The following is a 228,002-nucleotide window of genomic DNA, read 5'->3' as shown; positions in this document are numbered from 1 at the left end:
ACACATCTATCTGCATGGTATTTTTGCTTATGATTCAGAGTATTTTAAACCTGTGAACCGCTAACCCAGATACTGTTGTTTTCGGATATGACGACGATTGAGTCTGCGTTACAGCGCAGCATGCAGGAGTCGCTGGCGCTAAGCTCAGTACGAGTTCCTGAACATTGCCGCGTGTCAGCCGCCATTTCCCTTAATCTCTTCAGGTACCCGTTTTACAAAGCAGAGGAGGCCATATGGATGTGCTGTCCTTGAAAAGAGAATTGCAATTAATATAGTAACTCAGCTTGATGAGCCTCGCAGTGTGTACTGCAGTAGGGTCTAGAAATCAGTTATCAGTGAAAGTTCGGGCATTTATGTAGGAATATGTCATCTCTGCAGGTTGATGTAAGAATTTCATCATAAAAATGGGAATTTTGGGGAAAAAACCTTGGAGTATAATTTCCTAATTGTCAGATTAGGTCACTTAAGAGAACAGTTAGACCAAATACTTGCACAAATACAAATGTGATGGGCGTTAATTTCCATCCTTAAAGGTAATCACACAGCCTGATGTTGATTAAAAAAAAGGTTCCAATTCTCACATGGAATAATAGTAAATAACTCTTTATTTATAATATTAGGGATATACAGTACTGTGCAAAAGTCTTAGGCACCTGTTAAAAATGCTGTACAGCTAAGATGCTTTCAAAAATAATGAAATGAAAGGTTATAAATATATAAAGAGCAGTACATAGTTAAAAACTAAATTAAATCAATGTTTGGTGTGACCACCCTTCGCCTTTAAAACTACATCAATTCTCTTAGGTACACTGTCCTGCAGTTTTATAAGAAAATCGGCTGGTAGGTTGTTCCAAGCATTTTGGAGAACTTGCTACTGTTCTTCTGCAGATTTTGGCTGTTTCGCTTGCTTCTGGCTCTCCAGGTAATCCCAGAGACCTTTGATCAAGTTTTTATCTGAAAGTAGTCTATTACTTAAAATATTACTTTATTTAACAAAATACAAAAATGTATCTGTAAAATTTCATTTTTTGGAAAATTCATGTTTGGAAATCTCAAATTTGCTCTTTTCTACTGACACACTAATGCAGAAAACAAAAAATAAACATCTAAGACCAAATATATACTATATATTGTATTTAAAAATCTAGGGTGCCCAAGACTTTTGCACAGTACTGTACATTATATATTATTAGCATATATATTTGACAATTAAATATATCAAAGCAAAATTTGTCATGAGGGGCCTCCTAGTTCTCTAAAGCTTGAATGATGAATTCCCATAGTGCATATTTTTGTTTTTAATACTGAACAAATATATGTACCTATTTCAAAGGGCATTTCATAATGTCAGTTATCAATGGCATAATTGCAGAGGTGTACTGTGCAGCATGAAATGTGCAGTTAGAAGCAAATACCAGTGTGGTGCAGTGTCATAATGACAACCACCAAACACTTATCTATGGGAAATGAAAACTGAAGTTGAGCTTGCTTGAGTAAAACCATGCAGCCATAGAAACGTAAATAATTGGATGAAGACAGTTTTGAAGAAAAACAGAAAACATGGGGAGGTCCTGAGAAGGCCCAGTCTAAGCACTGGCCTTGGTTTCCTATCAGGTAGTTTGCAGATAATTCTTTACCCATCTGTCAGCTAGCATTCTCCTGGAAGGAAGAGGCCTTTTGGGGTTGGCATGTGTGCTCCATGTGCAGCAGTGATGTAAAGTACAGTGACGAGAAGAAGGAAAACAAACAACCAAACAGATGCTATAGTAGCTTTTTAATAACCAACTTTATAAGAGGCACTTGTGGTACACTCATACCTTACACAAGGTATTGCAAGTCCCTTTCCTTTTTGCTCTTTATATTGCATATTTTAAAATAAAACTTTGCACATTATGCATTGCACTGGAAGTCAACTACCTACAATATCATACAATATAAGATACAAATGAACAAGATAATAGAGCACCATTTTTATCTATAAAATATTAATATTTAAACAGCTGAGGGACTGAAACAGAGTATTTAGGTATGTTTTCTTTGTGGTTATATCAGTGCATGGAAGGAGCTCCATTTCAGTAACTTGAATTGTCCTTGTTAGCACCTGAGTTTGAATACTAAAGGTTTTTCTAATGTTTCTTCAACAAATGAACACCTCACTATAAAAGCATATCCACACTTTCTGTTTCTTTCCATACTCCACTGAAGTAACAGAGTATCAGTGACAACATATGATGAATGGGACTGCTGCAGGTTAAAGGGGTCCTTAGGTTTAGGGGCATCTGTATTCACATTACAATAAAAATACAAACATAGCACCAGGAATTGTTTATACAGAAGATACTGTGATTTCACTTTGATACAGTAAAATAAGAGATATGTGACAAAAAGCTATCTGGAGCATACTGAAAAGATGCATGGCCCAGATGTGTATTTGGATACCTTTTCATCTTGTAGTAAAAACAAAGTCTTAAAAATACCTTACATGAACCGTTCATGAATGTGAAACTAACATGCACTATCTGAAAAATAAAAAAAACAGTTCATTTTCAAGTATTCCTTTTTTTATGTCCTTTTCTTGTCATGAAACTACAGTCATTGAGGCATTGTCATGGTTAACCTCGGAGTGTGGGACCCACAGTACTCCTCTGCGATTCCGTTTTTCTGTTAGCAACACTTGCGTCTTTGTTCTCAGCGCTCACATTTGCATGATAAAAGATTGATTTTGGAAAAAAAGATTACAAAACATAAAGTGACAAAGAAGCAAACAATAATAACTCAGAGACATCTGTGTTCCCTCACACACAAATGACTCTTTGGTCCAAGGCCTCAAGGTTCTCCTTAATAGTTTTTTCCTGTTTCACATCAACCACGTGTCTCAGTTCAGAGCTTCAGAAGTGTCTTTCCTTAAAGGAATCTTAAAGCTGGTGAGCTTTTGGCCAAACAGTTGGGTCAGGAGGTTATTCTGAGACTCTGCTGTCCGATATGAGTGGGATTCCACAGGTCTCCCTGACAAGGGTCTGTACTTGTTAAAGGAATTATTCACAATGGGAACAGATGTTTTTGAAACGGGAGGATGCAAGGGTCGCCCAGGAACTCCCTTTCTCCCTTTGTAAGCACCGATTGCATGACGTGTGGCCTCTACTTTCTTTGGTGGGTTGCTGTCAATGGAGTTTCTCTTTGGTTGGAGGTTCAACCCTCCTGCTTTGTGTTTTGAAAGAATTTTGTTGCTGGTCATGTCATCCCTCACAGAGGAGAGCACAGGGTAATCGTTGGCAGCGTCAGCTTTCCTGTAGCCTCCGGTCCAGATGCACTTGCTGGGACTCTGAACTCTAAGTCTCTTCCTGTTTCTTGCATCCACATCCTGGTTCTCTCTTGTTGCGGAAGACGAGACCTTGGAGCTCTGAGTCACCTTCATTTCTTTCCTTTTCTTCTGTTGTCTAACTAAATCCTTCTCCTCACTTCTGCCTGAGATTATGGCTGTGGGTTTGATACTGTTTTTTGCCGAAGGTGTCACTCCAAGCCCCCTAGCCACAGGTCTAGGGCTATCATCAGGGCCACAGTTGGTGTTGTCACTCAGTTTAGACACAACTTCTTCTTTACCCTGTCCATCTACGTGTTGTTCTGCATAGTTCATGACTTTTGGCTCTTTCTCTTCGGTTTCATTTCCTTGCACTTCTCCGGTATGCTCATCTCCACCTGTTAGTTCCACTGCATTTTCTGGTGATTTCCTCTGGGCGTCTTTGTAGTCACAAGCTCGACTGTCTTCTTCAAGCATATCTGAAGCATCTGAGATTTTCATCAAGTTTTCATTCTGATGAACATGTGATACTTCAATGGACAGAGCAGAATCAGACAGGTCCACCTCCTGCACTTTAGCCTTTACAGTATTAGGAAAGGCTATGTCTTCCGGTAGAGGGCTCAATGCTGTGACACTGCTGCCTGCCTCATCTTCAGTGTCCTGGCATTCTTTCAGAACTGAGGAAAGTACATTGCATGGCTTCTGACACAGATCTGAGTGTACATGGTTCTCTTCTTTAATGTCACAGATTTCTGATAAGGGTATTTCATCTCCCTCACAGGCCTTGCTTGTCTGCGCATCAGCAGTCGGCTCAGAAGTAGGACAGTGCTCGCCAAGACACAATGGTTCTGAAACCACCTGTAGCTGGGAATGTTCCAACTCTGACGGAATCTCAGAAACGTCCCCTGCGATGTCTTCAGTTTTGATTCCGGTGTCTTTTGAACCAGAGGAGGGGGTATTGGAAGTCTCTGTGAAGTCTGAAGTAGCGGCTGACATTGGTCTTGGGAGCAGCAGCTCAGAGCTCTGATCAAACTGTCCAGATGCCATGTTGGCAGTGCTGTTTTCTGAGCTGTTCCCCAGTAAGCTGTCACTCAGGAGCTTCCGTCGCTTGACAGGTGGCAGATCAAATTCTCCATCATTTGTGGAAGCAGAAGGCTTGGAAGGCCTCACAACCCCTCTGAACTTAAATATCTTATTCCCTCCCGACAGATGTTTTTCCATGTGTCGATCAAACTGTTCTTTCTTGGAGAAGGTATAGTTGCAGGTGCTACAGATGAACGACTTCTTGATAACATGCATGACATCAGCACAGAGCTCACAGGTGTACAGTGTAGTGTGCTTAGAGTCTGGCTCCTCAATTTCCTCATGCTCATTCTTCAGGTGGTCCTTCAGTTCCTTTGCATCCTGATAGGAGATGGGGCACTTGGAGCACAGGAAAATCTTTTGCAAGCTGTGTACCACCAAGTGTCTCTGAAGCTTAAAGGGCTTAGGGAACTGTTTGCCACAATGATGGCAGTCTCTAGAAGGATCTTTACAATTTGGGTGCATCTCCACATTTTTCTGGGGGGCATCTGCTTTGTGAGGAATATCTGATAATATGGGTGTACTCCGTTTCCCTCCCCCTCCAGAATGAACTTTGGTTTTGATTGCTGTAGTCTCTCCCCCCTCTGAAGTTTTTGAATCCTGCTCCATATTCTCTTTGGTTGTCTTTGCCCCCTCCTTGGATGACATTTTTCCTGACTCTCCTCTGCTGCCCTTGTTGGACTGGTGCTGCATGATGGAGGTGATGAAGTTCTTCACAGCAGTCTCCTGCATGAAGCAGCCTGGCAGGCCCAGGATGGAGCTCTGCGTCTGACCCTTTCGGGCAAACTGTGTGGCGTGCTCACGCAGGTGCTCATTATACATCCACACATCAGATATCTCCTTTAGGCACATGCCGCAGGTCCAGATTCCTGCTTTGTTCTTGGCATGCTTCTCTCTCAGGTGGTCCCGCAACTGCTCACGGGAACTGAACTTGCGCTGGACACACATGTAGCAAGTAGGTGGTGGGGAAGGGTTATGAGAGAGCTTGTGGAAGTTGAGCTCCCCCAATGTGAGGAACCAGGTGAAACACACTTTGCACTTGTACTGCTTGTCCTTTGGCTTTGAGCCTCTCTCAACTCGCCTCCTCCCCCTACGCTCTGCAGGCCTCTTGTTGGGTCTTGTACTCTGGCTGATTGTCATATCATCACTACCAATAGGCAGTATCACTGGAACCTCTTCACTGGCCTCCAAGAACTGAATTTCAGGCAGCTGGAATTTAGTATTTAAATTCTGGATGTCAATACCATGGAAATGAGAAGCATTTTCCTGGGCAGGAGACTCACTGGAATGAAGACTTGATGTGTTTGAAAGCAATGGAGGGCAGGACATGGTGGGCTCTTCAGTTTTGCACAATATTGGGGTCTCTGAGGACTGATCCTTCTCTGCAACACTGTCTGTCAAGTGTCTAGGGCTGCTCCACTCTGTTGCCGTCTTGCATATCGGATCTTCTGTCAGACACAGGAAGTGACCTGCACCAAGCTTCCCACTGTCCACATCATCTTCGTGCTGGTCTGGTGTGGGGCTAATTTTCTCACAGTCATTTTTTACAGTGCTTTTGTGACACATATCCAGCATTATAGCATCATCAATGGATATAGTCTCATACTCACAATGGTCCCTTATCTTGGTAATGGGAATTTCGTCATCATGGCTCTCAGCATGCTGCTCCTTCTTATCTGAGGATATGCTGTCAACAGGGCATGATTTCCCTAAAAGCAGATTGGAATCGGAATTCTGCTTTTTGTTCTTCTTGCCATAAACCTTTTTACATTTTTTCCTAACCATTTCCTCATCTCTTGGGAATAGCTGAGAAAATGTTCTTTCATCATCCAACAGGGCCTCCAGGTCTGGGTCTGGTCCTGGTGAGAATGCTGATGCAGCTTTAAAGCTACAGGGTTTGGGATCCACCCTATCTGTGATGCAGGTGGCCTTCTCACATTTGACCTCAAATGCTACTTCTGCCAGCGTTTCTCTGCAGATGCTGTCCTCAAAACAAATATCCTTTTGTTCACATGTTTCTTTCAGGTCATCACAATCCTCTCCAGACTCCTCAAACTTGCTGCAGATTGTATTTCCTGTTGTTCTATCACAGCCAAACATTTTGGGCTCGAGGCCTTTTCCCTCCTCCATCTCCGCTTCAACTGGGTCAACAGCTAGGCCTTGTTTGTGTGCATTATTTTGTTCTGTATGACCTGTGATTACATCTTTTTTGCCAGCACTGTCGATCAGTTTAAATGAGAAACTTTCAGGCACTCTCACTTCAAGGCATTCTGTGGTGTTAATTTTGTCTTGTTTTTCTGGCAAACAGCTGGGTTCATGTGGCGTGGCAGGAAAATCTGGGGTGATAGCCTGTAAAATGTCTGTTTTCAGTATGCTGAGTAGCTCGTCTGAAAAAGGCGATGACCTCCCCTTTTTAAATTCAAAACATCCATTTTGATCACCAGTATCTCTGCTTTTCTGTGCTTTGCAGCCTTTTTTAGTTTTTGTAACTGGTTGCAGAGTTCTTTTGTTTTCTTTTGCCCTTGGCACCATTGTTTTGGTTGTCTCACTTGCTCCAGTTCCTCCGAGGATTACATTTAATTCAGGTTCCTTCTGGTTCACCATGAATGATGGCACATTTGTCTCATAGGGTAGAGAGGTAGGGCAATCTGTATGTAAATAGACCTGTGGATCTAGGAGTGCAGTATCATCTTTAAAAATGCTGACACTCCCCTGAAGATTCTCTATTGCTGCGTTTCCATTTTTCTTCATAAAATGTTTCATGGCCTTGTGTCTTTTTAACCCTGGTACTGTACGGAAACATGCAAAACATATCTCGCACAGGATTTCTCCTTGCATGGTGTTCTTTTTTTGAACCATGCTCTTTTGTCTAGAGTCATTAAAGTTCCCCTTTGTGTCCGTTTTGTTTGATGCACACTGTCCCTCCTCTGCTTTCAAAGGCTCAGTTTGACATGAAGGAATTCCGGAAGCCTCTTCAGCACACCTCACAAGGGGATGGAGATTTTCTTGAGTACCAGATGCATCCTGCTGACAAGACGGGGCATTTTGCTCAGATGGGGATGACTGCAGGCCCAGTTTCTCTGCCTCTGCTTTTTTCAAGAGGTCAACGTGCAGATCCATGTAATCAATAGTTTCAAGAGGAGGATGACAAATATCCAAATTAGGCACATCTTGGGGTATTTTGTGATCTAAGCCAAAGATTGAAGGGACACTGCTGTCTTTATATTGAGAACATGCTACAACAGGACAAGATAACTTTGCACCGCTTTCACTTTGCGAAGAAGTATCATGTGAATAAAGGCACATAGCAGTTTCTGGACCTGATGACACCTCTAATGACGATCTATCCACTGAGCTGACTGCACTTATTGATGCCACGGATATGAGTTCACAGTGATCATGGTTGTCCTTGGGGCTTCTCTTGAATATTCCCTGTTCCTCCAAGTTCTTATTTAAAGTTTGGGTTATGTCACTGTACACAGGAGGAGAATGGGGAGAAGCTGAAATCTCAGTATAAATCAGAGGGTTTTGTTTCAATGCAGGCAAGGACTCTGATAATCCTTTTTCAATCATTTTTCGGCTTTTCAACAAGGAATTTGATGGTTCAAGTGTACTGATCAAAGGAGTATCAGAGATGATGCTGTCCGAATCAGGTCCACAGCTTTTGTTTTCATTTATGACTATGTCTATGTGTGGAAGAGCAGTCATTACATTTGGCATCTCAGACATGATGGATACAGGTGGGTCACATAGCTGCATTTCACTGGAGTTCTGCTCATCCCTCTTGGGAGACTGCCGATGGTGCATGGAATCTGGAGAGAGCTCATTAAATTTGACCCACATGGGTTCAGATTGGTCCTGCTCTACCTGGCTGTGGTCCTCAGAGTATGGCAGTGAAGAGCTTAGTGGAGACAGCCCAGATTGAGGAATAGCCCCGGTGATGTTCTCTTCAGCCCTCACTGCATTGTTCAGCCTCATAGCATGCAGCGGAAGCATTGTCAAAGCAGAGAGAACTTGTGTTGGTGTGGGTGTACATTTAGGCCCTGCTACTGTTTCCTCTTCAAGAGAAGTCAGCACTAGTGGCTCTTTTTCCAGGGTGCTGGCATGTTCTCCAAGCATCAGATCAGACTTTTCATTACTTTTGGCCTCTGCCTCTGTAGATAATAGGCTGCAGTGCACATCTGGGGTTCTTTCCTGGTCGACCTCATTGGTCTGGAGGATTGTATCCAATGTCCTCTCCTGGTTGTCCTTGCAGAGCATGCTTGTGGTGCCTTCATGGTTAATCTGGCTGACCACATCCATGGTCCTGTCCTGGTCGACTTGGCAGGGTATATTCGTGGTTCTTTCCTGATCAATCTGACAGGGCATATCTGTTTTTGTCTCCTGGTTGACCTGGCCAGGTATTTCTGTGGTCCTCTCCAGATTTACTTGATAGAGTGTCTCTGCAGTGCTCTCCTGGTCTACTATGTTTGATGAATTTATAGTCCTCTCATGGCTGACTTTGGCAACTGAATCAGAAGCTGCGTTATCAGGAGTGCTGCACTTGAAGAGAGTGGCTTGGTGTGCTTCCTCATTAATTGCTGTTGACTGGACTTCCTCAGTCTCACATGATTGCAGCAGATCCCAACATGCAGGGCTCTTCTTCTTTTTAAAATCCTCTGCTCTTCCTTTATTGGGCACTTCACAAACTGCAGACTTCTCAGACAAATCAGAGTTGCTTGGTTCTTTAAAATTCTCCTCTGCAGGGTGAAACTCTTCCAAACTGAGCAGGGGTGGGTCATCCTCCTTCGATTTGTCAGAAACAATTGAAGATTGATCAGCAGACAGGATTGTGGGATATGAAGCCATTACAAGCTCTTTATCATTTGACTGGACTGTGCTCGATAGAAAAAGTTCTGGTGGTTGTAAAGGATGTTCTTTGTCTCTTAGGACATCCCCATCCTCTTCTGTCATGTGACAGTTCTCAGTTGTCTCAGGCAAGAGACTTTCATCATTTTGTATTTTTTCTTCAATGATATGTGACTTATCAAGCAGTAAATCTTTGTCATTTTTGTTTAAGCTTTTGTTGACACCAATGACATTCTCATTGACTGGGACACACATTTTGCTCTCAGGTTCACATGTTGTTATTTTTGTTTCTGACTCACTGGTTTTGGGTGAAAGGTCACTTCTTGTCTTTGCTGAACACTCAGCATTCTCTCCTGGAAAAACCAGTGCGTTGTGCTCCTCAGGTTTCTGGCTCTCTTCATCTGCACTGGGACTCCCCTGATTTTTGCTTTGCTGCTTTCTGGCATCTGGACATTCTTTGCATGGCTGGTCTTGCTTTAGAAATTGGGAGGAGTTGGATGTCTGTATTTCAGCTGTCAAAGAGCCTTTGTTGAATATTGAATCTGAAATCACTTCCAGGCTTTTCATAAGGTTTTCTGTGTACATTTCGTTTTCTAATATTTCTTCAGACTTCAGACAGTCTGCTGCAAGGTTCTTTATTTCATCAGTGCCCTTCATTTCCTGTAGCTGCAGTTCTTTTGTTGCTTGTGATTCGGTTGGTATGGGGTCCTCCTTTGTGGAGGGATGTTCTAGAGAGCTATGATCATCATGGACTGGTGTATGAAGGTCCTGCTGTGCCTCCAGTAATCCCAAATGGGATGGACTTGACCATAAAGACAAATTTAGATCTTGTGTGGGGTTGGGAGCAGATAATCCCCTGGCCTCCTCATTATCACCCACATGCATATTGCTCTGTTCATTCCCCGTATTGTCTAGTGGCAAAGGAGAGAGGTTACTTTTGATCAGTTGTTTAGGATGATTGTTTGGAAGCAACAGAGGGCTGTTGAGCTTGGCTATCTGTAGCTGGGTTTCCAGTTCTGTCACGATCCTCTTGATCTCCAGCTCATCCTCAGAGAGTCCACTAATGAAGCTGCTGTTGTCCTCCATCATTTTGTCCGGCAAGGGCAAGTGAATGTGGTTTGAGTTAGGTTTTTTGGTCATTGCTTTTTCGGAGAGATCTTTGAAGTGAGAAATCTCCTCTGGTAGCATAGGAGGAACATCAGCTATGAGATCCCAGTCCTTTAAACCCAGATGAGGGGAGGATGACTCAAACAGCTCCCGTTTGTCATTTCTGGTAATGAAAGAGTTAAAACTATCTTTTGATACATCGGTGTACAGGCTGTTTTCAAACCCTCCTACAGTGAGGTCGCCAAACATTGATGATGTGTCAAATGAGAGGGGTGATTTAATTAGGCTCTGATCTGGTTCTATAGTGTATGAAACAAGATCTTCTTTGGCCTGTATTGCAGGGCGTTGCATGTCCAGTGGACAAAGACACGCCTCTTCAACATGGGCAGTGCATTGATGAGAAGAGTTAGGCAGTATATCACAGTCAATATGTATTTCTTCTTTGCTGGTGTAGACATTATCACCAATCGTCTCAAACGCAGGAATAGCTGGAATTTCTGAACTTTGCTGTAAAGCTACACTGTAATTTGATAGCTTGCCATGTTCATTTCTTTTATATACTGATTTGTCCTGTGTTGAGATGCCACATTTTTCATTTTTAATGCTGTTTTTAGAGTCTGGGCTCTTTACATCAGCCACCATGAATTTGCAATGACCTCCAGTTGTTTGGAAAGTAACTGGTGTTCCCGTGAAAGAGCTATTGCCCATTCTGTCACTTTTCTTGATAGGTGAAGGTTCTTCAGCCCTTTCTGTCATGCTTATTTCAGCACTATGCTCCTTCTCCCTTTCCTGCTCTGTGCTGTGGTCCTCTCCATGGCTTTGGAAACCACTGGTCTTTGAGAGCTCGGCTGTGTTTTCTGAACCTCTGTCTCTCAAACTTAGAATTCTGGATCTGGGTAAAGGACCCTTGTCATGGGAGAGGAGAAATTTAGCAGAGCCATATTTCTTGGTGTTCTTGGAGAATGGATGAGACGAAAGTGCAGTCGGGGTCGTAGGGGTGGGAGGTGTGGTAGGCTCTTTGGACGTATCATGCAGTGACTTTTTACAATTGTCTGGTTCAAAAGAATCAGAGAGTGGCATGTTATTGGAGCTCATTCTCCTCATTGCAAGTGCTCGCTCACTCTCTGAATCTGTGCGATCAGCGGTCTTGGGGCTGGTAATGCTCTCACTGGAGACACTGGCGGGTTCACTGAGCTCACTGCTGCTGGAGGACCTGCTGCTCCTCCTCCTCATCCTTTGGTTTGAGCTTTCTTTCGCTGGGGATGGAGAAATTTGCTCTGCCACCTTTTCCACACCACTGTCCTTTGATAGGTGCTTCCACAAGACAGATCCTCCTTTGTCAGTCCAGTCTCTCCCTTTCTCCTTTGAGTAAGTGTACTTCCCTTTGTACTCCTTTGAGTATGTATACTTGCATCGGCCAGCATGGCCCAGTCTCCCACGGCTAGCTAACCTCAGAGGCTCTGACTCCTCATCTGAATCAGACACATAGTCATATTCTCCAAACTTTGGGCTCTGTGCTGCAGGGGTAAGCCTCTCTGTCACCAGAGAAAACTGCAGGTTCTTGGTTCCCTTTACATTGAGCTTGTGAGGTTTATTCTTTTGCTGCACTATTTTGTGAATTAGTTCTTTGCTCCAGGTCCCCCCTCCAGCCTTCCTCCGCTTCCCCTCCTTCACCGTGGCTCTAGGTGCTGCCAAGCTCCAGTTAGCGGATGAGGAATGGGAAAGGGAAGGCATGATTAATGAGGAGCGCTCCTGGAAACTTTTGAGTTTGCACCTCTCTGAGAACTTTCTGGACAATAGAAACCTTGAATCTATTTTGTTTTTTTCTCCAGTCTTGTCTGTGGTCTTAATTCCTTCTTTTGTCCACTCTTTTTCTTCAGTGGATTTCTCAGATGAAACGCTTCTTGATTTTTTATGTGGGGTCACCTCTTTGGAGTTAACTTTATCCTCTTGTTTGAAGTCCTGATGAGTCTTTTCAGGGAAGTTTAGTGTGTGTTTAGTTTCAGCGCTCATGCTGTCCCTGTCTGAGTCAAACAGATTTTTCCCTTGTGTCTGAGATCTCTGATCAGTGGTGGTTTCATGCTTGCTTCTGCTATTAACCATCACATAGTCTTTAGTTTTCATATTTAGGCTAGTGGTGAGATCATCATCTACAAAAGCATCTATGAAACTGCTGTCAATTTCTGCATTATCTGACTGGTATCCTAATCCATTTAAGGCCTCTGTAATGAGGCTATCTAGTTTTGCATCATCCATATCCAATTCAGGAAGAGTAACAGGAAGAGTGTTAGTCCCACTAAAAAAGTTGAGCTTCAAAGGTTCATCCTTAATGTCTCCTTTAGTCTCAGAGTCAGGCATTAATTCTCCATTCTTACTCAACCCTAGCAGAGACAGGTGAGGATCAGATGGGCACCTGGATAGGGGAAAACCCATCCCAGATGAAGATGCCTTTGTGCAGTCTGTCTGGTACTTTCTGTGCTCCTCCATTTTTGGCACAATTTTAGACATATTGTTCTGATTTAACATGTGCTGTCCACAATACTGCTTGTGGTCCAGGAAAGAGACCAGGTTGTTGAAGTTCTGATCACATTGCTTGCATGTCAGAAGCACATCCAACTGGTCAAGGTTGGCAGCAGCTAATGAGGTGGCAAGCAGTTGATGTGCTGAGTATGGGGGAGGGGGATGTTCTACTTCATAGCTGTTCAGGTAACTCTTGCCACCATCCATGTTAGGATTTGAGCATTTGTTATTGTGCATGTAACTCAACATATCTTCCTTGGGTCTTTCGGGTGGGTTCGAGAATGTCCTCGAGAGATCAGTGTGGAAATGGTGAAGGTTAGAGTTGAGGTGATCTAAGGGCATCAGTGTCTTTTCTTGATTCTGGTGGTATAAGGGAGGGGGTGGCCCAGCCATAAGCACCTGGCTGTCTTCGGGGCTGATATCTACAGGGCTATGGGAGGCAGGGGAGACAGAGGAGCAGGGGCTGGTGGAGGCAGGATTCTGGAGAGGAGAAGGCAGTGGAGAATCATAAGAGGCTGTTGTCATCAAACCCACTGGTGGACCCTGTGATGGGCCATGGCTGTTTGTTTTCGAATATGGTAGTGACTGATTCACCCCAAAGTACACAGGCTTGTTCCTGGTGTCACACACTGTAGAACTGACAGAGTCCACTCTATGTTCAAAAGGAAAAGTGGAAATGGTGTTGTTGTGCTCCTTGATGCTCTCAGGTCTCCGACTGGTGAAAGCCTCATTGGGTATTTTGTTATGGAAGCTGTTTAGGGGTCTGTTTTTATGTGTTTTTTTACTCTCCTGCCAATCCATGGCCCCTATTGGGAAAGTGGGCTTCTGATTGCTCAGCTGTCTAGAAAGCTGAATTCTGTTCTGCTTAGGTATGGCTGAGGTCAGCTGTATCTGTTGCCATGCCATTCTGCTGTTGGATGAAGGCTGTCTTTGCTCACTTGTTGGCTGGCACTGAAACTGACACTTGTTATTTAGATTGGAGTAAAGTGCAGAGTTCTGGTCCATTGAAGAAAAGGTCTTATTGGCTCCATCCCAAGTCTCCAGTAGCCTGCTGTGAGTTTTACTGCTGCCTCCTGGGATACTTTCCTCCAAAGGCACTGATCCCACGTGCATGGTGTTGCCCGAAGAGCTGCTGTACGCTTTGCTTGGAGACAGTATTTGGGGGCTTTGGCCTTGTGCAATATTCCGTGCATGGTGAGGGTTTCCTTGGGTGAGTATCCTCTGACTGGCAGTGCTTTCAATACTAGGAGGACAGCTCTGTTTCTCCACGGAAATGGGGGTTGCACCTTCACCATCAACTTGGTTGAAAGAGCCTGGGTTTTCTGGCACAGTGTCCTTGCCCTGATCTATTTTGTGCAAGCCAGGGACAGAATTTTCACTGTTGGTGTGGTGCTTGCTCCTGCCTTTGTGGCAATGCAAGGAAGATTGTGTCTCGTGTTGAGACTGCAGGTACTGTGCATGCTGAGAAAGCTGGGCATAAGATGATCTCCCCTCAGGTTGCTTGTTACTGAACTGGCTGTCAGTTTGTGTGTCTTCCTGCCCTTCTCCTGAGGTGTGAAAGGTAAAGGAACTGTGAGTCACCTGGGCTGTTGCCAAGGCAATGTCTAAATAGTCCTGGGGACGGTTATTCTGGTCACAAGGGAAGGGGTCAACCTCAGCATCCTGCAGTGAAGGATACCCATACTGAAATTGCAAAGGCACAAGGGTAGCATTCACTTTATCTCCTTCTGAAAAAATTGGTAGCTTCTGTGAGGAAGCTCCGTAGTTAGCACCACTGAAGGATTTATCAGGAGACTGCCAAGACACAGCCCTGTTTACGGGGAACTCTGGGAAGAGCAGTTGGCTACCGGGCTGTGAGTTATTGTTGTCCCTCAGGCTGGGCTGCTGTTGTGGGGGGGGCGGGTGCTGGTGTGCTGGGGTGCCCCCTGCGCTGCTGTCTGCCTGTGAGGTATAGTTTGTGGAGGTAATGTTTGAAGACGCCTCCTGGAAACAACGGTTGTAGCTGAGCTCTTCCTGCTGTAGCTCTGCTTCACGCTCAGGAATGCTGGGCACGTGGAATCTGTAGCTGCCCGAGATGGGGCCACGGCCGGCCTCCAGCTTCTTGGGCGGCGTGAATTTCTGCTGCGGGTAAGCGATCCCGATGGTGGGGTTGGCCCGGGGGTTACTGATGCTCAGCCTGTATAGCTGCTGGGGGTTACCGCGCTCGGCCTTCCCGGACCTCTTGCTCTTGTCCCGGGTTCTGCTTTTCCCACTTGGGGACTGGGGGCTTCCCTTGCTACTGTGCCATGTCCTGTCGCTGGTGAACTTGGGCCTGTTCTGCAGGGACTTGAAGTCGATTTTGCCGGCCTGCTGGGGCCGTATCACGGCCTCGCGCTGCGTGCACTCCTTTGTTCTGCTGAGGGCCCGTGGCTCCGGACACCCAGTCTTGTACTGCCCGGCGGACTCCTGCTTTAGCTCCGCGCCGAACCGCTCTGGCAAGGCCCCCGCCTCCTGCTGCTTAGAAACATTGTCCGATTCTTTAACGGCGCGCGCATGCTGAGTCTCTCCCGTCATGGTGTGGGCGCGGCGGGCAGGCGTCTCCTTAGCAGTGCTGCCCATGTCCCTGGGGGGCCGCAGCGGCACCCAGAGGCATTGCCCTCGCGTCTCCCAATCAACAAGCTCCCGGCAGACTGCGCAGCATAGAAAGAGCCGATCTCTGTGCTGCCGTCGCTGCTCCACTCATCACTGCTCTGCGAGCTGCTCTTTAGCATGGGCCAGTCCTACAGCAGAGGAAGAAACAAGAGAATGCGGTCAACTACAGGCATTTAAAATACAAACAATTTGAAAATACACTGCAGTTTCAGTTAATTGTGTGTTATAAGTCATCTCACTTTGTTGCTCTTAGGACGAAATATGATATGGGACATACAAATCCAACTAAAGATTTGGCCCAAAAGCAGGGAAAACAAGCTGGCCAGCTATCTGCAAGAAAGATTAGGAGGCTGCTGCAGGGGATGATGGGAATCAAAACACACAATTCCTTTCATTTCCAGGAGGGGGCAGTGCTGCAGCATATATGGAGCACACATCTGGTTTTGAGGGGAAAATAACTCTGTGCCTGGAATTTGTCAGTTGTCTCACTTTTTCCAGGGTAGCATTAGTCCAAATCAATCAAAATACATTTCTGAATATGCATTTTAATATTATGAAGCACTTAAGTAACAGAAAATTGCACATTAAAACAGTATTATCTTATTGATTTAAAAGCTTGTTTAATCATATGTGGTGGTACAGGACAGTTGATGTAGGTATAAATCTGTGTTCAGGTCTGTTACATCCCTCTTCTACAGCTTCATCAGTTTTATTCATTAATAACTACATGAATGATGTTTTCATTCATTAATTAGAATATTAATTAACCCTAATTTTAAAAAAGGGCTATAAACTGAGGCTGCTGGATGGGTCATCCTGTTAAGGCACTGTTTGTGAATATGGATGGGTCCCACAGTCTGGTATGGAATCCAAACCATGCCAGTGCTTACTGTGGCTAGCAGCCCTGCAAGGAAGAAAGGATTTCACATGGCTGAGATGATCTCACACCAGAAAACCCTACTGGTTGATCCAGCACCTGCCAGACTTGCCTGCCTAGCTGGCTACGAAATGTCTTCCTCTGACGCATGTCTGTGTGAACCAGACCTGCGGTGGATAATAAACAGTGGATGGAAGTGCACGCTTGTCTGTGCTCCCCTGGATTGTCGATTGGGCATTCCAAAGTGGGGGCAAAATGCATGAAAACGTTATAAAATGACCACTACTCTTGTAGATATAAAGGCGCTGGACAGACAATTCTTTTTAAGGATTGTGCTTAAGTTAAACATAATGCAGAGAATGTTGTAGAATACTGAATTTACAAACCAATTTTGCACTCATGATACTGGTAACAAATGGGTAGAACAATGTACTGGTAAATGAATGCAATGCTGTTTATTCCCCTTTTTTTTACCAGATCCAAATGCACATAATATGGAGTAAAATATGAAACAAATGTCTGAAGATGCATTTAATTCCTCATAATCTAATGCTATCTCTTCTCTACTGGCTTATTTCAAAGTTGTGAGCCTTCAAGAAATCACTGAAGGCCCTGGAAGGGCGTTGAGATTGTCAAAAATATTGAGGTTTTAAGGTTTTTAACGAGTTGACATAAACACGGCACCTGCAGAATGGTTTAAAGGTGCGGGAGTTAAAGCACATGGTGTGGGCCAGCTTAACGATGGAGAGGTCATTACAGAAGCCCCGGGTGTGCACATTAACACTTGCACCTGGAAATTCACCCACTGCACCTTCCCACTGAAACCCAAGTTCTCTTCATTTACAGACAGACACGCACACACACACTCACTCACACACACACACAAATGTACAATTATTTTTGCACCTATAGTCAGTTTGATACGCAGTCTGACAGGAGCAAGTTCAGTTGCTCCTTCTCTAAAGTAAAAGCTCACAGTTAGGCTCCAACTGCACTTGATGACCCACCCAGGTCACATGGCATGGCCACACCCTGCCCCCCCTCAAAAGCTTCTCATCCAGTACATTTAAACTCTTCTATGCAAGGCTCTGATTAAAGTGGGCAGACAGAATGGGTGTGGCTCCGTTTGTCTCAGGTCTTGAAGCGAGCACCTTGATGGTGGCACTTATGCGACTATAAGTGTGCCCATCTCTAGATTTTAATGGCGTTTGATCATCATGTGAAATGTACAGTAGGATGCTTTGACTAAAGGCATCTGCCAAAGGACTAAACTGTAACTGTAAAATGTAACTGAGCAGGGAACTGGTATGGGTACACTCTCGTGGGCAGGACCAGAGGTTTCGCCCATTTAGCTAACGCACAACATAATGATTATATAAAAAGCCGGGAGTAAGGCAGCATTAAATTACTTTATATCCCTCTATAAAGGCTCAGGTTATCTGTCATTATCTTAGCCTATAATAGCTGTGGATTAAGGTTTGCAAATTTACATTCTTCCTTGATGTTTGCACAGGTACAGAGGAAGAAAACGAAGGATCTATGGCAGACAATGAATGAGACGCTCCAGTCAAACAGCTGCACAACTCAGCTCTCTGAGGGATGAGGGGTGGGTAGGGGGGTTGGGGGGTGCAATATGCACAGGCAAAGGCTGGGTCACTGTATCTCAGATCCAAATGCAGTTTGTTCAGGCATTATCAGAGACAACTATGACCTGGGTCAGTGACCTTAAGCTTGTTTAGGCATTGTCAGAGTCTCCTATGACTCAAGTCAAAGATGTAGCCTAAGTGATTCCAAATCAAGGGAGAATGGTGTCTCCAAGTTTTACCTAGAATGTATTCTGGGAACTTACTGGACATGCGTTGAGACCAAACAACCTTAGTGCGTGAATATTTAAATGAATACTCAACCTGCACTGTTTAGTAACACAGTCATCTTGAAAGCTAGTTGAAAATCTAGCTTTCTAGCCAGATAAATACCCAGTTTTTCATTAGTCATGTCTAAAATTATGACAGCATGAACAACTTTATTTGTGTCATTCACTCTGGTAAGTTAATTTCCGAAATAAATATTAATACTACTTCATAAATACACAAGGAAGCACCATGCAGTATGGTGCTAGTGTCATATAAAGTGATTATTCACAAAACTGACTTTTGTGATATTTGGATTTCCATCAGAATATTTACTTGACCACCTGGGCATTATAGATGAATTGAATTTTTTTATGACTTATTTAGTCTGAAAGCAAAATAGCTCACTTGTATCCAGTGTTGGAAAAAATGTCACTGATTCTCATTCAAAACAGAATCCAACTTCCTCTGGACAATTCTGTAGTTCTTATGGACAGAAACCCCACCTAGTTGGCACTCTCACCACCATCCTCTCTCTGCTTCATAAATCACTGATGCTTAGTCAGAGCCAACAAGAGACTTGGGTCCATCACTGAAGTGAAGTTTATTCAGGCATAACTAGTGCCCACTGTAACTTGGTGCCATTATTGAAGTTTGTTCAGGCAGTGCCAGAGACCACTATGACTAGAGTCAATTGGCAAAGTTTGTTCAGGCATAGTCAGAGTCCACCGTGACAAATTAAGTCCACACAGATGCTGCCTTTACTGTGACCAGGTGGGTGAGATTTGCCTGAGGATGTATTCTGTTGAAGTCCAACGGGTTCCTAAAGCTCTCTCTCTTTCAGTGACCGACAAGAGGAGTGAGAGAGGTGAAAATAAAAGAGCCTGAAATGTAACGCTTTTGCCATTTTAAAGAGAGAGCAGGACAAGGAAGGTCACTTAAGGCCCGCTTAACGTGGATGAACCTAAACTTCTACCCCCTAACCCTAACCCTCCGTTTCCCCGTCCGCAACCTCTCGGTGGTATTCGCCGGCCTCCGTCCCGACTTGTCCGTGGTATTTACGGAGCCCAGCTCCGGGCGGTTAGGGAAAGTGCGCCGGAGCCAGGTTTGGGGCTTTGCTGTGAAAATTCGCATCCCCTCACGAGCTCCAGAGCTCTCAAAGCCCGAGTGTCTCCGGCTTCCCGCGCGCAAGCGGCCCCCGTGGCGGGACGCGGCGCGGCCCCAGTCAGGGCCCGGCCAGCCGGGCGGACAGTCAACAGGCGAGGGCCATACATCATGTCCCTGTGTTTGCCGGGACGTCCCGCGGAGGGAGGACACCCCGCTCGCATCCCACAACAACAAAGAGCCCTGTGGAGGGATCGCAGGCCCCTCACAGAAGTCACACTGGAGTCCAACCTGTCAGCCCTTAAGGCCCAGTGAATCATTCATCCCTACGCTGTCGTCTGCCTGAACTTTGCCTCGCTGCTAAAGATGGCTTCCCCATCTTTCTCTTGGAGCACTTGCTTTGTTCATTTTTTTTTGTGTCTGATGGTGTTTTGGCTGAGCCGAGGTTGGGCGTGGCAAAGGCTTTCATTCTGTTAGTGTTAGACGTGTGCATGTGTGTGACCGGGTGGTTAACTCTGTTAGTGTTGGGAGCGGGGAAGGGTTTAATCCTCCGTTCGTGTCGGGTTTGGGGAAGGGTTTAACTCTGCATGAGGGGTGGGGGTTTGGGGTTCAACTTTCAGCGCAGAGGGATATTGAGGATTTTTTGCGGCTAAAAAACTGATGGCAACTGGAAAAGCTTAGACACCACAGCAGAATCTGAGCGTGTGATCTGGAAACAGAAAAACTTCGTAATTTCTATCTGCCAGCCGTTCGAAACTTGATGTGGGAGCAAGGAGAAAATTAAAGAAGGAAAAAATGTCTTGTTGAGAGTAAACACAACGTCCAATTGAGCATGTGAAGTCTTGGATCACATGTGACACGTTGGATTGCATGTGGAGTTTTGGATTACGTGACACGTTGGACTGCATGTGAAGTTTTGGATTACCTGAAGCGCTGGATTGCATGTGAAGATTTGGATTATGTGTGTAACTTTGTTTTACTGGAAATGATGTGATTACTGGACTTTATATCAAAAGCGTTCTATATAATTTAAGAAAAAAATCAACAAAAGTCTGTTTTGCAAGTCAGCTAAGTCAGGGCCAGTGGAAATACACCCCCCCACCTCCCAAACCAGTTCAGGATGTTCCTAGTTCTTATGCACATATTCTGCATGCACCAAAACCACAGACACCCCAGCAGGATCACCAGCTAATTCTCACCCCCTCCTCACACATCAATCCATCACTCCAAACTGGGTGGATGGAATGCTTCAGTGTGCAGCGATTATATACCCTCCAAGATTAATCACACGATGATGATCAAAGAAGGCTGCATAAAATAAACAATACACATTTATTTTTATCAAGATATTTTTTTTCCAAGAAGATGCCACACTTGCTCATAAACCTAATTTATTTAAATAAAATCCAACAAAAATGAATCTGCACTCATATTCTATTTTTAAGTTAAACTCAGTCTTAGGGAACTGTATTATGACATACCCTAGCTTCCTGTTTCACTGGGGTGTATAAATGAGGTAACACACAAGTAAACTCCATCACTGTGAAGAAAGGCAAAGAAGTCATAGAAAAAGTAGTCATGAGGGCTTTTTTTAAGGTCAATACAACCAAGAACTCCAGCAAGTATCAGAACAACAATCGCAAGATTACCTCAGAATCAACTAAGAAATCATTAAAAGACCACAAATGTCCTGTTTACATTTGCATAAACTGACTATTTCAGCTACCAGACTTGAACTTGATAAAAAAAGTTTGTGGTTTGAACTGAAGAGGTCAATCCACAGATGCAGCCTGGTTGACTGGAAGAACATTGGAAGATTCTGCATGGAATCGCCAAAGATCCACACATTATTTTAGCATGAAACATTACAGAAGATGACTTGGTCATTTTATCCATGCAAAGGGAGGGTTTACAAAGTAATGAAAACTGAATATTTATAGCACTTGTTTTTTTGGAAATGAATTTGTAATTTAGAAATTCCCCTGAATCATCATTCAAGTAGAATACTTTCCAAATATGACAATTAAAATAGGGCTCAGTTCTTTGTAAAATAATTCACTTTTATGTATAATGAAAATATGAATCATTTTGGAGAGTGCGAGCGGTTCGTATGTGTGTTTTGTGGGGGCAGGGTTGTGTGGATAAGAACTGAGAGCACTGTGGGATGGAGTATTTTTGCACTTCCACACAATGTCACTATGTGTTTAGAGTTATGCAGTCAAACTGTGCTTTCCACAATCAGCAGCTGTGGTATTTCAAACCATGGACTAGAATAAATTATCCCTCAGTACTTATGGTGAGAATGCACGTGCACATGCACGCACGCACACACACACACACACACATACATACACTTGCACTAAAGTAGGAGTACACAAGCACACAGATAACCACTAAAGTCAGCATACATGCAAGCATGCATGTATGTGTTTTTAGGAGGACGCGAGAAGAAACAGAAGTGTGGGAGAAATATAAACACTGTCTGATTGTTCCAAATCTCCTTCCAAACAAAAGTCAGTAAACAAATAAAAGATGAAAAGATTTGTTTCAAATAAACATTCACTTTAGAAAAGTGGCATCGTTTATGGATAAACAATACTTGACTTCATAAAGAGAAAGGGCCTCTTACTAAACCTCTTACATTTTGGAAGCCATCTACAAAAATCAGAAGTAGGCTTAGTTTGACCACGTTGGCCAGGAACCTGAAACCAGAAATGAATTTATTCATTGATTGAACTGGTTGAGCCTGGCAACAACTGTGTCGCCAAAAAGAAGCCATCTATGGAAATAATTTGATAAAAGAGCTGAAATGGTAAAATCCAAGATTTTCCTGCTAAAGTGGCATACCACAAAAACTCGAGCTTCGTGCGACACCCCCTGATCTCTTTTCTGAGGAGACACCACATGCGATGGAAACGTGCAAACAGACCGTGAAAGCTTGCAGAGGACGGAGGAAACGAAATGCCTATTGCTGCATTCACTAGCACACTCGCGCGGAGAAAACCGCTCAACTCATCCTCTGTAATGATTTCTGAGTACACACTGCCAATGGGATTTCCTGAAGGTGGAGGTTGTGATTTGTGAATGCCTCAAGTTTGAGTTGATTTTTTTTTGAGTGTACAGTGTTGGTTATGAGTTTGTTAAGAATCCAGAGATTTGTGTTTAGAGTTTATAGAGTGAGCAGTGTTTTGGGTCTATCGTTTTTAGGGAATGTGGAGTTAAGAGTTTACAGAGAGTATGGAGAGTTTTGGATTAGAGTTTGCAGAGTAAGCAGTTTTGGGTTCGGATTTGAGAGCATCAAAGGTTTGGGCTTAGAGTTTGCATATTGCCGAGAGCTTTTAGAGTACCAGAAATTAGAAGTTTGAGTTTAGACTTTTAAGGATATGGTTGCAGGATATTTCTCTGCAGGAATGTTCTCCCTCTCCTTGAGTAATAGATTTTTCTCTGAGTTTTAGTAGAAAATTTAGTTTTTGCAAAAATCATTGGTTTATCTTTTATTGTTGTATAAGGTATTTATTTAAAATGACGTGCTTGCTATACCCCCTTGCAGATTGGGCACCAGCTTGTGATTCTACTAGTAGATATCACTCCTTGTTGTTCAGTTTTGCTATTCACATTTTTGTTTAAAAGTAAGGATGAAAAGATTATTCATTTAAATGGCACCCAGTGATCCACTGTCATGCTTAAGTTAAAATGGCCAAACCTGACTATTTTTCATTTATCTTTGTCACTGTCATCATTGCTTTGCAAGTGTTCTTCCCATGAGAATGCAATAAGCATGTACTGCTAAGCAGTCAAGTCAATGAGATGAGTTTTCCACGTCTCATGCATGAAACCATTTTTTGCCCTTATTTTTCTGATTATTTTTATTTTGAAAGTCCATTCTTTTTCCTCCCAGGCATAGTTGAATCTTCATACTTTCCTTTGGTTTTTTTTGGAAGTAGTGGTTTTCCATTATGGCGAAAATTGCTTCCCTTGAAAGATTTCAGGTAACACATGCCTATATGATTGCACTTAAGGACGCAAACAAAACAGTCCCCTTCAATAAACGTCTGTGCAGAATGTGTGGGCCTTAACAGGAAGGGAGAGAGACTAACGCTTGGAAGCCCATTGCTCAAACATCTCTGCTGAATTCAGCAGCATATGAGAAAGCAATTAGGAGTGTGTACTCAGACACAAACTGGGCTCACATAATCCACCTCATAGATGTCATTATGGTTCTTCTGCCAAGGAGGACCGGAGTGGAGCGCTGAACCAAATACTTTGCGTTCCTTCATGTGATCAACAAAACAACCAACAAACCAATGAGCCTGAACTCCTTCCTCCAACCATCCTACCATACCTCAAAGCCTTGCCAGTAATATATTGCCAGGAGTTCATTACTTTATTTATTTTTTCAAAAGAGGGCAAATACTTCACCCCCTCCATATTGTTTGGCTTTATTCAGACAGGTAGAAAGCTGAGAGGGTAACAGATGGAGAAGGGATCATAGCTCTGAGGGTACCATGGCAGGGAACTCCTGTATGGCCTGAGTTGGCCTCTCTTCAGACGGCACCACACCGTCTCGCCTCCAAGTACATTATGAATTGGTCATACGATGTCTGTGGAATCCCTCAAATGTGTGCGTGTAGCAGTTTTCACAGTAGTACACTGATCTTCTCATTCTGTGTTTTTACTTTTCTGCTTTCTTTTCAGAAGGGTAAGAACTTTTGGAGTCTCTGTGAAGGTGCTAGCTTTCAAAGCTGTAATTTGCTGAAACACAGAGAGTGACTGTCTATGTGAACAGACTAAACAGGGGAAGGCGGGAGCGAGCCACTGGTTTTTCAGCTGGAGTCTACCTCAGCTCCCTGGACCGTGCGGAACGGGTGCGCTGAACCCCCCATATTAAGGAAGCCAGTCATTAAAGATTTAAACAATACTGCCGTTTCTCCTGGAGGGTGAGGGGAGGGGGAGGGGGGATCATCAGGCAAGATAAATATGTTCACACCTCCATTACTGTAAATGGGCCAGGAAAACTGGTTTTTCACAGCCAAAGGCACATTCAGTATTGTGTCAAGCTGGTCACACCCCGAGTTGGGGAAGGTCCCCCCACCCCGGACCCCGAATGGGTTCCTGTTGCCAGATTTGCATTCATAAATCAGAGTTAAGCAGGTGGTGAGGGAGGGAGAGCCCCGCCCCCGATCTCCCAGGATGCCCCTGCAGGGAAGAAGCCCTGCAGGCGCCGAGCTCTGCAGGGAGTAAATAAGGTCAAGGTTCTTATAGGTTCATTACTGTCACAACGGCCAATCCAGGTGCAGCGCTCCACAGTCACAGACACAACCTCGACCAGACTTGAGAAAAACACATTTCAAACCACACCTGAAATAGCTCACATCTCCCACCACACCTGACAAAGCAGAGCTTGACTGCAGAATAGTGCTAGTGCACAGTGAACACAGCACAACACAAACACTGTGAACCTCTCTGACACAGCGTAGCACAGCACTGCCCAGCTAAGACCCAGATAGGGAAAAGCATCAAATACTTAAACAATGAGCCTCCATTTCCAAAGGCCTCCATTGAAAGAGACCACACTGTGGACTACAGGGCAAGAGATAATGAAATACATTCAACCACATCAAAAAAGGACAAAAGAAATCCTAATGTACAAATTTAATTTTTGTTCTATGTTTTTCTTCTTTTTCTTTTTTTGTGGCTGCAGGTTGGAGTCTGGCCTCAGCCAATGTCAGTCTGTAGAGGCAAGGCAAAGTTGTGCTTGTCCAACCAGGTGCCTCCCCTCCAATAAACATTATCTCTCGCCCAGTGAGACATGGAGTGGGGAAAACAGCCACTGGCTATTGGTTTGAATTCAATTCATTTTATAAACTTCCAAGTAGTTTGCCAAAGCCTCTATCTTTTGAGTTGGCAAATTTAAAAAGCAAAGCAAAAAAAAGTTTAATACTTTTCATTTCCTCAATTCTTATTTAATTTCGTCAAATTTATGAGAGGTTGCAGGAGGGGGCTGGGCAGATGTCATATTTCAGGATGTCACTTAGGAGCTTGGCTGGGTGATCCAAATGCAGCACTTCGCAACATAGAAGGCTTGTTTTCCCTCTCCCGAAAAATGTGTGGTTAGCATGGCACAGTGGGGGAGGCAGGGGGAAGTGGGAGAATAAGCTAGGTGGGGGTGGGGGTATAGTGTGTAATTCCAGAAGCACCCCCACCCCCCCTCTCTCGCCCAAGTTGTTCTTATTTTTTTCTTCCAGACATGTTTTTTTTCCAACCATTGGAGTTGCGACTTCGCTTCCATATTGGTAACCACAACATTCCGCAACCATGATGGAATCTTAGTTTCCCGGTGTTTAAAAAGTGACTTTTTTCCTTTTTTAACCCAGTTTCTGGAACATTACTCATGTACAGGGGAGAGGGGTGCAGAGACCATGGAATATTAGGGGGATGACATTATGTGGAAGTCAGCGCTGGGGAAGCATTGTATGGGTCACAGTTCGCAATAAACAGCATTTCGTTCAATTACTGTTTTAAATGGAAACCTCAATTAAGCCCGGTTTCCTTGCTCAGAGGACCTCTCCTACACAGGAATGTTCATTCAGCTAGTGTTGGCATATCCGCGCTCGTGCACTGAGAGGCTGCACTGTTATGACGGAAGCCGTATGCAGCCCAGAACGTCTTCCCCAGAGCAGTGCAGGAGCCATCTGTGACAAAAATGTGATTTTTTTCAGACAGCCTTGAGTTTAAGAGACCACACAGAGTACTGAGTCCAAGAGGAGCTCCACATAGAGTCCTGAGTCTAAGAGGATCTCCACATAGAGTTTTGAGTCTAAGAGGATCTCCACATAGAGTCCTGAGTCTAAGAGGATCTCCACATAGAGTCCTGAGTCTAAGAGGATCTCCACATAGAGTCCTGAGTCTAAGAGGATCTCCACATAGAGTCCTGAGTCTAAGAGGATCTCCACATAGAGTCTTGAGTCTAAGAGGATCTCCACATAGAGTCCTGAGTCTAAGAGGATCTCCACATAGAGTCCTGAGTCTAAGAGGATCTCCACATAGAGTCCTGAGTCTAAGAGGATCTCCACATAGAGTCCTGAGTCTAAGAGAATCTCCACATAGAGTCTTGAGTCTAAGAGGATCTCCACATAGAGTCCTGAGTCTAAGAGGATCTCCACATAGAGTCCTGAGTCTAAGAGGATCTCCACATAGAGTCCTGAGTCTAAGAGGATCTCCACATAGAGTCCTGAGTCTAAGAGGATCTCCACATAGAGTCCTGAGTCTAAGAGGATCTCCACATAGAGTCCTGAGTCTAAGAGAATCTCCACATAGAGTCTTGAGTCTAAGAGGATCTCCACATAGAGTCCTGAGTCTAAGAGGATCTCCACATAGAGTCCTGAGTCTAAGAGGATCTCCACATAGAGTCCTGAGTCTAAGAGGATCTCCACATAGAGTCCTGAGTCTAAGAGGATCTCCACATAGAGTCCTGAGTCTAAGAGGAGCTACCTCTGAAGTCCTGAGTCTAAGAGGAGCTACCTCTAAAGTCCTGAGTCTAAGAGGAACTACCTCTAAAGTCCTGAGTCTAAGAGGAGCTACCTCTGAAGTCCTGAGTCTAAGAGGAGCTACCTCTGAAGTCCTGAGTCTAAGAGGAGCTACCTCTGAAGTCCTGAGTCTAAGAGGAGCTCTACACAGAGTCCTGGGAGTAGCCTAATACAGAGTATTGAGAGCTTCACATAGAGAGAAAGCACTACTGGGGCTGTATGGCCTGAGCTATTACAGCGCCCCCATAAGAATTTCCTGAAATGGCAGGAAAGTTTATTTAACAGCAAATTAATCAAGTCCACAGTCATGCCACTCAGAGATCAGAGGCTGCCACATTCTCCCCAGGGTAGTCTGAGAAGGGGACAAGCCTCAGAAACCAAAACATTCCTCTGAAGAGCAAAACAAAAGGCAGTACTGTTAGCCAGAAATTCGCTACTGTTCCAATGTATCCCATTTCGGAAAAGCATACTGCACGATACTGTCCACCTCCAGTCACGAACACACATGCACATACGAACCCCCACCTAAACTCAAGCACACACATGAACTAATGTACACACACCCACACGCACACACACACAGTGAAAACTGAATACCTGCTACACAACTGAATATGAACCTTTCATTGGTCTGTCAGAGTGGTAAATGGCAGGTTGATTCATGCACAATTGGATCTGGATAATTGCTAATTACAGGGCATAGTCTCAGCGAAGGGTTGTTTTACACAGTTAAAAAGAAATACATATTTTAGTCAGTAACATTTAGGATCCTCCAAGCTGAAGCAACAGATGGCCAGTATAAGAGCCCAGCATGGAGCTGCACAGCAGGGCCTGTTTCACTTGGTTTCTGATACCTGCAGTGGTAGATGAACACCAACACTGCACTCCACAGCTGGGTCTGTTTCTACTGGCTCTCTTTTACCAGTGGTGGTAAGTGAGCTCCGACAATGAGCTGCACAGCCAGGCCTGTTTCACTTGGTCTCTAATACTTGTTGTGGCGGATGAGCCCCAACATTGAGCTGCACAGCAGGGCCTGTTTCACTTGGACTCTAATACCTGCAGAGGTGGTAAGTGAGCCCCAACATTGAGCTGCACAGCAGTGCCTGTTTCACTTGCCCTCTGATATTTGTGGGGGTGGAGGAGCCCCAACATTGAGCTGCACAGCAGAGCCCGTTTCACTTGGTCTCTAATACCTGCAGAGGTGGTAAGTGAGCCCCAACATTGAGCTGCACAGCAGGGCCCGTTTCACTTGGTCTCTAATACCTGCAGAGGTGGTAAGTGAGCCCCAACATTGAGCTGCACAGCAGAGCCTGTTTCACTTGCTCTCTGATATTTGTGGGGGTGGAGGAGCCCCAACATTGAGCTGCACAGCAGGGCCCGTTTCACTTGGTCTCTAATACCTGCAGAGGTGGTAAGTGAGCCCCAACATTGAGCTGCACAGCAGGGCCCGTTTCACTTGGTCTCTAATACCTGCAGAGGTGGTAAGTGAGCCCCAGCACTGAGCTGCACAGCAGGGCTTGTTTCACTTGGTCTCTGATGCCTGCAGTGGTGGGTTATCAAACTACTAACAGCATTGCTGGGCGGTGCATCAACAGGCAGACATTAACCTTCTGTGTGTTTTCGTGTGCCTGCCAAGACCCCCACAGCCGGGGGGGCTCATCACCACTCTGCTCTGGACGGCTGGAAGCGCATAAGCGCCAAGTCTCCCAGTAGAAAACACAGCTATTTAGAAAACTACATCCTCCTTTCAGTTTGACAGATGCAAACCTATGGTGCTCGTGGAAATAAATGCTCTCGTTTCCATTGTGCAACGCAGTCAGAGAAAGCCAGGAGAGAGGGAGAAATAAAAGGAAAAGTCTTCCAGTTTTTCTCACTCCTTTCGTTTTATTTCCACTATAATCACCTTCACAGAGAGGGGTTAAAGACAGGCCATTGTGACTGAAGAATGAGTCTCCAAACAGCTGGAAAGTTCAGCCAAAGATCAAATTATGCTTGACGGAAACAAAACAAAACAAACAATAAAAAAAGAAACAACAACTACATGATACCTGATTATAGTTTAAGCGTACCGTTTACCTTTTTTGGACTTTGAACTCATTTCAGTTGTATGTTGCCAGCATTTTCTCTGACTAAAAAATAAGAAACTGATTACAGTTGTGAAGGATAAGAGTATACTGTCTTTTTTGCTATGCTCCGGGGTAATAGTTAAAAATCTTTGAGGAAGACTTGGGAGAGTATTCGTGAAAAGCCAGTGGCACACAGACTTCTTGGACTGGGGGAGGAATAGGAAAATACTTCAGAGACCCCTGTCCAGGGTTGACCTCTCGACCTCTGACCCCGTGAATTAACCTTTGCTTTGACAGGGTATGAAGTCAGGAGGCTTTCTATGCGAGTAGCAACACATCTGCTTTTTTGAAAGAAAGAAGACAGAGAAAGGATCCCTGGCTGGTAATTTTGAGTTCTAAAATAACGCAGCTGAAGGCCATGGGAGTGGCCTGCATACATAACCCCATCTGGACATGTGTATGTGGCGGGGTGGATGGGAGGGGGGGGGGGGTTACGATATATCTGCAAGCTTCCATACGGCGCGCACATTAGCCAACCCCCCAGGAAAGCGCCGCAATGACTGTGGAGGCGATGTGCACTGACCCCCCGGTCATGGCGTACGCTCGCGTGCGCGCGGTTCGTGAGCGGCGCTGACTGATGTTACCCCGACCCGCCTCTGGCGCTTCGGAGGCCGCGCGGCGGAGCGGGGTAAACACTCGCGTGTTTACAGGCGCCGGCGGAGTGACGTCCGAGGAGACGCGAGGGCAGATTGATGGGGAGGAAGTCGCACATTTCCTCAAAATGCTAGCAACGTCGGCCGTGATGAATACTGTAGGAAACGGCTTTAAGGAACCAATTCAGGGTCAGAGGCAGGTAGAGCGCAGAATAACAACTTACAGAACCAGAGAAACAGAGAGAGGGGGGTAATGGAGGGAAAGAGGGAGAGAACAGAGCCGTGCCATTGAAAAAAGGGGTGAAATGCATAATAAGGGCTGGCTGACCACACAGGACAGGCTAAGCCATTGCTGTAAAATAATAATTGACGCTGAGGAGGATTTCCTGTTATCCTGCTCTAAACATTGCCAGATAGGGGAAGCATAATTATTTCCCCAAACACTCAAGACAGGTGGTGCCATTTGCACTTATTGGCTAACTGTGAAAAACTGCAAGAGAAGGAGGCCCGAGATGGCAGATCTGCAGCACAATATATGACGGTCTGTCACAAAACGTTAGAGACCTCAAACTGTATTACTTCCTTACTCATTTGTATTGTTTATCTCTGTAGTCTGTTTTTCATTGCTAGTATTATTTGTGTGTGTGTATGTGTGTGAGAGGGAGAGAGAGAGTGACAGAGATGAGCAGAAAATTCTTTTGTTTGTGAGTAAGTGGGGAGAGTGAGAGTGCATATGTGTGAGAGTGAGAGGGCAAGAGAGAAAGAGTGTGTAGCAGAAATAAAGGCAGTATGTGTGTGAGAAAGTGGGACTGAGTCTGAGAGAGAAGGACGAGTGTGTCGGAGAAGGCAGCATCCTGTGGAATACAGCGATGCAGAACTGTGCCAATAACGCATATCCCAAATCGACAGGGAGAGGGAGAAACGCTTTGCCAATATTCCGTCTTTGTAATTTATGCCAGCAGATCACGTCGAATTGACTAGAATTGAAACGAGAGGGTTGACAGAGGATGACAGAGAGGCAAAGAGAGCGCTATGATGGAGTGGGTGGGAACGAGACAAACTTAGCTATGTCAAAATAAACATTCAGACAGTTCTAGCCACCACATTATGTAAAACAATCCTGACTGAAACTGATTTAGAAGTACCTGCCCCCCCCCCACCCCCCCTCCGCCCCCCCACCGTCAAACCCCCCTGTTGCTGCAGTGGGAGTCTACTTCAGGAAAAAACCAGTCTCCATGTGGTTTTTTCTTTCACGAATGAAAATGGAATATTTTGCTGCCGTTTTCTTCTCTCCGGGACCTTTTTTTTTTTTTTTTCGCCTCCTTTTGCAAAAATATTTTCTTTTCCTCAGCTTTTTCAGAAGCTTTCTGGTGCTATGGTGCTCCTCCTCTGATCTGGGGTTAATGAATGAGACAATGTGGGGGGTGTGGCCGCGTGCCCAGCTGCAGGTCAGTGGCATCAGGGCCTTCTCCGCCCAAACCAGCCTCCTAGGCTCTTTAAAAAAAAACACACACAGAGGCAAAAGCTTAATACTGGCCATTTATTTATTTTTTAAATTCCGTTTCACTTTCTGTTGCTTGCCAAAACCAGTAGCCTCCTGGCCAAATGTTAAACGGGAATTCCGGGCACTGTGAATGTATGAGTCACTTTGTACCAGACTTTTCCCAATGTGACCCTGCCTTTAAATAGCCCTAAAGGAAATATCCCAATGACCTAATTACAACTCTGCCCTTTCTAAGTATGTCGAGGCGGGCAGACGTTGTGGTATTTCAGAAGCTTGGCTGCACGTAAAATGTCATGCAAGAAATAAAAGTGATTGTTGTGCTCCCTCTCTTTATTGCAATTACGGTTTTGTTTTGTTGTGCTAGCCTCTAATTTTGGAAAAAAAAAATGCGAATGTGATTTTCTCTCGCTGCTGTGTCCCACATGCTATTCTTGGGGACTCTGAACTCAGTACCGGACGAAGCTCTCAGCCCCTGTGCTGAGACTGAGTGAGCCCTACGCACCCAGCGAACTCTGTGCAGGTACTAAATAAACTCCCTGCTCTGTGCTCTTCAAGTTGGGAGAAAGAGAGCTCTGTAATCTCTGCACAGGTACTAAGTAAACTCTGTGCTCTGTGTTCTGCTTGCTGGGAGAGAAAGAGAGCTCTGTAATCTCTGCACAGGTACTAAGTAAACTCTGTGCTCTGTGTTCTGTTTGCTGGGAGAGAAAGAGCTCTGTAATCTCTGTGCAGGTATTAAATGAACTCTGTGCTCTTTGTTCTTCATTCTAGGAGAGAGAGAGCGCTGTATTTTCTGCACAGGTACTAAGTAAACTATGTGCTCTGTGTTCTTCATGCTAAGGGAGAGATCACTGTGATCTCTGCATGGGTACTAAGTAAACTATGTGCTCTGTGTTCTTCATGCTAAGGGAGAGATCTCTGTGATCTCTGCATGGGTACTAAGTAAATTCTGCTCTGTGTTCTTTATGCTGGGAGAGAGAGCTCGGTATTCTCTGCACAGGTACTAAGTAAATTCTGCCCTGTGTTCTTCATGCTGGGAGAGAGAGCTCTGTGATCTCTGGTGCTGGTATTGAGTGACTCCAGCACACCGTTCTACCTGTGCTCGGACTGAAAGAGTTCTGTCCCCTGTGGTTTGCGTCTCTCAGAACCAGCATCGGCAGAACCTGGTGTCTGACTGACTGACACTCAGGAGCACCCCTTTTTGAAGTGAACGTCTGCCCATATTTGAGACGTTGCGTAGGAGGCTAACCTCACGCACCTCTCATAATGAAGATTTACATTAAGACATCGCACGGTTAATGAGCCGAATAATTAAAGGTAAATGAAGGGAAATGGATGGACTGTTTTGTAGTGTTTAACATTCCGCCCTGGTACTTACGCTAAGTGCCTAGCAGACGCCGCCTCGGTGAGAGCAGGGATTTTACTCAAAGCTGCGGAGCCTCACAGTAAAACGCAGTTGGGGGGGATAATGGCTTAGGGCTGTCTGCTACTTGGAAATAAAGTTAAAGAATGTTCAGTCGAGCACCGAGATAAATCACTACCCCCGAACTCCCGAGGACCTTAAGGGGAAGGAGAAGAGGAAAAACTACAACACTGGTGGCGGTGGGGAAAGACCCTGTCTATCTCTCTCTCTCTGGGGCTGCACTGAAGACCAAAAACCCAATGACAGCGAGTTGTCACACAGACAAGACAGACGGAAATGAAACCTCACCCACATCTCCTGAACATTAAACCTCGCCCATACAGACCTATTTACCCAGAATCCTCTCTCAATCTCTCTGCTGCGCAGCCAGATGAGTTCCTTACTCCTGCTCGCTCATATCTGGCCCCGCACGGCAGCAAAGGATTATTTGTAAATGAGGGCTGCGCAGCCCCAACGGGACACGCCTCTAAAAGCCTTAAAGGAACGATAAAGGCCCTTTAATTATCGCCGAAGCCACGACCGAAGTATTTAGATTTGTCAGCCGTAGCGTCTTCCGCGCGCCGGCGTCCTCCCCTGGTGAGCGCTGGCCCCGGGCCCCGGTGTTTACGCTAGCGTCGGCCGCGTGGCGAGTCGCAGCACGCGCCGGAGGAGCCGCGCTCAAAAGGCGCTCTGTGCTGCCGGCCGGATCGCCTTACTGGGGCCACTTCCTGATCATCGGGCTCGCACAGGCGGCCCTGTGTCCGCCGCCCAAAAAAGAGGAGGCGCAGGAGCTCGCCTCGGCCTGGAGCACAGGCCCCCATTCATATGCCCCATTCCTTTGAGGGGAGCTTCGTTTCGGCACGCAAATATTCACCTTTGCCATCCGCCGCGTTCCGCGTCGGGGTAAACATTCGCCTCGTAGCGCGGCTGCCATTGGAGCTCGGGCCGCTTCAGTTTCCTGGTCGCGATTGATGCTTTGCCTGCTCTGCACTGCGGTCGTGACTGCGCATGCCATGCTTCACCATCGCGATCCTACTGCATTGCTGGTGTTACAGCGCTACGGATGTATTAGGAAGTGTGGTTCATTTGTTGTATTTAGGGTGCAATATTTTATGATGGCTGTACCCTGTGGGGGGAGGGGTGAGGGCGTTTGTGTAGCGCACTTGCATGCCGGCGGTATTTCGGCTACAGTCTTTCAGCACGTTAGCAGCATTCGGGGGTGGAATATTTTAGAATGCCGTTCGCGGTTAAGGTTGCTGTGGTTATTACTGCGACTGCATTTTTAGCGATGCACGTGGGGGAGCGGTGCGGTCAGCGTGTGTGCTTCACCGGGACCAGGGTGCGTGGGCTAGCGTCTTAGAGCGCTATTCATAAAACGTCCATCCTCCGAGATCGGTGCCCCACCGCATCGGCTGAGGTGACAGTCCCAACAGTAAGCCCTCTTTCACTGGCCTATTTTCGTAGAGGCCCGGGTCTTCTGCTCCAGGGAGCGGGGTGGTTTGAGATTCTTGGGGAAATGGCAAACAGGACCGATACCTTTAATACAAACAAACCCCAGTTCGCCACGGGCCCGGGGCAGGAATAGATGTTTTCCTTCTCTCGCAGCTCATCTGAAGGACACGGGGCGGACGGGGGGCCGCGAACATTTTCCCAACGTTTTTTATTCCTGTCCTTGTCATTCCTTCAGTTACTTGAGACTGGGTTGTTTTTGTTCTTTAAACGCATTAAAACAGCACCCGATACAGCCAGGGGGAAAGAAACGGCCTACCTCTGGCTTTGACCTCTTGTGTTACTCACAAAGCAGCTACTGACCAGGGGCCCATTCACAGAGTAAATACTGACCTGGCCTTCCATCACAGAGCAATTACTGACCAGGGGATAATTCACAAAGTAAATACTGACCCAGCCTTACACAATGACTGACCAGAGGGTTATTCACAGAGTAAATACTGACCTAGCCTTCCATTGCAGAGCAATTACTGACCAGGGGATAATTCATAGAGTAAATACTGACCTGGCCTTCCATCACAGAGTAATTACTGACCAGGGGATAATTCACAGAATAAATACTGACCCAGCCCCCCTCAATTACTGACCAGGGGGTTATTCACAGAGTAAATACTGACCTAACCTTACCTCACAGAGCAATTACTGACCAGGGGCTCCTTAACAGAGGAAATACTGACCTATCCTTCCATCATAGAGTGATTACTGACCAGAGGTTCATTCACAAAGTAAATACTCACCCAGCCTTCTGCCATTACCAACCAGCGGCTCATTCACAAAGTAAATACAGACCTAGCCTTCCTTCACAAAGCCAGTACTGACAAAGTTGTCACTCAAAAATCAAGCACTGACCAAATGCCCACAGCCGGAACTGACCCAGGCCTCATTCGCAAAATAAATACTGAGCCAGCCAGTACTGACACATTCTCCAAGAACAGAGCCAGTAATAATCTATTTTTAACAACTTTTTATCCCCCCGTTTCCTTCTCTCCTAATGTGGAATACAAAAATCTTACTGCAGACTCGTCCCAATGCTACAGCATCCTCCATATTTTTGGGAGAGTGAATGCTAGCACACACAACAAACTGAGGACAGCAGCTGCAAAGATTGCAGCTAGCACAGGTGGGGTGTTCCCTGCTGAATTGAACCCTTCCTCCCTGGCCAGTGCTGACTATTATTGTTAGTGGGGGAGGGAGCTTTTCAGATTTTCTCTAAATGAGCACATGTTGATTTGTCCTTGCTTTTACTCAAGTACTTTTTTGGGGGGTGTCCATATTGCAGCAGCCGACTCACTTAAAGGCGTCACATAGCATTTTATCCAACTTTACTTTACACAAAAACAACCGGACAGTTCTGGCTTTTTTTGTCTGGGAGCATTTGTCCACCAAATCAGCATCTATGCATTGCTTTTACAGGAAATATATTAATTAACCATTTGAAAAACTCTCAAACATTGCATCCAACTGCTTTTAAATGTATACCCGTTACAGCATTCAATGCAAAACAGCATTTCATTTTAGGCCAAGAAAATAAAGAAAACCAACAGTAAATGACTGATTGTATGATTTATCTTTTTTTTGTTTGTTTTTTTGTTAGAGCAGTCATATTTAATGAAACTCCAGCATTAAGAAGAAAGAGCGTGCTGGTGAGCTCAGTAATTGCCTAGTAGGCCAAGGAATATCTCTAGAGTTGATGGCCAAGGCATTCTCACCATAATGAAGACATACTCTCAAAACCAGTCAGACAGATCAGTACAATTCTTCAGGAGGCAGGTGTCCATGAACAGAACCACAGAGGCTACACTGCAAGATGCAAACCACTAGTTAGCTGCAAAAAACAGGATGGCCAGGCTACAGTTTTCTAAGAAATACCCAAACGAGCAGACAGAGTTCTGGAAAAAGGTCTTGTGGACAAATGAGATGGTGATTTACTTGTATCAGATGGCAAGAGCAAAGTGTGGAGGCCAAAAGGAACTGCCCAAAATCCAAAGCACCCCTCCCCTTCATCTGTGAAACATATTGGTGGGGGTGTTATGGTTTAGGCATGTATGACCACCACAGGTACTGGCTCACATGTCATTGATGATGTAACTACTGATAGCAGCAGCAGAATGAAGTCTGAAGTGTACAGAAGCATCTTATCTGCTTAAGTTCAACCAACTGCCTCCAAACTCATTGAACGGAGCTTCATCCTACAGCAAGACAATGATTCCAAACACATTGCAAAAGCAACAAAGGAGTTTTTCAAAGCCAAAAACAGGAAAATTCTTGACGGGCCAAGTCATTCACCGGAACTGAATGTAATTAAACACATGTGTATTTTGCTGAAGAGAAAGCTTAAGGCAACCAGCCTCCAAAACAAGCTGGAGCTGAAGATGGCTACAGTACAGGCCTGGCAGAGTACCACCAGATAAGATACTCAGCACCTGGTAATGTCTACTGGTCACTGGTGAAGCAGTCATTGCATGCAGGTACTAAATAGGACTAATTTCATTTACATGACCTTAATATGGTGCCCTGAAATGGAAGGACTCTGTATAAAAAGTGCTCTGTATACACGCTGATGTGGATTTTAACCACAAGTGAATTGTTTGATTACAAATTTAAAATGGAGTACAGAGCCAAATCAAGAAAAAAAGTACTTCATTGTCCCAAATTTTATGGAGCTCACTGTATGCCCAAGAACCACAGAAGTGAAATTAACGTTCTTATGACATCAGATAATGAGATATTATGAAACAAAAGCTGAAAACAGTAACGTGCAAATGACTGACGGAACCGCTCGGAAGCTACTTATAGTAATCAAGCAAACCTGATAAACTATGAAAACACATTTCAATGACATTTAAGCCTGGTTATTAACATAACATTGAAATGTTTATTCGTGCTTGTGTAACATTTCTCAGCTTTTCCAATGAAATATCCTCCTAAGCGTTTAAGAATTTGCCAGGGAGTACTCCAACCCACAATTATTAGCTGTCCACACAGAAATTGCAAACTCATTCAGTACTGGCATGGTCAGGATTCAATTCCAGACATTGGGACAAACAACTTCTGACCGAGACTCCACTCAGAGTCCTAACCCAGCTCTCCCTCACAGAGATAGTAGGGAGCGACGCTTTTTTAAATGAGCCAATGCTGACCCAGTGTTTTCACTCACAGAGACAGCATTGACCCAGCCCTCACTCACAGAGACAGTATTAACCTAGCACTCACTCACAGAGACAGTATTAACCCAGCTTCCAATCACAGTGATAGCACTAACTCAACCCTCATTCACAGAAACAGCATTAACCCAGCCCTCACTTACAGAAATAGCATTACCCCAGCCTTCCCTTACAGAGACATCATTAACCCAACCCTCACTCACAGAGACAGTATTAACCTAGCACTCACTCACAGAGACAGTATTAACCCAGCTTCCAATCACAGTGATAGCACTAACTCGACCCTCATTCACAGAAACAGCATTAACCCAGCCCTCACTTACAGAAATAGCATTACCCCAGCCTTCCCTTAGAGACATCATTAACCCAGCCCTCACTCACAGAGACAGTATTAACCTAGCACTCACTCACAGAGACAGTATTAACCCAGCTTCCAATCACAGTGATAGCACTAACTCGACCCTCATTCACAGAAACAGCATTAACCCAGCCCTCACTTACAGAAATAGCATTACCCCAGCCTTCCCTTAGAGACATCATTAACCCAGCCCTCACTCACAGAGACAGTATTATTAAAGCTGTCACTCCCAGAGACAGTAGTAACCCAGCCTTCCCTTACAGAGCCATCATTAACCCAACCCTCACTCACAGAGACAGTATTATTAAAGCTGTCACTCACAGAGACAGTATTAACCCAGCCCTCACTTACAGAGACAGCATTAATCCAGCCTTCATTCACAGAGATGGCATTAACCCAGCCTTCACTCGCAGATAGCATTAACCCAACTATCTCTCACAGTGACAGTATTAACCCAGCCTTCACTAACAAAGACAGTAATGAACCAGTCTTTATTTACAGAACCGGTACTGACCCAGCGCTATCACTCACAGAAACAGCATTAATCCAACCCATTCACAATCTGACCCAGTCCTCACTCACAGATCCCACACTGACCCAGTTCTGCAGTGTTCCCAGCGAAAACAAAGGGAGGGCTAAAATCGTGACATATCTAAGCAGCAGATGCTCGTGGCTTCCTGATAAATATCGCTGAGGACTTTGCCTGCCTCCCTGGCTCCTTTCCACCCACGTTCCCGCTGTTTGTTTGGCATGAAAGAGCACCCCTTCAGCGCAGCGGTACGGCAGGTCAGGCCGATCTGAACCCCGTCTCAAAGAGGGGGACGACTTTTACAGAGGGACAGTATCTGGGCTTATCCCCCACGGAGGGCCAGGGCTGACGTCATGCTTCTCGCTCGCTGGGTGACCCTGTCCAGTGAGAGGCGGGAGGAGGCGGCGCACGACGGCGCACGGGAGTCTCTCCGTTCCCGGATAACGCGCCCTCAAACGCGCAGTTCATCTTAACGTGACAAAGAAAACCCAAATCGTAGCAATAAAGAGACAAGCTAAGGGATTCCCACAGGAAACGGTTTTAAACAGTGCAGTGTTTTTAATGAGGCTACACGCACCAATCCGCAGTGCGTTAAAAACTCTTTGTGCTTTTAGCTTTTTCCCATGACATCAGCACAGACGAGGCCGGGATCGTGCTGCAGATCGTTGTTATCTTAAAAGTAAACATCGAAGTTTTGAAAGGATGAGTTCTCCTTGGACACCAGCAGGCCAGCTTTGAGACAGCTCACCCCCCCCCCTTGCCTCCCCCACACTGGGTGCAGTAGTGACCCCCCTCGCCGACAGCTCACAGTCCCCTCTCCAGCACCAGCTCCCTGTAATCCCGTCCTCCTTCTCATGAGTCATAATTTCCCTGCATTTTCCTATTTTTACAGCTGGAGACAACCTGATCTATCTCTCTCTCTTTCTCTCTCTCTCTCTCTCTCTCTCTGCCTCACACACACACACACACACACACACACACGCACATACGCACACACACTTTGAGATTCAGTCACACTTCATCTGCATAAGCCCTTGAGCATGGCGAGACATTGAGCATCTTTAGGGAGGTTACGTGCAAGGGAACAATATGTGCACAAGGAAAAAAAAGCATTCCTCTCAGGACTCAAACTCGCAACCCTCTGGTCCGTTATTCTGATCACTACTCTTGGCTGCCCCTGAGTGTTTAAATCCAGAAAAAAATCATGATGAGCCTCGCTTGTATAAACTATACCTCATGCTCCTACCCATTACCCCTGCCTTTCCACACTTCCTGAATGGGAAAATGTGAGACAAAAATAGAACCTAATCTGCTATTATGGCATAACCAAAAACAAATGAGGAATGTTGTCAGTAATGTATGTGTCACTTCAGCTAAGGAAATCTGCTACTATGGCGCTGAGCTGCACTGATGAATAAACCTTTTGCTTGGCTACTGAAATCAGAAGCACGCAGAAAGGAAACAATCCAGGGGTCTGCATTTAAATCCGCTCTCAGCACCTCTTCACTAGACACTGTACCACACCTCAAGGCACTTAATGCTGAACATTAACACTTCACACTAATCCTTTCCACTGCACACAGCACACTGTGCAGCTCATAACTACATACTGAACCTTACCACTGTGCACTGCAAACTGAACCTCAACACTGTACGCTGGATACTGAAACTCAACACTGTACCATGGATACTGAACCTCAATACTGTGCGCTGCATACGGAACCTCAACACTGTGCACTGGATACTGAACCTCAACACTGTGCGCTGCATACTGAACCTCAATACCGTGCGCTGCAAACTGAACATCAACAATGTACGCTGGACACTGAACCTCAACACTACATGCTGACCATCAACACTGCATGCTGAACCTCAACACTGTATGCTGGATCCTGAAACTCAACACTGTGCACTACATACTGAACCTCAACACTGTACGCTGGATACCTCAACACTACATGCTGACCATCAACACTGTATGCTGAACCTCAAAACTGTGCATTATAAACGGAACATCACCAAACATAATTCATTCATCAAAGACGAAAAAGACAGGTGATTATTCAATCTATAGTAGTAATGAGCCACTGACTATACCTGAGACGTCTGGACAGTACTAGAGCTCAGCCAAGCAAAAAAGTCAGATGACAATGCACTACAAATCAATAGTGAATCCACTATTAAAGTGTATGCTTTCTCTGGGCAACAAAACTGGGCAGTCTTGCTTGTCTGTGAAGCAACAGCTTTTACACGCCTATATAGGAACAGTTTCATCTGTCTGTAGAAGAAAGGTTCTACCTGCAATAGGATCGTATATACAGCATAAGCCTTTAGCAGCTTAAGCATCTCCCAATGATAGTGGGGTATAGTTGGAAGGTAAAACACCCTTTAACTCAATTTTGACAAGTAGCTTTGACAACAGCTTTAAATGAGAAAAAATAAACATATAATGCAAGACCCCTTCTATATGGTGTGAGATGCCTCGCATGGAAATTCCATGCAAAATAAATAATGCATTCAACTGCAGGGGAAGGGAAACTTTGAATTTATGAACAAGTAATCCTTGAAATTGTTCCAGAAAAAAAAAAGAAAAACGTTTTCTTCCTCTCAACAATTTATCTTGGACTGGTATCTTTAGGAAATCTTACAGAATGAGTGTCACATTTTTCCAGTTTTCCTGCAGGTTCTGCAGTTTGAAAATGGGTGATAATTAACATGAAAAATAAGCTCATAAATTCATGACAGCCTTTGAACCACCTCTGAAGAAGAAAAAGTGACATCTCTCTCCTGGGTTTTTAAAGGTCAGTGAAATGCTACAGCAGAATGAAAAATGTGTTTGAGAGGACATTTTATCTTTAAAAATGCCTCCACAGTCAGGACAAAGCCATTTCATTCCGACTGGAAAAAGAAACCAAACAACCATTCCGCCAGTATGGTTGAGTCTACTTCCTCTGAGCCTTGTGAGTACTCTGCACTGTGAGGGAGAACACACTGTACTCTGTACTGTGAGGGAGAACACACTGTACTCTGTACTGTGAGTGAGAGAGCACACACTGCACTCTGTACTGTGAGTGAGAGAGAACACACTGCACTCTGTACTGTGAGTGAGAGAGAACACACTGTACTCTGTACTGTGAGTGAGAGAGCACACACTGCATTCTGTACTGTGAGTGAGAGAGCACACACTGCACTCTGTACTGTGAGGGAGAACACACTGTACTCTGTACTGTGAGGGACAGAGAACACACTGCACTCTGTACTGTGAGTGAGAGAGAACACACTGTACTCTGTACTGTGAGTGAGAGAGAACACACTGCACTCTGTACTGTGAAGGAGAACACACTGTACTCTGTACTGTGAGTGAGAACACACTGCACTCTGTACTGTGAAGGAGAACACACTGTACTCTGTACTGTGAAGGAGAGAGAACACACTGCACTCTGTACTGTAAGTGAGAGAGCACACACTGCACTCTGTACTGTGAGTGAGAGAGAACACACTGTACTCTGTACTGTGAGTGAGAAAGAACACACTGCACTCTGTACTGTGAAGGAGGACACACTGTACTCTGTACTGTGAAGGAGGACACACTGCACTCTGTACTGTGAGTGAGAGAGCACACACTGCACTCTGTACTGTGAGTGAGAGAGAACACACTGTACTCTGTACTGTGAGTGAGAGAGAACACACTGTACTCTATACTGTGAGTGAGGGAGCACACACTGTACTCTATTCTGTGCCTATTTTAAAGGTAAGACTGTGCTTGGTAAGTATCTGTCACTTTTCTTTGCCAGTGAAGATAATCCCTTTTATGGCCTGATAGCACTCCAATGTGTATTGAATTTTGTCTGTTATGCCCCAGAGTTCCAGATAGATATGACCTTTTTACGTTTTATTGTTTGATTTATTTACATACAGCCACATACATCTATTTTTTTACTGGTTTGGCTCTGTAGTCCACAATTTAGATGTGTAATCAAACAATTCACATGTGGTTAAAGTGCACTGTCCTCAGCTTTTATTTAAGGGTATTTTTATACATTTTGGTTTCACCAGGTAGAAATTACAGCACTTTTTAAAATAGTCCTCCCATTTCAGGGCATCATAATGTTTGAGACAAATGGCGTCAGGTGTTTCTGATTAGTCAGGTGTGTTCAACTGCTTCTTTACTGCAAGTATAAGAGAGCTTTCAGCATCTAGTCTTGATTGTAGCATTTGGATTGCCTTTGGAGTCAGTTATTGGCATTTGTTGACATGAAGACCAGAGTTGTGCCAATGAAAGTCAACAAAGCCATTATGAGGCAGAGAAATAAGAAGAAAAAAGTCAGAGACATAGGCCAAACCTTAGGCTAACCAAAATCAACTGTTTGGAACAATATTAAAAATAAAGAGAGCACTTGTGAGCTCAGAAATCACAAAGAGCCTGGTAAGCTAAGGTAGACTTCCATAGTTGATGACCGAAGAATTCCCACCATCATGAAGAAAAAACCCAAAACAGCTGTCAGATCAGAAACGCTCTTAAGGAGGCAGGTGTGGATCTATCAAGACTTCATTAACAGAAATAGAGAGACTACCCTGCAAGATACAAACAACTAGTTTTCCACAAAAACAGGATGGCCAGTTTGCTAAGAAGCACCTAAAAGAGCCTGCAAAGTTCTGGGAAAAGGTTCTGGTCTTGTAGACAAATGAGATGGAGATTTACTTGTATCAGAGTGATGACAAGAGCAAACTGCAGAGGCCAATAGGGACTGCCCAAGATCCTCATCTGTGAAACATGGTGGTGGGGGGTGTTATGGTTTGCGCATGTACGGCTGCCACAGATACTTTCTTACTTCATTGAAGATCTAACTACAGAAGGTATTCTGAAGTGTACCAAAGCATCTTATTTGCTAAAGTTCAACCAAATGCCTCCAAATTCATTGTACTCACCATAGAGGCCTTCCTTAGCTTACCTTGGAGTACAGAGCCAAATCAATAAAACATATATATTTGTCTCAGACATTATGGTGCTCACTGCACGTGATTGGTCAGCAGTGCTGGTCTGAAGCTGATGTATGCTACATTAGCTGTTTCAGGGTTGGTCTGAGACCCATATCACAAGGATTTGATTTATAATGATTTGATCTATAATGTTAGCACTCATTATGGACCTTTATTAACTATGGCAAGTTAATAAAGGTCCATGTATGTATTGGCTGGTTTATTTCTTTGTATATTTAAATACATCTCAAGTCATTTATTGAAGCAGGATTTTAATCTCTATCTAGTATAGCCTTGCTGACTGAGTGAACCCTATACTTCACCTTAAAATACTGCAATAGGCAGTTTGACACTGTCAAAGATTTCAGACAACATTTTAATTGATGTGTCTATTGTGCAGAATGTTCTTTTGATTACACAGAACATTTTTCATGCTGTTTCTTTTAATGTATTCACTTCTCAACCAAGGTTCCCTGAGGCACTGATTTTCAGTTCAAGGTAAATCATAATGTAACATGCGCTTTAAGATAAGAGGTTGCTGAAAGTCAGGGAGTGTCTGTTTTCTTGAGATTTGGACTTCATTTGGGAGATCGTAATTTTTAAATATTTTTTAGGATTAACTGCCAGGGCCGAGTTCTGACAGTATTGCTCTAGTAGATCCAGATGCTACTGAATCCCTTGTACCGGGGGTGACCGCAGCATCAGGTCATCTGCATAAAGTAGATTTAACTTCAGCATTGTTTATGGTGAGAGTGAACATCAAACAAAGTTGGACTCTTACTGCAACCCTGCCTCACCCACTCCACTTGAATAAAGTGTTGTTTATTCAAGTATACAGAATAAACTCAATTTCATCATCCACTACTTTGGAAAAGCTACACGACCATTTTGTATGTATAGGTTCTGGGTGTGCTTTGTGCTTAAAGTTTTCCATCTTGTAGAGTTTTGTTATTTTATCTTATTTTGCCTGCATACATTTAACATTTTTACATTATTGACGAAGGGGCCCACATCAGGCAAAGTCAAATACATGAGTCCCAAGCACTGAGCAGTGAGTAAACCAACTTAAAGAGACCCCTCCAACTACTCTTAACACTATCACTGAGCATGAGACAGAAACAGAGGCTCTAAATCTCCCTTTAACTACTGTCAGTGTTCTTTTTGCGGAGTGAGACAGGCGCAGTGCACACTATGCTGTGTGAGACAGGCACAGCACACACTATGCTGAGTGATACATGCATAGTGCACACTATACTGAGTGAGACATGCATAGTGCACACTATACTGAGTGAAACATGCATAGTGCACACTATACTGAGTGAAACATGCATAGTGCACACTATACTGAGTGAGACATGCATAATGCACACTATACTGAGTGAGACATGCATAGTGCACACTATACTGAGTGAGACATGCATAATGCACACTATACTGAGTGAGACATGCATAGTGCACACTATACTGAGTGAAACATGCATAGTGCACACTATACTGAGTGAAACATGCATAGTGCACACTATACTGAGTGAAACATGCATAGTGCACACTATGCTGTGTGAGACAGGCATAGTGCACACTGTGCTGTGTGAGACAGGCATAGTGCACACTATACTGAGTGAAACATGCATAGTGCACACTATACTGTGTGAGCCAGGCACAGCACACACTATACCGAGTGAGACATGCATAGTGCACACTATACTGAGTGAGACATGCATAGTGCACACTATACTGAGTGAGACATGCATAATGCACACTATACTGAGTGAAACATGCATAGTGCACACTATACTGTGTGAGACAGGCATAGTACACACTGTGCTGTGTGAGACAGGCATAGTGCACACTATACTGTGTGAGACAGGCATAGTACACACTATGCTGTGTGAGACAGGCATAGTGCACACTGTGCTGTGTGAGACAGGCATAGTGCACACTACGTTGTGAGTGAGGCAGAGAGAGGGAGAACAACTGCAGTCTATACGTTATGTGAGAGCTACCACTCACTTCATACAGACAGTGGTCATGCTGCGCAGAGACTGAACAGCAGACAGGGTCTGTGAAGCCAGTGAATTGTGCAGCTGGTGGTCCAGGCACAGAGACCTCCAGGCCATTTATCATCTTTGCTCCACAGTGGCTGTATCCTTGGTGAAAACTGAACTGATAAATCTGAGCACCACCTCTACAGCACCACAGCGAGCTCTAGTAAAAGAACACCTTTGCGCACACACTCACCCTCTCTGACACACACACACACAGATTAAATTCCCACTCACTCACAAACACAGACAAACCGATATACACTCGCTTCCACGCATAGAAACAGACACAGACACACTCAATCAGACACACATAAACATATCCAACACGTACACTCTCACGCACACACGTCACTCCCCCCTCTCTTTCGTGCGCCGTCAAACAGACACACTCCACCTACATTTTCCGCAACTAGGGATGCAATTTACAGAAGAGCGACCACAAAAAAGAGTCTGCTCTTAAATTATGTCTGAAATCCTTCGTCTGTCTACTGTAAAGCACAGCGTCTGCTAATGTGAGGTACAAGGCTGTCAAAATGGGGGCCTCCAGCTTGAGTAAACGTTACTGTACTATACTCCTGACCTAAATAAAAGCTACAATCCTCACAGGGGTTAAGGGCACTGCAATAAACTCCTCACCGGAGTAAAAGTCACTGTATACCGGAACAGAACTTGCCCTTTCAGTGACACTTTGGTATCAAACATTACTAGCATTCCTCAGCAAAGCACAGGAATACTGGCAGGAAACAAATACTTTGAATAGCAAAGCTACTGGGCCCAAATTTTAGAGAACGTTCAAGAAGCAGAGAAGCCCTCTCCAAGACTCTCGGAAGAGCTATAGCTGAAGAAACGGCAAAGCTTGTTATACGAATCTCAGAGGGACAGAAAAAATAATATTAGCACCGAAGAAAAACACTATTAAGTTTCTGAAACGCATTTTAATCAGTGATTTAGCACCTCTTTTAAAGCAGCACTATGAAGCAAGGCAGGAGCTGAGAAGGTATACCGCTCCATTCGACCGGTGCTCAGTCACTGTGACCTATTGCTCATCGTTAAACCAAAGGCTAAAGGCCCAATATTGTGGCGTGCTTATTTTAGCCGCTCAAAGCGCCTGGTGTTTTTCTAGCAGCAGTGAGTCCCCGTGCCCAGTAGGTGTGGAAAGATGACGTTCTCGCTGTCCTCGCTGAAAGGAGGTGCTGTTTTGAGAGCGGAACAAACTGACAGCCTCGGTCTTTGAGCTTAAAAGCAGACGGCACCACGGCTCCAGTTTATGTGCCTTTCTTTCTCTCTCTCTCTCTCTCTCTCTCGCTCTCCCTCTTCGGCTAACCGCCCGCCCAAGCGGGTGGCAGACAGATGAAGACTGTATTTCAGATTCCAGACAATTGAAAGCGGAAGTTATTTCTCCCGCCTCCCGAAAGCCTACCTCCCTCAGCAGAGCGGCAGAAAGAAAGATTTCTCATGACGCTTGGTATTTTCAGACAACCCCCTGCCTCCCCCCCCCCTAGTCCGCGCGCTCTCTCCCCGGGCCCCCCTTAGTGTCAGAGCCCCCGAGCCCGGCGTCGGGCCGCGTGCGCGCCCTGCGTCTGCCGACGCGGCGTGCGGCCCCCGCTCCGGTACATCAGGAGACAGGCCGCAGGAACGCGAGGCTAATTCATAATTACATCCCTGCCGCTTCCAGACATGACATTCTCGTCAGCGTAACTACCCACCGCGCTAACCCAAACAGGCCGCGTTGCACAAGCGTGTTAAAAAGGCAATAAATCATGCCGCCCCGCCGCGTGCGTAATGGTACAAACTGCTTGGCCGGGCCGCATGGGTGCGAGCCAGATCCTTACGGCTCAGCATCTTGGTAATCAAATCCCCCCCCGCCAATCCCCCTCGTCCTTTTTTACTATATGATTCCTCCTGGGAGCTCCTTTAACAATTTTGTACCGCTTATGCAACACAACTTCTGACTGGTGTCTAGCCATACCCCCCCCCCCCTCGCCCCCCGCCCTTTCCATGCCCACTGTAGAAAAGAAACAGACTCGCAGTGGTGTGGTTTTTACTGGGCTGAGCCTCGCTGACCCTTACATGTGTCTCAGATCTATGGGGTTTGTGATCACATGTGGCCACAGTCATTCAGTACAAACGGTACAAACACATTAATACACCCACAGCATAGCAGTACAGACACTTTCATTCACCACAACTTAACAGTACAGACACATTCATTCAGCCTCAACATAACAGTACAGACACGTTCATTCACCACAACTTAACAGTACAGACAGATTCATTCACCACAACTTAACAGTAGGGGTGCATTGATTAACCTAAGATACAATGCAACAGCAGAGTCACATTCATTCACCACAACATTACAGCACAGACACACTCATTCACCCACCATGTTACAGGGGCGGTACATTCATTCACTTATAACATTACAGCACGGACAGTCATTCAGCAGCAACTTTACAGCACACATTCATTCACAAAGAAAATGACAGCAAAGAACCCCATTCGTTCAGGCAACCATTTAGTGGAGTCACATTCGAGCATCCACAGCATTATGGTATAGGACATAGTCACCAGCAACATTACAGCAGGCAAACATGTAACCGCTACCTTACAGCGTACATGCATTCATTTCCAATATCACAGCAACAAAGGGATATTCCACACTAAGACCCTATTTCCATTCTGAATTAAACGCAGCTCCCTAGGCACAACCCAAACAGAGCTCTATCCTTCACAGGTCTAATTCCATGCTAAGAACATGCGAAGAACATATCCTTCAAATATGTTTCTCCGAGGCCAACCAGAGATGAACCATAGAGAGAAAGGAGAAAAAAGTGAAGGCACAGCTGGTGGAGAAGACTGCCTGCCAATACACATTACTAGGGACAGTAATATTTCCATGGAAACAATCCACATTAAAAGAATTTTTCACAATAAGTTAACTCCCCAAGCACAGAGAGGTCAGTGAGCGATACTATTCTAAAGAAGCATTAAAGCTCATATTTACCGAGAAAACTTCAGGACCTATTTATATAGCCTATTTATAACAAACATCTGCAATTGATTTTTATTGTCCATGCATTGTTATTTTATTTCACTTAGTTACAATTTTTCAACTATGGAATTTTTAAATGCTGTAACCTGGCGTATGACATGGAAAAAACATTAGACCCATCCGGTTCCCCAGCATTAACCTAGCACTACGCTTGTTTGTAGAGTTAAGCATCTTGCACAGTCTCCCAGTATTCCTGGAATGAGGAAACTGATTTTGAGGTCGCTGAAGAAGAAAAGACCAGGAGCTCAGGCACTCGGCTCACAACGAAGTGTGATTCCTTCACAAGCAAGATGTCCGCCGTGTCTGAGGGGTTTCAATATGTGAGATGTTTGAGACTATTGTTTAATGTATTGAGGTCATTATTGTTTTTTGTATATTATCCTTTTGACTTTAATTTACAGTGTGTGGCACGTTGTGGTCTCAGAGCTAGAGAACATAAAGGCCACTATGTCATGCTGTCTCTTAGTTCTCATTCAGGTGGAGCATGGACATTGGACGGCACCAATGGACACTTTATGTGAAACTAATTGGTTTATGAAATGGTGCCCCATTGTTGTTTTTTGTGTTAGCAGAAGCTAAAGTATTAACCCACAGAAAAATTTGAATTTCAAGGACTAAGTTTCCTGCATTCTGGTTATTTTTTAAAAGTATGAAAATAACAAAAATAATTATCACACTGCAACTGTATTTTTGTGGGAAACAGGCCTACATTTGAATTAAAAAAACAAGTTTCAACAAAAACACAATTTAAGAACGTCCATTCAAGTTTTACAATCCATCTTAATATGCTGTGGAAATATAGTGAAATAATCAGTGTTGGGGAAGCACCTTTAAAAATGTAGTTAACTAAGCTACCAATTACCCGACTCTGGAAGTAGTTAAACTGTAGCACAGCTACCAATAAGAGAAAAGTAGTTAACTACAGCTACTTTAAAAAATCTGTTACACTGAAGCAACTTCATGATAAAACAGAATTTAGGTAATCTAGGAGAAATGCCAGACATTGACTAATGCTACTGTTTTCATGCTCAGACCCTCTTTAAGTAACATAAAATGAATTCATAAGTAAACAATTCATTTAGCCACACGTTCTTTCAAGTTGATTTTACAGGAAAAATGTTCGGGGTGAGTTCTCATGAACTTAACATAGTTCAGTTTTAATAAGCAATGAGATAACCTTAACAAACCAGACACATTTCTGTCACTTCCTCGTCAGCAATTTGTCTGTCTCACTACTTCTGAGGAAAAAAGAATCACTCCCTGTATGCATTGATTCCACCGAACCTATCGGCAAGTAGCCAGACAGTGCTTCATATTATTTTAACTAAACTGGACTGATGGTGCAATGCATGCTTTTGCACCCTCGTAGAACCGACTATGCTATAAGGAAGTGCAAGAGGAGACTGCGACCACATGGTTTAATAATCAGGATGTGTGCTTATGTCTCTGGGGACTCACTCACTCACAGGGCTGCGAATATACAAATGTGTGCTTGGTCTCTGTGCCCATGGAAGTGGAGCATCTCCTTCGAGTTTCTCATATTATGGCAACTGGGAGAGCAGGAAGGAGGGAGTGAGAGAGACAAAGAAAAGAAGGGAATCAGACAGAAGGAGTGACAGAGGTGGGACCCAGTGTGATAACGCCAGAGAACTGGAAAGGTTCCAGGATTACCTAAAACAAAGTGCAGATGCTGTGTCAGCTGTGGCACATTAACTACTGTACACTTTCCTGTGGAATCTAGACACCCGCTCCACACCAATCCCCGAGGAATCTAAAGAACTGGACGTACTGATCTCTAAACATCCCGGAATCTAATATATGGTCCGCACCGATCCCAGAAGAGTCGGGACTCTAACATACTGTCCACGCCGATCCCAGAGCGATCGGAAATCTAAAACACCACATCCCGCTGACAGGCCACTGAGAGGCATCTGAGTTTAACACAATGAACTGAAGTGACTCTGTCATCACTCCCGAGGATAATGCACGTGCATCAGGAAGCCCGTGACCCAGAAAGAATTCTCAAATAAGGCAAAAAAAAAAAAAAAAAAAACAGTCTGACGAGTTCACTGGCAGAGTTAGCAGCTGTGCCTCAGCGGTATTAGCTACAAATGCCATCGTGCATGTTGTTTTGCTCCGAAGTGATGAAATAAACAAACGTCAGGCGAAGGCAGACTCCTCTGCGAGCCACGCATAGCCCCGCCACGCCTTTGGAGAAGCCGCCGGAAACGGGCTGCTCCACTGTTACACGCGAGACACCTGGCAAACCCCTGGAATAGCGAGCTGCTTTTCAATTTACTCCTACCCCTTATCCTCCGTCTAACGGCAGACCCCAGGCGGGGCGCAAAACACCGGCTGAACCCACCCCAGAACATCAGGAGCTGCAGATCAGAATTCCCCCCCCCCACCCCCCAGCCCTTCCCCTACTCCTCGGAGTGCTTCCTCCTGTATCCAGGTGTAATGGCCCCGGCAGCTCCGGCGCTAAACTCCAACAAAAAATTCTCCTAAGCCCTGAATGAAAAGGCCGTGTTCGGAGGGGCGTTTAAGGGCCGGGAGATGATCCGCTCGTCAGGCTCCCTTTGTCGGGTGAATGGCAGGCCGAAAGCCGCTGACACGGATGGCTTGGGTTTGTTTTTCCAAGGGTTTCATCAGGAAAATCCATCTTGCTCCAGGGCCCTGGATCTGCCCCCGCCCAACCCCCCCCCCCCCTTTTTTTTTGTCACACCTGCGGATCTGTTTCTCCGAGGACGGGCGCTTTATATTCAGGCTCACGTCCCAGCCGGAGATCGGCGGCCGACCTCCACTTTCCCGTAAATCCGCTAATTCTACCACGGCCCCACTTGCTTCCGCTATCAGGAGTCCATCTATGTTCCTCAAACACCCCTGGCTTATAGGCCCCTCAGCCCTGCTGTCTTAAGCCATTGGGTCTCATACTTCAGACTTCAAAATCAAGATCAAGATAAAGACAGAACATCCACTCCCAAAGCTATCTGAGCTGGAACGCATCTTCAACGGTCAATGTATGAAATCAAACCCGGTCGAAAGATGTTCAAATAAATTCTACCAGGCGGCAAACGACAACCAGGAAAATAAATTGATTGCAACCTAAAATCTAATGACATTCTCAGAGATGTGCGTTGCGGTTATGCAATGCACAAGGAATCAGGATTTGGAACAGTCTGGATCCCAGGGTTCCAGGATCAACAATCTTATGATAATGCTGCTGACAAGAGATGATTTAATACTGTGTTAACATGTAGCGGGACACCGTTCTCGGGGCTACAGAAACACTGCGCAACCTAAAACAACAGTCCAGGAAGGGACACCTGCGGAGTCCAGCATGGAGTATCTCTCCCCTTATCCTGTCAACAAGCTGCAGGACTCCCATTATCAGCAGTGGCCATGCGCTGCTACAGTCGCGGCCATATCTTCCCTACAGTTCATATATGCCTGCTATGCGCAGGACATTGAGACTACGGATACAGAGCGTGCTGAGAATAAAGAGATGCACCGAGACGCCTCGGCGTGTCTCTCTTTAGTCACAGTCTTTCCCTCTTTACTCTCAGTGTGACTAAAAAGAGACACACTGAGGCTAAGAGGCACACTGCAACTAAGGAGACTCAAATGGGATGAAACCTGAAGAGAGACACTGAGGCTAAAGCGAGACAGGCTAAAGCTGAACAATCGATGAAACTAGAGACAGACACGATGAAACTAGGGACGCTTAGGCTAAAGAAGGCGCACTAAGTCTAAATGGATAAACACGCTACTGCTAACAACTGACACTGAGACAGAAGTGAAACACGCCGAAGCTAAAGAGAGATCACACGAAGCTAAAGAGACACACCTACTTAAACAAAAGAAAGACAAACTAAGAACATGCTTAAACAATGTTATTTGCACCTATTTTCACTGGTGCTCTCAGCCATGAAAAAGCTCCAAATCCTGAGGAGAACAGGCCAGAGAGAGGCTGGTTGCGCAGCCCGCTAAGAACGATGTGTGCATAGCTTTCTGTAGCCCCTTGCGTGGGGGATTTCGCTCGCAAAAGCTGAATTCTGCTGGGGGGGCTCTGAACCAGCAGGCATTGTCAACCTCTCAGCAAACAGAAAACAGCCCCAGCAAACAGCATTGTTGGAACCCCCCACGGTCTGTCAATAATGCCACAGGAACAGCTGCTGCTGGTGATCACCTGAGCAGACCGGGGGGTTGAATGAGGTCACACCGGGACTGCCATCCTCCTGGAAAGCAGTGGCTTTTAATGAAAGCTTTGACTGTTTCCCCCAAACAGTCGCAACACATGGAATTCCTCTGGACGACAGCGCAAACGTGTAAATACTGTCCAATCGGCAGGGCTAGAATAGAACGGGGCACACGTTTAAACACACAGCAGCAGAGGGAAGGTACAACAAACTCTCCCGGTCTGTCCCAGTTTTTTCTCCTCCATTCTGTCTCCAATCTCTCAGTCTGCTCCAGTCTACTCAGTCTCTCGTTGTATTTTTTCTCCACCAGTCTACTCCATGGTCTGTACTCTCCCTGTCTCTCCCAGTCTCTACTGCCTCCCAGTCTGCCCCAGTCTAATCTCTCCCAGTCCCTCCCAGACTCATCCAGTCTCTCTCAGTCTCCTCTAGTCTCTCTCAATCTCTTACAGTCTCTCTAAGTCTTTACCAGTTTCCCAGTCTCTCTCAGTCTCTCTGTCTCCTCCAGTCTCTCTCAGTCTCTTCCAGTCTCTTCCAGTCTCTCTAAGTCTTGACCAGTTTCCCAGTCTCTAATCTCCCAACACTTTTTGTGATGACTCACAGGGGAAATTACACACAGACCCCCTGCTGCCTCTCTCTTCAAGAGGGAGATGGACAGGAGCTCCAAACCAAAACAGTCACCTGACACCCTAGCAGAGCTCCATACAGGATGCCACCAGTCACAGATAATCTGTCATTCTTCCCTCTGCCAGGCAGGCCATTATGAGTGCATCTATTGTATTCTGAATGTGCTGTGTCCTTTCTGCACGTGTTGTGTCCTTTGCATGTGTTCTGAGCTCGGCCTAACTTTTCTGAGCGCTACGCGTGCATATGTGTGTCTCAAACGCGTTCCCTGCGCATCCTGCGCTCGAATCGCAATCGGGTGTGGCGAGTGTGTCGTGGGTGCGTTCTCTTTCGACGAAAGGAGATTTAAAGAATTAAATGTGAGAGGTTCTTTTCCTGTGCATCATGTGTTTCACATTAACAGTGAGCCGAACCTGCTCTCTGTCAAGGGGAACCACAACCCCCAAATCCCATTTATTACACATCCACAAACCTTCTGAGAGCACCAGGAAATGCCCCCGTACTGTGCGCGTGTGTGTGTGTGTGTGTCTGTGTGTGCGTGCGCGTGCAGTGCACGATGCGCATAGCATTACGCAGCAGCACTTTGGAAATGAGCTGCAACCAGATGGTTGTAGGTTTGATTCCCACTGTGCTGCTGCTGTTTCCTCCAGTGAGGCATGTAAAATGAAATACCGTAAAACAATATCCAGCTTTATAAACACATATCAATAAACGTTTGACTTAAATGTTGCCCTGGATAAAGAAATCTGGAAATCAAATGAAAAGAGGTAACATGAGTCCATTGTGCATGTGTGTGCAACATGGGGTGCCGCCACAGAGTAGTCTTCAACAGGCCAGAAACTAAACACACTATAGTGTCTTCCACGCTTCACTAACATGGTCTCTGACACACTATAAAAACACTCTCTTTCTCTCTCCCCTCTCTTTCTCTCTCTCTCTCTCTCTATATATATATATATATATATACATTCTCTTTTTCTGTTTTGCTCCATTCAGTAAGCTCTGGTAAGTTCATTCCTGCAGAGCACAGAGAGGCTGCTCTTTGCCGCGGCAGTAAAGGTTTGTGTTTTTTGAATTAGGGCAGGCTACTGTACGCTATTCAGCAGAACGTTTGGGAAAGCATAATTCTCAGGGCTCGGCAGCGGCTAATGGAAAGTCACTTAGGGCCCCCGAAAAGCACATCTACGAATATTTCCAGGCAGGACTTCGGAAAAGGCCATTACGCAGAAGTCTGGCTGCCTGTTCGCATGGGTTAGAAGGAGACAGAAACGATGGATAGAACCAGAAATAAGAATCGCTATTGACCTCAGAGTAGTTCTAGGAAGTGTGAATCCGGCCTTTGAGCTGTAACACATGGGGGAAGTACTGTAGGAAGTAGACCGGCGCATGGTAACCGTTTCCATCGGACTCTCTATCGAAGTGGGTTGGTCCGCTGATTTTGGAGTTTTGACCCAAATACGTCAGGAAAAACTGTCATCAATGTCCCTGACCCCCAGTTCATATGTATAAAGGGCAGACCTGTCCTAAGTCAACATTTTAAAAAATTCAGCCCTGTCCAATTTCCATGCTTATTAAGGGCACCCTGTCCCATGTCCATGCTTCTGAAGGGAGGCCCTGTCCCATGTCCATGCTTACAGTTAGAAGCCCTGTCCCATGTCCATGTTTATAAAGGACAGCCCTGTCCTACATCCATTTTTATGAAGAGAAGCCTTGTCTTGTGTCCATGTTTAAAATGTGCAGCCCTGTCTCATGTCCATGTTTATAAAAGACAGCCCTGTCCTGCGTCCATGTTTAAAAAGTTCAGCCACGTGCCATGTCCATGTTTATAAAGAGAAGCCCAGTCCCATGTCCATGTTTAAAATGTGCAGCCTTGTCCCATATCCATAAAGGACAGGCCATTCTACAGTATATGCTTATAAAAAGCAGCCCTTTCCCAATCCAGACACTATTATCCCCATTCAGTAAGCCGCCACTGACCTGCCATTATGACCCCCTGGCACACACTCAGTCTCTTCCTCCCATAAGAAAAAGCATGAATGCAACATTTAAATATTCACAAGCAGCATCTGCAATAATTCCAGATTTGAAACAAAGTCCTCCTTCAAAAAATTGTACAAATACCTCTCAGTATAAAACCACATCACACAAGCATGCACACACACGCGTTCACACCCACACCCGCCCACACACACCCACAAACACACACACGCACACACACCCATCCCGAATTCTGAGAGGCTCAACTCCCAACAAACCCTTTTTCATACCTGCCCTTATTAACCCAGACATTTGGACAGCAGCTGTAATAAAAATGCCCAGCCTGTCATTTCTGTGAGTCACAATTAAAAGGCTGTCAGCATCTGTGGCTGTTACGCACAGGAATCAGAAAACAGAAAGCACATTCTGAGGTTGGGGGGGGGGGGGGGGGGGGGGGGGGGGGGGGGGGGGGGGTAGGGGGGGGCAGATTTGTGTCTGTGGGGGGATAGCAACAAGGGACAACAAACAAAGAAACAAGACAGCAAGCCAGGAGCAGAGCGGGTGAGATTGAGGAATCAGGCCTTACCTCAGGCGGAGCAGCTGACGGCCAGAGCAAGGGGAAAGCCTCATATCTGACTCTGTTTATCTGGGAGGAATGTGGCGTGGTGGAGAGCTCTGCAGCTGCAGCCGGGCCGTACGCTCAGCGTCTCTAAACTGGGGATGAAAAGAGAAGTCTTCATTACCAGCCCAGGACACGCCCCCTTCCACACACCCAGCCAGTAGCGCGCTCCCATTTAGATTGGCAGGCACAGACAGCCCCGGCCAAGGAGAAAGTGATTTATCTGCCAAAGAAAACCTCCACAGCCCTAACAGCGTGCCAACACCGTGCAACGTGGAGGAGGAAGCTGGAACTGAGGAGAGAGAGGGAGAGAGGGAGGGAGAGAGAGAGAGAGAGAGAGAGAGAGAGAGAGAGAGAGAGAGAGAGAGAGAGAGAGAGAGAGAGAGAGAGAGAGAGAGAGAGAGGGGGGGGGACCAAAAAGAGGAAGGAAGTGAAAGAGAAAAAGAGCGTGAGGAAAAGAGAAGGGGATGAAAGAGAGGAAAAGAAAGAGAGAAGGAGGAAGAGAGAAAGAGAAGGAAGAAGAGAGTGTGACAGGGAGGGAGAAAAGAGATAAATATAAAAGAGCGAGGTAGGAAGACGGGAGACGTAGGGAATGCAGACAGAATGAGCAGAGGGAGCTGGGAATTCTGGAGTGTTTGTGGAAACTGTTTACCTGCTGTCATTTCAATTGCACCACGGAGAGGGAGGGTTGGTTAGACAGAGAGAGGGAGCGACAGTGAGAGAGAGAGGGGGGGAGGGGGGGAAGGAAGAGGATGGAAGGGAACAGTTATTCTAATGAAGGGAAAAAACAGGATGGAGAAAAGGAGTAAAATAATTTAAATCAGGTTTTTGAGCCCACAGACAAAACAGACTGGAACAGAGAGCAGCAGTTGTGCCTTTTTTATACTCCTGCAGCCACTCATCATATTCTCCAATCCAGACCAGACCACACTGTGTCTGACTAAGCCTGTCCAGCACCCTGTCTGACTCCCTGCAGGCTGGGGGGGGGGGGGGGAGGGCGGGGGGTAGAAGGTGTACAGAACAGAGAGAGGGTATAGAACATGGGGAACGGGAGGGTAGAGAAGCGGGGGGGGGAGAAGAGGTAGAGAACTGGAGGGAGAGAGGGTATAGAATGAGGGGAGAATGGGTATAAACGGGGTATAGAACAGAGGGAGAGAGAGTATAGATCAGGGAGAGAAAAGGGGTATAGATCAGAGGGAGAGGAGGTATATAACAGAGAGAGTCAGTAAACCACAGTAAAGAGAGGGTATAGAACAGAAGGAGAGGGGCTATAGAACAGAGAAGGTACATGATCAGATACAGCATGTAGGGGGAGGGGTGCATTTCAAAGCCAAACCTTTCAAAGTTTTGAAGCTATACTGATGAGCATCTGCACAAAACAACTGACAGCAAAACAGAAACACAACAGCAATCTCTCAATCCGTGGAAGCGCTGCTGTAAAGGGCTCACAGAGCGGCATTCAAACTGTATCGCCCCGTGCCTCAGAACCAGCACAGCCGCACAGCTGTGTCTGGGGGAAATGAAACATAACACAACCAGCCTTTAGCGCTTAGAAATGCCTAACTTCACAACAACCCAGAACAAAAAAAATCCATAACCTAGAGCGCTTTCCCATTTAAATTCTAGCATGGAAACTAGGACTTTGATGTCTAAGTTGCTTCGGTAATGCATTATTATGTATAGCACATAAATCAAAATGATGGGAATTCAATTAATTCCGGAGCAGAACGTGAAAAACAATGCATGAATAACAACCAGCTGTCTCAACTGTTTCAGTCCGGCGTCCAACCGAGACAACAGGGACCGATGCTGCTGCAGTACTGCTCTCCACCACTGGGCGTCCTCAGCGCCAATGTGCAGGGCTTTATTCTTAAAACCAAGCCAGTGTCCTTCGCTTCAGCCTGCAACATGACTTTCCTCTTTATTCACTTTGAGAACTGGTCCCATCTGAAAAATGATGTGACCCCCAACTCTGATCTTGTTAAAGTCAGAAAAATTGTCTTGTCTGAAAACCTGGTGTCTAAAAAAGCTCTTTTTATAAACAAAAAATCTTGATTTTAGAGGGTGCTAGCAAGGCAATCTCATCAATTATCATACTAATGAGCAATGAGAATTGCATTAACCACTTGTCTTTGTGATGTGATGTCACCAGATGAAAGTAAATGGCTCAAATTATGTTCATAAAAAGAAGAAATATACTTGGTTGCATACCTTTTAAGTTGTTACTTCATTGATAAAGATGAAGGAAATCCCCACAGTGATAATTAAGTTTTCCACGAACAGGGGGGAAGTCATGGTACTTGTGTCAGGTCAACCGGGAAGGAGAAACAGTCTCACTGGAGAACTGACCTCACCCCCAAAACTACCCAACACATCCGAATGTACATATCTCCACATACCTGCATGCAGAATTACAAGCTTGCACACACACACACACACACACACACACACATGCATTGCTCAGTGGTGACAGTTAAGGATTGAGCCCACTGCCAGAGTGAGGAATTGGATAGTCCAGCTTACATCGTTTCTCACAGTCAGTAAACAGCAATATAAAGACTTTGTCCTCACTGCACAACAGTATAAATGGTCCCAGGTCACTGTGCAGCAGTTTACACAAGGTGTACAACATAAACGACTTCTTATCACTGTGCAGCAGCATAAAATGTCCCTCGTCACTGTGTAGCATCATCCATCACTGTGTGGCACTCTAAAGCTTCCTCTGTCACTGCGCAGCCAATAAAGCTTCCCCCATTACTTTTCAGTAATGTAAAGCTGGCACCCACATCAACCATAATGCTGTAAAACACACGTTGCCATGCTGATCAATACAGAAATAACCACCTGCAGGCTGGCTAAGAAAATCTACTCAGTCTGCCATAGCAGCTAGTCACGAACAGGCATAGATTGCAGCCATATGCCCAGTTCCTGCACGTAGAACCTCAGCTGGCTATTGGCAACCCGCGGTCAGCCACTGAGCCAATCAGAGAGTACGAGGGTGTGACTTGAGAACCATTAGAGCTTCCATGCAAAGTAAACACTGTAGGAAAAGGTACAGGCAGTGCTTTCAGTATTCACTGTCTAAGAATGAAGGAAAGCAAACTAAAGAATGGTAATTCCAGGTTTCACCAGCTCGGGTTAGTCTAGGGGCATCGGGTTAATGCCTAGAGGGCATATGCTGTCTCTCTTCCTCTCTTATATGCATACACTCACTCGCACAAACGCGCACACATGCACGCACACACACACACACGTGCGCACACATACACACACGTAGACATGCAAACACACACACACACGCGCTGTCACACCGCAGAGGAAAGAAAATGTTCTGCAGGTAGAGGAGTGACAGAGCTGCGCAGATGAGGGTACCAGAGCTACGCAGACGAGAATGACTGCAGCCTCTTCCTAGTCACAGAAATGGCATTATTTTACTCCGTAGTTATTTTACACAGCAGGTGCTCTTATCCAGAGTGTCTCACAATGCAGGAGATGCAGAAAGGGGGAGGGGACTCCCGTGGAATTTCACACTGACCCTGGCGCCCTGGCGGAGCACCGAGAGGGGCGTGACTTAGGGCCATCGCACCCTGGTGTGTCATGCCCCCCCACCTCCGCCTCCCCTGCACCCACAAACAGATGGTCTCACCAGTGCAAATTCAGGCCACCCCAGGGACTGTGGACTTAGCGGCCCGGCGATGTGTACTCGCCCCGCCGTGTGGACCCAGGAGTGTGGACGTTCCCAGGCCAGTGTGGGTCAGTCGGCCAGGGGCAGGAGAAACGGGTGACCTTGGTCACGGGGTCACGCAGGGCTAATGTCCTGCCTTCTCAAATGCTACCTGTAGCCAGGGTCAGTCCCCTTGCTAAGGTGAAGCTTTTTTTTTTTTTTACAAAAATGCTACCAGTAGCCAGGGTCAAACTTCTTTCTAAGGTAAAGCTAACCCTTTACAAAAACCCTACCTGTAGCAAGGGTCAAACCTCTTTCTAAGGTAAAGCTAACCCTTGACAAAAACCCTACCTGTAGCCAGCGTCAAACCTGTTTCTAAGGTAAAGCTAACCCTTTACAAAAACCCTACCTGTAGCCAGCGTCAAACCTGCTTCTAAGGTAAAGCTAACCCTTTACAAAAATCCTACATGTAGCCAGCGTCAAACCTGCTTCTAAGGTAAAGCTAACCCTTTACAAAAACCCTACCTGTAGCAAGGGTCAAACCTCTTTCTAAGGTAAAGCTAACCCTTTACAAAAACCCTACATGTTGCCATCGTCAAACCTGTTCCTAAGGTAAAGCTAACCCTTTACAAAAATCCTACCAGTAGCCAGGTGTTATCCACTTTCTAAGCTAAAGCTACCCATCATCAAAGTCTACCAGCAGTTAAATGTCACTCCTGTTCTATGGTAAAGCTATCAACTTTACCCAGCTCTACCTGTACCCAGGGCCAGTCCCTTTCTGAGGTAAAGCATTGCTTCTCAAAAGGTATTAACTTGAAGTCAATTAAAATTACAATGGTTTCTTGGCAGGACAATTGCAGCAGTATTGTGAAAACAAATGCAGAATATACTATATTGAACTAGAGTATTTGGACACCCCTTGGTCTGGGGCTGTTTTCCATGGTCTGGGCTACGCCCCTTAGTTCCAGTGAAGGCAATTAACTCTACAGCATGCAATCACATTCTAGACAATTCTGCGCTTCCCCAACAGTTTGGGGAAAGCCCTTTCCTGTTTCAACATGATAATGCCCCCAGGCACAAAGTGAGGTCCATATAAAGGTGGTTTTGTCAAGAATGTTGTGGCCCTGACCTTAACCCCATCCAACATGGGATCAATTGGAAAGGCAATTGCGAGCCAGGCCTTGTCACCCAATCAATGCCCATCCTCACTAATGCTCTTCAGGCTGAATGTAAGCAAATCCCTGCAGCAATGCTTCAACATCTAGTATAAAATCTTCCTAGAAGAGTGGATGTTGTTATAGCAGCAAAGGGTAGACCATTTCCATATTATGCCCATAATTTTGGATGAGATGTTGGATGTCAGGTGTCCACATACTTTTGGCCATGTAGTGCATATCAAATGGTATACAAAATAACTAACCACACTGTATTGTATAGCATACAAATGTTAATGTATAAACATTATAGTAATTATGATAATATTATCATTTAAAAAAATATTGTAATATCAGAATATTATAATACTGAAAATATTATCTTGCTCACAATCTGTCTCTCACACCAGGGGGATTCCTCAATAATAAATTGGAGGGGGGTGTGGTCAATCAATAAGACCCACCACTACCACATGAAACACAAACACACACACACACACACACACACACACGCACATACACGCACACACACACACACACAAACACACACACACACAAATACACGCGCAAGCACACACACTCCTCTCTATCTCTCTCAGACACACACTTAAAAAGACCCCAGCTGACTGTATGTTTATTTACTCTTGAAACCCCAGGCCTTTTCCCTTTACTGCTGCTATACAGGGTTCATTTGGAAAGTGTGAGCCTGTTCTGAATTAGCCAGGCTCAGGCTCACACACATTCCCCCACCGCAGTCTCTAATTACTGCCTGTGTGTCGTAAACCTATTATGACGTCCATTTGATTTATTGACTCTGTAGGGGGCCAAGACGGGTGCTCGTCTTGAGCTTGTATTCAAAGTACTGCGCTCACTTTCCCTTTAATTTCAGCAAACAGAGACACAGCTACAGGCCTGGACACACTACCAGCACTGCTGAGGATGTGCTGTCCTTGACAGACTACAGAAACTCGTGCTGGGTTGTCACATCCCACAAACTCCATGAGAAACACACTTTGAACAGGAAACACCCTCTGTCACACCTTCAACCCGAAATACCTTGTAAACAAGCCCCAGCAGGATAGACACTCTCACACACTGCTAAAAAGGAAATAATCTGTTAAAACCACCAGCAGGAAATACACTGCTATTTCATCAAAAGCCCCTTGTAAGGTGTGCTCTGCTTTCCTTTCTGAGCTTGTTCATCTAAATTAAATATAGAAAATAAAAGAATTCTTATCCCGCAACTTATACACAAGCTTGTTGATAACCACAATATATAATGAGAATGGAAATCATTTTTTATAATCTAATACTGTGGATATTGCCGGGACCTGACCACCCAAAGTGCACGATAATATCCTGGCAACAGCATCAAACAGCATCAATTTTTTTTTCAATTTGGCATCTCCAGTTCCACCCGAATTTGGAACGTTCAATTTGCAAACTATGTACAAGTGCGCTCATGCCAGCTAGTTGTCCAGGTTATGGTGACCTCCCATCTTGAATACTGTAACTCCCTCCTTGCAATCCTGCCAGCTTATGCCATACAGCGACTACAGATGATTCAGAATGCTGCTGCCTGAATTGTCTTCAACCTTCCTAAATTCTCTCACGTCACTCCCCTGCTGAGATCACTCCACTGGCTCCCGGTCGCTGCCAGGATCGGGTTCCAAGTCTTGACCCTCACCTACACTGCAGCCAACAAGACAGCCCCTGCCAACTTACAGAACCTGATTCAATCCTACATGCCAGCTCGACCACTCTGCTCTGCTGAAACAGGGCGACTTGTACCCCCTGCTATCCAGGGGCGATATAGCTCAGGAGGAAGAGCGGTTGTCTGGCAGTCGGAGGGTTGCCGGTTCAATCCCCCGCCCTGGGCGTGTCAAAGTGTCCCTGAGCAAGACACCTAACCCCTAACTGCTCCCAACAAGTTGATTGGTACCTTGCATGGCAGCCTTTCACCGGTGGTGTGTGAATGGGTGAATGAGAGACATCAATTGTAAAGCGCTTTGGATAAAAGCGCTATATAAATGCAGTCCATTTACCATTTACCCTGCTATCCAGGTGAATGGTTCTCGTTTGGTCTACTTTGTTCCTGTAGTACTTTCATGTTACACAAGCACTTCCTGTATGACTGTCATGTGACATGCACCTCCACCCAGCACTTATATTGCACTTGTATTGTTATCTTGATGTTGTAGCTTGCTGTCATCCCTCCTAGTTGGACTTAACATTACACTCTGACCTAGCCTATGCTAACTGTGTTCATGGCTATGAATAACTGTTACATAATGAGTATTGTACCTTATCGGACCTGTGTTTTGTAGTTGTTCCAATGACCTTTGGTGTGCGCATATTGTATGTCACTTTGGATATAAGCATCAGCCAAATAAATGTAATGTAACGTCATGCTGTCAATGGCTCCTGCTGCCAGCTCAGCAGAGGAAAGAACTCACGGTTCTCCTCCGAAACAACTGGTGTCAGCTAGCTGCTTCTTTCATAACGCAGTCACAAGCTGTACATGCTCAGAACAAAGCAGAGGAGACCCAATCAAACACATGTGCACAGAGAGCAAGCTACGGGCGCTCAGACAACCAACAGGGGCCGCTTGGAGCCAAGTGAGCTATCCAGCAGCTCCACAGTCCCCTCTTGTTTTGACTGAGTAAGACACATTCAGCTTTAACTCCACCAGTATTAACTACATGGATATGGTCATCATATGTGTAGCCTCAATGCAGTATTGGCAGAGAAGGTTGTCATAGTAGAAGACCACAAACAGAAGTGTTATGAAATGAGAGGCAGTGAAATGTTCATATGCACTCTCTTGGTTGCTTTAGATGCACATGTTGCTCAGTACACTCAGTACTTGGCTTGGTACAGCTTTTTAAAGATTTTAAAGAGACTTCAAAAAATAACTGATTAAAATTAAATTCTACAGTGCCACATCAGCAATCTATGCATATATCCAAAAGAACCCCTTGCCCCTAGTAATACACCCACTAAGTATGTGCTTGTGATTGGCATGTAAACAACAAACACAGGAAGCTACATTTTTGGTTCCACAGCGAATGACACTAACCCAAACTCAAAATCACTAGTTAAAGGTAAGTGGCAACTGCAATGCATGCAGGGCGTTAACAACGTCTGATTAAGGCAATCGGAAGTCCTTAAGTGCAACATTGTTTTTGCTTTGCTAGGCTGCCAAAAGATTGAGCCAGCCCATAATTTCCCCTGGCTCCACTCCAACATTCAAAGGCAACCAGACAACACACTCTTGTCCTTAAATCACTGACTGGTGTGCATCAAACCATGTGCGCTTCATGTAGAACTTGTATACATCTTTTGGGGGAAGTCAAGGTTATAGAAGAAAGGCTATAGAAGAGGGGTTCTCTGCTCCTATACAAACACGGGAGATATTGCTAAAATTTACAGCACTGGTTCTTCAGTTCTATGGTTCTACAGCTCTATGGGTCTACAGTTCAGTAGTTTCAAGCTTCTCAAATCCCAGGACTAGTTACCAAATTGAAAATCTGTCTGATGTCAATGGAAGCGCTATGCCAGGAATACTTAATACTGGCCGTCAAGGCCAGCAGTACTGCAAACCTTCTTTTCTACCCAGTAGTTAATTGTTCAATGAATGTCACTCATTGGCCATAGATTTAACTAACCTGGTGTCCCAGGTTTAAATCAGTCCTGATTGGAGGGGAAGAATAAAAATCAGCAGAAATACTGGGCCCAAGGGCCAGATTTCAGTATCATTGCTCAACGCACATGATGCATATTCGTTAATAACCTAAGTACATAGTCTAATTTGCATTAATACAAGTAATCAAAATCACAGAGTGAAATGCCTTGTGATAACTTACCAATTAAGATGCCTTCTTAATATTAGATAACTATCTTCTAATTCTAGTCTTGTAATTGAAGTTATCACAAACTAGAATGGAGCTTGAACTTATATGAAAAAATGGGCTAAGAGATGAGGGAAACATGTTACTGCCACTCCTAATCTGGAATCTATCAGCCAATAGCCCAGAAGATTTGATTTCTCCATCTGAGAAGTACTGTTTGCTCGAACTGTCGAAAAGTAGTTATCTGTCAGCCAACCATTGCCATTCTTGTTTGTAAATATTTGTCAACGGCCTGGTTTTGAATGGCCTCCAGATTCCTTACATAAGTTTGCTGAATTCTTTAATGCAGTAGTCACTGCAGACACGGTTTTTGACTAGACAGGACTACAGAATGTATACTGTACATTATTAGTGTGTGACCCTTGGGATTCATACCTATTTCTGACTCTGCTGGCACCTCTGAATATGTACATACCAGGTAAGTATCAGGTAAGTGTCTTTGGCAGGGGAAATAACAAACGGTTTTCATATTAGGCTCTATTTTGAAAATATTACTAGAGATAGATTAATCCTTTTTTAAAATACAAACAACCTACATCCCTTGGCTATGATTACACACCTCAATGAAATTTCTGGGACATACCACTAACTAGCAATTTGACCGAACATACCAAGAGTGAAATGTTACATTTAACTCTGAGGTTGGGGTAAAAACTAACAAGGCGCAGAGTACACATAACAACCATAACAATGTTTTTTGTGGCCTACCTATATCAGCGAAAATTTAACACAAGACTGTACATTATTCTCTGGTTCCCATCTAATGTCTGTTTGATCCAAACAGCTGTATCAGTCGATGTGACCACGTTGCCTAAAGTCAGAACTGAGTTAAATAAATGTACAAAGATCTAGTCGAGTTGAACAAATCCAATCAACTGGTTAATTAATAGTCTACTGACAACAGGCTAACAACTCCGTTCGGTTTAACCCCGCAGGTCAGGTGTCTGCATTTTTGCCTTGCTAGCAAGCACAGCAGGCTAATACGCTAAATATCAAAACTGTGCGATCTGTTAGTCAGTAAAAGACTGCTTACGATTACATACAATTGGAGTCCTTGACATACACACACAATACGTTAGCCGAAAAACACTTTCGGTAAAAACATTCACTTGCATATAGCCAAAACAGACTTTTGACAATATCTCCCAAAATATTTATTGAACTTTCCTGCTGTTCATCGGAGACAAAGACATGGTAATTCTGTGTTTAACCTGAAATATGTCGTTCAAGATCGATGCATCTACCTAAAAATACCTGTGTTACATTTCACCCTGCGTTTTTGTTCCACTCTCCCCTACTGATATAAAAGATTTGATCTGTCTATATAACCTTGTGTTACAGTATCTGATCAAGGCCATAAAACATTTGAAATTCAAATCACGCATTCCTCAAGCCAAAACCCTAAATATTTAGATTTAGTTGCTATTATATTTCCAAAGTTTTAAAGTCATCATATTTAGCGTTTGGATGTAAATCCTTTACAATTGATGACTGCTTGAGGTCTGCAACCCACAGACATCACCAGCCTCTACTGCAGCCATCTTCAGTTCCTGTTTGTTTTTGGAGCATTTTGCCTTCAGTCTTGTCTTCAGCAAGTGAAACACATGTTCATTTGGATTCAGGACGGGTGATTGACAAGGCCATTGCACCTTTCGGCCCTCAAAAACTCCTTGGTTGGTTTAGCAGTATGTTTGGGGTCACTGGCCTACTGCTAAGTGAAGCACTGTCCAATGAGTTTTAAGGTATTTGATTGAATCTGTGCAGATAAGATGTTTCTGGATTCTTCAAAAATTCATCCTGCTGCCGTCAGCAGTCACATTATCAATGAGGACAAGTGAACCAGTTCCAGTGACAGCCATACATGCCCAAGCCATAACACTGCCTCCACCTTGTTTCACAGATGAGGGGGGTGCTTTGGATCATGCGCAGTTCCTTTCTTTCTCCACACTTTCCTCTTCCCTTCACTTTGGTACAGGTCAACACTCATCTCATCTGTCCAAACTGTTTCTTTCTGTGCTTGAGGCTCTTCTCTTTCTGTTAGTCTTTGACATATCTATGCCTGTTTGACAGTTGGAAAGGGTTTTTCTTCACAACTGGAAGCATTCTATGCTGATTCACTACAGCGGTCTTCTGAAGTCTACCAGGTCGTGCTATTGCTGAGCTCACCAGTGCATTCTGGCTCTCTAACAATGCATCAAACAACTGAATTTGACACACCCAATGTTTTGGCTATGACTCTGACCTATTTTTTCTGATTTTTCAGCCTCATGATGGCGTGCTTTAATGGCATTGACACTTATTTGGTCCGCATGTTAAGAGACAACAACAACACAGATGCAAATTCCACAGCTCAAATCAACTTTTGCTAGCTCTCTTGTGCATTATCTAATGATGCAAGGACACACAGTGGCCAAGAAACAGCTGAGCAGCCAATTGTTCGTATACTTTCGCTCTCCTAACATGGGGGGACTATGTATAAAAATGGCTGTAATCCATGAATTACTCAATATGGATATAAATGCCATGAAACAAAAGCCGACAGTCTGTACTTTAACTTAATCTTCATTGTTTTATTTCAAACCTAATGTGTAGGAGTACAGAGCCAAAAAAAAAAAAAAAAAAATGAGTCTCTGTCCCAACACTTTTGCCTTTAATTATATAATTTATGAAAGAGGAATTTTTACCACTGGAGTGCAAAAAATAAAATTAAATAAATAAATACAAAAACCTCATCACACCATATTATATGCTATATTTTTTCAACGTATTGCATCATGCTTTCTATTCTGTTCCAGTTCTAAGAAGGAAAGAAGCTGGTAAGAAAAATTCTTCCACCAGAGTATACCGAGCTGAACCCTGCCATAAAATGGAAGACGAGCGACAATCAACTAAATTAGAGGTTTGGAAGGGCAGTCTTTAAGCTATAAACATGCCTTCTCATCTGCCCAATGGCCTTCGTTTTCTAATTTATTTGTTAATAGATGAAACTAACAGTAATTCTAAATTCCTTTTAAACACTATTGTACGCTAATAGTCACTCTGTACCTTAACTTTCCACAAGACTGCAGTGGAAGGAAAATCATTCATAAGAACAACAAACTGTAATAATGTCACTCTCATTCAACTCAGCAAAGTGGTGTCTATCCATTCAATATAGAGGCCAATTAGTTTGAAGAATTGACTACACCATTGACTACCATCCTATATACTTGATTCAACATCAACCAAGCTCATTAAAATGTTCCCATTCCCAACATAAATTTCACCAATAATTTATAAACGAGCTTGCCTAAAACGAGTTGTAATTAAGCCCTCCGATATCAAATCCCCCACTCTTATCTAAAACAATCCAGAAGAAATTGTTTCCAAACAGATTTTGTTTTTCCCATGTTTTAATTTTCAAGGTGTTTCAGTCAGTTGTTTTGGTCATAGCACTGATAAAAATTTGTGCTAAACCAAACTTTTTGGCGACTTCAAATCTCGAAGGTCATGTGCATTACAATTGATTAAGATACATTTTCTAACAGTTGTATAGCATGCAATTCCAGTAGTAAGCATCCATCTTGGAAGTGCTGCAAAGTTAGGAGATTTCTTTGTCTTTTAGATTAAAAAACGGTCCAGTCGTTTTGTTTTATACAAATTAGACCATCTAGAGCCCTGGGATTATAATAAAAACAAAACAAAAATGAATGATGCATCACATCACATTGATGCATAACAATTTGCATTCTGGCTACCACAGTAAATTGTCAGCCTAATTTTAGTTGTTGTTCTAACCTAAAGACATTAAAAAGGCTAACAGCAATTTATTTACAATATCTTATAATCCCATAAAACCTCCCTAGATGGCTTAATGGAAAAGAAGGCAGTCTAGTTGTTCTGTTTTTTTAAAACCAAGCCCCACTGCTATGGAGCAGCCTACTGAAACGTGTCCGTGGTTTGGATCTCAATTTTTCACGTGCAGATTAAGCGTATCCTAAAAAAATAAGAAAGTAGAAATATATCATAAATCCTTCATTAAGCCTGGCTAATGGGAATAAGAGCATGCTGTGGCCACTGAGATTTATCGTGGATGTATCCCCCTGTTTCAGTTGCGTCCGGTTCACAATAAGACTAGGTTAGTCTCAGCTATCCTACATGCCAACAATCCCCAGTTTTTGGCTTTGATGATCACTTCTCTAGTACTGTGTGTTCCCACAGAGGAATAGCCTCCCTGATTAGGCTATAAAGTGCTCTGCCATTACATACTGTGCCCAATCACTGTCCTTAGATTTTGACCGCTCGTCTTACTTTTCTCTCTCTCTCTCTCCTTCTCCCTCCTGCCCCTTCTTTTTTTACTTGTTTCTCCATCTATTTCTCTCCCTTTTCCTTCTATCCTTTTCACCCTTTACCGCTGTCAGACAGGACGATTCCAACACCTCTCCCAAATCCACTGGATAGAAAGTCCCATCCTTGCAACGGTGTCTCCTACGGGCAGCCAACCTTTTAGGCAGCTAATAGAATCTATGTAGCAAACCGGAGGATAAATTTGTTTACAAGTCTTCATTTTTTTCCATTCTGCAATGAGACCGCTTCCCCCCCCCCCCCCCCCATCATCATTTTCCAAGTGTCTCCCAACTTTTCTCTGTGGTCAGGACACAATTTTCCACCCTCTTCCCCAAGTGGGTTTTTCAAAAACATTTTTTGTGTTCTTTACGGGAAACCCTGCCCGCCGCCGCGGCGACGGGACCACGGAACAATGCCGACGCGATCGCGCTTCGATTGATTGACGAATCGGTTTGGGTTCGAAAGGCCTCGAATGGCGGGAAACTGCGTAATTGCGCGATCAAAGCCCCTCCGCTCGGCCCCCACCCGCCGACTCGCCCCCCCCCCCCCCCCCCCCCCCCCCCCACTGCGGATAATGAGCCGTGTGCTTTCTCTTCTCCAAACAGGGAGGCTTTCTGGTGGGAAACCCTGGGCTCAGGTGAGCAGACGGGGCCGAGCCCCGCAGATGATGACCATAAATCAATCCGCGTACGGCCAGCGAAGAGCAGCGAGCGCCGCGGCGGGAAGGGAGCCACACGTGCAAGGGCTCTCTTTCATGTGTGAAATACGTTCCACCTCATGACAACAACATGCATGTGCCAAGGCATGTGACCGGAGTCTGGTTGCATATGGGGCCTCTCACTCATCCTTTTCCTTTCTGACCCCTGCACCTCCCCTGAGGCAAAAATGAGGTGTAGGGGGGGAGCGGGGGGGGGGGGGGGGGGAGGACTCCATCAAAACTGTATAGCTTTGTATTACATAACTGTCACCACTAATTACTTTACAGTACATACGTACCGTGTGCGCCGCGTGTGTCAACAATGCGGGCAGTGTTCCAGATCTTCCCCGCGCCGAATTCGACCACATGAGCATGTGCAAGAAAGCAAACAGAGGATTGTTGAGAAATCTGACATTCCTTTGAGAGCTCATTGACAGACTTTGTTTCATTCTACCCCAAATCTTTGCTGCCCTTGTCAATGAATTCACAGTTACCTTGACTGCTTATATAAATCTGTGAGTTCAGCAACCCTGACTGCAAAAAATGAATCTGCCATTAAACTGTAAAGGTACAGTGAATTGGCAGTGACTCAGAATCCTAATATATATCTGTGCATTCACTATAAATCTGACCACTAACTAGACTAACATGTCTGTGTGATCACTGCGACTCTGCCAACTAATATAAATGCCTTATCGGAGCCCAGCACCCCCAACGCATAGCCCCTCTCCCTGCCAGACACAAGTGGAACCAGTATCCCATGAACACTGCAGTCTTTTGAAGCCCCCCCTCCCTCAGAACACTGCTCTCTCTCTCTCAAAACCTCGCAATCTCATCCCATTAACAGTATGCCCCCCCCCCACCATTCCCCCCCTCCCCACTCTAGTCAGTTCAACAGTGTGCTCTGTTGCATGCCCCCTGCCTTCCCCCTGCACACAGGTGAAAGGGAACCTCTGTGTCCCCCTTCCCCCATCTAAAAGAGGTACAGAGCATTTAAAGAGGCCAGTGTATTCTTAACAGGAATTGAAAGGCAGAGGGGGCTTCATTTACATTTTTCTTCCCAAAATAAGCTCTGCAGAGGAAGCCACGCTGCGCTTGTACGATAAAAGCGCTATTTCAGCTAATCCCACTGTAGTGTCTTTGTGCATCTGGGTCACAGAACTGCTAACATTCATTTTTCCTCGCTGATTATCGATGAAATACCTTCATTCTTGGCTGAAAGAAGAGCTACTATTCCCATTCCTGTTCCGTGATCGGTAATAAAAGCAAAGTCGATTCTTTAGATATCTCATAGGATGAGTGAATCCATCATTGTCTGCTTTTGCAGTGTTGGACATTAGGTGCTGGGTTGTGTCTGTATGTTAGATGTATCTGGCTCATGTGACAGTAACTGAGAAGGCATGTCTGTATGTGTGAGGTGGAATGACTGTGTTTGAGGACTGACTGTGCCTGTGAAGTGGAGCAACTGTGTGTGTGTGTGGTGGAGTGGCTGTGTGTGAGGACAAGTGAGTGTGTGTGTGAGGTGGAGTGACTGTGTGCGGGAGGTGAACTGACTGTGTGTGGATGGTGGAGTGACTGTGAGGTGGAGTGACTGTGTGTGTGAGGTAGGGTGGCTGTGTGTGTGTGAGGTAGAGTGACTGTGTGTGTGGTGGAGTGACTGTGTGTAGTAGAGTGACTATGTGTAGTAGAGTGACTATGTGTGAGGACCAGTGACTGTGTGTGTGTGTGTGTGGTAGAATGACCGTGTGTGAGGTAGAGTGACTGTGTGTGTGAGGTGGAGTGGCTGTGTGAGGTAGGGTGCCTGTGTGTGAGGTGGAGTGACTGTGTGTAGTAGATTGACTGTGTGTGAGGACCAGTGTGTGTGTGAGGTGGAGTGACTGTGTGTGTGTGTGGTAGAACGACCATGTGTGAGGTGGAGTGACTGTGAGTGTGAGGTGGAGTGACTGTGTGTGTGAGGTAGAGTGACTGTGTGTGTGTGTGAGGTAGGGTGCCTGTGTGTGAGGTAGAGTGACTGTGTGTGCGGTGGAGTGACTGTGTGTGTGAGGTGGAGTGGCTGTGTGAGGTAGGGTGCCTGTGTGTGAGGTGGAGTGACTGTGTGTAGTAGATTGACTGTGTGTGAGGACCAGTGTGTGTGTGAGGTGGAGTGACTGTGTGTGTGTGGTAGAATGACCGTGTGTGAGGTGGAGTGACTGTGAGTGTGAGGTGGAGTGACTGTGTGTGTGAGGTGGAGTGGCTGTGTGAGGTAGAGTGACTGTGTGTGTGTGTGTGAGGTAGGGTAGCCGTGTGTGCGGTGGAGTGACAGGGTGTATCAGAGTGATTGTGTGTGTGTGCGGTGGAGTGACAGGGTGTATCAGAGTGATTGTGTGTGTGTGCGGTGGAGTGACAGGGTGTATCAGAGTGATTGTGTGTGTGTGCGGTGGAGTGACCGTGTGCCTGGGAACGTGACTCTGAGTACCTGTGTATAAATAGGTCTTCTCAGAGAGCAGCAGTCAGGTCCAGGTGCAGAGGCTGAGGCGGGATGTGACTCCTCAGTGAAACACACCGGTCATTGAGTGTCGTCTGAAGAAACAGAGGACACTCACAACCTCCAGTTACACATCAAACAGTCCGGAGTAAATTTCTCTGGAGGCCCCTCAACACTGGCTTCAGACTGCTGTTCCTCTGTGAAGTTTAGGAACAGCCTTTCACCAGATCCGCTACATAAACATTTAATGTCGGAGCTTTAAAACGCGGCCAGCCGCCTAAGTCACAGCGCCCTGTAATTGACCTTAAAAATACTTTCTGGAGAGGTCGGGAGCGATGTCATTGGCTCTTGGCCCCAATGGCGGCCGCATGGCCCGACCCCAGAGGAGCCTGGGACGGCCACTGTATATTTACGCCTGCGCCGTGTCCTTTGACGGGGACAGGAGACGCAGATAATGCCTGCCTTTCGAAAAACCAGCCGCGCCAGGTCAGGATGCTTGTGTGGGCGTGTCAATCCCTCTCCCACGAGCGTCACAGAAGAGCCAGCAGGAAACTGCCATGTCTGAGATGGGAACGCAAGCTTCTCTTTCCTTAGTGCAATTCTCACTACCCAACCTTTTAAAATACAAAACTTTGGATTGCAGTCTATCCAACTCCAAGCCTAGTCAGACCCCTTTACTTGATTCTCACAAGGCTTGAATTTCTATTCACATCTCATGAATAGAAGGTGAAAGAAAATCAGGACAGCTCAAGGCAAAGAACTTATAGTGTTTAAGAAAAACAACAGCTACTTTCAGAACCCAGAGTTGAACCTGGTGGTCTGTCTCGTGTTGACCTTAGCTTTTGAAAGTTTATATGACTACTCAAAGCCATAACAGAGATAAGGTAAATCCAGGTTCTCTTGAAAACATCCTAACCACTTCCCACATCACTAGGGATCACTTCTAGAACACAGTATCTGCAAATGTTTCCATCAATTAAAATGGTTACTGTAAAGAAAAAGAAAAATAGCAATTTTAAAGGCATGTTATTGTGTTGGTGTTGCATTGTTTCACTACTTCTTCTTGAAATGTATTAAATCACACTCACTCTTCTTTAGCCCTGCACTGAAATGCCCAAGACTGCAAGTGAGGTCATAATTTCACCCTGCACTCTGATGGAAAATTGCCACTTCACAACAATGGCTGGATGTGATTGGCTGAATGTACGCCTAGCAGCACAGGCCTTGAATCTGACTGGTAGCCTATCTGCATTACATCAGCTATTTCTACTGGAATGACATGAAAAAACTAGGAGTGGGCTCACAGAAGCTCAAGAGTTCAAGCAGAACAAGAAAAGATGGCCAACCAAAGTTTTCAGAGCCAGAGTTCAGAGTTTTCTAGAATCTTCCACCAGTGTCATTTCCTTTCTCTGTGGCAGGATGGACAACTGTGCCCGAAGTCTTCTAAATAAACCTTTCTGTTGCTGTCAGGGAAGGTCTCCAGAGGCTGCCCCAGAGTTCCAGTTGACCTCCAGGGGTTACTGGGCTTGGTCCTGTCCTAGACGCCATGTTGACAGATCCATCAGGTCAGTGGCCTGATCTTGCCCATCTGGGCTGACAGTGGCTCTGTGCCCTGGCACGGAGACAGAGAGCTCAGGCCTCTAATTGAGTTCAGATGAGGTAAAGCAATATCTCCACATTAATGCAAGCCATATTCTCCAGGAACTTTCTCGGCTTTATTCTTCCCTCCATCCCTTTTTTCTTCTAAAGCATCCAAAAGGCTTCTTTTGGCTTAGGATGAAAGCGGAGGCGAGAATGAGATTTAGCATTAAATGACATGAAGTGTGCGCTTTCAAAAAAACAGTGATTTCTGTCCCTTCAGCTAAATGTTTATCTCTTTTTTTTCATTTATTCCTCTTTCTTTCTTCAGTTTCATCAAAACGAGATGGAGGTTAAGCCTAAAAAGGTTGTTTTAATCTGAAAGAAATTGCATGAAAATGAATCTTATTTTACACTATATTGAATAAAGTCTGGGAAAACATCCTCCAAGATGAAATCTGCGCCGTGTGACTTCATTCCTCATTAGGTTCGTTTGTCGCACACATTTTTCTTATTTCTGTGGCTGAGGGAATGGCCCAGTGATGAGGCACTGGGTCACTCTGATCAATCAAACCGTGTTAATTAAGAGTAAGTTAAGGGTGAAAACCAATCCACTGGCGAAGAGCCAAGGCTGGGAACACCCCCCAATTTCCTGCAGACCCCACATCTATTCCCCTCTTGATAGATTGCGCACATGTTTCTTTTGCATAAGCGAAACGTATCAAATTCATCACAGCTATTTGTAATAATGTCAATAAAATAATTTCCCTCAACATAACATATGCTACGTCCTACAGCCACTCTTGTACAGTATATGCATGAAATGCAGGAAATCGCTGTGTTTGAGGGACCAAGGACTTGACACGTCATAAATCATTGAACTGAGCTCATAATCTCCAGATGCAGTTCCATACAACAATAAAGGCGGAACTTCTCTGAATGTGCTCTCAACATTTGACACATTTATTCCTTTTCACCACCAGCTGTGATTTTTGCATGTTCTGGAACATTCTTCCTTATCCATCAACCGCATTGTAAGGACATGATGTCACCTTTGGGGTTCGCTATAGGCCATCAGAGTTTGGCCACAGCTTGCATATTGGCTGAATTTTACCATCAGGGAACAAAAAACATTAATCATACTATTCTAAATATAGGGAAACTTCAAATGTGTGGCAAAACATTTGTGATGACTGGATCATTGTTCAAATTTCTTTGTACAGTATAAATAATTGGATTCAATGCTAAATTCCACAACATTCTCAGAAAAAGCTAAAACCAATGGATGTGAATCAGAGTTTTGATTTCTACAGTAACCCCCCCCCCCCCCACCCCCCACCCCCCTTATTGCTAAAAACAAACAGGTTGGTGAAAGCCATACAATATGCTGGTAGATTTCAACAAAAAGTCTTGCAGATATTAACGCCTCCAAATGAAACAATTTACACGAGTAAAAATAAGTCAAACACGTGTCAAAACCAACATCAAACTCTGAGGCGAATGCTTCGGTTTATAGTAGCGGTAAGCGCTAGCGGCTGGGGCCGGGGAATGAGCGTTCTCCGTGAGCCGCGGTGCCCATGCGGAGGCCTGTGAAATGTCACTTTGTTAGCAGCTCTTTACGTGACCTTGAATAACACGCGAAGCCGTGTGCGATGGAGGCCCACGCAAGAACCTAAGGGCTCAGCGGGGACTTCACCCGACTCCGGACCTCACCTGAGTCCTTCCTCAGCGACCTTTGGTGGATGCCACATTACCATGGCAACGCAGTACCAGGCTGCGCCGGGCCGCGGCGGCTCTGACTGCCACAGGTGCCCCGAGGTGGCGACTCTACCCGGGGAATTCTGGGAGAGAAAGGCCTCCCGCACAGCACTTTCACACCATTGTGGGAGCAGGAAGAAAGCCACTCAAGGCAAGAGTAGTCTGACCCTTGCTGCAGGCAAAATCAGAGAATTCCAGGAAATAATTCCTCAGCATGGATACGACCCCCAGGAGACAGGAGAAAACACACACGTGTGCTCGCATACACACACACACACACACACACACACACACACCCACGATGCTCAAACAGACATACACAGGCAAGTCCACGAACAGACACACCCAAATACACAAACGTTAAAAAGCGAGCCTCAAACTCTCCTTGTCTAGCCTCAGCACCGTGGGCCATGTTGCTAAGTGACAGAGTGGGGTAGCAACACATCTCCAGATGGCACTGTTTCCCTCTGGAGAAGAAATGTGCACTATCCACACGGGGCTCCAGAGCAGAACAGTCCATAATGAAGAGCCTAATGCAGTAAGGCTGCCTGACAAAAGCTGTGAACCTCCAGAAATATGGTCTAAGCCGTCTGAGTGGCCACCATGTGTTCAGCAACACTGAGAGAGTGAGAGAGAGAGAGAGAGAGAGAGAGAGAGGCCAAGTCTGAGATGTATGGTGCACAAGGTCATATTTCTTAAAGAATTCCATTATTCCAGCACTATAAAAACAAACAGCTGTAAATGACTGACACAGAACATAAAGATCAAAGAGACTCCAAAGGATCTGAAACAGGCTATGCCATCATGTGCACATTAGCCTGACAGGTGCTGGGTCCTGTCACCGGGATTACGAATTCCAGCGATATGGCCCCTGTGCTGCGGCGTATCACTGGAATCTGCTACTGACCCCTGCTGGATGGAGGGGGTGGGGGGGGGGGTGGGGTGGGGGTGGAACTGTACATGATGTTCTTACTGCAGGGAATCTGAATTCTTACACTATCAAAAATCACAGGGGCTACTCTGTTGCTATGCATGCACCTGAAAATGCGTGCCCCTGAGTAGCTCAGTCAGTCAAGGCACTTCCCACAAGAGCAGGCTGAACCCTATAGCTTCACAAGAGTGAGGCAAGGCTATCAATTGACTGGCTATGATCGCGTTACAACTGACCTCTTTCCGGCTGGATTACGTCAGCCCGGATCACCCCGGTCAGCGCAGAATTAGCACCCCCTAGGTACTCACCAGGCATAATTTCAATGAAAGATGTGAGTCCCCTCTGACCTGAGCTAATTCTCTCGTAATAAATGGCGTGACTTATAGAGTAGAAAATGCTACTTCTTTTCTCAGTGACTCTATGCTGGACCAACGCACGCTCTCTGGTTGAGTGTGGGTGGCATAGCGGTGACGGGAAAGCGTAGCGCGACTGCCAATTCCAAATAGGAGAAATGGACGAAAATAAATGGCAAAAAAAAACGCATGTAATAAATCTGCAGCAAGCGTCATATCTGCTCTTTTATGTCTCACCCGTTACACACCATTTACTCTGAAGCTGCGCAACAGTTATCATTATGTACGGCGCACAAAAACAAAGGCAACAGACAGAAAGTTTGAAAGGGAGAGGACACATTTGGGCTGCGATTAACATGTCTAGAAGAACCTCAGTGATTACAAAACCCTTTGGGAATGGGGGGGTATATGCTTGTAACTTGGAAAGTAAAGTCAATACGCACTCATTCTATTCTATTTTAATTTTAATAACTTATTGGAACAACTAGCTTTAATCGTTTTAAAGATGCTCTTTGTAGCTATACAGATTTTAGTCGTTAAAAAACCAATCGTCAAACCAGCGCAAGGGGGATCTCATGAGGACATTCTTTGTTTTCTTTGTCGTTTTTAGATGTGACATAATCGGATGCTACATTATAATAACTGGTGTGTAGCTAACAACTGCTTAAAAAATGCTACCTGTCTTGCCTTTTCAAAAATGAAAACATATTGTACTCTCATAAAGAACATAGACTATGAGTGTCGATGGCAGGGGAACTGAAAGCTACCGATCGAGAAATGCTCTAGAAGAATGCACGGAGAAAGCTTCGAGTTCAAAACAAGTTATGGAAGGTGCTCACCACGTCAGACAAGGCACCGGCGAGGGAACACTGGAAGGGGAGCAGCGGTCTGCAGATCCACAGGCAGCTGCTCACTACTCAGCTCGACTTAAACGGCTTCTGGCTTCTGCACATGAATAAATACATCTGTCAACGTGTCGAGAAGCACATTAAAATGCGCACTTTATCGTACACAAGATCCCAGTGTTTTCCTTTCATTATGTCGCTCTGTTGGAAACTTGCTTCCAACTCAGGGATTTTAGACAGACACAGCAAGCAGTTAGAGGCGAGGTGTATTTCATATACACGCACGGGTGTATTTCCATTGTTCAAAGGGACGTGCGGCTCGTTTCTCTTTAGTGCTCACTCTTTTTTGCATTAGTGTTAACAAAGATCGTCTGGGCGTCTTATAATAAGGAGCATCTGCTACTTCCAGGTTCATCATAGTCAGCTGACTGGTCGGTCAGTTTGTAACTCTGAGGTCTGTATGTCTGAGGTGTCAGTGAAAGAGTGTCACTGAGCTCAGATTCTGCTTACAGGCCTGGCCTATCTTGCAAGCGTAAGGGGCAATGTGTAAGTGCACATGGCTCCTGTCTGTCTGTTTGTCCTTCTGTCTGATTCCTATTTGTTTAATATGAGTATGCATGTGTGCATGGGTGCACGCATGCATGCTTGCAAGCTTGTCTGCTTGATTCCTGCTTCCCCCAAGTCAGTCTTTGTCAGTCGGCCCATCTCCCTGCCCGTCTTTCTTTGAGGGCATTACGCAACTGTCCTCCATTCCACCTCATCTGTAACACACTGCACTGGAGAAGAAAACAATCCTCCTTTCATTTCCTGTATTTGATTTCTGTTTCCTGTAAACGGGGCGTCTGGAAAGACAGCCTTCCTGGTCACTGATCGCTCACCATGGCTGCCTCCCCGCCCCCCAACCCCCCCCCCCCCCCAACCCCCCTCCAACCTCCCCGCCACCTTCCGTAGCGAGGGCTGTTCTCTGAGGACCTGCCGTCCGTGAATAAAGCAGACCGAGACGGGGAATACCAACGGGGCATGGGAAAAACAGGGAGAGGCCTGCGTGCTGACATTCTCCAAAACAAAAAGTGACTCAGACCGCTATCCCCCGCGACCGTAGATCACACGCCACCCCGACGGCGTAGTCAGCCGCGCCGCGCCGCGCCGGGCCGTGGGACCTGTTGGCGGCGGTCGCGGCGAGCGAGGCTCGCCGTCCCAGGGGAACGAAGTTCACGTCGACAGACGCCCACCGCCGACGCACGCGAGTCGCCGTCCACCCACCCTCAAGGCCCACTGTAGCGACTCTGCCTCGTAAACGCCTACGCTGTCGGTGTTTACGAGGGCTTCGTTTCAAGTGACCGTGTCCCATTCCCTCGCCGTTCTGTCATCTCTTTCGACCGTCTTTCATTTTATCCCGATCCGTCTGTCGGTGTCTCTGCCCCGAGGAGAGAGAGAGAGAGAGAGAGAGAGAGAGGGAGAGACAGAGAGAGAGAGAGAAAGAGACAAATTTCTGCAGAGATGGCCAGGGTCGGTTTAGCCAGACGGAACGTGGCACTGAATCGCTGAATGTGTTTGTGATTTACACGGCTCCTTTAGGGTTGCATGTGGCAAACAGATGGCAGTCTGGCCCCCCCCCCCCCCCACCTCCACCCCCCCACCCCCACCCCCCACCCCATTCCAACCTCAAAGCTTCCTCTAATGGCGAGCTTCACCCTGTTTGTCAAGTCTACAAAGAGGCCAATGGCTACTAACCTGTTACCCCTCGCCATTTCCTCTTATCAGCGATCTCTCTTCTCCATCTCTCCACCCCTTCATAAAGCACCGGAGAGCTCTCGAGGCCCCGCGGTTACACGCGGAATGCCTTTTTTAATCGTAATTTACTGCCGCCCCGTCTCGGAGCGAAGCTCGGTGGGGCGGGTAACCCGCGCTCCGGCTCGCGCGCGCTAGCCCGCGAGCGAAGAGGCGCCGCCGTCGTGGGGGCAGGGAGGGGTCCCTCTCGCTCTCCCGTCCTCCCGGGAGCATTCCTCGCATGCCCCAGAGGCCCGGCTCTGTCCCAGCCTGTCTGCCGAGGTCACCCGAGTGCTCCCGCGCGGCTCGGAGCGACGCCTGACGATGCGACCCGACCGCCGAGAGGGTCCGGCCAATCGCACGCCCCCGAGCACAAACACGAGAGCACGCGAGAGACGACTGGGCCATTTACCTACAGTGCAAAGCAGCGAATGGACTCGTGGATGCATACTGCCATATGTACCGACAGGCCACATATACATTGTATCCAGTGAAGGGCCTCATATATGTTTAAACTCATATATACTGAATGGTCTCTTCCTCATACTGATGGAGTTTCATAGTTTCAGGCTACGAAAATAAAAAGCAGTGGAAGGGCTGCCTGAATTATGTAACGACTTAATTCATCACGTGCCAAAATCAGATATCCCCTTTAAAGTAACCATACAGATATAAAGCTCCGCTTTAGCCTTTCTTACATTCAAAAGCCTCTCCAACTGATAAGAGTGGCTGCATTGATCCACAGCTAGTGTCTATGTGTCTATGATAGTATGGACTGTCCCCCACAGGGCACCTTTGTGCAAGCTGAAATATGATCTCAGCAAAAACAGTTTCAATGTTAAAAAGTTACTCACACACAAAGCGCACACTAGCTAAATGAGCCAAACCCCAAAGCAGTGCTACCTACTGTATGTTTTATATTTATTCAAGTAACCTGGCTTGTTTCTTTTATTCTTCTGCATAAATAACAATAATAGGTAATAATAATAGCTTGAAAAAGTATAAAATGGTAATAGTATTTCTATTGGTTGAAATAGCACCATGTGTGAATATCCTTACATAAAAAATGGTTCACCTGTGTGAACAGACATTGTGATTGACTGAGAAAACATACGAGCACACAGACATTAACGAGGTATGTTAATACGCACACACACACACACACACACTCGCACACTCCCCTAAAAAACCCACAAGCAGGAATACGCAGTGGAATGTAATGTCCTCACCTTGAGGCCCTGTGCCAAATGACAGCAGATTTTCCTTTCACCATTACACACAATAAAACTCAGTGGCGTCATGAGAGCATTTGTGCCTTTTAGGGAGGTGTGTGGGATCGCGAATCACGTGACCTGATACCCACATCCCACTGCGCCCTCATAGACACGCTCACTTTAATGTCTTCTGATCTAAGCAGGAGCGCATCTGAGATCTGGCCTGCAGACTGACAGAGGCCTGTTATGATGTTCAGCATGCCTCCGGGTGGGGCTCGTATACTTTTTACTGCAGTAATACTGCAGTAAAGATGCAGTTAATTAAGCAGTGGGTTGAAGGCTTACATTAAAATGTAAGTATCTATAGAAATGGAACAAAATACCCTTCCTGCCCCTCCCCTCAGCCCTAGCAAAAAAACCTTCTTCTCTCTCATCACACCCTCCCCCCTCAAAAAAAAAACCCTGGTTAGACCGCTCCACTTCCTCCATTCTCCCCCCCCCCCCCCCCAGATGGGGGTGTGTTTGCCTATGTCAAAGGTCAACACGGGTGATTTACAAGATCCACCAGACTAGTGTGAAGGTGTCCCATGACAACTGTACTTTCACTACACAACACACAGCTCACACATGAGAATCTCAAGGGCAGCAGTCAATACAAGCCCTTAGGCCAGCAGTAGTTCCAGAAGTTAATGTACAACTCTATCCCTGATTGACAGAAATATGGGAATGGAAAGACTTCACTTAAACATGCTTGTGTTTATGGTGCATAACCTGGTCATACACCGCCTACCTACCACAGGCTAAGGCATGTCTACCGTGCTGGAACTTAACTTGACCTCACCAGCAGCAGCCACTGGCTGGGTTACGGGTGGGGTTCGTTTCCCCTTGTTTTCTTGCATAGTACTTCAGTCCTCCACCAGCTAGAGGTCACAATAGCCTCTCTGTCAAGCCCCCTCCCAGCAATTATTCCATTTGCACCTTCTCAATATTCAAAGTTGATAAACTAATTGACATTAATTAAGCACAGATGATGATTGACAGCGTTGCCTACAAGCGACAATCACACATTAAATTCAGTGGACATGTTGCAGTATTTTTTAATGTTGTACAGGGGTATGAATTTAATCAGAAGCAAAGGAAAATGCCCACAATAAAAATGAGAGCAGTTATATAAGATTTAACTTGCACAAAAAAAGTTAAATAAAAAATTAATTCATGATTCAACTAATTTAATAATCTTGGTCTTCAGTCAAGATTTTAAGTAGAATCAGGTGTCTTAGTGCTGGGCAAAAACCTGCAGCCACACCAGCCCCTTTCAGATAAGATTAGACACCTCTGCTTTATATGGATGCTTTTTTCTTAGTACTGCAGTGATACTCATTCCTGGTTCTGGAGAGCCACAGAGTCTGGTGTTTTGTTTTTTCCTTATGATCAGCGACTGATTCAGACCCAAGAAACCAGGTGACCAGAGTAAACTGTGAAATCGACTGCTTCGACTAATCAATTGCTGTGCCACTCAAGTGCAGAGTGACAACAAAAACAAACAGACCTGGCAGCTCTCCAAGAGCAAGAGTGAGGACCACTGGCTCAAAGACATGCTTTTCATAGCATTTAAACTTCCATCCCTGTTTACCTTCCTTCCTGACTCTCCCCGTATTAAATCAACTAATTGTTTATAAATGTCGCAACTGGAAACTCTATTGTATGAATGGTCGCTTAATTGCACAGTTGGAGTCAGGGAACCAGGATTTATCTCCTAGCCTGTGCTGCGGAAGTAATGACTTTTGGGCTTCTCAGCACAAATAATGACGCCATAAACCTGCAACCTTGAAGGACTGTGCTGTAAGGTTCATAGAAGAAGCTCATTAAAAATCCCAAAACTCCGATGAAGGTTTGCCGTAGGGAACGTGGGAAAATTTCACCCACACTACATATTATAGCGAGTTATTTTGAGAATGTGAGGAATCATTTCATACCTCAAAGTTTCTGCGTTCTAACCCCAATGCTGCAATCTAACTAATTCTACAGGGCAGCTACTGCAAGAAGTACGTGTTTTGTGTCCCAAACCAGAGACCTGGCACCTGCGAAATCTTGTGCATTCCCAGTATCCATTGCACGAGAGACAAATCAGGAAGTGATGCGATCGGCCACCAATCTCGCCCACTGAAAATAGCGGCGTCCTGTTGGCCATTTATACACTGTCACTCGTTGGAGTGCCTGTGGTGACCCCTTGAGGATACAAGTTTAAATTCTTGCAGGTCACATAGTGGAAACAGGTGGCCCTAGTTATAGTTATGGGACACTTTTGCCTTGTGCGTGGACTAAAAAAGACAGTGTGATCTTGTACACAGTCACACCGACAAACACATCTTAAATCACAATGCATACCAACAAAATCATCAAGACCACAGCACTCACATCAACAACAAAAACAGACCCATGCAGAAAAACACAACACTCGTACCAACACATGCACACACACACACACACACATATTAACGAGGTGCAAAAAAACACGCCAGCGGCACCACATGACTCACATTAACAGGTACATATAAAAACACAATACACACATTTAAACCGCAATACATTAGCAGACACGCGCGCACACATACACCCAGACACACGCACACGCCTACACACACACACACACACACAAACAAACACATATATGCACCAACAAACAAACCAACAGACCACACAAGCTAATCAATGCAGTCACAAACGCTCAATATGCACGACCACAGCCTACAATGACAGATAAATCTGGCAACCTCACTTCATCATTTACTTTCATGCAGATCTGACATCTTACTAATCACCAACACACCACAGCCCTCACTAACATGCAGCTCTGAAACCCCCCATTTCATTATTCACTGTCTGGCAACCATGCATCTGTACTCACTAGACAAGACATTCCCAGCATATAACTCTAACGCGGATCTGGCAAGCACACCTCAGCATTTTTCCCCTCGTCCCCACCCAGTCCTCTGGGGTTGTGTTGTTTTGTGTAGATGTGACAGATGAATGAACATTGTTAGAATGATTCTGCTTGTTGTTGGGTTGATGTGGTTTGGCTCTGGCCTAGCTGGAGACAGCAGAAACTAATAATTTCACCAGTAGAACAGCCCAGCTTTAGTGTTCACAACTCAGAATGATAAAGTGCATAAAGGGGCAGTAACCAAAAAACCTGTCCCAAAAACGGTCATTTCCCTCATGTTCCAATTTCCCAATGTCCTAGCTTCAGTTCAGGTTATTATTCTGTATCCACTAAATCTTCCAACTGACTTCATGCTGGAGTCCATATGTGGCCAGTAGGTGTGCACTTTTGGTTAAGAAGTGTATAAATGTGGCAGTAAAGCAGCCAGCATTGGGGTGCTGAGTTCTGAGCTTAAAAAATATTTTTTACAGACCAAATTGCAAACTGGGGTCCCTTAGTGACTAGCTGATATATGTGTTTTTGTATTTATGTGTGTGGGATAGAACTTTCCCAACACTAAACAGTAAATGTAATACTCTCTGCAGAGGTCTTCATGCTGGTTTGTACTCAGACAGTCTGATAGGTCGGCGTTGAGCTGTACTTTGATAGGTCAGTGCTGTGCAGTACTCTGACAGGTCAATACTGTGCTGCACTCTTGACAGTTCAGTGCTGTGCTGTACTCTGATAGGTCAGTGCTGTGCTCTGCTCTGACAGGTCAATACTGTGCTATATTCTGAAAGGTCAATACTGTGCTGCACTCAGAAAGGTCTGTACTGTTTCCTCATACAGTAACTATTGGAGAGAATGCTCAGGCTACACCTTGATCAGAGCTCACACTGGCAAATCTCAAGGAAAGAACTCCTTAGATAAGCAAATACCTGACACTGAATCTCACTGTCCCCACAGACTACCTTCCTGTTCTTACAAAATAGAACAAAAATAGAATATAATACAACACTTACTCAGGGGTGTTAAAATGCCCAGACTGACAATTAGATTTGGAAATCTGCCAGGGCACCAGGATGTAAGTACCACAGTACATGTGAGTCACAGCCTTCCTTTAATGTGTCATCTTATCTCCTACATGTAGGCATTGGAAGACTGCCCATTATTGGCTCACCAACCAAAATATTTGGGCGAATTACTCTCTTACCCATTTTCACTCTAAATATCATAGTCATATTTGACAGTTTATTATAAACACATGGGCAGTGCACATGACATATTAGGAATTCATAAGCCACAATAATTAGTATGCATGAATCAAATTCACAGTTCATTTTCCCTATTGTCTGTGTTTAAGGCCAAAATAGATCTATTAAAAATGCTAAATTACCAAATACTAAATCATACGCCTTCCATGAATGTAAATACCCAGTTTCTAAAATTAATGTTAATGGATCTATTATTGTGATTTATGGCCTATTCACATTTTAATTCACATTTTCACCTGAATATTTCAGAGTATTTCCCATAACAAATTTGTTGTGATGTGTTGCCATGTGCCTGAAAAGCTTCACACTGTAAAAACACAGCGCACGTCTGCAATTGTAATCACCATCAATCCAGCGAGGCTAATTCCTTTGCCTCTTTTCCACAGTGAGATAATTCTAACATTGGATGTAGCGCATGTTGCTTTTCTCAAATTGCTCTTTCACAGTAAAATATCGCCACGCATGATTTTTAAAAATGTATTTTTAGGCTAGCGTTTCATTTTTTCCTAGAGCATAACTTACTGAGGCTGACAACAACAAAAATACAAGCACCAACGGGACTTGCATTAGCCTGTGCAAATCCTTAAACCACATAAATGTCAGGAACATAACATGTAGCCTCAGTGTTGGAAATCCCAGCAGAATGCTCAACACAAACCCCAATAAGAATTCAGAATGCCCCTCTCTCATGCATGGACAGTGCCAGAACTGTGTTCCAGACTTGTACTCAAGATAAACTGAATGCTCAGGCATACAGTCCTGCTGAAAACTCCAGCGAAGACCAGCTGGGATTCTAAGCTGGTTTACGATGGTCTGAGGTGTGTTTTCGACACTTCTAGCCAGACTGTGGCTGGTCAAAGTTGGTCACTAGGTGGACAAAGCTGTTCAAAGCTGGTTGAACTGGGACAGTTAGCTGGTGGTCAAAATGATATACTAGCTGACAACGTAAGCTGGTTAGTTGGTGACCAACTGATTGACCGACTAAAAGCATAAAAAAACACAGCATAGATGGCGGGGGGTGGGGGGTGGGGGAGGCAGTGTGTGCAAGTCGGCATTATTGGGGTTGGAGGGCGCGGTGGGGGGTTGAGCTGATGAAGTAACTGGAGGCGTATCTGGTGGCATATTGACCGAATCTGGTGCTCCCCCTGGTCTGGACACAAATCCTGTCCATTGCAGTGGTGACTGCACGTGGAGGCCCCCCCGGGTCGGGCATGCAATAATTCGCCCCAGCATCATCCAGGGAGGGGGGATTTCAACAGGGAGGACATTCCCTGCCTCACTGAGAAACAGCGACCCCTTCTGGTCGACAGGAAGCAACAGCTATTCATTCCTCTGGCAAGTCTTCTAAAAGCCCTCCAGGGCGTTTGTGCCAACGCGTACCCTCACAAATTGATGAAGGATGTTTCAGCAGTGGGCAGCAATTACAGTGAGCATTCCAGTTTTGGCTGGCCAACGGTGAATGAAAGACAGCAAAAAAGAATAGCAGAAGACATGAATTCTGCAGAAGAATGAATGTGGTGTGGACAAGTGGGACGAGGGAGGGAGGGGTGGGGGCGTTTTTCCGTTTGAAGATGATGAACAGATGACTTAGGGATTTCCCCTCAACCTTAGAATTCTCTAGGGGGAAGTTTCTTTTCTCTCTCTCTCTCTCTCTCTCTCTCCATATGGGTCTGTCATCTGCTGGTTCAACACACGGCGCAGTGCGAGACATTACCTCCGTTCAGTCATGGGAAGTGCTTTACTCTCAACCTTAGCACAGCTGCTAAGTACCGCGATGCAGAGTATAGTTATTAAGCTCAACACTGTGATGGATATTGCATACAGCTGCAGATAGTGTACTTTGATATTGAGTGCAGTTATCTGAATAGAGTTGGTAATTATAACAGATAAAAAGTATAGCCACAGAGATGCTGTAGTATGACTGTATTGGTCACTATAGTTATATGTACAGTGATAGACATTGCTACAATGGTACAGTACATTGGCAGAGGTGGTTAATGTGCAGTACAGTCACAGAGAGGTTTTTTTTAGTGCTGGGTACAGTTCTTACAGGCCCTAGCTCGTCCATTCCACATGAAGCTTTTTATTGGGAAGTGCTCATCATGCATGACTGGCACAGTCATTCCAAGGTAGTAAAGAAGATGAATCTTTTCTTTGGAGGTATGGTACATATATTTCTTAAAATGAATCACAGACAGTCTGGCACCCCGTCCTCCAAAACATACCTCAGAAGGAAAAAGAACAAAATCTAAATGAAAGTATTGGGGCACAGGGAAAATGAAGGTGGGGGGTTGGGGGGGGGGTAAGTACCAGTCAACCAACTTCCCTATTATCAGTCCTCTCAAATTCAAATTCAAAATCAAGTGGAATGAAAGACATTTGCAGTTTACAAAGCATGAAACCATTCACATCAAGAACTCAATAACATATATTAAGAATATTAGCATTAGCAAACATGGTGATTATGATCCTGATAACAATAAAAATGCAAGTAACAATAATGCAATTGCAGAAAAAGTATCTTCATCAACATGATGCACACACCTCTGTCTTTCATGCACCCCCCCCCCCCCCCGCCACCCACACACGCAGCCGCACCACTACTGTAAAGCAATGCCACGAGAGCATGAGACTGCACCCCACACACCCCCACCCCTGACCCATGCCTTCCAACTCCAACAACCCCAACTTACACGCGCTGACCTGCCCCTCATGCCTTTAACTCATACACAGACACCCCCACCCCCATCCCGACCCTAAATCACAGAGTGACCCTCCCCACAAGTTTAACAGCAACCCCCCCATAGTCATTTAGCTACTTAAGAGCTGCCAAACTAAGACACATGAACATTCTGATTGTGACAACATGGCAAAACACACACACACACACACACTGACATGCAGACACACACGCACACCCTCACATGCAGACACGCACACACACACACACACACACACACACGCACACACTCACGTGCAGACACAAACATGCAGACAGACACAGACTTTCCAGCTGACAGTAAGAAAATGTGCACACGCAAGCACACTGATTTCTGCAGTGGGAGGAAGCAAACAGAGAGGTAACGTTCTCTCCTCTTACCTTGGAAGCTGTTCACTGTTTCCTGACTCCAAAGTGCCTCTCTCTCGCTCTCTCTCTCTGTCTCTCTCTCATCCTGTCCTTATGGTGCGGTTTGTCTTGTGCACAGCTCCAGAGAAGGGGGGATGAAGGAGGAGAGCAGTCCTCCACAGGCTCACAAAAACACCCCAAAGGAGAGGCAGGGCTGGAGCTTCTGACTTTCCTCACAGTCTCCCTCTGTCTCCTGCTTCCTTTCTTCCCCTCTCTCAATCCCTCTCTCCCTCCCTCTCAATCCGTACCTCCCCTATTCTCTTTCTCCCTCCTGCCCTCTCCTTTCTCGTCCTCCCATTCTCTCCCTCTCTTCTCCCTCTCCCTCCCCCTTTCTCTCTCTTGTCTTCCACCCCTCTCTCCCCTCTTTCCTTCTCTCTGCTCCTCTCCCTCTCCCTCTCTCTCACTCACTCTCTCTGTAGGGTAGAGTAAAGCTGAGTAGAGAGCACACCTGCCTGAATCTGATTAAGGTGGGACGATTCCTGGTCAAATGGAATTTCCCCCCCCCACCCCCCTTTCCTGATGTCATCATGCCATTAGCTTTCTCTTCCTCCTGGTTTAACCCTTCAGACAGACATGACTGTTTTTCCATCTGCATTCTGAAGGGCCTGTCTCTCCACTGTCACCACTGATTTCAGCCTTGAGCAGTCTGAGCACTGCTACCACACCGGCTGTCTTTATACGCTATCAAACTAGACTTTGAAAAAGCCTGAACACTCGCAGATATATGAATATTCGCAGAAGTGGATTACAAGCTGAATATGCAAAAAAGTGGATAATATTCAAATATTCTAAAGGAATGGGCAAATTTGTGTGAAGAAAATGTGTTCATAAATCTTTCTAATTTTTCAATAATGGAAATTTTTAGTACAAAAACAACAATATGATATATCATGGTGGCTAAACCCACCAATCCCAATTCATCAGCCACTCAACTGAGAGATACAAAGAATGAAAATTATGTTAATGTATTCTACAAGTCCTTCACATTTTTTTGTGTGAAAAACAGCCTTCAACTCAAATGAAGTTCCTATTTGCATGATTTTGCCCCCATTTTGAGAGTATAGACTGGATATGTTCCAATGCCTGTCCAATCGACCAATAAGGGTCATCCGTGAGTCGTGATGCCGTAATCCCGGCCGAATTAAAATCTCCTATCCCTTGGCAATGTTAGAACCAACTGTACGTTGGCCTGAGGGGCTGCCAGCCACGGTCAGCGCTGGTACGGATTTGAAACCAGACTGTCGGGCCCATCCATACACTTGAACAGTGCTTTAACATGATGAACCACCCAGCATCTAAAATTGCTAAAAGTTGCTAAAAGTTAAAACAGTAGTGCTCATATTTGAAGTGGCTATCCACTTGGATTTGGGGACATGTGTGGTACCTGGTGTTCACAAAAGCTTTCACACTCCAAATACCTGAGATCTATTCAAAAATCTATTACTGGGAGCACATCAAGTGTCCATTTTTCTGAGAATATAATCCAACAGTATCGTATTTTGGAGAAAGAAGACTGCCTAGAGACAACAAACAATGTTGTCTTACCCAGTAATATTGGGAAACATATCAAACCTAATTTCAAAGATGCTTTTTGGATTTTTGGTGCTTGCTTTCTTGAATCTGGCATGCAAGTTTCTGTGCGTGCGTCATCACATTTGAATACTTGGCGGAAGTGTCACACCCGACAATGCCAGTAGAAAATAGCATATATAGAGGAGCATTACAGAACACAAACACATTGAATCAATATTGCTGGGGAAAAAATTAAGGATAGACACTTCAATTAAAAAATTATGAATGAATGCAATAAAACTAAACTGTTCATACAGCATCTGGAAAAATAACATTACTGTATACAAGCTGCTTTGGAAGATAATTATGCACGCAAGGCGAATATGGAATATGTTTAGAAAACACACTTTGGACTCAACAGAACATGTTTAAGCAGGCACATAAGTCTGAATAGGGTTCTATAAGTATGTATCATAGTTTCACTGAACTCAAGAAAAAGAGAGGCAACAATGTTTGTGGATATGCCAACACTAATGGAGAACAGTGGCTGTAAGTTGTAGAAAGATTATAGTTCCTTGGAAGATTCATGTATACCTGTTCAAGCAATCTTAAGGTATGAATATTTATGTGACTATCCACACAGCAGGCAGGCATGAAGCAAAACAGAAATCTTGAGAGATAGCTCAAAAGCAAACAAACTAACTGTTTGCCTAATCCATCTATTTGATGTCAGAAAGTGTGGCATACTACTTCATAAGTATGCATGAGGTAACACCGTGTACAATGACACTACTGTAATACAAAATAATTTTCCTAAAGATTTACTCATTCAATAAACAGAAAAGTCCTTGTGACTTTGAAAACAGGCAGAAAAACATCCCACTGATTCCCATTAAAAACAAAATACTACTTTCTCTGCATAATTTTGCAGTTCTCACGGACAGAAAAACCAGCCAATTGGCAGTCTCAACTCCGCCTCTTCCAATATAGCACAAACTCGCTTTAAGAAGTCACAACCTAGATTTTCACAACATGCATTTTTTAGTATTTGTTAATAGCAACTTTGGGCATTGTAGCGATAATTATTTATAACATTTTTTTCCATTTCTTTTTCTGCCTCATTTTCAGTTCTCACAGTTTGGAACTCTCTCAGCAGTCTGCCTGGGGAACCATGCAGTCAGTGGGCTACTGGTTTAGTAGGCCCAAGCAGCATGGTCTACCAGAGGAGTACCCTGCCACAGTGCATTATGGGAAACCATGCGCCACTGTCATTGTTTACAGCTGGCAATCGCATGGTCATGATTTGACGCAAGACCATGAGGCACCTCTCCTTGCGTTCACTAGATGCATCGCCTGACACCACCACCACCCCCCCCCCCCCAAACCAAAAATAAAACAAATACATCGTTTAAAATCTTCAAAAGAATAAAACCTCGCCTCTGCCCTCTGAAGAACCATTGAGCCAGATCTCAATGTTACAATTACGGCGACCGACGCCTGGAGAAGGAATCGCGGAGTGTGGAAAGTGGGTATCAGAGCCGAGACCACGGGCTCTGACTCATGTGCCGCGGTCACCCCCTGCCGTAGATAACCTTTCAGATGAGTCACGCTCCCCGCGCCTGGGAAAGAGGGCTGCGGAGTGAGCAAGGGCCCGAGATGTTTGGGACGGGGGGGGGGCGGGGGGGGGGGGGGTGGGGGCGGGGGGAAGCCGACGAGCTTTCCTGTAAACAACCGCATGAGTTAAGGCTTGAATCAAGGGCGAAAAAAATCCTGTTTGCTTACGAAAGACGACCCGTGAGTCACGAGCGGGCCGCCCGTCTGAGGGTTTCTCATTTTCTCATCGATCAAGGCCCCTCCCTCGCGGACGGCCCAGAGGTCCGCAGAAATCCGCGGACCACACCGAGATCGGTTGACCTCGCTCGGTGCTGAAGGATGGCTAAGATGGAGAACAATGTTCAGAATCCAGCTCGTTTACGCTGTGACGCAACTACTAATGCATTTCCTTCTATTTCCTTTGTCTAAATTTTGTGTCCAGCTGCATTTTTACACTTGATCCATGAGAGAATGCAGATTAGTAACTATTTCACATGAGGCTTCGTGAGTTTTGATTCAGTGAACCGCTCTCGTGTGTATACGAACATATTTTCGCCATTTCTTCCCTGTTGTTTCTTAGTTTTTTTTTCATTTTATGTAATTCCCATTTACAGTTGTGGGGCCTGAAGTCCCCTGACAATTCAAGCAGAGCCTTCAGACGTATGTACCGCCCCTTGCCCCTCTGTTTCCCTCTGCAGTCCAGCATCCCCCATCAGATGAGCGACCGTCATGCGCAGCTGCTGCAGACAGACTGCAGACAGACTGCAGACAGGCCGAGGGCGCCCATCGACCGCGTGAGTCAGTCTTCTACAAAGGGGCGGGGGTCACCCTGCAGAACAAGAGCGTGGCTTTTGGTAATTAGGCCAGACTGTGCCATTGCTACATACCACAGTCAGTAACGGCACACTCTGGTTTCAATTCTGGACCAGGGGTAAGGACCACTGGACCAGCGTTTCAGCTGGACAGGCCACACGTGAGGCCACAGTCGCAGGCTCGGGTAAACCATCTCATGTAAACATCTGCTTTTGTTTGAAGTAGAGTTCCTTTTTCCTTTTTTAGATGCAGATCTTATGGTCCCATCTCATAAAGTGGATTAATTACCCTTAGCCAGCAAGTTCTCTACTCAAAACAGCTTGTAAGTCCGATCCTAAAAGCTGACTCATATTCATTCACCCAGAGACACACACACACACACATACAGACTGCACAGGATTAGCCGGCTAATTTAGCTTGTTAGCGCATATTAGCAATGATTTGTTCCTCCCTGAACAGCTATATTTCACAGTTACATTACACTTGAATGCCACCTCTTATGCAATATAATCCCTTCACAGCCTCTGTGATGCAGTCAGCCATGGTAAAGAGTCCAGCAGTCATATGAACATATTCATACAACTTTCTGGCACAGCATATTGGTGAAAGAAATATTTTATGTAAATCACCTTGTAGGAAACATGGTCTTCAGTGACCAAAACCAAATCTTCCAGCAGTGAGCACTACAAGAGCTCTTTCTTTCAGGATGGAAAAATGGAACAATATAGTATCATACAATGCTTAATACAAAATTTATTTTCTTTTCTTATTTAGAATGCAACCATTTTAAAAAATGTGATTTGGATTGCATAGCGTCTTCAACTTTTCATCATAAACCAATTACAATATCACTCAAATACGACGCGCAGGTTTTCACCTTTGGCATTATGGGAATGCATGCACTTTTCTGCGCAAAAATGTAGCTGGGAATCGACGAAGACTTGGCAAAGAGTCTCGCAATGAGACAGAGGAAAAAGTTCTCCCGCCAGTCACACCTGCTGCCGTCCTACATCTCCCCGGGCGACAGGGGGCGAGACGCGGCACGCCGGCTGAGAGTCGGTCCAGACCTGCACACATTCACAACAAACAGCGGCGCTGCACGTGCTCAAAACACAGGCAGGCGTTGCACAAGCCCATGAAGGCGCTGTGCTAATGCACATGATGCATGCAGTCACTGTGCGCTCTCATAAGCGCACTGCCACTGCGCGGGGTCATAATCCCATGCTGTCCCTGCACACGCTCATAAACATACGCTGTCACTGCACAGTCATTCTGTAAATACACAGTTTAACAACATGCCGTCGTACAGTAAACACACACAGAACCATTGTAAATGCTCATGAGGCCATCACTGCACGCAGCCCTTATAAGTGTACACAATGCAAACTGCACTGCACACAGTCACAATGCACAGAGCCATTTACTGTGCATAATGTAAACAGTGACTGCACACAGTCATAAACACAGAGCCATTATAAATGTACACAATGAAAAACTGCACTGGACACAGTCACAATGCCCAGAGCCATTTACTGTGTATAATGTAAACAGTCCCTGCACATAATCATAAACACACAGAGCCATTTACTGTGCATAATGTAAACAGTCACTGCACACAGTCACAATGCCCAGAGCCATTTAATGTGCATAATGTAAACAGTCACTGCACACAGTCATAAACACAGAGCCATTATAAATGTACACAATGAAAAACTGCACTGCACACAGTCACAATGCCCAGAGCCATTTACTGTGTATAATGTAAACAGTCCCTGCATATAATCATAAACACACAGAGCCATTTAATGTGCATAATGTAAACAGTCACTGCACACAGTCACAATGCCCAGAGCCATTTACTGTGCATAATGTAAACAGTCACTGCACACAGTCACAATGCCCAGAGCCATTTAATGTGCATAATGTAAACAGTCACTGCACACAGTCATAAACACAGAGCCATTATAAATGTACACAATGAAAAACTGCACTGCACACAGTCACAATGCCCAGAGCCATTTACTGTGTATAATGTAAACAGTCACTGCACATAATCATAAACACACAGAGCCATTTATTGTGCTTAATGTAAACAATCACTGCACACAGTCATAAACACAGAGCCATTATAAATGTACACAATGAAAACTGCACTGCACACAGTCATAATGCCCAGAGCCATTTACTGTGTATAATGTAAACAGTCACTGCACATAATCATAAACACACAGAGCCATTTACTGTGCATAATGTAAACAGTCACTGCACACAGTCATAAACACAGAGCCATTATAAATGTACACAATGAAAAACTGCACTGCACACAATCAAATTTCACAAAGACATTTAATGTGCACAATGTAAACAGTCATAAACACAGTCATAAACACGCAGAGCCATTATAAATGTACACAATGAAAAACTGCACTGCACACAATCAAAATTCACAGAGCCATTTAATGTGCACAATGTAAACAGTCATAAACACAGTCATAAACACGCAGAGCCATTATAAATGTACACAATGCAAACTGCACTGCACACAGTCACAATGCCCAGAGCCATTTACTGTGTATAATGTAAACAGTCATGCACAGTACATCTTGTCTGGGGTAAGTGGTCCTTGTTTGGGATGTGTTTCACTTTCTGTAACACACTCACGTCAAGTGGTTTACTCCTTAAAGGCACTCACCAGGATTAGCAAGTTCAAGTATCAGCTATGCAATTAGCCAGCAATGACTGGGAGTCTGCAGTGGTTGAACACAACTGGCTTTGGTCAACCCAGAGCTGGGTGTGACTAAGGGCTGAAGTCTGCTCCTTCCGCGTACCACAGATTAATTACTCCCAAAGGCACGCCGATCACCCACAGTCTAGCAGCGATCATCAGAGAAATTCCTCTCCTCGGATCAACTCGAACATTCCTTTAGGACTCTGGCTGGCTATTAATGGGTGTTAAAGTCACTGGAACGCACACACACACTAAAACTGTCGCTCGTGTGGCACGGGACACGAGCTTCACACGAACACGAACAGGCGCGACCGAGGAAAGGCGTAAATCTAAGCAAGACGTTTCTCCAACAGGTGGTCACGGCATCAGGAGCGCAGATGTGACATCGCCGATGACAGCTCGCCGAGACACGGGGTCAGGACAAAAAAGGGACCGCAGGAGGTCTGAGCTTTCGACCGCACCGCGCTGACGCTGGGGGGTGGGGGGGGGGGGGGGTGGGGGGGGGGGGGGGGTGGGGGGGGGGGGGGATGCTCTCCGGGACAGAAAAGCAAGAGCAGCACGAGGTGGGCGTGTGACGAGCGGGTGGGCAAGAGGCCCGGTCGTAAGGATCATATGGCATCCAGACGCGCGCATGACGGCTTTAAGTCTGAACCTCAAAGCGTCAGAGCGCCGCGGAGCACGAACAATAGATGAGAGGAAGTCAGATCTCTGTTTTGATTTAAAACCTTGCAGTGTTTTCAGCACTCGCACCAGAGTCCCATGTGACTGACCACGGTCTCCATTTTTTTTCACTGAAACATTAAACTGCCATCTTTTCCCGCTGTCACGTCAGCCATGTTAGTGGAAATGGATGAGAGAGGACAGACACACTGAGACACAGATGGGGCGGTCATGGTCAGAGAGAGCGCAGGTAAGAAATGAACCGCGCAGCTATATGGAAATCTGGAGTAAATCCAGCATAATTTCACAGAGTGTTGAAGTCTAGCGAGCTGAACTCGACACCTGCTTCGCTTCAGAAATGATTCTGTGATGAATGACTCATCTGTTAATATTTTAACAGATAATTACCACCATTTAGCGGGCTTATTTTTGATCCTTTCCGCAAATGCAAACACAGCTGAAATTATATCATTAAACAAATGAAAATGTAACAAAAATATCTACCGAATGATAAATCATACAACCAAGATGACTGTTAGGAACTTTGAGCACACTGAAAGCAGACACTGTTGAATGCATAAAGTCAAGCTCTGCTCGCCCAATGCCTCTTAACTGATGAGCGACTTATCATTTTTTACCTGAGCCTTTGCTCTTGTTGTTCTTGAAACATGCACTTCAATACATTCAGCGTTCCATAAATGACCACGTCATTCAAGTCTGCTAAGTAAATGAACTAATAATTAAAATACCGAAGTACAATTATGTAAAACTGAAATTTGAGTCAAAAGCAGGCCATACAGTCTATTGCTTCAACTGAAATATGCATTATGAAGTAATGCAGCCAAACCCATGCTTGAAATTGAAAAATATTGAAAATATATTTTAATATATTTATAACATGTGGTTCTTCCCAATATCCAGGGAAAAAAAAACAGAAAGAAAACACTGGCTCAACTTCAAAACTTAGTGAACGTCCGTAGTTATATAAAGCACAAAAAGACAGTTTATCTAACAATGCTACCATATGTGTTCAGACGGAGGACAGAAATCCTTTATTCAGAGTGACGTTCAGGTCCAGATCAGTTCAGTCTAAAATCCGTAGGTCAGAAAGGCCTGGTCTGGTACCAACGGGCTGAGCCAGAACTCTGGAAGGCTGACTCCAGAAAGGAGGCATACTGGAGAGGGACATGATTGGCTGGCAGGGACACTGGGCTAAATCTGGATCGTGGAGAAGGGGACCACAGACCACAGCACCATACAATTATCCCAAACAGGACCTGCAGGCCAACCTCTCCCCAATAAAGCACAGCCACACACAACAATACCCAGCGATACGCAACAACACGTGACCACATGGTGCACTAGAGCGCATAAATACACAGAAACACACACAATAGCAAAAAAAGGAGTCAGTGCTAACACAACCAAGCATAACAATACACAGCCACACAAAGCAACACACGACTAAAGATAGCATTGCAAAGCAAGACCTAACCGCTCAACGCTTTGACAAGCATGACAACGGCCAAAAACGCGCAAAAAAACGCAACAGCACTGAACCACACATGACACGTTAACGTGAGCCCTCTTGCTGTACTGGAGTCAAAGGAGATTTAAGAAAACTTAATCTGATCACTTCTCTCTCTGCTCTCCAACAATTCGTATAGCTATCGTCCTTCGTTGTGCAGAAAGATGTGGTTCATCGGAGCCAGAGGATCACAAAACCAGGCAAAGACAAATCACACAGCATCCCTATTATAAATGGTGTCCCAACTTTATCCATATAAGCATAAATCAAGCACATCACACTTTCTACACATAGAACACAGCTAGTGCATATTGCAGAACGCAACTTGTACATATTGCAGAACACAGCTTGCACATATTGCAGCACACAGCTAGCGCACATTGCAGAACACAGCTAGTGCACATTGCAGAACACAGCAAGTGCATATTGCAGGACACAGCTTGTGCACATTGCAGAACTCAGCTAGTGTATATTCCAGAACACAGCTTGTGCATATTGCAGAAACCAGCTTCTGCATATTGCAGACCACAGCTAGGTTATCGACTCCTCACATTTTACAGACAGCATCCAGAACACAGAATTCCTTGCTGCCTGTCAGAGAGGCAGGCAGATGAGCGATGAGTTGCAGGGCATGTGCATGAGCGTTGTTTGTGCCAAGCACTGCCATTCCCGACCTGACACAGAACACACCTGAGGCGAACTCATCTTTCAGAGTGCGAGGAAAATGTTTTATCTGCAAGACATACCATGCACATTGATCAATATGCTTCTATTCATCATGCTGGCAAAATCCCAAAAATAACTGTATTTTTGTGTCAACTGTATGAAGATCCACACATGACCTCCAGCAACTGTCCTCACTTCTTCTCGATTCCTCAAAACTCAAAGGATAAGAAAGACACATTTCTAGGGGGAATACAAGATCTTACATACCGAAAAAGTTACAGAGAACCCATATACTGTAAGGTATAAACCTAACCCTCTGCATTTGCTTAGGTATTCACGTTTACAAAAAGCATGTGGCAGTTTTTCCCCAAGCTACTGTGTATAATTTTGACCAGCATTTTACCCATTTATTGTGCTGGACATTTACAGCTGAACTGAACCTGAATTCTCTACGTTACAAGCTCAGTTTGCTTACCATTATACCACTACATGCCCAACTGCTCTTTTTTTGGAGGAAATCCTATATAGTGCTCCATGCAAAAACTACTTTCTATGTTACAAAACTCCTGTGTGGTTAAACAAATCTTGCCTGTGAATCATACTGTATATTTTCACTTGCAATCCAATGCTAAATCTGTGTTTGGGAACCTTTGTGTTCATACCCAATTTTTTTTAAAGAGACTTGAAATTGAAAGGTTTGTACAAGAGGAGGACACTTAGTGAGTGTTACGAGTTTGTCTGTCATCTCTAAAGAGAGGAGGGGGTGGAGAAGGGAGTCAATCCACCTCCCACTCATAAATCTCAATGGAATCTTGCAGTACACTACGACTATTTCCCAACTTAACCCCAATTTTCCAGCACAACCTGGCCTAAGTCCAGAATGAAAACCGAACCCCATTTCTACAACACCACTGGACTCCAATCCAATATGGAGTGCCAAATAAAGAACTAATCTGACATCAATTATACAAAATATTCCTTACTACACAACACAACCCAGTTTCCACGTAATGTGGCAACACTAATCATAATATTCAAATTGAACCCCCTAATATATAACACAGCATCCTTACTGCGGATGTGTCTACTTGGACATTAGTAATTCCTGTCTGGAATACCAAGCTGTGTTTTGAGAAAGATTAACATCCCAGCATCTTGACTCATTATCTCTACTATCCAAATGATGACTGACCACAAGGTATATCACCGCTCACTGACTTTTGGTAGATTGGTCACACTGCTCCATTCATCCCACCACCGCAGTGATAACCAGCCGCAGGACTTATTTCAGAATGGAACAGATCCATCATTTGAAACGTGCATTGAACACATGGATTTCCATTCCTAAACCAAACAATAGGCACATGTGTCTACAAGAGGTGACTGAAAAGCCAGCAATGGCTGGGTGTTTTAATGTTTGACCCCTTCATCAAAAAGAAAATAAAAACAAGTTGGAAAATAATGGCTAAAGCAGAATTAACAATTCATTAAAAACAGAGCTCAGGAAGAAAGCCCTGAGGTCCGTGACATGGCTTGCGTTATGGATGTCTTTGAACAGCCAAAGCAGTGCCAAAATAATATGGAAGCACACACGGCAAAGGATTGGATTGCTTGGCAAAGCAATTCTCCCAAACAAAATTGTGTGTTTCTGAACTTACATTAACGTGACTGTACTTTATAAAGCAGAAAGCTGTTTGAGCCCAGCTCAGGCCCCGGTTCGTTCATACGGTACCTTTGGAAACGCTCGGTACCGTTTCCTCCCGTTTCAGAACCCGTCTTAAAGACTGCGGCCCTCTTCCTCTCCCTTTCTTCTTCCCTCTCTAGCTTTCTTCCTTTCTTCCTCTCATTCTTCCACACAGTTTACCACTTCTGTGGATATCTTCAGATGACAGATGAGAAGAAGAGTAGTTCTGCCTAGTTCATGGTTGTGGAATGTCAGTTGTCTGTATAGCCGGAGCAGCATGTGATAACACATAGGGCACACAGCCAATGCGCTTTCTGACGTGACAGTGTCCATTAACTACTGTCGGTTGGATAGAGTGCACCTCCAGGTTATATATATATTAGTTCTTGGAATCTTCATCGTTCTTACATGGTTATTTCTGCAACTCCCGGCCTTGATTGTGAAACAGGCGCAATACAAAATGGATCTGTGAGAGCCATCCCGTTGAGTGAATGAGCAGCTAAAGATTCGGCTTGTCAACAGTGCTGGCCCATGCAAAATACCAAATGGACTAAAAAAACACTAACACACAGACCAAGTTTCATGTTTCTTGTACATGAGAAAAATTACTTTCTGGCAACAGAATCAAACTGAAGTGTCTCGGAAACTACCAACACCGGCGATGGCGAACGTGCCAATTAACTACCACTCACAGAGGTAAGGTGTTCATTTTCACTCTTTCAACGGTGACACACTTGCCTAACACAGCACTTAAGATTTAAAAAGAAGATGGAGCATCTGCACAGATAGGGTGTAGGACAAACACTGCTTGAATTCCAGCCCTGGGCATCTCCCACCTTCTGAAAGTGAAGCTGCAGTCTCTGGACGTTTCTGTGCTTTTCAAACAGGTGGGAAGATTCCCGCTGCCCCCAAAAGGCAGGGTCAGAGTCAGGGTTCAGGCAGCACAGTGGGTTAGTGTTGTTGGTGTTGAAGCCATCAAAAACCAAAGCTGGGGTGGTGACTCATGATGGGATGTTCCTCTGATGATCCATCAGATGTGTCAGTGTCCGTGTCTGTACTGAGAAACCGGAACGCACTGAAAGCAACTGCCAGACCCAGAGGCTGAATGCACTTTAAAATGTTCAAAATACAAGCAGCTGTTTTGATGATTAATTAGGATAATGCAATCTATGAAACCAATCATAACACTATGAGATGATTTTCATTATTGTCACCACACTGTATTTCATAAAATCCCAATAGCAGCTGCTGTTCATTAAAAGAGATTCACATGTTTTGCATTTTCATGAACCCAAATGAACTTGGATCTGCAGAATTTTTTTAAAAACAATAGCTAATAGCTTAATATGAACTCACCTGATGCAAGTGCGGAACAAAACTAAAAGCTGCCTTTCAGTTTGTCGAACGTCATCAGAAGTGAGAGAGTGAGAAAGGTGTGAGTAGAGAGTGAACAATGGCACAATGGCTTTTATTATTAAATGTCAGAGGTAATGTGCAAGAACCCGGTGAATACAAGATGGGGCCAGAGACTATGTAAATGCAGGTGTCTCCTAACGTCACTGACCTCGGTGTGCTCAGCTGAGACTGTCTCTGTGCAGAGAAGCATGGAGCCAGCTGTTTGGCTCCAGGTTTAACCAACTTTTCAGGACATGCACTTCCCCAGAAGGGCAGGGCTTCAGAAAGGTATACAACAAGCGCTGTTCATTAAACCCCAAAGGAAAGCAGTTCAGCTAGGGGTCCTTAATCACCAGTGCACTCCGCCCATTTGGGGCGGCACAGTGGTTCAGTGTGTAGCACAGCAAGAAGGTCCTTGGTTCGCATCCCGGTCGGTGTGGAGTTTGCATGTCATGCGTCAGCGTGGCTTTCCTCCCACAATCCAATGATATGCAAATTAGGTTAAGTGCAGAGTCTAGGTTGGCCCTAGGTATGAGTCTGTGAGTGAATGGTGTGTGTGCCCTGCGATGGACTGGCGACCTGTCCAGGGTGTACTCCTGCCTCTCGTCCAATGCAAGCTGGGATAGGCTCCAGCACCCCTCACGACCCTGACCAGGAATAAGCGGGTATAAAATGATGGGTGGGTGGAGGGACTCTGCCCAATTGATTTCCATAGCAATCCCAGTGTGAGCATGCAGTGTTAAAGGCAATTGGGCCCCCATAAGTGAATTCTAGTTGAAGGCTCACTTGTTCTGAGAAGATAAAGAGGTGAAGGCCACACTGTGTGTGCATGTGAGAGAGAGACACGAAGGCTCAACTCTGTAGGTGGGAGATGAGACAGAGGCAGGAGCATGAGCAAACAAGGGTGACAAGATTTTCCTTCATGGAAAACCTGAGCATTACCAGATTCAGCTCACTCTTTTTAAAAAACAGAAAAAATCCCACAAGCAGCATATGACGCAGCAAATGTTCCAACTTAGCATCACCTTATTTCAGAGTGAACAGGATACCTTAACGCAAGCACATTTTAATTGACTGGAATTCGAATGACTAAAATGTCCAGACAATGCGATTGGAAAGATTTGGTGAAATTTTTTACGAGAAAGCTGAGTCACCACGCACTGAATCACGGCCTGTACTCAGACCCAAGCGCTGTCAAAGCCACACAACTCCCCATGCATACAGTATCCAGCTGCTGCTCTCTAGTGCAAGAAACATTAGTACTCATAAGTTATACTGTCTATCACACAGACACATGCATGCACATGAACACGTACATTCAAGGTCATTCATGCACACCCTCACATGCAGACATACACACGGTCACACACATTCATGCGCAGACCTGCACAGCTTCACACACACATGCACACACAACCTCACATGCACGCACACGCTGTCAGACATGCATACACCCTCGCACACCTATATACATGCCTATATGTGCTCACATGCGTGCATTCAGATGCATGCGCAACATGTACACACTCTCTTTCTCTCACACACACACCCTGTGAATTCCTGTAGTATTGCTTCTCAGAGGCTGATCATACCAGATTTCAGCTGTGTTCAGTCTGAGCTTGCTTCTACCAGCTGTAGTGTGAAGAGAATACCAGAGAACGCTCTTAGAGGCTGTGGAAGCGGACACAGTGTTCTCCCAGAAGAATGAAGTGTGATAGCGCTCCTACATGCTAGTAGTGTGTGTCTCTGTTTGTGTGTGTGTGGGAGGGTGTTCCATGACCAATGTAAGAATTTCCTCGTATCATTAATCATGCCGAGAAACTTCAAGAGCAAACTGCAAAAATCGTTTTTGTGAGGGAAGTGCCATTTTAAAAATTCAGTGAGTTCCGAGCACGGTTAATAAAGCTGTCGATTTGAGTTAAATGGCTAAGTATAGGCACAAATGCCTACTCTCGCTACATATTAACACATTTCTTTGTTTTATCACTTATTTTTCATCCCCCCTCCCCCCTTGCTTCTGTGGGCCCCATTTTTGTAGAAGCCTCCGTGAATTTCTGAGAGCCCTGCAAAGCACATGCTGTTACCCACAGCTGCTTTTCGGCCTGCAGTCCACCAGCTGGTGCAGGCAGACCACAGGCAGACTGCAGGTACATAATCTACCACAGGTGCTGTTACTGTCCATTATTGTCCAAAAGCATTGTTCTAAAACGATATTTTTAAAAACTGTACCGGTGACTAAACGTGGACTGACACCTTCCACTGTAGAACAAACGGAACTGGTTGTGAATCAACCAACAATGTAATTTGCTTGTACCTGAAAATGCCATTCATGGCGAATGCAATGTTTTTCAAACGCGTCTCTTGACCTTCGGTGAGACGCACCGTGGAGTTTTGATTTTGCGTGTTTGACATTGTTTTGTATTACTGTAATTGTACTAGCATTGATGAAGTGATGAGGTAGCCATACGGCACAACGTTGCTCAATTACCTGAGGCTAGCCCTCGAGGCTGGGTAGCATAGGAGGGTGGAGACACAGCCTGGCCTCAGAGACGGGTATGTCGCTGCGTGACTTGCATCAGACCGTAGCTGACATACGGAAGACAGATGCCGAAGGAGATCATTTTAATGTCCGTGAAACTGCTGAAGAGGACCTTGTTTTCCACTCCTCAGTTCCCTATCTTAGTCTCTGCAATCTCAGTAGCGCGACTTGGCCCGTCTTATTCTTAGCATGTGAACCAGGAGTGCGATTACTGTAACAGGAAGGAACGTTGTACCCAGGTAGCAAATAGCAGACACTGATAAAGTTTGAGTGCCTGGTTTGGTGCAAAAGTGTGTAAGATATATATATATAAGGCCTTTCATCTCATGATCTCAAAGGACTTCGCATTACAGGCGGGAGGATGCCTATAATGTAAAGAAGATTTATTTGAGTCATCTGAGCTGCAAACTGTAGGTACAGCTAGAGCCAGAGAAAAAAATTGGGAAATAGCAAAGCATTTACCAGGTGTTTTTCAATCAATTGTGTAATTCAGATGAATCCATTCCAATGCAATCTTATTTCTCATAAATGGTACTCCCTCACAAGGCAGTGGACCAGCTCTGATAGAGTAGATGTACTAACCTAGCCTAACCTTCAAAGCAGGACCAAAAGCATTTCAAATAGACGTATCTACTAATGCCTGGCACTCATCAGCTTTATTATCCTGCATTTTATTTTACCCAGCATCTGTTTCCCTCACTGTTTGTTGTGTGGTAGATACACTGATAAGGGTTTGGTAATGAAATATTCTGGCACGGCAGGTACGTTACCTTCCAAGCTGTGGGTTGGCAGGGTATACTTCATACTTAAACAGTTCAGCCCTTTTTTGAGATTCCTACAGCAGTAACCCACGCACTTCAGCCCTTGAAAGCATTTTACATTTGCACAGTATCATTTACAGTCAGTTAAATGCACCCCCCCTCCAACTGTCCACCATCTGCCAGCTCTCTGACCTGATAAAATTCATACAAATGGAAGAAGAAAAAAAAATGACAACAAAGGAAAATGGTGACTTACAAATGCACACACCTGTTTCCAATTAAGGTTCCAATGCTGAACTTCGATTGGAACCGGGTGCTATGGTCAGAAGAGACCAAAACTGGCCAGGCATACCAGTGGCGGGTTTGGCATTAGAAGAAGGACATTTATGCTGAAAAGGACGTCATACCTATGTTAAAATATGGTGGTCGGTCTTTGATGTTATGGGTTTGTTTTGCATCTGTGGGTCCTGGGGCTTTTGCTAAGATCAATGGCATCATGAACCAAATCATTTTGACCAAAATGCCCTCCTCCATGAAACTCAAATGTGGCCTAAATAGGAGTTTTCACACAATAATGATCCCAAGCATACCTCAAATTCTACCAAGAAACAGTTAACTAACCACAACATTATTATTTCGCAATGGTCAGCACAGTCTCCAAACTTGAATCAATCCAAAAGTTTTGGTTTTAATTGAAGAGAGCAGAGCACAAAGGCAGACCAAAGAATCTGAAGGATCTAGAAAGATGTGTGTACAAATGATCAAAGAACCCACAATATGTTCACCAATTTCATAAAGAACTATAGAAGACAACTCAGTAGTTTCATACTTGTGAAGGCAAAGTGCACAAATCACTGAAAATAGGGGTGCCAATAATCTTTTGTGTTCGTAAATAAAATGATTGTATGTTAAAAAAAAGATTTTGAGAAGTTATATAACCATGAAATAAACAAATTTTCTCATTTTGAGCATGCATCTCATCACTTTTTTATTTTTACTTAACCAAAATGGATCATTAAATGATTTCACCATGATACACCAGATCCATTATCACGATGTCATCACAATGATGTCTTTTAAAACTGTGAAAGTGACCAGACTAGACCTCAATGCCGATGATGACATTAATACTGATCTCCCTCTTTCCTTTCTCACTTGCCCAGAAATCAATGGGAGCAGAAGCCTATGGTCCACCAGTCTGAGTGAATATTTGTCACAGTAGTAGAACAGTGTAAGATAGCAAATATGTGTGAGAGTAAACATGTATCTATGTGTGACCTCGGGATTCATTCATAAATAGGACAGAGTTTGCTACTCATTCATACTCAAGGATCCCAGACAGAATCACATGTCTGGTTCAGTAAGGAAACCCAGAAGTGGATTCACTGACCTGTGAAACTCCATAATATCTATGGGGAGAACAGACCGACAACCAGAAACATGCGCACAAGAATCCAATCACACCATAACTATAGGAAACAGAAGAAGAGTGAATGACAAGAGCTGACCACCATCATTTCTATGTTGATATTTTTGCCTACAGCCTAGCCTGTTTGTCTAGATTCCTACAGACACTTTCAGCCATCATGTGCCAATTTAATCATTCATTCATTCATTCATGTTTGGCATATTGAATAACAAAGACATAAAAGAAAGGTACAATATATGGAATAACAAAGCCATAAAACATACTGTAATAACATATGTGGAACAACAAAGACAAAGCATTTCTGCATATACAGTAACAATAACCAAAACAAGACACATTCTTCATGGATCACTGTGACTAATGTAAAAATATCATTCCCAGAGGCTAATAATTATTTTTATTACTGGTAGAAGAGGCAGGAGGAATCAGCTATTGATTAAAGGAGACTAAACGGATTAAAGATCTTTCAAATGATTTGGTGTCTATTTTAAGCGTTGTGGAGGACGGCTTTTCTAATGTGGTGGGTTCTGTTAGTAAGCCAGTGACTTGCGTTTTGAGTTTTGTTATACTTTTCCATTTCAGGAGAATGACCTTTTCATTCATGGTTAGGGATGATAATATGAATGGTTTAAGGTGTGTAGGAATCAGGGTGAAGAAGAGATCGCCCAGTAAAGATGAATGGTTTAAGGTGTGTAGGAATCAGGGTGAAGAAGAGATCGCCCAGTAAAGATGAATGGTTTAAGGTGTGTAGGAATCAGGATGAAGAAGAGGTTGCCTAGTAAAGAAATAGACTGACAGGGGGAATGCTGAGGCCGAGAATAGCGGACAGTTTGCTCGCAACCTCTGATCAGTATGGCTGAAAGTATGAGCAGAGCCAGAAGGCATGGGAATGGTCATCAGTTGAATTTGGACATCGAGAGCATTCATTATTATCAATGTATCCCATAAGGTAAAGTTTGTGAGTAGTAATATGTGTTCTGTTAAGAATTTAATATTGTATTAACTGTGTCTTGGAATTGCCTGAGTTGGAGAAAGTGTTGTTGCTTATGGTTCGCCAGTCTATGTTTGAGTGTTGTATCTGAAGCTCTGAGGTCCGTTTATCTAATTTTCATGTGAAAAAAGGATATGTTATATTTGAGATATCATTTTTGTTGGTTTTTCAAAGGATAAGTTTAAGATCATGAGCAAAGCGTCCATGTGTCCAGTTAGCGCAACATCCAATGAAGTTACTGTCCAGTAAACCCATTCACTGAAATTGAACTCACCTAGTAAAATTGTATGCTTGTATCAAAAAAAAAATGCAATTCCACTAAAATTGCCTCGTATCTTCTGCACTTAGAGTAAAGTACTCTGCAAATCTCATGTTCCAATCCATCAAATGTTCTAAAAAGGTTTTATTAACTGTTGACATCCTGTGAGGTAACACGGCAGTCACTGTCAGCAATAAGCAATCTAATGTGCTGATCTCAATCTAAAAACAAGGTTCCTGATGAACAATTGCAATGGCTCAGAATATTGGGAAGCCCAATGGATGATTATCAGCAAAACATGAAACTAACTTTTCATGCAATTATCTTTACTCAGGACCATACAGGAAGTTATAGTTAATTAAACAGAGCATACATTGCAATGTTAATGTGTTAATGGTGAAATTTAAGAAAATATTATCATTGGCATCAATGTAAGAGGGATCTTATCCTACTTATTCAAACAGAAAATTCACAGATCACACTCACAAGGTGTGGCTATAGCCAAAGTTACAGTAAAGTGACCGTTGAAAGAAAGAATAAATCTCTGTATTGTCAAGGGGATGGGCTTCAACCAAAGGGTGCCATATGTCAGCTGAAAACGAAAACAAGCCCAACATCAGACATTTTTCCCCTCATTCATCCTCATTATCTTCCTCATATCTGACATTCTCCTCTCAAAGTGACTGCATTCCTGCGTGAGGTACAACAAGAGGATACAGCTGAACAACCTGCAGATGCGTGTGTGTGCGTATGTGCGGGAGTGTGTCAATGTGTGTGTGTGTGTGTGTACGCGTGTGTGAGCATGTGGGTGTGTGAGCGTGCGTGTGTGTATGTGTGGGAGTGTGTGAATGTGTGTGTGTGTAAGCGTGTGTGTGCATGTAGGTGTGTGAGCGTGTGTATGTGTGGGAGTGTGTGAATGTGGGTGTGTGCATATGCGTATGTGTGCATGTGGGTCTATGAGCGTGTGTGTGTATGTGTGGGAGTGTGTGAATGGGTGTGAATGTGGGTGTGTGCATATGCGTGTGTGTGCATGTGGGTGTGAGAGCGCGTGTGTGTGTCTGAGTGCATGCGCATTAGTGTGTGCCAGTGTGTATGCGTGTGTGTCAGTGCATATGTATGTGCCAGTGTGTGCGAGGGCGTATGCATGTGTGTGTGTCAGCGTGTGTGGATGTGTGTGAAGGCAGCACTGTGATATGATCTCTATGTGAGGCACAGCTAAGGGGGGAGGGGGAGGGAGGGGGGCTAGGCAAAGTAGTGATCAATCACACAGAACTGGGTCAATTTCCAAGAATACCGACACACCCGAGCACCCCACCACAGCATCTTTGCTCAGCTGGACTTTCACTGTGGACTGCAGACTCTCAGTTCACAAACTGAGTTAATCAGACATGCATGCACAATGACTCAAGCTATTATGGCGAGATGCACTGAATAACTGCAAGAAGAGCATGAATCTTCACAGAGACCAGCTGGTAATTAAATAAATTAGCATCAAACTTGAAATAGCTATAATAGAAGAATACAGCAATAACTATACTAGCAGAACAGATATTAAAATTTATAATCTTATGGCCCCCCCAAAAATGGCCTCCAATTGGCTGAGGACCCCCAGTTTCATTAAACGGTCAACACCTTTGTCCAAAATCTACTTCAGGTCCACATTAGTGCTTGGAAGCATGCCTAAAATGGGATGTTACATATTTTACTACAAATCTCCATCAGACACACACGTTCAGTAAGGTATAAACATGTAATAAATTACTATTATACTGATATAACCAATAATGTGTAAATCAGACAAGGTTTCTTTGATCTGGATGTTAAAATATGCCCCTTATGAAATGTGGGAAAAGACACACATTTTTATAGGGAATATATATTTTGTCTGTTTTGCTTTGGACACGCAGGACTCCACAGATTCTCAGGGGTCCCCTGACCCCCAGTTTGGGAACCCCTGTTTAAGGCCATCTTGGAATGATGCATTATACGAGTGACAAGAAGCTGGAAGCAGTTTATAGCTGGAAGCAGTGATAACATGGATAACGCACAGCATTAAATATTTCAGCATGCACATAGCTCTTATCCTCGAGAGCAGCATATTTACATCATACTAGCATGCGCAGAGAGGCTAATGATGAGCAGGGTCAGCGTCGGTGTACATCATAACCGTACGCCTCAGACTACTTATAGCCGCGCCAGGGAAATCTGGCCGCCGTCTCCCCCCGTAGGATTCACGGCGGTATCTGCCGCTGACGTGCGTCGGAAAGTTAATATAGCAGCGGCGGAATTTATGTATCGCGTTCCTACTACATTTTGGTTGATGCCTCAACATCCATCAGCCCGACAATTAGCGCTTTCCTTGCGCACGCGCGCCTGTTACTGATTTGCGAACGCGGTCCTCGACAAGTTCATTTTGTCCTTAATGCCTGGTGCGATGATGCAGTCGCGCTCCGTGGTTCGCCCTGAACGGGGGCGCCTGCCAAATAAACAATAGCGTAATGTAAGAAACGCTTCTCCAGGTTTTTTTCTTTTTTTTTTTGTACGAAATCTTATTAGGCGACAGCAGTATTAGATAAAACAATGGAATGCGGTTTTCGCTTTGAATCGTGTAGCGCACAGCCAAAGGACAATAACTGTATTATGCGATAGGAGCCTGGCAAAAAAAAACCTTAACCAAAAAGCGATAGGGGGACGAGGAGAAGGGAGAAGCCCCGGGGGGGTGACAGATAGCGATCGCATAATTTAAGTTTCGCGGCGCGCTGGATGGCGAGCTTCACTGCCCTCCCTCAGGAGGTGGACTTGACGAGACTAATACACAAGCTATTTTATCAGAAAGGAATTCATCAGCGGGAGTGGACAGCGCTGACACACTGAGCTTTCGGAGAGGGCGCCCGGCGTGCGGGGAGCTGCCCGCCAGATTGATCGCTTGACGCGCGCGTCGCCCGCGGCGGGAGAAGCGGCCTCCCCGAACAGCTGCTCGGGACTCTGTGACGTTTCTCATCTCTCCGGGGCAGTTTATGTAAGAACGGATCCCGGCCCCGCCTAAATTTGTAAGCTCCCATTAAGCCTAAGTCCGACTTTCTTCCAACTTTCTTCCCCGAACCCGTCCTTCTTCCAGACCGTGTCTGAAATGCTCGTATCTGAAATCATAGCACGTTCGGCTAAGGAGAGCATGCAGCAGAAAGCACATGGCACACAGAGCTCGAGCCACAGTGCAGCGAGCGCGCGGATTATACAGCACAGTGCGCACAGCAGTAGAACACAGAACACAGAACACAACGCGGGAAATTCTACAGAAGAGTAAGAAGTGTGTGCGCGTGCATGTGTGTGTGTGTGTGTGCGTGTGCGCGTGTGTAGTGTACAGAGGTAAGGGTTTTTTACGTGATTGCAGGGTGCTGTAAGCTGATGCACTGCACACTAATATGATTTATCAGAGGAGGACTCTCAGCTCAGCTGGACTCCCAAAAACAGTTTATGGGCTCATCAAGAAGCTCTTCAAACAACACATTACATTGACACAAGAGTGAATCACACACACACACACACACACACATTTACACACACACACACACACACCCACACACACACACATACTGTCTGGCTTTCTCTCGTCCACAGACATTCACATACTGTACACACATACACACACAGGCACAGAGGGTGAAATGGGTTTGTTTTTCATGGGCTACAGATAGTTCACATCTGCAACACACATTGGAAGAGCTAATGCCACAAATTCCTCAGATGAATTATTACACTTTGAAGGGCAGAATTTTAAACAAAACTGTTGATTATGATTATATATGATTATATATACATGACACGTTTACTATTTAATGCATAAAGGTTAAAGCATTAGCACAAACAAGTGCATTCCTCTTGTAGAGGAGTTAGGGTTCAGTATAAATTCATTTAATTAATAAACACTGCCGAAAGCTCTGGAAACCACACCCCTTCAGTCCTGCTACTGAAAGACTGAATGGGCGTGGTTTTACCAGACACACACTCACACGCATGCAGACACACACACTTAAACAAGGACACACCTGCATACTCAACATCACACACCCACATATGTGCACATACATAAACACTCACACATCCACACACACGGAATCAAACACACACATGCACACACCCCACCCACACCCCCCACACAGACACACGTACACACACACACTCATCCTCCTCCTCCTCCTCCTCCTCACATTCACTAAATCACAACCACAGTAGATTATGGTAGCACTATATTTCACCCTATGAAGATGCTATAATCTAATATGCACATTATATCCTCTCTGATTGTTATAATGAGAGTGACCTGAGGAGATGGTAGAAGCGGCATAATCACACACTCCCATACTATATATATACACATATTCGCAATTTATACTCACTGCAGATAAAAGTATTCATTTACCATACTAAAGATATTGCAAGATATGTGAAAATATTGTCTGTTCATATGCTGTACTGTAGATATTCATTGCGTACATCCTGTGCTATAGATACACTGTTTATATTATGTGCTGGTTTGACCTGTGCCCTGTTTATATCCAGTGCTGTTGTATAACTGTTTATACTCTGGGCCAAAACCTTGCTCAAATACATATCTATAGCATGTCAGTTACTTTAAAATACAATTTATAAAAAATGAAATAATTTGGAGATACACACTGAATATTGAAATGTTTTTGGAAATACATTTGGAAAGTATTGGCAAGAATTTGCAACATTGTGTTATTTTTTCTTTATATATATCTTGTATATGCTCTCATATTCTCAATGGCTTGATTTGTAATGAGAACACTTTCTCTGCTCTAATATCACTTTTAATCATATTATGGAGCCCACACTTTTACTTATCACTGGAGGGGAAAAGCTGGCATTTTACACATGAATGACTTGTCAATGAGCAGCTATCTCACGTGAAAACATGTCCTGCATTGCTCCACACCTGCAGAGCATGCTGGGACACACAAGCACTCTGCTGAATTCCTTTCATGACTACCGAGGACCAGCAGGTGGTGGCTGATGTTGGGTGATGAGGTATTTGAGTTGCATCATGAGTTGAATTGGCCCATGAAACCAAACAGCACGTCCAATGGACCCTCCTCCGGTGAGGGCTCGCTAAGTGGAACATCCGCTAACGTGCAGGTGACCTCTACACAGTACGTGTAACCCTCTCAACGCCATTGCACCAAGTTGGTTTGAAGCTGTGGCTCAGGTGTTTCTCTGCTTCCTTTCCGCTTTGGACAAGCGTAACAATGTACATTGTACAGCAAAGACTGGGATAGTTGGAAAGTCCTCCAATGCTTGAGATGATGACACTGACTGCAAACCATGTTAGATCCTTGCAGACAATCTATGGCAGCTTTGGTGGAATTTAGGAGATCTACAACATCAGTGGATGGATACCTTGAAGGAAAGGCAGGCAGTATATCCAAGTTTGCTTGATCAGGACTGAGAACAGAGTGAATCCTTTTCAGTTGGGAGTCCCACCTTTTGACATTGGCAGGTTGCCAATTCTCCACATTAAACAGATCCTGTGTTAAGACTGTTATGTGATAGTGGGAGATAACGTTGGAGACTTTGGACATAGCTTTTTTGATGTGATCTGCAGAGTCACACACGACAGCTCTCATGGTGAGCAAACGACCTTTCATGCTGGGGAAAGTAAGAATTTGTATCAGTAGAATTTATAGGATCCAGACTTTCCTTCGACCTCTTCTCCTTCAAGAATGATGAATCATCTTCGGCAGCAACCATTTGACTGCTGGTGTCCGTCACCGGTGCTGACCTGGGTCTACAAGTCACTAAGTATAGTGGCTCTAGATTTCCTAATATGTACTTTTAATCTACACCCTGGTGTGGTGACATCTGAACCATTTTCATGTTTCTAACATGTAGATTCCAGTTCACGATGAATTCCCCCATCATTCCACTGGATTTCATGTGGCAACTAGACCAGAGATCAATAGCAACACTGATGAGGGCGATCAAGAATTTTACCAAACTTTGTCAGAACATTCCTGAGACACTTTCAATGCAATTTATTGGGAAAAAAAAGATAATACTGGGCAAATTTGGTGACAAAGTTGGGGAAAATTTCTTCACTCTAAGATGCATTCTCAAAACATTTTAGAAAAATACATAAACCTTCTTATCTTTAGCATATATATATATATATATATATATATATACATACATACATACACATCCTCTTCTAGTTGGCACCATGTCAAGTTATAATATAAATAGGTCAAGCTAAATGTCTAGTTTTGGCATCCTTATTTTACTGCAAAATATATTGTCTGCTGTTAAATACAAATAGGTATCAAGCTACAACACATATTAAAATGTCAAATTCGTCATAAAAAAATAAAGCCTGTGGTGCTTGGGGCCACAATCCCAAGCTAAAAGGAGAGTTAAAGCAAGTTACAAGAGTTAGCAGATTACATTACTTTGAAAGTAGTCTCCTTAGAGTTGATCTGTCCAAGGAACTTGCCAGTGCTGCCCCATATATACCCATTATATTTGGGTAATTAATGCCAAATTCAGCAGTTGGGGACATTAGCAAAAAAACAGAGCTCTGCCAAAGACTGAAATACATTGATGTGTTTTGTAAGGGATGATTACCAATGAACTGCGCGTTGTTCAGTTTGAATGGCTGATGCAGAGGTAGTAAATTCCCTTCCACGAAAGCTATTCAAACCGCATAATGCACAGCCCCCTAGGTCATTATCCTGTTTATACAACGGCTTACCAACAAAAAGCATAATTGTACTCAAAACATGCGTTTCAAAATATGTGAATCTACTCCAATCGAAATGTTACTTAAGTATTCCAGCAAATATCCCAAACCCGATAACACTAAGCAACGAATGCGTCTCTCTAGTCCCTCTCAGCCATGTTAGGTAGGTAGGAGCTAGCTTTATGCTAGGTTTGCCACCACTCACATTCCCCAGTATTAAAGTTCAATTGGGTTTTTCTTCAAAATGGTCTCACAGCGTGTTTGTTATCACAGATAGCTAGCTAACTAACTAGTGAATTACATTCAAAAGATCCTAAACTGAGAATGTAGTCATGGTACGTTTGCCAACATTCACACATGAAAATATTGAACACGAGATGAGCATTCTAAAAGATACAGAATATAACGTATCCCATAGGAGTTCAATACAGAACATGTTATTTACTTTACAATTATGGGGCGATTCTATGTTTTACAGGACAGTTGACAACCCTAATGCCAAGCTAAACTAGCTACTTTCTGAACATCAAGCTGACTATGCTTGAGTTGGCAGTGGCTGGATGCATGCCTTATGTAATTTGAAGATCATTAACACTGTTGCAAATATGGTATTGTAACAGTTGGATTGCTAGCTCTTACATATTTACACGGTTGCTGATGGAAACACCATTGATGCACATTAATTTAGAATGGTGATTAAACTTTTCATGGCACTACTTCATAGCTGGGGGTACATGGAAAAAGAATGCACACCTTGCAGCCAATCAGAATTAAGTATTCAACCAAGCCATTGTATACGCTTCAATAAACCATTTGGGACTGATGGGAGTTGGGGACGAAGACCATTTAAAAAATATTTTTGCATGTTCCATGGAATGTGCACCCTTGCAGACCTATAAATATTACTCATTGTTGATTCACATATACTTTGTTATTAATTTCAGGAACCCAGCTGACTCAACCAATCAACCAATTGTTGCCTTCAAGAAATACATAATTAGTTCAATCAGGTGTGTTAATGATTTTGGCAGGATCGAGCGCACTGGCTCTTTGCAGAGAAGACTGGATACTACTACTTTGCGCGAATACTAATGAATGAAAAATAGTGGTAAATTTATACAAAATAGTAAAATAAGTAACTTTTCCAGTTATATGACTTACCTTTTAATGTTGCATGCAGGTTGGGCTGAGGCTTCTTTGAATAGGGTATTTCCCGGTGCAGTATTTGCAAAGAGCTTTGACCTTTAAGTATCTTCTGATATGATGTAGTGATGTACAATCTTGGATTTCACATCTGCCATAACTGTCTTTTGCCATGGTCACAAGTTTGAGGCCAACATTTTACTAAAAGCTTTTAAGCAAGTACAAAAACAAATGAGGCCTCCTCTTTCTTAGCCAGCGGGAATTTAACAGGGGTCAGTAGCCAGAGGGGATTCTCAGACGAGCAAATGTCAAACCACACTGAAGTTCAGTACCCGGTATAAATTCTTTTCATAACAACTCTAAACACATCACACAAATTATATTTACATTTAGCCATTTAGCAGATTAAGCAAGTAGCTTATATGCTACATCAGTTGTCATCACCTCTACTAGAACGTGATTGATGTCACCACAAAAAAAGGAACTTTGTTAAGAAGCTTGCTGAATGAATCAGTCACTGAGTATTGCTGAGGTACATCTCATTAATCGACAGCATCTTCCTCTCTTTGTCTCCTTCCTGGTAACACTTTACTCTGATATGCTCTTATGCCTGTATGGCTCAGTTCAAAGCCAGTCTATTCAAAAATATCAGTTGATTAATCAGATCGATAACTCCACTTAAATGGCACAGCCCTAATTTTTACCAAATGTCTACCAAATGACTAATCAGGATAGGAAATAAGTAATCAAAGTTACCTTAAAGATTAGGTTAATCTATTCATAGAATTTATGCACATGCATTCAACCTTTATCCAACTTTTAGCACAAAGTGTTTCAATGTTTTTTTTAAATGTATTTAGAAAAAAAACATTTGAAAGTGGTTTGAAATAGTATTTTAGGAAATGATTTTAAATGACTTCAAATACAATCTGGCATTTTTTTTCCAGGTACAGTAGGCATTCAAATATACGAGTAGTTGTATCAGGGCACTGAACTAGAAAATTCACAGAAAATCTCATTTTAAAGTAGAAATGCTTAAATACTCACATATCTGACCTTGATCTGTGCTGTAGGTATTCACTGTTTATGCCCTGTGCTCTAGATATGCTGTTAAGATCATCTGTATCCAGGTCAGTCCATGGTGAATCACATCAGTTCACAGCTTTTGAAGGGGAAATAAAGGCTCCAACTCAAACTCACACAGTTCCAAGGATTCGGAAGGTTCCAGAAAAACAGATCTCTGTAGTCAAAGCCAAATAATTTCCAAGGGTAACAGTGTTGCGCATGCCATTGCACAAGATCACAGAGGACACAAATAACTTTGGAAAATGACTTGCACCTAAAACTGCACAGTTTTAATCTTTACTATTACATTATACTTTGGCATTTAGCAGACACTCCAGTCCAGAACAAATTAAACAGATTACATTTTTTTTTTGCATACAATGCATTTATACAGCTGGATATTTACTGAAGCAATTCAGGACAAGCACCCCGGCCCAAAGGCACGACTGTGGCCCAGCTGGGAATCATAACCCACAACCTTTGAGTTACATGCTCAGTTTTCACACCATTATATTGCACTGGCACCCCAGTTCTATAACTTTAAATTGATATTCAACGTCCCACGCCCAACTTGCTTTATTCTGAAGGAGATGACAATCTTATAGGCTATATGGAATCAATCAATTGAACAATGTGCTTTTTTCTCCATATCAACCCAGCCAATAATATGGTTCACATTTGGAGACCAGAGCAAGTCATTTGGTCAATTCGTTTTTAGTTAACTTCCTCAATAACAGTGTAAAAAGTCATTTGAATTGCTATGAATTAGCAATTTGTTTCCAAAATATCTCAAATGGTTTCATTTTTTGCACTGACTTCCCCCCCCCCAATACTCACACTTATATCCTAGAATATTGAATTTATACTCATCTTATGTTTTTGGCTATGGTATTGTACCCTCATCAAAACCAGCAGTGGCAGCTTATCCACTTTTCCTGATCATCCGTTGAAGATGGTGTTCAAAACTTTCTTCACTTGATAGCGCTGGTGCTCTTCAGTTAGATATGTTAGGTGCGCCGGCAAAATTTTAAGAAGCACCAACAATTAAAATGGATACAGACTTCACTGTTCGCATCATTTGATTGCTGGAGACACATACAGCAACTGTCCAAATGGTGATCTGCTTCACAGCCTTGGCACTTTTTACCCTCGGTAACAACAGGGACATTTGCTTTATCAATTCCCCGAAGACTCCAAATTGAGAACATTATACGAGATACAACGACAGCTCTTTGGTTTTAAAAAAAATGTAATTCTTTGGATGAATGATAATGTTTACTAACTTAAGTTAGTTAGCTATCTAGGTAATGTCAGTGTATACTAGCTGGCTAACGTTAAGTCACGTTACAGCTTGATTAACGTTCATTTTATTTAACAGAGCACTAATGTTTGCTCAGGTAATGTTTCAAAAAAAGTGACACTGCAAATTAACGTATGTGAAATAGCTACACTTCGTGTTTCTCTAATGATATACCGTACATCAGAGGACCTGACATGACTGCAGACGCCAAGAGCACATAAATGCTTTGCCGTCATTTCACAAATGGCAAAGACGAGGCAGAGCCAACATTGTTCAAATGGAACAAATGTGAAGTCCTCAGATACAGGTCATGAGTTTAGGACTCATTAAAAAGCACTGAGATGCCATATAAACTAATGGGACCCAGTGCTGCAAGCTAGTCCAAACAAAAGCTCACATAATTCAATAACATATTTTTAGATCGGTAAATTGCAATCTGTTAAATCCAATGGGTATGATTGTATACTGGCAGAGACGCTGCTTGAAATGATGCATGAACATGCAGCTGGCAGAAGGCGAGCCACAACTGTGTCTTTGTTTTATTGATGCAGTGACCCTTTATTGCCCACGTAAGAAATGGGTACGTCAGAGCCCCTGTTTATCACAAGAGCCTATCATTCAAAAACAGTATTTTTATACTCCTGTCAATCAAACAGATGCACCTCAACCAGCATGCAGGCGCATTAGCCCCCCCCCCCCCCCCCCCCCCATTCCCAGGCTCCCACTCAGAGTTTCCCGGATTCAATCGAAATCTGTCCTTAACTTTGACTTACAAAGAAACGACACCGTTCATTTTTTTTTTACAGTAGTTAGGCACTTTCGTTTTGCCAACCACTCAACTGACCGCACTGTGCTCGCAAAGAAAAATAAACGTGTAAGTCCAAATCAAGGACGAATGTTGATTGAATCCAGGCCACTGACCTCATCCTCGAATTTGTCTTTATTAAGATACCCTCAGTGTGCCACCTTTGACCCCACTTAGGGTACCTGTTAATGACATGTGGGATTTCAAGCTGTGGGGATCCAGCATTGACATTCATCTTAATCTGCCAGCTGATGGTTTGGATTGATATATGGAGTAACAGTGTGTGACTGTAGTCAAAGTAAGATCCACTATGTGCCGTAAAAGAAAAGGTCTTCACAAATTGGTGAATACAGGGAAAAGATTAATTTAATTGAAGCTAATACTGAATACTGTTTGCAATCATACAGTACAGAGCTCTGTAGATACCACCATTAAAAAGTCCATTTTATACCCATATACCCACAGCTCAGCCAAGCAAAGGTGTGTATGTTTCCATCACAGACGCTGGGATGAATGGTAATTATTCCCCCAGTTGTTTGCCCTCCCCCCACCCCACTTCCTCCCTTTCTCTCTATCCCTCATCTCGCTCACTCCCTTTCCTTTCTAACTCATCCATCCATTAACTCTCAATTTTCCAGTCACCCTCTCTTCCCCACTCTCTGGGCTTCCTAGTCGGTGCTGATTTACCGTTCCGCCGATAACGCCGCAGTCACCGTCGAGCCCGTCCCGCGTGGGAGGCCCTAGTGTGCGGGTCCGTGGGCCCTGACGGAGTGCGGTTCAGTCTGTGGAGCAGAGCGTTTCCCTCCTGATTCATCACGCGGAGCCCGGCGCTGCGCTAAACATCTGTTATCGCCACATCCGCCCCAGAGATCGCTCTCTGTTTTTTTTTTCTTTGGCAGGGGGATTACTTAGTCACGGCCCCAAAGGGCACCCAGCCCTGCGCTCTGCTGGGTCCGAACGGGTCAAGGGGATGACAAACAATAGCTGACCGAGCCCACTCTGTTCTGCTGGGTCCAATTGGGTCAACGGGACAAGACAGTCCCTAATTCAGCCCTGTGGTCTGTTACGCCAACAGGTCAAGGGAGCAAGAAAAATGCCGGTATTCAATCAACATTTGTCCTTAACGTTGACGTACAGGCAAATGTAAGCATTATGCTTTTTCATCACAGTTTGGCAAGTTGGCTTCAGTGTTTTAACATTAGTTGAAGCAAAGGTCAAATGTTGTCTGACACCATGCTTGAGCGACCGGTGTTCTTCCTCAGAAGAATATGAAATTGGGCCAGGGCTGGCAGAAAGTGATGCAGCAGACACAACGCAGAAGGGAAGACAGCAACACCACTTATAGGACCAGACGACCAGACTCTCAACTCAAACTGTGGCATGACTCAGAGCAGAATTCCCAGCACCCCCCACGCGCCCCCCCCGCTTCTGTTCCAACCTCCCCACACCTCCGCCAAATGTAGGCTAAATGAACATGGCCTTTGGGGTTTGGAACACATTGTGTTCTCATTAAATTTACGCTTTCAGCATTTCAAACAGTCGCACCACTTAAATTAGCTTTTATTTATGACAATTTGGAAATTGTTGACTCGCAACAGCATTGAAACAGTAAATAAGAGTTACAGCTGGATTTAATTTAAAAGGTCTGCACTTAAACTTAAACTTTGTGCTATTATTTAGCCTTGACAGGGCTGACAAACATCTAAATAATATTTTTATTCTCACTGGGAAAAAAAAAAACAACTCCAAAAGAGCTTTCCCAAAGCATCCAATTACACAGACACTTTATACTTAAATTGCAGTACTTGTGTCTGGAAGACTATTTATACCCGATATGAACATTTGATAGCTATCACTCAGCAATGATAGAAACTGATGAAACAGTGGGGAAAATATGCCTTCAGTGTGCTCCTATAAATGCTCACCTGTCAGGGAGGTACCTGGAGGTAGAAGGTGTTTTCAGTTCTCCAGCAGCCACATATTTGTGTTAATCCCACATTTGACTGCCGGTACAAGTACACGTACTGCAGATTTGAGACAGATAGTGAAGCTGGCAGAGCCTCCCAGGAAACCTAATCTGGATGCCTGTGTATACTGCAGGCCAGAAGTCAGTTATATTTGTCTGTGCTTTGTGTAGCAAAGCTCAGAGCTTAACGAAAATACATGCTTAAAAACTGAAAGTAACCCACCCAAGATTTCAGTCGCTCCCGATTTCAGTGACTCTGTGCACATATAGCTGTGGTTTCAGTGTCTCTACTCATATTTCCCTAATTTCAGTGTCTCCATAAAAGGGTCACCTGCCCACAGTGGGCCTCCTCAAGAGTGTCATTTATACCAGGAGTCGGGTGAGGCTGATTTAAATAATAACCGACGCGCGGCACCGGAGAAACGACGCCCTCCACAGTAGCACGCACACTAGCTCAGCACCCCGCCGTCTCCTGAAGTATGAAACTTTATGAGCCTATGGGAGAACAGCATCGCAGTGTATGACTTTTCGCTTCTTCGCCCGACGCCGCGGGATACGCTCTGACTTTTGTATTTAATAAGAGACCGGGTTCCAAGGGAAGGCGGCGGTGTTTGTGATTCCTGCTAATAAAAACTCCGCGAGGAGCTTTCCTGTTATGTCTTCGCAGCGGCGTGGACGGAGCCTCGCCACCAGCGGTAACTCAGGCCTTCTCCTGTCCCGTGTTTGCTTTACCCCGGCGATGAAGGAGCGACGTGGACCTTGGCGCGCGAGTGCGACTCGCAATTCACCCAGGACTAGAATCACGCCCTTCAAACACGGTGTGAAATACGAGCCTCAAGGCAGACCCCCAAGCGCCTGGCCTGGTTCTCGGGGCTGTTTATAGTACTACGATAGGGAAAGGTGACTGCGTACAGATAACATTTGGAGACTTTTTTTTTCTCAAAATACGCCGCGTTCTCCGGACCGTGACCGGCAGTGCCTCGGGCCCGAAGCGCCCGATTGGACGTCGGGTCGCTCGGGGTCAGAGGGCTCCGGTAGGAAGGATTTTCCCCGCTTCACAGATCAATACGGCAGCCGCTCCTTCGACCTGCCTGCTGCACTGAATGTGCGGTCCTCCATATTGTGTCAACACAACTCAGGTGGTGGATTGCAGAGTTAAAAGATAAACCAGGTGGATGCATTTCAGATGCATTTCAGAGGCTCCCGAACTGATGGAGGATGTCACAGAAACGGGACACGGTGTTCCAATGTGGTGGGAAAAAGAAACAACATGAACTAAAAACAGAAGCATAACAAAACATAAATTAAAAAGTTCACCATCCAGTCTCATGCTAACCAGTCATTTACACTCCATTCACACATTTGCCTCTGACTCACTCCCAGCCCATCAAGCCACAATTCACAGACTCATCATCATCCCAAACAATTTACACTCCGCTCAACTCTTGCACTCGGTCGCCAGCACACAATCACCAACCACTTGCGTATGACGCATACACACACCAAACCCTCATGCACAAATCACACAAAGCCCCACCCTACAGCAGTCTGCATATACTGTAGCAATTCACTCATTAAAACAGAATTTTATATTCACCACAGGCAGTCAGGGATGGGTGGTCAGTACAGAATTTTTTATTTTATTTTTATTTAACACAACACTCTCATCTTTATTTCACTTTTCATTCTCTAAGCACTGCTGAGTCCTTTCCCCCTATATGATTGACATCATATATTTATTTTGCTGCTATTCATTAGCCTATCCAATCAAAGCATGCATCTGAACTTTAAAGGCTCCATAACTACCACTGCAAAGGCTCTCAGTAACTCAATTCTGCACTGGAGCTGGACCTCAGGTCACTGAAGACTGAAATGCCCATAACATTTTTGAAACAGAAACCTGTTCTTTTTAAAAATCTTTAGTCTTGCCTTTTTGAAAAAGGGAACAATGGTATTATCCTCCTTATCACATGTTTTAGGTTTATAACAGTATGGTACTTTAAACCTGACCGTGCTGGCATATACATCTCCTTGGGGATGTCTTTGCAAATAAACCAAGGGTCAGCTAATTCTTCTGACAAATAATGATCTCATGCAAGAGGAGCCATTGACCTGTAACACAATGCTTGCTAAAATTCGCAAACGCCAATCAACTTCCAGGAAACCAATTTCACAAACTTCCCTTTTCAGACACGGGAGAAAGAGTGCCTGGGGTCCTGACTATCCTACTTATCCTGAACCCGCTGCATATGCTGTATTTTTGTTGCAGCTAATATTGATCAATTATGGTTGTTGAAACCATGTGTTTCCACCAAATTTATTTCCCTTAAACTTATTCTTACACAATGCATGTCTGGGTTGTTAGAGTAACCAAGTATAATGGCAAAAAGGTGCAAACTACTGTTCTTCAAAAGGATCTTTAAGTTTTCATATTATTAGAGGTTTATTCTTTACCTAACTCATCATACGGCTTTTAAGATAAATAAAGCAAAATTTTCCACTACATGCTTCCCTATCTCAATTACACTGCTTGTGTTACATTGTTTGCATCATATAATTAATCCTTTAATAACTATAAAGCTTTTACAATGCTTTCCATTTAGTTAACATTTGTGGAATTCCAAAGTGACAGTTATTGAAACTGAAAAGATTTACCATGATATAAGAAATTTTCTACTGCTCTAAGGCTAATTAATATTCGCTAGCTAGTTAGCTACCAAAAAATATCCCTCTGTCTATACTATAAATATAGCTGACCAACACCTTACATTCCAATAGTGTGCTAACTAAGGTACAACTAAAATAGCTGGTGGGTACATAACTGGGTGAAGACAATAACGCTATTATCACATTGTCCTGGAAGCAAGCTCCCAATATTTTACATGAAAATGTTATGGGAGTGTTAGCTAGTGGATGCATAGTTACCAGTTATAACTTGAGAGAGTTAGTTAGCTAACTACTGCAGCTACATGGAGTGTACAAGTTCAGTACAACTTATGATATGGTAGTGTGTAGGAAGAATATTGATGTGCAGCTGAGGCATAGATATACAGCAAAACTGTCATGTTATACTTTTCTTTTATCAAAAACGTTTTTGACTACTACTGGTACTACCACATTCAAGCTCTTATTGAAGTATTCACTGCATTCACTGGCAAATTCCAATTTTAAATACACAGCCGTCAGCAAGCAATTGAGTTTTTATTTATCTCTACATCTAGTTACCATTTGATGTGTGTCCACTCTTGATATAATAATGTAGTGTATATATCTCATTTCATGCTTTCGTTTACTGCTTTTTATGATTTAATACTTGCCACACACCAGTTACAGACTTGTTACAGACAGATTGGAGGTATTACGTTCTCTCATACGCTGATCATATCCTAGCAGTATACTCACCCTGCTCATGTTACCTACATCCAGTCAGGAATTCCCAGTCCTGCAGGCCTCATGTAACTATACTGTATACTGCAAGCCCACATTGCTAAGGAGTACCAAGGGGATTCTTATTATACTTAGAGAACTGTTATTGTTGGCATATAAGGCAATAAAAATAAACACAGGGAGAGTTCAGTCATGCTGTGCTGGCATTGGGCAGGATAAGGATGTCCTATCGCATACCTGTGCACACACCTTAGCCCCATCATTCAGTCACTGGCATCCCTGAGCCTTCTATGCCATGCCTGCGGTTGCAGATGGTGTTTACTCTCCGGCCCTACTTGCCAGATTACGGCTCGCTCCATCCTGCCACACAGCCTGCTCCACCGTACCACCCCACCCCCCCCCCCCCCCACCCCAGTCGCTAAGCTAGTGCCAAATCAAAGCCCCAGTTCAACGGGGTAGCATTCTGCCCTGACACGACATGCCTGGGCTGTTTCAGTGTCCTTGGAAACGTGAACCCAACAGCAGCGGCTCATTGTTGCACTGACGCTGGGCCTTGTGCCAGAGGAGCGCGGGGCAGCCTCCGGATGGTGGAGTCACAGCCGAGCGCTTCCCCGACACTGAGAACTCCCTGCCCTGTGGAGGGCCCAGGGAGCAGCCCAGGAGCGGAGGGATCCGGAGCAAGATACAGAGCGAAATGGGATAACGCGATACAATAGCCAGCTGCTATGGGATAACGGGGAATTAGTGAGTAGAGATGAGTGATAACAGCATGGGGGGGGGGGGGGGAGAGAGAGAGAGAGAGAGAGAGAGAGAGAGAGAGAGAGTGAGAGAGAGAGAGAGAGAGAGAGAGAGTGAGAGAGAGAGAGTGAGAGAGAGAGAAAGAGACAGAGAGAGAGAGAAAGAGAGAGAGAGAGAAATGTGCCATAGATAGCAGGACATTATCAAATTTTCTTTTACTTTAACCTTTATTTAACCAGGATCTGCTCATTCAGATTAAAAATATCTTCTTCAAGAGCAATCTGGCCAGGACAGGCAGCTGCAACTCAATTACACAAAGATACAGATGAAAAACTCATCAATACAGCAAAATCAGTTAAAATCAAGATCACAAATATGGTACATGGCACTAAATCCACCCAGAACATAAACATGGCAATGAGACCGCGTCTAGATCCTAATCATAGATTTGAAAACACCAAAAGAGACCAGATCAGCAAGTTTGATGTATTGAGTAACACAACCTCCACCCCACTTTTTAGGATGGGCTCTATAGCCAGGTTCCCCCAAAGTTTTTTCTCGCCACTGTTTGAGTGTTTTCTCCCCACTGGGAGTTTTTTTTCAATCTTATGTACTTGCTATTTGGGGGTTCAGGCCTGGTGTTTGCTTTGTTTGCTCTTTTTCTCTGTCTCTTCCCTTGCTACTCCATAAAGTATCTTTGTGACCATTCTCTGCAAAAAGAGCTATATAAATAAAAGTGAATTGAACATTCCAAGTAGAGGGAGCAGAATACATGAAAGCCCTTTTTCCCAACTCCGTATGGACGTTAGGGATAGACAACAGGAATAAATCCTGAGAATGAAGACAATGACCTCCAGCACATATCTGCAAGATATAGCTACATAAGTAAGATTGCAGTATACTGAGAATTGCGTTGTAAATAATTATGTACCAGTGATTTAGCCTGTGGGTGGCTAGTGCAGGCCAGCCAACCACACATACCGATTGCAATGGCGTGTGAGTGCCTTGCAGTTGGTTAGGAATCTTAAAGCTCCATGATGAAGAGTATCGATGGTCTGAAGACACTGGGCGGATGCTCATAAATATAGAACCTCACTGTAGTCAAGTACAGACATACGTTGCTGCAAAAAGTCTCTTTTTAGCTTTAAAAGTAATGGGAGCCTTGCTCCTAAAATAAAAACCCAGCTACGGCTTCAGTTTCCACCCAAGCTACTAAATATGTGGCTTAAAAGACAGTCATCAATTAAAATTCCAAGGTATCTGTGTGATGAGACAAATTCAACCTCATTGCCCAGAAGAGTAAAAATACCTTTAAGTTTTGTTGGCCTTGTTCTTGACTTAGAGTATACCATGAGTTTAGTTTTGCCAGCATTGAGGAAAGTTTCAATTGACACAAGGTACAGTACATTGCACATGTCAAACACAGTTTGCAGGTTCTAAAATGCTAAGGCTGCACAACAGTAAATAACAGGGTCATCAACACATAGCCATTTAACACACTATGACTAAGATTGCTTATATAAATTGTGAATAAAAGAGGATCAAGAATCAAACCCTGGGACCGATAGGAAGACAGGAAGCATATCTGAAGTGACAACATTACATTTGGTGCACTTTGAGATATACTTTACATTCAACAGCATGCTCTGAAAGCCCTATGTGCAGCAATCTCAGAATGCCATTGGTCAACCGTGTCAAATGCTTTGGAAAGTTCCATAAAGAGAGACACAATGTTGTTTATTATCAAGGGCTTTGGTAATATCATTAAGAACCTTCATCTCTGCTATAATTGTGCCATGCTTTTTTCTGAAGCCTGATTAGCATATAGACAAAATATCATTTGCATAGAAATACTTCTTCTGCTGCTCACAAACAAGACCTTCAAGTACTTTAGCTAGCGGAGAAAGAACTGAAATTGGTCTGTAATTATGTAGAGGAGTTGGATCTCTCCCATTTAGTAGTAAGAAAACACGTGCTGACTTCCATATTCGTGGAATTTCATCATATTCCAGGGTTAGATTAAAAAGATAAGACTATGGTTAAGCAATAATGCGGACTGCCAGTTTCCGAAAAATAGGGTCAGGATTATTCATATTTTCAGTGTTAACAGATTGATAAAATTCAAACATGGCCTTCTTAATGAGAGATGAACAATTGTTATGTAGTGGACAAAAATAGCCAGTCACCATCAGAAGCTGATTTCCTTGCCTTGGCCCAGGCTAAGTTAAGTTTATGAATAATACCTGAATAATACCCGTTCTGTTTCACAAAGCAGGAATACTGAGTTAGCTGGACAACTGCACAGAGTATAACCCAGTACCCTCCCAAATCTTGAATATGGACAGAAGTAAAACGAGCTGATCTGGATTTTACTCAGCGCGGTCATCCAGCAAACCCAGTAATGTTGCTTCGTTAAATACCCCCCAGGGGAGATCCAAGGGTTATCTTGCTCTTGCCTGCAGTAAAGGCTGTGTTTATTTATTGTTTCTAAGAAAACCATCGTAACAAAATTTACAGGCATATTCAACATCAGGGATGAGCCAAATCCTGCTCCAATCAAAATAAATCAAATCCAATGAAAAACCCTGAAATGCAAAGCGTTTTAGCTTCCTCTTGTGAATGAAGCTTGGCTTAGTCTTTGGGACCTTAGTATTTCTAACAGCAGAAAAAGCACAATGGCTACTTAGGTCATTACAGAAGACACCCAGTGCAGAGTATTTGTGAGGAACATTCGTCAAAATCACATCAATTTGAATTGATTTCTTAGGACATTTAAGATTCGGGCAGTTAGGCAAGTTAATCAACTTGGCAAGACTCACAGAATCACAGGAAGATTTAAACTCATCAGACGCCATCCTTAGCCGGTCCCCGTTAAAATCATGAGCCAGGACAATTTTCACTGCAGTGAAGTTTGTATGTGAGTGGCGTCAATGAGTAAAAAGCATCACAAGGAACAGATGGAGGCTTATAACTGCCAACCGCAGATACAGAGGGACCCGTAGAGACGTAATGATTCAATGCATGGAGTTCTGGTCAATGTAAAATCGTTCAAGACAGGACTACACTAATATGAAACGTATTCTTCACATAAATAGCCTCCCCACCACCTTTCCTTGGTCGATCAGTGCGGTACGCATTGTAACCATTTATACAAATATCACTATCAAGAACTGACTTACACAGCCAAGTTTCTGAAAACATCAGATTCTAATCATATCCATTTTTGACAGCAGGCTACATGCTGTACATTTAGATGCAGAATGCCAAGACCAGACCTGGTTTTAAAATCAGATGCTATTTGGAAACAGGGCATGTCAGATTTCAAGATTGAGACAACATATGCAGCAGGGCATTAGGGGCAGATTACGCAGCAAGAGAGATAACATAGATGTGAGGCCACTAAGACACAGACAGGTCATCACTTTTTTATCTGAAGCTGTTTTATCACCTGCATTTCAGCCGTCCCTCAGCATGAAGTCAGTAGAGCCTTTTTCATTACACAGATTGACAATTTTCAAAGTAAACCTCCTGAGTCATCCATGTTTGTAAAGTCAATTGCCACTTAACAATGATTGACAGCAATGTTCCCACCAGTGTTGGGGGGTAGTGAACTACATGTAATTAAACTAGTAGTTTAACTACATTTTGCAGTAGCTTGCTGGTAGTTCAACTACATTCATATTTGCATAGTGATTCAAGTAGTTAAATTACTTTTTTGCCATTTTTTGTGTAGTTAACTACTGAAACTACAAACAATTTTGGGCCATAAAAGGAAAGAAATGATTTTTTATTTTATTTTACCATTGCTTCTCTACTGCAATTGAACCCCCTTTGACCAGCCCAGCCCCCTTTTTCTTTCATCCTGACCGCTGTGAAGGCATGCCCAGGCAATGCAATCGTCAGGCAGCCACCACCACACTCTTGACTTCTGTGTAGTGCATGTGCAAAAGTGCGGGCGTTGCTCAGTGCTCACACACCAACAGCGTCATCATGGATAAACCTCCCAAATCTCAGCCTGAGGAAGAATCACCATGGCCATACTTAAGCAAATACATGACACTGACTAGCTCCACCGACAAAACCTACGTTTTTACTTGTGAGCTATGCAAGCCGAGAGTAAATACACTCTCTACTGCAAAGACGTCAAACACAAAACTAAGAGCACATATAAAGGTGAGTGTATTAACATTGACTTTGCTAGCCAATTTAGCAAAGTTTAGATAAGTTAGCCACATTGTAATGTTACATACAGGCAAGTGATTTAATTCAGTGAACATTAACGTTAGTCTAATTAAATAAAGTCTTTAGCATTACTTCGTCTGACAACAATTATGTTCTATCAAAAACGAACATGTCGCTAACCAGCTAATGTCAGGTTTGCTGACATAAAGCAAACATTAGCTAACGTTAGCTGACCTAGTCATACTATTCTCATAATGTGTTTTGCCGCCCATACAATATGGCGCAATGCATGGCACCAGTCTTTCATGATAATCACCTACTATTTGATTACAATCACCTGTGTTTGCTGACCAAGCTGTGTGCAATCAATCCAATACTATGAATAGCTTAGCCAGAATCATTCAAATGAAGGTCTGGCTAGGCTGAGGTTGGCTTGCTGTTCTTTTGCCACCTAAGGTTAATATTGTAACAGCATACAATTTTATTTAAAGTTGATCTAGTGATATAGAGGGTAATTCTATGAACCATTATAAATGTCATGCTATTAAGGGGCAACATAGCTCAGGCAGTAAGAGCGGTTGTCTGGCAGTCGGAGGGTTTCCGGTTCGATCCCCCGCCCTGGGTGTGTTGAAGTGTCCCTGAGCAAGACACCTAACCCCTAATTGCTCCCAACGAGCTGATTGGTACCTTGCATGGCAGCCTTTCACCGTTGGTGTGTGTGTGAGTGAGTGAGTGTGAATGGGTGAATGAGAGGCATCAATTGTAAAGCCCTTTGGATAAAAGCGCTATATAAATGCAGTCCATTTACCATTCTATATTAGAAGTTACCTGGCTTACTGAGTAATCCTGCTTGGTGCAATACCCCCACCTGGACTCTAGTTTCTGGAAGGCAGGTGTCTGACTGATGGACATTGTATACAAAACCAAAGCTTACATTCCTTGCACTTTCCCATGAATAGTGTGGTATTTAATTTTTTTGGTTTATGTATGACCTGTGAACAAGTGGGAACTTTTTGCAATAAACTCAATTGAGTGGCATTTTTTGCTGGCATGTGACTTTTTTGTATTATATTTTGTTATAATTTCGTATCACGTACATTGTCAATTTGACCTTTTTTTACGAAGTTTTTCTGAATAGCTTTAGTTAACCAAACTAGATTTCTCCCTAGGGTAGCTTTGCTGTAGTTCAACTTCTTCCAGAGTGAAGTAGTTGGTAGCTTGCAAAGCCATGCTTTAAAAGTAGCTTCCCCAACACTGGTTCCCACACTGTCACATGCAGTATTCAATGTGGTCCATAGAGCCACAGACAGCAGTAGCATATTTTTTTACAGTGTTGTGCTATATTGCTGTTTTTTAATCTGTGGAAAGAACAGCCAGCCAACAACTGCATAAAAAAGATAAATACCAACCTTAAAAATGAAATTAAATGAATATAAATATAAAGATTAAACTGACCAAATAGTATCATTACAGTCCATTTTAACTGTATTCTCTGTCATTGCTTGCTCATGCTTGGTGTAAACTTTCCATATGAAGACACACCTTTCCGTTTTAACAGAGTTTGTCTTATTTCAACAACTTTTGCCATGTTCCCTGATTAATGAGCTGTGCCCCTAACCCCTCGTCACACACCATCTGAGCAGCATTTGGTAAGATGTCCATCTCCAGGTCCACACATTTGAATACAAATGGAGGTACTAGGAATGGTCTGACACAACAGAATACCAACGGCCCTATCCCATTTTGCGTTGCACAGGTAGGCGTTTGATTGGTAGGTCTGAACCTTGGTCAGGTACTGAATTCCTCGGAAGGGCTGCGCAGCACAACTTTCTGGCTGGGCAGTGCTTAAAAAGATTCCTGAACTACTCTCACAAGGTTGTCAGCTCTGGGGAAATTCTTGGGCAAGTGCCACTCACCAATGCCACAATGCGGACACTGCAGGTTAAATGGACTGCGTTTGGCACCAAGCCTTTGAGGGTTTCCTGGTATGCTTCCAAAATGTAACTGGCCTTATTCAGGATGAATGCAGTCGCATTGTTGAAATCCACCTCAAATTCCGATGGGCATTCCTTGATGGTATCCGCAAGCGAACAGTAATTTACAGTAGCAAAGTACACCGTGTCAGCTAGTGCTACTTTCAAACAAGATGTCATTGATTTTCCTTGCTAGACAAAAAAGAAACATGCAAAACATAACTGTTTGTGCCATCTATTGATTCATCTGTGACCACAGACATGCTGTCAGCTGACTTGAGAAGTTGGCTTTATATTTTTTTCTGAGCGTCAGCAGGCCAATGCACGTAATTCTGCCTAAGTGGTTTTGCAGAGAAGATTTCCCTGCCATTGATTACATGCTCATTGAAAAATATATGTAATTTGGGGCTATAAAGTTTTTCTAGTGGAACGCTTGCCCTCAAAAATGCATCGGTCAAATTGTGGATGACAACTCCCCACTGCTCAACGCTCTTTTGTGCCCTGCAGACAGACGATTCCTCCCTGCTGTTGGTCACCGTACAACATGAGTTGTACTGTAGTTAATGATCTTTTATTGAAGATGTGGATCTCTGATTGTTTTGTGTGGATACATTTCAACTGTGCAGAATATACTCAATCCATCTGTGTGCAGTAGAGCAGCCAGGTGCTGGTGCATTCTGTCGCTCAAAATATTTTGGCTTGACATTTTGTCTGCGCTTGTTTCCCTTCCATGTATTAGAGAAAAAAAATCTGAAAATATTCACAGGAAAGATCTGCAACGCACAGACTTTGTCATTTAAATAATCCTAAAATGCACGTTTTGTTAACCTTTATTGCAGGCTGTGCAGAAAGATAACGCAGCAGTTAACAGGGTAGTATATCTTTTGTTTGTTTTGTGATTATAACTGATTTTTAAAAATGTAATTCATCATTAAATCTCCCTGACATAATGTGAAGAAAAAAGCTGTGTGTATGCCTATCAATTCATTATTCAAATCATTGGCACACTTGTTAATCAATAAAAAGGATTGAAAACAGCTAGAGATCAATAATCAGTTGAAGGGGTAGTGTTGGGCCTCCTCAATTCTCAGCTCAGTAGCTACCACTATATATCGTGAGCTCCAGAATGTATGGGACAAAGACATTTTTTATTGATCGGGATCTACACTCCACAATGTAATCGAACAATTAAATGTGGTCAAAGTGCATATTCTCAGCTTTTATTTAGGGGTATGTACGCATATTGGTTTCACCATGTGGATATTGCAGCAGGTTTTATACAAAGCCCCCCATTTTAGGGCACTATAAGGTTTTGGCCAAATGGCTTCACAGGTGTTTCTGATGAGTAAGCTGTACTTCCTTAGTGAAAGTATAAGCAAACTTTCAGTATCTAGTTGTGATTCAAGGCGTTTGATTGCCTTTGGAATCTGTTATTGGCATTTGTCAATATGAGAACAGTGATCCCAGTGTATTTAAAAAAAATGTCTATATGGTGTATAAAAATACCCTTAAATAAAATCTGGGAATTAACTATTGAAAATTTTAAATTGTGGACTACAGAGCCAAATTGAGAAAAAATCTTTTTCCCAAACATTATGGAATGGAGCTCATTATATATATATATATATATATATATATATAGAGAGAGAGAGAGAGAGAGAGAGAGAGAGAATGTTTATTTCTGTCAGTGGCAGAGTATAAATAAATAAAGAGACAGGTAAAATAGATCATGGTATTAAGGGGGCATTTCAGGAGAGAAAGAAAGCCAACAGAAATATCTGCACTCCTCCCCTCCCTTCCTACTGTACAAACAGCCCAGGTACCCACCCAGGGAAGCAGCTGGAAACCGGGATCCCAAAGCTCACAAGTTCTAACAAAACCCGCTGCTGTACTTACCCATGAGTCTAAAATTTGTCTCCACAGGTGAAAAGTAACAGGCAGGGGCCACGTTAGGTCTGAGAAAAGAAAGGGAGTGTTGGGAAGACCCAGGGTGGGCACAAAGTGGGCGCTAGTGGATGGTGCAGAGCGGGCTACGGGTGAAACCAGTTTACAGAGGTACGCTGCCTGGGCTCTACAGTGTTCCCATTTTAGAGGCATTTTTAGGAGCTGAGAATTGATGCGTGCTAACTGGAAGAAGTAATTTTAGAGCGCATATACTAATTGGGATGCATTAGCATGCTCCTAAATTTTCAAGTTAGCTTGGAAAAAATGTTAGCGTCGAGCCCTGACAGCATTATTGTGTGTGTGTGTTTGAGTGTGTGTGTGTAGGTGTGTGTGTGTGTGTGTGTAGGTGTGTGTGTGTGTGTGTGTATAGGTGTGTGTGTGTGTGCATGTACTTATGTGTGTGTGTGTGTGTGTGTATGTACGCGTGCTCGTCTATGCGTGTGCTTGTGTGTGCGTGTGTGTACTTGTGCACGTGTGCTCATGCACTGTTGGTGCAGACATGAAAGAAGAAAAATGGCAAAGCTTTGATAAATAGAATATATGCAGGTTTCCTGCAGCCGTGATCAAACGTCCCAAAAACCAAGAACCAGCCGTCACCTCGCCACCCCCCCCCCCCCACATACGCAGAAGTGAAAGTCATTTAAGCGGAAAAGCACAGAGAATCCAGCTTCTGCCTGGCAGTTGTAATTTTTCAGCGGAGTGCACGCAGCGCAGACTCCTGCGCTGGGGCCAAGCTCGCAGATAAATGCAAATGCAAACTGAGTGTGCGATGCAGCCGACTGCCATCGCAGCTGGCCGGTTCCGTCTCGTACACGCTTCGCGAATTTAGCCCCGTTCCTCCCGGGCAATCTTCTCTTCGTTTGCAATCGAGCGCCCAACGCGAGATCCTGCAACAGTGCATTATGGCAAGGATTATAGACATTTTTCATGTTTAGTAGACTGCTGCTGATGACTAAAATGAACACACTGTGACAGACCTCGTGGCCTGAGCAGATGTATATATGATGATTTTATGCTGTTTTTTTTGGAAAACAGTGTTGTGCAGTTGGCTATCGCTTTTTAACTGTAGAACTTAAAAACAGTAAAAAGTAATTATTTTTTAAATTCGTTTTTGCTAATTTCAGTTTAACTTGTGGGTTCCTTCGGTTTAATTTGGACAGGGCATGTTGTAAAGAACAATAAGGTAAAGTGTGAGTTTGGTCCACCAACACAGCACAGGGAATTTCCATAATTCAGTGAACGAACGGTACTGAGTGAAGATATAATGTGGACGGAGGAGTGGCACAGTGGGTAAGGAACTGCGCTTGTAACCGAAAGGTCGCAGGGTCGATTCCCGGGTAAGGACACTGCCGTTGTACCCTTGAGCAAGGTACTTAACCTGCATTGCTTCAGTATATATCCTGCTGTATAAATGGATACAATGTAAAATGCTATGTAAAAGTTGTGTAAGTCGCTCTGGATAAGAGCGTCTGCTAAATGCCTGTAATGTAATGTAATGTAATATAAACAGCAGTAGAGTTCACAGCTCCAGTCATTGATTGGCTGTTACAGCTCGTGACTGGGTCTTCGGTAGTTATTGACCTCATCTGCAGTCCTGGCCTTGTTTTTCTCAAGATGATTTTTCTATGTGAAGAAACCTAGTGTCAGCAAAAGGCTTCTACTGAACCCTAATTTCCTCCAAGTTCAAAGCATGAAACAGAGAACTGCCTTTTTTTCTCAGTATTGAGTGTGATGCTTGTGCATGAGACAATGGAAGGGCTGATTAAAGAAACATGCCTGATTAAAAATGAAAAAAAAAAAAAATTGTCTGGTTATGCAACATAAACTTCCATGATTAATATCAGCTGTTATCAGCTCACAGCATAGAAACGTGAAACAGGACAATTCACATCACAAAAAGATGATCTGTTAAATACATTTTATGCACTGCATTTAGTATAATTATGTGTGTCTGTTTCCTTCATACAAATGGAAAGCAGATATAAAAAAATAAGGCCTAAAATGAAATAAGCCTCCTTTGGTGCTGTACTGTGCTGTCTGTGCATGCTCCCAATATATATATATGTTAATTAATCCATTATAATTAGAGCCAAAATAATTTCAGTTACATTTCCCAGAAGGCCATATCTGTACATGGTATAAATTACACATCTGAACTATACTGAAAGGCCTTAAATACAGATATGAAATGAATGTATTGAACAGGAAAGCCTGAAATAGCTTGTTTTTTTATTCGTTTTTCCTTCTTTGTTGACCTCAAACATTGTAATTGCAGTGACCACACCCCACTCAGACACAATCCCCAGTAAACACAGCGAGTCCAAATGCGAATGCAGTCCTCCTACACCCCACAATGTGAATGACAATCTTTAACACTGCAAGCCAAAAACTGCTCCACCAGGAGCACTATCACTGATTGGTGGACCTCCCTCTGATGACAGCTGGTAAGCTTGGAAAACTGATGAACCCATATTCCTTCTGGCGCCCTAGTTGGCCAATGCCATTGCTCAGCCTCAGGCTAGTGATATTTTTACTACAGCAGGCAGCCTGTGCTCGAAGCGAATGCCTTTGACGTTGAAATGCCTTGGGAAAATATCAGAAAGCAGCAAATATTTAAACAATGACACAAGAGTTTCTTGTTAACTTGATGCTATTAGCAGACTGTCGCTGGTTCTGATATAATTGTTTGTCAGACAAGGTTTGATGACTTTTTCCACGAAACGGGACTGAGCCCTTTGGACGAGAGTTTTGATGGGCCTGCTGGAGGTCCACAGTGAAAACTCCCTCGCCCCTCAGAGCTCTGAGCCACGGTCCAACTGCAGTTCATTAAGCACTTTAATGGTTCCAAGTGGTACTGTTCAGCATTAAACTGATATGAAACCTTTAACTTATACAGTCTCTCCATCATTCTTACACACAGATTACAAACTGTGAGGCTGGAAAATGAGAAATGCTTTGCATTTTGGAGAGAGAGAAGGAAAGGGGGGGGCAGAAGGGGGGGGGGGCAGGGGGAGAGAGAGTGAGCATGTTGGTTTTCTCTGTCAGTGATGGAGTGGAGCCTCAATGTGCGCCTATATCTCTCACAGACAGAGTCCCCCTGCCCTTCAGTGCACCAGATACATGTCCACAGTTTGTTTATCTTGACAAGTAATATTTAAGTAAAGGAAAAGCCTTTAACAACCACCCACGCACATACGAATGCTCGTGTTTATTATATCAAAACTCAAACGGCAGGCTCTAAAGACACATACGTACAGTAATCAGCCAAATACTCGATAAAGCGCATACCTTTAAAAGGGAGACCGCCTACACAATTAAGTCCATACCTATAAATAGGATATGACCAGCTGTTTATTTATGTATATATTTTGTTTGACACAGATTTCTGCGAGCATTGCATAAACTGACCAATCACAATCTGAGCGGCAGAGAGAGATGAAGGGGGAGAGAGTGAACGAGGGAGTGGGGGAAACGGAGAGAGATGGACAGGGAGAGGGTGAATGAGGGAGAGGGAGAAAGGGAGAGGGAGATGGAGATGCTGGATGTTTCTTTCAGATGAGCGCTAGATTACTTCAAGATGTGTGAGTTTGGAGCTGACGCTCGTCGGCTGAGGGGAGCTGCTGCAGTCTCCTTATCACACCCATAATGAGACGTAATTGGGACAGAGATATCATCACACAGCTGTTAAATTAGACTTTCGCATTAACATTTCTATGGCCTTGAACCCACGCGATGGAAGATTCTGCACCTGAGGGACGGGAGGGAAATGATGAGGATTATGAATAATGGCTCCATTTATTTATTGCCCTGGCAATTATGGAGCTTATGCAATGCCCTGGTAATGACCCGTTTTTACTGAAGGGCTCTTAGCGCAACCAGCATTTAGCCTCCGTTTTACCTCCAGACCAGAACTGCCTCTGAACTGCAGCTATGCTACTATTTACCTGGAGAATTTCACACCCGTTGACAAGGAATAAAGCATTTGGAAATAGCACCCACCGAAAAGGCCGTGCTATTATTTACTCGGCATATTTGACACACGTTCGCTCTCACACACTCTCATTCATCACTCATATCTGCTCATGATGGGTATTCCGTCACAAGAGATTTTATCTAATGCTGTTAGAAGTGATAAACGGAAAGAGAAAAGCCGGTTCCTTGCAAACGTCTCAGACATTATGATGACAATCAGCGATTTTATCACACGTGATATTCATCAAAAAATATAACAGATGTTGACATTGCTGATTTCAGGATGGTTTTAATCATCCTGTCTTTGAATGTCTCATTAACAATAAAAGCTACTTTGGCTTCGGTGAGATCCCATGCAAAAAATTTATATAATTTTCCAAGTCTATTTTTTATTTATTATAAAACTAGTTTTGCCTGTCCTATTCTGCCTCTGAGGCCTTGTTCTCAAAAGTTTATTTTTTGACAGAATAAAGCTTTTGTGCATTTTTTCCATGACATTGTCACCCAGAGCCACAAGTTAATAGCTTCACGCAATCTGATCCCTAGTAAAACAATATGCTGAATGAAATACCCATTGGCAGTTTTTTGTGCACGTTACGTGGACCAATGAACAGCCTCTTGTGTGGAAATGAATAAGGTATCAGAAACATTTGAATTACATTGCCTGTATGTTGATTGGCAGCTAGCTAGCTTTTCACGTTTCTGCCACGAACACATTTTCTCTTCGTTACCCACAAGGCCGTGCTTTTATTTACTCCGAATAATTGCATCGCTAACACCAACCCAGTGCAGTGAGCAGTTATTTCTGGATATTCAGCCCTGACAATCCTCCAGTGGGCAATGAAACTGTAAACAGAACAAACACTCTCCGATGAAAGATTTTCAGTTAATGAATGCAATATTATTGGTGACCTTGACTGCTGTATTCTGGGGTAGTTGTGTTTCAGCCTGGCATATTTGTGGTGTTTGCTGGGCCAACAGAGGAACGCTGTAGTAATCAGAAGTCGTACTTAATTTCCTATTTCAGGAACAGAGAGGGGTTGTTTGCTGAGATTCAGGAAGAATACGGTTTAACGGGACCCGCTCCCTAACACTTCTGGTAACTGCAGAATAATACTGCCCTCGTCCAAACTCAACATCTGTGAGTCACCCACACAAACCTTCAGAAACACGCTCATGAATAGAAGGCATAAAAAGAACCGAAATATAAAGTAGAAAAATAAAAGTCTGGAGAGATCTGGATAATCTTTGCTAGCAAGTGTTTTTGTGGTTGTGTCATGGTCCAAGTATGAGCGATCCCGTAAACACTGGACACAAAGCACCCTGGGATGCTTGCCTGGGAAAAACGGAACTGAACTCATATTTGAATGTTTATCACAAGCGGTTCATAACCAAAGAGGTTGTGTCCTTAATGCAGCAAGGGAATTAAACACAAGGTTTTGATTTTTGAGTTCTGAGCGGTCCATAAGCAATTCCTAGCTTTTTTACTAACTACTAAATCCTTTCCTTTTAGGTTTACCATTTCATCACCTTTTTCAGTGTGGTAGGTGGGGAACTTTAACAATGTGGCCTGCAGCAAGTCAACATTCGTTCCTAACTTCAGCTCAAAATTAAATGCAAGTGTTGGTTATCCCTTTATTTACACTTTTTGGCAAAAAAGGCACCACAAAAATTAGCCTGCCAAACAAATGTTGAATGAATTCTGCCTTGAGGATTTTTTAAGAAGTGCTTTCTGGCTCAAAGATCATTTAAAATTCAAAGATGCTTGAGATGAGAGAACAGTACACGCTCAGTGGATCAAAGCAACGAAAAAGAAAAGTAACAAGGTGCTCTTGGAACCAGAGTAAAATCAATGAAAGCAAAATGAGGGGAGGGGGATCCAAAGCTCACTGCAAGAAGGCCTAATGAAGACTCATGGGGGCAGATTCGGTTGGCTGATCTTGTTTAGTGTTCTTTTAATATTTCTGTGCAATATGGTAATATAATAAAGGTTTTTGAAAGGCATTTCTTTCTTTTCTCCCTGTTTCATATAAGAGTGCATTGGAGTTGTGGGAGGTAAGTTTTGTCATTTATAATTTTCAATTTAATTTAAAGTTCTTACCAGCGAGTTTTGGATCACCCCTTTTTGCTGTAATGAAAGATCATGTAAGATATTACTGTGTGCATAGTTATTACTATTCTCCAAAGCAAAACATGGTCCTGCACTCCATTTCAAATGGAAAGAGTCAGTTAGAGTGGAAACAGGTAGTGGTTTAGGATTCCTACTCACAGATACTGTATTCTTCAGTCTTCAAAACAACAGAACTGGGGAATTCTTCAGGGGCTGCAAAAAAAAATTGACACAATTGACAAAAAACATTTTCTATTAAAAAACAGTAGAAACCATGCAATGCAATGACCATATTTAGGGCAATATCACACTATGTATTCAGTTTCACAAGTTCACTCTAACTTATTTGCATGCTGGTACAGTTTAAAGCATTTTAAAGGCAGTTCTATTTTTATTTAATTTCATTTAGGTTCCTTTTGTTTCCGACCAGGAAAATTTGATGAATTTTAAAATGATTTTTAAATGATCAGAAGCTTTAAAGAAGTCCAGTTCTGATCCACAAATATCCACTTTCTGATACCTGCAGATCAGAATCACTTTTTTCATTTACATTCTTCACTTGCTATTGGCCTGCAACATATTTCTGGAAAACACGACACAGAGAAAACTGACACTCTTGTACTGTAGTCTTGCTTCTCTCATTTGTCATTGGTGTTTTACCAATTAACCGCAGAAGAAACTGAAGAGGCAGAATGGATAATGCGTTGTGACTGGTGAAGTCTCTGGTGAAGATACTCTGCTTTTGGAAAAGAATTCCAAAATTTTGGAAGAGCAACATCTGGAGAGGAGGAGACACTTGAAGCGAAGACAAATATGTCACTCCGGGACACGTCACCCCTCACGGTTAGGCTTTCAAACAGCTCAGAGCAAACCAAACAGCGAGTTTCGTTTGGAAGTAATTCCAATTTATGAGTAGCGTGACAGCGCTAACATGCGAGCCGTCTAGGAAAACGTCGGAGTTGTCAACTGTGAACGCCTGTGCCTTGAAACCCGCAGCCCCGGCTGCTCCAGTCTGAAGCCATCTCACTTTCCTTCTCCGTTCCCGATAGACGAGGGAGGACAGGGCCGCCATCTAAGAAACAACAACGAGGACACCGCTTAACGATTCAAGCTCTCCGCCTGCCAGTCGGGTTGCCATTCGGGTGGAGTCAGACAGCGCAAAAACTCAGCGCTAGTACAGCCGTCTGGGAAAGCAGGCAGACGCCCGATACGGAGCGTACGCCGTAGCTTTTAGACTCGTCACAGTTTAGAATGCTGAGAAGCTTTACATCTGACACGTCGCGCAAATCATTTATACGGCTCGACTCTTGGGTGAAAGAGTCGCTCTCCTCCTCCTCCTCCTCCGAAACCTGTAAAGCGTGTATAAAATCCATAAAACCCAAAGACGGTCGTCCGAACAAGGGGAGCGCGGCACGGGCTCACGCGCGGGTTGTCCTGCCAAACGCGCGCTCTGGCGAGCGTAATTGGGACAGACGGAGAGGCACGGAGCGGAGCGAGGGCCGCACGGGGCGGGGCGGGGCGAAGGGGGGGGAGGGGGGTTGATCTGGGGACGGCAGCCCAGCTTTAATCACACTTTTATGGCTTCAGGACCATTACCTCACGCTTGGCAGATCTTACGCGTATGAAATTAAACATACATAAAATAAATAGACCTAGGTTTTCCAGAATGACTGCGAGAGAGACTGCTAGTGCACCTCCTCGTTGCCCGGACACATGGAAGTTATCTTCCCGAGAGAAGGACCGGGGGGCAAGTGAATGAGGGTTAAATTACAAAAAAGCTAATGTTAGCATCAGTTGGGTAATTCATCTCAACTTCTGAGTCAGAGCCTGAGCATTCTCTTCCAAAACATAAACAAACTGGTGTAAAATCTGAACTTTTTCTCAGACTCCCTGAAACCAGACTGCTGATTAAGACCCGGCTTAAAGACGAAAACACGACCTCGCTTAGCGCTGTAAAAATAAATAACTTAGCTCATGCTATTAAAAAAAATACATAATAAATAATGCCGATGAACACCCTCCCACCACCCCTGTAGCCCGCTAGAGATGAATGAGGCCTGGTGCATGAACCTCAGTGTGTTTGGAATTAGCCCAAGGGCCACATCAGCGGCTTCAATCAGCGCTGCCTACTGTTCCACGAACTACAGTCACGGCTAATTTACACACCCCCCGCTTCTCCACACAGACTCACAGTCGCTCCGCACTGTGAGCACACCATACATTTTTTTAGCTCGGAAGACACATTGCACCCAAAGTGTACCTTTAGCCTATGTACAGTACACCGACAAAAGCACTTTGGACTCAATTTTGTTTGTACAGTAAAGCTCCTTTTCGAACACGTGTGACCAAGGCCCGGTGAAAAAAGTACGACCACACGGTTAATGCAGCTAATTACAGCTACCAGTATTTTAAAAAATAAAATTCAAAAATATAAAAGAGGTGATAAATGAAGAATAAACAGAAGTAAATAAAAAGCTCATATTAAAACAGAAATTAAAAATGAGCTACTAGGTGGAGAACCCAGTTCACACCAATGGCCAGAATAGAACCAAATTCATACAAGTGTATACTGGCCATGGCATTGACCATGAAGGGGGATTCAGTCAGTAGAGACTGAAGTGTAGTGACTGCTGGTCCATCGGGTGACCACAGGCCACTTGTACAGCCCTGTAGCACTTTAGCTAAGCATCTCAGCTAGTGGAGTGCAGAATGGAATAGAAGTTGAAGGGGCACATGTTTTTATAATGATGCGTGCACCAGCACATTTTAATGCTATATTTGAACACGGTTGGACTACATTTTAATAAGGATTCCATCCCAGAAAATGTATTTTCTCATGAAGCAGCTCTTGGGCTTGAAAGGTTTCGGGGGCACTCTGGAAACACTGTAACATAGGAGAGACGCTCACAATCACCGCTTCAAGTGTTTGCACCTCGTTTTCTCATTTTGAACACAGCCACCAGCTACAAACTGTCCAACATCCCTCATCGAGTGCGAGTACACAGCACTGAGCAGCGCACGCACCCCCCTCTCGGTTGCAGCTGCGCAACCCACTCTAATTAAAACCCACACCATTCGAAGCTACATCCCTCCGGCCATAGGTGTGAGCGGAGGGGGCGCAGATCTCTTAAGATTTTAATCAGGATTTGACATCCCCGGCGAAAGTGCCTGAACTAGAATCAGCGCATCAGTTGAGGGGTGGAGCCCGCGTGGGTGCAAAGACGAGGTGGGGGGGGGGGAGCAAACACCTGAGCATTTACCTGAGGGATCACCTGAGGGGGGCCTGGCTCTCATACCTACCATTGACGCGCAGGAACGGCGCCGCCTTCAAGATGATGAACTCATTTTCCATCAGCGTTCGTTACCCCGAGGGGAACAAGCGTCAGGATGGTCAGGGCCGTCTGAGCAGCCCCGAGCGCCAGAGACGGCTCCTCATCCGCGAAGGAATGCGGAGGTTCGAGGGGACGCGCGCTCCGGAGAGCTGCTCCGCGGGGAGCCAGCCTTCCCCCTCGCGAGAAAAAAAGGGGGCTTTTCGTCTCCCCCGTCGCCCCCGCGGCACGGCTCAAAGCCGATGGTCTGCGGGGCTCCCCGTCCGTCGCTCCCCGGGTCCAGCTGGACTCGTGATCGGGGGGCCGACTTCGCGGACGGAGAGCCTCCTCAGCGGTTTGAGCGCAAACAACGGCTCAAAGACACCCACAGCTGCCGGCGGTCAGCAGTGCGCGTTTCATACTGTCCTGAGCTCCAAAAAAACCCCACAAAAAAACGCGCCCTAACGCTTCCTGAAAATACGAGCAATGCTTGGGAGGTGCTGTCTCCTCGTTTCAAAGGATTTAAGGCAAAGCAACCCACGCTCTAGGGGTGGTCAATTTTACGACAGACTGCAAAAACAAATTGAGCTTTCGCTGAGGTGCGGAGCCCAGGGGAAAAGCTAACGTCGGGATCAGAACACAACATACATCATTCCTGCAGCATTCTCAATGTGCAGGACAAGAAAATCCACGATCAGTGTACAGTACAGTGGTTCCTGGATCAGTAGGTAGATAGGATAATGGCACCTGGGCAGTGCCATAGCCATGTATGAGGATGCCAAGGTCCATACTTCGGTACGTTTTCCCTCACACTAACATAACATGTTTTTCGTACGTTTTTCTTTCATGTTAACACAACATGTTTTTCTGTCTTCAGCTGTACGCCCATTGCTCCCCTAGCCCCCCTGTGTTGTTGAAGCGCTCCTCTCTGGTCAAATTAGCTGTATGTACGCGTTCCCCATCGTGCGCCATTGTAGGCTACCACACTCGACTCGTTCTTTGCAGAAAAATAATTGGAAATGTAATACAATCCTTTTTCCAAGAAAGAAACCATCTGGTCTGCTTTTAAAATTATTATTTATTGCTGCATCTGCATGCAGCCATGCTTAATATGTTGCTTTGAACACAACTCCCCACTTGTAATTTTAAGATAATAATTGTGTGGAATTTAAGGCTATGCCATTTTTTTTATATAGTTCACATGGGTATAAAGCATGGAATTTTATTTAGAAAATGCAGGAAATTGGTTTTAAATAGCCAAAATTTCTGTGGGGGGGGGGGGGGGGGGGGGGGGGGCTGTTGAGGTGGAAGGGGACCCCAGACCTCCCACCAAAGATTTAGGGTACAGACCTCATCTAAAATGTTGGTCTGGCTACAGCCCTGTTCCTGGGGTGGTTCCTATGGTGTTCCGAGTGTAGAGTTTGCTATGTCAGTGTGTAGTTTCTCTGAGGGTTAACTTTGTTCATAATGTTTGCTCTTGCATAGATCAGTAATACTGTGTGAATTACCTGTTTCATACACTACACTGCAGTGGTCTGGTCAGGCCATTACCATACGAAGGCCTTTGAGTCATACTGAGTCTCATCCATTCGGTGTGTCTGTGTATGTGTGTGCATGCATCAGCATTTCTGAGTGCACATTAGAGTGTGTGTGTGTGTGTGTGTGTGAGTAAAAAGGAACAGAAGAACAGTTCTTTTTCACTTACATCCATTCTGACCACATGCTGCTGTGTCTGAATATGTACAAGGTGTGTCATTGATGAGACACACCCAAATTTGTCATGTGACTCACTTTTGTCTGCTTGCTCTCTCTGTACCATACCAGTGGAAGAAGGGGCATTAATGAGGAGGAAGAGGAGATGGATGGATCGATGCCAGCACACACTGACACACACACACTCACGCACACACACACGCACACAAACAAACCCAAACACACATGCACACACACGCACTCACACCCCCACACTCACACACACACATACACAGAATTACATACACGAACCCACACTTACGCACACACACACTCACGCACTCACACAGTAGCACACACACACATACCCACACACACACACACACAATAACATACACACACATACCCACACACACACACACCCAAACACACACACACACACACACACTCACGCACACACACAATAACATACATACACATACCCACGCACACACTCACACACACACACACACACACACACACACACACACACACACGTGTCCAACATGTGCACAGCCTCAGCGAGGCACTGAGAGTCATGCAGAGCGACACCGGGGCATGCGCCTCATGACTTCTAATCAGCAGCGAGAAATAAATGTCCTCATTTTCAGACGGGACTCCCTTGCAGACACGCCGTGACCTGAGTGGATTTCTCCCACCTCTCAGAGGGAGAACGGGGGCGAAAGTTCAGAATAACAACAGTGAGCATTCTGCGTTGAGACAGTGAGGACGTGGGAACAGCGGGACCTCGCTGGACTACTTCCACCGGGTAAAAAAGCTTTTGGAAATTCTCTCAGTTCTCTCTTTTAAAGTCACTTTTGTTAGGAACCCTGCTGAGCTTCCAACAAAAAAAAAAAGAAAAAAAAGAAGGAATTACTGAAACCTGAGAAACTGGAAGTCAAAGGAGATTTGAAGCCAAGGCCTTGATCATTATTATTTTTTCAGGGAGTAATATTCTCTGCGAGAGTCAAGATTAACGTACTTAAACAGCCTGTTTGCAATATGAACACAGAAATATGACTTGAACCAGAGCTAAATATGTCATTAGAAGAAGCAACACTGAGGTGGTTCTCCTTATTTCAAAAAAGCTTCTCATTCAGCACACTTGAGTGGCTCAGTCGGTTAAAGCACTCACCGCCAGAACAGTCTCAGCACTACACCTTAGAGAATAGTAGTGTAACTCGTAGTGTGTCGTAGATCGATTATGACAGAGTCCACCATTGCAGGACGCAACTGGCCTTGTCCTGCTGGGGTAGAGTGGTCATAGGCTGGCCAATGCGCTATGGACATCATTATCAGCGTCCCCTAGCAACTCACCAAACACCAGCAAATAGTGAAAGGGTGCTGAAGTACACTGTGTGGTTCGTAGTAGTGAAAACGGTTGGAGGATTGCTTTGGAAAAACTTCCTCCGTAAACTTCCTCCACAATGCTCCCGGCACGGGTGTGGCTGGAACAGCTGCGAAGCGAGAGCACTAGTAAAAGTGAAGACGATAGCGATTGGGAAAAGAAAAAAAAAGCTTCTTGCGGTAGTCGACCTGCCACAAATCTAGGAGGAACGTGTGCACATTGATGAAAAACCTTACTATGACTCTTCATCTTCCAAACTGGGGATTTTGAATTTGGCTCAGTTTGCATTTGTAAATATTTATATAGGCCTTGAAGCCCCATGCTTACTGGAATTTAAACAATATATCTCATCTTGCACTTGACTCAGATAAAGCCCTGGTTATTGGGACTTCCAATATTCATGTTGATACAGGAACTGACCTTCATAAAAATAATTTCCACTCCCTAGTTCATAAGCTGATATTTAACAGAGAACATGCACATCCACAGTCGAAAGGCCTATTTCCACCCCTTCACCCCCTTATAAACCAGCCGTCTCTCATCAATTTGATCTTCCGGTATCCAACCACACCAGGCTTGCCCCTGAGTGACGTCTTACATGAGCAAACTCTACAACTGCAACGCACTTCGTGAGAACCCTTGCAGGGTACAGCCAGATCCAAGACTGAGCAGACCATTACTCAGGAGATTTTATGCTGAATACATTGAATGTTATCCTCAAGAAGAAATAAACTACATTGAATGTTATCCTCAAGAAGAAAAAAACACCTCTTGAAATTGAACCAAAAACAGCATGCTCTTCAGTATAATGAGAAAACACAAACTGAAACAGGCATGCCGATGTCTCGGGTCCAGACAGGGAGTCACTAATTATAAAGCTTTTTTCCCCCTAGGTTTGTACAGCTTTGTAGAAGAACATAAAAACATGTCTTTCAATAGCAAGGTCAACCAACTTTTCTGGCTTCATTCCATTCCTAAGAACAATCCTAAACTGGGATTCAGTGTCCTTGTTTTTTCACACGGTTTTGCATGTTCAGTAATGACTAACACTAACTTGCCAAACTCAGTTTGTGAACAAAAAGTTTAAAACTTCAATTATTTTGTCAAAGTTAAGGTTAAATGTTGATTGGATGCAGGCCAAAGATTTTAAAGAGTAGTTGTGACCTAAACAGAACCTGAGTGAACTCCACAACATTTAGGATAGACATATTTTTATTGATTTGGCTCTGTATCCACAATCTTAGAATTGTAATAAAACAATTCAAATGTGGTTAAAGTGCAGATGCTCAGCTTTTATTAAAGGGTATTTAGATACATCGATGTTTCTCCATGTAGAAATGACAGCACTTGTTATATATAGCCCCCCTCCTTTTCAGGGTACCATAATGTTCAGGAGAAAATGGCTCCACGGGTGTTTCTGATTAGCCAGGTGTGTTCAATTGCTTCTTTGGTGCAAATGTTCAGTATCTAGTCATGATTCTAGGCTTTTGATTGCCTTTGGAGTCTGCTATTGGTGTTAGTCAGTTTAAGGGCCAGAGTTGTGCCAATGAAAGTCAAGCAAGCCATTATGAGGCTGAGAAATCTGAAAAAAGAAACAGTCAGGGAAATTGGCCAACCTTAGGCTTATCAAAATCAACTGTTTGGAACACCATAAAGAAGAAAAAGAGCACTAGTGAGCTCAGTAATTGTAAAGGGACTGGTAGGCCAAGGAAGACCTCTACAGTTGATGACCAAATAATTTTCATCATAATAAATATACGACCAGTCATGATTTGTTACCTGAAAGGAACTGGGACAATATAAATCTAGTAAGCAATCAACCAGCTATAATGGAAAATGTGACAACAAAAATTCCAAGGCCAAGATGTGCAGAATCATTCTCTTAAAATATCAACCAGGCTGAGTTGACAACACTTATGCATAATAGCATCTAAATCCTCTAAATACACACTGGATCCTGTTCAACCAAGCTTTTAAAGTTTCTTCCTGTTGAACCTTGAGTGTCACCAGTGATTCTCTTTGTGCTTGGATTTTTCAGCCTAGTCTTCATAAAGCCATTGCTTTACAAAATGCAAACTTCAAATATATTTAAAGCTACAGTGCAGAGACAGTTTTCAAGCTTGCCATCTGAGAATTTTCTAAAGCCTACAAAACTACTTTTGCTCAAATAACACCTATGGAAAATCTTTTTTAAGCAGGCCAACACAGCACATACATTCTCACAGAAGTCCTTAATGATACACGTCTCTCCTCTAATCAAAGGCACACTTACCTGCTTCTTGATCTTAGTGTAGCTATGACTGGCCTGTAATTCCTCCTACAGTAAATCACACTGTATTATAGCAAAACATTTTTTAATTATGTGAACCTATTTCAGGAAAGAATGTTTAATCATGTTGTGTTATGCTTGCACAACATTACATAATTATTTTGAATAATTATAATACAATATATAATAAAACTTAAGCCTTATTACTATATAGCAAAGTGATTACATTTACGTATATTTTCTGAACATATCCTGTATCTTGAAAAGGTCCCCATGCTTGAGTATTTTATTCATTTTATGTTTTATACATTTTATGTTCTCTAATTGGTTCTCTAAATGCAAGGTTTATGAACTTGCTCATGTATTTCTACTGTATGCTTTCTGTATATAAATTATGCTACAGTGTTTCATGCCTTTGGAATTCAAGAATCTGGATAATGGAAAACTTTTTAAATTAAACTCTGATAAAACTGAGATTGTGCTTCTTGGACCCGGACAGCTTTGTGATAATGTTACAGACTTTTGGGCTAAATATTTATGAACTCTTGTTACCCCAGATTACAAACCTGCAAAACTGACCCAGATTTGTCTCTTGAGTGCCATGTATAAAAGCATGTCAGGGCTAATTTCCTCCATCTCAGAAACATTTGCGTATTAATTATGTTCTCAACATTGCAAAGCTGAGGTGAACGTTATTAATGCTTTTGCCTCTTCAATTCTGGACTCCTGTCAGGCCGCCCGAGATATATTCTGGCACATCTTCAAATTATGTTTAAGTTAAATAAATGCTCTGCTAAGGCTTCAAAGATAAAATAAATGGACCAGACCATGCCTGTCTGTGTTTCGCATCATTCTCTATTAAATGTCTTTTTACTAACATGAGGAAAGCATGGAGTTGACTTAGACATAATATCCGAATTAACACGGTTTTTTCACATCAACGCAGCAGGTCACTATGACAACAGGATACCAACTACCTCGACACACAGCATTCAATGCTAAGTCCTACACCCCTCCCCCTTTAACCTGCCCGATCCCAGTCCAGCCAATCTACTCTCTTGATTGCTCAATCATATCGCTGTGTTATTCACCTGACTTTTAAGTCCTACCCCCCCGCCCTCTCCTTTTTTCCATTTACTCGTCACCCATCATTTACCTGACTGATCGGTTCTCCCCGTCCCTGCACCCCACCCCGAATGTTCGAGTAAGATTTCGCCCGAATACCGCGTCCAAAAAAGAAAGACCCTTCGCTTTAGGAAGCGAAGCTGCAGTCCCTGGGGGGAGGAGGGAGACGCATTCAGGTGAATGAGGAGCGGCTGACAAAGTCACTTGTTAATGGGGAGTGATCCTGCCAGCACCGGGCTGCTGTTCCTGCACGTTGAGCAGGTGTGCAGAGTGATTAACACTCACTCGAGAGAGCGCATTACCGCGTAGCGTGCTCTCAGTGCCCCTCAAGGTGCAGATTACCCTGCGCAGGTCAACAGGGCGACTCCTCTTTGAGATGGATGAGCTTACCCTCCCAAGGCATCGACACAAGAAGTCTGACTAGTACAACGTTCGTTTATGATCTCTGCTGCATGCTTCGGTGTCGTATTCCATTTTACATAAAATTTTACTGCTCATGGTGTGTGCTCGTCATCATGTCAGACTCTACTGTATTTTCCAAAACAGTGATGATTACCATATTGTTTTACAGTATAAATGCAATTCAGCGTTCTTTTTTTAGGTCAGTATAACTGTGTGTGTGTGTGCGCATGTGTGTGTGTGTGTGTGTGTGAGGTGGCACCAACCAGTAAACAATAAGTAACAATCACTGTCAGTCCACACTGCCACTGAAAAGATAGTGGCTAGTCTTTGCATAAATACAGAAGCACTTGCGAGCTGCAAGTCCATCCCCGTAATAATAGTTTACGAACTTTAGATTATCATAATGCATTGTGGGCATAGTTGTACCTCCCTCACAGTTACATTGGTGGAATAGTCTCCCACATATGTGGGGCAGCACTATAAACTCTGCAAAATATAATTTCACACAGACCCCCTTTTCTGACTAGCTTTTTTTTTTAAACAAATCACTCATAAATGCTGAGTCAGTTCCACCATGAAGTGACCGGACCTTGCTTTTGGCAATGAGGGAGTTCTCCTCCATCTTAGGGGCCCTGTGATTTAATGGCCGTGATTCGTTCCTGTTCAAGTGGAGGAGGCAGGATTCTGGAGGCTTTTGATGGAAGAGATGGTGAGAGTGATTTGGCTTGGCAGAGGAGTCTCTGTAGTTTGTTCAGGCGAATTGTGGTTATTGGCAAAGGCTGACCCAACTATTCAGAGCTTGGCAACAGGCTTAATGTCTGCAGCCCATCCTGGCTCTAGGTACAGAGTGCACAGAGAAGACGCAGCCCTATAAACCCCTCACATTATTCATGCTGAGCTGCCAGTCTGCTTATAGTAACCACCTGTTCGTGCTTGGCCAGTAATAGCATTTGCTGCTATTAAATGAAGCATGTTGCTGATTTTCCTTCTACAACTGATCCCAAATCAGTAATAGCAATCTGACTTGTGTCAGGGTGTTCAACCTCTTTAAACTCCTCACCCTCTCACTTATACAAAACCCATCACCCTCGCACTCATACAGAAGTCTACACCCACTCACTCATACAGAACTCCTCACCCGATCAGTCATACAGACCTCCTCACCCTCTCACTCTTACATAACTCCTCACCCTCTCACTCCTACAGAATTCCTCACCCTCTCACTTATACAGAACTCCTCACTTGCTCACTCATGCATAACTCCTCATTCTCTCAATCAGGCAGCCCTCCTCACCTTCTCATTCATACAGAATTCTTCACCCTCTCACTCACAGAATTCTTCACCCTCTCACTCATACAGAATTCTTCACCCTCTCACTCATACAGAATTCCTCACCCTATCACTCTTACATAATTCCTCACCCTCTCACTCATACAGAACCCCCTCGCCCTCTCACTCATACAGAACCCCTCATCCTCTCACTCATACAGAACTCCTCTCCCTCTCACTCATACAGAACTCCTCTCACTCATACAGAACCCCTCACCCTCTCACTCATACAGAACCCCTTATCTTCTCACTCATACAGAACTCCTCACCCTCTCACTCATACAGAACTCCTCACCCTCTCACTCATACAGAACCCCTCACCCTCTCACTCATACAGAACCCCTCACGCTCTCACTCATACATAACCCCTCATCCTCTCACTCATACAGAACTCCTCACCCTCTCACTCATACAGAACTCCTCGCCCTCTCACTCATACAGAACCCCTCATCCTCTCACTCATACAGAACCCCTCATCCTCTCACTCATACAGAACTCCTCACCCTCTCACTCATACAGAACTCCTCACCCTCTCACTCATACAGAACTCCTCTCCCTCTCACTCATACAGAACTCCTCACCCTCTCACTCATACAGAACTCAGTTTTCAGGTTGCCGTTGCCTTCCTCTCCCGCATCTTCAGGGCACAATTAGGTTCTGTATATAATCTGAACTATCAATCAGACAGATACACAGAATTTGGGATGGGGTCTTGGCAGCTTGCTATCCTCACATCACAGTGTTGATCTAATGCTTCAGCCACAGCAAATAAACATTTTCCAGTGTTTTTGTTACGATCAGGAACTGCAGCATTCATCAATGTTTAAGTTGCCACCAGGAAGTGCAGCATTTGCCAAAATGCAACGTGGAGCTCATCCATATGGCACTTCTGTCACACAGGCTGTATTTCCTCCATTAAGAAAAAGAAACAACATCAAGTGATCGAACGAAGTGCCAAAACGCAACACTGAGGCTGCCTGCCTGTACACTAATGCGCACTAGTACGCTCTTTCGTTTGGCCAAACCGATTTTTTTCAGTGCACTAAGCCACTGGGCCCTACTTTATTGTCCTGAGCAAAAACAGATGCTAAGCTAAAGAGGCAGTTCCACACTGCAAGAAGATCCAAACGTTTTAATGAGGCAGCATTCAGTCCCTATGGATATCAATCCTTCGGTACGGATATCAATCCTTCAGTAGGGATATCAACCTTTGCCTGCTTGTGGTACCTTGTTAGGTGGTTCCCATGTGAATCATAAAAGTAAAGATGGATTGGAAAAATGCACATAGAACGAGGGGGGGGGGAATAAATCTACCTTCAAAATTCTAACAATAGTATTTTAAATGTGAAAAAAAAATCATGGAAAAAGCTCACTAATTTCCACAAAGAAAATAAGCCCAGAGGGTGACAGCTTTTCGCGTGAAATTGTGCGCTAAAACCTCAGTAAGGGTAGCTGGCTTAGCATCAGCTGAAAACCAGCCACTGAGGGTTCTTATAACAGCACAAGAATGATATGAGACAAGTCTGGCAGGCGAAAGAGAGGGAGCTAAAAATATAGCGGGACAGGCAGAGAAAGAGAGAATGAAAACAACGGAGCGCATATCACTTTGTTCAAAATGGAAAAATATAAACGCTTCACGATGTCAAACGTACAAGTCTACACTGAACACACTGAAAAAAAAACAGTGGAGACACAGCACGTTAACCATCTGGAAGAGATACGGTATTTCTGCACATCTGCATTCCAGTGGAGCAGGTATCGGAGGTATTTCAGAAAGGTGAGGCCAGAGAAATTTAAAGCACGTGGCCTCGGCCCACATGATCGAGGCACTCGCATGCGTTTACCTCAGATCGTAAATGACATTTGAAAAAAATGTCAAAATGTAAAATTCGAGAGTACGCTTCACTGGTTTCTCCACGAAACTCGCTCAGCGGGCACGCTGATCGTTCGCGGTTTCGATAGCCGACCGAATTAAGCTGAACGGCAGAATCGTGTTCCTGCCGGTGAAAAAATTCAAGATAACGATCTCCCTGGGTCAGATCTCCCTCAGGTGGGGTACATATCAGCAAGTCAGTCATGCATCCAGCCATATTATATAAATCCAGTATTGTTGCTTCTGCGCTGGCCTCGTGGAAAGGTAAATATGCGAGCTTCCTTTGAGACATGTGCGATGTGGCACTGCATTAGTTTTATGTTCCATCCTCTAAATATTCCAAACACGTTAAGTTAACCCGGGGGGGGGGGGGGGGCTCTGACCAGCTGAAAGCCCTTTGAATGGGAAGCATTGTCACCGTGTCCTGTTTTGCCCCGGCTGATCCCGCCTGCTGCCGGGGCGTTGGGAAACTCGATCGCGAACGGTCCTCCAGGAACCGGTCGCGTCTGGCCCCTCGACCCTGAGACCGCGGGGCCGGGGCTCGCCAGGAGCCGCAGAGGAAAAGGGGGCCACGGCCTCCCGCAGCCTCCCACATCGCCAAAAACACCCTTCCGCTACTCTCACACACGGCCTCCCACAGCCTCCCACATCACCCAAAACACCCTTCCGTTACTCTCACACACGGCGTCCCACATCACCAAAAACACCCTTCCGCTACTCTCACACACAGCCTCCCACAGCCTCCCACATCACCCAAAACACCCTTCCGCTACTCTCACACACGGCGTCCCACGGCCTCCCACATCACCAAAAACACCCTTCCGCTACTCTCACACACGGCCTCCCACAGCCTCCCACATCACCCAAAACACCCTTCCGCTACTCTCACACACGGCGTCCCACGGCCTCCCACATCACCAAAAACACCCTTCTGCTACTCTCACACACGGCGTCCCACGGCCTCCCACATCACCAAAAACACCCTTCCGCTACTCTCACACACGGCGTCCCACATCACCAAAAACACCCCTCCGCTACTCTCACACACGGCCTCCCACATCACCAAAAACACCCTTCTGCTACTCTCACACACGGCCTCCCACATCACCAAAAACACCCTTCTGCTACTCTCACACACGGCGTCCCACATCACCAAAAACACCCTTTCGCTACTCTCACACACGGCGTCCCACATCACCAAAAACACCCCTCTGCTACTCTCACACACGGCGTCCCACATCACCAAAAACACCCTTTCGCTACTCTCACACACGGCGTCCCACATCACCAAAAACACCCCTCCGCTACTCTCACACACGGCCTCCCACATCACCAAAAACACCCCTCCGCTACTCTCACACACGGCGTCCCACGGCCTCCCACATCACCAAAAACACCCTTCTGCTACTCTCACACACGGCGTCCCACGGCCTCCCACATCACCAAAAACACCCTTCCGCTACTCTCACACACGGCCTCCCACATCACCAAAAACACCCTTCCGCTACTCTCACACACGGCGTCCCACATCACCAAAAACACCCCTCCGCTACTCTCACACACGGCCTCCCACATCACCAAAAACACCCCTCCGCTACTCTCACACACAGCCTCCCACATCACCAAAAACACCCTTCTGCTACTCTCACACACGGCGTCCCACATCACCAAAAACACCCCTCCGCTACTCTCACACACGGCCTCCCACATCACCAAAAACACCCCTCCGCTACTCTCACACACAGCCTCCCACATCACCAAAAACACCCTTCTGCTACTCTCACACACAGCCTCCCACATCACCAAAAACACCCTTCTGCTACTCTCACACACGGCGTCCCACATCACCAAAAACACCCTTTCGCTACTCTCACACACGGCGTCCCACATCACCAAAAACACCCCTCCGCTACTCTCACACACGGCGTCCCACATCACCAAAAACACCCTTCCGTTACTCTCACACACGGCTTCCCACATCGCCAAAAACACCCCTCCGCTACTCTCACACACGGCCTCCCACATCACCAAAAATACCCCTCCCCTACTCTCACACACGGCCTCCCACAGCCTCCCACATCGCCAAAAACACCCTTCTGCTACTCTCACACACGGCGTCCCACATCACCAAAAATACCCCTCCCCTACTCTCACACACGGCCTCCCACAGCCTCCCACATCGCCAAAAACACCCTTCTGCTACTCTCACACACGGCGTCCCACATCACCAAAAACACCCTTTCGCTACTCTCACACACGGCGTCCCACATCACCAAAAACACCCTTCCGCTACTCTCACACACGGCGTCCCACATCACCAAAAACACCCTTTCGCTACTCTCACACACGGCGTCCCACATCACCAAAAACACCCTTTTGCTACTCTCACACACGGCCTCCCACGGCCTCCCACATCCCCAAAAACACCCTTCCACTACTCTCACACACGGCGTCCCACATCACCAAAAACACCCTTCTGCTACTCTCACACACGGCGTCCCACATCACCAAAAACACCCTTTCGCTACTCTCACACACGGCGTCCCACATCACCAAAAACACCCCTCCGCTACTCTCACACACGGCCTCCCACATCACCAAAAACACCCCTCCGCTACTCTCACACACGGCGTCCCACGGCCTCCCACATCACCAAAAACACCCTTCTGCTACTCTCACACACGGCGTCCCACGGCCTCCCACATCACCAAAAACACCCTTCCGCTACTCTCACACACGGCCTCCCACATCACCAAAAACACCCCTCCGCTACTCTCACACACGGCCTCCCACATCACCAAAAACACCCTTCTGCTACTCTCACACACGGCGTCCCACATCACCAAAAACACCCCTCCGCTACTCTCACACACGGCCTCCCACATCACCAAAAACACCCCTCCGCTAGTCTCACACACAGCCTCCCACATCGCCAAAAACACCCTTTCGCTACTCTCACACACGGCCCCCCACATCACCAAAAACACCCTTCTGCTACTCTCACACACGGCGTCCCACATCACCAAAAACACCCCTCCGCTACTCTCACACACAGCCTCCCACATCACCAAAAACACCCTTCTGCTACTCTCACACACAGCCTCCCACATCACCAAAAACACCCTTCTGCTACTCTCACACACGGCGTCCCACATCACCAAAAACACCCTTTCGCTACTCTCACACACGGCGTCCCACATCACCAAAAACACCCCTCCGCTACTCTCACACACGGCCTCCCACATCACCAAAAATACCCCTCCCCTACTCTCACACACGGCCTCCCACAGCCTCCCACATCGCCAAAAACACCCTTCTGCTACTCTCACACACGGCGTCCCACATCACCAAAAATACCCCTCCCCTACTCTCACACACGGCCTCCCACAGCCTCCCACATCGCCAAAAACACCCTTCTGCTACTCTCACACACGGCGTCCCACATCACCAAAAACACCCTTTCGCTACTCTCACACACGGCGTCCCACATCACCAAAAACACCCTTCCGCTACTCTCACACACGGCGTCCCACATCACCAAAAACACCCTTTCGCTACTCTCACACACGGCGTCCCACATCACCAAAAACACCCTTTCGCTACTCTCACACACGGCCTCCCACGGCCTCCCACATCACCAAAAACACCCTTCCGCTACTCTCACACACGGCCTACCCACTCCATCGTGCCTATTCTGATTTAATGGTTAAAGTTATCCATCTTAACCCAGAATATATATATTTTTTTTTACTTCAGAGTTTAAACAAAAAATTGACTGCATAAGGCATATAAAAAGCAACGGTGTAGTAATCAACTAATAAAAAACCAAAATAAAAAAAAAATACAGCCTGTTTGTTATAATACATAAAAATGTAGATAAATAAAAACATTAAATATAGCAAAGAATGCTTTGAATGACGGTGACGCTATTGCCAGCCCAAAGTGAAAGCCGGTATATGCGTGGAAACAGAAGACCACTTGGGACCAACAGCATGTGGTGAGGGAACTCACACATAATCTGCCCTTCTCTGGAAGCAGCTGGCTAGCACAGTGAATGTCAAATCTTAATGAATGCTGTCAGGAAGCTAACATATAATCTCATGAGCATATAATTAAAGCTTGTAAGTAAATGTATAGCTGACCTTCTGTCATTTCTATCCAGATTTTCCCAGATCCCAGTGGAAATCTCCATTCCTGACTACTGCAGAGACCACTGCTGAGATTCACCCAAATATACCCGGATCCAGTGGTGTGCGCACGCGCGTGTGTGTCTGTGTGTGTGCATGTGTGACCGTGCATGCGTACATCAGGGTTGGGTGGGGCCAATTCCTTTTTCATTCAGTCGATTTCAGAAATGAGATTCCAGAGATTCAGCTAGTTATTGAAAATCCTCACAGAAAAAATAAAAGAATTTCAATCATAAATGAAGGACTGATTTCAATTCAGTTGATTTCAATTCATTTCCGCATTAACTTAGATGAATTTGACAGTAATTTCAACTCATGCTAAACCAGGCCTTTAAATAATCTGAGGATTACACAGAACAACAATGTGAAGCATAGAAAAGCTCCAGTAATCTCCACCATGAAATTTAAATAAATATCATTCCATGCAGGTCAATCATGTTGAAATATGCAGCATACTTGCGAAAATGATTTACATTTTAAATAGTTTAAGTGATCTAACTGCCAACAGTAGTCTTGGCAGCATGGAGCACTGCAGTGAAGAACGAAGAGGTGTTTCATGTTGAAATAATCAGTGATGCAGTTGCTGAAATAACTCTGGAGAAATTCCTGCTCAGACTGGTATAGAGACAAATAATATCCCGACATGCTTCTGGCCCTAGGGGAGAAGCTGAATCCCTATATCCCACATTCATATTTCTGGAATGGGGACATCACTTTAGGTGCGCAAATAACAGGTAAAAACAGAACTGATTAAATCTGATGAAACTGATTAAATTTCAAATATAAGTCAGTGACCTAATTTTTGGCATCAATAATTAAATGTTGAAAAACTGTTCTTCAGCAAGTGACTTTACTAGCTATGTTCAATATTTGTTTCTCTGCTCATCATAACACAGGATTACATTGAAAATGAAAGTATTTTATTGTAACATCTGCATATATTGTGAAAACTGTCGAAATACTGTCACTGTCGCCTCACAGCAAGAAGGCCCTGGGTGCGAATTCTGGCCTGTGACTTTCTGCGTGGGTTTCTTCCTGGTGCTCCTGTTTCCTCCCACAGTCCAAAGACATGCAGGTAGGAAAATTGGAAACTCTAAATTTCCCATATGTATGAGTGTGTGAGTGAATGGTGTGTGCACCCTGCAATAGATTGGCAGCCCTGCCCAGGATAAGTGGGATATAGATGATGGATGGATGGATGGATGGATGAAAATAAATCCATTTTGATTCAACCCTGTATCCCGGAATATTATAATTCCCATTTCCAATTAAGGTACAGCAGACTCATTTAGGTTATTCTGGGGTTACGCCATCTTAGCAATGAAATGCAGCAAATAGCATGCTTTGAAGAACTGTTTTATAGTCTTTAAATAAGCAATGCCACACTTGCCAAGAGCAATGTTTCCTATCTTCTAGTTTCAAGGAAACAAATGTCATATTATTAGGGTAAACAGGCTAGTCTATTAGCCTTGAAAAATATTTGTGGTGTGGAAGAAACATTGGTGTAATGAGAGGAAGCTGAAGGATTATACCACATCATCGATCTGCAGGCGATTTTCCAAACGTTCCTACTTTAGTTTGTGTAACTGGTGATTAAATATGCACTTAAAAAAAAAAAAAAGTTTACATTAAGTGTTATTATTGTTAACAGCCCGTCGTTAAGATGGCCCATAAGGATTAACCAGTAAACCATCCCTCCATCATGTCTGCTTCACAGCGGCAAAACTTACGTGTAATTATATTAATTTTGGCTGATGTGGGAAAGTGGCTCTCTTCTCCCTCTAAGCACCCCTGCTCTTAAACAGTGAAATATAGTCCTGTGATTCACAGCAGAGTTCTGAGACTGTTGGTGGTCTGGGGGAATCAAAACTGAGCCTTTATGTGCTTTTGCAAAGCGCTGCCAAAGACATTCTACATTCTAGCAAGATACACTCTGCCTGTCCTACATTTAAAATTCTGTTCCTTCAATTTTATCACCAAATGTTCCACCAATCGAAGTCTTTGACACTGGATGGAACTGGAATTTCAACTGGAACTGCCTATCCAGACCAGGAAGGAATGCAGAAAGCGCAATCTCCTCAGAGATCAAAAGTCTCCTATTCTGCAGTTCTACAGCTCAACAGAGACTCCTGCAGTGACATAATAAGTGCATGACAAAGGGGCTGTCCTCTGGGTAGCACCCCCCACCAATTAAATGCCCTCCTCGAAGGGTATAACTCTTATGCCACTCTTTCCACACAAATGCACATGCTGAAACTGCGTGAGCAACACACACACACACACACACATCTGTACACACAAACACACACACACTTGACCACAAGCAAATGCTGAAGCTTGACCACATGATGCAAGTGTACATGCATTTAAGTATGTGCATGCGCATACACAAATGCAGCTAACATTTTTTTAAAACCTCCAGAAAAACCAAGATGCCTTGATTTTTCTGCAAAACTCACTGCTTTTAACCGCAGCATGTTATCATAATTTTACCACACTGATGTCACCCCTTAATAACAAGCTTTAGTAGATTTGAGAACTTTTTTCCATTTTTAAGTCTAAAGCAAATTTAAAGCTATTTAAGTATATTTTTTTCAGCTCAGGACTGCTAGTTTTCCATTTCCACATGTAAAAGGCTCTCAAATATATAAACAGATAAACAGTCGCACAATATCCTGTAATTATTGTCCTATAATTACAATCCCATCATTGCTATCCCTTAACAACAAATTGCTCCAAACAAAGTCATTTCCCCATCAAAACTAAGGCAAGACCAGGGTCAAAATAAGCAGGACTAGCAAGCATATGGAAATGGCCACACATGCATATATATCCTATCACACCCCCTTCTCATTCACACGCACACACACGCACGCACACGCACACACACACGCACACACGTACGCACGTGCACACACACAGTAATAATGAGGACGCCGTGTGGTAGCACTTATGAGACCGCAGTACGATAAGAGTAATGACAGCTCTGTGTGGTAGCAGTAACGAGGGTACAGTGCATCAGCTAAGCTTTTCTGTCAAACAAATCCAAGGGGAGTGAGGCAAAGGTCATGCCAAGGTCATAACAATCCACTTGGACTGAAACCAGGAAGTGCCTCAATGTTAAAGCACTGAACCAGGTGGGAAGTGTGTGTGCGTGTTTGTGTGCATGCATGTGTGTGTGTGTGTGTGTGTGTGTGTGTATTTGCAGACATGTATGCATGAGAATTGCCTCCTGGTGCTGGTATCTGTAAGCAGGGAGAAGTGCAGGGATGGTATATAGCTGACCCTTCTCTGGGCCACATAATTTCACATTCTTTCAGAGACGAAGCAAACACACTAATCGCCATGGTAATTCGGCGACAGAGACACCGGAGCTAATATTTATCCACCTCGCATGAAAAAGAGCCCAGTGGAGATTTAAACGGCAGTGTCGCCGTGGATACCCCTGCGAGGCATCAAATCTGTCAGCAGCTGTGACCCCTCACAACACTCCTCTGTGCTGCCGGCGGAGACGCCTCCCTTCAGTGGAATCCCAGGCCCCCCGAGGGGGGGTGGGGGGGAAGGGGGTGGGGTGGTTGGGTTGGGAAGGTTGCGCCGAAACGCACGCGCTCCGCGAGGCCGGGCCGGCTGCATGATACGCACGGGGACGGGACAGTGGCATCATTATCTGGCTCGGCCGCGAACATAAAACCCACCTTCATCCTGCGTGCGAGAGGGAGCCAAATAGACCTGCTCTCTCAATGTGCCTCAGAGCAAGTTTCAGGGCAGGTACACAGGAAACCCACACAAATAAACAAACAAACACTGCTGTTATAGTTGGCCGGCTCGACGGGCTCGAGCGTACCTCCGTGTATTTGGGTTTCGCCGAGAAGCTCCCGAAAGCTAAAAGATACTTTTCACACCCCTGCAGATGTACGCTCCTTTCATAGAGAAACTGCAGTCTCACGCTGGGCAAGAAACGAACACGCTCTGATGTTCCGAAGGCAGTTAGAAGTGCCCGCACTGAGGGGCTAAATATTTCAATAGAACATACATTCATTTTGGATTATAGCATGCATTTCCCAGAATCCTTCAGGACCTTCCTATGATTTCAAGAAGGTGTACGTGCTAATCAGAAGGAGCGGTCAGAATACTGTATGAAGACTTTTTGTATTAATGTAAAAAAAAATGTAAAAGCTTAGATAATCCTTAACCATTCATTATAAATAGCCAACTCTGCTAAAAAAAATTGAACGGTATAAAATTAGTATTAAATTAAAAGGGTTTATTTATGTATAAACCCTAAGTATAATTCAACGGCCTCTTTCCTCTTCCCCATTCTGAAAGCTATGAAATTAATTTTTGTCATTTTTCATAAGTGGTTAGACTCACAGGGTCAGAAAGGAATTTTGGAAGTGTTTAACCATAAGTCCAAAAATGCAGTTGCAAGCCAATGTCGCAAATGTGAGCGATTGAAAATAGCTTTAGAATTGTTAGGAACAGCTGGTGGTAGCCTGTATTTCATTAACACATGTTAGCTAGCTAACAGGCATGGAGTCATACAGCTTATATTTTTGCCGGCGGAAGGTCAGAGCAAGGTCAATTCTGAATCACAACATCCTTAAACCGGACATATTCCACATTAGGCCATCCTCAGTGGGCCAGATATATGCCAAACGCACAGAAAATTAAGCACGACTGAACTGTAAAAAATGCTACATTACACAAATATCAATTTAATGTAGGGGAGCGACATATATTTTTACTAACACCAAGGTGGTCATCCATTGAGGAATGAAACTGTAAGAATGCCTAAAGGGTAGATGTTTGTTTCTATCTGATTGTCAATTCACAATGATAATAAAAAATAAAGCTGTAGTAATAGCTACCGTCATATCTGATGCTTCAAAGGATTCTGGGAACAGTTGAGACATCTGTAAGGTGTAACGCTTAATTAAAATCCAGAATTCACAAGTGGTCAAGCCAAGATGAAGACAGGTAAAATTCTAGTTGAGTCACAGAAATGAAGAGGCTTATCCTGCTTGGTGACCTTTGACACTGACATTTGACCTCGTGACCTGGAAGCGGACAGGAGAGTCTCTAGTGATTAGTGTGGGCCCGTGCCTTTCAGTCATTCTGCTACTAACTCTGCCACGCTTTCAGCTGCCTTACCATCTGAACACCCCAGCCTTCAGTCTTCTCCAAACTGTGCAGTCATGCGCTAACACTAAGCATACCATCGCTCAGAAAAACACACACCGCCTACTCTGAGTCTGCACAGCCTGTACGGTACAGCCTGTCCATGGTCTGTGCAGCCTCTTCTGAGGCCATAAGCCTGTATTGAGTTTGTATGGCTCGTTGCGTAGCCATTTCCCTGTTCAAAGGCTATGAGCCAGCTCTGAGACTACATGGCTTGTCCTGAGGCTTTGGGCCCGATCTGTGTCTGTTGGTCTTGCCTGGTGTAATTGAGCCTGCCAATATGACCAGAAGGCGGGGTTTGCGCTTTTTGAGAGTATTTCATTGGTTCCAATACACCAGACAAGATCAGTAAAGCGTAGAAAAGTATTGTGAACACAAAACAAATGTGTATTTGACCCAGGTCTGGTCTGAGGGCTGCTCAAACGAGTCTGAAGAAGCACTGCGTCAGTCCACCAGTGGCTTTCCCTTTTCCCTTGTCACATTTATGGAACTACATGAAAATCTGTGACTTGACCTTTGGCTCAGGACAGTTGTGAATCCAGGTGCAGCTCCTCTGTTTTCATGACTAACCAGCTTTGGAAACGCAACGTTTTCTCACTTTAATCCATTGTGAAAAGTGTGAGTTATTAGTCCCTGAAAATCTCAGCTGCATTGAAACACGTTTTGACACTCTGACAGGAGAGTAGCCAGTGGAAAAAGGAGCGACGGCGTGAAATAAATCTGCGCTTAAGACACTTCCCCTTCGGCGCACCTGGAGCGCTAACCTGCACGAATGAAACTCAGCGGACACGCGGGATCAAACGCATCAGAACTGGCAACCCGTCCAGGTGCCAAAGCAGGACAAGAACAATTTGCCCGGAGCGGCACAGCGCTGGAAAGCCGCCACGTCCCGCTCGTGCGCTTTTCACCGAAATCTCACCGTGGAGCTGAGCTAATGAGCCACCTGCCAAACTTCACAGACCGCCTGTCCATTAAACATCGCTAAAACAAACAAAAGGCGCAACCGCTAACCTTCCGCGACCGAATCATCCGTCGGCGACGCGCCAAGAATTAATCAATCAAACGTTATCAAAAAGTGATCTCATTCCCCCTATCTGCAACTCAATCAGCGGAACATCTCCAGAAGCGAATCAACTTCGCCAGCAGCTCCGCCAGAATGTGGGAAGTAACCCGCTGATAACATGCTGAAAAATGAACTAATCAAAAGCGTTCACTTCACTGTAATCCCTGGTGAAACTGAATCATCGTTGAATATTTTTCCTATGCAGGTGGGGCTGGAGACAGAGTATCCCGAATCCCAACGCCTAATGCCACTGGAACATAGATCAAAGATCTGCCCTGCGCATTTAATTTCCCTCTTGGCAGTGGTTTTTGAACGCTATGACATGATACTGCATGCGACTGTATTTGGTGTCCCAGCACATGCAACTCCAATCCAAGCAAATATGGGTCTAATACAGCAGGCTTTGAAAGGGCGAACCAGCACAATCAGGGAATTCAACCAATATAACTGCCCCCACCACACACATATGCACACCCACACACACACACACATGCATACACACACACATGCGCACACACACATGTATATGCTCACTCACACACATGCGCACACACACACAGAACAGTGCAGTTAACTGTTTTGTCAGCTGATACTGCTTTCGTCTTTTTCCTTTCGGTGGTGTTCAGGGAATGGCAATAATCTGCACCACATTTCCATTCACCAGCACCCCCCACTCCACACACACACACACACACAAACAAACAGGCCACTACCCTGCACACACACACACGTTTCCACTACCCGCCACAAACATATGCTTCGACCTCCTCCAAAAGTCACTTCCAGACCAGCCCACCGCTCCGGACTCTTCCTGGGCTTCCAGTGATAGATGCAGTGTGGGAGTGCTGGCATTGATAGACGCAGGACTTCCAGTGATAGGTGCAGTGTGGCAGTGCTGGCATTGACAGACACAGAGCTTCCAGTGATAGATGCAGTGTGGCAGTGCTGGCATTGACAGATGCAGGACTTCCAGTGATAGATGCAGTGTGGCGGGGCTGGCATTGACAGACACAGAGCTTCCAGTGATAGATGCAGTGTGGCAGTGCTGGCATTGACAGACACAGAGCTTCCAGTGATAGATGCAGTGTGGCAGTGCTGGCATTGACAGACACAGAGCTTCCAGTGATAGATGCAGTGTGGCAGTGCTGGCACTGACAGACACAGAGCTTCCAGTGATAGATGCAGTGTGGCAGTGCTGGCATTGACAGACACAGAGCTTCCAGTGATAGATGCAGTGTGGCAGTGCTGGCACTGACAGACGCAGGACTTCCAGTGATAGATGCAGTGTGGCAGTGCTGGCATTGACAGACACAGAGCTTCCAGTGATAGATGCAGTGTGGCAGTGCTGGCACTGACAGACACAGAGCTTCCAGTGATAGATGCAGTGTGGCAGTGCTGGCATTGACAGACACAGAGCTTCCAGTGATAGATGCAGTGTGGCAGTGCTGGCACTGACAGACGCAGGGCTTCCAGTGATAGATGCAGTGTGGCAGTGCTGGCATTGACAGACGCAGGGCTTCCAGTGATAGATGCAGTGTGGCAGTGCTGCCATTGACAGACACAGAGCTTCCAGTGATAGATGCAGTGTGGCAGTGCTGGCACTGACAGACAGACGCAGGACTTCCAGTGATAGATGCAGTGTGGCGGGGCTGGCACTGACAGACACAGAGCTTCCAGAGATAGATGCAGTGTGGCGGGGCTGGCACTGACAGACACAGAGCTTCCAGTGATAGATGCAGTGTGGCGGGGCTGGCACTGACAGACACAGAGCTTCCAGTGATAGATGCAGTGTGGCGGGGCAGGCACTGACAGACACAGAGCTTCCAGTGACAGATGCAGTGTGGCAGTGCTGGCATTGACAGATGCAGAGCTTCCAGTGATAGATGCAGTGTGGGAGTGCTGGCACTGACAGACAGACGCAGGGCTCGGTCAGTCTGAATAATACGAGGGCTGAGAGGCTCCCATTTTCCAAACCCGCAAGAACAATTCTCTCTACAGCGAGGATTAATAGCGAACACATGTTGGGAGGAGGTTAGTGTCTTCCAGTGGCTGCAGGATTAGTGGAACAATTTCAGCTAATTTCCCCTTTTCACCCCCCACCCCCACCCACCCCCACCCCCCCACTAACCAATTATCTTTGGAATCACCTGCAGACGTTTCGGCCTGCAGTGTCTTTTTGTCAAGACTCGCGTGCCGACTGCAGAGCTGAAATGAATAAAAACAGAAGTAGGTAACCTGAGCCTGCTTGCCCTCAGGGGCCGTACCCCAGGGGTAAAGCAAGCAGTGAGCCACAGCTCCTCACATGCAGCCCTACCACTGAGGTATAAAGCCAACAGTCAAGCCTAACTCTGTCACATGCAGCCCTACCACTGAGGTACAAAGCCAACAGTCAAACCTAACTCTGTCACATGCAGCCCTACCACTGAGATATAAAGCCAACAGTCAAGCTTAACTCTGTCACATGCAGCCCTACCACTGAGGTATAAAGCCAACAGTCAAGCCTAACTCTGTTCCATGCAGCCCTACGGCTGGAGTATAAAGCCAACAGTCAAGCCTTGCTCTGTTCCATGTAGACCTACCACTGAGGTATAAAGCCAACAGTCAAACCTAACTCTGTTCCGTGCAGCCCTACCACTGAGGTATGAAGCCAACAGTCAAGCCTAGTCACATGTAGCTCTACCACTGGCGTAAACCTAAAGGAGAGGCCTAGCTCCGTGACACGGAGCCCTACCACAGGGATAACACTGGCAAAGAGCACCTCAAGATCTTCCAGGAAAATGGTGTTATTTCAGCTTTTTGCATCCCCCCCAGGCCCCCTTGGACAGGACATGGGAGAACACTCTGGTCACCAAGGAGCTACAGGAACCTCACTATGCCGAGGACACACGGCAACCAAGGGAACCAAAACAAATCACTCAAGAGCAGCATCACGCAGAAAGACCGCAGCCAGAAACAGACTATGTAGAACGCATCCTGTTCACGCCAGGGCGGTCCACTGCCATACATTTGGGCCAGAATAGTCATGGAGGTTTTGGATTGGTGTGGAAGCATTTTGCCAGAATTCATTATTTATTTTTTTGTTTTTTTGGTAAGAAGGGGAACTTTCTTTCAGGCAGACAGCAAAATTTATTTAGACTGTTTTATATTGTGCTGGGACCCCTTTCTTTCTCAGCTGTTGTGCCAGGTTCGCAAAGAGGACAATTCATCTGTAGCAGACAAAAAACTGCGGAGGAATTGGCGTGGTTCACTGTGTTTAAGAGCAGACTTGCTTATAGGGCATGATGATATGATAAATGAGAGAAATGTCTACAGGTAGACTAAGTAACACACCCAGAGAGAAAGACACACACGCATACACACACACACACATATATATTATCTCTCTCTCTCTCTCTCTCTCTCTCTCACACACACACACACACACAGAAATTGACTATTGCCCCTCATGTGGATAATGATTTGTGGATGTGTTACAGACGCAGCAATGCTAAAGTTTGGGCCTAATTACGCCATTGCAAAAGTCCCACACAGTCAGCCAAATACACAGACAACTGGCAAATCATAAAACAACACAATAATAGAATAACCAGCGATTACTCATCCAGAACAATAAAATAAAACAATTAGAGGTTGTAATTAATCTGTGCAGTCTGCCAAAATAGCTAAAGCATAAAACGTACCAATAAAGAAACAAACAAATCAATAAGGCAATCAGTCATTTATATGACACCGGACTCTTCACAGCTTAAATGTATTAGGATGGATGTCAAGGCCAAAGATGGTATGAACGCCTGAACCACAACCAAGATGCTATTAGTAAAGTTCCTTTTGTTTCTACTAACAGGAAAACGGAGCAGAACAGCATTACAGATGGTGACAGAAACATATGAACCTCGGAGAAGCGCTGAGGGTAACATCCAGATTCGAGCGCGAGCTCCTCCGATTCTGTTATTGCTGACTTCACCCAGAGCTCAGTTCAACAAACAACCGTTCCAAGCCCACGTATTTTCGGAAAAAAATATCAAATAATGATGTCTTTTGGAAAATAAGGAAAATGCCTTAAATATGACCACAGAAACTGGAGAGGATGGGGATCACCACCGAAGAAAAATGAGGGTATTTAGCTGTGATCATCTGTACCACCACAGGACTGGGTAGGAATCTACATGAAGAATCGTTTCTTTCAAATTCTAAGAACACAGAGTGACTGCTTATGCGAGCAGAAAGTCAACCAAGATTCAGCCCACAGGCAGGGCTGGTGCCCCCTGGTGGGCGAATATCTCTGATGGCATCAGTGTGTGTGTGTGTATGTGTGTATGTGTGTGCGTGCATGTGCTCGCATGTATGTGTGTGTGTGCGTGTGCATGCATGCGTGCGTGCATGTGTGTGTGAGAGAACGTGTGAAAGTTCTTGAGATATTGTGCCAGGGAACACAGGTGAGTGAAGTATGTGTTGTGTGTGTGTGTGTGTGTGTGTGTGTGTGCGTAAGAGAGCGAATGTTTACATGGAAGTGTGTATGTGAGGGGGTAGATGAGTGTGGGATTGTGAGGAATTGTCAATAAACAAGTGAGTGCATGTGAGATTATGTGTGAGAAAGACAGCATGTTTGACGGAACGAGTGCGTGAAAAGTGTGAGTGAACGTGTGAGACAAGGACCGTGTGTGAGATCATGCGTGTGCAAGAGGTACTGAGTGTAAGGGACGGTGCATACGTATGTGTGTTTGTGAGGCTGCATGTGTGAGAGGGACTGCGGGCAAGTGAATGCACAACAAAGAGCACGCATATGGCAGCGACCACGTGCGAGCGGAAAGCGTACGTGAGGGGGAGCATGTGTAAGAGGGTATGCGTGCGTGTGTGTGTGTGTGTGTGTGTGTGTGTGTGTGTTTAAAGAGGGAGCATATGTGAGGGAAGATAAATGTGTGAGAGAGGGACCTTGGAAGGGACACGGGAGAGAGAGACTGACAGAGTGAGCAGAGGGAATGGGTGCGCGAAGAGCTCGTTCGAGGGAGCGCGTGCTAATGCTAATAAAAAGCGAAGCGCTCTCATCAAACTCAGCTGCAAGATTTCAGGCCTTGTGGCGGCGATGTGAAGCCCACTAAGCCTCAGCATTCGCCATGGCTGACAGATCCAGATGTTCCCCGGGAAGAGCGGTGCCATGACGGAGGAGGCAGAGGGGAAACGAGCGACACGATACAAAGAACGCCGCGATTCCAGCGGGTCAGATGCTGGCCTGATGTTAGAACGGCTTTTTCTGTGCGCCGCATCCTTTTGATAACTAACAGCATCACTACTGTTCCCACCCCCCTCTCCCAGACTGCCAGATTAAACAGCCATGCATGTCTGGAAGAAAGGCACCTGGGTGATAAATTCAAAAGAGCAGCAGGCGTTAGCAGAGTTTCCATTTGTACTCCTGCAAAAACGAGACCGCCCAATCCCCTCCTGCCAACACACATCGCTGAGATAGACATTGTGGAGTACGATGAACAAACAATACAAGGGTCCAGACAGGGGGACACCCTTGATAAATGTAAGCAAAAAGGTTGTGGAAAATAAAAACACAGATAATGAGCTATAATTTCTACATCATTTCTGTATCTATTCTATATAATTTTGTAAAAAAAACATGGTTCTGATACTGAACATTGATTAGAACAGTGTGCAATGGTCAGATGAGACCAAAATGGAGGGGCTGCCTCCAACACATGGCAACAATGGTTTTCAGAAGAAGAACTCAAATGTTGAAAAGGACAGCATACCTGCAGTGAAATATGGGGCTGGATCTTTCATGCTATGGGGTTGTTTTTCATCAACGGGTCCTGGGGCCCAGGTTAAGGTCAGGGGAATCATGAACTCCATCAAGGACCAAGACATTTTGGCTAAGAAACTGGTATACCCCGCCAGGAAGCTCAAACTTGGCTGCAAACCGATTCCGCAAAACAGTGATCCCAAGTATAAGTCAAAATAAACCACGAAATGAGGAGGAATGGTCAAAGATCTCCCCCCTATATGCTCTCCAGTCTCATAAAACAACACAGAATTCATCTCAGTCGTGAAAGGGGTGAAAATAGGACTGTGAGTCATTTTGACCCGTATCTTTTTGTGAAATAAATTGACTTATTAAAAAATTGGCTATTTTAATAAGAAGAAAAATATAATTTTCACATTTTTGAGCATAACATATTGCCCATTGCCTGTGTCGTTATTTTATGCAGCCTTTTTTACGCATCTTTATCGAGGGTGTCAATTATTGGGTGCTGTATATCACATGGAGAATAATCAAGTTCTTATGCGCTATACGGTTCAGCACTTGGTGGTCCCGTTCTTGTGAGCTTGTGTGGCCCACCACTTCGCGGCTGAGCTGTTGTTGCCCCTAGACATTTCCACTTTACAATAACATAACTTACAGTAGACTGGGGCAGCCCTAGCAGGGCAGAAACCTCACTGAGAAGTATAGTACGACCCATTCTACTGCCAATGTTTGTCTATGGAGATGGCATGGCTGTATGCTTGATTGTATGCACCTGTTACCAGTGGATGTGGCTGAAGTAGCCAAATCCCACTAATTAGGAGGGGTGTCCACATACCTTTGGCCATGTAATGTATCTCTGTACATATAGAGATTGTTGAGTAGTGTGCTGTAGGTATTTCTGTACATATAGATAATTTTGAGTAGTGTGCTGTAGGTGTCTCTGAACATATAGAGGTCTCTGTATGTCTCTCGATGCTCAGCTGTAACATGGTGGCAGTGAGACTTAAAGAATTCTAGTTCCTGCTTTGTCTACAGATACACATCTCAGACAGTGGACAGCCGCTGTCATCACATCTGTGAGGCCGGTCTGTTAGGGTGGGGCCCTGGAAGGATAGCAGTCATCAAAGGCCATAGTCATCAAAATCCTCAATGTAACCTTTGAGAATGGACTTTGAAACTCATTCTTACCCAAAAAGGTGCTTCTTGGAGCATAGACATACTGTAAAGTGAGCAACTTAAAACAATGAGCTGGGACAGGATTTCTGACAAAAAGAGAAAATCTGACTTGCCACGTAATGTTCTTGAATGTGCAGAATGATTTTCATGCCAAATATGAATATGTTACTGTTCCCATTTCCAAGTCATTTTTAAATGCTGTGGCCAAAGAACAGCATGGAGTAGTGTGTTCAGAACATACCCGCCCTTTTTATTCAATTTAGAGTCCTGTAGTGCTAGGCCAGGATATCCATGAGTACCTATAGAAAACCCATAAGAACACAGCTGGTAGGTGCATGACAATGTACAAAAAATCTGTGGTTCGGTTTGTGGAGGGAAATGAGAATGGCGCAAGTTGAGGTCGGGTCCGGGGCTGGGTCTGGAATTATGCAACAAAAAATCCTAAACTAATACTTTTTTGTGCTGCCCATTTTATAGTGTTGTGAAAAAGTGTGTGCCCCTTCCTTGTTTCCTCTATTACTGCACTCAGCATGTTTTCTAAATTATTATTTCAGTTGTTTAATGAAAAACATTATCAAATACCCATATCACCAATGAGAAAAGGTCATTGGCCCCTTAAACTAAATAACTAGTTGCACCAACTTTATCAGCAATAACTACAACCAAATGCTTCCTATAATTTGATATCAGTCTTTTACATTGTTGTGGAGGAATTTTAACCCACTCATCTTTGCAGAACTGCTATAATTCAGACAAATTTGTAGGTTTTCTAGCATGAACTGCTTGCTTCAGGTCCCGCCACAGCATTTCTAACGGGTTCAAGACTGACCTATACTAGGCCACTCCAAAACCTTAATTTTGTTTCTTTTCAGCCTTTACAATGTGTACTTGTTTTTGAGTTATGGATCATTGTCTTCCTGAATAACCCAATTAATTTTCAGTTACAGAGTTCATGGTTCTTTCAATAATGGATAAATTCTGACAGGCTGCCCTCTCCCGGGAGGATTCAGCACTGTTCTCCATTTGGAGATAATGGCTCTCACTGTAGTTTGGTGGAATCCCAGAGCCTTAGAAATGGCTTTGTAACACTTTCCAGACTGATACATTTCAACAACTTTTTTTCCTCATCTCTTCTGGAATTTCCTTTGATCATGCATAATGTACTTGTAGAAACTTTGTGGTAACTATTTCACTTTGATGGTAAGGTTCAATATGAGTAAGGTCTAGATTCAACAGGGTTGGCTGCAATCAAGCCTGGCTGGGTTCAATCAGCTGAAACTAATTGGCAATTCAATTTGGTGAATTTGTTGATTGAGTAACTAAGGGGGCAATGTTTCACATTGGTGATATGAGTGTTTGATAACCTTTCTCATTAAATAACTGAAACCATTCTAAACATGTGTTTTGTGTTTTCTCAGTTTCCCTTTGTCTAATATAACATTTTGTCTAAAGATCTGAAACCATTCAGTATGACAAATATGCAGTAATAGCATAAATCAGGTAGGGGAGAAATACTTCTTCATGGCACTGTGTGTGTGTGTGTGTGTGCCCGTGTGTTCAGGGGGTTACATTTCCACAAGTGATTTCTATGAACTGATTTATCATATCTTGTTATTGTGTAATTTATGGTCAATCTTGTTCATGTTATTGAAATGGCATAGCATGACATTTTTATATCCCCCTACAGAGGGAATATTGTGTAATAAGCCTATATTTTGACAGGCACTGTGATGGGCCTCAGGTTCACGGCCATGCTTTAGCAGGTTGCGGTCATGATTTTTTTTCTGAGGAATGGTAACAGTTCAGTCTCAATCAATAAGACGGGGCCTGGGTGGGGGCATGCAGGACTCTACTTCAATTTCCATCACGAGGGTATCAATTACAACTTGATTGTAAAGGGCCTGAAAATAGTTAAAATAACAATAAATTATCAGAGGGATGTATCGACGACACATCCACCAAATATCTATTCAAAGAAGGATTGACTCCCCATAGCCAGATAATTGCATAAACATCACTGACAAATGGGTTATATTATGATACTTCTATATTACAGCATCAATGTAATCTATCATTAATCAAAAAGATTGCTAACAGATTAGGTTTACCAGATTCAGTAAATTAGCAATCCAGGCTATAGTTAGCTTCTAGCTTGTTAGCTAAATAGGAAACAGAAGATATGACATCATTATGTTACCCTCAACTGCATTCTCTATGTTTGTCCATCCAGGGAGGGCACATACACGAGGTAAATTCTGCATGCTTGCAATGCAAATGGAGGCTTGATTACAAAACGGAAGAAATAATGATGACAAAACAAAAACGACAGCTCTTTAGCTCTAGGGGCAATACAATTAGCTAAGCTAGCCAGCCAGCTAGGTAGCACCACCACAAAGGTATGGAGCAGGTGAGAGAAAGAGCGGGATAGAGAAGGAGGGGGACTGAGAGAGGGATAAGTTTGGTAGAGGTATTCAGAGCTGAAAATGGCAAAATAACTAATAAATAGCTACTACAAACCTTTATTGATAATTCAACCATTCTGTTTTAACCGGACAGAATACTTTTTATTTTCCTCAAACTATGGGAGATATGCAATGAGACTAAACCAGAGCCTGGTAATAAATTGAACTTCCACCCATTTAATCCCCACAGGAATAAATGGAAATTATTAGACTTGCATAAATCGATATTGCAATGCAATTGTTTTTTGTACTGTTGCTGATGCTTAATACCATAATAATTCTATACAATGTAGTCTGAAGTCATTGACGAATTTACCTTTACAATCTCTATAATTTTAGTAAACATGTTAGTATCATACTATACCATTTCACACAATGTCATTCTCCTAAATCATTTTCATGTTATGCCATACTGTATCACCTAACATTAATTTACATCAAATTGTAGCTCATAAAAACACACCGCAATGCATCATGATACACCACAGCTCATCATGAAACACTGCGTATCATACCACATCAGAGAACACGTGATACTCCATGTGATATCATAGCAGATTTCAGAATTCCATGTGACATCATAGAACATCACAAAAAACCATGCAACATCATAGCATATAAAAGAACACTGTGACATCATGGCACAATACAGAACAGCAGAAGATATCACAGTACCACACTGAAAACAATGTGAAATAATAGCTTATTACAGAACACCATGTGATTTCATGGTACATCACATGACACTAAATGATATCATTTTACACCATATCCAACAGATAGCCTCATGAGACATGCTTATACTTTTTCACTGTAAGACTGACTGAAGACATATAGAGTATACAATACTTAAGGGTTGCAGCTCAAGTTTTGAATGAATCACTGGCTGCTTTTGGAACGCACAAGTTTCAGGAAGCAAGCACTTTTGTCGGTTCAGGCCTGTTACCAAGCCTAGCCTAATGTGTAGCTGTCATCTCATTGAAGGTGGGTTCACAGGTAGAGGTAGCAATTCAGTCAAGAAGGTCTTCCTGAAAACAGGGCTGTGCCTGGTTCAGTCTAGCTTGCACAGAAGGTTATGTACCTATTCTAAAATGGCTCAGCCATCAGCAGGAAAGCACCATCAAAACCAATTCTGGATGTATGCAGAATATATATATATAAACATAGACAGAAATACAACTTGCTGAAAAGCCAAGATTTATCTGTAAACCCAGATTTTACGAATGCACGGCAGGAACTTTTTTTTACGATATGAGGTGGAATGCCGAGAGCTATTTATCATTTATTTTGCAATCTTCTGAAATGGCATCACTGTTGTAATTCTGAATTCCATTCATCAGCATTCTGGGCAAATGTTGTGGCCATGCTAGCTTGCCAAGAAGTAAAGCTGCTTAAGAAACATAAACTGTCAATCAAAGGATAGTGATCAAATAGTACAAGGAGGTGTGTCAAATATATCAAGTTCCTGCGAACCACCTAATGAGAATCTGACCAATGAAAACTACAGCCCCTCTGGCATGAAAGTCCCTGCTGCAGAAAATGCCATCCCAGTTCTGGACTGCAAGCAAGAGACCTAGAGCCTGATTTACTAAGACCTTTAGTATGTGCAAAACCTTGTAGCCCCCGCAAAAGTAATAACACAACCAACGACGGGTGCAAAACAAATACCATGACCAGTCATGCCATTGGTTTTGCATTTGTTAAAAGATTTGCACGCGCTAAAGGTTTGAGTAAATCAGGGTCCTGGGGTCCAATATTACCCTGAGCATAATATCACATAATAGTGCAGCATAATACAACTTACATATCACATGTCACATCACATCATAGCATACATAGGGGGCAGGGACCATGATGCAAAATGCTATAATTAGCCCACATAAGGTGGCAGAGCTTTGGGGAAGCTTGCTAAACTGCAGCAGACAGAGGCTTGTTCTGGCCAGCTGCAATGCAAGTTTTATTGCTGTTGGCTCCTGCTACACGTCATGCTCATTATTTTCATATTTTCGTATGCACAGTATATCAGTGGCCTGCGTTAAGGCGTTGGAGTAAGTCCAACGCCTCGGTCATGCAAAGTCTGTGTGTCCTGCAGGGATTTGCTATGGCCATGATGGTGAGGGTAGAGGCTGGGGGGGTGGGGGCTGTGGGGGTCAAAAGAGTTCATGGGTTGTGACCTCAGGGCAGTCAGGAAGCTATGGTGTTGATTAAATAGGTTTGTGCTGTAACTCTACTGAGCCTGACTGGCATATTGTACTGGTCCTGGTTTTGACTGAGCAATGGAACAACCCAACGTCACACCATAATGACTGACAGTATTGTCATACTACAATTGGGAGCCCTTACCTGTAGGTCTATGTGTTCTTGCGTGGCTGCCTTTGTGTTTGTATGTGGGTGTGCACATGTGCCTGTCTATTTGTGTGCATGTGTGCCTGTACAGTGTTTGCACATTTGCACGTGTGTGCAGTATGCATGTGGAAGATCTGTGCATGTGTGTGTGTGTCTGTGTGTGTGTGTATCCCCAGTAACAGCACTCATTTTTCTTTCCAGGGAAAAGGAGATTAATGTAGCAGAATGCCTTTCATCTCCAGTGGCCCTTTGCTCTTAAATAGCCACTGTGGCGTGAAATCTGGGCACTGCAGCTAATAAGAATAAGTATAGCTCTGGAGTGCAAAGGCTGATTGAGGACCGAAGTTCTCCAAACACAACACTTCCCACAATTCCCTACCAGTAACTGATCCAGAGTCCACCTCTCCCTCAAGAACAATGGGGAGCCAGAGCAGGGGACCTGGCACATCTCAGGCACATGTGTTTCTCAGCATGTGCAGACGGACATGAGACTACCCTGAAGGCATAGCACCTGGAAACTACATTACCCATCAACATACTATTGTCTGAAGGCAGAGAGTGGAAAACAGGAAGAACAACACAGCACAGAATGATCTTGGCATCGCACAGAAGAATCACATTAGAGCTGATAAAATAAGTATGTGAGCAGATGAATGAATGACTAAATAAATATGAGTGAATGAACAGCAAAGCAACTGGTCTTTGTGTTCTTGTCCTATTTATATGTTGCACTTATGGTACCTTGGTAAGGTAAGGTCCTTAGTTCGAATCCCAGCTGGGGCCTTTCTGTGTGGATTTTGCATGTTCTCTCCGTGTCCCTATAGGTTCCCTCCAGGTACTACAGTTTCCCACAGTCCAAAGACATGCAGGTTAGGTTAATTGGAGAGTCTAAATTGCCCCTAGGAATGACAGTGTGTGCCCTGTGATGGACCTGTCGAGGGTGTATTCCTGCCACTCGCCCAATGCATGCTGGGATAGGGTCCAGCACCCCCCGTGACCCTGAGCAGGATAAGTGGGTTAGGATGGATGGATGGACTTACTGCTGTATTTACTCACACAGTAATGATAAGTTGCCATTCAATGCAGTCATACATGTGACTTCAATTACATTGAAAGTCTACAGAATCCTCTTGAATCGCACATTTAAAAGCTATAAACACAGACATACCAGCAACCATGTAGTCAGTGCCGCTAACCTGCTCCAGGAGTTATCAGGGTTGTCTGCAGTGTAACCCATTAAGTATGAATTAGTGGTAACTGATTACAGTACAACATTAACTGATCCCAGATCAGCCTCAGGACTAGTAAGTCTGAGTGCTGGCAAGCCTGAAATATAGAAAGCCAAGACAACGACAGACAGAAACTGTGATTAAATGACCAGGAAGTAACCATGACGACAGAACTGCAGAACTGGCCAGTAACCGTGACTGATGGAGAGAAAATTGGATTCAGTCAAATGATCAAGGTCTCAGAGCTGCTTTACATACCTACAGAAGAGCCCCTGTTGTATCTACTGGTTTGACCTTTTCCCTGCTTTTGGCTGCTTGTCTCTACTAGTTTGCACGCTTGGCTGCTTTAAGTTAGTGTTTATAAAGGCATTCCTGTGTGCTCATTGCATTATACCTGAATACATTTTTAAGTTCATGCAGACACTCCCTCATCCTCACCTCATCCTCACTCAGCAAATATGTAAGGACCAACGGTCCTCAAATGAAATAGATGCATGGTGGTGCAAGACTAAAGTCAAGTGAAAAATTGACTCTTTGGAAGCCTTCTCTGCCAGAAACATACACACACACACACACACACACACACACACTTGGAAGGTACACATGGAATATGTTACTGAATGACAAATGGCTTCAGATCCAATCAAGACATTTTTCTGGCATTCTAAAAAAGGCAGGAGGTTGGGAGTCTGTCTTTGTTTCTTTTATATTGCCTGCAGCATTTTTATTAGGTTTTGAATCCCACTATTCACTCTGTATGCAAGCTTACCAGTGCATGTGTAAAGTCATGACCTTATGTAATGCTAAAAAAGACAGCGGAGGAAAAATTTAAATGAAATCGAATTAAAGTTGAAAAATTGCACGTCCAAGAAGACATCAGCAGCAGACTCTCTGGCACTCAACACTTCTGCTGTCCGTGTGCATATGCGCATCCGTGCGCACACGCGTGCATGCGCGCGTGTGTGTATGTGCACTGCGTGCCTGTGTGACTGAGTGTGTGTGTGTGTGTGCTTGTAAACATTGTGTGAGCGTGTGTTCGTAAGTGTTTATGTGTGTAAGCGCACTTTGTGCCTGTGTGAGGGCGTGTATGTGTGCTCATGAGAGAAAGACCCCCAGACTGTCCAGTCGAATTAGATCCACCTTTTAAAAATCCGGTAACAAAACTTGACGATCTCTCTACGGAATACCTTTTCACATCTTTCAATCGTTTCAAATTGGCCTACTCTCTCTTTCCATCTGCCTCTCCGCTGTTCCCTCTCTCTTTCCTGTGGACTAGCCAGGACAGTTCAGGAGAGGATAGGGCCAGAAAAGAGGGGTGAAGACAAGGGAAGTACAGGTGACTCACCACAAGAAGAACTGCACAGGAGTTACTCTCCAGGAGGACTCCACTGGGGCTTGCAGTGCCTCCTCACTCGTTAACTCTGTATTATCTGCAGCTTTAAGTGACACGTTTGCTGAAAGGGCAGCGCACCAGAAGCCAACAGGTCTTAGCGAAGCTCTTGCCCTTGTGCTTTTCTTGGAAAGCCTCCTATCAACACTTCCCCCTTCTGATACGCTGGCGTTACAGAGAGGGAAGCCCAGTCGCGCGCGCACAACCGACTCTTTGTCTTTCTCATTTGTCGGGTTTTGAAGGCCCCGCTCTCGGGGACAGAACAGAGCCCCACTGTCTGCTCCCCGACGCACGGCGGCCGGGGATAAACAGAGCTGCCACAAAGCCAGGCCAGGCTGGATGGAACCAACTCAGAGAGCAGGGCTTTCATCGCTGGCATCATCCGAGCAAGAGGACGGCCGCATCTGAGGCCGGCTCCCCTCCTCTCCCCCTCCAGATTAGCTTAGAGCAGGGCCGCCCTAATTTGGCACACCTGATTCTACTAATTAGCGGCTCAATAAGATCTCTAGCTGTGGAATGAGGTGTGCTTTGTTAGGGCTGGAGTGAAAACCTACTGGATGGTACATCTTTAGGAAGCAGGGTTGGGCAGCCCCAGCTTAGACGCAAGGGCAGGGGTACTCAATCTTATCCAGAAAGGGCCGGTGTGGGTGCAGGCTTTTGTTCCAACCAAGCAGTAACACACCTGCTTCTTATAATCAACCACTCGAGTCTTTGCTGAGAACCTCAATTAGTAGAATCAGGTTTGTTACTGCTTGGTTGAGACAAAAGCCTGCATGTACACCGGCCCTTTCTGAATAAAATTGAGGACCCCTGCGCAAGGGGGTGCTGAACAGGGCAAAGTGTGATGTTGAAGAAGGAAGGACTTCTAATCTAAAATATGATCAGATTCACCAAAAACTGACCACATCTCCATTCCACACCATTCTCAATATAAATTCAATATAAAGTTTTCCCTTAAAACTAAATTGAATGTGAGATGTGATCATTTTTGGTGAATCTACTGTATGTTATTTCTTGTTTTTTACACAACTTTTCAGTTGTGTAAAAAACAATTTTGTTTTTTTTTTTGGATTATTCTGTTTTTCTGTTTGTATTCTTGTTTGGGTGAATACAAACTATGGTGGTTCATACAAAATAATGTTGAATAAAGAGCTTTGGTGGGTCAAATCTCTCTGTAATTCAACTTCACTTCATTGGGATGACAAGTATAAACTTATGCTTCCCAAGCATATTTTGAAATAAGAGTTAACAAATGGAGCAAGATGTATGGGCCACAGAAACAGAACCTGAATGAACTGGTCCTTTTTTAATTCATTCATTGTTATTATTGCTATTACTTTCCCTCAGTCTGTTGCAGGCGCCAAGATACTCTGCTGCCAATGCCATACTGTCAACATACCATGGTGCCAATCCCACACAACGACTCCTCCCTCTTTCTCTGGCACTGTCACCCACTTTCTCTCCTTCTCTGTCACTTTTTCCCTCTCTCTCCCCACCCTCTGTCCTGTTGACATGTCCACCATTATGAGCCGTGTGCTGAGGGATAATCAAACAGTAAGCTTATTTCCTGTCCATCTGAGCAGCCAGTCCATCAACCCCCCCCCCCCCCACCCCCCCTTCCCTCCCCACCCATGGAAACGATACCCCAGCTGTTCTGGACCCGTTCAAGCCATTTCATTTAAAGGCTACATTTTTCATGGAAGTGCTCTATAAAAATTGACTCTTCTCTTAAAACAAATTTCAGTCAGGACAACTCTACTCACATATTTAGATTACATTTATTAATAATGAGTATGCAATGTAATCATTTTGGTTTGCCGCTGAACGGATCTGCTTTAGGTACTTCTGTGTATGCATCAGCATACACAAACCCACATCAAACAGGGAGAAGGACACATATCTCCTACTAAATCTCCCCCCCCCCCCGCCTTCATTACCTAGTAGCCGAACCAAACAACAGGTGGAAGCTGGGGTGGAGGAGGGTGAGTGCAATTCTGTGAGCAGCAGCAAATGAAGCATGCGAAAAGCAGTACGGGCAATGAGCAGCACTGGAGAGATCTGACCGTCGGTTCAAAAACTCCATTAGTGATGTGTGCATGTGATTGGTTGAGAGTGAGAACATGTAGCTATGTGTGTATGTGATTGGATGAGTTAGGTGTATGTATGTAAGTAATGAAATTTGAAATCTGTCAAACACCGTGTGGCCCCCCCTTGGGAGGGAGATGTGGCAGTTCTGGGTTTTCATACTGAATTGCCTCATGGAGGGAGGGAAAGAGAGAGAGAGAGAGAGAGAGACACAGAGAGAGAGGCACCCTCACAGACACACAGACACAAACAAATAAACAAACGCCTTACCCCTTCCTCTTCACAGGTTCCGAGCATAAACAATAAACCAATAACACAAAACAAACACAGCGGAAGCTTCTCAGCTCCTCGCTGTCCAGGTGCCAGCGTCTCAGCTAGCCAGCGTCTCAGCTCTTCGGCCACGTTAATTTCGCTTTGCTTTACCGCTCTGGCGAACAGGCTCGCTCTCTTTCTCTCTCGGCATGTGCTCCCGGTCACGGCCCCGCACCGTGGAGAGCAGCTCGGTTTTAAGCACCTGGACTGATAACACAACCCAGGTGCGTGTGCTCTCTCCAGCAGTAGGCGTGGCCAGGCAAATCCGATTCTCCAACAGACCGAATGCCGCAAGGTCTTTGTTGCTGTAGAAGCTGTTATTACACGCAGGGGCACCGCAATGATGCCCTCCATGTTTTTTGCATCTTTGCATCTGACACTCCAGCTCATCGGACAGCGCATAAACAAAAGACAAGAGCTGCTGCTGAACCTCTGATGTCATCAGGAGAAATCAAAGAATATGTGAGCTAATTAGTCTTTGGGCAATTTTAAATGCTTGTTTACTTGTTTTCTTGTATGTTTAAAGGCTGCAAATGTCTTACATTACTTATCATTTCAAAAAATCGAACCGAAAATGATGCAGTTCCACTTTAAGACATCGTACTGTATGTACTGATGAAATAAATTAAATGTAAATGATCCTTTAAGGAGCGTATCAAGCATTATACTGATGAGTCAGAGAGAAAGGAGGCTTACGTACAGTACGTTAAATTACATTACAGTGCTTATGTGCTTAATGTCTTTAAACACGGAAAAACCAACAAATTCCCTGGACCAGAACGCAGACTGAACTTGGATGAACGAGACATACTGTATGTATAGGCATAAGAAGAGGACTGCATCTGGCCTGATATCTGAGAATATACCTTCTCGTGTTTTACTTTATAATGAAGCGTTGTTTATTTTAGCTAACGTTTCCCGTGGTCACCTTGTTTGGTATAGTGTAACGTTACCATACCTTTGGCAAACCTGCCGGGGCAGCTTGGTCCAAACGGACGTGATGAGAGCATGAGGTTTGCGGGGAAAGACTTTGTTTTGGGGTTTGATGGGGTGGAGATGAAAGATGGGACATCACAGAACAGAAAGCCATTCAGAGGGGAGCCGGAGAAGGGGCGCACGGAGAGCCCTGGTTCCCCCCATCATCACCTTACCTCATTAACGCGGGGGGGGGGGGGGCCTCCCCAAATATGCCTCCAGTCCCTCGACAGTCTGCTGGGAGTTTATTATTTCTGCATGTGGTTTAGATACATACGTTCTGTCTTCCCTGTTTCCACACGATCCCAGTACTCCTTTCATACGCTCTCATTCTCCGAAACCCACCCCCCCCCCACACCAACACCCCCCACCCCCCATCCCCCCAACACCCCTGCGTGCCCCCAGCCCAGAGTGCAAGTGTATGAGTGACAGACCAGGAGATAATTCAGGCGTTGTGGGAGATGAAAGGCACGCGAGCGTAAGGACCTGCATTGTGAGAGTCTGGGATGGGAGGGTTCAGAGCGCTCGGGCCGCAAAGGGAGGGTCGGGGAAGGGCGGGGTCAGGCCAAGCCCGAGGGGCGGCGAGCTGGTCCCGTGTGCCCCGGGGGGCAGTTCCAGTCTCCGCTGCACAGAAGCAGGAAGTGAGCAGGATATAAAAACCTGATGAAAGCAAATTTGATTTAAAGGTGATTTCCGGGCCCCGGGTCCCAGGCCACCCTGGCTCACTCCCTCATTGGGGGGGTGGGGGGGGGGGGGGGGTGGGGGCGGGCACTCGTGAATCGGCGGGGATTGTGGGATAAAATACGAGGCGAGAGCGCTTTCGCGACAAAGTGCCACAGGAGCTGCGAACAGTAAACTCAGACGTGTCAGAGAGGTCACCGCCTGGTCACAAACCCCCCCCCCCCCACAGTCCCGTTAAGGGACACACATGGTGTCGATAAGGAAAATAACACGCCGCTAACGCAAACCATAGCGGTGCTAAATTAAATATTCCCCCCACACCTTTCATGTACTCCCAATTTAAACTGCCAGCGTGCGTTTCCGAATTCCTGCCGTAATGTAAAAACCTGCGTCTGGTTTAGGACGGCGCGCCGATATGAAATACGGCTCATATTTGAACAGACGTTTATCCGACTGTAAAATTCCAGGCGATGGAAGTGGCGGCATGCGGGAAGGAGACTCTTGACTAGGTGAAGAACAAGGTAGGAGAAAGCAATATCCCGTGGTTATTTCTTCAAAGGGAAAAAAAACTGCCAGAAGATTCTATAATAGCGCTCTCTCGCAGAAGGACCAGAAGGACCAGAATCGCAGGGCCTGCTGGGAGTGTCTGCGGTGAAATAAATAATCGTTGAATCGTTGGCCGACTTCATCTACAACTGAGGCCTCCTCTATCATGGCCACTATCATTGCTACCATTTCACGTAACCAAACAAAACCTCTGACCCACCAACAGCTTGTTTCTTCGAATCGAGCGTAACTCAGTCTTCGCAAAACTGGACGCGGCGGCTGGCCTCGCCGTTCCCCTTTCCGAAACTCCAAAAAAAAACAACGCCGCTTTCCATTACAAATAACCGAGTATCAGACTCCAGAAAGTAAATCTTTTTTTGTCTGCGCAGTACTTAAAAAAGCAGTGGGGCAGCGCTGCAGTCGGGAGGACTGGACGGGGACGGTGTTGTTTTTGGGACGGCGGTCTGGGGGCGGCTTGCGGGAGCGCAGGAATGCTTCCCGGGGCCCCTGCCGAATTAGCCCCTCCATCCAAGCGCGTAAATCACGCCCCGGGGCCTCAGGCGAGACACGCCCTCCAGACGCGCGCAAGGTGGCGGGACGAGGCGGAGCGGGGCGGCGGGGGCCGAAACCCCCCCCCCCCCCCCCGCCCCCGCTCCGGCTGGGTTCTGATACGAGGCTCCGGGGACCCCGTCCGCTGGCGCGCGGACCTTTTTGATAAGCGGAGCCTTTGATGCTTCGATGCCCCGCCCTCCGGGAGCCGCGGGGTCAGCGAGGCGATTCACTCCCTTGACGGCGAGACGCCGATCGCCGGCGTTTATCTCCCGGAGGTGAGAGCGCCGGCGGAGCCTGCGTGTCATCCGCTGAGGGAAAAGCGTGTCCGCTCGCTCCCCGCGGGACCCCCTTTTTTCGACAGCGGCGGCGGCAGGCGGCGGCAGGCGTTGCGCGGCCGCAACCGCGGGCAGGACTGCGCAGCTGCAGCCGCGGCGGCCTGATCCCGACACGCAGAGAGAGAGAGAGAGAGAGAGACGCGCCTCCGGGCGGTTTCGTTTGGAAAACAGCTCGGCGCGCTCGGAACCTCCGAGCGGTACGCATTCCTGAGAGACTGACGCCGCGCGGTCGACGCTTTTGGGCTAAGATAAGGCTAAAGAGTCGCTCGCGTCAACATCTCTCCGATGAAGGCGCCGCGCCAGCATTACAGCCAGAGCAGAACATTCACAGCCCGGGCCGAGCGGGATCAAAAGCGCTAAATTAGGGTAGCGCGTCCACTGTGCATGCCGAAGACTGACATGCTAAACGCTAAAACTCAATCAGGGCAGTGCGCTCAGCGTACACACTGAGGAAAAGTACAGTCATTGTGTACAGCAAGTCCGAACAGCGCATTTCATAATCACACTGAAGCAGCGACAGCACATTAGATGCGTGCTTTAGGCCGGTGATAACCAACCCTGTTTCTGGAGATCTACAGTACCATCTTATAGGTTTTCATGCCACATATTTCGCAAACCTGACTCTAATTAACAGCTCAACGGGATCTCTGGCTGTGAATAAGGTGCTTTTTGTTAGGGTTACACTGAAAATCGACAGGACGGTAGATCTCCAGGAACAGGGTTGCTTACCGCTCCTTTAGGCCGTACGGCAGTAAGATAAACATACCAAAGCGCGTGGTGTCCACTTTATTATGAGAAGCCATCGCGATGCGAAAGGGAGGCTCATACACCATTTATACAGTAATTCAGGAAAACCCCAGATAGGGCTCTGGCTTAACAAAAAAAAGAGCCAGGCTGCTTTTTTCTGCTTTTTTTTTCTTTCTTTTTTTAACTGTCAACTTGCCAAACCACAAGAACCGATTTGTTTTCAACAACTTCCAAGAGCTGGCTTGTTTCAGTCAGGCTTCTGGCACAATGTGAAGGAACCTGCTTCAGGACCTGAGAGTTTTGGGAGCACCTGTAGATGACAATCTCTCATCAGGGGAAAGACTGAGGGCCAGTCTTTCTCCTGATGAGAGGAAATAGTCGAAGTGCAAAACATTCGCCATATTCCAGCTCTGTCGAGATCGCAGATACCAGCACATTAACGACCGATTTACCAAGGCGGCTCCATTTCCGCAACTCAAACTAATTCAACGCCCTCATTCGCAATTTTGCGGTAGGAGCGACACTTAAAAAGGGTCAGAAACAATACAGGATGCTTACACGTCCAGATTACAAGGCACTAAGAAATGGATACGGAGCAGCCAGTTGCAGGTAGCGAGGAAACCATGAGAAGAAAAAAAAACACAAATTTACAGATCAGGAAATACAAGTAATAGTCAATGAGGTACAGCTTCAGGTACAGGTACAACACTGTATTGCTAGCTGAAGACAAAGGTTGCGCATCCCTTAAATAAAACAAATATAATTACATATTATATCTGAAATTAAACAAGAAGTGATTACTATAAAGAGTGTTATGCATCATTCGTTCATGTCCACCCCATGCAGCCCACAAGGGAAACTGAACTGACTGTGAAGGATGTGCGTACAGCCCAATAGCCTGTGTATGAGCTATAGGCTACAGGCTATATCAGTGAAAATTATTGCCAGCTTTTAGGAGTTGTAAAAATTCTCAGGCTAAGAGGGGAGTCGCAATTCATTCATGCTTTAGAATGTTAGACAGAATACTTAATTGTTCTAATTTACATAATCTCCACCCTGTTTTAGCACATTCACTCCACTCCATATACATATGCATGAACACATTTAACTATGCATCAAAAAAAAGTCATGAACATATCTCACCAGGAGAAAGAGCAAGACTCACCTTTAGGTAATAATGTCTCACCAGGGAAAAGAGCAAGATGCACCTATAGGTGAAAATATCTTTGTGGCAGGGCTCGGTTTGTGAGGGAAGATCAGGGCAATCGGAGGACCACGCCTACTGGTTAAGTGGGCCCACACACCTGGATAACATTACTAATCAGTCCAAGGTTTAAGAGTGTGCGTTCTTTTCCCAGTAGGTGTCTGAGATGGGGGATTGACCGATGAGAGAGAGAGTGCCTTAGCAACAAAAATGGCTGAAAATCTTCCCTGTTGTGCTATTTTGTTCTGGTTATTTTAGTTTGTTATTTTACTTCATGATTTTGTTACCTTTTTTGTTACCATGAGGGGGAAGGGAGAAGAACTTTCTTTGGTTTAATTATTTTCATTGAAAAGCCCCTCTCTCGCTCAGCTCATAATAAACGCCGGTTAAATCAAGACCTTTTGTTCAACTCCCTATGTTTGACTCTTCTGTCCACAAAAGGGGGTTCACAACGTGTCACAATCTTAACTGAAGAAAAGTTAGGCTTACCTGTGGAAGCTTATGGAGTGCTTTGACGGCACCTGAATGGGAGACACAAGAGAATGATAAATGATGACACCGCATATTAAGGGATATTCATAAACAGTTCATCATGTTTAAACGTCTTCTGGTCACTTGAAAATTTGCTGTCAAAGACAAAAACGCAGACAAGAATTCCCCCATTCCTGATTTGCAGGTCATAGCTATAGTATTACCATCGTAGTATAACACGTGGCCTTGACATCTGGCCAAATCTAGTTTTAGGAGTCCGGGGGATGTCAAACAACTGATTACGCGGCACATGTAAACACAGCTTATGTGCTAGCCCCTGTAGACGTCCAACCAGACATATCACATTAAACAGCACTACACGAAAACAATTACGAAAAGCAACGACTCGCATCACTTTTGTAGCAGAGCAGAGCGTTTCTTCAACACATTCGAATGAAAGGACTGCCAAGATCAGCACTGTTATGTTGATCTGCGGCGAGGGTGGGTAATTCATTTTATGCGTGGCTCGCTTTCAGAGTGACAGAAAATATTGACTTTGACAGTTACTGCACATTCTATATACAGCCCACCATGCTACTGCAGTACAGGTCACATTGATATTTAACACTATTCTATGTGGGTATCTAAAGATGAACAGAAACCACTACTGGTTGCATAATCTAAAGAACAAACCAAAAGCCTTCTGTTATGAATTAACTCCAATAAAATTGATAAAAACTGTGTTTATATAAGATTTAATATTTAACATCAACAGAAGGTTATTAATGACGCCGACTGCCTAAAACCAGTCGACATTGCATTTTCCTCTCGTTTTACACCAAGTGCAGTTACAGATCTTATTCCATGCACCAGCGCCACAGCACTTCATTACCAGGGAGTGAAGTTTAGACATTATTTAAAAGTCTGAAACATGTGCAGTGGAGAGACCGAAGCAGTGGTCTCTCACCACGGTAGCGATTAAGAGCTTTAAAAATGCATTTATGAAGAAATTACTTCCTGAATCACTGAATTATGAAGCAATCTACTCCAGACCACTCCAAAGAATTGTTCCATTAACCAGTTTTCAAATTGTATAAAGAGGAGTGCAGAAGAAGCAGTGGGGGAAAAAATGCTGAACTAAGACAAAAATTACTGTTTTTTTTTTTTGGGTGGGAAACATAGCACTATTAAAACACAAATTCTAGACCAAAAGAAAATTAATTTGCACTTGAAACCTAAAATAATTCTGTGGGTACATTAAATTCTCTGGGAACAGAAGTTACCAGGTTAAATTAGGTAAAAGGAAGAGGAGCTCACATGGGTATCTAAAGAGGTGTTTCATTCCTCGGGAACACCTCTTTACTTTCTCAGTTAGGTATATATAATTTACACATTATGCACAAAATAATGCAGACTTAGTGCTATCTTGCCACACCAAATCATCAAGCACGATAGAGTGTGTTGTGCATGTTAAGTCAGACAATATTCAATCCACCGCTATTTCAAAAGGTTTTCAAAAGTGCTCAGATTTTCCCTCTGTCATCATTAAACCTTTCCTGAAGTCAACATCGGAAATACGAAAGATGTGGTTGACATCATAGACAAATAAAATGCCATTTCCAGAAAAGGTGGAGTGTCAGAATACACTAGGCGTTTTCCCCAAGCATGTCCTGTTTTTATGACAGAAAATATCCGTCTGGGCAGGGTTTCAAAATTCTTAAAAATGTCTGGAATTTAGGTCTGCTCATCCCATAGACCGTGTATAAATAAACAAATAGCTTGAGATTCTGTTCATGACACCCCCCACCCCCCCACACACCCTGTTCTTGATTATTGAAAATAATAATAACCAAAATAAGTTCACCCAACAATACATACAAGGGGTGCAGGGACCACATACAGTTAAAACACAGTTTCGGAGTGTGGATGCACCCTGAGTTTTGGTACAGTGCCAAGTGCGGCCATTGCCCTGGCAGAGTGAAACCCAAGCATCACTAATAGATTGCTGCATCACTAAGTCAGGAAGGCGTCAGCGACAGGGCTGCCCATGTCTCAATCCACAGCAGCAACTCTCTCTGGTATGCCTACAGCATGCCTCTACCACGAGTCCTCTCCCCCGGTTTGACGACAGCAGCTCAGGTGACAGAACCTAATTTACAGAGGATACTGCAGTAACAAGACAAGCTTAAAAATACAATTTGTCATGTCAATCAAAATAATTCTGATTCGTGACCAAAGGCGAAATACACAAAAAAATAAATGACGTGTTTGACAAATATTTCACATGCCTATCCTACAAAGTGTCCTCACATGCATCACATTGTGTACACAAAACTAACTCAAACCCTTGGGCATAGATCCCAAAAGATGGGTAAATTTATAGCCCACATGGAACCGATACATTACTGTCACTTATATGTCCCCTAAGGCAGCTGAGATTGTTAAATACCAGAAATTTCACAATGGAACATGGTGATGCAATGCTGGTTACAAATGAGTAAACAAGTACAGCTACAAATTACAAAAAAAATTATGAATAAAATACTCCTTAATCACTGCAGTACGTATATAAAACCCCCCATTATCTGCATTTGTGTTAAATTAATGGTAGAGGTATTAGGACTAATGAGTTTCAGGTGGTGCTTTCTGTGTGTGTTAAATGATACACACAAGCACACAGTGAGGTCAATGTGAGGCCAAAATGATTAACTCAATATATTCTCATCCCAGACTTCATGTTTTTCAAATTTCACTCAAGATTCTTAACTGTTTTGATGATCCTCTCAATCACTGTCACAGCAATTATTTGCATTAGTTGCTAGTTTCCACCTTAATCTTGATAATATACACCTTTAGTATTAAGTCAACCTTTCCAACATTTGTTCCTCTGCACACATTTTAACCATATTTTGAATATTTTCAATGCACATTTGGACATATATCTGCATATACCAAATATGACATCTCATTCTATGAGATATACTGTAGGAACTGTTTCTTTAGCTGCAGAAATGCTTTATCAATCTCAGGAGACCAGCAGAACCGGAAGGAAGTCTGTGTAAGGACAGACTCAAAAGCAGGGGACATGAGTGGTAAAGGATAATGTTTTTTTCACAGTGATTTTATTGAGGTCCTTTTAATCAATACAGGGCTGCAGACTGCCATCTTCTTCACCACAAAAAAAGCCAGCCCCAGTGGAGAGGTGAAGAGTCAAATGTGCCCTGTGAGGGCCTCTTTACGTAGCCCTCCATGGCAGCAGTCTTAGGAGTGGACAGAGACTAAAGCCTTCCACGAGGAGGTGGTGCCTGGCAGCAGCTCTATAGTGCACTCGTAGGGTAAATGAGGGGGTAACTCCCTGCCCAGCTTCTTACTGAATAGTGAGTGGCGGTCCCAGTACTGGGGTGGCACCAGGGATATGTCCGGTTCCTCACTGTGGGCAGGTGCAGGCTGGGGCTACAGAGACACAGGCGTAGGGAAGCTGGGGAAACTAGCAGATAAAGTAAGACAGTGAGTTGCACAGTGGGCCGCACATGTTATCACAGTACCCGCAGGCCAGTCAATGTGGGGGTTGTGCAGGGTCAGCCATGGATGTTCAACCTCTGGTGAGTCCACCAGGTAAAACTGAATAGTCTTCAAATGGGAAGTGCAATCCTTGAGCCAGAGAGAAAAGGTGAGTTGTTTGACGAGGCCTGAGCTGAGAGGCTGGCTATGGAGGGCTCAATGAAAGCCTGTAGGTTGTGTTGGGTGGTGGAAGAGTGGAGACTTGCAGGCAATAAGATGTAGGGCATGGAGTGGTGAGGAGAGGTGAGCCAACTCATTAGAAGTCTCCTGGTTGCCAGTGAGCCTGGAGGAACCATCAGGAGGCACGAAAATGATCAGGCTGACCACAGTAGATACACTGCTACCTCTCACATGCCATTCCCCCTCCTGGGGTGAGAGTCTGATTGTGCATGAGTTTCTCCAGCAAAGGGGTGGGTAATCCTGTGAGACTTGTTCCTAGCCTCTGCTCCAGTAGGTGCAGGGAAGGTGAGCGAGGGAGAACCGGGTGAAGCTTGTGGTGCATCAGATCAGGCTGACGGGAGGCGCTGTCTCGCAGTGAGAGTTGGAAACCCTGATCTCTCTCTCACACGCTCATGAAGATGGGCATCAATCCAAATGGCAAGATCAATGAGTAGATCCAGAGTGGTGGGCAGGTCCCTCGGCACAAGCTCTTCTTTCAGCATTTTGGATAAACCCCACTGAAACAAAGACATGTGCGCCCCCTCATTCCACCCACTCTCCGCAATGAGAGAATGAAAACCCTACAGAGAACCTTGCCAAAGGGAGATGAGCCACTTGGCTGCCTCGCTTCCACTTCCGGGGTACTGGAACACTTTGTTCATCTCCTGAGTGAACTGCTGGAAATTGGAGCAGAGGGGGAATACTTCCACAGTGCTGTTGACTGGGGAATTGCCCTCCCTGTCAGCAGGGAAATGATGTGGGCGACTCTGCCACAGTCTATGAGAAAGGTGGAGGGCTGAAGCTCGAACGCAAGGGAGCACCGATTTAAAAACCCTCGGAATTTGCCAAAATGTCCATCATAACGCTCTGGTGGGGGCAGCTGAGGCTCCCGGAGGTTGGATGAGGAAGTGGCAGGAGCAGGAATGGCATCCCCAGGCAAAACAGAATGTTGCCTGGGAGGAGCTGAGGCTGACAGGCACCGCACAGCCACTGCTAAGGACAGCAGGCTCTTCGAGATGGTCTGTTAATATTGTTTGCGGAAACTAATGGTTGTTCCCAGGCTTGATAGGGAATTGTGCAGCTGGCTAATCTCTGGTGGGTCCATTGTTTTGGCTTGGTCTTACTGTCACGGTTCACTGGAGGAATTTGGACCCAAGCACAGAGATCGACAAGGAGGCAGAGATGGATCAAGTAATAAGTCTTTACTGAATCTTCAAATCATCAGTACAAACAGTATTAAAACAAAACAGGAAATTAGTGGTCTGGAGCCAGAGCCGTGACAGAACCAAATTAGGGGCTGAAATGAGGATTTTATCTCCTGAGCAATAAAAGAGTAAACTTTGAGCAATAAAATTTTCCTCTGGGTATCACACACTCATGTTTCATATTACAAACGCAGCAAGTAAAAATACACTTTTTTCATTTTAAGTTAATTTTTTATAATTTATTGGCTGTATATTGTGTCGTATACAAAGTGGTGTCTGATTCCACAAGGGAGAGGCAAACTAATAAACACATCTATGAACATATTCAAAAAGATCTAACTGACATTTCAAAGCAATTAAGGCTTTTATGAATGTAGGTGGTCTCAACAGTATACAGTACTTGAACTAAGTATTTTTTCTGCTATCCGCTTGGAATTTTGGGCAGTGATAAACATTGCCCGGTCGAATTCGGTCAGCCTATACAAGACTCCTTATCGTAATGGCCATCAGCTTGCACAGTCTCACACCAAACTTCCCCATGCTATGAAAATTAGGAAGCTTCTAGAGTATGGGTGCATTTTAAGGGACATCTCTCACACGCGCGTCTATGCCTGAGTGAGAAGGCAGCCCATGCAAGCAATTACCCATGTACAGAGAGAGCACAAGAGAGGGAGAGGGAGAGAGAGAGAGAGAGAGAGATAAGACTGAGAGGGGTAGTGTAGGAGTGAATGAGGGAGAAAAGAGACAAACAGAGAGAGATGAAGGAAGTCACACAGAGGCTGAGTCTGACTGATCCTGGCTCTCTGTGACTTAATGAGCCCATCAGAATTAATTAGGTGTGATGTCTCAAGAGCAGCAAACCTCTAATCACCTCACAATGGCCCAATGTTTAAAGAGGCCAAGTGGTGATGCCATCAATCAAGGCACAGGGTATCTTTCCCAGGATGGTGAAGGGTTTATCCGTTTCCTGGGGTGATTTTGGGTTCTTGGGTAAATGCGGCCCTACGGTGAATGGGAGTCTGATACCATCTTGGTTTCTCAGACTCACGCCTCCCTGCTGGACATAATCACCTCCATCTGCAGAACTCAGGCTAAAAAACACAACATTAGCAACTCTGTGGGAAAATATATGTTATTTTGTTTCAGGTCATAATCTTCAAAGTGTTCTTCCTTCAAGCGTAATATTGTCACCGTTTCATCTCCTCCTTTCCATCAACAAGCAAAGTGTTGTGCACCAAACAAAAAAGTGAATAAATCAATCTTATTGTCATTTTTGATAATATTATTCTTGATATTGAATCAAGAATAACATAACAATATAATATTGATGATGATGGAATATTTGCAGTTCCACCCACAGCATAAACAAACCTGATGAACACTTTACGCATCTGGTTCAGGGTTAACGCACTAAAATGTATGTCTGTATTGCATAATTATATAGACACAGCGACTGCGCTGTGCCTAATGTCTGAACACCTGCTGCGGGACCCTGGGGAGAGACCTAACACTAAGCTAGAGGAATAGAACACCTCTTTATATACCCGCTGTGCGCTCCTCTTCCTTTTACCCAAACACAAGCCGGGAGGAGGTATTGTGTCACAGCCACATAAATAAATCAAGCTATCGCTTGCGCTAAGAATTGTGAATCCTGCAGATGCCCCGATCCGCGCTGGAGGGTCTTGCGGGGCGGTTTGCTTTCATGACGGCTGCGGGGTACCGAGCGGGCTTCGGGGGGCAGCGCAGAGCCGAGAGCCGCGCGGCGCTGCGCGCCCAGAGGAGGGCCCTGAGCGATGACTCCACCGCGCCCCCCTCCAGCGCCGAATCTTGGCGTGCGCAGGACAGGCGGGCGGAGGATTCGTCAGCAAAGCAAACAGCGGCCATCTGCCGCGCGGCGAAGCGCGCTGTTTATCCGGAGCTTTCCGGGGTACACAAGCAACGCATCTCCGACACGTCCGCAACCTTCCTCCGGCACGCCTGCATGTCTCTGACACATCTGCGAGAAGCAGGAAGCGCCTTCAAAAGGGCCGCGTGAAGGCGATATATCTCGGACACATCGCAAATATACCTCCGACGCAACCTCCGTGGGCGGCACTTCTCCGACGCCGCGGCCGCAAAAACAACACGTCTCTGATGCCGACTGAGCCCAGGCAATGCATCTCCTGGACAACACAACATGGGTCAGGCAGAGCTGAATGACTTCATACAGTCTCCTTCATCACATAACCATTGCAACAAGCAACCCAAATTCACATGACTGTTCGCGTCCACCAGTTTTCAGTTACCTCTGTAGGCAAGCCACAGCCTATTTAAATTATATTCCTCCACAGTGAACTTTGTGACATATAACCAACATGCAGTTTTTCTCTATCTTGCGCGGCATGTGTAACATAGTAATCGTTGTCATCGTCGCCACCACCTGTCCTTTCACCGAGGAGTGTTGCAATCAGAGTTATTCATTTCTCTGTCAGGTAACATGTGGAAGGCCCTCTTTGGCATTTTGCCACCAGACAAGCTGTGATGAAAATATGTGCGATACAGTCATAATCATTGTCACATGGCCGTGGTGCCAAGTACTGGAATTCTGTTTGATGTGGTCATTCCTTCAGTGACTGAAACTATTTGTAATGTTTGAATTAATTTCCCCCTTTTCCATGGATGATGTATTATAACAGCCAACAGAGGAAAACAATGCGGTGGCTAGTCAAACTAACTAGCTAGCTAGACACTGAAAGGCTAATTCTGTTCTGCACTGTGTTGTTTGGGTTTGCATTGTGATGTCGCAGTAATATCACTGACAAGACTGTGTGTATGTCTTTGTAAAGGGTTAACCGTCGGTTCTTTGTTTAGCCAAAGAATGGCCTTCAGGCATATCTCATTGTCTGTCAGCTTGTTCTGGTCAGGAGAGTTGCTCCATTGCTGAATAAAGAAGTGTCCCAGATCTGCCTGGGCTCTCAATGGTGCCGATCACTACAATACTTAAGGCATGTGTATGCAATGTTAAATATAGTATAGTATTTCATGATTTCTATCAATGGAAAGTACATATTACTCATTTTGTTTTAATGTTAGCCTTTTTGTGTAAGTGATGATAATGAGCTTGATAATAATAAAAATACAAAGAAACCAGATATTATGGCTTATCAATATAAAGCTTTTTATCATCTTACTACATTTAGTTCCATACCCATTCTGTCTGTCCTTACCAGTGAGATTTTTACCCCTGAGGTTCAACTGTATGTTATACTAACATCAGGTTGGCTAACATAAAGTGGCAAGCTCACAATGATACTCAATCATTCTTCTTCATTTGAAATGACAGACAAATCTTTTCATCTTGTTTTCTGTCAGTAATAAAATGGCCTCAGTTGTCATTGTGGTCATCATATTATTTTAGTCAGTTATCTAAAAGAAAAAACCTTGCTGATGACCATTTTCAGCACAATTTTCTGCCTATGCACAGACAGGTCTGTGGTCAATCAGTGCACTGCACTTCATTGTTGTCTTCAATACCTACCTAACTGACATGCCATTTACTCAGAGGGCACCATAATGTCACATATCATTTACACATGTTTCAGTGTATGTCATGGTTATTCACGCATATTTTACTGATTAATCTTCAAGGTTAAAGGATCGGTTTCATCTCTGAGAAATCGAAGAAGCAAAGGTACAGTTCCTCAAATCCAATCTCACACCTCACTGCCTCACCACTGACTCTATGCCCAACCTCATCACTGTCATCAGCGCTTTCCCTCTACACGCTCACACAAACACACACACCGCAGGGCCCTCACTTTGTCCTCCTTTGCTGAAATGAGACCACACAGAGCAGTTTGACAGCTCCTGTCCCACTGCTGATATTCACTCAGCCTGTGATAACAACACACTCTGTAAACAGCGGGACTGATTGTGTGTCTGTGTGTGTGTGTGTGTGTGTGGTTGTGTGTACGTGTGTGTGTGTGTGTGTGCATGTGCATGTTCACAGTAATGCAGTAGGTGGCCATGCGTGCACAGACCCCCCACTTTGCTTCTCCCGGCCATGGCAGATGACAGTTGCCACTGGCAACCAAGATAGTGCTTCACTGCTTCCAAAGTAGTCAGAGCAGAAATGAGAGAAAAAGCCATGGCATCTTGATATCAGCCAGCTGCTTCCTCTCTAACAGCCAGTCTGACAGCCAAAATTTAAATGAAAGGAACAGAACTAATGACCAAGTACCAAAAGGCAAATTGCCAACTGTGAGTCAACTGCCGAACTGGAGAAGTCAGCTATCGGGCCTGTACAAATACGTGATAATTTAATATCTAATCTAGAGAGTTATTGAACGCATATCAATACCTGGGGCATGATCTTTGAGGTATGCAATGTAGGCTGTATTAAGGTTATGCACTCAAAATTTTACATTTCTATAATATAACAAAACACAGACCCCAGTCCCAGTGCAAAGTGGCCTTTTGATTGACAGTCGGGTTATTTGACTTATGGCTGGCCAATCTGATACGTTTGTACTTTTTCATGAGCACTGTGGGTGGTACAAGAGAGAAGTACTTGAACTGAGGTTTATTTGTTGCCTTCTTAGAGCGCCGTTTGCCAAATGCTTATCTTGTGGTTCCGTCTGCTCTTCAACAATCTGACCAAAGGCTTGAATGTGAATTGAGTCTGTCACTTTTCCAACTTGACAAAATATTAAATTTGGTCATACACAAAGGTGGAAAGTCCAGGGGCCAAAAAACAAAAGTCCACCCATGAACAGCTGATTTCACTCAATAGTTTGACCTTCATTTAGCTGAAAAATTGTGCTAATTAGCAAATTCAGGTGATTGAGACAAAATACTACAGAGGATCTTTACTTTCTGAACCTGGATTTTCCACCTCTGGTTATATAGAAACTTCTATATAATATCTATATAATGCTGTATCTGTAAAAAATTACAGTTACAGTAAATGTGTCTTACAATAAAAGTGGTAACACAGTGAAATAAACATCTAATATCCATAACGACATGTCTTCCATGAATAATGTTACTGTGCTGGAAATGTTTTTTCCTGTATATCAGGCTAACTTTTTTGGGGAAGAGGTTGGATTTATTTATTTATTTATTTTTGCTGTTTCAATTTTTTCACTGATTATTCGGTGCAATTTACAGATTGACACCACAGCAGAAAGAAACAAATATAAATATAAATAAATGCAGACGAAGTCCATACTAACCCTAAAATAGACATTGCACACAGCTCCTGCAAAACCACAGCTCAATTAAGAGTTCCTGTGGTCCTTCTTGCTCCTGTAGGTGAAGTTACTGTGTTCCTGTGGGTAGGGTTAAGGCATTTCAAAGAGACGGGGTTATTGCAACTGTGTTAAAGTTAATGTGTGATGGGATGGGCTTGATGCACACCAAAAGGGCCGGATTAATGTGCTCCTGGGGGCGGGGTTAAAGGGCTCTTGGGGGTGTGGTTAATGGGGTCAGATCAGCAGGAGCAGGGCAGCCTCCTGGTTCTGGAAAGTGTCAATCGGGCATGAACCCAAGTGCTCTGCACTCCATTTACTCTCACTTCCATGACATAGCCCTGCAAAGCCACACCACAGAAATACACTCACCACAACAGAGAGGTGTACAACACAAAGGAACCTATGCAGAACTGCAAAACACACCTTATGAATGTCTCCTCTCCCTGCAGTGACCCAGCTCCACTCTCTGCATTGACTCAGTTGCTAACCCTATAGTGACACAGCTCCTCTCTCTGTAGTGACTCAGCTCATGTCCCTGCAGTGACTCAGCCCCTCTATTTACAGTGACTCAGCCCCTCTCGCTGCAGTGACTCAGCTCCTCTCCCTGCAGTGACTCAGCTCCTCTCTCGGCAGTGACTTAGCTCCTCCCCCTGTAGTGACTCAGCTCCTCTCTGTAGTGACTCAGCTCCTCTTCCTGCAGTGACTCAGCTCCTCTCCCTGTAGTGACTCAGCTCCTCTCTGTAGTGACTCAGCTCCTCTTCCTGCAGTGACTCAGCTCCTCTCTCTGCAGTGACTCAGCTCCTCTCCCTGCAGTGACTCAGCTCCTCTTCCTGCAGTGACTCAGTTCCTCTCTCTGCAGTGACTCAGCTCCTCTTCCTGCAGTGACTCAGTTCCTCTCTCTGCAGTGACTCAGCTCCTCTCTCGGCAGTGACTTAGCTCCTCCCCCTGTAGTGACTCAGCTCCTCTCTCGGCAGTGACTCAGCTCCTCCCCCTGTAGTGACTCAGCTCCTCCCCCTGTAGTGACTCAGCTCCTCCCTCTGTAGTGACTCAGCTCCTCCCCCTGCAGTGACTCAACCCCTCTCTCTGCAGTGACTCAGCTCCTCCCCCTGTAGTGACTCAGCTTCTCTCTCTGCAGTGACTCAGCTCCTCTCTCGGCAGTGACTCAGCTCCTCCCCCTGTAGTGACTCAGCTCCTCCCCCTGTAGTGTCTGCACAGGAGCAGGGTGAATGCTTACATGGGCAGGGGGCCATGGGCAATGGACCATTCCCTCTCTTGAGACTATACAAATCTCTTTCCTGTCTTTATGTCTGGTCATACTGTAACAGTAATTTTTCACATTTGATCTTAGGGTTGTTTTTTCTTGCTGGGTAATCAAACAATGCATTCAAACAACAACTTTAGACAAGAGCACAGATGGAACATTTGAGTGAATTGAGTGAATCATGCATGGATACAGTCCAGGTCCATAAACTCTTATCATAGTGGCCTCCGTCACTGGAGGTGAAATATTTTTTGCGCAGGGTGGAGAGTTCAACAAGATGACAAGAAAAAACAAACACTGTGTTCCACAAACACTTTCAAGTATTTTCAGCATATGAAAACATGGGAATATTTCACACTGTAGGTAATTACAAAAGAATACAAGCATGAGGCCACATATAATGAAAGGCCATAAAGCTCACCTAGGCTCGTAAATTTTCCAAGGCATATGTGCATTTCACATTGTGTTAATCCTGGTCTTGACTACAAGTGTTTATCTTCCTACTGCAAGTCCTAGCCAGCTATTTCAGGGATTTATCACTTTACGTGTAAAAATTCAGTGTGAAACCTTTCTTTTAACAAATTTCCTCCTACTCCCTCTTGGCCACATAACATTAACACCTTAAAACCTTATTAAAAACCAAAAACCAAAATAAAACTAATTCACTTTTTGCAATCTTCATGCCCATTTCTGTACTTTTGATAAATCTTTTTATAAATTCTGTTTATAGTGTTGTAGTCCTAACTTCCATATACTGTAAATAGAGTAGTCCTCATTACAACCTTCAGGCCTGCTTGTGGGGCAGTGGGGCAGTTTGTATTCTTGATAAACCTGACAACAATTGCTGTATAAAATTAACAGATTATTATTATTATTATTATTTTTTACATATAAATGCAAGTATTCAGAGAAAAGTTTTCAGTTTAAACTAGTAATAATTTTATTTCCCAAAAAGATATGTCAAAATTATTGCCTCCCTTTTTCAGTACTTGTGTTAGTAGCCCAGTATTATACTGTTATACTTGTGCACTACCTTCATGTGAATAAAACTGCTGAGTCGTCTTCCATACAGTATTATGAGATTAGTGATCATACTGGAGGAATCTTTGACCATCCTGTATCCTGAAGATTTCAAGATCCTTCAGTCTGTGAATGTGGGCTACCCTCTTCAGTTTGAAACACACATTTTCGATTGGTTAGTCAGTCTGGAGACTGAGATGGCCGTTGCAAAACAGTAATTTTGTGGGCTGTCAACCATTTCACTGGTGTGCCTGGCCAAAAAGCTCTATTTGGATCTCATCTGACCGTAGCATCCGGTTCCAATCGAAGAACAGCATTGGAAGTTTGACTGGAACCTGGTGTTATGGTCAGAAGAGACCAAAATTGAGCTTTTTGGCCAGGCACACCAGGACTAGGTTTGGCATCGGGAGGATGGAAGGATTATGTTGAAAATAACGTCATGCACATGGTGAAATATGGCTGTTGTTGCATTTGATGTTGTTAGGGTTGTTTTGCACCCATGGGTCCTTGGAGAATGTGTTAAGGTCAATGAAATCATGAACTGCAACAAGGACATTTTGGTCAGAAAAACCCAAAACTTGGCTGCAAACGATATGTTCCACAAGACACTGATCACAAGCATACCTGAAAATCAACCAAGAAATGGTAAACTGACCACAAAATTACTGTTTTGCAAAGGCCATCTCAGTTTCCAGACTGAAAACCGATCAAGAATTCATAGTTGCCCCCTCTCTGATTTTCTTTTTGCGCAAACAATGACTCATTACCTGTGTTGTTTATTTTATGTGCCAATATTTTTAGATCTGATTGTATGCACATAAAAGAAGAAATAAGAAGAAAAGTAGAAAGCAGAAACTGGGTTATTGGGAATCAAGTTGAAGTAGTCAAGTGAGGGTGAGGTTTCAATTTCAACAATACAAAAAGGAACACACATCTAATGGCTTTGGGGAATTAAAAATAAATTACTGGTTAATAGTTCAGACAACAGACTGGAGTTTCATATCTGAGATCATGTGCATATATTATTGACATAATATAATGCATGTAACATCACATTCAAGAAATTGCTATGAGACTTGCATGTAGTCTACACAGTCAATATGTAACCAACACACAATACAGCACTAGTGCACACCATACCCCCTAGTCACAATGTAACCAGCACAATGGTTGGTCCTTTTGTTTTTTTTCTCAGTATAATACCCATTTTAAAACAGGGTAGCAGACTCAGTGCAATAGCAATTCAATTTGAGGATTGAGGTTTGAGGGTGCTGTAATGGTTGCAAAGGTCACACCAGACATAGCTTAAAATGGAAGTAGGGTTTGTTTGTGGCATGTTAGAAAAAGCCTGGTACTGTCAGCTTGTCGAAACTCTTTGCAAAATGAAGCATGTGCGTGTGATTTTTATGGATGTTTCGTATATTCATGTTAAGTCTTAAAGCTTCCAGAAGCAAAAATACATATTAATATTTTTATGTAATCTACAGTCATGTGGTAAAAAAAAAACCTATACCCAGGCCTAGCAACTGTGCATAAGGCCTGCCCCCTTGTGGTGCAAAATAGTACAGCCAGCGATGCGCCACAGTATCAGCCATACAGTAGAGAAAAAAGTTGAAAAACCAAGAAAGAAGGTTCACCAGCAGATTTACTGGTACATGTATGCAGATTCACATACACATACGTACACAAATACATATAAACACATACATGCCTTTACAAATGCACAATAATGCAGAGGCATGCACAAAACACAGTTGTGTACACAAACTGCATGCGTACACAAGTATTTGAGAGCATGCACATGTCATGTGAGGGTGGGTTCACATCCCAAGAGAGACAAAGACAACACAGTTAATATCATTGTATGCCCTAAGCATTGCACTGTGTGGCACTCTGTTTCCAAGAGTCTTACTATAGTGTTTAATATTCTGGCCCTTGGCTCCACGTAATATACTGAAATGATTTCAGTCTCACCGCTGAAAACATATTAACCCCTTCATATGAAACCCAGAGTCCAGTCTTGGCAACCATTCTATTATTAAATGGTTAACAGCATGATCGCATCACATTAATATTTGGTTACATCATGTTACTGGTCGACCGCATGACACTGCAAATTGAAAACATAAAGCAACAGTTTGTCTTCACAAACCAAATTGATAACAATGTTTACTTTCCCTGATATCAACATAGAGCAGGGGTGGACAAATCATAAATTTATGTTATCCTCTGTTCTATCAAGCACCAAATCTGGGAGCCCAGCCCAATTTTAGTAGCCCAGTATTATACTGTTATACAGGATCATAGACACTGTATGTAGCCCTGTATCTGTATCAGAAAATCATGTTAAAACGTATTAAATCCCTTATTCTGGCTTTGATTTGCCAAGCATTTTAGTCAACTTTAGGCTATTAAAAAAGAAAGGCACAGCCGTTTATAATGTTCTAAAATTAGAAATGTAATGAATTAGACAGCTTAGACTTGGACTTAATTAGACAGCTATTCACTTTGCCAAGAAAATGACATCAAAACATTCGATTTTATCGCCCAGAGTAAATTAGCAGTCAGTTGGCTTACAAATTTCCCAGCCAGTTGCATTCAATTTAAATGAATACAGCCATACATGGCCAAGAGGATTGCGAAACTGTTTACACACTCTTCCCAGCATGCAACCTGTGTTTGGGGATCTGATTTGTGGTGTGTTTACAGGTGTCAATATTTGATATCAAAATCTGTGGTTTCAACACGTGCAGCAATATAAGAAAATATCTTTCAGTTCCATATCAAACATGCGGTCACTTGATCTCCACATAAACTGCTCTTGATATCAAAGCTTTGTATGACTGATTTCAACATATCCATGACAGCAGGGCGCCTCCATTATGCGGTTGATGATAGCATTGCACATGTTGATTGCAGTACTGTTGTGGTTGTTTGCATCACGTTCTTCATGATTCCATGATGTATATGAAACTAATGTGTGTGTGTGGGTGGGTGTGTGTGTGTGTGTGTGTGTGTGCACATGTGCATGTGTTTAGTCCCCTCCAAATCCCCAAAGCTATTCACACCGTTGATACAGAATAAAGAAAGGGAAAGACGTTTAACAAGCCATATTCTTCCAAAATGATGTCACATAAATCTGCAGTAACATGCTACTTTTAAACTTCATTTGAAACTGAGGAAATTGTATTATGGCATCCCATGGTTTCCTGTTTCACTGGGGCACAAAAATGAGGTAACACTCATGTAAAATCAATTTCATCCATCACAATGGAGAAACAAAACAAGTCATTACAAAAAGATATCACTTTCTACAAATAGGGAAATAATCAAAAAGTTTTAAATTGATGAGACAGCGGTAAAAGAGCCCAAAAGAGAACAGGAACACATTGTGCCCCCCACACACAGAGGCAGATGGTCTGGCAAAAAAGGAACGTTTATAAATTGCTTTGTCTAAAAGCACATGCCATGTATTAAATATGTTACGGTAAATTGCAAGGGCCACAATTGAAGAAAGTCTCCAAATCTACCATGCGACACCACTTCCAGGCCAAAATGCTTTTTGGGAGGGATTGCCAGATGAAAGGCTCTGTCATCGCTAAATGTCATTGAAACTTTTCGTTTGGACCTTGATTCTCTGGCAGATGAGACTGATATAGGGCTTTCTGGCAGGTTTGGTATGATCCTTTGGGGTTGCTTTGCACCCAGAGGCCCAGGGAACCTTGTTAGAACACGTGGCATCATGGAGTCCGTCAGGCACCAAATTTTAAATCAAAATCGGGCTGCTTCTGTATTGTGGTTGAATCTTCCATTGGAACAATGAACAAAACATTCCTGCAAATCCACAAAAAATGGTCAACTGACCACATAATCAAGCTTTTACAATGGCCATCTGAGTCCCCCAATCTAATCAGAGCTAAGGAGAAGAGTCTAGAAGTGAGGACCAAGGAAAGATCTTCTGAATCTAAATTATTTAAGGTTAAAATTCCGAGCAATGTTATCACAAGAAGATTATATAATTGTCTCATATTGCTGAGCATAGGAAGCATTTGATAAACAATAAAGTTAATTTCATCCAGGATGTTTTGTTCATACAAATGGCGCCAACAGTTCTGGAGGGCATTGCGTGTGTGTGTGTGTGTGTGTGTGTAGCTAATCTTTGGGACAAAGACTTTTTTTATTTATTGGGGTTTGTACTCCACAATTTTTGATTTGTAAACCAAAAAATTCACATGTGGTTAAAGTGCACATTCTCAAATTTTATTTAAGGGTACTTCAATACATTTCGGTTTTACCATGTAGAAATGACGGTACTTTTTATAAATAGTCCCCCCCCCCTCCTCCCCCCCGTTCCAGGGCATCATAATGTTAGGGACAAATGAGAAGTGTTTTTGATTAGTCGGATGCGTTCAATTACTTCTTTGGTGCAGGTATAAGAGAGTTTTCAGAATCTAGTTTTGATTCTACTCTTTTGATTGCCTTAGGAGTCTGTTATTGGTGTTTGTCAATATGAGGACCTGAGTTGTGCCAGTGAAAGTCAAGCAAGCCATTATGAGGCTGAGAAATAATAAAACCAGAAACAGGCAAAATCTTAGGCTAACCAAAATCAACTGTTTGGAACATTGTCAAGAAGAAAGAGTGCACTGATGAGCTCAGAAATCACAAAAAGCCAGGTAAGCCAAAGAAGACCTCTACAGTGAATAAAATGAATTTAAAAAATGATTCTGCTTCTCCTAGTTACTTCATAAATGAAGACAAATGAACCAGTATCTGTGGCAGCCATACCAGCCCAAGCCATGACACCCCCCACCACCATGTTTCACAGATGGAGGCGGGGGTGCTTTGGTTTTGGGCAGTTCCCATTGGCCTCCACACTTTGCTGTTGCCAACACTCCTATACAAGTGAATCTTGGTCTCATTTATCAACAAGCTGTTTTAGGTGCTTCTTAGCAAACTATAACCTGGCCATCCTGTTTTTGCAGCAAACTATTGGTTTGCATCTTGTAGTGTAGCCTCTGCATTTCTGTCTGTGAAACCTTCTCTGACAGATCCACACCTGCCTCATGATGAGTGATTCAGGTCTGCTGGACAGCTGTTTGGGGGTTTTTCTTCATTTTGGTGAGAATGCTTTGGTCATCAATGGTAGCGGACTTCCTTGGCTTACAATGAGCATTGTAAGTCAATAAAGTTGATGTTGGCTAGCCTAAGGACAACCTATGTCTCAGGTTTTTTTATTTCTCAGCCACATAATGGATTCCTTGATCTTCATTGGCACAACTCTGGTCCTCATGTCGACAAACGCCAATAACAGGCTCCAAAGGCAATCAAAAGCCTATTATCAAGACTAGTTACTGAAATTTATCTTATACCTGCACTAAGGAAGCAATTGAACACACTTGAATCATTAGAAACACCAGTGAAGCAATTTATCCCGAACACTATGGTGCCCTGAAATGGGTGAATGGGGGGGTGGTGATGAAATTTCTACATGGTGCAATCACAATGCATAAAAACAGCCTTAATTAAAAGCCGAGATATGATCACCACATATGATTACAAATATAAAATTGTGAAATACAGAGCCAAATCAAGAAAAGATATGTACTCGTCCCAAAGATTATGGAGCTTACTGTATATATATATATATATATATATGAGAGAGGCTTTTGTTCATGACAAAGGAATGTGACTGTCCATCAGGAGAATCAGAGAAGAGAATGTGGCACTGGAATACTGGTGAAAAGACGAGCTGATTGCTTATTGGCACTCCTGCTTCTTGGCAGTGTGACAAGCTGATTGGCAGAAGCACAGTGGGGCGGACTGGATGAGAGCGCTCTCACATGTTGGAGATATGTCACGCTGACTGGTAGAGGCACGCTAGCTAGCCTGCTGGTGATGAGATAAGACGGCTGGACGAGACACACATGGAGCGCAGATCCTGACACAGGGCACCTTTGTGCAGAGGGCTGGGCCTCCCACAGGAAGTCGCTAAAGACCACAATCTGAGTCCAGCGGCGGGAGTCCACCAGCCCACCTGATGTTCATCCCCTCTCTCCTTTCTCCTTCACTCAGAATAATCAGGAAATGGTATGGAAAACAGGAAAAGATGCCCCTCTGCTATGATGACACCTTTTGATGGACACTTATCCCATGGGTGCTTGTGTGCGAGTTTGTACATGTGTATGTGTGTACGTTTGGGTGTGTGCACATGTTTGTGAGTGCATGTGTGTGTGTGTGCTTGCATACATGTGTGTGCGTGTGTATGTGTATGTGTGTGTGTGTGTGCGTGTGTATGAGTAGGACCAGCTGTTCTCTCATTTCCTCTACAGACATAACATCCAGAACAAACAGAGACTTCCCTCGCCTTCCTTTATTCTGATGATCTGTCTTCCTTTCATCCCTCTTTCTGCCAAGTCTTCCTTTCCTGTATCTATAATCTCATGCTCTGTTGGCTCTTTTGATTTTTGACGGGGTCCCCCCCCCAACACCCCCCACCCCAACCCCACTCAGCACCGAGGGGTGATCACAGAACCTCTCAAAAGAATAACAATTCCTAATTGTTAGAATAATAATTTGAAACAAAAACATTTACCTTTGTATTACTTGGTTTTAGAATCTTTTTCAGAGTCCAAAAGCCACTTAAAGAGGCAACCAAGCAAACAAACCACTTCCCAAAAATCACTAGGCTGCAGTGATGCCTGCTCCTGTTTGCCCTGAGTTTATACAAATACAGGCAGTGCTTTGCAGTGTCCTTCCGATGCCCGGAAAAACAGTTTTTTTTTTACGCCTGCATAGACAGGTAGGAAAATCAGGTAAACGGTGCAGCTGGGCAGGCAGGCGATCCTCCTGATTCAGGCCGTGGCCTCTTCCCTGGGCGTTAGCCGGCTGAATGTAATAATAGCTGTGTTTATAAGCTGTGTTTATACCGCGGCCCCTGCCCGCATCATCCCCGGGACGCCCCCCCACCCCCAGGTGGGAATCAATGAAGCCAGCGCCTCCCCCTCCCTCGCCCCTGCCCACCGCCCCCTCTCGCTCCTCGCCCATTATGACGAGTGGTGAGAGAAGCGCACGTAGCATGTAGCACCTTCAGGGCTCAGCTCAACGGAGCAATAACCTCTGGTCTGATAGAAGCAGCATAAAATAGCATCGCTGGCTCAGTGCTGCATCATTAGATAAGGAACAAGCCCTATTTGACTCTCTCTGTGACAAACTCAGGCAAAAGTAAAAATGACAATCAATGAAAATTAGTGAGTAACACCTACTCTAGACAGTCTGCACTAATACTGAGAGCTCTTATTCAAGCAGAACTAACACAATCTCAATGACCCCATTCAATGCTAAGATAAAGACCAATCATAATGTGTTAGGGGTCAAAAGTTCATACAAGCCTTAAGGTTGACCCCTAGCTCGGACACAACCCCCCTCCTTCAGCGCAAACACACCCATTTCCCCTACTTCTCAATCTCCAGACACGCCCGGCCTTTCAGCCAACCACACAGAAACAGCACCTGAAGAGACACAAGGACCTGAGTGATGTTAAAATCCACACTCTAAAAAGGGGACAGACAATATACAACTTTTTCCAATGTCTTTTTCCAATAACCCAGACTACGTTTGTCAAATTCCTTCCATTGCGTTCTTCCCAAAAAACCTCCTGGAAATGTTAATCAGACAAATACAGATGGATGTGAGGCACGGCAGTCCCCCCCCCCCTCCCCCCCCCCCCCCCCCCGTTCCACACCCCCCAGCACAGACAGCAGAAAATCTGTGTGGCATAAACATTGTCCTCACGGCCTGCATCTGTGTAGAATCGGTAACTGTGTCTGGATTTGAGTAGGGCTAATATCGCTGTCTGTATTTGAGCAGGCTAATGTCTCTGACTGTATTTGAGCATGGCTAATGTCTCTGTCTGCATTTGAGCAGGCTAATGTCCTTGACTGTATTTGAGCAGGCTAATGTCTCTGTCTGCATTTGAGCAGGGCTAATGTCCTTGACTGCATTTGAGCAGGCTAATGTCTCTGTCTGCATCTGAGCAGGGCTAATGTCCTTGACTGCATTTGAGCAGGCTAATGTCTCTGTCTGCATTTGAGCAGGGCTAATGTCCTTGACTGCATTTGAGCAGGCTAATGTCTCTGTCTGCATCTGAGCAGGGCTAATGTCCTTGACTGTATTTGAGCAGGGCTAATATCTCTGTCTGCATCTGAGCAGGGCTAATGTCCTTGACTGTATTTGAGCAGGGCTAATGTCTCAGTCTGCATTTGAGCAGGCTAATGTCTCTGTCTGCATTTGAGCAGGCTAATGTCTCTGTCTGAATTTGAGCAGGGCTAATGTCCTTGACTGCATTTGAGCAAGGACAGTGTCTCTGCATTTAAGCAGGGTCAGGCTCTCTGTCTGAATTTCAGCACTTGCATCTGAATTTGAGGTAAGCATCTGTTATCTGGACTGGGTCAGCACCTACATCTGTGAAGGATCTATGTGGGGCCAATGCCTTCATAGGATCAGCATCTAAATCCTGGGGTTCTTAAGCCCAAATAAAATACTAAGCCTTTCATTCATAACATCAGTTCTGATATAAGAAATTTTAACGTGGATACAATCCATCCGCGGGACTCAGTGATACTGAAGCTGCATAGTGTAGATATGGGCATTTAACCATAATGCAGGTGGAATGCAATGTTTCACCCTTGACCAAGGAAAATAAAATCATTATTCAGCAAATGTCAAGCTCTAAAAATTGATAAAATTAAGCCTTGCAATTAAGCCTTAAAAAGCCTTCACCTTTGTACGTTAGCTAATCAAACAAATAGTCTTCATCATAAAGATAGAGCAGAGGGGGGCGATGAGGTCTGTATCTGCTTCTGGTTCTCATGCCAACTTCTGGCCTTCGTTACTTAATTAGCCCAAACAATTATGCCATCTGACATTTTAGTAGCATTTTTTGGTAAACACATGAATAGCAGCCAAAGACAGTTCTTGTCTCCCTATGTGAATCACTTGACTATGATTCAATCTATGAGTGAACTAGTGTTGGTGTACCCAGCCAAATAGCACATTTAGCCAGGGCAATTGGTGGAAACAAAAACCTGCATACACACCGGCTCAATAGAGGGGCTTAATATTATAGTAGGGAGGTCAAAGCTATTAAATCAATTCCAAAGTGCACTGACAGTTCAGCGATGTTACTCTTTTACTTATCATATAAGATATCAGAAATGATTTTGCTAATTTGACTCAATTTACAAGCATTTGTGCCTGTATCAAAATCAATGGGGCTATTATAAAAAATCTAACCATGTGGAATGCATTATTATACACTTTATCACAAGAAGATCTTACTGTTAAATGTCTCGTATGTTAATTGGTTATTATTGATTCATATGTTGGTATATTTCGGTACAACGTTACAGCTGCCAGCGTCCTGAGGGAAACAGCACCGGGAAAAAAACGGTGCTCGCTGTCTTATTCAATATAATCCCCCAAGGAATTTTGTATTGGTGAAATGAACTGTTATTCAAATTTTACCCGACCCCTTGTCTTGACATTATTCCGATTGTTCAATTTCGATTCATCCAAGTTATGCTGACTATGCTAGGAAAGAGGCCCTATAAAATATTCTCTGACATGGCTAGACAGCTAAACCTGTTTGAACAATGAAACTGATATTGTTACACGTCTATCTTTGCCAAGATCTTGTCTACAGTGTGGTATAAAGGATTTTAGTTTTCAGTTAAATTATGTTTGAAAGGAGACATACGCTGCCTTCTGGATTGCCTTCTGGATCTTCAAAGATTTTTTTACATGTATTCCTTCACCAAGATCTTGTCTACAGTGTGGTATGAAGTATTTCAGCTTTATGAATGGGTGTTCTTTTTATAACAGTGAAAACGGGTCGATTCGGGTCCCCAACTGCAATGGAATTTTGAAGCCACAGGACCACTAGATTTGAAACTGACTGAAAATAAACTGTCAAAATATGGTTTCTGAAGAATCGCCAGAACAGGTGTGACTTCCCTAACTATAGGAATACTATTCAAATCTCACGCATGTGGCACACCAGCTCCCCCTGTGCCCAATCCAGAATTGCATGCATCAAAATCATTTGGAATCAATTTAATTGGTTCACATGATGCAGCTCCCAATATTTGCTTCCATCGGAGGTTTGATGGTGGGGACCTATGCCACTGTATAGCTATGGATTTGATACATATGCCACTGTACAGCTATGAACTTTATATATATGCCACTGTATAGCTATGGATTTGATATATATGCCACTGTATAGCTATGAACTTGATATATATGCCACTGTATAGCTATGGAATTGATTGAGGTCTGGTTTAGTTGCACTAGATATAAAGATCAGGGATGCGGATAGGTGTGCATGAAAAGTCTCCTAGGTGAGACCTCTGAATAGACCTATATTCCATTCCTAAAAGTCACCACCCATCCACATATTCCTATTCACAAAACCTAAATCTAGGAAGGATCCATCCATTCATCCATTATCTAACCCTGGGGGCTAGAGCGTATCCCAGCATGCACTGGGTGAGAAGCAGGATTACACTCTGGACAGGATTTCAGTCCATCACAGGGCCCACACACCACACCATTCACTCACACACTCAATGGGCAATGTAGAGTCTCCAATTAGCCTAAGCTGTATGTCTGTGGGAGGAAACTGGAAGGAACCTGCACGGACACGATGAGAACCAGCTACTACACACAGAAAGACCGTGAGGCAGCAATGCTATCCACTGGACCACCGCCGAAGAAACATGGAAATTCATTTTGATACTCACTATTGTCAATTTATAAACAATCCTGGCGAGAAATATGTCAGAACTGTATTTTAATTGTCCTGGCAAGAAATATGTCAGAGTGAAGTTTCAGTTGGTCTGACAATTTCATTTTTGATCAAAATAACTTCATGAAGACATCTGATCCTAACAGACGCATAAGTCCAAAGCAGCGCGGTAACGTGAGAGCTTCATTCAATGGCGCTTTGTTTGATGTAGCGCAAAAAGAGCTCCTACATATCTAATGGGTACCATACAGCCCATACTCCCAACAATGTCTTCCATTGTGCTTCTAGTATGGACCCTTTCCAATAGTGCATATCTGTTTAAAGACTGACTGTTAACAAAAGAACAAGGGGAAAAATGAATTGAGTGGCACAATAACAGGGGCCTTGGCATAAGGCATTTGGCGAGTTTCCATTAAGCAGGGGTATAATTAATGGTATAAGCTATGTTATGTGTATACACTGCGGCCACGCTGCTCCAAACATCGACGGAAACCTGAGAACGGGAACTGAGCGCTGCGGCGAAATCTGTGCCGTATCCGGCCCGGTAACAAGGGGGACAGAAGCCCGGGCACGTGCACGGCTGTTTTAGCTACCAGAACCACGGAGCTCAGTTAACCGTAGGCCCGAGGTGAGACTGGGGCAGCAGAACCATAGAGCTCCAGTTAACTGCAGGCCCGGGGTGAGATTGGGGCAGCAGACCCACACAGCTCCAGTTAACTGCAGGCCCGGGGTGAGACAGGGGCAGCAGAACCATAGAGCTCCAGTTAACCGTAGGACCCGAGGTGAGACTGGGGCAGCAGAACCATAGAACTCCAGTTAACTGTAGGCCCGGGGTGAGATTGGGGAAGCAGACTCTTAGAGCTCCAGTTAACTGTAGGCCTTGGGTGATACTGGGGCAGCAGAACCACACAGCTCCAGTTAACTGTAGGCCCGGGGTGAGATTGGGGCAGCAGACCCACACAGCTCCAGTTAACTGCAGGCCCGGGGTGAGATTGGGGAAGCAGACTCGTAGAGCTCCAGTTAGCTGCAGGCCCGGGGTGAGACTGGGGTAGCAGAACCACACAGCTCCAGTTAACTGCAGGCCCGGGGTGAGACTGGAGCAGCAGAACCACACAGCTCCAGTTAACTGCAGGCCCGGGGTGAGATTGGGGAAGCAGACTCGTAGCGCTCCAGTTAGCTGCAGGCCCGGGGTGAGACTGGGGCAGCAGACCCACACAGCTCACATCTGCTGTAGGACATCGGGGGAGAAGGCGGACAGAGGACACTGATATGGAGGAGGATACTGCTGTCAGACAGCAAGATATTCAGTACGATTCGTCTTCTGTTCTTTCTGCTCTCTGGCATTTCTCTGCTTAATATTCTGACACTGGGTCTACGCAGTAATACAGTACTTTCACATTGCCTTAATACTTGCAGTCTCTCTCCCTGCTTTAATACTTGCAGTCTCTCTCTGCTTTAATACTTGCAGTCTCTCTCTCTGCTTTAATACTTGCAGTCTCTCTCTCTGCTTTACTACTTGCAGTCTCTCTCTCTCTGCTTTAATATTTGTACACTGTGTCTCTGATTTGACACTCTCACACAGCTGGTACTAGGCTATTGAACACTTCATTTGAATCCTCAGAAGAAATGTTGTTTTAGTTGAATCCTCAGAAGAAATGTTGTTTTGGTTGTGTTGGAAAAACACATCTCCGAGGCATGTGTTTATGTGTGTGTGTGCGTGCGTGCGAGCGTGTGTGCGTGTGTGAATGCGTGCGTGTGGATACGTTATATTCTACCCCTCTCATTTGGATGTACTCCAGGTACACTGTACACAGAACTAGCAAAAAAAAAAAAAAAGGTAGGCGGACAGCCCAACCTACACAGCGGTCCTGACACAGCAGTCCTGAAGTGCACCCACAGAAAATAAGATAATTATGCCCCTCTGGGCTAAGCACATGAGAACCGTAACAAAGGAAACAAAAGGTTTTTTACTGTTGATTACACATTGGTGCAATTACAGATGATGCTCCCCTCCTCATTCCCCTAAGAGCTATGCCAAAGCCCAGCTCCCCACCTACTACATGAACAAAACACTGATTCCCATAGACAATGCTACACCCACTTGGCTAGGCAGGCACACTGATTACTGGCCAAGGCTGCTGCTTCAAAGAGAAATTAATACTGAAATATTTCATTGGACTCCTGTGACTGCAATTCAATGGCCTTCTCCTCACCGTCTCTCTCTTTCCATTGTCCACATAGTACAGGTCAATTACAGCCCATGCGTAGAACGCTACGACACACTGCAGAACTGGAGTCTCCGAGGAGTGTTGAAGAGACCTTCACTGGCTTTGACCATGCAGTTCTGCAATCAGTCAGTGAAGGAGAGCTTTATCTCTCTCTCTCCCTCTCTCTCTCTGACATTATTATAAGTTTCCATTCCATATGTTATATAGCAGCACTGATCCATCAGCTCAATTTGTGGCCATGCCTGAAATTAAGCTCATTGCAATTTAAACTAATCTGAAAGCTCTGGGCTAACTCACAGCCAGGCTATGTGGGTCCTGCGATTTCAACCTGAAATTTAACCGTTTTCCTTTTTTTTTTATCCCAATATTAAACATGAACATGATCTCCAAATAAGAGTTCAGGGGATTTTGCAGATGTTTCCCATAATGGCTTGAACCTTTTTTTACCTATTACGTTAGAAACCTGAAAGTTTCACCGTGTCACAATATGATTTCTTACTGGCACGAAGCCAAATGCTAATGGACTTCTTACTGAAGCCACAGGCAGCGATGGAGGACAGAGACTACACAACCCACACATCTCTGATCAGTGAAACTGTACATAGGGCAGCATGAGGTATGACACACGGGCTGATGAAGTACTTTTCCCAAACCATACCACCCTGCAATCCATTCTTCTTCTTCTCCTCTCTATTATTCAAAGGGTCCGTGAGTGTGCATGTGCACGCGTGGGGGGATGTGTGCGGACATGCCTAGACATTGGGTGATAAATAGGCATGGTGTAAGTGTGGCCTCTAGTGTTGAAATAGGTCTCCCTCATGCTGTCTGGCTGTGGAGCGTCATCTCAGACGTTTGGAAGTAGTGGCATGGAGGTCGTACAGTATGTACGAAACCACACTTAAACATGTTATGCCATTTAAATAACACTGGATATTAAAGGACTCCATGAATTGTGATCATGTAACCAATAAAGTATCAATAAAATATTCTTGCATTGAATCACATAGGCTTCGGTACAGTAGTAAAAGTACTACTGCTTCAGTCTTTGTCTGTCATCTCGCATATCATGATGCCAAACACAATTTATAGCTTGCTCAGGAGTGAGCTTAATCTCTGGGTTCCAGATCCAGATTATGACCTCTCATTCATTGATTCATTCTTTCTTTCTTTCTTTCTTTCATTAATTACTTAATTTGTTCATTCATTCTTTCATTCATAATGCATTCTGATTCAGACTGGCCTACAATGCTGCTGATATCCAAGAATCAGAGAAGTACTATAATCATAACACGCACATGCACATACACAAACACAAGTACCCACACAGCTGACTTTCAGCACTGCTGGAATAGGCTGGACTCCACTGGCACTGCTAGGCTGCTGGAAAGCATTTTATTTGGACTGACAGAATTATCAAACATTTTTGGCACGAACCAGAGCAAGGCACTCACTCCATGTCTGGAATAATCATATTTGTAACCATAACAAAGATATGTGGAATAAAAAAACAGACTAGATTTCCCAAGCCCGTTGAACTTTTTCAATGAAAAATGAAGTGCCCTGATCATATTTGGTAACAAATAAATTATATCTCCGGTGGAGAGCAAATTCTTTTCCTCAGCAGCGCATAACGCCTGCACTATGGAGTGAATTCAGTGCCAAAAAACTGTCAGCCGCTCATATATGCTTAATTTCCAACATATGTGAAATCACTCAATACTGTATCAAATATGGAATTTTACAAATGTAGTTGCATAGAACAGCGGATGTTTTTTTTTTTGTTTTTTTTGTATACGTAACACAAGAAATGTTGCTTGTTATCAGGTAGTCTACTAGCAATGGCAAGCAAATGATTACTTCAAGTGTACCTCAGGCTTGCCCATAATATTAAACTCAGGAAATGTCTTGTTATGTTGCCTTCGATCCATCATTCCATCCATCCATTATCTAACCCGCTTATTCCTGGTCAGGGTCCCAAGAGATGATGGAGTGTATCCCAATGTGAATTGGGCAAGAGGCAGGAATACACCCTGGACAAGTTGCCAATCCATTGCAGGGCACTCACACCATTCACTCACACAATCATACCTAGGTGCAATTTAGTCTCTCCAGTTAACCTAACCTGCATGTCTTGGGGTCCATGTCCATGGGAGGAAACCGTTGTACCCAGAAAAAATATATTTCTCTATGTTGAATGCATGGTGCACTTTAGTATGCAAAACATTAGCTATAAATAGCATTCAGTTTACAGCTCTGATTAATATGTTAATCATTACAGACTAATATGTTAATCATTACAAATGATTAAATACAGTCTCACAGACCCACTGAAATGATTCCAATGAGCCAAAGGTCTGCAGTCCCGGTCTTAAACAGCCACAGGGTGTGCTGGCACTCATTGTTGCTCAGTTCCCAACTGATCAGTTAAAGCAGTTGATTACATTGAACTCACCTCATCTGGTTTCTTGAGTCTGAATTGGTTGCAGATTTTAATGTGAAAACAAAAAGCAGCAGACCTTGCAGCTCTGAGGACCAGGGTTTATAAAAACTGAAAAGAGCACTGCACTCACACAGAGATTTGGCCCACAATGCTTTGTGCTATCTAGCAGCAATAATGTTCTGTTGGTGTTAAGAAGAGCTCTGCCAACATAATTAGGAAACTTATTTCACTGCCACTCATGTGTATCGTGTGTCTCAGACAGAAAATACTGACCTGAACAGTAAACTTGAACTGGGTTAGCCGCTTCTGGGAATGATCTGACTTTGCCATATAAACCTTAGAATAACACGTACATGTTTCAGCTCTGATGCCTATCTAACTGGTAATGGTGAAAGGTTTTTAAAAAATAGTATTTTTTTAAATGTTAAAACAATAAGATGCTTTGAAATACTTTAACAAAATATTAATGCTGAGCGATTGTTTTGAAATCACTCAGAGTTGCTGGTAAGACAGCCCTTATAGGTTAAACAGGGTAGGTGGATATTCATTAACATACAGTACATACTGTCCATGTAAGGAGAGGACACAAATGTGCTGTTACGGTAATGTAAGCCCCTGTCAAGCCTGTCATAAGTGAGCTACTCCTACTGTAGTCCTGTAGGATCTAATACCATTGCAGTTATATGAAATCTGGCATCAGTGTATCCCCAACTCTAACTGGATCTAGCACCAGTGCAGTGGGTAGTTCCATACTATTCATATTTATCTTGGAAATTATTTTGAGTCAAACCCTGAGGTTATAGAAAAAACAAGTCAAAATGTGGAGTTTCTTGGAAAGCTACAAGCCGCACAATTAAGATTAGCATCTGCCTCTACAAGGATTAATCATTATTTAAAATAATAATAATTGAAAAACAATTACCCTGTGATTTATGGACTGAAAAAAATTCTAAACATTAAAAAAACATCCAAATGAGGGTAAAGTATTGGACACGTCTCATTTGCTGAGAAGCGTTAATTATGCAGCTCCTGAGTGATTCAGATGATGAAGGTGCTTACCAAAAATGTAGCCTGAGTCCAAGAGCTGTATCATCACTAGTTATTGTTGGCTATGTGGCATTACATACTAGGACAAGGAGTCTGCAACAACAAGACCTAGCTGCTTTCATCCCATGGGCGCAGGGCATGCTTAGGCTTCCCATGGTATTGTTACATAAGCAAAGTATCTGCTACACCACGTCAATACTGAAAAATGCATAGGAACCTGCTGAGCACGTCAACATGACGATGCATCTCAGGTACATGCAGAAAATATAAAACAAAGGTTTTCCAACTGGGAGCTTTGGCATTCCGATTAGCACAAAGTTGCGCTCTGTGTGATGCAGTCTATTCAGGCATAACAACTTAAAAAGTACAGGAGAGATTGCACAACCTGTTCAGAAGGTACTGGCTGCGAATTAGAGATGGAGTCACGGAGAACACCGCGTCAGTGGCTGTTTCTATGGCCCTTTGAACGCAACTTAACTTTGCGGAAAATAGTAACAGTAAAGCGTTTGATCGAAACAAGGGAGGGCTCAATCGCCACGCATCAAGTCAAATACGTGTTTGATGTAACGGCTCCTCTGGTCATCGGATGTGAACCAAATATAGCATGTCCCAGCTGCTGTGAACCGTGCGTAACGCACTGTGCATAACTAAAACTGCGTTTTACCTACGGCTAATAAAATCATAGTGTGCATTTCAGTATGTTTATAGAATTGCCCCAAACCCTTTTAATACGGAAACTGTGTTCATACAGGGTCAAATATTCTTAATTTGGGCTGGAGACAAACAAAAGCATTAATAAATGTTTACGTGGTCAACACGCACTAGTGGAGGTCTGAATCTGCTAAATGCATGTAAAACCTTACATGTACTCCAGAGCCTGTACTAAGGTTTTCCAATGGAAAATGCATGGACTACTAGGTGGACGTGAATTGTAGGCTAGTCACTTCGAAACGAATTCGTACAGCACACGATATAGAGCTGCATTAGTAACCCGGCATGCCGCCGTTCTGTACTCAAGCCCTCACATTTCAAGTTCAGTGTAAGGATACAATGTCCCCCTGTACGTTATCAGCCAAAATTGAAGTACATGGCGTCCTTCCATGTGCACGGTGCAGAGAATGACTCACCCGTGCAGAAGCAAGTACGATCAAGACGTAAACAGTGCCGCTGACAGAAAACCTTCTTTAAAAATCATGTTCTCAGATGCACTCTCAAGCCGCTATTCTCTTTCATCTCCCAGCCTCGTGCAGTCTCCCAAGTTTAGATCAGGGGATTCCCTTCCCGCAAAATATAAGCAGTTAACTACTACGCTCCCGCTTTTGTTTTTGGTTTTTTGATGGGGTGGTTAACTCCAAAAAGAATGAACGTGAATATCAATTTAAGTCCTTAAATTAAATCAAATCAAAGTGTATTTGTCATACGTCCACTGCAGCATGTCAGCAGATGTCAGCTGGCAATTAAATGCTCTACCTCATTTGTGGAAAGGTAATAAAAAATATAAAGATTAAAATAGAATAAAAAATGAAACAGGGTAAAATAAAAAGTACACTAATGTACATTGCATATATACATAACTACAATTAAACATTGTATGCAGAACATAAATACAAAATTGCAAAGAGATATTAAAATACAGAATTTCTGTTATAAATGATGATGTTAAAAATACAGAACTGAACTGAGATTGAAATATGCACAGTTCCGTGAATGCTATGGCATAAATGTTTAGATGAGTGAGTATATGTACCGATAGCAGGAGCTATGTACAGTTAATACACTGGAGACACTGGGTGTTTTAACGTGTGTGTGGGTGTGTGTGTGGGCCGGGAGGCGGGGGGGAAGGGGGGGGGGGGGGGGGGGGGGGGGGGGGGGGATTGGGGTCCAGAGGTCAGCAGCCTTATGACCTGGAGGTAGAAGAAGCTGTCTTGGAACCAGCTGGTCCAAGACTGGATGCGCTGATACCATTTGCCAGATTGTAGCAGAGAAAACTATTTCTGTCTGGAGTCCTCGATGAGCCTTCTTCAGAAATCTCCTAGAGTAGATGTCCTGTATAGCTGGTCGCTCTCGCCCTCTGATGAGCTGGGCTAATTTCACCACCCGCTGTTGTAATTAGTTATAAGGTACTAATAGGTTAAATTAGTTATAGGTTACAGCCATGTACTGTTTACACTTATGTTGTTTTATGGTTGTGTGTTCTCGAGTGGTGCTGTCCAGCTGCACCAAGATTGTTGGAGATTGTTGATTAATGGGGAATATATTGTCAAAAAATGTGCTGAGTGAGCATTCATTTCACCCATAATTTATAGCAGGTTAGAGATGTCTGAAAAAATCAGCATCCACTTCCATGCTCAATCAATTTGTTTCAGTAAATCAATGTGTTACAGTAAAATATTAAGTGTGCAATGTTGGAATATTTTTCCAAGGTAATATTATGTTATATAATCCTCAGCTAAACCCAGCTAGAACAAAATGTCACTGCAACTTCACACAATATGGTTATGTAAGGTTGTGGTGTATAACATTTTTTACCACCTTCAAAATAAGAGCTTTCCAGTTACTGTATGTTGTAAATAGATCTAGATCACATGCATGCTATTTTTAGTTAGAAAACACTTTAAGGATATTAATTATCTTACGAAACCACAACAGTGAGGGCTGCTGGATGGCTCATTCACTAAAGGCACCACACAGTGGTGCACAGATAAGCCTCATGGTGCCAGATCAAATCCGAACCGTGCCAGTACCTGCATAAGCCCAATTGGCGATTTGCATCACCCACAGAATGGGAGGGTTCTGTGAGATAGGATTCCGCATGCATTGCGATCTAGCAACCCCTGCTGTCCAATCAGGTGCATATAGATTGCACTCTAAAACTGCATACGAAAGGTCTTCCTCTGACTGTACTCTATGCAAGCTTAGCTGTATTGGACCATGTGAAAAGAACCGGCTGGCGACACCACATGTTTTGGAGGTGAACCAACACTCTCCCAAATTGACAATGGGGTCAATGTGCATGACGAGCAGCCATTTCAGACTGGGGAGGGAATTGGATATGCTCAGCCCTGTGTTGGTTAGAAATTTAAAAAAATAAATAAATAAACACTAGAGCACATTTCAGGAGGGCCAAAAACATTTTAATGTTGTTTAACACAGAAATGTATAGACATATTGTATTCACCAACACATGGTGTTTATTTATTTGTCTACACCAGGGCTACTTGAACTCGATCCTGGGCCCCCATGTATATTGGGTTTTGTTCCAGCCAGTTGCTACCCCTGATTTGAAACAAGCTGTGAACTGTTCAAAATTACACACTTTTATTGTCTAATGTGTGATGTTTACCCTCTTAAGGCCCCATTATGTAACCAACAGCTACTCAGCCATTAGCAAATGTTCCATATTCAAATCACAGGCCTTTTAACCAGTCAGATGAGCTCATCTTTTATTTAATACATTATACGGAAATTGAAACATTTGACACATGTTGAAAAACACGACATAATTTAGAAAGTGACTTATTTTTTATATTCATTGTCTTATATCTATCTATTTTAGGTCTACTATATGGCCAAAAGTGTGTGGACACCTGACATCCAGCATATCATCCAAAATTATGGGTATTAATATGGAGTTGGTCCACCCTTTGCTGCTTTAAAAACCGTCCCTCTTTTGGGACGGCTTTATACAAGATTTTGGACCATGCGTGGGGAAAACTCAAGGATAAAGTTCTATCAATTTGTTAACATGATGGTGGTCCAGAATGTCAACAGTTCAGTAGTTCGTCCCAAATAATGCGATGAAAAACACTAAAACATACTAAAATGGCAAGTTACTCACACATACAAAGCACTGCCTCTATTAGTCATTAACTCAGATCTAGGCCCACCATTAAAAGTATTGATATCAAAATTGTGCCAAGTAACATGAAACAATATTGACTATCTTAGCTCAGACAAATTAAAGAAGCTGTATTCCAAAGCAGTGCTACCCAATGCTTCCCAAATTGTTTCAAGTAACTTGGCCCTCAAATGTGTTTGCAAAAAAATCATCAAATATGTTTTGATTCTGTGCAAAATATTACTATACAAAACATAATGATTGTGATTGCACTGGTTATTCCTTCTGCTGTCAGCCTCTAGGAGCAATAGGCTTCTGACCTCTTCAACCTCAGACTAAAAGGCTGAGTCCAGGTCAGTGGACTGGCCTCTCCAGTTATGTCTTTGATTGGGAAGTTTTATTCATGTACTAAGACTGGTCGTTTGGTCGACTGTTATCCCCTTGTTAGAGCCCTTGTGGGAGTATACAATGTTGACTATCTTGATGCAAGATGAGGTAAAACTATCTGAACACTGGGTGATAAAGTAGTGCAGTTGACATATAACTATAAGCTGTCGTTACATTGTGGTTGGAATAGCATACAGTGCATACTATATCATACTGAAGGAATATCAGGAGAGTTCAGATTACTGCTTGGACCAATTTATATTCTAATGTACACATTAATTTAGCACTACAGATGCTGAGAAACTACAGCCTATACATATTCAAACACACACATGCACAGGCATGCACACACTCACGCACACACACATACACACGCACACACAAACACATATACAGTTTGTGGGTACAGTCCAGTCCACAATGAAACTATCTCTTCATTAAAGTCTAACATTTTCAAAGTGTAAGACAACTCAACTAGACACATTTGTTGCCTGAATAAGCCATTGTTTGTGTGATCTGTCCCCAACCTATCACAAGCTCAAGACAGATTTGGCTGTTTATAGCTTTGTTTTTAAAAGATTAACAAGTACTGATTTATTAACCAGGAAGTCAACCATGATGTAATTTATTTTCAGCATTTTTGCATTTATGCCCAAAAACTCTCTGCACTTTATATATCCTTGGATAATTCAACAGCTTAATAAAAGCAGCCAAATGGAGAGATCATAATCTCACCATTGAAACAAAGAAGACTTCTTTTCAAATGCAGTGCCAAAAACAATGTGCTATAGTGTCAGACACAGGGCCTTTGAGTGACACACAGGATAGATAGATAGATATATAGACAGACAGACAGACAGACACAGACAGACAATTTATTAATCCCCAAAGGAAAATTAGTTTTTAATCATAAGCAGCTTAATACATAATAATAAGATAAACAAAAACACAAGAGACAGGAGACCAAAATGTGATCCATTCAAACTTGCAGTATTGCTAAGGAATTAGACTGTATGCCAATGCTGTGTCATACAGCCACACCATACATGTTCTGACTGCCTGTTGTGAAAAGATCAGACTATCTGAGTATACCTAGACCCATTGAAAATCCTTATGGAGTGACAGAGTCTATTATAACCCTGAAACTGCACTTTATTTGCGCAATTTGAAATACGTACAATATACATGTGTATAGAAATATATACAGGTCAACAAACATATTTAACAAACAAAGAATGAATACATCATGTATGTAATAGTGCTTGCCTGTATGGATCATGCTTATGTCTTCTATCTCTTACGTATTTTTATTTATTTTACAATTTGTGCAGTATATACAAAAGTAAACAAGCAAATTAAATAAACAAGGAAGAAATTAATATGCACAAATAAATTAACTAATTTTGATATGAAAAGATGCTCAAATACTTGGCTGTGCTGCCAGTTAAGAGTGCTACACTGCGTTAAAGAACAAAAATGCTGTGCATCGTGATGTGAAACACAATTAATACAATGCCCCACAAAGTTTTTGCATCACAGAGTGTAGAAATGAATCAAACGCTATGTTTTAGAATGTGACACTGACATGTTCCAGCTTCAAACACACTGTACAAGACGTCCACAAACACTGCGCCTAAAGGTCAAACACAGTGCATACACATATGAAACGCAGTACGTAAGCGCAAAGCAGACCTCTCTGCTGCTCCAGAGGGCCTCCAGATGGGCAGGCCGCGAGGAGGGGGCGGGGCATCACGCTAAAGCGCAGGTGTGGACATTGAGCAGCCTGAAACTGTCACTTCTTTGCTTTTTGTTACTCTATCATCCCGGCCTTTCCTGCGTCACCGCTCGTCATCACTCAACGGCCACCGTTACCATGATCACAAACATAGGGCCTGGCCGGGAGCCAGGCCCTAAACAAGTAAAAGTTCTGACTACAGCTTCCTGGGCCATCTCCTCTAATTTAGGAAAAAAAGACAAGGAGATACCCTAAGGGCTTGGACAAGGAGGTACTGTACGTCTGGACCGGATATGGCAAGTCAATGAGAGAAGGAAAAGGGAAGGAAGGGGAGGGGGTTGAAGAGAAAGAATGGAGGGAGCAAGAAATAAACACAGGAAACAGAAGAGCTGTTCTTATCAGGTTTTAACTTTGTGCTTTGTGGAGATGATCCAGAGTACACCATTATATTAAGAATTTTATGGGAACTGTCTCACAGAGCTTACAATGTCCCTCCTAAAACATCGCATTTAGCTATGTACACGACCCTTTACCAACCTCTTTGTAATAACCATCACTGTCGTTCCATTGTTCCTAAATCACTCTGTAATATAAATACAATAATATAAATAAATTCTCCCTATATTGTCTCACACCGTCTTCTGTATGACACGACACATTTCACACCTTGACTATACCACATCCACATAGTCCATACCTATACTATACCACACCCACATATTCTACACCCACATACCCAACAACTCTCCTTTACCAAACCCACATACCCAATAGCTTCCCTATGCTACACCCATATACCCAAAAACTCTCCTTTACCACACCCACATAAACAGTATCTCTCTTATACCATACCCATATAACCAGTAACTCTCCTATACCACACCCACATAACCAGTGACTCTCCTATACCACACCCACATGTTCCATACCTATACTACACCAAATCCACATATTCCACACATGCACACGTGTATGAGTAACCTTAGGTAGGACAAGCTCACAATATTGCTTCAGTCCGCATGTCTAATTGCATCTTTGACAGTTTCAGTCTGATAAAACGTATTCATGGATGTGATCAGAAACATATCCAGCTGTGATCAAGAATACCCTTCCAGTAAAAGAGAAACTAGATATGCTTTTTGAAGGCGTTAAATTATATTTGTGCAAATATATCCTGAACATGTTCGTTATGAATGGTATCAGGTTTGGCGACTCATAGTTCTGCTGGTATTCTCCCAATTACACACAAAAGCCCATTACAAGAGCAAACATATAAACGGTAAAGAATGAGGTGTATTGCCATTGGGACAATGGCTACGGTGATGACCTAAACATGTAATATCATGTGCCATGTATTGGTTGAGGATTTCTTGGATGGTTGATTGTGTTCTTGCTGTTTTACTGGAAAAGCATGGGGAGAGAGAGGAAGTTGGAAAGAGCAAGGGGAGGGATGGAATGGAATGGAATGAATGGTTGGGATGACCCATGTGCTCTAGGTTTCAGGGAAGAACCTTGTGACTAAATTGGGGCTACACCACTCTTAGACCATCGCAGAGGGGTTCATAAAGCAGGGCCTGGGAGACGCCTGTGTGTGCTGGTTTATGTTCCAACAACAATGGCCTTTTCTGAATTGTGAAGAGTTGTTAATTGTTCTTCATCTAACACTTAATCTTGATTGAGTTCACTTTCTGGAGTTTTTAAAATATTATTTTAGTTTTGGTGTATGTTTTCTATTGGCCCAGACAGTTTTGATGAAGGATATTTTAAATATTTACAGAAGTTTTTGACGACCTGCCTGTTCTACAATGATTTGTATAGGGCCAGCTGCGGGTTTGTGGTTCAATGCAAGAAATTCATATTAAGGAACTGAAAAGTAGTTTGCACAGCAAATGTTATGATACCTGATGATTTTTTAAAGTATTAGGTTTAATCTTCTTTTCGTTTGGAACTATTTCCAATGGCACATCCAACCTGAGACAGCTACATTCAAGAAAAGAAGTACAGCCATGATTTAAAAGCATATATTTATGTTTATAATTGTGAATAAACATTATAAAATGAATGTGTTTATATGTACAGCCTCTGGAGGTATAACATTGCTGTACAAGCTTTGGAGTTACTTGAAGTTATTCCAAACCACTAACCCATGTTTGCCACTGCCGGCCGTAGTAAAGCTGGCAGATTGTCAGAAATTCCTGTAAATTTCTTAAATATCTTTCACCACACACAAAACTATCTGGGCCAATTGAAAACCTACACTAAAACTGAAATAATGTTTAAAAAGACACCAGAAAGTGGACTATCCCCTTTGGTAATATTTTATGTCAGAAATACAGAAGCTATGCATGCCATGAAGAAAAAATAAATGCCCCATATTCACATCTCAGGATCTTTAATCAGTAAAGTCAACAAATTGTGCTTTAGCATTTACATTTATGAAATTACAGGTAAAACAAGTGAAAAAATGATGTCCTAATTGTTGAAATTGTGGACATCTTATCACTGAAACATACCCGTTCAAATAAAGCAAATTACAAAAAGCCAAACCTTTGCGTTAATAGGTTTAAAAAAGTAAAATAACTTGGAAAATGCATGTTTCCAGCAACATTCATTTATAAAGAGACTGGCTGTAACAAAAAGCAATACACACAGAGCTAATATATCTCTTATGGTGAAGCCCAGTGTACTGAACTCACTCGCCCACTGAGTGTGTCTGCCACCATAATGCAAACCCACCAATACAGGGCAAACCCCACCAGTATAGGGCATACCTCACCAGTATAGGGCAAACTCCACCAGTATAGGGCAAACCCACTAGTACAGGGCAAACCCCACCAGTATAGGGCAAACCCCACCAGTATAGGGCAAACCCACCAGTATAGGGCATACCCCACCAATACAGGACAAACCCACCAGTATAGGACAAACCCACCAGTATAGGGTAAACCCCACCAGTATAGGACAAACCCACCAGTATAGGGCATACCCACCAGTATAGGACAAACCCCACCAGTATAGGGCATACCCATCAGTATAGGACAAACCCCACCAGTATAGGGCAAACCCACCAGTATAGGGCAAACCCCACCAGTATAGGGCAAACCCCACCAGTATAGAGCAAAACCACCAGTATAGGGCATACCCCACCAGTACAGGACAAACCCACCAGTATAGGACAAACCCACCAGTATAGGACAAACCCCACCAGTATAGGGCAAACCCACCAGTATAGGGCAAACCCTACCAGTATAGGGCAAACCCCACCAGTATAGGGCAAAACCACCAGTATAGGGCATACCCCACCAGTACAGGACAAACCCACCAGTATAGGACAAACCCACCAGTATAGGGTAAACCCCACCAGTATAGGACAAACCCACCAGTATAGGGCATACCCACCAGTATAGGACAAACCCCACCAGTATAGGGCATACCCACCAGTATAGGACAAACCCCACCAGTATAGGGCAAACCCACCAGTATAGGGCAAACCCACCAGTATAGGACATACCCCACTAGTATAGGACAAACCCCACCAATACAGGGCAAACCCACCAGTATAGGACAAACCCCACTAGTATAGGGCAAACCCACAAGTATAGGACAAAACCCACCAGTATAGGACAAACCCAACAATATAGTACAACCCCACTAGGAAAGGACACTCCTGCTGAGAACACAGTCAACCAACGGGCGTAAAACAACATTTTTAATACACTCCCTTTTGGCTTACTGAACACTTAGTAGCTCAGGAGGGATTTAAGTGTAATAAAGTCATGGTTTGTCATTTTTTGACATATCACATTGATGGATGGCTCTCACACCATTGACCATGACCCCATGGCTAACCTGAGAGGTCTGGGGCCTTTCCCAAGCCTGTCACAGGTCTGTACTAACACAGGACCAGTTTAAGCACATCATCACTGCAAGCAGCCATGAGCTTTACAAAGCCAACGGCCCTGTCCAGAAATATGATATAATGTGGGCCTGTTTCCTTCCTTTTGATCCAGTATGTTATGGAAACTATTAAATAAGAAACGAACGAGAAAAAAAAAATGAAAAATGTCTAGATAAATAAACAATAAGCATAACTAATTTTTCAAGCTCTTGTTTAAGTACTGCCACATGTTTCAGGGCCAGATGAGATCCATTCTCCTGATTCAACAAATTTCACACACAAAACAAAACAAAAAAAAGAGCTGAGGCTTCAGTGAACTCTTGACCCCACCGTGTCCATGGCAACATTCAATGCACCTTTTATTGTCTGTTTCTATGGTAGCCTTCAAACACCCTTTGCTGGACTCTGCATAGTGATCATGCAATGCCACTGATACATTCCAGTCCCCATTCGGTGTAAGCTCTTAAGCCTGCAGTCTCAGTGGGTTCGCCGGCCATCGTCAGCGCTGGAGATCGAAGAGGCTGATTGATAAGTTCACAATTGGTTTCCTTAGTATGGAAAGGTCTGTGCCCAATCAGCCCTTTGAACAAAACAACCTCACATTAAAGCAGAATTAAACAAAGCAATGCAGTGTAAACAGAGATGATTGTTGCAACACTAGGGTGAAAACCTGCCAGGCAAATACAGTGCACTCAGCCATAATCAAACAAAATGCGCTTGGCCACAAATCAGGATGTCTGCCTCTCTTCCTTTCCAGAAAGTAAGCAGCATTTGACAGAAATATTCACTAAGTCACATATACAATCAGTTAGGGCTGGATTGGAGAGACAGCAGAACAAAGGGTTGGGGTGAGGATACCATGTATCTGCCATTTGCTGTATGTCCAAATGAGAGGAAAATAGGTTTTAAAAGGGCAGCAACTGAGATAGATGAACTCAGACGCATTCATGGCAAAGCATCAGCCCTAATCCCATGCCAAAATTCACTGCAAACATGTGGCCCAAACCCACTCCAACATTCACGGCAATGGACTCCATCCAAACCCACATTCACTACATCACTGCATATAGACAACTCACTACTACCGGTTGACCGCTCTGCTTATTAATAATTGACCAATGAAGCAGCACTGTTTCAGTCATGTTGTTTAGGCATCACAAAATACTGTAGAATGGTTAAAGTGCCCATAGTTAATTTTGTTCATTTTCAAACATCTGACAAACCCGACACAAATCTATCCCCAGCTAACAAAAGACATTTCACGAATACTGAGAAATATTTTGGTTGTGAGTTCCACCAAACAGTCTTCAAACATCTTCCAAAATATTCCGTCAGACAAACTAACTGGTAACATCCCTTGATAACTTTTCATTTCATAATGAAAAAACATGAACGATGTCTGCCAATAACAGTTTAACAACCCTGCTAAGAATTCCATCTTAAACCAGCCCAAACTGGTCAAGCTAGTTAGAGCTGAGCTTTCGACACTTTTTGCTGGTCAACCAGCCGTTCAACCACAGACCAGCTTTGAGCCGGCTAGTCCACCAGCTTGACCCCCAGCTTACTCTACCAGCTCAACCAGATTTGACCAGCTTTGTCCACCTGGAGACCAGCCACAGGCCAGCTACAATCATCACAAAGAGTTGAAAAACAGAGTTTAAACCATTTTAAACCAGGTTAGAATCCTAGCTGGTCCTGCCTGAAATTTTCAGCAAGGAATGTTTATAATGTAAGTACTGACATAATCTGTAACAATGCACAATCCAGTCCACAATGCTACAGACACCATGGCAATGTCATTGACCTCTCATAGAAAACTGGAACTGCACATTTTCCCATCAGAAGAAAAACTCAAAATTGATAAGGTACCTTATGGTAAATTAGCAAGCTAGTGGAAGTGTACTAGTCTTTGTACAGAGAATAGCGATAGCTAGCCAGTATGACTTTCACTTGTATTTGAACAGGTCGTAGCTACAGATAAGAAAACTGCCTTTCTAAGGACATGTTTTCTACACTATTATAAATCAGTTAATGGATGTTTCTAAACAACATACATTTAAAAAAATTGTAACAAAAGTAACTAAACATAAAGAAGGAAATTTGACGTGTGCCATTGTGCTGTATAAAACAGGAGAATGTACCCGCTTGTCCAATTTAGAAAGGCGGCCTGTCATCCCGTCACCCCCATCCACACATGGCTCTCATTCTCAGACCTCTGCTTCCAAGGGACTCAGAAGTATGTTGTTAATAGTTACTTTCCTCTTTAAATGCTTTCCATTTTGGTCCAAGGGAATTTTTTTTTCTTCATTTGTAAATGTTCATTTTATCGTAACAGTACAGGACACTGAGTGCGGAACGCAGAGCAATGGGAGGCGAACACAGTACACACATAGTCTAAGAGAAGACATGTTTCTCTTCAATGTGTGCACACATGCTCCGTCATAACAACGCGTTAACACACACACACACACTCGCACTCAGACGCACATGCTATGGCTTTTACCACATTCATGACCGCAATATTGTGGTAACATTACATGGAAGCGACTACTGCTTCCTGTTGACATTTTGAAGTAACCAGGTATTGAACCTTTTTTTACCAACACTACTAGTAGGTACAGTATAAGCCTTTTCTCGAGCAACTGAAATCAAAGTGGAGTCGGCACTGACAAATCATTTTTAAATCAACTAAAAAGTTTGCTGTGCTCGACATAGAACATTCACATGAAAATAGCGTCCAGCATGTTTCCTGGCCTAAAGCTGCCTGAAAAACCCAAACAAACAACACAGCTAGTCTTCACCATACCAAACAATGCAATGTGCCTTATCCATAGTGAACAAAACTGGAAGCTTACATGACCAGAATCTTTCCAAAGGTTTCTTCTGCTTTATTACTTTATTTCTAGACTGGGTTGAGAACTGAACACATTTTATTGTATTTCACTCGGCAACGCTATCAACTGAACCCAAATAATATTTCCTGTAATGTTGTATTTAAAGTTAATGCGTTGACGTATGTTAATAAAATGTTCAAGTGAACAGGGCACATTTTTTTCATACCAGAAAGAGAGAAAATGCAGGCATATTATACTTATTGTGCGTGTGGAAGCTGGCAGCTCTGATTATTCTGCCAAAATGACCGAATTGTCACTTATTTCATAATAGGTTGGCTTTGCTGAGCCTAGAAATCCAGCTGGAGTTTTTTATTTTTTTTATTTTTTTTTTTATTCTTGGCCTTTTCCCCAAAAATAATTCTAATTAGATTAGATTTTTTCGAAATACACATCAATTGTAAGTTGTAACTGCCAGATGGACTGATTCCTGAACGACATAAGCACACAATAACTTTTTTCTCTTTTGTATTTTTTAAACAATTGCGCTGTATGAATCCAATTGGCAGTTGGCAATGTAGTCCATTCCCAGTGCTAGTCTTTCAACCAGAAGTGAACTGCTGTGTTTGCCACCTTATTTAATATGAAACAGAGCATTTACTTCAAGCCTTCTGCATTTGATTTTGAATTAACTTCTTGAGACACAGGTACATTGTTCTTCTTTGTTTCCATGATATTTGAACCTGAGGCTCTAGAATGGTGTACCCAGCTCAGTTATTTGTTTTAAGTATAGTGATATGTTCCGCAGTAAGGATAAAATGACTATGAGACTGGCCATGACAGTGCCATAATGGGTGATGCATAACTGGCCATAACATTGCAGGAAGGGTTTAATTTGCTACAGGATTCCCGACCCCACTGTATACTTACAATTCATCTGATTCAATTTGCGCTTGCAGTCATCTTATATTAGTTGTACCAGTTGCAGAGTTCATGGAGTCCTGTATGGCAGTCACTGTGCATTATAGATTGTAAATTGCAGTGTAAAAATGTTTAGCAGCAAGCTGTGTCTGTGTTTATCCACTTTGGAACTGACAAAGAAACTGATGGGACACAGTTATGACTTGGCTTCCAAAATCCATCCATCCATCCATTATCTAAACCTGCTTATTCCTGGTCAGGGTCGCAGGGGATGCTGGAGCCTATCCCAGTACGCATTGGACAAGAGGCAGGAATACACCCTGGACAGGTCGCAAATCTATCGCAGGGGGCTTCCAAAATAGGAGGACAAAAGTAAAACCTCACCCTATAAGAAGCAAAACCTCACCCTATAAGAAGTCCTTCCCCACCACACTGCTCATCCCAAAAAATATTAAGCATACCCAGGATGCTCCTGCGGTGTTCACAGTGTAATTGTGTAATCACTGTGCTGTGAAGAGGTGCATTGTGGGAACTGCTGACCTGGTGATCAATGACTATCATGTCAATCTCTACTTGAGCGATTGCATATTTTAATAAGCAGCCTTTCCATTTTGTATGCCTTTTTCCTACCATCAAAGAAAACCTGGTTGTTTAGCACAGTCATACACAAATAACATTGTGTTTTTTTAAAGCGGCACTGGTTTTTATTCTTACATGAGAAATAAGATTTCTCCAGCGATTTCAAACAATTTGTATGGCTTGTATCCTGTCCCTCGACTCTGCAGACTGACGCTGATTAATTGCAGATGGGTTTGTTTGGTGGAGTCTGTGCTTGACGCTAGACCCCTATTGGGTGGGCACATAAACTTGTGGAGTGGGAATGCTGGGAGCTGGCTGATTGTTTGATTGATTGATAATTTCTTGCGCGACTGTAAACTGTAAACTAAAGTAAGTTAATGGCTGGAAGCCTCAAATTACACTGCTAGTTGTGTGTGGGCAGTGGCATAAATGGCTATAAACAGCTCTTTGTGGAAAGTGGTGCTGAAATGTGTGTGGGCAGCAATACTACAGAGTGTTAGGGCAGCTCTGGGATGGATATAGATAGTGGTACAGCTGTGCTAAAGAGCTACAGGAGGGCAGGCACCCTGGGATTTGTCACAGATGCTGGAAACCCACCTGATACTCATTTCTGCATTCTGAACACTGTACTTTCTGTCTCTCTACCATTGTAGCTTGTAGATATATATTGTCTCAAAATTTACTGAGAGTTTCGATCAGGTACAATAACATGGCAGTGGACACTCTGTATTGTAGCATAGCACCGGAAACGGTTATTAACTAGAACCTCCTCTAGCAAAAAGCAGAAGGAATGTAGGAGCTAAGTGTCTTTTATTTGGTCTGAAGAATGAATCTGCAGTACCTCTGCTCTGACTTTACACACATTCTCATTCCTCGCTGTGCTACTTTTTGGGGAGGGAGGAACAGATATCATTAATCACAATGGCAATCAGACATTTTAACTTTATTGTGCAAATTCTCCATGGAGACACAAACACAGCGAACTTCCTCCCTGATCCACGGCGATCAACAACATCTGCGGCTGGGGCAGGCCAGAGCAGATGTGTGGAGGGAGGGAGTGAGGGGGAGGAGGGGGGCTCGCTTTCTCTGGTGGGGGTGCAATAAGAGTATATAACATGAAAATCACACGATCAAATGGGATTGGTTGTGTTTAAATTTTGGTTCCAGGGACTATTAGCCAAGGATAGTCTTGAGTGGGAGGCTTATATCATAAATAATGATACAAGATTTACAATCATATTTTCCATATCTGATCTGAAGAACTGCACCTGGTCAGACTTGACTTATTTATTATTATTTATTATTCAGTGTGTGCTCTAAGTTTGTTAAATGGTTGTAATATTTCTAAATAATAATCTTACTCTGTGCATTGTTG

At 44.1% G+C, this 228,002-nt stretch overlaps 1 protein-coding gene across 2 annotated transcripts; it reads right to left on the bottom strand.

Annotated features, from left to right (window-relative positions):
- Positions 1 to 1,759: 1,759 nt before the first annotated feature.
- On the bottom strand, positions 1,760 to 213,663 carry LOC118228126 (zinc finger protein 469). 2 transcript variants are annotated; one of them, XM_035419439.1, is made up of 5 exons: positions 213,566 to 213,663; positions 183,501 to 183,532; positions 137,568 to 137,621; positions 55,490 to 55,617; positions 1,760 to 15,615 (listed from the first exon to the last, which is right to left on the bottom strand). In XM_035419439.1, exon 5 carries the CDS (start codon positions 15,452 to 15,454, stop codon positions 2,876 to 2,878), a length of 12,579 nt encoding a protein of 4,192 aa, XP_035275330.1. In that variant the 5' UTR covers positions 15,455 to 15,615; positions 55,490 to 55,617; positions 137,568 to 137,621; positions 183,501 to 183,532; positions 213,566 to 213,663; the 3' UTR covers positions 1,760 to 2,875. The 2 variants fall into 2 exon arrangements, with proteins under 2 accessions (XP_035275330.1, XP_035275331.1); XM_035419440.1 differs by lacking the exons at positions 137,568 to 137,621; positions 183,501 to 183,532; positions 213,566 to 213,663 and adding an exon at positions 87,485 to 87,727.
- Positions 213,664 to 228,002: the final 14,339 nt, after the last annotated feature.

This window comes from Anguilla anguilla, chromosome 5 (assembly GCF_013347855.1).
Source record: "Anguilla anguilla isolate fAngAng1 chromosome 5, fAngAng1.pri, whole genome shotgun sequence".
NCBI lineage: Eukaryota > Metazoa > Chordata > Actinopteri > Anguilliformes > Anguillidae > Anguilla > Anguilla anguilla.
The sequence above is the reverse complement of the archived record's forward strand: the minus strand, read 5'-3'. Positions and strand labels throughout refer to the sequence as shown.

What these genes read in the sequence shown, in the direction of transcription:
- LOC118228126 (XM_035419439.1), bottom strand. Translation starts at nt 15,454, where the DNA reads ATGGGCAGCACTGCTAAGGAGACGCCTGCCCGCCGCGCCCACACCATG.